Source organism: Epinephelus lanceolatus, chromosome 15, assembly GCF_041903045.1.
Source record: "Epinephelus lanceolatus isolate andai-2023 chromosome 15, ASM4190304v1, whole genome shotgun sequence".
NCBI lineage: Eukaryota > Metazoa > Chordata > Actinopteri > Perciformes > Serranidae > Epinephelus > Epinephelus lanceolatus.
The window spans coordinates 19,832,453-20,081,770 of record NC_135748.1 but is presented as its reverse complement, the minus strand read 5'-3'; the positions used below and the strand labels follow the sequence as shown (position 1 = coordinate 20,081,770).

General features: G+C 42.0%; 11 protein-coding genes and 2 long non-coding RNA genes across 16 annotated transcripts; 6 read left to right on the top strand and 7 right to left on the bottom strand.

Annotated features, from left to right (window-relative positions):
• Positions 1-2,075: 2,075 nt before the first annotated feature.
• Positions 2,076-4,534, bottom strand: olfm4.1 (olfactomedin 4, tandem duplicate 1). The gene is made up of 5 exons (XM_033642295.2): positions 4,394-4,534; positions 4,125-4,298; positions 3,817-4,029; positions 3,591-3,738; positions 2,076-3,041 (listed from the first exon to the last, which is right to left on the bottom strand). Exons 1-5 carry the CDS (start codon positions 4,445-4,447, stop codon positions 2,212-2,214), a joined length of 1,419 nt encoding a protein of 472 aa, XP_033498186.1. The 5' UTR covers positions 4,448-4,534; the 3' UTR covers positions 2,076-2,211.
• Positions 4,535-4,858: 324 nt separating this feature from the next.
• lrrc74a (leucine rich repeat containing 74A) lies at positions 4,859-9,918 on the bottom strand. Its single transcript, XM_033643630.2, has 13 exons — positions 9,735-9,918; positions 9,277-9,452; positions 9,094-9,201; positions 8,920-9,013; positions 8,677-8,726; positions 8,475-8,556; positions 7,851-7,936; positions 7,587-7,781; positions 7,407-7,502; positions 7,114-7,257; positions 6,855-6,959; positions 5,763-5,848; positions 4,859-5,494 (listed from the first exon to the last, which is right to left on the bottom strand). The coding sequence occupies exons 1-13, from the start codon at positions 9,841-9,843 to the stop codon at positions 4,903-4,905; spliced, it is 1,923 nt and encodes a 640-aa protein (XP_033499521.2). The 5' UTR covers positions 9,844-9,918; the 3' UTR covers positions 4,859-4,902.
• A 1,376-nt stretch (positions 9,919-11,294) lies between these two features.
• angel1 (angel homolog 1 (Drosophila)) lies at positions 11,295-17,890 on the top strand. The gene is made up of 10 exons (XM_033641884.2): positions 11,295-11,404; positions 13,368-14,273; positions 14,426-14,643; positions 14,747-14,816; positions 14,903-15,345; positions 15,853-15,997; positions 16,085-16,195; positions 16,304-16,337; positions 17,102-17,265; positions 17,359-17,890. Exons 1-10 carry the CDS (start codon positions 11,338-11,340, stop codon positions 17,517-17,519), a joined length of 2,319 nt encoding a protein of 772 aa, XP_033497775.1. The 5' UTR covers positions 11,295-11,337; the 3' UTR covers positions 17,520-17,890.
• A 3,082-nt stretch (positions 17,891-20,972) lies between these two features.
• On the bottom strand, positions 20,973-26,537 carry vash1 (vasohibin 1). Its single transcript, XM_033642089.2, has 7 exons — positions 26,191-26,537; positions 25,742-25,830; positions 23,956-24,012; positions 23,555-23,629; positions 23,060-23,441; positions 22,478-22,587; positions 20,973-22,290 (listed from the first exon to the last, which is right to left on the bottom strand). Exons 1-7 carry the CDS (start codon positions 26,410-26,412, stop codon positions 22,218-22,220), a joined length of 1,008 nt encoding a protein of 335 aa, XP_033497980.1. The 5' UTR covers positions 26,413-26,537; the 3' UTR covers positions 20,973-22,217.
• A 2,397-nt stretch (positions 26,538-28,934) lies between these two features.
• On the bottom strand, positions 28,935-31,248 carry fcf1 (FCF1 rRNA-processing protein). The gene is made up of 8 exons (XM_033642843.2): positions 31,141-31,248; positions 30,523-30,587; positions 30,272-30,343; positions 30,033-30,181; positions 29,843-29,915; positions 29,649-29,736; positions 29,305-29,399; positions 28,935-29,186 (listed from the first exon to the last, which is right to left on the bottom strand). Exons 1-8 carry the CDS (start codon positions 31,141-31,143, stop codon positions 29,138-29,140), a joined length of 594 nt encoding a protein of 197 aa, XP_033498734.1. The 5' UTR covers positions 31,144-31,248; the 3' UTR covers positions 28,935-29,137.
• A 949-nt stretch (positions 31,249-32,197) lies between these two features.
• Positions 32,198-60,535, bottom strand: LOC117267144 (uncharacterized). The gene is made up of 3 exons (XR_004502535.2): positions 60,455-60,535; positions 60,224-60,322; positions 32,198-32,330 (listed from the first exon to the last, which is right to left on the bottom strand). It is a non-coding gene; the product is annotated as an uncharacterized LOC117267144 (long non-coding RNA).
• Positions 32,263-45,583, top strand: arel1 (apoptosis resistant E3 ubiquitin protein ligase 1). Of its 2 annotated transcripts, XM_033642841.2 has the most exons (21): positions 32,263-32,410; positions 32,915-33,083; positions 34,542-34,762; positions 35,381-35,452; positions 35,758-35,984; positions 36,996-37,233; positions 37,349-37,518; positions 37,710-37,890; positions 38,024-38,265; positions 38,386-38,463; positions 38,554-38,695; positions 38,796-38,917; positions 39,998-40,073; positions 40,647-40,756; positions 40,853-41,032; positions 41,366-41,491; positions 42,997-43,126; positions 43,241-43,299; positions 43,387-43,476; positions 43,561-43,736; positions 45,341-45,583. In XM_033642841.2, exons 1-21 carry the CDS (start codon positions 32,263-32,265, stop codon positions 45,441-45,443), a joined length of 3,060 nt encoding a protein of 1,019 aa, XP_033498732.2. In that variant the 3' UTR covers positions 45,444-45,583. The 2 variants fall into 2 exon arrangements, with proteins under 2 accessions (XP_033498732.2, XP_033498733.2); XM_033642842.2 differs by lacking the exons at positions 32,263-32,410; positions 32,915-33,083 and adding an exon at positions 34,346-34,436.
• An 11,807-nt stretch (positions 60,536-72,342) lies between the features above and the next one.
• LOC117267185 (latent-transforming growth factor beta-binding protein 2-like) lies at positions 72,343-174,089 on the top strand. Its single transcript, XM_078175028.1, has 41 exons — positions 72,343-73,234; positions 75,943-76,016; positions 88,698-88,959; positions 109,311-109,564; positions 110,564-110,755; positions 113,614-113,814; positions 116,094-116,389; positions 118,109-118,211; positions 128,572-128,646; positions 134,458-134,580; positions 134,690-134,854; positions 136,302-136,616; positions 137,405-137,424; positions 137,674-137,710; positions 140,079-140,153; positions 141,016-141,141; positions 141,647-141,775; positions 141,981-142,100; positions 142,404-142,523; positions 145,703-145,822; positions 146,018-146,140; positions 146,254-146,379; positions 146,480-146,605; positions 146,812-146,937; positions 147,123-147,248; positions 147,774-147,899; positions 148,828-148,953; positions 149,183-149,302; positions 149,910-150,035; positions 151,799-151,921; positions 154,018-154,146; positions 161,507-161,635; positions 163,024-163,158; positions 165,050-165,256; positions 165,359-165,451; positions 165,766-165,894; positions 166,247-166,387; positions 166,606-166,779; positions 166,901-167,173; positions 168,430-168,579; positions 171,803-174,089. The coding sequence occupies exons 1-41, from the start codon at positions 72,780-72,782 to the stop codon at positions 171,985-171,987; spliced, it is 6,255 nt and encodes a 2,084-aa protein (XP_078031154.1). The 5' UTR covers positions 72,343-72,779; the 3' UTR covers positions 171,988-174,089.
• Positions 107,568-110,856, bottom strand: LOC144466960 (uncharacterized). Its single transcript, XR_013493351.1, has 3 exons — positions 110,799-110,856; positions 110,577-110,657; positions 107,568-107,634 (listed from the first exon to the last, which is right to left on the bottom strand). It is a non-coding gene; the product is annotated as an uncharacterized LOC144466960 (long non-coding RNA).
• A 1,458-nt stretch (positions 174,090-175,547) lies between the features above and the next one.
• On the top strand, positions 175,548-185,114 carry pomt2 (protein-O-mannosyltransferase 2). Its single transcript, XM_033643477.2, has 21 exons — positions 175,548-176,344; positions 177,033-177,117; positions 177,203-177,307; positions 177,453-177,561; positions 177,895-178,003; positions 178,491-178,650; positions 178,749-178,855; positions 178,962-179,044; positions 180,700-180,809; positions 180,897-180,963; positions 181,072-181,132; positions 181,261-181,339; positions 181,712-181,863; positions 181,950-182,041; positions 182,130-182,206; positions 182,291-182,362; positions 182,448-182,507; positions 182,602-182,707; positions 182,808-182,948; positions 183,936-184,047; positions 184,347-185,114. Exons 1-21 carry the CDS (start codon positions 176,043-176,045, stop codon positions 184,450-184,452), a joined length of 2,295 nt encoding a protein of 764 aa, XP_033499368.2. The 5' UTR covers positions 175,548-176,042; the 3' UTR covers positions 184,453-185,114.
• Positions 185,115-185,876: 762 nt separating this feature from the next.
• Positions 185,877-205,429, top strand: lin52 (lin-52 DREAM MuvB core complex component). Its single transcript, XM_033642322.2, has 6 exons — positions 185,877-185,914; positions 190,430-190,504; positions 190,602-190,639; positions 190,773-190,839; positions 191,008-191,091; positions 205,000-205,429. The coding sequence occupies exons 1-6, from the start codon at positions 185,896-185,898 to the stop codon at positions 205,053-205,055; spliced, it is 339 nt and encodes a 112-aa protein (XP_033498213.1). The 5' UTR covers positions 185,877-185,895; the 3' UTR covers positions 205,056-205,429.
• A 130-nt stretch (positions 205,430-205,559) lies between these two features.
• Positions 205,560-223,451, top strand: vsx2 (visual system homeobox 2). 3 transcript variants are annotated; one of them, XM_078175027.1, is made up of 6 exons: positions 205,560-208,434; positions 216,331-216,833; positions 217,213-217,297; positions 217,770-217,893; positions 221,914-222,094; positions 222,439-223,451. In XM_078175027.1, the coding sequence occupies exons 2-6, from the start codon at positions 216,410-216,412 to the stop codon at positions 222,816-222,818; spliced, it is 1,194 nt and encodes a 397-aa protein (XP_078031153.1). In that variant the 5' UTR covers positions 205,560-208,434; positions 216,331-216,409; the 3' UTR covers positions 222,819-223,451. The 3 variants fall into 3 exon arrangements, with proteins under 3 accessions (XP_078031153.1, XP_033498006.1, XP_033498009.1); XM_033642115.2 differs by lacking the exon at positions 205,560-208,434 and having other exon boundaries at positions 216,094-216,833; XM_033642118.2 differs by lacking the exon at positions 205,560-208,434 and having other exon boundaries at positions 216,096-216,833; positions 222,502-223,451.
• A 15,714-nt stretch (positions 223,452-239,165) lies between these two features.
• On the bottom strand, positions 239,166-247,502 carry LOC117266775 (synapse differentiation-inducing gene protein 1-like). The gene is made up of 4 exons (XM_033642121.2): positions 247,258-247,502; positions 244,430-244,921; positions 240,678-240,815; positions 239,166-240,033 (listed from the first exon to the last, which is right to left on the bottom strand). Exons 2-4 carry the CDS (start codon positions 244,853-244,855, stop codon positions 239,875-239,877), a joined length of 723 nt encoding a protein of 240 aa, XP_033498012.1. The 5' UTR covers positions 244,856-244,921; positions 247,258-247,502; the 3' UTR covers positions 239,166-239,874.
• Between the last annotated feature and the right edge of the window lie 1,816 nt (positions 247,503-249,318).

Here is a 249,318-nt window from a genome sequence, read left to right as displayed (position 1 = left end):
TCCCACTTGAAAAGACACCTTTTCAAGCTGGCATATTCAGTATGATTTAATGGTGACACATATTGATGATGATGATTTTATTATGATGTTTTTATACCTAATATTTATAATTATGATTTGGATTTGGATTTTTTTTTACTGTGTCTTGTAAGGTGTCTTTGTGTGCTTGGAAAGGTGCCCATAAATAGAATGCATTATTATTATCATTATTATTATTACTACTACTATTATTAGAGTTGTTGTTGTTTATGAGCTGGCTGTGTCATCAGGAGGTGGAAGGGATGGTGGATGGTGTGTCACCTAGGTGAGACACCTGCCTAGCTGCAGAAAACTGTGTTATAGTAAATCTAACGCTGTTTTTCCAGCACCTTTTTAGGCACCAAATGTGGGTGTTTTTTAGCGACCCGTTACTGTTTTCAACTAGATTTGACCAAGGCATCTCTGTATTCCCTGCTGGGATAGTAACAAAAAGCTTCTTTGTTTTTGACTAAGACAGTTTTGCTGAAATATTGCTACATTTCCAGGCAGTAATGTGCCCCCAAAACTGGGCATTTCAAGTCAAAACACAATATTTTCCTAATCAAAGTCAAGTGTTTTTAGCGCCTACACTTAATCACATGTAAGTCACAGTTTCAGTGTATCCACTACATAGTAATGTACAAATGTATGCGTGGTTTGTTGAACTGTACAGTGCCCGCATTTTCTCCGGCGTATGGGTTGTCTACACACACACGTGAAAAATTAATGGGGAAAAACATAAAAAATGAGTTCAGCCACACGATGACTGCAGATTCGTCCGTACAGGACATGAGAGGTCACTAAATATTTTATGAACCTCACATGCCTTTTTCACAGCAGGCATTTTGACATGTTAGTAGGAAAATCAAAGGCGTAATTATTGATTATAAGTGAATTACATTTAGGTGTGCGTGTCCCTGTTGTTGTGCATGCTGGCTCACTGGAATATCTTATGGGGACACTTACATGTAACAGAGCCATGATTAATGTCATTAGTATCACTTGCGCAAAGTTAATTCCGGACTACAATGGAAGTAAGTCTTCTAATCCTTTAGAAAGTTAAGTAAATCAATGCACAGCACATCACCTAAATTCACAATATCCGTTAATATATTGTTGCTGATAGTTCACTGCTCTTTTCTCTCTCTCCTATTGGATTGTCATGTCACACTGATTTTAGAAAATGTGTCCTATAAAGATACAGGTAGTGAAGTGCCAAAGAAACATAAGCATTAGGTGAGTATCATAGTAGGTTGGGTTTTATTATTTTCTTTTTCTTATCTACCTTGTAGGTAGTCTTTTACCTGTCTAAAACAAGTATTTTCACAGCAGACATTTTGACTTGTCATTGTAGGAAATGCACAGGTCTCAGTAACAACATTAACAATGGCTCTGTTATATTCAAGTGTCCCAGTAAATCATTACAATGTGACAGTGAGCCAGCATGTACAATATCAGGTCCCTCAAAGTGAAGCAGATGAATAATTCAGCCTGTAATAATGTCATTATTTTCATCAGTGCTTTTACTATTTTGACATGTAAAGATGTCTTGTGAACAAGGCCTAGTCCAAAACTGTTGCAACAGCAATCTAGCCACTTTGGACTATGGCTGCAGGCTGAAAATGGGTAGTTTGTAGGCACATCAGAAAAATGAAGAATGCAAAAATCAATATAGTAAATTGATTTATTGATCCTGCAATCCAGCATTTCAAAATCAAGTGTTGCACATGTTTCAAAATGCTTATCTAATTGTGGGAATGAATTCCTCCTTTTGTGTGGATGTTTATGGAAGTTACTTATAATGTAAGATCAAGATCAAGTCTTTAAACATTTTTTTAAATATAGATCAGAATCCAGTTCTGCATTTCAAAATGTCAGATATGTACAAATGCCAACTGAGTCATGAGTAGTAGCATGATCCTACCACCATAAACAATACTTCAATTTGAATGTGTGTGAGGCACTAGAATGAGTGTGTGAAGGGAGTGAGGTGAATTAATAATCGTTAGAAAATAATGCACTCTTCATGAACACTTGCACAAGGACACACATGACACTTTTTCGATGCTTGAGATAATTTATTGGCGATCAAGAATAAGGATGCGCTACATGAACTACAAGGGAAAAAGAGAGATACAATCATTGTTTCATTCATAAATGTGTGTGATACTTCATTAAATCACAGATGACATTTTAGGAAAGGAGAAATGGTGGTTCCACCGTGGCTGTAACTGTGTGGTTGAACCACAGATGGTAGTTAACATAGTAGCCATCATTGTACATGTAGAGCTTCTGGTCAGTGGGATTGTAGTCCAGGTTGGAAAACTTATCCTGGAACCTCTCAAAGGGAATGTTGATGTAGCTCTCTTTTTTGGTGTTGGTGTCATACTTGTAAAAGATCTCTTCAGTTTGGATATCAATTGTTCTGACTGCATACAGAACGCCACACACCATGAAGGCATTGCTCACCCCTGGCTTATAGACACTAGTCTGCCATTCCTCCTCAACCCCAAAAGATGGCTCGTTTATTTTAGCAATTACCATCCGGCCACTGGACTCCTCTGTGGCGTAGGTCACCCACAGGCCGCTCTCATCAGCAGCAAAGTCAAAGTTCTGATTGGGGGAGTTGGTGTAAGAGAACCTGGTGCTAGCCCTAGGAATCACCCTGGACTCATATTTCATGGTGGTGAAATTCAGTTTGGCCAACCCGAACGGGCTGTTGATCTGATAATACAGTGTGTTATCGCGGATTACAAAATTGTTCCCTGTGCCATACCAGCTGCTGTGTAAGTTGTGATGCTGGAAGTGGTTTCTCAAAATGAGGTTCTTATAGTTAGTGTAGAACTTAACGTCAACAATGGAGCCACTGGTGTACCCGGAGTACCAGTACATGGACTCTCTGTCAGGGACAGGCTTCGAATCTTTTCCCCAGGCTCCATATTTGTATTCAGCGTTGAGATGGGCGTTCAGCTGGCTCACAATGGGCTTGCTGACCTTGATGATGCCTGTGTGTGCACAAGAACCTGCAAAGAGAAAGGAGAAATTAGAGTCCAAGGAGGGTTTAGATTAGATGGGGATATCAGCAGGGCTGGCCCTAAGACGGATTTGGTCTGGGGGGTCCTTTCATTGTATTGTGTTCACATAGAACTAAACTAGAACTTGTGCATTGGAAATATTAGTTCAAGCACACATAATACAAACAAGCATGTAAAGACTGAAGTGAGATTTATTAGCAGCAACACTTTCTTTGAATAGACTACAGTAAATATGGTATTGGCATTACCTATTTACCCTGTGAATATGTTTTTTTACCTCAAATTTTTCAATTAGACTTAGAAATACTCACTTAACCTACCTACCTAAATTGTCCCTTGCTCCTGTCTCTGAGCTTTTTGTTTTATCACCATTTATTGGCAAAAATGATATGAAATGTTGTCAGTTTATGTTTAGAAAGTTAAATTTTCATTTCATTATCATCATTATCATCTATCATCTAGAGCCTGGGCCCTTAGCAGCTGCTTGTATCTCTTAATGAGTCAGCCAGCTCTGCATATCAGTGTGAATGAGCTTACCAATGTTGGGGTTGAAAAGCTCCTGGTGGCGTCTCTCGCACTCCTCTAGCTGCAGCTGCACCTTGATGTACTCCCGACGTGTCGCCAGAACCAGATTCTTGTCATAGACCTTCTCCAGCTTGTTCAGGGTCTCCACCATGACTGTGATCTGTGAATAAACACATGGTTTGCCAGTGGATTCACATTATGTCTTGTTAATGCTGTGACCGCCATCATCAGGACTTACCTCTACGCGCAAAGACTCGAAGACAGTGGTGGAGCCTTTGATGGAGAGCTGCAGCTCTTTGATCAGAGCCTCCACTTGTTTGATCTTCACCTTCATCTCATCCATGTCGGCATCGTTGTAGGCATCGGGTTTCTTCTCCATTATTTCTATTTCTGCCGTCAGCCTTATTATCTTTTCTGAGTATGCTGTCAGTTTGGTCTCGTAGTCCTCCAGCTGAAATAAAGTCATTACAAAGAGGATTATACACATTCTTGCCTGTCTCAAATATGTTATCATCTTTTGCACGTGCCTCAAATATGCCTGAGCACCTTGCCCATCTCCAGCTCCAGTTTGTGTGTGATCTCCCCTGCCGTCTGCTCCACAACCACCAGGTCTCTAACAGGAAAGGTAGTACTGGGCAAGAAGGCATCACAAGTGCACCTGTCCCCGCTTTCACCTCCTGTCCCATTCCTCGCATTCCCTTCGCTCCACAGGCCTACACGCTGAAACACATGAACATAGTAGATTAGCTTACCTCGAATGTGAAAGCGTCAAAGAGTAAAATAGAATCAGTTGGTCAAAGTAATGCCATACATACCCCCCAGGCCAACGTGGAGCTCAGCAGAGCTAAGAAATACAGTGAGCCGATCATTCTTGGTGCAGTCAGAGTTGTTATGATTGAGATAGCTGGATCCTCGGGGCTTATATAGCCTGTCTCAACATCTTGCAGGTTGCTGCACCTGTCCTAGTTCACAGCGCCATTAGCCAAGGCGCATGCCAAGATGTAACACTTAATGTTATCTTCAGCAAACAGAAATTAAATACACTGATGTTGGTCTGAAATGATCCAATGTTTGGGTGTGCATCAGAATTCAAAGAATCGCAGATGCGTAGGTGTACCATCTGACACAGTTCCCAAGTGTTATGAAGTGTTTGTTTCCCCAGATGGTCTGAGCGCTGAATATACTGGGCACATTTGTCATTTTTAGAGACTAGAAACAAGATGAATAAATCTTTATTTGATAGTTGTAGCTGTAACAAAGGAGCCAACAATGTCGGGGAATCAGAATTGTAATGTTTGATAGAACAATACAGTCACATGATGGTTCAATTTTTTGAGTCTTTATTCAAACGTTTCATGGTTTTCTTTTTCTTCACTTTCTTGGTTTTGGCTTTAACCACCGGCTGCTTGGCATTAAGAGCAGGCCTGGACCTGGTCAGGTGGTTAGCAGTGGGGCTAAGCTTGCTGTTGCTCATCTCTGGATCGGAGCGTACGCCCTGAGCAGAGATGGACTTGCCTGGAGAAGAGCGAGGGGAGTCATCCAGCAGGTTTGGCTGGGAATACGAGCGCATAGCTGGGGAGCTGGTGGGACGGTAAGGCGTGGTGCCGCCTAACATGGGCAGGTGGACATGCTCATTGCTCATATTGGTGACGGAATAGCGACTGCTGTTGGACATGATGATGTGGTGCCAAGAACTTAGAGGGGTGGCAGAGAAGTGCTGAGGACCACTTGAATCTTCTTTGGCACCTCCTGGAGATATGACCATGGAGCTGCGTGGTGTTACCGCCTCAACAGCACTCTGGAAGGTCTTGAGGATACGATCACTCTTCTGCTTCTCTTTCTTCTGACGGGACTCAACCTTCCTCAGCTGGCGGCGATGATCCCTCATCATCTGTTTCCTTGTATCTGCCAGTCCCCTGCACAGTCACATCAAATAATACACTTGCATCACTCTTTTACGACCTCATTCAAGGTGGAGATCTGGATGAATTCCCAGCTCACAACCAGAAAACACTGTGTTGAACTGCACCATCATTCAAACAATGATGAAACTGTACAAACTGACATTAACGTCACTACTCATAGTTTAGCAACAATAAACTTTAACATATCACAGGACTACTGTGTGAAACAATTTAGGAGGCCCACCTGTGAGTGGGATCAAACATCAGGAGACATGCTCACCTGTAGTCCACCATTCCTGTCCTGTCACGATCAAGTCTCTGAATCAGCTCCTCAATCTGGTATCGATCCAAAGGAATACTTGATTGCTGTCATGGTTTCATAGAACAGAAGGAAAAGTCAGAGTCAGAAACATGGTTGCTTTTTTCTGCATCATTTTGTCACATGGATTGCCTGTACTGTATTTCATTAAGTTGATCTGTTCTGTACACATGACATTTATTGCATCTGTCCATCCTGGGAGAGGGATCCCTTCTCAGTTGTTCCTCATGCAACCTTTGTTGGGGGGAGTTTTTCCTTATCCTCTGTAAGGATCCAAGGACAGAGGGTGTCCTATGTTGTAAAGCCCTTTGAGGCAAATTGTGATTTGTGATATTGGTCTATATAAATAAAAATGAACTGACAGACCAAATTTGGCTGGCGATAGGGTACCCGCCGACCATTTTCTACCATTTAAACTGATTGATACTGGGATTTTTTTGTACTTTGTTAATGAGGTATCAGAGCTCATAAAAAAATCATAAAAATAGAGTTTTTTTTAATGAAAAAAGTGCCAGAGAAGGAATCCTGGACCCCCGGACAGAAGTCAGGGCTAAGCTCAGAATGTCCTAAAATCCTAGAAATGTCCCTGCATACACCTGACCTGTGTTTGGCTGCTGCAACTGGCTGTAAAATATCTGATTTATTTGTCATATAGGCCTAGTGTCAATCCTGTTGCCTAATTTAGTTAATAAGTGAATTTTATAGTCAGTTCATTTAAATTGAAGAGTTTCAAAGACAGATGAGTTATGGGTCTTTTATCTGATAAATAATTTAAAGGTAATTTAATTAATGGTTATTACCTGGCCCCTGGCCTCCTGTCATTTTACAAAAGTGGCCCCTGAGCAAAGCAATTTCAGTATCCCTGCCTCACAGTATTGATTCAGTGTGAGCTGTCACTGTGTGCTGGTCACTGATCGGCATCAGATTTGTGAAGAGGACTGGAAGAGAGCTCATCACACATGATTTCAGAGGAATATTTCATGGTATCCTGTCCTGCAAATGTCACTAACTCTGCTCAGCTCAGTTTATCAATTTTTTTTTTTTTCTGGACACCTGCACAGCCTTCCTGAAGTCAGCAACAGGGACTCGCATGGTGCCATCTTTGTCGATGTTCCGAAAGAAATCCCACAGGCGTAGCTTGCGCTGATCCAAATAATCCTTCAAAAACATTGGAGAAGACATTTTGTTATTTATGAAACACATGCAAAACCAAACTGAGTTGTCATCATTTGACAGCTTTACTAAAATAATATGAGAGTAGGCTATAGTATTTATTATTTATACTTATTCTCATTATGTGACCAGAACAGACCTGGATGACTTTCATTGGATCAACACGTTTTGGTGGCTTTTTAGCAATGAAGCCACCGACTCCTCCGTACTGTACATCCAGACCGGGATGCTCCTGACATGTCACCTCCAACAAATGCACAAAGGTCTCATTTACCAGCACGTTCTGCTCAGTAAAAAAGCAAAACAGGATGGTATACACAGGATGCAGGGTGTTCATTGTGCTCGGGTAATAATGAAAGGTTTAATTTGTTTAAATGTGATCAAATAAAGTGACAAAACAGAAAGACAGACAGTGGTGAGACAGTTACTCACACATATGTTGATCTCCTCCAAGGCAGTTCTAGGTGTGTTCTTCACCACATGAACTAGGGCCAGTGCTCCCTCTACTGTTAAAGAGTTGTAGGCCAGCTACAAGGATGTAAGAACAAATCATCCCCTTACAGTGTATCTGAATAATGATGATGCATGTTAAACACTGTCTCACCCACCCACCAGTAGGACTCGGAGTGTGTCATTAAACTCGAGGCCCCTGCACAGCATGCCGACACCCTCGTTGGTGAGGCGGTTGTTGTTCAGGTTGAGGTGCACCAGTGTGTTGTTGAATTTTAGGGCCTCTCCCATCGCCAGGGCGCCCTCATTCCCAAAACCGTTCCATGATAAGTCGAGGTGTTTTAACATCATATTCACCTAAATATGGAGAGTGCAGTCAGATGTATATCAAATCAGTGATCAAACTGATTTCTTACACAGCCATACCTTGAGTCCAGCACAGAAAGCCACAGCCCCTTTCATTCTGAGATGGTTCCAGCTGAGATCGAGCACCTCAAGACCCTCGTTGTTTGCTGCAGAAATAGAAAGTAAAATCTGAGAGAAGTCTTTTGTGGTAATTTCTCTTGTTTGGCATGACATTAATAAATGGATGGATTACTGAGCGGGCCTACAGGGTAAAGACCAAGGGGCCCTTCACATGCAAAATGTCACTCCAATTAACACATATGGACCAGGAGGAAACTTAAAATGACCACAAAAAGACACAAAAAGAAGAGATGCAAAGGAACTACAAAAATGGGCAAAACAACCACCAGGAGACACAAAATGACTACAAAGACACAGAAAATTACCTCATTAAGACATAAAATTACCTTACTGAGACAATAACAAAAAGACAGAAATCAACCACAAGGAGACACAAAACCACAAAGAGATGCAAAACCACCACAAAGTCTGTATGTCTTGCTCCTGTAAATAAAAGGAGAGGTGGTGGGGCCTTTTGCATATATGTGCCCAGGGGCCGATTGTCTCATAACCCGCCCATGTAAAGTAAAGCAATGCATTCGGTCACATCAACAAAGACATTAATATTGGTGAATTTTACCGTACCCAACAGCTGTCCCAAATGTTCTCCTCCTTTTCCCCTAAACTCATTGTGGCTCAGGTCGAGTTCCTTTATTCTGGAATTGATCTACATGAAAATATGAGCATCATAATGTGCTAAGGAAATGCCTTACCTACAACCTTAAGTGTCATCTGTCACAAAAGCCTTAAAAGTCAGTGTTTGGATAACTGATAAATAATCACTTACTGTCAAGGCATCTGCAAAATATTTAGCGTCATCATCAGTAAATCCATTTCCTGTTGGGACAAAATAGGCCTATTTAGTGTTTAAATATACAAAATAAGTATACTAATGAATATAAATAATGATCTAAACTGATCAAATTTACTGGTCTTGTAGGATATTGTTCACTCTTTATCTTTCCATTAGCGTGGTCTCAGTACGTCACCCTTCAGTTCAGTTGAAAGCTGTTAATTAACCTGAAATTACCTGAAAGTTTCATAGATTTTATTGAAATGTTGTCCAGCAACACTTTAGCCACATGCTCAGCTCCTGCAGACTGCAGACAGTTGTTGGACAAATCCTGAAAGCAGAACACTCCAATGTAAAAGTCAAGTTAAAAGCACTTGTGACCTCTAGTGGTAGCTTTGCAGTCCAACATACCAGGTGCTGCAGGGTGAAGTTCGCCCTCAGCATCTCCACAAGGTATTTGGCTCCCTCAGCTTGTATGTGATTGTCTGCCAGTTCCAGAGTGTCAATATGCATGTCAGCCTAAACACAAGGAGCTTATAAGAAATTTTCTAATTTAAAAAAAGCCGTACTCTGTAACATTTGTTTTAAACTTACCACTAAAGCAATAGCAAGTGCCTTGCACCCCAAAGGTCCCAGCCCGTGGTGGCTGAGGGTCATGGTTGTAGAGTCAAGGTTTCGTATAAAGTAGGAGACTGGCACCACACCCACTACTCTGCAGGCCTGGAGGTACACCTCAGATATAGACGTCTCCTTGTTGCCCTCCTCTGTTTCTACAAATGAATAAGCCCACATTATATGAGTGCCACAGAGGAAACATCTCTGCAATGTTAACTCTGTGCACTGTATGGGCCCTTGTCTATACATACAGCAGTGAATGCATGTCACTGCAGCACTTTGTCAAAACAAGCCATTTATTTGCCTTGTCTTTGGAGTGCTTTTTACCACAAGGTTATGAATTAACAGTACAAATTTACAGTTACACAGCAAGAGAAACAAAAAGGCTTCCAAAACAATTTATCCAAAAACTCCAAGAATGAATTTTCTGTACTTACCATCTGACTCCAAGTCTGTGTCAAACTCATCCTCCATGCCGTGGGGTTGAGTCGGGGATGGAAAGTCATCATCTTTTAAGCAGAGAGACTCAAAAGACAATGTCGACATTGCTGTATGCCGCCAGAGCCTATGCTTGGTTTGAAACAGTTTCCCAGAAACAAAGGGAATAGCTTCAGTTTTTAGGTTATTTGTTCATTTATTCCTGTGTGTTCTGATGGGCTAGCAACCACTGTGAAATGAAATAGGCCTGTGCTGTTTAGCAGGTAATTCTACCCCTCGGGTAACATTTCATGTGTGGTGACATCAACAATTTATGCCTCAGTGTGGTTATAATGCTCTGTTTTGTAGTAACCATGCAAGGGACTGTTCGTTGATGGGGGAAAGGTGGTGCAAAAGGGGGAGACAGGTCAAATAATTTTTGAAACACTGGGGAGAGACTTGTGTTTTTTAATTTGGCTTAGCAGGGGCATACAAATTTAAATTGGTGTATTTTGTTTATGGTGCATTGGTCAGGACTGTTGCCCCACAGCAAGAAAGAGGGTTCCTGGTTTCAACCCCAGGGTGGGGGGGTTAGAACCCAGGGTGGGGGAGCCCTTCTGTACGGAGTTTGCATGTTCTCCCTGGGTCAGCGTGGGTTTTCTCCGGGTGCTCCAGCTTCCTCCCACAGTCCAAAGACATGCAGGTTAATTTGTGACTCTAAATTGACCGTAGGTGTGAATGTGTGTGTGTTGTCTGTCTCTTGTTAGCCCTGTGATAGTCTGGTGACCTGTCCAGGGTGTACCCTGCCTCTTGCTCAATGTCAGCTGGGATAGGCTCCAGCGCCCCATGACCCCTAACAGGAAAAGCGGTTGCAGAAAATGAATGAATGTATATTGTAATTTTTTTTTTACAGACGATTTTTAAAGAAAACATGCCTGTGTTCCTTAAATATTGTCAAAATCACACATTTTTTGTAGAGTTATCATAGCCATAAATTGTAAACACAGAAAGTATCGCTGGATTTTTAAATTCTGATGGTCCTTGGGCACATCGTGTGTGACAAACACTCAAAAAAATGAAAAAAAACAACAATAAGCTTAACAAAGTAATATTTCATGAAAATGACTTTATTCTACATCTCACTAAAAAAAAAACTTTTAAGCCAGGATTTCGTCTTCAAATTGTAACTTTCAAACACCAGAGATTAAGTTTTTAAAATCTAATAACTGATGTATGGTGGAGGGAAGGCTGTGTATTTCCCTCTGTCACTCCCAGAGGCTGAAGGAAAAATATCTGTAGCTTAGGGGAAGGTAAAAAAAAAAAACAAAAAAAAAAAACACCACCAACAACAAAACCACCCCCTCCGCTCATATGTAAAGAACTGTCCCTGAAGGCAGCAATGACACAGATGGCATTTTATAGAATGTTGTACATTTTAATATTATCTGCTTTTATAGAATGCTGTATATGTATTTTCCTGATGTTAAGACAATTTTAAAAAGAAAGGAAACAAGACAAACACATCCACGAGTAAACCACACCTCTGACATTTACTTGCGGCCCCTAACCTTTTGCACTACCAACGACTCCACACTGCGCATGCGCTGATCCCAGCACAGAAACATGATTGGCAGCCTGTTATATTATGCGCTCTACCCACTGTCACGGTTCCTTTCCTGTCGACCCTCAGGTAAATCTGTCTTCACGGTTTTAAAGTGTCTGTGTGTCTGTGTGTAAAGATTCACTGTCTCTGTGTATATCAGTCGAGTAGCTGTCGGAAGCTAACGGTTGGTAAATGTAGGTCGTTGCTGACGGAGCACTTTGTCTCGACATTTGTTGGCGCGAGCGTCAAGATGGTGTTTTTAACTAAAACTCGGTGTGGCGCTTTTTGTGGTTCCCCAGTGTGAGCTAACTAACGCTAACTTATGGCACATTTTGTACTTGCTATGCAGCTAACTTTAACTTTAGCTCGTGGAAGCGTGTGTTAGCTTGCACCTGTTTGTTTTTTTTTTTTTTTTTTTTTTTAGCTTGCACTTTCGAGACGACCCCAATGACGTCACAGCGTCGCCACGTGTGTCTGTTTTGCTGTGCAGTTTATGTTCAGGGAGACAGATTTATCAACACTAAAACAGTTTTCTGTAGTTTTGACACTAACCCATCTGGTATGCACGTTATTTAGGAGTGTCAACCACACTGCCTTTGACAGTGTCACTTCCTGATCCAACGCAATCTCCATTAAAGTTTGTTTTTCCTGTAATAGAAGCATGAACAAGAGCTTTGTTTCAGGACAACATGGTCTCTGTTCCTGCAGCAACATTTATTGGAGTAATTTTATTAGTGATATTAACTGGAAGAAAGTTCCCCAATAAGGTAAAATAAGTGTCATTTAAATTTATCCTTCTTTAAAAAGGTTTAAGAGTGATGCTTTTTGTTAGTTGCATCCTGAAAACTTGCTCCTGCTTATTTTGGTCTCCTAATTTTATATATGTGCTTTGGAAAGACTTAACTAGTTAACAAAATCTTCTCAGATTTTAATTTTCACTGTAGAAATATGATTGGGTGCTATGATTACTGTTGCAAAGATATTAATGCCCTTTTCCTTATTAATCTATTTTTACTTCTTGCCAAATCTCACATTCGCAAATGAAACCTTACAAACAAAACAAATACGTTCTTCGTATTTATGAAGGAAATGGCACAATAATTGTCAGTGATTTCTTTCTGACAAAACTAAAAGGCTATCAAAATGATAAATATATGCACTATCTTTAAAATCTCTAAATGAACCTTATGTCACAAGTCACTCGGGTCTATTTTTTTTTACTTTACTTTGTTTTGCTTTTGTGTGCTTTTTCTGTTTGGTACTGTTTTTATGCTTCAGATACATGTGTGTGATTCTGTTCACATTGTGGGTCTGCTCACATTATATGTTAAGAGTTAAAAAAAATAAAAATAAAAAAAAGACAGATTTATATGTCACATTTAACAGTGTCTGTCATTATTTGGGCAAAAATTTAAGGAATACCCCCAAAATGACCATTTGTGAATCAATTGGTGATGCTGTGTTATCATGAATTCATTAAAAAAAAAAAAAACTTTCTGGCATGCCTCCACGGAGTACAGCAAACATTAATTTATGGATTGGGGATCAACAAAAAAACAACAGCAAAACTATATCAAAACATCCATTTAACATACTCTCAAACAACACGTGCAGTATAATGCAAGTCTCATTTATCCAGTCGTAATGCTCAGTGCTTCCCAAAAACATGCATGTTCACTAAAAAAAATGTAGTATTGGAGTCTGGCTTTGGAGAATGTAGCTAAGTTTCACTTTCAGTTCAGTTTTAAATAGTAAGGTTTTAGCAAAAATGCATGTGTTTGTGAAGTTCTGAGCAAACAACTGGATAAATGAGTCTTGGATTATACTGCATGAGTTGTGTATATATTTTTGCTGTTATGTAACTTGGACCCCAATCAGTAAATTAATCATACTCGCTGTTTTATGTGGAGGCATGCAAGAGCAAGTTTTCTTCAGTAATTCAAGATGACACAACAAGTATTTTTTTTTAATGATACAAGCTTAAGAGCACAGCGTGTTTCATCTTGGTATGAATGTATAAGTGTTTTCTAACGCTGATCTTGTCTTACAGAGGCCTTGAAGAAGGGTCTCCCTCCTGCAGAAGTTAATGGCAAGGCAGTGTGGGATGGTAGTGCTGTCACAACCAGAAGCTTCATCCAGTCTCAGAATACCATGCTGGACCAGTGGCTCAGCCCAGGCAGTGGGACGAAGGGAGAAACGAAAGAAAGGATGAAAGAACCAAGCCAAGAAAAGGAAGACAATACAAGCCCTGATACAGACAAAGAACAGCTGATGGCTGTCCTGTGTGAAGAAGCAAACAGTGAGGCAGCTTCAAAGATGAGTGAGGTGCAGTCTGCAGTGAAGGAGAAAGAAGCAGAGATAATAAATGGACGGCAACAAGACAAAGTGGAAGCTCCCGAGCAAGACAACGGGGAAATAACTGCTCACCAAGATGTGTTGCATGTGAATGAAAACACAGAAGATGGAGGTATTTCTCCTGCCGAGGACATTAGTCCAGAGGCAGCTCTTGGGGCACAGTTAGAGTGCCTACAAACGGAGGACAACAATCAAGAAACCACCTGCCCAGTGCAGGAAATATTAAAGATACCAAGCCTGGAAGAGCCAGCAACTCTGGCTGAGCCAAGCATACAAGAAACTCCCCATACAGCACAAGAACAAACACAGATCCAAAGCTTTGAGGAGTCAGTGACTCCGGCTCAAGAAACTGAGTGCTGGGATGAATATGTGGCTCCAGCTGCTGATGAACTGCAAAGTGGGGAGAGCAGTTCTGAGCTGGTGTTTTCCTCCCTTCTTTCCAACACTCAATCCCACCTTAATCTCAGCGGGCAGCATGACACACAGACTGGCTGGCACTTTCCTGCAGGACCTGGCCTGGCAGAAGAGATGCAGTGCCCACTGTGGCAATTTCCATCCGTGAGCTATTACCCTGCAGTAGAACCGATGGTGCCATTTGAAGGTGAGAATGTGACACCTCCCTTTGCTGGAGCAGTTTAATTTTTGGCTCTCCCATTTGTATATTTCCACTGCGGTCAACTTTGTCTAAACTCACCAGTAGTTTAATATCCAGCTGTTACTTTGCACAGACTCGTATGTTTGTTTTCCACCCAGTAATGTGGAGGGTGTGGGAGGAGATGGATGAGAGTGCCACTGCAGCAGAGCCGTTCACAAAGGCCTCGATGGACTTCACTGTTATGTCCTACAACATCCTTGCTCAGGACCTACTAGAGGTGAACTGGGAGCTGTACACACACTGCCCCCCAGAGGTGCTGGACTGGAGCTACCGCTGCAGCCTGCTACTACAGGAAATACAGAAATGGGAACCAGATGTAAGTCAAGTGCCATCTGATTTAAAATAGACTAGAAACTAGACACATTTTAAATGCAGTCTTGAGGTGTCCACTAATGAGTCGTGCGTGTCCATGTGTGTAGATTCTGTGTCTCCAAGAAGTTCAGGAGAACCACTACCACGAACAGCTGTATCCAGTCCTGTCTCAGATGGGTAAGTCATCTGAGAAAATAAATATGGATGATGTTATGACAAAGACATGACATACTGTATGTTGTCTCCTCATGTTGGCGCTCCAGGCTACACCTGTGTGTACAAGCAGCGTACAGGGACCAAGACAGACGGCTGCGCCACGTGCTACCGTAGCAGTCGCTTCTCTGAGCTGTCAGTCACCATGCTGGAGTTCTTCAGGCCTGAGACACAGCTGCTGGACCGCCACAATGTGGGCCTTGTCTTGTTGCTCCAGCCAGTGGTCATCCAGGGTTTGGAGATCAAGGCGAAGGGCCCACCCCTCTGCGTGGCCAACACTCACCTGCTCTTCAACCCAAGGAGGGGGGATGTGAAGCTGGCTCAGCTAGCTATAATGCTTGCAGAGATGGACAGCGTGGTTAAGACCTGTAAGGCCAAAGGTGAACACTGTAACCTTATTATGTGTGGGGACTTTAACTCTGTCCCCCACATGCCTCTGTACCAGCTGATCACCACCGGCGAGCTCGAATTCCAGGGTCTACCAGCATGGATGGTGAGGCTAAAACACTGCAAAGAATAACTGAGTGTAAATGCCTGCAAAGTATCTAGCTTCTCCAGGTTTCAACGTTAATGTGTACTCAAATTGTGCAGTGCAGAGTTTGAGTTTCACCCACATCCTTTAACGCCCTGCAACTAAACTCCTGTTTCCAGGATAATTAAAATCCTCATTTGTGCTTCAGCTCATAAACTTTATCTCTATTTGCCACCATTTCCTCACAAGAGCATGTGCGGCTCTCAACAGGGGTGAGAAGCAAGCGAGATGGCTCACTCCTGAGCTACTTTCATCAGCAGCTTTGGAAAAAAACAATGTATTATTTCTTTGTTACCAAGTGAGCTGCTTGTTCTTGCTTCCCCTGGGCAGTCCTTACTGTTGAGCCCTCTCCCACATGACTGCCTGTGGACTTGTTTCCAACAGTTCTATCAGGCTCTTGAGGTTTTCTGCCATGATGCTTGCAGGAATTACCTCTGTAATTATGTATTTATTCACCCTGTCCAACAGATATCCGGTCAAGAGGACCTGTCACACAAAGTCTACAGTCACAGACTGTTTGCTCCCCTGTGGCCCAGCAATCTGGGAATCTCTGACAGCTGCCAGTACACTTCTTCTGTCAAGGAGATACCAAAGACCGAGAGTGAGAGATCAGGTCAGTGTTTGAAGTTATAGCGTGCTATTTTTTCCATGTTTCTTTTCTTCACTCACATCACTTCCTATCCTATATATTCTTGTGTAGGTAAAGGTCAGTACAGCCACGAGTTCATGCTGCAGCTGCGCTTCTGTCCAGCTGCATGTGTCCGTCCTCTGGACTTAGAGCAGATCCCAGGCGTGACTGACAACACACCAGGTAGAATACAGAAACCACAACATCACTTACAGTTGTTCCACCATTTTCATAACCTGACTTTCTTACCGTCATAGTGTGATTATCTGGGTCTCCTCTCTTTATGTACAGATGCTTCAAGGGGAACTCAGCCTTATGATAAAAGGTCAGTTTACCTGGTGTTTGACCCTGTTTCAGTTGGTTTTAAAGTGTGTTGTAGTGATCCACACACAAGTGGACAGCCGGGACACATCGCCTCACACCTGTGTCTATAATGCATTCCCAGCTTGTGTTGAGATGTCATGCTTCACTTACACTAGAAGGTCAAAGAGCGCAGCAAATGGTTACAGTGTCCACCCTCTTTCCAGTCATGTTAATGTCGGTACAGTTGGGTATATCGCTGTAAGCAGAATCCAACACGTCTCCTTCTATAGGGCAAAACAGTAGACGATCACGTGACACTGCGGCAACTCATCATTGTAGTTGTTGTAGAGCATTGATGGACCCTCAACAAAACAACAACCACGTCCTACACTGATGACAAATTTTCCTGTTATGTCCTTGTCAGGTATTCATCAGGATACATTAGTGTTTGTACCACACAAGTTATGTGTTAAAATGCACCCCCAGACCACCTATGCAAATGGTTTGAGTGATCAGATCAAAAGACTTCTTGGCGGCATATACACTTGCATTTTGTGCTGTCCACTTATGATCGGATTGTCCAAGATGCTGTTTAAAACCAAATGTAAACAGGGTCTTTGTCATATTGCCTTCATCCCTGTTTAATCATTCAGCCATTTTGCATGTCACCTTTCACATAAAGTCAATGTGTGTTGTGTATAACAACAGGAAACTGTATAAAAGGGGAGTAAAGGCTCAGTTAAGTGGAACTGAGATGTGATTTTAGTCATACGCTTTGAGTCACAGGTTCAGACCCACCATCAGCCATCGTTTAGACCTGGAGTCGGTCTACAAACACATTCTTCCAGGCTTTGGCAAACCAGAAGTGACAACCCTGCAGTTTGAAGCGGGAGCTACTGTCGACTACATCTTCTACACCCCAAGACGCAGCTTACCTTGCAATCAAAACGGTACGAGTCAACATGACACAAAGGCCAGTGTTGCAGCTCTGAATGAATTTGCTACTGTAGATAACTTATTTGTTGTTGTCTTTATTTCCTCAGCTGGTGGTGACGTTGCGAGTAGGGGTCTGAAGCTGATTGGTTCTCTGTCCCTCCTATCAGAGGATGTCATAATGTCAATGAGTGGCCTGCCCAATCACATATTCCCCTCTGACCATCTCAGTCTTCTGGCTAAATTCCAGCTGGACCTGAATGCTGCATGATGGAAAAGACTGGATGACTCACAGTGATGTCACAGGATGAGCATATTTCCGTTCAGATGGTTCAGGTCTCGCTCTGTACACGTTTTCTTCGTCAGTATGAACACCATTACTTGTGGTTCCCTGGCATCAAAGGATTATAGGTTTGTAACTGAAGATAAGTTAATGTTTTTGTTTGAAAGAGCCGGGAAATATAATATAACAAAGGCAACGATTGCTGCAGTTCTTCTTGGTGTGATAACGCACCAATCTGTTCATCTGTGCTTTTTAATTTATTTTAAACCAAATTTCCAAATGACAATTAGATCTCTCTGATTTATGAATCAGTTCTATTTTTTCAGATGGTAAAATACTGAATAAATATTTTCCATTAATTTGCGTCTCCTTCGTGATTTTTACTCTTTTATCCATTACAGAAAGCACAAAGTCTGCCGCCTCCAGGCATGTGCAGCTCTTTCCTAGATGTATAATGTAGCACCATCAGCATTAAATCCTCCAGTTGGGTGTCTGGCTCTTTGTGCATCCTGCCTGGTGTGGTGCTGAGATTGTGACCTGAATGTTGGCTTTGCCCCTCCCATCCCACTACGCTGAGGCACTCAGTTTGTCAGGGCAAAGATGTCTCTGTGTGTGCATGTGTGTGTCTGGCTGATGCATGAATGAATAATTCATTCAGATAGTTGAGTGTTCATGCATGATGGGGCTCAGTAAGAGAGCTTTGTGTTATGTGTGGGCTATAAAATGTCTGCAGAGGTGATTACCATCAGCGGGATGTCTTGCACTCACATTCTAGTCAGTGCACTTTGTGAATATATTTACCATAACGCAGTCATCCCTGAGTTAAAAAGTTAAATGTTTTGATGAATCAGATTATGTGTTTCTCCCCCAGCAGTATCAGATGCATGTAAGTAAACGAAGTAGGTCAGTAGGATTTTTTCTTAAATAGGTCATTATGCCTTCTGCTTCTGTGTTTTACAAACACTGGTGGACATGGTGTTTGACATCTGGAATCTAGATCTGGAATCTACTGGGAGGGAGGAGAGGGATTTGTTTATCTTCATCACAACTTCTGTGTCCTCATAATTCACCAAGGCAACTGCCTCAACATTAACAAACTTGTTTTAAAGAGAAAACACTTGCAGAAATCTCACCACTCTCATATGTGCAGGGCTCTCAAAGTCATGGAAAACCTGGGCAGGTCATATTCTACAGTCTTGTTTTACAGGCCTGGAAAAATCATGGAATTCGTAAAATCCATAACTTGTGAAAGTCTTGGGCCTTTGTTGTGTGTAATGAAATTCATTGTTAGAATAATCTGTGGATAACCTTTAACATAACATAATATAACTGTAGCTGTTCACTTAACATAGCTCTGATATGCGTTGATGTGTGACATTTTGTTTACCATCCTGTACGTTTATTTTCTCTCGCATCCCGTCTCTCCCTCCATGTATGCCAGATTGTTGGAATTACGTTTGAATAGAGGTAAAGTCTGATATTTTTGAATAATACAGGGCAAGGGAACAAGAGTAATAATGTGACGGTGTGATTTAATGTGTTGCCCCAACAATTCTTTTAAATTGTGCTGCATTTTTGAGATTGAGCAGTTGACATAGGCAGCCAGGGTGTTCCCAGGTGGTCTCCCATCCAAGTACTGACCCGGCCTACCCGGCCTACCTGCTTAGCTTCCAAGATCGGGCATATTCAGGGTGGTATGGCCATAAGTGATTGAAGACCATGCATACACACTATTTATAGATGGTAAAACTCCACCAGGGGTGGATGGCAAATGGTAATCTGTCATTTTCCTGCACATAACAAGTGCCATGACAAGACCAAAAGGCGAAAATCAACTGATCTGTCTGTCATCTGTGCTATGTGTTTCCACAGCGTGATGAAGCGCATCCCTCTGTGCAGCCAGCTGGGCCTCCATGTTTTGTCCAAAAAGTATTAAAGGACATAAGAACTAAACATGTTCCAAACACACAAACAAATATTGTAATGGTGGATTTCTACTTAAAATGCATTCATAAGTCATTAGCATTTTTTTTTTTTTGATTTGGATACTTTATGTGTTCCATTTTTTCTGTCCATGCCAATGGGCAAAGAATCTCAACACGTCTCTTCTCAGACCTATCAATGGCAGCGTGAGTGTGTTTACGTATTAAGGGTATGTATTCATGATCATCGTAATGCCCTTTTGTGGCATATGCTTGATGTTTTTTTCATGTTTCTTTCATGTCAAGCACATTAGGTTCCTTTGTAGTGAAATGTGCCCTATAAATAAAGCTGCCTTGCCTATTCTTTGCCCGGTGACATTTAGATCCCCTGTCCCCTCCAATGAGCAGACATCTTTGAAAAAATACTGCGTAAAAGCTAAAATAACATCTCATGTTTACTTTAAAAATTGTTTAAGTACAAATTATGTACTTCAACAATATGATTAATAGATTAAAATGTGCCTTGCGCTTCCTCCTTGCCCCACAGTCGATCATGCTTGTTGAAAAAGGTGATGTTCTATTGCAGTCCACTTGGGATGATATGGAACACTGTGATTGGCGTATGGACATCCTATCTAGTAAGTCTGCATTTGGGTGGAGTCAGACAACAGTAATCATAGATCTAGATATCCTAGAAAAGTTATGTCCAGTGGAATGGATGCAGGATCTAAACGGGTTTTTAAGTTTTGTCCATGAAAATGTGAGAATCCTGTATGTGGTTTTACAGTAGTACTTTGTAACATGACAGTATTTTACCTGCCTTTTAGAGCTACATTATTGGCCTATGCATAGAAGTGGTTCCTTGCTGACTGGGTTTTACTGAATGCAGCTGCCATTAAGACATATTAGCTGATTACTGTGCTGGACTTACATCCACCCACTTGGGGATCCATTAAACGGAACATGACCACACATGGTGCCAGCACACTACAGCTATTATTTATATGACTGCAGCAAACGCTGGCTGCACCTAAACAATATGACGAACGGATTGCTAATGGCAAACAGTCTCAGTCTTTTGTTTGCAGAGTTTTACCTCCCAGATATTCTGAGATGTAGAAGGTGAACAAACCATCCCACTTGGCTTTACTGAGTGTTTTTTAATCTACTGTTTTGCTGCACACAGAGGCTTATGCTTCCATTTTATGGATTTATTGGCATTAAGTTTCCTCTGTGTAAACCTGACAGGAAGTGTTAAGAGATCTCCCGAGTCTGCCCTCATCGTTATTTGCCTTGTTGCCAGAAGCTGCCCTTCAGCTGAGGACACCCTGTGCTCAGTTTGAACTATTGGACAGAAAACTGGCGCCATTCCCTGCCTGACACCCAGCCCGCCTGACAACTAATAGCAGCGTGCTTACTGATTAATCGCTGAATTTTTCGACCAGGCCTGCTTAAATCAGGACAAGGTAATAAAATACACAATTATGAGTTATCACAAAGTCGAATCCGAAAACAAAACTGTGTTGCCACTTTGACCTTTTATTGTGATCCTGTAAATCAACAGTCTTGGTACAAAAACAATCGTGTTACAGAGCACTGAAACAAAAATGGACAACACCCACTGTACACATTAAAATGCTGGCTGTGGCAACATGTTCAAAACAGTGTGTGGTAAATATTGGCTGACTGGTGATCACCAACACTGACGGAAGTATAAAATGACAGAATTTCTGATAAAAAATAAAATACAAAATGCAGATAAAAGTGCTGTAAACAAACCTCTTTACACCTTATCTTAAGCGGGAGTCATGACCACTTAAGGCAAGTTCAACATTGGATAAAGTTGCTACAAACAAAAGTTAGGAACGATGTACACATAAAGCAGTTATACAGTACATTTAAACCGACTTGTCGTTACTTTGCATCCACATTAAATGCGGATGCGTTGCTGTGAGCCACCTTGATAATTGTCTTGCTTTAGATTCAGCAGCCAGAATAACGTCCGTCCATATTCAGTCTCAATAGCATGCTAAACATGCTAGCATCAGGATATTAAATGTCAAAAAACTGCCTCACACATCTGACTTCACTCACTTTCAGTGTTTTGGAAGAGCAGAGATTACGCTGCTGTGTGTTGAGTTAGACAATGAGAATAATGGAGTGGATATAAAAAGTCTTCTCTTTGAGTTTTCATACAAGGCACAAGGGTAGTGGTCTGCAAACTAGTTACTACACAAGCAAGTTGCTGCCCAGCAGAGCTTAAGTGGATTTAAAATCACATTACATGTATTTGCACACTTACAGTACGACGATACAGATTGCAGACAAGCCTTAAGAGCTTTTGTTGAACATAATAAAACCACAGAAACCTATGATATGTCCAGTAGCACATCTACACTGAGTGGAAGTCTCACCCAGCGTCAGGGGAAAGTCATATTTCTTGTGTTGAGTTCGCAAAACTCCGCAGTTATTTAAAAATGTTTACAAAGTACTACACTTCTGTCCCCGTTTTATCATTTGGGAACGCTGCCAGCACCAATTACTATGCACAGTAACTGCTCCAGAAAAAGCCTCTGACAACATAGATGGAGGGAAGCTGAATGAGGCGTTTGTTTGTAAAGGAAAAGTTGCTGGTGACCTATTCAACATTGCATCCCCGTGAATAGGCCAAAGTGTACAAAGAATAGCCTTGCAGTAAATCAGCGGTCGCGTGAAACAAGTGCGTGGTACCTTGTGACTTTACAAGCGAGCTAAAAATTCTCCTTCAGACTCTGATCTGGTAACCGCTCATGTCTGCAGCAGCCTTTTGATCCAAAACCTTCTTCTCTCCGGAGGGACTGCAACAAAACACAAACATAAAAGAGCTTTATTCACATGACAGGGAAACTGTGACTAACTCATAAACTACTTCTCCTTTGCTGTAAATCACAAGACACCTGTAGTCTAAATATTTTGACTAAAACATTTCACGCTAATGACTAACGTGGCTGTATTTTTTAGGGAAGAACACATGATTAATCATACCGTCTCTCGACACGGCTGATCCTGCGTATGGGGCTGCTCGGCCCTCTGAGGGGTGAACCCATGCTGTTTCTCCTGTCTTTGGTGGGAGAGGGTGGTGCAGGCTTTCCTATCTGCAAACACACACAGGAACATCCTCCTAAGAATCACCAGACACAGGTGAGTCAGCTGTGCTTCCTCGCTGTACAAGGCGAGGTCCAGTATCAGTGGCTTAAATCTGTATTTTTAACGCGCTTGTGCAGAGCACTCGCTGTAAAAGATCAGCTATTGATGGATTGAGCCAGCCATGCATGAAGCACAGCGGGCAGAGTCAAGCCATCACATTAGTTTTATTATACACACAGCTCAGCATCAAGGCGGCCTTCATTATGTTAGCATGAGAGGTGATGAGAGAGCATCATTTGAGAGAAATCACTCTTCAAACAGCGGGTCATCTCGGTGTCACTGTGCATGAAGATGCAGCACGTCAAAAGAAATCTAATAAGCAGTTAAGCAGGGCAGCTGCTCTGCTCGGGACAAATTACATTTATCATCATTGTGTTTAATGCTGCAACAGTTCCATCAGCTTGTACCACTGTGTCGTACCTTCAGCCTCATGTCTCGAGTGTGCCTCTCCAGCTCCTTCCGCAGCTCCTCCTTGGTCAGCTTGTCCACGTCTATTATCGAATGTTTCCACTCTATCTGCTCAACGCTGTGAGGGTCGTGGGACACGTACTGGCCGATCCTGACCTTGCGCAGGGTGTGCCAGTAGCCCCTGTAGGCTCCGTCGTATTCTTGCACCAAGTCCATCAGTGTCCGGAACTCCAGGGGCTTGAACATGAGGTCCTCCCTTCGGCTGATGCCCAGCGCTCCGAAGCGCCCCCCACTGTGAACTCCCAGCACGATGTGGTGGAAGTGGTTCCCTGAGAAGTGAGACTGAAAGCTGAGCGGGAAGCGCTCCACACCTGGCATGCTGTTGGTGAGGTAACTGCAGGACGGTGGGTCAAGGGAATGGACGTTTGCAATGAAACATACACAACATTTGTAAGACATCACTGCATATATAATGTTATACAATATGATCTACTCATATAAAGATACATCCCCAAGATCACCGCCTCCAGGCATTTGATTGGCAGGGCCTCCCGAGTCATCTCTTTAGCAATGTCCATCAACCTGTGCACAACAATGAAACAAGACACTTTTAATGGTCATCTTTGATATAACACACAGCTGTGTGCACTATAAATGACATGCACACACTGCTCTTTGACAAAAACATTTTCCATGGGCCGGGGAAATAAAATTTGCACGACTAAATCTAATAAAGCGAGGTCAGGAAAATTGTGTTCCAGACCTCCTGCTGCTGCCTGACGTTAGTTTGTACTCACAAAACCCTGAGGAGACACAGCTGATCCACACACATCGAGCATGAGCAACACAAAAATCAGCTGCTGCTACAAACCTCTATGTCTTGGATGAAAGGCAAAATTTTCGCTTACGCAGTAAGAGGCCGGGTCTTCTTGATTTCGAAAAACTGTGTTCCCGTGTGATTGTACCTGTAGGACACAGTTAAGGTCACACCAGCACAGAGCAAACTGCTTTGGGAGAACACTCTGCTGCATGCAGTGAGGGAGAGGAGACGAGCATTTGTAGCACTTTGTGATATTCATAGGTTGTTGGTTAATTATGGATGAATTTTGTCTTGGAATGGAATCAAGCTTAGCAAAGAGCAGAGTATCTACGGTGGCCTACTTCTAAGGTTTGGCCCTAATTTGTAAAAGTGTGACAAAACAGTGGGTCAGTGGGATTAATGAAAGGTAGATTGTACACTGTGTTCACCCACTTAAAGGGGAACTACGCACATTTTCAAAATTCATACATTTTATTTCTATGGTTTAAGAGGGACCAAAAATATTAGTAAACATAAACAACTCTCTTCCAAACTCAAAAACTAGAGCGCTAAATCTCAAGTTTGTGATGTCATACGGTGTAAAGTCTGGAGCTGCTCCATAGACAATGAATTAGGAAAGATATTATAGATGCAGGTATAGGGGTGATACCCACCTCTTTTTCTGCCTGTTTATAGTAAACATAACCATCAGCCAAAAAGCCACTGGAATATATAGGAGAGCTTACCCACAGTCTCCTTGGTAACCCACCCATCTACCCAGTAGTACACCCACTTCCCCAACTACAACTACACCAATGGTTCTGAGTATATGGGTACATTTTGTTTCAACATTTTCACGGCACCAAAAAATATTCAACAATTTCTACAATCAGGCTTCCACCTCACCATCTGCATCGCCAGTTTCCCGGCTCCAAAATGTTCGTAAGCATGGGTCAAAGTTTCTCCCGTCAAGTCTGTTTTAATGCATCACAACTGTTGCGTTGGAGGTGGCGTGCTCGTCTTCCAGGCCTCAGTTTGTGCGTATGCAATGTTTAGAAATGAGACTCCACCTCCAGACTTTATACTCTATGACAGGAGTGGGCAAGCTGTGGGCTCAGGGGCCACACGCAGGCCTTCTCCAGTGGCTCCCTGTGGCTTTGACAAAATTATATGGAAATGAATAGCAGTTATTTTTTAACATTTTAATTATTTTGATTTATCATTGCTGTAGCCCTAAAACAATTCTTGCATTTTCCAATTGTATAAAGGAGTAGCTGATACACAAAATGTTTTAACATCTCGACAACTATGTGCGTCACACATCTACAGCCTGGCGCCTTCTCCAAATTGCCAAATGTCAGTAGCAATGGCAATGTGTCTCCTTAGTGAGAATACCTATTGATTCCAAATCCCAAAAAAGAAATCATATTTAAAAAGTTTAAGTACCAAATAATCATAAATAATCTAGCTACTTTGCGGTAAAACATATTAAAAAATGCTCATTTACACCTATTAGAAATGCTTATAGGCTAATTTAGATTAAAATGGGCTGTGCTGCCGTCACTTTGAGGTACAAATATGTATTGCAGCTCCAAAACTAGCTCTTCTGATGGTAAAGGTTGCTGACTCCTGCTCTATGACATCTCAAGTTTGAGAGTAACTTCTCTGGTTCCTGGCTCTGAGAGAGAGCAGCTCATGTTCACAGATATTGATTCAACTTTCCTGAGTCACAGAAATAACATACTGGAATACTTAATGTGGGTGATGTTCCTCTTTACGTAGGATCAAAATATATCTGTCTGACTATAAATGGCATGTTGGCAAAAGCATTTAAATACACTCATTAGTTATTGCCGTACTAACCAGTTAGTCGTACAAACTTAGTCAAAGGATACTGCAATTCCCTGATGTATTTCTGTATGGCTTCCAGGCGCTGTGGGATAGTGGTGGTAGGTTGGTATGTAGGCACACTCGGTATTGGAATCTGTGGGACAGAGCATCCAAACAACTGCATTACAAGTGTACAATCCCAATATTCATGGCGGCTGGAGAATGTGTGTGACCTCTTTGTGCTCTTCTCTATTCAGCCAACTGGCAAGAGCATCTTATTTCCTCTTTAACCACCAGTCAAAAAGTATGGTCATTTATTTTTCAAGCTGATTTCGTGGCACATCTGTAAGTCATGTGTGACTGCATAGTAACACTGTAACTCAACATTTTCCCACAACACATGGGTGCTAATTGTTCCTCCACCATGTGTAAGTGTCTCCAGCATAGTGTGACGTGCACCTGTTACTCCTGCCATGTGTAACCAGCTGCAGCTTTACATTATCAGATGCTTTACCTTGGGCAGGTCAGTGACACCCCGGATCTCCTTCCCCAAAGCTTCACCGTTGGGGTGTATTCGAGCCACATGGCGCCACATCCTCTCCCAAGTCTCCTCATCCACCGGAAGGCCTCCTCTGTTCACATAGAAAGGCACCCCTCCATCCCTCAGCTCTTCCTCCCCTTCGTCCTCCTGCTCCTCATCTCTCTGCTCCAGTGAGCCCACGGTGGCCCTCAGCATCCCTCCTCCTCTTCCTCCACCAGCAGGAAGCCGACTAGAAACGTCCAGAGTGATGCCTTGGACCTTTCACTGTTTAATCTGCTTGCAGGTTTAAATAGGTTTCCACAACAGATGGCCGACTCATGACATCAAGCAGCTTGTGCCACAAATATCTCAAGAAAATGTCAATGCAGTAGAGCCTTAAATCTAAAGGTGATCAGCTGTGGTCAAACTCACCCCTGGAGTTGGAGCATCAGTGATTTCACCAGTGAAGTATGAAAAGAAAATCCTTTTTGGGATAAAGGATGACTTTGCTGTGACAATCCAGCTCTTTGGTCAAACCTAGCAGACTATAGGCCATTCACTTATCACATACACATGTAAATAAATAAATTAAGACACTAAGCCAATGTAGCCTTTACATGTGGAGCCTATTTTAATGTCCATACAGTGAAAGTTCATCAACAAGGCAACAGCAGCCCGCCTATGTGCCGCTATCACAGCACGTTAAGAGGATTGACTCTGCAGACAACAAAGTCTTAGAAATTACTAATTCTCTGCACCGTTAGAGGTCATTCACACCACAGATATCCCGCAGAAATCACTGCTGCTGTACAATCCCATCACCTCGACTCTCCTCAAACGTCCATTTCATCTCCGTTTCACCGAATCACCTCCTTCTAGAGGAGCCGGTTCATTGTTCATGCAGCAGATGCTCCTGGGTTCAGCGACTGCGGGTTGGATTCACGTCCAACGAGCCGCTCAGACACTCCCAGACCTCCGTGTACTGCGCATGCTCCGTACACAGCGGATGATCTCAGGCGTGACAAATGCTGCATTCAGGTGCTCTCCGTAATGCGTTAATCTGAGATCCGTCTGCCACATTTAAGTGCTTTTGGTTATTAACAGTCTCAAAACGCACCATTTTTGAGTTACATTTAAATTTACTAATCTAATAATGTAGTACTTGGCTCTGTGGTGGCAGGGAAAAGAGTAATTTATTTCAGACAAAATGAAAAAATAAAACTGTAATGGAAATAGACATGTTACAATTGATCTTATTTACAGTAGATGCCAGAGAGTGTATTGTTTTTACTATCAGTTTAAAGTCCAGCAGCTTCTAATCATGTCACAGGTTACTTAATTAGTCATTAACTGGCTAAATTATACTGGTGTAATATTTAATCAGGATGTCTACAGGTATAGGACACTTAATTTTAATGCTTAAAATACCTTTTCATGACAATTTTGAAGACAAATCATATATTTTTTATGCAAACATTGCAGGTAACTATGCAGAGGTAGGCCTTATGTAAGAATATGGTTATTAGAGTGAGTTAAGTTAATCTAAATTTTGCTGACAGGTTGAGTCAGGGGTGTCAAACAAACTGCCCTGGTGCCATAACTGTCCAACCCAGCCATCTAGATGAGTTTGCACACCTAATGTTGATGCACTTGTGAAGGCTGAGAGGTTTAAACAGTGATACTGCACGTAAAATACTGCCTCAGAGGCTTTTCCACCCTGACTAGAATACAGCACTCTGAAATGACAATGAATACTTTCTGTACTCCTATTTAAAGATACTGAACATTGTGTAAAATATTGTCAACCAGCAGCTTCAGTAAAAAAGAATCTGTATCAGATTTCTGTCTTAAAACAATATGGAAGGAACCCTGCTGCTGAGGAGGCACTGACAAAACTTCAGACTCTAAGGCAGGGGATGATTTCACCTGGTTTAATGGAAAATTATGAAAAGTCATGTTATAAAAATGAGTAGTAGACTGATTGAATGTGGAAAAACTGAGACATACGGTTGAATTTGCACTTTTTCAGGATATTGTGGGCTATTTATTATTTGTTTTGTAAATGGATGAACGTTTTCAGAATGTACTTCTTTACACTAAAAAAGGAAACATTTGAAAGGGTTGTTATTTATAGATTATTATGCAGTGGTTTCGCTGGTCCAGCTCACTTGAGATCATATTGGGCTGTATGTGGCCCCTGAACTAAAATTAGTTTGACACCCCTGGGTTAAGTTCAAGTATAAAGTAAAAAGACAGTAGGGTCAGTGGTGGGTTTGTGATGTTACAGATTAGGAACATCAGAAATGTGGAAATTTACACAGAAGAGCTTAGAGTAACTCATTTTTACAAAAAGAAATTACAAGATGGATGAATGAAATGTGTGCCAAGACCTCACAAATTCAAATTTAAGATCATTTGATTACTTCTAAGGCCTTATATTTATGAAGTAGAATTAAAGACTTTTTAATGACCTGCAGACACCCTGTTAACCCCTGCTTATGTTTTCCATTGTACATCTCATCTTACCTGCATTGTTAGGAAAAAAGCAATAATCAGATTTCCACTGTACTTAAATTAAAGATCTTAAAACAAGGTCATTAAGAAGAGAGCCACAACTGTGTAAAAATATGAACCTGAAATTGCTCTAAGACATCTTTCCAATAGCAAATCTGCATCTTGCTCAAAAAAGAAAAGCCTCTACGTGTTTGGGCTCTTGGAAAAACTGGAGACTGAAGACATTAGCATTGCAACAACTCATTTATTCTTGTAACAAATTTCTTTAATAAGAACAAAACTTAAAGTAATTTGCAGTTAAATCAACACACCCACCCTCACCAAACCAAACTACAAAATCTCACAATGTTTTTTATATGCATAAAAGGAAAATAATATTAAACAGGAAACTTTGTGTATTTACAGGTCCAGCTCAGTTGTAGATATATTAAAACCTTGGAGCACCATAGTCGTCAGGCATCCGTTCAATATTGTACCTGCATGAAAAAAAAGAAAGACGAATAATCTGATATTAAGCCCAGGATAAAGTTTTACAAAAGCACACACATAAAAAGCTGCCATATATTTAAAGCAAATGTTGGAATGCTCTGTTACCTGTGGTTTGAGATGTACATGATGGGTACTCCGGGGATCTTCCTGATTCTTCTCTTAAGATCTCTGTCCACTGTGGCCACAATGTAACACTTGTGCTGTGGAAATATATTTGTGTTATTGATATCAAACCTTAAGTACCAAAACATGACATACATTTACCCACTAAAATGAATTGACAATTTAAATGTATCAATTACACCCATGCGCCCTCTGCTGTGACAAGCCAAAATTTCTACTGTGGAAAAAGGCCTGTTATCAAACATGCTGTGGTGTTCATCATGAAGTCAACACTGAAATCTTAATACATGTATGTGTAAGTGCAACTGAACATTAAGGCATACTACCTGTGTCACCCTTTGGACCAAACAGTCATCGGCATATGTTCCCTTGTGTGTGCAAGGCAGGCGATCAAACCTTGGGTCCTTGGCTATCCTGCAAAAACAAGACAAGCAAAAAAAAAAGTGATTAGACAAATAACGTAAGAATAAACAGAATGAGTTCAGGTCCTAAGTGCCACATTATATTCAGCAGCTTGTACCTGAGTGCGACTCTGTACTTCATTCCAAGCTTTTCTATCTCAGCCATCACACAGTCTGTGATACACGGGATGCCTGGATTGGACAAAATAGCAGAGGAAAAAAAAAATGCATCATTATATATCCTAATTGAATGTGAAAAAAATTACTATCTCATTGTTATTAACCACTTTGCAACAGAGGTCTACTTACATTTTGCGTACAGACAATCCATCATAGACTGAACGATGTCTAGTTTGGCCTTGATGGAGAAGTTGATGAAATTGGTGTCGACAAGAATGTGGTATGGTGGACCCAGCTGAGTGTTGTACTGGAAGAAGAGGCATGATGGGTACTTTGTCCTGCACAAAAATTTAAAAGAAATCAAGTTAAGGAGCCATCTACCACAGGTACTTCATCAACTTCTTCAAATTTTTGTGTGTCAGACTTACACTTCTCTCTCCTTAAGCGCTGAGGGATCTTTCTTCTTTTTCTCTTTTGCTTTGGCACGGTCTTTCTCTTTTCTACAAAACAAACAAGGCGTTACCTTTATGATCCACGCATAAATATTATTGTTTTCCTTTTCTTTTTCTGGAATTTGTATGAGACTTAGCTGGATTAATGAGATGGACAGAGTTTATGAACAAGATGGCTAAAGCCAGGGTGACTTTGTCTAGAAAACAGAAGACATAAGAAAACTCACAGTCTGTTGTCTTTCAGATTGATCATTCTCTTCATTGCAGCAAACTTCCTTGTTTTCTGCTTCCCCTTGATTTAACAAATTAAAACACACAAATATTGGTTATTGGAATATTACTAGTGGAAGGTTTGAGTCTAGGCTAACAACAAAACCTCTCTTTTCATTAAACAAAATAGCAACTAACGTTAAATCATAAAAACAATCTGAACGTTGTTGTTATTGTTATTTTTGAAGCAGTTCTTAAGACAGGCAGTTGAGTTAGCATGTATAGCTACAGTGATTACAAAACAACCACTGAATTCATTAGCATAACACTGAACACAAGCTACATACATTGCAACTTTTTATGGAGTCATTGCCAACTGAAGTTCAATAATGTTGTGACCAAGATCTTTAGATTGATAGATGTCAATGTATATATCTAACTTACAGCTTTCCTATCAACAGCTGAAGTTGTGAGCTTACTTCATTTTAGATGCTAGGCTAACGTTAGCTAATGTAGCTCAGTCACTTGCCTGTCAAAAAGCTTCAACGCCAAATTATTAATAACAGTTACACACAATAGCATACTTTAACGGATAGCAATAAGAGAGACAGTCGTAACAGTTAAAAATTACATACCATGGTTTAAATTTGAGACCACAGAGCTGAGTAGCTGTGTAAAATTCGCTCCCCTTCCCCTCGTGTATGGACGCGATTGCTGGTGACGTAATCAATAAGCGACACAATTTCTGCGCATTTTCCGGTTGCTAAGCTAATGCCCAACAGACGAAGGTAGATGCAGCATAGATTAACAACATTTCTACATTTGCAGCTTTGCTTTGTGTAGCTGCGCAATTGCAAACGGTGTGTTATGAACGTGTTGTGTCGTGCATCTTGATAACCGCCACCGGACGGCGACGAGCTCTCTGATAATACGCTGACATTGTTGGCTAACTTGGCTAGCCGTTAGCTTTGTGCTGTCGTTCGCTTGTCAACTAAACGCTACTATAGCAGTTTATCGACACGATGCTAACAGTTGTTAGCCTCCAGCTTTACCTAGCGCTCCAGGTGACAATAGAGCGGAGAGAATTGATGATATTGCGTTTAGCCTGTTTGTGTCCCGCTGCTGGTGTTTACTTGTTTTCGAAACTCCATTCAGACAACTGCCCAGCAAAGTTAACCAAAGCTGACTGTTTGTAAAGGTTATATTAGCTATCTGTTTATAACTGGCAGCGGGTGACATTTGGAAACGCTTTGACACCTGAGCTAGCACGTCTACACAGCTCATCATTATCTGTGCCATCACCATCATCTGGACTGTTGTTGTTGGATTGGATTTGGAGTTTCTTAACACTGTAATTGCCCTGTTTTGTTGATGTTTATTGATTGTCCTGGCTAAACAAAGGATGGTGAGAGTGTTATGAGCATTCTTTTGCCAAGATGTTCATGCATATTTCAGTGCTGTGGATTACATGTAATGTTATTCTCCCATCAGCCAACACTTCTCCAAGGTGACACTTAAATATTCATGCTTTCTTGGCAGTGCTGTTTATTGTAAAGCTCTTAGGCATCTGTTTGACCAGTGCCCCTCGTTAGAATTCATTTGTGGGAAACTAAAGCTTTTTGTTCTGTATTTTGGTACAGCTGTTATGAGCCTAAGCAGTCTCTCTCCAATTGTAGGAAACTTGTCTAGCCCCCCTGGCCTGTGGCAGTTTCTCTTTGAGCACGGAGGGGTCTGAGTGAAGGCTGAAAGATGGTCTGATGGACCGCCGCTTCTTCCTGACCTTCCTCTTCTGCTCAGTGTCGTGGATCTTCTTCTGGGAAGTGCGCTGGAAGAAAGGAAAAGAGAGTCAGATTGAGGAATGGCTCCAAGGACATAGCCTCTCTCAATACAGGCACTTGTTTGAAGGTCAGTGGCTTACAGTCATCTTCATGTGAGATTTACATGACCATTATATCTGAGAACTTAGGTTGATGGTCTAATTCAAGCTGAGGTAAGCATGTGTATCTTCAGTGACCTGCACAAAGAGGACACCTCTGCAAGACTGGTTAATATTACTTGAAACTTTATCATGTAGGATGTTTTTGCTAACCATAAGCTTATCCAGCACCTCTCAGAGCTTTTGCAGAAATACCAAGGATAAGTGTCATGTTTAACTGGACTTAGAGGGCTTTAATGCAAGGAGACTGTGTTGCTTATTGTTATGACCCTTAGTCATTTTTTTTTGTTTCGAACACTGAATATTCAGGCTTATGAGATGCACATGGCATGCACGGCCAATCAGCACAGGCTTAAATACTCATTATACTAGACTTTAATGAGTATTTAAGCCCGTGCTGAGGCATTACTGGTGCTGATTTGTTGGCCAGTGTGTGATTGGGGATTTTCATGTGCTGTTCATGTGTCATCCAGATGTACAGACACTGGAGGAACTGAGTCTGAGTGTATTGAGTCGTCTGGAAGAGGTGGTGAAGGAACAGCAGCGCTGGAGGGAAATTGCAGAGGCCCACATCCAGCTGCTCCGAGACTTTGCCTTCCAGGAGTGGCTTTGCTCCCAGAACCTGGAGCACTATTACCATACGTAAGCAATGAATGGCCTTAATGTTAACATTAGCACCAACCTGGCAAATAGTCAAAAGCAGCTTTCCTTTTTCAGAAACAATTCCTTGTTGGCATGTCAGATATGTAGATTCTTCCCAGCATAGTTTATAATGTCTTGAAGTGGTTATAGTTATGTTTTGTGCTGGTTAACACAGGCTGTGTTGATGTATGTCCACTTGAGGGCAGCCTCTCCATTCATGGCCGGCTGAGTTTGCTGACACTGAGCTGTGGAAGCTGCAGTGTTTCAGAGGGTCACTGCAGTAAAAAGTATTCTTTAGAGACTGATTGTGTGAGACCCTGCAGCAATGCAGGTGTTTGTGTATGTGTGTCGGGCGCACTCTGTTGATGCAGTCAAAACCGGCTATGATAACTAGGCTAGTTACTGCTTTATCAAAATGTTGCCTCAGGCTTTTGAAAGTCAGTTGAAGTGTTTCTTGATGCTGGCTGGCTGTGTCTCTCAAATGCATTATAGTCATGTCATAGTCATGAGGAAAACTCTTTGATCTTTATAAATGGACACAGTGTCACATTTCTGAAGGTCATGACTGTCATGCTGTTGCTGCCACCCTTTAAACCTTTATTGACGACATAATTACAGCAAAGCTTTTATTCAGTGACTAACTGTGTAGTAGCAGAAGATCATTTTTGAATTCTGTTGTTGTCTAAAAATAATAATTTGTAAACAGGGAAGTTGAAGTTGCTCACATAAGCCTTTCATTGCTTCTCAGAGAAATTGTGTAATTAGGAGTCAGAGTCGTTATATACTAGAATAAAAGACAAAAAAAGGGGATTACTTTTTTCATTATCACTGTAAGATTAGGTAGATAAACATCCACAGAACTGCTATTAGATGAAGAAAGCAACTCAAATGTCTTGTTGCCAGAGGAACTTAAGTTTTTTGTACAACGTTATGAGTTTGACACCTTGAATGGAATATGTGTTTTCAAATTAAAAAACGTTTGCCTTTTTTTAGCCATTCAAGTATGTGTTAATACTGCTAGTATACTATGTTGTAGTGGTAGTAGCTTTTCAATCGGAGTTTATGGTTCAGTTTTACGACCGTTTGTCTGCCAAGCATTCACCTCTGCTGTGTTTATCGAGACCTTCCCATGCAATAAACTTTAGGGCTGTAATATGTTGTCTTTTGGTAAGGCAACATGCAACATGCCGCACCGCCTTACCCCTCCCTGTTGATATAACTAACAAGTCTAACAGATAAGATTGACCTTGCCCTTGTACAGAGTTTCACAAAAACTATTGTTTGCTTTGTGTGCGGGACAACCTGTTGTGTGCAGTCAGCGGTCTTCGTCAATAGACACGTGTAGCAGTCATGGTAGAGTTGTATTTCTAAAGGCTGTACTTTCAAAGTAATAAGCATCCCTACCATTCATGTCAGTGATCTACTTCATATACTTTCACTTTTGTTTCTCCGCTGCAGACTGAAGACCTTGGGTTGTATGAATCTGGATGATCTGTCTCAGTTTGACAGTCAGCTGCAGCTGTCTCTAGCTGCCTGGGGTTACTACTACGAAGACTACATTAAGTTGTCCACAGGCATCAAGATCCTCCAGAACTCCAGGGGGAGTCGTGACCAGGACTACGAGATCCGGCTGGTGCACAGCCTTACAGTGAGGCGTCTGAATGAAAAGTGGACAGTTGGTGAGCTCATCCTCATTCTCTGCCTTTGACTGGTTTTGCTTTGGCTTGCTGTCCACAGCTGCAGAGTATTAAGAGGCATTTACATAGAAGACGTAAACATAAGATGGATTGTACTGTTTGTAGGAGTTGCTAAGTGTTTTCACAAGTGTTGCTACACGAGCAACATATCATTTGAGTGGAGCTCAAGTGTTGTAATGGAGAAGTTGAGTGTTGCTTCATCTCTGTGTACAGCCCAACATCTGTTTGTTTTTCTTTATCTCTCTGATAAAGACACCCCATTCCTTCCTGTTTAAAATAAATATAGAATGATGTAAAAATAAATATACAATTCACTGTAAAGCATTTCTAATACACAACCATCAGCACTTGTTACATTTGTATTCTTGCCCTTGGTATGGATTTAATAATCCATACCAAAGTTTTAAACTGGCGACTTGGATCACGCCATTTCTTGGCATTTGTTGTTGCTTCATTTCACAGAGGAACATGTAGAATAAAGTGTCATCAAGCCTGTGGTTATGTATTCATGAAACAGTTGAAACCTGCAGGCTCAGAGCAGGAAGTGTGCATTGTCTTCATTTTATTTATTCACTGGTACAATGTCGAATTGTCTTTCAGCGGGAGCTCTCATATTTGGCTGTACTGTGGCGCTGTGCTTCTTGATAAGGGACCTCATGTTTTACGTGATTGGTGAGTCCTGTGTCAGCTGTTTGGGATTGGGGTTTGGCCTTACAGGCAGGTCCTGGCTTTGCTGCTATGTGACTCATTCTTTGTCTTCCTTCAGGCACTGTGAAGTGGCACTACTGGTTTTACTAGTTGCTTTGTAGTTTTCGTATAGCCTAAGGAATTTGTTTTAAAGTCTTGGTCCTATAAAACCTTTGTCAAACTTTAAGCTCTGTTTTAGTGGTAAACCAATTTTTTTGAAAACTAAATAAATACATTTATTACAACCACATGTTCCAATAACTCCTGTGCTGCTTCCTTTCTCGCGGCAGGTGGAATTACTGTTTCCATCATAGCGTTTGTCTTCACCATCAAGTTCCTCTGTGAGCTTGCAGCGCGGGTGGTCAGCTTCCTGCAGAATGAGGATCCAGGGCGACGCGGCGACCGCAGCATCTATGACTATGTCCGGGGAAACTACCTGGACCCACGTTCCTGCAAGGTGTCTTGGGATTGGAAGGAACCGCAGGAAGTGGGGCAGACTATGAGCTTCAGAGTCCAGGTGATAATTTATTCCTTATGTGAGCTAAAGATGCACTGTACCTCTTGTTTCTTGTCTAAATGACTTTTAACAAGTGGCTTATGCATGCAGAAGTGTCAAGCATATCACTCACACCATGTTACACTGAATTTATGAAAAAAAAAAAAAAACCTTACCAGAAGTATGCGAGAAAAACAAAGAAGATTCTTAATAACTTGAAGTAAAGGGGTTTTGCCTTAAACAACAGCAAAATTATATCAAAACATCTGTCTACAACCTCTAACGCAGCTCATGAACTATAATCCAAGTATCAGTCATGAAGTCATATGCTCAGTATAAGCTCATAAGCTCTCTGACGGGGACTGGACAAAAAGTGAAACTTATCTACGCTCTCGTAACAGCCACACTGCTTTGACAAAAGCTGTAATTTTACCTCGCTGAACACTGGAGAAGCTGGTCTACCGCAATGTTGCCTTGATTGGTCGTTTGTCTGTCAAATTGTGTGACTTTGGTGTTTTAAAGGGTTAGTTAAGATTCAACAAAGCCACACAATAACACAAACACACTAACTGATCAACGCAGCAGTAGATCAGCGGCTGTGCTGCTCAGTAAGGTAGAAATATCTTTTGTTAATAGAGTCTGGCTTTAAAGAGAGCATAGAGAAGTTTCACTTCTTGTTCAGTTCCCCATGCAAAGGGCTGCTTCTTAAGTACTGAGTACATGACTAGATAAATGAGACTTGGGTATTCTGCATGAATTGTATGAGAGTAAATGGATGGTTTGATATTGTTTTGCTGCTTTTAAATGTGGACCCCATTTACTTCAATTCATCAAGAATTTTCTCAGTTTTTGGATTCTCTGTTCATCATGCAAGAAGAACAAGGCTTTCTTCATGAATTCAGTGTAACAAGAAGTGAGTAGCTGATTCACAAATGTTCATTTGCAGTGTGTAATATGCCTTTAAGAAAGGTTACATTTACTTGTGTGGTCTCTGTATTAAATTATGCACCTTTTGTGTTCCTGTCTCCTCAGCTGTTCTACAAGAATGGCCAGCCTTTCCCGGCCCACCGGCCTGTTGGGCTGAGGGTCAACATCACCCACATTGAATTGGCTCTGGACATCCCTGTTACACAGGAAGTTCTGCAAGAACCAGAGTCCAATGTAGTCAAAGTGGCCTTCACAGTGCGTAAGGCTGGACGCTATGAAGTTGCTGTCAAGCTGGGTGGCCTCAACGTGGCCTACAGCCCTTATTACAAGATATTTCAGCCAGGTATTATTTCTGTGTGTGTTTTTGATCCAACCCATAATTTTAGTATTGTGTAATTTTTAATTTGATACATTTCTGTTGCTGATTGTTTATTTTTCTGTTCTTTTCTTCACTTCAGGTACAGTCGTCCCATCCAAAACCAAGATAGCCTACCATTTCTCCACCCTGGTGCTAACAAACGGCCAGCAGCACACTTTGCAGATCGAGCCCAGGGACGAGTACGGAAACCCCACCAGTAACTCCACATCCCTCACAGACGAAGCCAACTACAGCGTCCATGTGCACTCTGTAAGGGAACAAACCCCCTTTCTATTATCCATTATGCTGTAATTTGAAGATTTGCTTCTTGATTATGTCTGCAAAAGTGGAAGCCAGCGTTTCTTTTCACCCTTCTGTTCCCAATTGCACAGTCCACTAGTTTTACATCGTAGCAGAACAGGTTCTGAGCTGGGATTCATTTTAAGTCTTCTATTCTGCAGCTGGGCACAGTGGATGATGACAGTCTGGAGGAGTATTACAGTAAGTCAGTGTCACTCAACAAGCAGCAGTGCCAGGTTCTGCTGAGACTGACTCTGAGGAAGACGGGCTGTTTCAGGGGCCGAATCTCCTACAAGGATCAACCGCTCAGCAACGGGGAATTTGACATTATTGTTCTCAGTGGTGAGCTGCCTTTACACGCTGAAGAAAAACACACCACTAAAGCAGAAATTGCCCATGAAATGCATGATACATTTTTGGCATGTTAGCCTGTGTTTTCAAAACCTGATACTCATGTTCTCATTGCATTTCACAGAGAATGAGAAGGCCTGTGTGGAGAAGAATGTGTCCACTCCAGGCATCAGTATCTACTTTGAGGCGTACCTTTACAGCAATGGGAACTACAGTTCCTCATGGCAGTTACCAGCCTCCTCTTTGCTGGCTCCCCAGAGGAGGCCCTCCATGGGAGAAGAGGAGGACGAGCACGACTCTCCTGTGGAGGGACAACCTGAGAAGGTCAAGAAACCAAAAAAGGTCTACTGTTACATATCGCCAAAGGTACGTTGCTAGCATGTAAGCGTTTCTGAATATAAGGAAGTATGAGATCTTGTATTTGAGAGGGTAGAACTCAACATGTGTTAATGTAAGATGACTGACTCAGACTTCTATGTCAAACAGCAACTATCCGTGAAGGAGTTCTACCTGAAAATAATTCCGTGGCGCCTTTTCACCTTTCGAGTATGTCCAGGAACGAAGGTAAGCAGAAGTGATGTCAGAAAACCCTAAAGAGCAAGCCACTTTGATTTAGTGTGACAATCTTACAGCAACCTTCTGCTCTCTGTTCAGTTTACCTATTACGGTCCTGACCCAGTTCACAAGTACCTAACTCTAGTGGTGGATGATGGGATACAGCCACCTGTGGAGCTCAGCTGCAAAGACAGGAACATCATGGCCGCCACCTTCATTCGCTTCCTGCACAAGAACATTGGTTTGTTTCGCTCTAACGTAATTACTGTTGCCTCTAGCTGCACTTAGTGGATGATGTTTTTATGGAGATCGTAGCAGTAATTTGACGGTATTGTTCGCAGGTGGCTCTGAAACGTTCCAAGACAAGGTGAACTTCTTTCAACGTGAACTCAGGCACATCCACTCTAAGAGACCTCGCACCAAGACCTGCCTAAAAATCACCCGACACTCCATTCTGGACTCAGTGAGTGCTGCTTTGCTGCATTATAAAGCTGTTTCATAAGCCGAGCATCAGGGCTGCACCACATATTGTTTTTTTATTGTCATAGTGATGTCAACTTGGCAAGAAACACACATCGCAAAGGGCTGCAATGTTGCATAAGGGATTTCTCTTTACTTAAATGAGGAGTCAGCAACTTTTACTACTATATATGTTTTACCATAAGGTAGCTACTCTGCAGTCGGCCATTTATGATTATTTGGTACTTTATCTGTGCCGTGGTGGCAGTGAAAACAAACACATCTATATCCATACGTTATTACATTTGCTAATTCCTCAGAGACTTTTCCTTTTTATGCCTCCATGCCGGTGATAGCCGTAGGCGGAGGCATTATGTTTTCGGATAGCTGAATTTTTTCCCAATTGGTGTGTCGCAGTCCAAAAGTGGGTCAAGTTTGTAAAAAACACACTTTATTTTTAAGTAGAGTGAATTTCTGGCGCAGAGCTTTTATTTTAAAGTGCTGTTTCCTGCTGTAGAGTGAGTGACTAATGGAGGCCTACTTGACAGAGACAGCAAACTAGCTCAACAACATGGCAAAATGCATGTATGACGCTGAATGTATTAAACTGTGTGGACCTTGTACTAACGACAAAAGAGAAATCTGGATCCTGGGGCTGGACGAATTGGGAACTACTGCTTTATATGGCTCTGGGGCCACAGGTTGCCCAACCCTTAGTTAATTGAAGGAGAGTATAAATAGAAAACTGCTCTTTAAAATCTTAATATTGTTATTTTTTATTGGTGCCTTCTGTGTTCAGTGCAATGTTCAATTTGTTCAATAGAAGGAAATCATTTTCTTTGTTTTTTTTTTTTTAATTCAACAAGCAATTTGTTGTGTTCTAGCAGTATACCGAAATCAGCAGAGAGGCAGAACTGAGTTCACTTAAATATCTGTATATTTATCGCAAGTAATATTTTTATCGCAATATTCAACAATGTTATCACATATTTTCCTCATGTCGTGGAGCCCTTCTGTGTGTAATGTAATCATAACACTAATGTGGTAACACTCTTACTTATCTTTCTCTCTTTCCGTTGCTCAGTCCGTGAAGGCTACAAGGAACTTCTCTGTGTCAGAATGGAGTAAGAACTTTGAGGTCGTGTTTCAGGATGAGGAAGGTAAACAAAACATTTGAATATATTGGCGTGAGCTTTATGGTGTCTTTAGTGTGTGTTTAGGTTTATGAGTTATAGTTAAGTATTGTTGCAGCAAACAGTTAAAGCTGTGCTATGCAGGATTGCCGGTTACTATTTGTTAACACGCTCGCCAGGAAAATTGAAAGTAAAAGCCAGTCCCATATTAACTCTCATATGGTGTTTCGCCTTGCTGTTTTTGCATTGATTCTGTGGGTTTCTCTTTGCTGCTTATGGTCTGGCACCTTGTTGCTACCTTTTTATAAAGCCCGACCTCACCTGAGTGCTGTGGGGGGACATGCTCATAAATGTCCCAAACACAGAAAATTAAAAAAAATACAGGCAGAGGGCAGAGTCTTTGCAGAAAAATACACCACCACACACCTCTAGTGGGTCATAATTGATGATTGAGAAGGATTACTACTGTGCGAGTCTGTACATTCTTTTTAGGAAAACCCTGCATAGTATATCATTAAACCAAAAATGCCAGAAATCAAAAGTTATACAATAATTTATTAAGGTGACCATACTCCTGATACCTTTGACATTTGTCTGCAGCTCTGGACTGGGGAGGGCCTCGTAGGGAGTGGTTTGAGCTGGTGTGTAAGACCCTCTTTGACACCTCCAACCAGCTGTTCACCCGCTTCAGCGACAACAACCAGGGCCTGGTAAGTCAGTCTTTTTAACCACTTACAAATGCTTGGTGTTCTGTTGAACTTCACGCAGTTAAAAAGAATAAGAGCACATTCATCTTCATATTCCAGGTGCACCCAAACGCTGACCGGCCACCCCACCTGCGTCTGAAGATGTATGAGTTTGCAGGTCGCGTCGTAGGGAAGTGCCTGTACGAGTCTGCTCTGGGTGGAGCCTACAAACAGCTGGTCCGAGCTCGCTTTACACGGTCTTTCTTGGCCCAGATCATTGGCCTCAGGATGAACTACAAGGTATGGAGCGCGGTACATTCCCACAGAAAGGACGTTTTCCTTGGACGTTGGAAGGTCATGTTTTCATTGTTTACCCTCCAGTGTCAGCTGGTCTGTCTCATCCCTTTAACATTCCTCACAAAGCCAAGAAACCTGATTTGTTTCTTGGCACGGTTTATTTCATGGAGAACAAGCCAGCGTGTTTTGCTGTTTATCCAACTTCCTAAGATTTCAAAGCCGAGAGCTAAAGCCGACCCAATCATGTTTTTATCCTTCCACAGAGAAGATGAAGTGCCATGTTTATTTAAAAAACATCATTTTCCTGTGTGTTTTCGTTTTATTTTCCACACACAGTACTTCGAGACGGACGACCAGGAGTTCTACAAAACTAAAGTCTGCTTCATCCTAAACAATGACGTGAGTGAAATGGACTTGGTGTTTGCCGAGGAGAAGTACAGCAAGTCAGGACAGCTGGAGAAGGTGAGGCAACACTTTGGAAAGGAACCTCCCCTTTTAGCCCTGATGTAATTTCACAGGAGATAGGAGCAATAAACCAAACAAAAGAAACCATATTGCTCGTTTGGCAAGCCCTTTTCTTAAAGAGGGGGAGTGGTGAGTTTACATGAAGGTGGACAAGTGGAGTTTAGCATCCGTGTCCTTTTTTAAACTTTGTTGCTCAGTTATGAAATACTTGACAATAACTGGCTGTGTAACTCCCTGTGGTGACTTCAGCCTACTTCTTTTTGATTAGACACGCATGTCTGTACTGTCAGATTAATTGCCCACTTATTATAATGATAAAAAGTGTGTGACAGCCAAACAAGTGTAAAACCTGTATAAATAGATTTTACCAGTCAAGACAGTTTCTGACCTCTTACAGAGTTTGGTCAAGTTTTGGTCTGGTGTTCGAGCTTAAACCAGTTTAATTTTATGCAAACCAGCTGAACCGACACTTGTCACTGTGACATGTTCTGGCAAATTTTAAAAAAGCGTACATCAACAGCCTGTACTGACGGTGTCAAGGCGCTAAATCCTGCTGGTAATGCATCAGTAATAAGCAACATGACAATGTGATTAATATTTACTAGACACTAGAGAGTGTTTTTTGGGGTGACAGCTCCGTGAAAGCTACAACTGTGCCAATATGGCAACATTTTGGATTTGAAAGCGACAAAAGGGGTGTCCTAACTGGCCATGAAGGACGTGATGCACCGTGCTGAGCTGAACTTTTGTTGGACGCACTGTCTCGATTTACTCATTGCTTGCTATGAAAGCGTCACAATGGACAAGAAAGGACTAATTCTTCTTGCTTCACTACAAAAACCTAAAAATGGCAGCTGGCTGGAGGGAGATTGCCAGGGAGCTGAAAGTATTTTGTAAGGTAAATGACCATCACTAATAACAACATAGGGTACTTGCTGTTGGCTATATTATTATTATTATTGTTTCCAGTAAATGTAACAATATATAACGTGTGTTTTCTGTTTAAAAAGTACAAATGTAGGAAGACTTTAAGTAGGCTACTCACCCGTCTTCTAAGTGGGTACATCTCCAGTCTGATCTCAAGCACAGCGCTTAAAGCTACGTGGTTTTTCGTTTTGTGGAACATAACAGAAGTGCATATGTAAAGGATTCAATGTGGACAATGCTCAGATGTTGCGCACTCTGACGTGATAGTCAGACATCAGGACAAGGTGTCATTATGTTCCACTCAGGAGCAGTTGTTAAGCCAAGTGCGACACCTATTGGTAAAATTTGGTCCAGTCCGGTCCGGTTTCTGGCTGAAAATGAAACCGGTGTGAAAAAATTTGATATGCCCCAACCCTACTCTTACATATAACTTACATATGTCTGCCATTTTACCTTTACTGTCCATTTCTTCTTTCACCCACACAATAATAGAATTTTAAACTGTTTAATATCTTGTACTGTTTTGCTCCTTTATGCATGTGGTCTAACATTTATATCCACATGTTCTCGTGCAGGTGGTGGAGCTGATATCAGGGGGAGCTCAGATCGCTGTTACCAATGAAAACAAGATGCATTATCTCAACCTGCTGGCCCAGTATAGACTAGCCAGCCAGGTAAGAGATGAGGTGGAACACTTCCTGAAAGGTGAGCGAACTAGCACAGCTGCAGTCTGCCAATTTTCTTTCTGTCGGTAATTCCTCTCATTTGAGATCTCCGGTAATGTGCACATAATTAGTGTAATTTCCTGATCAATTGCAGGTTTGAATGAACTGGTTCCAGAAAACCTGCTAGCCATATTCGATGAGAACGAGTTGGAGGTATGTGTTATGTTTATAATAAAAATCCTATTAATCTCCAAAACACCGCTGGGTAATTATAATATGCTCTCCTTTTAATCTCTCCAGCTGTTGATGTGTGGCACCGGTGATATAAACGTACAGGACTTCAAGGCCCACGCTGTGATTGTTGGAGGATCGTGGCACTTCAGAGAGAAAGTATGTCATGGAAATTTTCAGTTTTCAGTCAACAGCAGGTCACTGATCAAAATGTCTGAGCATGTTGATTGTCTCTTGCCACAGGTGATGAAGTGGTTCTGGGCTGTGGTTTCCAGCTTCACGCAGGAGGAGCTGGCCCGTCTGCTTCAGTTCACCACTGGCTCCTCTCAGCTTCCCCCTGGGGGATTCAACACCCTTTGCCCCTCCTTCCAGATCATCGCTGCCCCCACACACAGCACCTTGCCCACTGCACACACGTGGTGAGTATGAAAGCGCAGGCAGATCGAGACTTGAGGCTTTGCAGTGTCATTACGTCTGCTTGTTTATGGGTCGACTGGTCCACCCAGATTTTGTGTGCAGACGTCTATGATCCCCAGATGATGACTCATACTGTTTTGATGATGGCTGACTTTTTTCTAGCCTCAATAGCAGGTCTAAGTTTAAATTTTTCTGGTGGAATATCTCCACATCTACTAGGTGGATTGGCATAAAACATTTTGCATAGACATTCATGGTTCCAGGATAAGGTATCCTGTTGGCTTTGGTGAACCCCTGACTTTTCTTTAGCACCATGCCTCCGCAGTGAACGAAGAATCCAAAAACAGCTGACAGTCTTGATGAATTTAAGTAAAATGTAGCAAAACTATATCAGAACATCCATTCCAAAACTGTTACACAACACATACATAGGGCTGCCCTCCGACCAAGAATTTTCCTAGTCAACCAATAGTCGTCATTTAGGGCCAGTAGCCGACTAGTAGCCCGCATGTTTACGATGCTAATGTAATTATTAAATTATATATTTTGGGTGGGGCAACACAATGGCTTGAGTTCAAAGTCTGAGAAAGAATAGTATCAGTAACATTGTTAACACTGTGCTACATTACAGAGAAATACAAAACTGTACTGATGAACCTTAATTAATATAGGCCTATATTTTATCTACAAGTGCACGTCACACACTGAGCGAGCCGCCTGTTAATGACGCTGTCGGCAAAGCAGTAATGATTGTGCTTGTTGTTGTCACTTCCTGTGTCTGTCCTTTCAAATTAAATTCCCACATGGTCCAGTCATATGGGCTTGGATTTATTTTGTTTTTTTCTGCGACAAAGCGACCAATGAAATCTTTGTGACTAATGACCTTTCCAGTTGGACATTGGGTTAACTATTGAATCCAAGTCTCATTTATCCAGTCATGCTCAGTACTTCCCAAAACCAATAACACTCCTGCATAGGAGAAGCGCACCTTGGCAAGCGTGTGCATTTGTACTCTGCTCATGCATTTCATTGAGTAGAGTTCAAATTCAGACAACACTGTTTATGTGAAAGTGTTTTAAATGGTCACAGTTTTAGCACAATTTCACGTGTTAAGGAAGCACTGACCGCTCGACTGGATAAATGAGACTTGAATTATAGCGTTTGTAAACATATGTTTTGATATAGTTTTGCTGTTGTTAAATGCAGACCCCCTTTACTTGAATTCATTAAGCAGTGTTCGCTGTTGGATTCTTCATTCACCAAAGGCATGTGAGAAAAGTGTCTTTACAAATTCAGTGTAACACGATGTGAATAATTGATATTCAAATGGTAATTTAGGGAGTGAAGTGGCTCATTGATGTATTGTAAATAGTTCTTGGACAACAATGGATCTTTAAGGCACAGAAGAATAGGCTATATCAAGCTAGGAAATACTTACAAAAAAGTAATTGTCGGTTTTGTTAATAGGAAAAATGTGGAATATTGCCATAGTTTTAATGTTGAGTTCCGCAGATCTTTCCATTACACATAGCATGATGTATGAATTTTATATAAATGCTCTATCAGGACATAATCATTAGCTGACTCAATCCAATTTTCCGTCTAGTTTTAACCAGCTGTGCCTCCCTACGTACGACTCCTATGAGGAGCTGCACAAGATGTTGAAGCTGGCCATCAGTGAGGGCAGCGAGGGCTTCGGCATGCTCTGACTCCCCCGTCACTGGCACTGTGGTTCCACTCGTACAAGAGGAGATCAACACTGTCCGCTCCAGTGCACCAGTTTCCTGCGTTCATCTGTGTTTACCAGTGGACTTCTTGGCAGAGTATCACCCAGACTCCCTATAAATCCTCTCTCAGGATGAGAGGGCATTACAGTAATGGCTGTCCTGAAACTGGAACTCAAATATGAACTCTAGTGCTACTGTATGTATATAAAATATCTCGCTTTTGTATAAAAAAAACAGAAACCAGAAACTGCTGAAAAAGGTGAGGTTTGGGCTAGTTGTATTTCTTAATGCTAAAGTTTGCTTAGTTTTATATGTTTGAAAGACAAACGATGTTAGAGCAAAGGCCTTGAGTATTACTTTATAACCGCTTCTTTTGCATTTTGCAAACTGAGGAACACTTAAGTGCAACAGCGGCCTACATGTGACGTGGGTGACGCGTGCATCTACAGCACTTTGGCCTTAATCGATCAGGGACTGACGTGTGTTTGTAAATATATAATATCACTCTTTTATTTCAATACTTGTACATAGTAGTGTGTATAAATAGGTTTTCATCTTGTTACCTTTTTTGGTTTGACGTTAAAGGAGAAGGGATTTTCTTTATTGTTACACGTTTGGTGGGAGGAGAGTTTATATAATTTCTATAAGCTTTTTTTTTCTCTCTCAGAAAGAATAGGTTTTAAAAAGAAGCCAAGTAATTTCTATTGTGTATACATGTTTTTAACTTATTATGTGTTGGAAAAAATATTTGTGTTGACCCATACTGTTGAAATTCTGTTTGTCCAGAGCGGTAAATGTTTTTGTTATGTGTTATAACCTGCCTTATTCATGCCCTTTGCCTCGGAGTGTATCCAGAGAGGTGCGTAAGTGAGAGAAGCGTAGTTGGCACACAGTAATAGGTATATTATGACATTTCTACTTGTACATGCAGGGGTCACTGAGGATGTTGGGGAGAGCCCATATATAACTTTTTGTTATATATGCTGTCTGGTTTTTACTTTTACATTCACAGCCTTTTATGGGTTTACCTCAAAATCTCCTATGCCACCTGTTCACCCTCTGACACAGGTATATATGTGCTCAAGCACATGTATGTTAAAGTTTGTTCATAGTCACCTCCTTCCAGTCCTCCAAACTTTAGCCATATGATCCCACAATCTCAGCAAACCGAAGCATTATATCAATGCAGATTATGTCCCTGTTTGTTTTTCTGTACGTTGTTGTAAAACTATTTATTTTTAATGCTGTTAGTTTCGTTATATCCTGAGCCAACAGAGTTGTTTTCTCTTTTCTGTTCAGAATCGTGTAGCAGTTCCTTTGCTGTTCCAGTTTACATGTTCATTAGCCATTTTATACTAGTGTGTGCTGCAAGTCAGGGTGTTGTAGAGCATTTAGGAAACTCTTGTTCAGACTCGGAAGCAAAAAGAAAGCGTCAATGGACGATTCTTCTCAATAGTATTTTGATTTGAATACGTTCCCCTACAAAGCACTCTGGATGCAGTTTCACTTCTCACATCATTCTCACAGTCCGACTCGGCCACTAAGAGATTTAACTTTGTTATTGGCAAAGATGTCACGTTTTGACTGAAAGTTGCAGCAGGTTAGGATTAACTGTGCTGGCTCACCAGATTCAATTACAGCGTCCGCTCGGGATTCGATGAGCATTTGCTTGTGCTTTAGTTGGCCTTTTACAGTGTTAAGAGGTTTATAAGAGGGTTTGTGTTTGTTTGGGTTGTGCAATGTTGATCTGATGTACTGACAACACTGGAAGAAAAAAAGTGCTTATGAAAATGTTTCATTAAGGGTGTGTTCTCAGCACCAGTACCAATGGCTGATATATTTACCAGATGTAAAAGTAGTTGAAGCATAACGTGTTAGTTGTTCCATTAGATATGACCATTATTAAAATAAGAAGGAGGTCTGTCCTGTAGTTTTATGTTTTTGGTAAATGTTTTTGCTTTTCACAAGCATCTACTCTGTTTTATGTTCGGATTGTTTCTGGGTTAGATGGCCTGAGTGTGACTTTTAGCAATGTAGATATTGTGAAATATTCGCCTATGACTTTGAAGCTGGGAAACTTTTTTTCTTTTCGTTTTTTTAATGGCAAGCCTCTACTGACGAATGTTTGAGATTCTCTGCACTGCAGGTCCTTTGTTTATGGGAATAAAAAATGATGGACTAAATTCTTATCACCATATCTCACTTTGTGTGCATCATATTTGGATTGTGTTAAGCGCTGTGATTATTACACACCCTTTTTACAGTTTCAAAACTGGACTTGGACTTGGAAGATGGCTTGTGGGTCTGAATATACACACGAGTGGTTCCTAAACTGGGGTCCAAAAATTGAACGTGCTCAAGTCAAATTTATTTATTAAGCCCAATATGACAAATCACACTTTGCCTCAAGTGGTTTTACAGTCTGTTCAGCAGACAACACCCTCTTTCCTTAGATCCTTATCAGATGAGGAAAAAAATCCCCCAAATACCTCTTTAACCCTTAAAAGACAAGCATAGCATCAATGCTACACTTGACATATTCCACAAAGAAACTTCAAATAACTTCGGAACCGCCTATAATAGAAACGCGCTTTAAACTGACACAGTTTGAATGGTGCTTTTACAACAATCAGAGCTAATTCATGGTGCTTAGGGGTAGGACATAGGAAGAGGCCATTGGCCACACCACTTAATGCCCCAGATCCACATGCATTTAAAGACATGGATCGCTGTGTCGTGGCTGGAGTGATCTCATTCTAAGATGGTAAGATGGTTTTTGTTTAAAGCTTACATGATGAGACTGCCCCATCTTCCCCACTATCCTCGACGCCCATCTGACCCCATTTATTCATTCATTTTCCATAAATGCTTATCTTACTGGGGGTCGCAGGGGGCTGGATCCTATCCCAGCTGACACTGGGCGAGAGGCGGGGTACACCATGGACAGGTCTCCAAACTATTGCAGGTTTAACACATAGAGTCAACCATTCACACTCACATTCACACCTACGGCCAATTTAGAGTCACCAAGTAACCTAACCTGCCTGTCTTTGGACTGTGGGAGGAAGCCGGAGTACCCAGAGAAAACCCACACTGACACAGGGAGAACATGCAAACTCTGGTTCGAACCCCCACTCTCAATTCAAACCAGGAACTCTCTTGCTGTGAAGCGACAATGCTAACCACTGCACTACCGTGTCGCCTATGTGACCCCAGAAGCACCAAAATGTATTAACATCACGTCTACTAAAAAAAGTGCTCAGTACAATATCCAATAAAAGGCTGTAACTCACCGAGGATAAGGTGTATTTGTACCGAACTTCACATAGAGCTCCAAAACCCCCCAATACAACGTTTCACATAGACAAAACAAAATCCCCTGGTTGACTAGGGACTTTTCTTTCCCTCTAGGTGTTTTTTTTAAGTCAAATATGGACAAACAAAGGCAATGCATCAGGGTGACTTTACACTGCTCCAGAAAGAAAGGGTAGATTCCCCTGTATCATGTGATGTATAACACTTGATACTGACTGAGAGAATAAGTTCAGAACTGGCAGAAATATAAAACTATGTCCAGGTGTTTCTTGTTGATGTAGGCTTTAGAAAGTTAATGGAAAAAATAGGAGTATTACGAAAGGTGTCCAAATATGTTCTTAATATAATGAAGATTAAGTTAACAATAGTTTTGCCTTTACTCGAGGTTAAGAGCAAGATGTATGACTTGTAACATTTCATCACATGCAGTCAGCACTATTTATTCAATACATGGGACTAAATCTTTAATTAAAAGAGGGCTTGCGTTTTTTTATGTGACTATTTTATAACCACATGAAGACATATAAAGATGTCAACAAAACTTGTTTGTGTAAGTTGAACTTCATGTCTTGGCCAGCAGAGTGCATGTTTCAGACACAAGGGGGCAGTGGCTCTACATGTGACATCAACAAAGGATACATGCCTCTTCTGCTGTCATCCCTCGGGACAGCTCAGCAGCAGTAAATGATGAGGAGCTTTCCTGTCTTCAGCTGACCCTCCACACTTTCAGTCATCAACACTCTGAGTACCCCTTCCATTAGACATTTGTCATTTCCCTCATACACGTACAACACATACCTCACGCACACATGAAAATAAACACAGTTCATTCAAACCTGCTGGTTTCACGTCGGCTGAAGGCTTAATGGAATCAGTCCTTGGAGAGCTGTACTGTGTATGAAATGTGATAACACCTAAATGGAAAACAAGGACTCCCTCTCCTTTCACTATATGGGGAGATGGTGGCATAACTGACAGCTGTATCTGCCCAAGATGTGATAGGAATACACTCTTGCATTGACGGAATAGTTGCTCCCTGACTCATATAGTGTCTGATATTGGACTTTTTTTAATTGCTTCGCTTGACGGCTGTGGACATGCAGGCCCCAAAGCCCTCCACGCTACACCCACATGTTCCTGGCCTGTCTCCTCACACTGTGGTCTGAACACTATCAGGAGCAGGCTGAAAGGCATCTTGAAGTACTTGGAGGCAGGAGTCCAGTTATTTGGTCTTGGCATGCACCTGTGGATTTGCATAATGGTCTCTCTCAAATTTCCCCCAGGAATGCTTGCTAAAGAGGGACCACAAATCAGAAAGTCATCCTCTGGCGCTCACTAAGAGTAATGTACCATGTTGGAACGCTTGTCCATCCCCAGAGAACCTGTGGGAGATCACTCAACAACAATACTGTGCATTTTTGTAAATTCATCTGATGATACTAATTCCCAGGGAAAACATGTTTCTCTGACAAATTTTCCATGTACTATTCCATAAACATCTCCAGACCTGACTGCAGCTCGGTTTTGGGGTTCGGGGGTTGCCAAGTTCCTGGGGGAGCCAATTTATGGGTGGTTCTCCTCAACCAAAGAATTTACTTGATCGAAAATACAGTGCCTCATTTCCCATCTCTGAGTCAGACACCCTGCCTCTGAGGAGATGTCCATCAGTGTCTCTGATCAAAGATAATTGTCCGCAGACAGTGATCTTCACAGGGCAGACAACACAAATGTGGCACGCCTTAAGTATCTTTAGATCTTGACCGCTCTCCCTCTTTCCTGTTAAACAGCCGTGGGGTTGTCTGCTTCCCATTCCAACATGCAGGTCCTCATTACCTGATTGGACGCCACTGATTAACTGCCAACTGGATTGGCTGCAGGTATTCATCATCTGCGATGATGGGGCCGATTTAGAGGCCAATCTTAATCAGGGTTGTTGAAGGACAGGAGAGCATTGCTCCAGCAGCAGGTCTGGACTGAAGTTCTCCCCAGGAAGTTTACCCTTCATTGCGTAGTGTTTTGACTTCATGTTACATGCAAAAGGTCCTTCAGGCCTCGGTCCAAACACTGGCAAACATCAGGTATCTGTGTGTGAGCATCCTCAGGGTACAAAAGAAGAGTTCTCTTGCTCCTTTCATGGAAATGACTCTGACTGTTTTGCATTTTAGGGGAATTTCGGCTTAAGCCATGTCGCATGCAGTTGCCTCTATCAGGGTCTTCAGTGGCTTCCTTAAAAACTGGTGACAGTGTGGTTCTACAGTTGACATTGTTGAGGATTATGGGTAGAAAAAGGCTGCAAGAAATGCTCATCACAGTGATGACAATGGTCTGGCAACTAAGTGCAGCAAAGGAATGTATGGATGGGATGCTGTTGCTGATTAAAGAGAATCTTCCCCCTTCTCTTGATATTTCACAGATTCTCTGTTGCTCCTATCAATCCTCTGTGATTTAAGCGCTGAGCCTTGGCTCTCAACACCCGAGCCGGGATGCTGCGCGTCTACCCTGAGCAACAAGTACAAGCAGCCACACATGGATGAAAAGGCCTCATTAGAATACATTCCTCTATCAGGACCAGGATTGCCAACACATATTTTGTTTTGAAAATGATATAAATGTCTGTGCGTACAGCTGGGGTCAGAGACCTGCAGAAGCTTACCGCCGCGAGCGGTCTTGAAAAACTGCAAACATGGAGATTAAGTGTCCCCATGCTGATGGCTGTCTGCGTTTTATATGATGCTGGAGAGAGGCTATTGATTCATGGGGTTAGTTGTCCTGCTGGGATGCACAGCTGTTTTATATTCGTTGTGTCGAGAAACATTTCAGTGCTTATATTTCCTCTGTAAAGACAGGGCCTCTAATGTAGACTGTCCCACTGTTTGACAAACACCTCTGTGCCACTCTGCCCTTGTTGTCAGTATGGTTGTCACAAGAGCAGGTATGAATAGGCTGCAAAGTGAGATTCATCCCAATGTCTGTAAACGGGGAGTGCAAGTGCAGATTAAATGTTTTCAGCCAAGCAGCACCGCTTTGATCCATACTGTAATATCTCATCAACTATTTCATGAATTCCTACAAAATTACAGACATGGTCCCCAGAAGATGAACCCTTCTGACTTCGGTGATCCTCTGATTTTTCATAATGTGACACTGGTTTTTAGTGAAATGTCTTGACAGATGTCGGAAAGATTGCCCTGACATTTTCTACAGATATTTCGTGTCCCCAGAGGATAATTCCTGAGTACTTGTTGATCTCCTCACCTTTCCTGTGGCACTTCCAGCAGGTCAAGGTTTTCAGTTCTCCTCTGAAATATCTCAACATATTTCTAATGCCAGGTGTGAACTGATGTACTTAGGACTGTCCACTTGTGATCATCAAAGATGCGTGTCAATGCCTAGTCTAAACAGGGCCTAACAGAGTGACTGGCACAACGTTTTGTACAAACATTCAATATCCCCAGAGAATAAAGTTTATTCACTTTGGTGAATGGCGCCACCGTGACATTTTTTGGGTAAAATGTGCCAGCAACTGTTGATAGATTGCCTTGAAATTTGGTACAGACATTAATGACCCTTAACATTTGTTCTAATGCCGTCATCGGGTCAGCATTTAAATTAGTCAGATATTGAGGTTTGTGAGCAAATACCTGCAAACTAGTCCCATTGGTCTCAGATGTACTATCAGAATCATACTCTTAGAACTGTATTTAGCCCGTACGGACATGTGCCTAAACTGGGGATCTGTTTTGCATTTCCACTGCAGACAGTACTCTTAATGAAGGTGGGGCTGTCACCAAATGGTAATAGCTGTGTCACTGCTTCTCTTCGTCAGTGATGTCTGCACCTCCCTGATCACCCACAAAACAGAGTTGTGTAGCATTTTAAGAACAACAAAGAACAGGCTGGAGAGTTTAGAGCAGGGCGTAGTGCTGTCAGAGCACACAGGGACGAAATAGAATGTTCACAGTTAACAAGTGCTTGAAGATCCAATCCTCACTAAAGTGTATGTTATGCTAGACAATAAAAAAAAGTGCACTGAGTAACATGTAAGAAAACATACCATCTTAAACACTGCCGATAGCTGCCAGTAGGGCCTTGAGCAGCACCTTGAATTACATTTGTTTTTCTCAGTCTACAGCTGCTAACTGTTAACTGTTGAGATGAAAAGGCAAGAAAACAATTTTTGATTCTGTAGTTATAGTTGACTAATATATGTGAACTTGACTGTTGGAACACTGGTTACAGTCCATTGTGGTCCAACCAAGAGAGTTGATTCTCTATTGACCAATCGACGGACTGCAGTGTTTCTAGCTTCACCTTTTAGTACTGGATCAGTGTGCTAGGTACCTCAACAGAGGGGTGATGAATAAATGGCACAGTAAGGAGCGCTGCCATCCACATTTCTTGACAATAGAAACGCATAAATAGCTGTTCTAATGTGTAATGAACTGAACTGAACTGAACTGAGCTTTGTAGTCAACACAAGGCTATTTGTTTAGTGCTAATTAGCAAATGTTAGCATGCATACATGCTTAACTAAGATGGTGACCATGGTAAACATTATACTTGCACTGCTGTGCCAAAGTGCAGCCTCACAGAGCTGCTACCCTGACTGTAGACTCTCCGTCTTGTCTGCCTGTCTCCTCATAAACTTCACCATGTCAAATCATCCCTTTAACTGTACATGCATGTAAAATGCTCCATACAGTCTCTGAACCGTGAAAGAGAACAGGGTGGTTTACAGCACATCCATCCAATGTGATGAAAAGCTGCATAGCTATGGCTCAGGGTCACAAGGTGAACACCAAAGTCATTAATCCTGACTCCCGCAGTTACACCAATAGAAAAATAAGCAAGATGTGATGGGACATTTGCCACCATGAGGGTTTGAAATGTGCCAAACTCCTTGTTGGCACTGGGCAGTCATGAGCCTGGCATTGGCTTTCTTTCCGACCACAACTATTGCAAGCTATTAAAGAGCTCCAAGCCACTGGTTTGATCCTGAGCACTGTGAGTCCCCACCAGGCCAGGCTTCGTCTCCAAGCAGATCTTGCTCAACAGAGTGGTCACAATCGGCCATACATCTACATGGACTGAGGCATGTGTTTGTCCAGCCTCATGTAAAAGTTATGGAGATTCAATACGTGTAGCTATAGATTAAAAATGCTTTGTGTTTGTTTTAGAGTTTTTCCATAGGCCTGTTGTTTCTAAGTTAACTTCTTGCTGCACCTGAACCTAAGAAAGTAGCTGGACCTGGATCATCTCACACCTCCACACCACAAGGCCTAAGGCTCAGAATGAACCGCTGTGTTGGTCTGTGGTTTGGGCTCCACCACAACAATGTGGATGTTCTACAGCTTTTAGTCATCTTTTGGCCACAAGTCATCAAAGAGTTTGTCAACTCAGAGGGGGATTCATTCATTCATACTTTCTCCACTTAGAGGATGAGGTTTTAAATGAGTTTCACTGACCACAGCCATGCAACCACAACAATAGTAGCCACATCTGGCCAGCACATTTGCCATCTCCTTTTGTGTACAAATCAGTAATGGCCAGCTTACAGTGTGTTTACAGAGCAGAGCCACACATCACCTCCACCTTCACTGTGCTGTGAAGTCCAATCCGTTGAGAGAAAAACAGTTTGACAGCAGCATCAAAGACAGGATGTTAATAGGATTTTGCATTCGCACACGTTTAGTTTGGCTCAGAGATGCTGGTGTGTGAGAGTCTAAGCTGGCACCACAGGCCGCACTACATACTGTTGAATTTACTCAAGAGGAGCTGCCAGGAACCAGTGAGTTGGAGATGTGGATGAAAGAAGCGAGAGGTGTGCCACACCTGCTGGAAACTGCTGATTGAGGGGAAGCGTGTTCCTGTCTGCTGCATCCATCTCTGCCAAGTCATCCCGAACAGAGATGGTCGGCACAGTAGGGACCACCCCGGTGAGAGACGGGAACAGGGTGAGGCTGTGTTCGGACTGACAGAAAGATTGACTGCATCCTATCAGCCACTGCTTCCAGAACGTGCCCAGCTCTCAGTTTAGATAATGGCAGGCTGCCTCCTAAACCCTTTGAAAAATAGACTGCGTGTTTTCAGCCTGATTTCATCTCAGCTATGTTCTCATGAACAGCAGATTCACATGACTCCTCTGGATAGTCAAAGTTGGATTCATATAATCATGAGGAATAAGCTACACAACACAGTATTCCTCACAAATAATTTATCCTGCAAGTCCCCTCTTCTAAGTTATCAGGTTCCAGGTGCAACACAGCCTGAAGAGGACATGATGTAACTCATCCAGGCTCCCCTCTGCTTTCTGTGTTAGCACTGTGGGTCATGGCAGGAGTCCCTTCCTGTTTAAAGGGTGTCAGCAACCCAACGGGATGATGAGGATACCATCCAGGACACTCTGGGGAGGACATTAAAGGCCAGAGACAAGTGAGGACATGAGAGAGGCCATGGACATGGCAGAAAGTGTTTGCTTTGCTCCGGGTGTGAGCTATGCGAGGATCTGCCTGTATATTTTTCTTTTAATGGAGACCGGTTGAAACAAGGCTCCGTAGAGGAACCCCCCATCAAGGGTCATCACACTGCTACACCAAGAATATCACTGAGGAACATGTATTTTTTAACTGTTCTTTAAGGCATGTGAGTTTAAAGACCTTTTGCTTCTTCTCATTTTCGGAACACATGACTTCACACGTTTGTTTACATGATGAGAAACATGACTCATTCTCTTTGAGTAATTTCAAAGAAAAGTGTGCAGTGGCACCCCAGGAAACTGTTTCATAGTGGGGGCCAGATGGAGCCACTAAATAGCTTGGAGTGGTACACCAAAACCAAAAACCATAACTGAATTTAGGAATTCATTGATGCTCTTGTAGTATGTAGGCTATTTGAAAACAGAGTCAATATGGACAGTCAAGGAATCACATTTCGGATTTTACAGTTAATATTTCTAATTATCTGATATGCATAGATTCATTCAAATACAGTTAACATTTTGAGTTCTACAACAATCCTGTTTTAATGTGTTACATATCTGTACATGTTAGGTGATTCATTGTTCTTTAAATAGGCTGGTTTGTTTACATCTTCCTTAAAAAACCAAGCATACGGCTTTATTTTGAGGGACTACACTGACCTGACTAAGGAACAAAACATTTACTGGGAACAAGGCTTCTAAAGTTTAGGGAAGGCTGGTTGGTACCCATAAAACCCATTTTCATTCCGATATCTTGATGTGAGAGATCAAGGGACCCCTTTGAAAATGGCCATGCCTGTTGTTCCCTTGCCAAAATGTAGCCTAAATGTGAATCATTATTTAGCATGCCTGCCAAAAAGCTATGCCAACGTGGTTCATACCAGTAGATACCTGAGGTTGTCTAGTTTCACAAGAAAAAATCCATCCATCCATCTATTTTCATCCATTTCTCTGGGGCCAGGTCATGGGGGCAGCAGGCCAAGCAAAGCACCCCAAATGTCCCAGCAATGCTTTCCAGCTCCTCCTGGGGGACGCCAAGGCGTTCCCAGGCCAGATGAGATATGTAATCCCTCCAGCATGTTCTGGGTCTGCCCCAGGGCCTCCTACCTGTGGGACGTGCTTGGAACACACCTCCACCGCATCCTGATCAGATGCCCGAACCACCTCAACTGACCCCTTTCGATGCAAATGGAGCAGAGGCTTTACTCCGAGCTCCCTCCAGATGTCCGAGCTCCTTACCCTATGTCCAAGGCTGACCCCAGCCACCCCACAGAGCAAACTAATTTCGTCTGCTTGTATCCACGATCTCATTCTTTCGGTCACTACCCAGAGCTTATGACCATAGGTGAAGGTTGTAATGTTGATGGACCAGTAAATCGAAAGCTTCGCCTTACGTCTCAGCTCCCTCCTTACCACGAGGGTCCAGCGCAGCACCCGCATCACTGCAGAAGCCGCACCAAACCATCGATCCATCTCACACTCCATTCTACGCTCACATGTGAACGAGACCCTGAGATACTTGAAGGCCCTCGCTTGAGGCAGTAACTTTCTCCCAACCCAGATGGGGCAGTCTACCAGTTTCCAGCAGAGAATCGTGGCCTCAGATTTGAATTGAGATGCCATTACTTTTAAAACTGAGTACACCACAGCCTCTTTAAGACAGTTATATTGGCCTCCAATTGTTTACACCAGTGGAGGGGGCAGCGGGGGGGGGCAGCGATTGCACCAGGGGGATCAGGGCTCCCCTTAGAGGTGCCACTGAAAGAGTGTTGTGTTTTATAAGCATGAGAAGATACTGGAGGTCTATGTGAGCAGTTAATCAAAGATAAGAGTCATGTGGCACTAACAAAATAAAGAATGCATTTATGCTTTACAGTTTTCAGCAGACACATCAAAGTAAAGTAGAACTGAATGCAACAGATTGAGATCCAAAAGGGAAAAGGCTTGAAATGCCTGCATGAGGTCAGTCAAAGAAAATCCATGTTTATGCTCTGGGCTTATAGACAGAGAAAAGACATGCTGACATGACTCTGATTTATTTGCTTCATTTGGACAAATCTGGAGAACAGGGAGGAAGTGTAGGAACACACACAGCAATCCTTGATATCCATTGTATCCTCTGCCATTACACTGTCATCCTAATCAATCCGATTGGCTGTTAAGATGTTGCATCCCCCCTACCCCGCTCTTTGTTTCTTTCCCAGCATTACTCCTGCCAACATGTTTAACGCATCTGATGGAATCCCCCAACTTTTTGAAGCTGTCCATTCCAGACCGCCGTCATCATTTCAAAGGCTGTATTCCTTTGCATAACGGGCCAACTGCTCCACAAGGACGTACACATGATTTCGTCAGATACCCAGCATTGTCCATGGACTGTGGTTCAGATAGTTTCCATCCACTGAATTAATATGTGATCTTGTTGCAGTCATTAGAGAATGCAACAGCGAGATTTTTGTGGCAAAGTAAACATTACATCAGCAAAGAATTTGCCCAGAAAGACCTCTCCAAGGAGGTTTTGCATGGAAATAAACTTCTAAGTAAATACAGTGTGTAACACTTAAGTTTCCAGTCAAAATTCACAGACACCCTGTATTTATTACCACATAAATATAAAAACCTTCCATTTTCTGTCGTTTGCTAACTACAAAATTGACATATTAAAGGATGTTATGCAACCAAAGGAGTTCCTGGGTGTTTGCGACAAGGAGATTGAGCTATTTTCTGTTTAGATTCGTGATTAACAGCCCCCAGGTTGCCTCCAGATGTGGCTTGGCCGCAGACACACACTGACTAAAATTTTGATCAATTCACCAATAAAAGAGTGACCCTACACGACACTATCCATCATCATAAGGGATGACGCAGTGATCTAATAAGAAGATCTGACTCCTCGCTGCAAACATGGAATCATTCTTTATGTTAAATGGTGGACAGATGGCTGGGCCTGCTGCAAGCAATCACAGCCAGTGATTACCAAACTTCTCATCACACAGTATCAACTGGTGAGATGAAAACAATAAGGTGGTGTGAAACAGTAGTAGGACTGACAGGAATTCGACCATCACAGCCTCTAATATTAGCCAGGCCTTTTTGTGGATAATATCGTCGACTGCATCTGTCTTTGTTGTTTTGTTAGAGCGCCACGGAATCTGTTTATTTTCAGAGGAAGGCTTAAAATATTCTGGATCAATCTACAAACAACAAACAGAGACTGTGTTGTTTATGAGTATCAACCCTTCCATTCCATTCTCCATTTGCCCATAATGAAATCCCCTCAAGCCTTAGACAATTTCCAAACACAAAACCTGGTGCAGAACAAAATGTGCAAGATTTTAAGCCAGAATTTGCTCTGAAATCTATCTAAACATCCCACGCAGGATGGACTTATATTAAGGTCTGTCATGCAAGTCTTAATATACAAGCCCTGTGATTGATTCCTCTAGGTTATATTATCTCGGGGCCAACACAGTAAAGTAGAAACAGTTGAAGGACAATCTTATGACGTTATCGTTTTGTTAGCAGCTCTTGCTAATTATCACGTCTGTCATCGTGTATTTTTTTCCACCTAGCTGTCATACCGTTTTTATTCATTTAGTCATTTACCTCTTCCTTAGATAAACACTGGTCTGAACCGTGCCAAGACTGTCCATGAAGAATGGAGGCTGGGTACTCATTTTGCATCGGTGAGCACTTTGAGATTACAGAAACAACAATGGATCAGTTATCATACTCAGTTCACTCCATAATGACAGAGTGATAAAGTACAACCTTGATGTGCTCTTGTGTTTTCATGTTTCATTACATCATATATTACTGGTGTCATGCATCTTAACATTTGTCACAGAGGATAAACCAAAGCTCCCACTGTGGAAACACAGTTCTTATCTTTGGATTGTATAATTCAAATAAAAGACTTCGGTTTGATAGATATGATCCAGTCGCAGTTGGGTTTGAACGTATGAGAAACAGTGGTGGAATATAACAAAGTACATTTGCTCAAGTACCATACTCAAAGCCAAGGTAGGCAAGTTATTTTAGAGGCATTTTTTTGTTATATTTGTTAAAATTCTCTGTATGTCCCAAAGCGAGCAATAAATGAAATGGTCCTGGAACAAAAAGAAAAAGAAATCAGGTATCTGTGACTGTCCAACAAGTTCTCATCCCTACTCGTTAAATAATGGAGCTTTGTCGGTGGACCTTCACGTCAAATATGATGCGTCAGGCACCCTTTTGTGTCAGTTTTAGACATTCAGAGACAGTGTTTCAATTTACGCCTCTTACATGCTTTGTGTCCTCTCAAAATATTTTCATGGAAATGTACAATTTCTCCTTGCTGAATGCATGCAGTCTTTTTCAAAATGAACTTAGAATGTAGGTAAAACACTTAATTCCTAGGTTTACATCCTTAGGTTTACGCAACTAAAGCATGTGGTTAGGTTCATTTGGTTTCATTTGGCTTGAATGAAATTTATTTTATTTTATTGATAAGGGCAATGCACATTAATCAACATTGTGCCAAATGTGCCCGTGTTAGCCAGGTGGTTAATTTCCAACTTCAGTCCTTTGGCAAGATGTTTTGAAACCAATAAAAGGATCAAATTCACATTATTAAGTTAGAATACAATCCATGCAAAGCAACAGCAGAGCATCAGTACAATACAATAACGCAACAACAACAAACAGCATGTAAGCACAAACAGACATGCAAGCAACAAGAAGCACCTTCACACAGGTTATGCAGACATGCAGAGCAGCAATAGTCGGTGATCATAGATAAAATCCACTAGTCATTATATAGATAATAAATAAATGTTAAAAGATGCAGTTACAGGTTAGCAATATTGTGCACTAAAACACAAGCCATGCAACACATGCTGTTAATAAAATTGATATTTCAGACATACCCATGCAGAGTTGGCTGCCTGGCAACAGGCAAAAGACGTAAAGCAACGACTCAATAGCTTACCTGTTTGTCAGAGAGAGGCCAATCCAATTTGCTGTTGTACAAATGTAGATGCTCGTGCACGTCAAGTTGCTATTCCAGTACTGGCAACAACTGCCCACACTGCAAAGCAACCCAAAAAAAGGAGGATGGACTAATCAGAAAGAGAGCCTGACAATAAATGAAATAATGTTAATATTGGCAAAGTGTTTCAGAGATGAAGAAAAATGTTGCTTATAGTTTAGTTCTGCTTACCAGAGCCAAACAGGTTAGACCTGGTGCTAGAAGGTTTGCAGCCACCAAGCAAATGTCCGTCTCCCGAGCTGCTGCCGTGCCCTCTCCCCCCAGGGAAGCAGTCCAAAGTGGTGCTGAGCGAGTAGAAGGGACAGTTGGGTGGCTAATGTTAGCTTGCTAATTCTTGTCTCACTTATGGTCTGATAAACAGAGACAGAGCAAGGAGGCCGAATAATGTGCTGTGTACAACTCTGCAATGAAACAAGACAGAATAAATCAATGTATAGGAAACACTGGGTTACTGTAAAAAAATGTGAGCATATGCCTGTGGTTGTCCAGTGGGACGAGCTTAGGACAGAGAGCGGAGAGCTGCAGGAGGAAGTTGTTTCTTCAAATTCTCTTCCAGATTTCTGCCTATCCTAGCTTTGAGTAGAATATAAAGATAATTATATGTAATCGGAGTACTTTCATTCTATGGTACTCATACTTAAAATATTGTGCTATTTACTAAATTTGCTGACAGCTTTAGTTGCTTCTCACTTTGCAGATTAAAGGAATAGTTCAAGGTTTTAGGAGATATGCTCATTAGTTTACTTGCTGAGAGTTAGATGAGAAGATTGATGCTTCTCTCATATCTGTCTGTTAAAATGAATAGCTATGGCCAGCTAGCCAAGAATAAGTCTAGCACATAACACCCTTACCCTTTGGGCAAATGACACCTTTCCACTCTTAGATGCCCTTGGGAAAGGCATTAGCCCTAACCCAGATTATAGTTGCAGTGAGCTCATATGAATGTGCACAGCTGCGTGCATATAAAGGGCATGCTGCACATGTTCAACTTTCACTGGATAAATAAAGGTTGAAATATAATACTAAATAGCTTGACCCATCAGTATCAATTCAGTCGCATCTATTCAACACCAATTCCACAGTGCATTTCACTTCACTCCCTGACCTGATGGTAAATGATGTGCAGTGGGTGACTGTTGGGTCATGTACGTGGATGCGTTGCTCATGATGCCATGTGAAATCACGAGGATCAGCAGGATAAGTAAACTCACCTCTTCTGGCACTTGAGGCTGTTTAGCAGCATGTCTGTCTGCGGGCTTATTAAAACTTGGCTCCCTAATGAACATTCGCCCTTGAAGCCTGCTGAGTGCTTAGTGCTGCTCAGGAGACGGGGCTCTGGACACACGGGGCCTCTCTTCCTGCTCCCTACGGAGCGCCTGAGTATAAAACTCAGCTGTACCGGCAGGCTGGGGTAGAGTCATATAAACACTTTTACATTACAGTGAACTGGAATGTTAACAAAAGACAGTCGGCAGAATAAGTTCTTCTTCCTCTGTGTTTTATTTTTTGCGGAAATTGGTTTTGCCAGCTGATGGGGAGAGCTGTTTTTCTGGCTCCGCGACTGTTTTTTGTTTATACTTCAGTCGTTGTCATCTTGTCATCTTTGCCTTGGGTGATTCAAACCCCACTGCTGCGGCATGGGAGAGTGGGAGGAAAAGGCAGTTCCACATGGGCCAAATGAGTCCCCGCAACCATGCCATGACTTCACACTCCATTGTGAATATGCCAATTAATGTGTCTGTGTGTGTGTGTGTACATGTGTGTATGAACACTGGACAAAATTGAGTCTGGTGTAGGCTTGTAGACAGTATTGCACAATAACACATCCAGCCCAACAACTCCCTCAGGGTTGTGATTTACGAGCTGGGCAGTGACGGTAGACATTCAGGAACTAAGGCCTACTTAACAGACATGGAAATCCCTTTCTGAATAATCTCTCTATCTATCTACCTATCTATCTATCTATCTTACTCTTTACTTTACTTATTTACAAGACTCAAGTAACAAATCTGATGACTTTAGACTCCAACTGGCAAAATCCAAAAAGACTTGCAACTCGACTTGGACTTTAACACCAATTACTCATGACGAAAAGTCAACTGAGGTATGCAAAATGGGCAGGTCAAAAATTACAGGAGATACATCAACGTCCAACTTTGTATGGCAGTTGAAGCTGCACAAAAAAAAAAAGAAACGGTAAGTCGAGGGTAATATTAACATAGTTAGCAAGATAATGCTTAGCTAATGACTTGTTTAGGACTCGAAACTTAACTTGGGACTTTACTCAGGACTTGAGTGCAAAGATTTGGAGACTTGTGACTTGCAAAACAATGACTTCATCCCACCTCTGCTATCTATCTATCTATCTATCTATCTATCTATCTATCTATCTATCTCTCTATCTATCTATCTATCTATCTATCTGTCTGTCTGTCTGTCAGTTTCATTGCACTTCTGTGGTGTTGGCTGAGACGAGTTTGACACAAAATGTTAAAAAAAAGAGCAGTTCAAAGAGATTCCACAAAAGTGCCATGATGAATGGGGCACTTTTCCCTAAACATCTGTCGGAGGCCTTGGTATCCGTCTGCCTGGGGGGCTCTTGCAGACAGGTCAGCGCAGTCAGAGAGGCTTCCTCCCTGAGCCTCTTACGTCTATTCTTCCCCTCAGTCCTGTCCCATGGATCCCATGGTCATAACAGAGTTTCATTGATGGCCGTCGTACCGGCTGGACTGAAGTTTAGTCTTTGTTATATGCTGCTGTTGATGTTACCCTATTGACCCTTGCGCTGGAGGGATCCCCACCCAACACTGGTGACTGATAATTAGCGAAAGCCTGTGGCAGAAAACACTTTGAAGTCATCTCGGCTAATTGTTGTGTCATCCCCTTTTTCCTTGAAGATTGCTTGCGGTCAACAGAACGTAGGTTACGGCAGGCCAATGGTTTGTTCTGACTAAATGGACTATGGGGAAAAGGTTTAATGGATTGAAAAATAACAAATTTATCATGCTTAATAGGAAGCTATTCAGGTCAAATTGACCTCATGCGGGGGGTTAAATCGCATCATAACTTTCTGGCGCTCGACCTTCACTGTTAATTGGGGGCAGTGAAGAAGATTTTTCATTCACCTAACTGTTGCTGAAGAGAGCACATGATTCTCTGCTCACAGCTAACCAAGCATGAGGCCCATCCAGCAGCACCAGCAGCCATCAGATGTGAACATTACATGAAGCTGAATGCTACGTAAGGCAAGAGTGCTTGAAAACACTGCTAGCAATTAGTTTGGCCCAAACTACAATACCATTCCAAATTGATGTGTTGTCGTGTTGGAGGCTGGAAGGCGCGTGTCAGCAGTGACTCAACCAGCAAATGGGGTTTATGCATCATCTGTTCCCAGCAGCAAAGGTAAACAGACCTTAACCTGTATTACTCAACAGGCTGCAGTCTAATATCAAAACAACCGACAATTTTGGTAAGTCTTTCCTGTATCCTGCGTGCGGTTGGACTGTTGAGTGGGCGACTTAGGGGCAAAATAAAAGAAAAAAAAGTGTTTTAGCGTCAGGCAATCAGGACCTGTTTGTTCTAGAGGCCTTTATACAATTTTGTGGGTCTAGTAAACAAACAAGAAGATTCAAAACTTCCACTTTCATGAAACTTCCAGGACTGATTTATAGCAGACAGTGCTGCAAAGTCACTAAGATTTCAATGCAAATATTTGGGGCGTTTTACTTTCAACATGATCAACAATACAGCCTGAGTTCTTGATACCTACTTGGATGAAAATGTGTTGGAAAAGGGGTGACCCTCTAGAGGCAATTAAGGAGTAAAGTGAGTAGAATATAAAGCGTACAGTGTTAGTGTGAACAGTATTTTACAGTTCCTGGTTCAAAATTAAAAGCACTTTTATAAGAGCTACATGACACTCATTAAATTTAGATAAAAAGAGGAAACAGTCTTTTTATTATTTAGAGTCTTTTAACTTACAAAAAATTTGGAATTTGTTTAATATGACCGGAGAGGCTTAAGTAAATCCTCTTGCGCTTTACTGCACCGGTTGCATGTCTGTAAATTGCACACACCGGATTTTGATGGTTATCTACCGGAAAGTCATTGGCAGTTTGGTGCCAGACAGTTGGCATGAACTCAGAGGTGCCTGTCTCACCTTTGGCCCAATTTCTAAAATATCCCATCTAATAATGCCTCTGCATTATTCATATTGTCTGTTATGAAACTGTGTTGAATAGAGCCATCAGTTAGTACTTTTGGGAGATAAGTGTGGAGCCGTTTTTCTCCTGTGGTGGGTGTGGGGGGGGGGGGGGGGGGGGGGGGGGGGGGGGGTTGCAGGGTAATTGGAGTAGATATCCATTTCTATCCTCCTGGTAAAGCTGCTAATGTGGAAACTGCTTGACCTTGATTTTCCATGGTCGGTTGGTGGAGACACCGTGAACGGGGACTGAAGCTGCGAGGCGCGCGGCCATATATCACCCCTTCAGGACAAATAGCAGCTGAGCCGGCCTTGTGGCCAGGTCACAGCCAGGACCAGAAGGAGGAAAGCCCACGGGGCCCCAGGCCAACGGCTAGAGAGGCACGCTGACACAAGGGTGAGGGGGCCAGGAAAATTGAAAGGGAGGGAAGAGAAAAATGGGAAGAAGGAGGAAGAAAGCTCTGGGTGAAAACCCAGGATGATCTATCACACACATTAACCCCTCCCCTGCCTTTTTTTTGTCAATTCTTTTAAGAGCCAAATAAAACATGACGACTACATACTCATACTGTACAAGCATGTCACAGAGGGCACCATCTCCATCCCACACTTATTTAGACATTACTGCCAGTATTGATTTATGTTGTGATTGATTTCATGTGAATTTGAATGTTTTACGCTACATCTGGCTAATGACTAGAAGGGCCCCACATCTTTGGAAAATGTATGTTTTCTGGAAAGTTATGGCAAGTTCTTATTTGACCTAATTGGCTGCCAGCGTGATCCACCCTTTGAGCCCGCGCCAGTGGCATTTATCATGTAGTAGTGTGACATCACTCTGTGTATTGTTCATCGGAGACATTTTTAAATCAAGTATAAAGAGACAGAAGGACTGCACCACAAAATTCAAGGCTGAAGAGGTGGATTTAGGAAACATTTACAGAATTGAGCTGTAGATTTTCTCACTGACCAGAGATGAAAACATTAGCCGGTATTTCAACAGCCCACCAAGGCTGCCAGCGATAAAACAATTTTAATGTGATAAACTGTAATAAATCCATGGGAATCTTTCTCTTTGTGTATTTCTGTCCCAACCAACTCCCTTAGTCCAACACATTTCACTTTCAGTTAACTGTGGGGAGAGCAATGGACGGTCGTGATCTGATCTCTCAGTTATAATGTGATGCAGCTTCCTGGATCACATTTCAAATAACAGAGATGGTTTACTTTTTGCATATCTAGCCCCTAGATGGAAGCAGGAGGGCAGCATCTGCCTTTCCGTCTATCTTCATTAAATTCCTATCTCAGGAGCCAATGTCCACTCAAGTATTCAGGGAGTGGAGCTATTCAGGGCACCAGCTCCACGGGGGTTCATGTACCAGTGTTCACTACACAGTTTATTATACCAGCAGAAAACACACAAATCTGTCTTCCAAGCCCAACATCAGGAACAAGACAAGGAAGCTTCTGAGCTCTGCCAATAAAACATTTAGCCCCATAAAGTCAGGCATAAAACGATCCTTTCAACCTTGTCTTAAACCTCACAGAACCATTCTCATACTATCACAGCCTTATTCAGTAAATCAACAAAACCCAAAATATAGGAAGAGTTCTCGGGATAATCTCTGACATGAGGCTTGACTTCATCTGATGCAGTTGGCACCTGGTTCGTTATTCGACTGCCAGGAGTACATCTATATCGCAGACTGTGCTATAATATATGATGTATAATTATCCATGTACAACAGCCAAACCTGCTTGTCCTCTGGTGAAGCTTTTCAGAAGAGGCGAAAGGGTAATTTGTAAAAGGGATGTAGTTAATCTAATCTTTGTTACAGTTTCCTTGCTGATTTCTTTTAGCACTGACATCCCAGGCAGCTTAAAGCCTTTGTTAACTTAACAACTCACACCCATAAATGAATGAGCTGATCATTCAGCCGTGAAGTAATGCAGGGTGGATGTATTGCCAGTGCTATGACATGCATCAGAAACATAGCCAATGGCACTAAAGTCTGCCTGACTTTTAACATGTTTCTGGAGAGATCCACTATTTGAAAGCATTGATATATTTTCCCTTTGTCTCCAGTAACATATAACAATGTCATGTAAGGTTTGCATGTACAGTATGGCTGTTAATACAGTTCTCAGTTGTTTTTTTTCAAGTCAGCACTCGCAACACCCATAGATAAAAAAGTATGAATATCATGAAAGGCGAAGTGGAAGTGCCTGTCTTAAATAACGCCCATGTGACCTACTTCTATTACCAAGCTGACAGCACCTCATTCATACAAGCTGGGAAAGACCCTGTAGTCCTTGGCCTGAGCACATTACATTTATCCTTCTCTATCTTCAACTGTTTCCTCTTGTTGCATGAATGCCTGTTTTATGTACATGGCTCAATCTGCTCCGAAGCGTGATGGAGGTCTTCTGTAATATTCCTTCTAAGGAAAAGCTGTCATGTTCAATGAAAAAAAACTACATTAATAAAGCACATAATTTCAGCTTTTATATAGCGGTTCTCTGCCAAACGAACCTCCATTTTCCAGGTTTTCCCCCAGGTCCTTACTGCTGCCCAGTCTGAACAATGTCGGTATTATGTTAGCTGCTGGGCAATGAGGAAGGAGAGCTGAGGGCTTTGATACAAATGGCAAAAGGTAGCTAACAAACAGATTGACGTTCGTTGTTGGTGCTCTCCATTGAAAGCAATCACAGAGACCGATTCACATAGATCACTTAAAATTCTGGAGGCGAGGCTAAGAACACTCTGTTGATACTTGGTTATAATGAGAGCCCTACATTCTGGGCGTAATGATACTGTTTGGCTTTCTAATGGGTACACTTGAACTCTGACCCTCCACTCGCTCAACAGTGACGGGACAGTCACTTCTGACTAAATGGATGCAAATGTGTCTCTCTTGGGAGGCTCATGCTGACAGGTAAATGTGTAGATAGAATTCATTAGAAGCCAGCAAGTGTGTGTTCAGTAGCTTCAAAACATTTGCCCCGCAGTTACACACTGAAAACCATCTAGGAAATGGGGCAATTAAAAGCACTAAGTATCTGGAGACAAATCAAATCCACCTTGAACTTCCTTCATTAAACACGCACAAGCATGCAAGCAGTTTGCGTCAGTGTAATTACAAGACTTGGATATTGTTATTGTTACTATGACCCAGTGCTTTGTATGAAACTGTGCAGTGTAATGCAGTTATATTTCTGCTCTGCATTTGAAAGATGATAGGAGTGGCTTGGTTGTCATGCCAGAGTTTTCAAAGGACTCTTTGTGTAGAAGCGTCGGTCATAGCCAGAGACATCCTCCTGGTATTTATCCTAGAGTTCCTCCAGATGCTGCAAATTGTATCAAATTGGGCCATGTTAAGGCCCACTTTCATAACATGGATAGCTGCTCCACAGACCTTCAGTGATTCCCAACCAGAGGAAGGCTACTTGTGCTCCTAGGGGTACTTCTGCAGTTACCAGAGGAGGTATGTAGAGGCTGTTGGGTAACTCAGCTAATTAAGAAAATTACATGATGTAACACCTAAACTGTGTTGTGATTGAGTGTGTGAAAACTGACTTTCAAGTGTACAGAAAGGTATAAACAGTAAAAGTAATGAATACACAGTAAAAACAGTTAGCTAAGAGTACTAAACAGTAGAAATAGTTAACACTAGCTAACCGAAATTAAACTTGTTAAAATAGCTAAACGGTAAATGGATAAATGGCCGATATAGATAGGTTAGCTAAGCTAAGGTCATGGATAAACACTCTAAAGTAATATTAGTCAACTTATGCTAGCTAAATAAACACTTGAAATAGTCAGCTAGCTAAAAGGAATATATAAGCCCTTAAAATAGTTAGCTAACCCTAGCTTAATGTAATGGATAAACCATTAAAACAGTCAGCTAACACTACTTAAAGGTAGGCTAATAAATGCACACTGGAAGTGGTCAGCTATGTTAACTAAAAGTAATGGATAAACAGTTAAAATAGTCAGTTAACGCTAGCTTAAGGTAGGCTAATGGATACACACTTGAAATGGTCGGCTAAGTTAACAAAAAGTAATGGATAAACAGTTAAAATAGTTAGCTAACGCTAGCTTAAGGTTGTGGATATTCCCCTCAAACAGTCAGCTAACACTAACTAAATGTAGGCTAATGGAAACACATTGGAAATAGTCAGCTAAGTTAGCCAAAAGTAATGGATAAACAGATGTAAAAGTCAGCTAACGCCAGCTTAAGGTAATGAATAAACACTTAAAATGGTCAGCTTACATGAGCTAAAGGTAGGCTAATGGATACACACTTAACATGGTCAGGTAAGTTAGCTAAAAGCACTAGGCTTGACTTGGTTTAAGTAATAGATAAATACTTAAAACAGTTAGCTAACAACTGCTAAGGGTAACGTTAGGCTAATGAACCAACACTGCAAGTGATAGTTGAAATAGTCAGCTAACACAAGCTTAAGGTAACGGATAACCAATTTAAATAGTGGCTGGGTAAAAGTAATGGATAAACACTGAAAATAGCTAACACTTGCTAAAGGTAGGCAAATGGATAAATCCTTGAAATGGTCAGCTAGGTAAAAGAATGGATAAACACTTGAAATAGTCAGCTTAAGGTAATGGATGGGTCCATGTCATTGGTCCGACAGCCCATTGGTCCGACGGTCCACGGTGCTGAACGGCTCCCGGTGGGCGTATTTCTACCTTGATGGTGCGCCGCCACGACCGGCTCTGGGTCAGCTGGGAAAAGCTTGAGGCGGAGCAGGCTCACAACTTATGTGTTTGCCACTTTCTTTTTCATTTTAACCCACACCATGATCTTTTCCTTAATGTTAATGTAGTTTATTAAGCAGTAAAGGAATAAAATTACAGAGCTCTGGGTCTCAACTTCACGTCCCTGACGAACAACAAAGGTGTGTCAGTTCACGAAGTCTGACCTCCTGTCCTTTCCCTGACCCAGTATATTTGAGCGTAACAGAGTGTCATTGTGCGCGCAAGGCGTTGTCCTCTTCTCATTGGCAGTTCCACTTCCTCCTTCACCACACCACGCCTCTGCCTCGTGTTAATCTGACTCCTTCCCGCTGGCGGTGGGGGCGTGGTTCCTGTTTTGAAAGACAAGAGAACAACACAACTCCCTACACGTGCTGTACCTTACTATCTGTATATCACTTTCTATTCTTTTTACCATATATGAAACTAATTATCTAAGCATTGCGGTATGTGCTCCTCAGACTTCATGTCTCTTCCTCTCCTGTACTTCTCCACTTCTGCAAAGCAAACACATTCAGATCAGCTGAAATCATCTCAGTATTCTCATTGTTCACACATCTAAAACTTATATAGTGAAACACAACTTATAGTAAAACACATAACATCATTCTATTCCCAACAGCCTAAACCTAACCAGACCTTAACCACAGGGCATCATGATGATTTCGGAACGGACTTCGGAACAATGGGTTTAATATGGTAGGAACAATGGGATGTCAGACCAATGGGCTGACGGACCAATGGGCAGTTCCCCACTTGAACACTTGAATTAGCTAATCACAATGGATACAAGGTCTCAATTATGGATTGTGGACAGTTGAAATAGCTAATTGATTGAGCTGAAATAGCTAAACATAATTGAATAACTGATTGAAATTGGCCAGCTAGCTAAAGGTGATAGTACTAGCACTAAAGTTGTTAGCTAAAAGAAATGGCTAAATGAATAGTTGAAATACTTAGCTAATGCAGTCTAATATAGGCCTATCAGTCCTGCAATACATTATACCTTGTTAAAATGTTCAGGTTTTCTTTAAACTGCTTGAGGTGTTAATTATTTTGGAGGCTGCAGTTTGTAGTGCTCTTGATCTGTGTTTCTATTATTTAGCCTACCTACTGATATAAATGGGCTGGACAAAATAATATTAACACCTCTCGATAACGTGCAATTTAATACAAGGTAATTGTAATAGACAGCATTTTGCCTAATTTATACTTCTGTGGCTGTGCGCATATGCGTTCTGTACAGGAATCTGTCACCTATACCAGGTATAGAACTGTGGCGGATTGTGCATAGCATGTAATTTCACACGTGTGTTGGGACCAGAACTGTCCGGGAATCCCATCTCCTGGCTCTGGTGTCCAATCAAACGTCTGCGGCATCTGCCTTGCCTGGTGGGTTGACACATTTTTCAGGAGATGTGCGGCGCGTCTTTGCGGCTCTCTGCAACCCCTGCAATTCAGCTCTGCAGCTGTGACGAAGCTCTGTGCAAGGTTTCCTGCAGAAGTATAAATGAAGCATTAGTTTTAGGTGTAGGCTACCTACTGGCAACTTAGTGTGGACACTCAAAGTAATGGATTAATAGGCTAATTTAGATGTCAAGTTTCTGCCACTCCAAGTTGTATAGTGCAAATGCAAACTTGACTACATTGACAAAATTGTGTGAAAAAATATACACATTTATGTAATTTGGAACATGACAGGTGGTGTCGATGAGTTGATTAAGGGATACTTGAGTTTATCTGACAGGGCTCTAGGAGTGCATCTGTCGAGGAAAGGTGAGAACCACTGCTCTATACACTTACAACAAGAGGCTTATAACATGATACAGAAACAGATCAAGACACTGATTGAGGCTATAGTACAGAAACAGCTCAGCTGCAGCCAGCTGCTCTCTCAGACAGGTCGCTAAGCAGATAGCACTGCATGTATTTGTCTCTCCGGGGGTCAGATCTTTTCACCGCGGCCATCGACACCAGCAACATGCCTGGGGGTGGAGTGAGACTGTTGGACAGTCATAAGACAAATGCTGCCTCCTTCTCTAATTAGATTTGTCATGGGTTGCAAGATGAGCTGTAATCAGCTGTGGCGCTCAGCCCATGTCTCCACACAGACATGATGTTTCCGTGGTGATCCGACAGGAAAGAGGACACCTCTGTCTTTTCAAAACATCCATTCAGTAACCTTTTTAAAAGTTTCCCTGGTAAATATTCACTTTAGAGAGGTTTGCCTATCTCAGCTGTGGTGGAAGGGAGAATGAATGGGCAGACTACTGGTCTTTCTCTCCCCTCCACTGTGTGTTTTGGATGGCAGTCCTGTGAGTGGTGATGGTGCTCGGGGACCACTCATGAGAGAGACAGGCGTGCATCTTTGTGGGTTGAATGAGAGGAGGGAGCCAACTTTCTTTGGGTTGTTTAAGATCTTATGGGAGAAGAGAAATGTGTTGTTTCCAGACAGTCAAAGGGAAAGTGATGATGCAGCATGGATGAGAAGGGGAGATGAATGGGATCTGTTACATAACCTGTTTTCCAAGGTTTCAGGCTGAGTTTGAACTGTGAGCTTCCCATACCTTTTACTGCCAGATCAAAGCATGTGTGTGAGCCTGCAAATTACCAGGATGCACATTTTACTTGCTGTCATCTGTAAAGATTGAACTGCAGCACTGTAAATTGAACTCAAAGTGCTTCACACTGTGCTGTGGTCCTGTGAGATGAAATAATTAGTCCACACTCAATTAATTCAAATCAATATAAAAGGGAGTGCATTCTCTCAAATAATCCAGCAATCAGTGCTGTAGGTTCTTAAAGAAAAACATCTGGTTTTTGAAGTTTTATGATATTGTAGTAGCTTGCCAATTCAGATTTAAATGGAAGGTAACGATTAACGCAGCTGCATTCATGTTAATTCCAATAGTCTTGTTCAAAGGGATCACAGAGAAAGACGCACAGTAACATGATGTAACTTGGCAGGGAAAGTGCGTGTGGGCACATGGACCGAGCGGTGCCGTGAGTGAAGCAACAATACAGCCGACAAGGGGGAGTTTCTTCTTGCAAAGCGCATGCAATCCCTACAAAAATTCCCGGTGACTTCAGATCCAAGGAGGTGGTGATATTCATGGGAGCACGATTCAAACTCTCTCACTTGGAGTACAGCTTCAGCAGCCCTGGAGCCAGCGCGCTGCTCTCTTTGCGCCTCTTTTTCTTGTTTAACATAAACTGAAACAGATGGAATAATGTTTGCTTGAAATAACAGTTTTTCATCGCTGGAAGGAGAGAAGCTTAAAGTTTTCTCACTTTTGGACTGTAGTTAGGTGCTGATTTGACAACCTGAAGACGTTTTGCGCAAAGTCTTACCTGGGCATTATGAAGAGGTATCCAGGCTTCTTTCATTCATGGGAGAGGATGCCGACTTGCTGAACTCGTGCAACGCAATCGCGGACTTTTATTTCATTTGCTCGTTTTTTAGTGGCTCTCCATAAAACTAACGCGGTCTCCACTTTTACGCGGTACTTTCAAAACTTTGCATGCCCAAAATGGACCGTGCAGGATTTGCTGTTTTGATGGTTTTGACTGTTGCACTTGTGCGTATTGGTGACAGTCACAAGGACACAACAGGTGGGAGGAAAGAGGGTGCAGCAGTAGTCCAGCAGCAGTCCCGGGTGAGGAGTCAAGGTCACTCGCCAAGGGGACCAGAGGACGGTGCATCCTCCAGACCATCCGATGACACTTTCCCTGGGAACAGCCAGTTTAGGACTCTAGTCCGCCTGCCCAGGGGCGCGCCATCCCAAGGGGATGGCAGGCACATATCCAAAGCAGGACCGGCTCATGCTGCAGGCGCCTCCCGGGAAGACGTCTCTGCGCCGCGGGATGGTGCGCTGCGCACCGCCAGACTCCCGGCCAGCCAGCAGCAGCAGCACAGAACCAGAGTGAACCGCAGGCAGAGCAAGCCCAGCTCTGCCAGTACAAGGAGACTTGTTGGGTAAGAATGGCAGCCAAGGGCTCTACAGTCTACTGTAAAAATGTTTTGCTTTGCTTTATCAAGCTGTTCAAGCCATTCAGATTCACTGTTAGAGCAGAACTTTCCAAGGAATTTGTGTGACCTATTTTACTGTACATGAGTCCATGTGGTTTACAGTAAAGTGGCGGTGGCCCACTTAAGCAGAATCTCTCTTCCTGTAAGGCAAACCAAGTAATGATGTAACATAACTACCCACAGAAAATGGTAATAAAGTGTTGCCCAATTTCAGTTAAAACCTGTGTGGATATAAAGCATGAAACTGTCATTCAGTAGGTGAAAGAGCTGTGTGTGAATTACTGTAATATATGTAGCCTACTTTGTCATCAGGGTCATGGCAGGACATGGATTAATAGCTGAGGCTAAACACTGTGCTGATTACTGGGTTGATAGTGAAGCTTATAATGAACAGCAAATGTATATGAATGGGTGAGTTGTGTTTGAACTGTTCTGAGTCTAATGCAACACTGCATTATCACCATTTCCTCCCATTACTTCACATTACAGTATATTTAAATCGTAGTAGGAGAGTGACTGCAGACTACTTCAATGTGTGTGCCCCAGTTTTGTGCTCTCGCCTGTGGCCATGTATTGTAGTGGTTCAGCCGGAGCCTTGGCTGGTGAACATTTGCAAATTTGCTTAGTGATCAGAAACACCTGTTTCTCCGATGGCCCTCTCTCAACACTGCAAATCCCTATTTTTTTTGTCTCTGTTAGACTCCAAACAGGACGATGGGTTGTTTCCATATTAGAGCCCTTTTCTTCTTGTTAAATGAACCCTCGTGCATCCAGTCCTGTTTGTTCCATAGGGACAAAGCATGATACACACTGGAGGGGAGAGTGTTTACATAATAATCAGAGGGGGATTTGGATGGCTCACCTTGGGTCGCAGACACCGAAATATAAATGAAATATCTCTTTTGTGTGTCATAAAAGGGACTCATGCCTTTAGGAAATGGATTATTTATATGGCCAATTTATGGAGAGCACTTTACAAGCAATAGGAGGGTTCAGCCAGTTGGTTCGCCATCTGTAGACATACATATAAGTGCACTCACCTGCCTTCAGCCTAAATCATGATAACACCCAAGAGAAATGATGGACACTGGACAGTTTTGTCTGGTGCTTGTATCTGCATTTACTGACTGCCCACAGAATAAATGTGCGCACCATCAGTATGCCCTGAGCCATTCCACCTTAAAAACAACATTTCTCATCGTATCTGTCAGCCAGACAGTTGCACTCATGCATGGTTGAATTGAGGTGCTGTCTATTTAAAGCAGTGCATTAAGAAAATAGCTGTAGTATTTGATCCAACATGCTTTATTGCCTTGCGTGACATTGCCAAAAACACATATTACAGTGCTGAATGAATGGAGTTCTTTGACTTTAATGAAGCATAAAGGTGGTGTGACATAACTCTGCAGGAACATTACCTTGTAGGAGTCTGCATGGCAGCTTTTACACTTTGATTCATTAGCTCAAGATGAATCATCCGCCGCTTGTTAGAGAAAGTGTTTTCATGACACATTTCCTCTTGGAATTCCCACTTAACTTACTCATTTACTGTACCCAGAGGCACTGGCAGTGCTGGGTTCACTTAACTGTAGTATTTACATTCATGTTGACTCAGTATGACTCCCCTTCTGTTTTCAGTGCACCTGTCAGACGTTTGACTGGTCCACATAGCTCAGTGGTGAAATAATACTCCGCAGAGTCATGTTCAGGTTTTAAATAAAAATATAACTAGGTGTGAACATGGTGTTATCTATGTTTTAACCTGGGGCAGGATCCTAATTATGTTGTATAAAGTTCTCTTATTACATACATATATCCCTTGATGGAATTTGAATGTGATGACTGATGTCTTTGGTCACGGGCCTGGCCTGATGTGTTTGATTTATGACAAAGCTAAGCCTGCCAGAGGGCCCAAACAACTGCATGTTATCCCTGTGACGCCTCAGTAACACTCGCAGAATCTAATGAGTGCAATCCGACTGAGGTCAATGAGTCAATTCCCGTTATCTTTTCGAATCACCATGAGTCAGACATCCACTTACTGTAATATCTTGTGAAAAGATGATGGGGCACAGATCCATGCCAGCGCGTTGACTGTTGCCCTGAAGTTGCTCTTGCGGTCTGGTGCCTTTTCATCTATCTCACTGCAAAAATTGGCCCGCGCTGCAAGTGCGGATTAAAGAGTGCAAAGAATCCAGTTATAGCTGTTTAAAACTTGTCATCTCTCATTTGCTCAGTGATTTATAGAAGATGCAGGGTGCTTTTCATGTCCCGTGTGTCTCGCATAATCCCTTCAAGGCTCAGATAACTCTGTATTTGTTTTCACTCTGGACTCTCGCATAACAGAAAGAGGGACTTGTGGCTCCACATTCAGATAGAGTTTCGTGACTTGCCCTGAAATTTTTATCAAATGAAATGCAATTATAGCATAATCTCTAAAGTGTTCGTATCAATGGGCCAGCCACATCAGAATGATCTGTGAGTATAACAGCCTTTGCAATCGGATCAGTTTGTCATGCAAAGGTTTGAGGCCTTCCACACTCGCTGTTATTGCTTTATGGATTATGAAAAGGCCCTCTATATTAAGGAAAGCTTGAAACAGTACTGTCAGTGTCTTATCTCACTGTGGTTTTTGAATGTCTGCCTTTCTTCAGGCCTAATGTCTGTGGAGGTCAGCAATGTTGCTCAGGCTGGGCTTTGGCACCGGGAACCAATCGCTGCATAAAACGTAAGTAAAATCTAAATGTATGCATTCTGCCTGAATACTCTTTTATTCAGCTAGAAGGAAAACTGTATTCTTTGCAAACTGAGGTCATCTTATGTGAAGTCTTGAAGTGGCACACAAGCACACTGACATGCATTACGTATATTAGAGCTGGTAAACTTCACAGACAGAGAGGCTTTACAATCTCAAGCAGGCAGACTGAAAAATAACACAGTAAATGGCAACTAATGACTGTCCTGTCAAGTGGAATTGCCCAATGAAAGTTTTCCTAGGGTGTTATTGCCCCCATGCCTTTTCTCTTCATCTAAGATCCTCATGTAGAAATTACCAGCACTTAGCACTTGGCTCTCTTTTTGACACAAGCCCTTAATTATGGGTGGAACTGCTTCTTCTTTTATTTGACCACAGCAGTATTGGATATCCTAACTGCCAGATAATTAAAAGTGGAACAGAAGACACCGGCTGGGAATGAATAGTCGGCCACTTCTTTTAACGCAAAATTGTTACAACATTGATATGGTTGTCTCTAATTTGTACGCAGACTGTATAGAAAATCTGCTGGTATGACAGAGTCTTATCATTGACATATTCTCAATAAGGGGCCCAATTTGAAACAGAAATGGCTGCAGCTTACACTAGATGTACTCTTTGCATGTCATGTTTCAATTTCACGTTTACGACCACCATTGTTTGCTGCAGACTGAAATAACAGGTTGGAATTGGAGCTTTTGAGTGAGAGTTATCTTTAAATTTTACGAGTGAAGTAAAACCCACACAGCAGCGGGCTGGCATCTATCTGTCTATGCTTCTTTTTGACCTGTTTACTGTTGTCTCTGTTCCTCTCTGCTAATTATCCCCCTCTCACACACACATGCACACACAGTTAACACACATTTCAGCCAGTTGATTACACAACAAGCTGATTGGCCCCAGCAGCCTCCTAATTAGATCTCCTTTCCTCTTGCCCAGTGCAAAGCCTCCAAGTCCCAGCTAAAGGCACACTGACCAAGGTGTAAATTACATCTAACATGGAGCTGCAGTTACCCAAATTAAAAGGGTAAATACTTTTAATCTGCCAGAAAGTAACAGGTCCAGTCTAACGCACATGTGTTAAACAAGGCAGTGTATCTGAGCAGGCCAGGGGTCCGTCCAACCATCTGGACCCTCTTACAGCTTGGCCCTCACCCAGGTCTGACTGGAGGCTATGCTATCATCAGCTGAGTGAAGCCCCACGGCCGGCAAAGTGCCAACACAAAGGCCCCAGACTGGAGCTGGGACTGGAAGCCCCCACATAGAAGACCTCCGTGGAGGAAAACAGGCTCAGGCTATCTTTATTCCGTCGCCGCCTGAGACCCAGGCGGCTTTATTAGGAGATGGCAGCACAAGAAAACATGTTCACAGCGGGGGAAAAGAAAAGGAGCAAACCTGTCGACTGCGAGCATAAGTAGAAACATATCGCGGCTGAGCTGCGTCTAGGAAATTCTCGCTGAAGGGATTTGAAGTAATGTCTAATATTAAAAATGTCAGCTGCAGGCTTCACCCGTGAGGCTGGATTGGGTGTCTACAGTTATGGCTTCTTAACAATACCTCCTTGTTAAATTGGGTTGAGCTCAGAGCAAATATATGACAGGAATTGGATCACTAATTGTCCAGGGAGTGCGCCTACATGTCTTTAGAAATGTGTTTATAAAATGGTCTAGGTCTGAGTCTCTGTGGGTCTGGTTGGAGATTGTTGTCTGGCTCGCTGAGGCCTCCATCCTGCCCATGTCCTGGCAGGTTTGGAGCTGACTGTCTCTGTTTTCGTCTTCAGGATGGATGGTTAGCAGACTTGTTTGTGTGTTAAAGTAAATTCCATGTGCTGAAAATAGCCAGCGATGTGCCATAGAAAGCTTTGATCCATTAAGAAAAATAGAACAGTGCATTTCCTCTGCTGTGGTTTATTTCTCTTCTGGGTAACTTAACTGCTGTAAATAAAGATACAACTTGATTGTTTTTTATAACTGAGGTTTAACCCAACCAGTATTGATTTTATTAATGGTGGCTGAGAACCAAAGGTGTGTGTTGTGTTTGGCTGGTAAAGCGAGGCCAGGTGTAAGCTTGGCTGTTTACTTGCAAGTGGGATTGAAGCTCCTGTCGAGATGAATGGAGAATCTTGTTTTTGGGTCAGCACTTAAACTTATTCCCCTCTGTGCTGTGATTCACATCTGCTAATCAAAAAGTATTGTAGCTGAGATGAAGAACAGAGGGAGGCCATGTTGTAGCCTCTCCCAGTTGCGGCCCACCAGTAATCTTGTCTTAGTTATAATACAAGACTGTCAGCTGCATTACTTTAGCTGTTAACACTGTCCTGACACGAAAACTGATGAAATGTTTGTGCTGAATGCTGTGGATAATCATTTAAATGTCTAAACTGTCTTCAACTCTCATGAAAATCTTCCAATGGTTTTCATGGAATATTTTACTACTTTAAAAGGCTTCAACAAGACATCAACAACATCATTCATAAAGTACGCCAGTAGTGGTAAGCCGTGGGAATCTTGCACACCTGACAGTAATCTCCAAAAAGACAAAACAGCAAGTTGTGTCAGTAAAATTTGTATTGTATATCAGTTTGTATTGTGAAATAGTTACAGAAATCTGTTTACAAAATAGTAAGCTCCTTAGCTCTGGAATTAGGATTAAAAATTTGAATTGCTGGCATGTTTTAGGGTAAATACAGCAACCCTCAATTAAATGTCTTGTACATAAGTGTAGAATTACTGTTTTGAAGTTTTGGTTTACAACATTTCTTGGAAAAAAAACAATTAAAGTAAGACCTTTTAAGAGCAGTGTTACTGGAGAATAGATTTGAATTTTATCTGTTCTCCTTTGTATCTGCTTTCAGAGGCTTCGCTCTTATCTTTGCACCTCTGAATGTGGTTTTCACTCAAACTGAGCTGTAAATGGATTCTTGGATTGGCTACCAGGAGGTACACAGGCTGTCTGAGCTAAAGGAGCTCTTTGGCAAGTCAGAGCTGTTGTGTAGATACCTACTAGTTTTACAGCAGTCTTCAGGCATGCAGCAGCTCTGTGAGGCTGTACTTACTGTAGACACTGCGGCGCTTTGAGCTAAATGTCAATGTCTGCATGCTAATCACCTTACAGTGACAATGGTAACATGCTGATGTGTGGCAGATCGAATGTTTACCATGTTCCCCATCTTAGTTTAGAGCGTGCCAAACCATCGTTTCGACAGCTTATAATTCCGAAGCCTCAGTACTCGAAAAATGTCCCATTGGACCAAAAGGCCATTTGTCCGCCAGCCTGGTATCCTAAACAGAAGCACATGGCTAATTATTATGCCGAATGACCCACCATACTCTGCCTCCAGTTGGCATACCCTGATATTCTTACCCTACCCTAACCAAACTCACTCCTCATGCCCAATTTTAACCAACCCAACCAACAAAGATGACGAGTATTAGCCAGTCGAGGCAGAGTAGGGTGGGAGATGCCTTTACCATAGTCGGAAGGTCAAAGGGCGTCATCTGCATAATAATTAGCCACGTGCTTCAGGAGGCCCTTCGGAGCAATGCGAGTTTGTTTTCGGGATACTTGGCTGTTGGACAAATAGGCTTTCTGTCCAATTTGGTCCAGAATTATGAGCTGTTGGAGCAATGTGCAGTCTCCGTTTAGGTGGTTAGCATGCTAACATTTGCTAATCAGCATTAAAGTACAGCTGAGACTGCAGGAGTGACATTTGGTCATAAAAACACTATTGGACAAATTTAAATTCATCCTGAGGACATGAAGGTTTGTATCAAACATCACGGAAATCCATCCAATAGTTATGTCATCGAAAACCGCAGGCTGCTAGCATGGCTAAAAAAGAATGCTATGTGTTGGCGTAGCTCATTCTGGCAGGGTCACTATGCATCAGAGTTATGTTGTGTTGCTCTGGCTTCTCCAGTTGACGTGGCTGTTTTAGTAATCAGATTAATGGCACGGTCTACCACACACAGAGTGAATGCACGGGACAATGTAGAATACTTCAGACGGGGGACTTCAGACTCCCCGCAGCACAGACAGGAACTGGGTTTACATTCAACCTGAACTCATAGTGCTCCCCAAAGTGCTTTTAGATTCTGCGGTGGAATTCATTTCACCACACTATACATCACAATGTTTTGGCGAAAGCACGCGATATACACATGGCAACTCGCTGCGAGTATAGCCAACAGTGAGAGCACGACCCTCTAGAAGAAGCACACAGATGGCCTTTGATTTAAACCCCTCGCTGTCTTAGAGAGTGCAGATGAAAGGTGCATCATTCACGTGGAGGAATAAAGTTGTTTTCAGTCTCTTAAGCAGTTGGTGATTGACAGAGTGAAACGCGGTAGAGAGGAGTTTCTTTTTGATTGCTCTCCAGCTTTCTTTGGCCTGCTGTGCCGCTCAGGGCCCCATCCCAACCCTAAAATAACTCCTCATGCAGAAAGTCTCTCTCTCTTGCTTACCTCTGCCATCACAAGGTAAGCTATTCCTCTTTTTCCAAACAAAAACTTTAGCATATTTGCCTGATTCCATGTCACCAGTAAAATTTGAGTAGGATCGAGTTGTGTAAATCATTTTAAGGTATTGACATAGCTGTCACCATGACATTTTCATGGATATCAAAATTATCATGAAGCATAAAATCCACCTTTGTGTGTTATTTGTTGAATCATCAATCATAGATCTAAACCCATTCTTGTGTGTGAAGTGTGAAATGTGAAATGCATTTAGAGCCCTTTTTTTGTTACAACATGTGCAAAGCAGCTGGCAACTTATCAAGGACATACACGTGTGAACGTTTTCTAACCTCCAAAACAGTACCCAAAAAATGTAGGTTCACCATCTTCACCTAATAGATACAAGCCGTCTCAGTTTGCTTTGTGTAAACCTGACCTGACACACGACAGAAGATCCCCATATATTGGATCAGATCTTACAGTAAGATTTGTCCTCTGCATTGAAACAAAAACTCATGCTAAACTTTAGGAAGGTGACTCAAAGGCACTTGTGCGTGCATTGCATTGTGAAAGTTGCTCTTTTTAAACCAGTCACATGTTTGTGTTTTTAATGGTAGTGTAGAGATTTATTGTGCGTAACAAATGAATGAATGAACAGTGCTATTTAGGTTTTATAGCATGTACACTTCATGGGATAGTATCTGACATGCAGCTAGAGGTAATGAGCCAGAGTCAGGCACATGATGCAGTGTGTACCACGACCCACTGAGTCACCAGGACACCCATGGCACTGTTTAACGCATTAGATTTTCAGCAGAGTTACTGTAGATATGATGAGTCAATATCCTGTGGAAAGGGTGCAGTTTTTAAATGTACAACATTTTCATCTATAACAGTTTATATGATGAATTTTATGATGAACAAGAGTAATATCTCACTAATTAAATCATACATTTTCCCCCTATTCGGCAGCATTGAGGCATTCAAATTACAAAACCATTATTTCCCCAAAGGTTGCAAAAAAAAAGAGACCTAATAGCAATGAGAACCAACCCTGCTGAGCAGCGTCCTCTGTTTTACAAGAACAGGAGGAGGTTTTTAAAATGCTGGTGTTTCTGGTGACTTCACTAAGCCGGGGTCGAAATTACTGCCGCACAGACAGCCGCAGAGCCCTCCTCAGCTTTATATGTCGTGAGTGGATTTGTGGGGGTTGCACAGTTCACAGTTCAGGGATATAACACTCCCTTGGCAGCCCTGCAGAGAGTTATGGCCCATTAGACAGATCCTGTAATCAATACACACCCCATCGGCCCAAAACCCATCATTAACATAGAGGCTGGACAGCTCTCAGTTTCCCTTCCCAAACGAGGAGTGCTGCTTTCTTCACTCCAGCTGGTGTGTCTGTTTGTAGGTTGCAATTGGGTCCTGTTTTGGCCTCCTGCGCCACATGTTTTTCTAATTGCTACCATAGACGAAAGTGTGGTGGAAATGATGTACTACTCAGTGTCTGGACCTAGGCTCCTTCCTGTAGAACTTCTTTTTGTTTATTTATATGTCTTTGTTCATGAGCTGTTATGATACGGATATAATGAAGACAGAAATAGAACACAGTTGGCCACGTAAGGCTGAAAATTGTTCTTCAATAACACATGCTTGTTTCTCATTTTTTATGCTGTCTTAATGCAAAAAGGTAGATGTACTTGCAGAAGTGTGGACACGAGTCACGACTTGGACTCGTGTTGGACTCAAGACACAAATTTCATGACTTTGAATTGACTTGACAAAATCAGTAGACTTGCAACTTGATTTGGACTTAAACACAAATGGTTCGTGACTTCACTTGGATGTGAGCCTTTTGACTTAAAAATACTTGATAGTTTAAAACGTATGTTTCTTAAAAAGTGTGCCACAAATTAATTAATTAATCTCCTCTCATTTCCTGTATCAACTAACATTATTCATTCCCAGCAAGTCGACTCTTAATTTCCCAGATAGACTTTATTCGAAACCAGTCTGACAACATCTGGTCAAGTTGCAGGAGAGAACCATGAAGAACTAACATTACATTACTGAGCATCAGTTGGAAAGAATGATAACAAAGCGAATTCATTTGCTTACAAAAAACAGGCAGCGGTCAACAAAAAAATCAATTGCAGTGTGCACAATATACGGGTTGAAAATTACAGATGGGGATGCAAAAACTTCCAACAAGCTTGTTTTAACAAATAAGTACAAATTTTTAAAAGCATTCATGATTATTAATCTGATGTTAAGATCTCATTACATTTGATGAAGAGCACATTATGACTTGTTTCGCACTCAAAACTCAAAATGTAGGACTTGGGACTGAACTACAAAGACTTGAGACCCATTTGCGAAACAGTGACTTGGCCCCACCTCTGTGTACTCGTGCAGATCTCTTAGCAGTAAGTTTAAAAAGCAAGACTAAGCTTGATTGACACTTACAAAGCAACATTACCAAGCAGCACCCCTCTCCTTCAGTCACACACACGCTCACTGAGGCCACAGTGTTGTTAGGGCAGCCCATAGCCAACCATATATCATGGCACCCTCCTGCTTAAAGACCATATGGAAGTTGTTGGGATGTGATCCCTCAGGAGGATGGGGTTTGTGGCTTTTTGGTGAACACCACGTCTCACAGAGTCAGCTTTTGCGGGCGCACGCCCCCAGATCCAGATATCCTCCACAGAGCGCCCCAGCATGTGGCTCATTAGAAGCTGAATGTGGGGAGGCACGATATAGCGTGGCTAAAAGTAATGTACACAGTGTCATGGGTCAGCTGTAGGTTAACAAAATCCCCCCACAGAGCTGAGGTGGGTTAGGAGAATAAAAGCTCCAACTACTGTATTGGAACCGAAAAGCCCACACTGATTGAAAAATGTGCATCTATGACAGAGGCACCTTAATTTGGTGAAATATTACTCTTGTTAGATTTACCACAAAGAAAAAATAAAGGATCAGTCAAACAGTGTCAGGCTTGCTCCCTTCTGGTTCTGATTAGAACAATAGAGAAGTTTGATTCTCAGCTTTAGAGTTACAGCAACAGCAGTTTGGTTGTACACAGCAAAGCTAGCGTTTGGCAAGCCTGAAATGATAGAACTCGCACTGGCAACCATGTGGAAATCACATGTTGTAAAGAGATTAACACTCACTTGAAATGATTAGCATTGAGAGGCAATTGTATTAACTGCTCAATAGACCAATTCTTACTTCTTCAGTGGGTAGAGCGAGTCTGGATGAAAGGTGAATTTTTAAGCTTGTCTCTCCCTGCTGCCTCCCACAATCTTAAACACTTGACCTATTTCATGAGATCTGTCAGGTTCTGTGGTGACTCCCCAAAAGCGTCTCCAGCTGTCAACGCAGGAGGTTTACCAGACTACATATTCAATCACAAGAGTTTTACAGTTGTCTACGTTCAATTTTGTACAAAGTTGTAGATATTATTAAGATTATTTCCACTCCAATCTGTAATGATTTGTTCATAAAAGTCCAAACTGGCCTGAGCAGCACCGGTAGCTGTGTTGGCTGAAGTGCCAATAGCATTACAACAGGAGGGAAACACAATGTGTCAGGGCAACAGACTTAAGTGTATAAGGTGCAAACTGATGCATTCAGCTCACCAAAAATATGAGGACGTTTGAGGTAAGTTGTTGCCACCATCATTTCTAAAGTGATTTTGTCTTTCATTCTTATTTCCCAACTTCCTGTCTCTCAGTTACAGCGTTGAAAGGGCCTTTAGTCAAGCCTTTTGTCATGTTTTACTACATTCTAATCTCCGGAGCAGCTCCCAGACTCTAAATCTCATAATGGCGCATAATGCGCTCAGCCTGTAGAGAGTCCTTCCCAAGATTATTGCGATTATGCTTTCATTATCAATATTATTTTCAGAAATGTCAAGTTACCTCTGGTAGCGCTGTTGACCTGCGAAAAGTGAGGAGATTTCTCTACATGTTTGAGTTATGTCAGATATTGGTTTCAAATTGCCCCTTGCTGAATGAAAGGACTGTAAAGATTTGATGGGTTGTGTTACTGTGAGTCGGGGAGAGGGGAAGGTGAATCTCTGGTGGATTGTAATGGACTGGAAACGAGCTCTAAGTTGGAAATGAGAGTCCAGACGAGGGGGGAAGAGAATGGCAAATTTCCCCGGTTATACACGTGCACATGCGAACCTAAGCTCATAACAGGTAACTGTAACCCACTAGAGAAATTATAACCAATACTTACCTCAATATGGGCCCCAGGGTAACTTTAACATACTACATACCGAAATACTCTTCAATCGCCTCAAGTCAAACCAAGAACTGACAAAAGACATAACTTAGTTTTACAGTTTATATTGTTAAAGAAGTGATCATTTAACCTCTAACTGAATGCTGTTTGTAGAAGGACGGCAAACCAAATGTTGGCATTGTGCATTTTTGCGAAGTACAAATATGTAACATTTGTACGTGATTATGTAGGGGATATGTCAAAACTTTACGTTTTAACAACGCTGTGGTTAACGTGTATGGTAAGGAAAAGATCATTTTTTTGGCTTAAAGGTCCAGTGTATTGAAATTAAGGGGATACATTGGCAAAGATAAAATATGATATAATGAGTATGTTTTCTTTAATTTATAATCATGCGAAAATAAGAATTGTTGTGTCTTAGTTATCTTAAGCTTTACTTATTAAACACACCGGTTCTTCTACTTCACGTCACGTCACGTCACGTCACGTCACGTCACGTCACGTCGGGACTGTGGGTTGGTTAGCTTGAGGTATTTCTTGACCTCAACAATGAGCCTCACCTCATCTTTTCTTTGACACACATGAGACTCAGCAACAGAGTTGTCTTTGCATCCACAGTAAGGAGAGGAGTCTAGCTGCCATAGGAGCAGAGAAAAAGAGCTGCTACGGGAGGCTGGCATGTACAAGCAGAGAGCGAGTGGGGGAAAAATGCATTTCATTTTGGGGGTGGTGGTGCTGGAAATAGGACAGTGGCGTGCAGGAGTGGCGACACGTGTGTAGCCGCCGTCAGTATGGGGTTGTACATTGAAGATAATGGGGGATTATTTTTTGACATGTGCCGTTCACTGCTGCTGTGTTTTGACCTTTAGAATTTATGTCTATACAGGGAGCGGTTCCTCATCCACTCCACAATGTTGCACTGCCATGTTTCTACAGCAGCCCCAAACAGACAAACCAAACACTGCCTCTAGATAGGGCCATTTGTGTTTTCACATCTTGTTTCGGCCACCGTAGCCCCACACTTATTTTTGAACATGAAATTACTTTATTCATTGTTTTTACTTGTTTAAGTCACTAGGTCTGGTTGGTTTGAGAGGAAGAAGGTAAAAACCTCTTGATTAATGAAGTTTCAGCTGGTTGTAGACTGCAATCTACACCGCTAGATGACTCCTAAACCTTACACACTGTTAATTTAAAATACATGGTTTTGGTGCCACAATTGCTGCTGAAAACACAGGGATGTCTTGTTAAAACAACAGGTGTTGTTGTTTGATATAACATATCAATAACATTTGATATATACACTGATATAATAGGTATTCGAAGTACAAGTTTAATGTATTCACAGTTTGTGGAAATGTACAATGCCAGCATTTTCCTCTGATGACTGGGCTGAGGATAGATACTTAGATTATTGATGGTAGTCAGACATTTCTTAAGAGCCCCTTAAACTCTCCCAGTGTAGCTTAAGTTTGACAGAACTGGAAGGAGAAAAGATACACAGACCTCAATCTGACTTAAATGTGACGCTGAGGATATTTTAGCTAAGCCCAAAGAAAGAGCTGTTTCCATATTAATAATGTGTTTTATTACTGATTGGACTGGATCAGCATGTTTGTTTGGACGGTTCAAAGCTGCCAACTGCAGTCTAATAGCCTCCTCTTTTCAGATGACTGGATTTGGACACAATCTCCCAAAACTTGGCCAGTATGTCTTACTCATAATTAAGGCTGAAGTGGCAATGCCAGGAATGTTTGCCATTTCTCCTCTTTTATTTCCGATGAATTCCCATTTTATTATTACGCTCGCAAAGTAATAATTGCTGCACATATTTCTGAAATGGATGGAATGTGAGGCAATTAGTTTTAATGATGTGCAAGACAAATCTGCATGACAGCAATTACTGCGACAATGTGTTTAACAGCCCAGAGGCAGGGCCCAGGGACAACACAGACAGGCAGTGGCAGGGTATGCCCCGGCCACGCAACAGGCTTCATGTGGGGCACATGTCAGGCCCAGTGTCACTGACCTGTCCACTTCATCGTGAGCACGGGGCGACATGTTTGTCTGGTGTCAGTACTGTGCCTCACAGCTGAAAACGGGTCACACGCCACGCAATTGAACACATATGCCATCGTAAGCCAGCCGTGAACCTCCATTTATTGGGTTATTTTTCTACCCCGCACTGTTTCTCGTTTCAATTCAGATGGTTTATTTGAAGAATGCAGTTTCACACATTACCAAGCTCCCCCCTCTGCAGCATAATGTCACTGGAATCTGTGGCCTTTTTGATCCGCCGCTTCATCCCCAAACTTGAGGTTAAACAGACTCCGGACAAGGAGGTGGCACCCAGCCAGCCTGTACTTTAGTTAGATGATGGATTTAACTCCTTGCCAAACAGAGCTCAGGCGATTCCTGTTTTATCCCATGATGGAAAATTCAGATCACATACCAAGTTATACAAATCCACAACCACATCTCTCTAAATGTGTATGCTTCATCAAAAAAATGGGTTACGTTTTCTTCAGAGTAGTTAAAACGAAACGCTTGAGTGAATAGTTGGTCTAAATAAAATTTGCTTCACCATAAAGCAGAAGAGAGTGGTGATTGTCTATTATTCAATCCTCAATTTGTTAGTCTTTCTCACTGTACCACAGGCTGGACGATGCGTAATGCAGTGGTCTTGTAATTAGCATGCATCATGATCCGAGAAAACTTAAATACAGAGCATGATTTGGCTTATTATGTTGGAATGTGTCTATGGAAATGGAAGTCTGACGCTACAGTTGTTACACACCGCTGTCATGTTTCCTTCTATTACTTCAGTTTTGAGCTCATGTCATCAGGAACAGCGATTTCAGGGTCCAGTGTGCTTTCACTCAAAGGAAAGTGGCCCCAGAGTCTGAGCAGCAAGGCAATAACAGGAAGCGTGCAGCAGGTAGAGCGCTGTTCGCACCCAGTGGGGCCCTTCTCGACTGCCAGCACTCCTCGCTGCCAAGAGCTGTGGCAGCGTTCCTGCCTGCGATCTGTCAGTGTCCACAGCATCTGTGTCAATAGCATTCCACAGCCCTGTTGACAGAGCGCCGCTGTTTGCTTTAGCCACCACAGACCGGTGGCCTGATTTACTGTTTGAGGACAATGTCATAAATCCTCAAGTGCCGTCTACGACATACATTTGTGTCACAAGATCGAGAGCTTGTTTACTTTGAATTGCGTGCCGCGGGTCTTTCAGTATCTGGAGTGGGATGCGAGGATGTGGGGGTGGGCTGGGAGAGTGACACAGATTATTTTTCCATGACCATGAAATGATCTCGGCACTGTGTATCTGCAGACTATTGATAAATATTATGCACACATTCATCTTTCTAGTACAGTAAGCCCCTTTAGATTTAGTTTGTTTTTCAAATAAAAGACACAGGCCATTTCTTTGATGAAGTGTTAGCTATTTACGGTTGGCCTTCGGTAACCAGTTTTTCCCATTTTTTTATGACCTCTTACTTTTATTACCTTTTTAAGCTTCCTGTGTTACAGTGAAAGCAAAAGCCAGATTGTAGATCAGTGACGAAAGGTATTTTTGGGAAATCACTTTGTATAGAAACGCTGGGGGCCACGGAACTGAGCCCTGAACCTGGAGTATAGGCTTTACCTCAACAAGAAATTGGATAAGGATTTAATGTAAGTGATCATATACATTTAGACTAAACAGAGCAGTTAAAGACTCAAGAGAAATTGAACATGACAGCCCCTCCAGGCTCTCTGCTGAATGAGAAGGACAGAGAGGGCTGAGAAGTGAAACTAATGGCCCCTTGATTGAATCAATTTAAAGTGAGCCCCGGTGTTGAGATCAGGGAAAGCCATTTCTGCTACTGCTCCCTCGTACAAGGAGGGGCACATGCTCTAACATGACCTGCGGAGAACTTGATCTCCATCTGTGCTCTCTCTTCAGCTGACTGCCAGCCCCCCTGCCAGAACCGTGGCTCCTGCAGCCGGCCACAGACCTGCGTGTGTCGCTCAGGCTTCCAGGGGCCCCGCTGTGAGGAGGTGGCTCCAGAGCAGGTGTACATCCGAGATGGAGGTGCCCTGAGGCGCGTTCAACCCGGGACCAACCCTTTCCAGAGAGACCAACCGCGGAGAAGGCCATCAGAGAGGCAGGCCATTGACACCGCCAAGGTCCAGACCCCACGACCTGCGACCACAAGACAGCCTGTGTAAGTGATGCAGCTGTGCTTTCTTACCTCTTCTTCTTATTATAGCCAGGATGAGCCTCAGAGCTTTGCCAAATAGGGATAGGTCGAAAAATAAACATTTTACATACATTTTACGAGAAGTCTTCCAACTATGGCCCAGTCACACCAATGGTGATGACATACTAGGTAACACTTGTAGGGCTAGTTGGTGAACAACTGTAGCTGACAAGCTGACAGCAATCACATCAACAAGCCAAGAACATACCAGTGGTGGTCAGACACAACTGCCATTATATTCACTGTGGCATTTTTTCCTCATGATTGTACATTTTCTCATTTAATAAATCCATATTAACTTCAGCCTAGTCTACACCCACATATGTATTTTTGAAAACAGGGTTTTTCCTCTGTATTAAAAAAAAATCCCTTCCACAGAAACACTTTTTAATTTTCTCTGTCAAAATGAAACTGCAAAAACAAAATTATAGACACATGTACGCAGTTAGTCAGCTTTTACTCACGGAGCACTTGTCTGCCGGTCTTTTCTCACAAGGCTGCTTAGTTAGACCCCACGAAGCCAAGCAGGTATGCAGGGGGGGATGTTACTTACCTTCTGAAAAAACCTTAACTGTACATTTATGTGTGAGCATATAAGCTGTTAACAATGTCAGAACCAGCATTATTTCGGCCACATCCACCTCTGCATGAAATGTTATTTGTGACACTTCACAAAGGAGACGTCACAAGCCAAAAAAACTTTTCCCTGTCTATATCTCAACACTGAAAAATGAGTTTCTGAAAATCTTCACCCTGAAAGGAGTTTGACAAAAGGTTTGTTTTCAGTGACCGAAAAAAATACCTGAAAAATTACCCATGTACCTCTGGACCAGGCCCTAGCTTGTTACGCTAGTCAGTAAGCACAGTTGTTAGCTTGGCAACTGACTGGACAAAATGTTCACACAGTTTATTCAAAAGATGTATTTGTACCATCAGCTCCTGTTTCATCTGGCTACAAGACGTATTTTAATGCAAGATGAAGAGGGGGTTTATGACTCTCCATTCCACTGGGTCTTTTCTCAAATGTCAGTACTATCAAGATGGTTTGCTATTAGTCGAGAACACAAACTGTCAAAGTTACAAACACTGGAGTTTCTAACATGAGCAGAGTTTATAGCTCCTGATCTACTGTCACTCCCGCTGACAGAGCAACCAGAGATTTTGGTCTGCTGCCACAGCACAGTGATCTACTGCTGCACCTTCATTTCAGCATATATAATAAAACCTGTCTTTTTTTTAATGTAGTGAATGTAGTATTCTGTGGCCTTTCACTGAGAGATATTTGTTTTAACTGCTATTACTGTCACACAGGAAAGCTCACAGAAAACAAATGGATACACAGCGCTATTAGAAATTATTTAAACGCTCTTGAACAAACAGTAGTTCATTTCGCTCCCGTTAGACGCTGGTTGTGTTTATCGTTGCAATAAATCAAACCAGATGAACGGGTTCATATGTTAAATCTTTAATACACTCTAAGTTAAACAAATACTAACGCAAGTAAGCATTTGCTGCCATTTGCTGCCATGCTTGAAAAGGTATTAAGGTAAATCTGTGAAATGTAGGAAAATATAACATGATTTACCAGACAGGAGTATTAACCCATGCTATTTGCTATGAAAATAGAGCTGGGAGATTATATTTTCTTTAGGCTCTCACTTTGTTCTTTGATTTATTGGAATAACTGTGACTATAATGTATCCAACTAATAATTGCTCAGACGAAGGCCTCTTTAAGTGCATTCAGCAAACTCTCCAAAGACTGCTAATCAGACAGGCCTAATAGTTTCTTGGCTTGAACCTCTGACTGTTTAAATTCCAATCTTGTTGGAAGTAACTTTTTGGTTTGATTAATCGCTTTACCATGGCTACAACCATATTTTTGATCAAGGACATTGAAAGGGAGTAATTGTTTCCGGGAAGAATTTTGACGGATCATTATTGCTTACAGGTTCAGACTTATCTTGTCAAATTATAGTCCATTTTGGATTTAGGCCCAGTGCTTTCCTAATCCCAACACAGCCATAATTTGTTTGGGCACTGAGGTCATCATTCACTTGTTAGCCAGTTTGTCATCTGGGTAATTTCTCTCCACCAAACCACTTAAAAATACTCAATTACATGTGACATTTATGGTGCTCCTCGTGATAATTGTGAGGGTCTTGTGCCATTTTGTGCATTTTCTGGTGTTATGGAATTATGCTGGCTGAGTCATCCACGTGTTTGTGGTAGCTCAGTGAAACTCTACTAAATGTTTTGGCAGATGGTTCATAAAAGAGTTTTTGTACATCCTCCTTCCCAAAACGATTATCTCTGAGTCGTAGTAAATCTTCTAATCAATACAAGACCTTTGAGGACTGCACAGTTGCTATGCATATGTTGTCTTTGTTCTTGACTCACAGGACATTTTTGCGTCCTGAGTCACAGATCTGGGATAAATGGAAAGAGACAAGACTGCAGGTTCAGTGTTGTAAGAAGCAGACAGTGTTCCTGAGTCACAAATGCCTCTACTATGACTGTGTCCATCTTTCATGTTTCTCCTGAAGCTGACTAAGAGGTGCTGTAAAGTTCAAGATGAGCCATTTCCCTCTGGTTGACTGCAAAATTTCCAAGCACGCAGCTCAGACTAATCTAATTATTTGTTCTTGTAACCAACAGATTTTTCTGAAATTTGCAGGACAGAATAAAAGTTTCTGCCAAAATAGTAAAATGTCTTCCTTTAAACATTAGTCATAGAATTATTTGAGTACTCGACTCTCTCATTGGCACTTCCAGGAGGCTGTTTAAGCGCTTGTGTAATTCACATTTAAAGCTCGCCCCTCGTGCACTGCCGCGAATGTTCAGCATTCTCTCAGCCCAGAATGATCTTGTAGGGGTGGAACAGTGTTTCCCCCTGGAGAAGTGGTGGAAGCAAGTCTTGGTTTCATATATCAGGCTGAGGTTCCACTGTTTCCAAAGCCAGGAAAGCACGAGCAATGTGAGGTCATAGAGAGTGGAGTTCAGATAGAGAGACAACACCAGTGCCAAAGCTCAATTAAAGAGTAAGAAGAGGGGCGGGGAGGAGAGACAGATAGATCATGTTGGTCTTGCCCCCAGTAATATGAAGGAGCAAAGGCCACCCCATACACACTGCACCCAGCCAGTGTCCTTTCATTTTTCCCTACTAGAGAAGGTGTGAGGTACTATATATGTCTTTCTTGGAGCAAACTTGGCTTGTTATGTCAGCAGCACCCTGTTACTGACCCTGCCTGTCAAGTGGCGCCAAGAACAAGAAATAGTGTGGAGAAGGAATGAGACAGACAAGAAGGGAGGGAATGAAAACAATGATAATAAGAGAAAACATCAATTAGAGACAGAGAAAGTAATCTGTTAAGCTGAGCAAAGTGGATATATTCTGAAATCAGTTGACCTCCCGCTGATCAATCCTTCTACTTGGCGTTACTTTTCATTGTCCAGTCAGCTCTAGTTCACAGCTATTAAACCCCGCTGTGTGCACGTCAGCAGGCAGCAGACAGGGAAAGCTTAGTGTCTGTGGTCGATTTTAAGAGGTTTGTCAACAGTTAAGATGATGCTTAACTCAATTTTCAGCAGGCCTGCACCTCAATCTTGTGCGGCCAGACACAGGCTTTTTGCATTGAGCAATCAGAGGGGATTTTGTGGTTTGGTTACTCTGTTGGAGTGTAAGTGTTTTACTAAGCTATTCACTCAATAACCAAATAAGGAGGATTTCAACATGTTGTCTCTATGGCTACCAGCAAAAGGCCTGCTGTGTTAACATTTCAAAGAAATGGGTCTCTTCTCTTTGGCATGGCTTTGTCTGTATGGTGATAAACATTCTCATGCATCATATCATTATAGACTCATCTGGGGCCATATTCACAAAGTTTCCTAGAGCTAAGAGTCGCTCCTTGTGACGAAATTCTAAGAAAATACTTAGAACTGTGTCATTTTCTTAGAATTTCCCCTTAAGGTTAAGACTAGGTCCTTGAAAAGATCAGTTATTCACAAAGCATCTCAGATTTTAAGATAGATCCCATGGTGAAAAACAGGAGTAAAGAGGAGGACTTTTAATAAGCTTAAGAGTTCTTTACACAGAGGAGAAAAAGGTGGAAACACCTACATACAGAATGACAGTGAGTAAATGACATGCTGCAGATGAGATTGTGCAGGGAGAATGTTTGTGGATGATCGCATTAGGGATTTGCACACATTTCCCACCCAACAAAATAACACTATATTGCCAGAAATAAAATGATCACAACACTAAGATATTTGAAAAACTGGAAAAATGCAACACTGCAGCAGTGATGACTTTTGTCTGTCTTAACCCTCCATCAGCAGAGGGATCACACGAACAATGGCAACACTTTCAGTCTCATATTGTGATGCAGTTCATTTCATTTCCACTGGGTGTCCACACCTTGCAGGCTCACAAAGGGGTGTATCTGTGACAGCCAATCACATCTGTAAAAATGCATCATACCTAGCAACAGGGTCAGCCACACCTTCTCACTAAAATAAAAGTTTCTGTCCCTTCCTTGCTCAGAGTTGCTCTGAGAACTTTCCTAAATCACTCCTAAGCTAAGACTCCTTACTTTAAGTTTTTAGGCGAAGTTAGGAGCTCTCTAGTATTCTCAGAATGTTTTGAATATGGCCCCTGGTCTTATAGTAGCCATATTTTTTGCACTTACCCAACGGCATACTTGAAGAATCCAGATTGTTTTTAGGATTTAAAGGGCCTTACTGAAAATGTGGAGACAGCTCCTCTAAAATGGACAATGCCATCAAACATTAAGATGCTCTGAAGGTAGCCTGCTGGGCCTAACAGCTAGTGCCAGGTACACAATACACAAGATCAAGTTGGTTTTGGGCAGGAACGGTAATGTTCTTACACCTATTTTCCTTATTAAACAGAGAAATACAACCATAGACATTCTGAATACAAGCTTCTCTCTGTCACCAAACTTAGACTACCTTAACTGCCTTGTCAACTAAACCCTTAATTTACCAAATTAGATGTGAAAATATGCTGTTTTACCCCACGGACTGTCTTTGCTGTCGCTGGCCACTTGTTTACAGTCCTGTCACATTATCACCACCACTGGCAGTTGCCAGCTTTGCTGTCTTTTCCACTTGTAGATACTGATCTCTGGTGGCACATGATGTGCTCTACATACAATATATCTTCAATACAGCATCTCCATATGAGGTTAATAGAAAGACAAGCATCTGTATTTTTGATGGTATTGAAAATAATACTGTCAGAATTTCTAAATACCCTGTTATATCATAGTACTGTAATACCAGCCAAGCCTTGTTTTAAAGATCATCTTGCCAGATTTTCCTGAGGTATGTTGGAAGTGTTTTTTACATTCCCTGATCTGCTTGGAGGACAACATTTATGACCCAATCTGTCTCAGATGGTTTTATGCGATATTAAATGGGATTCAACTCAAAATTTATTTGCCTCCAGCTTGTGCTGTAACATTTACAGTCCATGTTCACGCCTGTTTGTCTCCATGACTCATGAATATTTGCAGTTCTGGTTGTTTGGAAGGGAATCTGTTAGTGTGTGGTTTGCTGTTTTGGACAAATTGTTGGTCTCCGCACACTATAACAACAAAACTACTGGATTTATCATTACATGTTGTTATGTGTGTGGTCTCTCAAATTTTAAAAATCTGTTAAGATTTGAAAAGATCTCTTTAATTGTGGGCCAGCCTTAAGGTAGCAACATCCTTTTGTGAAGTGGTTCCCAACCTTTGGGCTTGTGGCCCCTTTTCACAGGTTGTATTTGTCTAGTTGAGACTAGTTAAACCAAAGGATTATTTTTTTCTTGTTTTATGTGAATATATTTAAGGTGAAATCATTTAGTAATTTTACAAGAAAAAGTCAAGATAAGAGAAAAGTGTCAATCCACTGTCTTAAAAGCTTAATCTGATGGAGCAAAAACATGTTTTTTCCTCCTCCTCCTATCCTCTTAATCAGCTGGTGACCCCTTCGACTTTGTGTTGTGACCCCTTGTGGGAGTCCTGACCTCCGCACTGCTTTGGTGTCGAATGTTATTTGCAGTTTTCTAAAAACAAACCTTTGCGTTCACACAGAACGCAAAGCCATTTTAATGGTTACAAATCGGTCCACCACACACAGATGTAATTTCTGACTGTCAAAATCTGATGACAGATGCCATGTCGTAAGTCCTGTGTGGGCACAGCTGCCTTCTGAAATGTTATTTTAAAGAATAAACTGTTTCCTGAATAGTCCTGCTGAATGAATCCAGCACATAAATGACTGACAGCCTAGAATAAAAGTCTTGTTGGGATGGACAAAACATATGAGGAGCCTTCTGCTCACTGGGATTCATGGGAATACGACTCCATACCTCTTCTTGTATTCCAGTCTCCAGCCCTCCACCTCTCTTCTGACCATTTCAACCCCAAACGTCCCAGCAACCTGTTCTGTAGGATTAAAACCATAAAATTTAAAATAGGCATATCCTATATATGCAGCTGGCAAACAAATATCTGTTTCCTACTTTGACCAAATGTGTTTCACTGCAAACCAGCGTTTCCTGTGAGTGCTGTGCTCAGCAGTAGTGAAAGGCTTGTCCCTGTCAGCACGAGATCCTGTAGATCACAGCTAGTCTGTCAGCTCCCAGTATGAAGGTCAGGGCCAGTGGTGAACACTCCTGGCTATGCTGAAACTGTGATAACGCACAGAGGATGTATTCAGCACCTCCTATGAGTCCTTCATAGCAACTCCATACCCCCACCGTTCTCTGACATCAGACTCGTCTGCAGGAAACAGAGCAGGGCAGAGCAGGATGTGTGTGCAGTAAGCGGGTTGTCCCTCCAAAAGGTCATCTCTTTCTGGTCTCTGTTACATAATCAGACTGGGGACAGCTGGCAGCAGCTACCTGGATAACAGAGCTGTACAGTGGTACTGCATACAGTCAGAGGATTTTTTTGTAGTAGATCTTAAACATACAGGATATTTGATAACTAGATTATAAACTGAATTAAATGACACATCAAAGACTGTGTATTATGGAGACAAGGAACCGTGGAGTTCGTCATTAGCGTTATTATTTAAATATATATATGTTAAAGCCAGAAAACTATGACTAGATATGTTCATCAACAACCTTTTTTTTTTTTGGCTAAGTCAAGATGATGACGAGACAGCACTGACTTAATGTGTTTTTTTATCATATAATGATAAGATAAAGTCAATGTGGTTTACATTTGACTAAAATGACAAAATTATTGGTAAAGACTAGATTTACTGAAATGTTCAATATTGTCTGATGACTAAAAAGATGAAAATGTCAACAGTTTTGATTGACTAAAAGTGTTAACTATTTTAGTTTTAGACTAAACCAACACTAAAACAGTTATGGTTGTCTGTGACTAAAATAAAACTAAAGTGCCCCAAAGCAGGCAAGGTTGATGAAAAATGGCACAAACTAACAAGGACATCTGACACAGGACTAAGACTCAAACCAAATTTAAAAAAAAATTGAAGACATAATTTACACAAGTTTAAGCCAGTCCCTCAAAGAGTGCGCCAGGGTTTGAAGCCAGTTTTCGTGGTGGCCAGACAGTGGAATAACAATTTCTTGGTCTGTCACTTGATGTCATTGGACCCAAAAAGACTCTTTTCCATAGACACATTGTGAAGGAGATGTCTGTAAATCAGTGGATACATTTTTACGAGCCTTACAATCCCTTCGAAATGACTCATTTCAGTCGGGATTTGATCTATTTGGTTAAGGGCAGCCTGATACTGATTTTTTTCAACTGATACAGATAACCGACAATTGCCTGCTTCTCATGGCCGATACCATAATATAATATAATTTTTTTGATTTTAAAAATAAGTTCATAACCTGTAGTTTGAGAACATCTGAGGGTAAAAAAGGCTAAGATGTAGTAAGATAATATGAATGATTTAATATTCCATAGCCCGGCCCTAACCAAATCTGACATCACTACTGGGAGCACAACAAAAACAAAGAACAGTTCTGACTCTCCCATGTTGGCAGGTCCACGTTATATTCACTCATGCCATCTCACTGTCCTACCATAGACTAGCCCACAACTTCCAGGTAGAATAGTGATGCAGTATTGATTCACCTCACACATTAACACTCACCTCAAACAACAACATTGTCAGTGTAGAAGTTGAGGGCAGAGGCTGAGCAGGTGCAGTCAGGCAGGGGACATGCTCCAGACTGGGTCGCCAGGTGATGATACATATTAAGGGCTAACTGTAGCATCACACGGCTAGCAGTTATTAATGGGTTTAACGTCAGGGTTGAGTCTTTTGTGTGTGAGTTTGTTGGGGCTGTTTAAAGGCTCTGTGCTGGATGTGAGCCCCTGCAGCTGTGTTAGCTTGTGCTAACACTCTGGAGACGGTCTTATAGCGCAGACCTATTTAATGGCAGCATGAAGTTTGCTGATCTTGTAGGGAGTCTGGCAGTAGGGGATCAGTCCCCCAATGGGAACATGTTCCTCTGAAACTGTGGAAATCTTTCACACTAGACACATGTTTTGCTCTTGTATTGGTCTGATATATATTGTGCATCCTTAATTTGGTTTGATAACATTTCAAAAGCCTAGAAGAGTCACAATTAAATCATTTTGTCCCTCTTCATTGTTAGCGGAGGGCTAAACCGGAAGTTAGCCACTCAGCTGGTGGAAATTAGCAGCATGTCTTGCAAAAGTCTGTAGTGCACTTGCTTTATGGGCCCAACCATGCCAAATATTTGTGTAATTTTTCCTGGGGTAATCAAGATTTATTGGCTTCATGCGCCACTGAGCAACTTTCATAGGAATGAACAAGGCCCCGCCTCCAATACTGTATACAGTTCTTTATATGCATAAAGCGCAAAGGTGGTATTCCCCACTGCTCCACGTTCATTCATTTCAATGAGGCCACTGTGTTGTCAGAAATAGGGTTCTGACTAGAAAGACTACAGGTCATCCCAGCAAAAAAGTTGAACGTGGTCTACCTTTGCCAGGAAATCAAGCGAACATTATCCGGCAAGTTTTAAGTACCCCAGTTATCCCTTGCCTCATGTTAACTTACGTAAGAATGATTCCGATAAGCTCCACACAGTGAGGTAAACATAATCACAATTTTGGGAAAAGGGAGCACTGGTGTTGAATAGGTAGAAGAGTTGGTCTCAACAGCTTGTGCTGAGGTATTGGATTGGAAGAGAGAATGTTGGAGCAGAGTGTCTTTATTTGTCACCACTGGTTCTCTATTTTAAGTGTTTCAAATTTAATTTGAATGCATCAATGTCTCTGCAATATGCTTCAGGGATGATTACAAATGTGGTCACACCCAGTAACATATTGGGATGTTGAAGAAAAACAAAAACACCCAGTGACATGGACTCTTAAGAGGATGATGCATATGACTTTCTCTGCATTAACTGTTATGCTTATATCAGCTCCACCGTTTGCCTGGTGACTAATAGGGCTGGCGGTTATGTGGATTGTTGACTCAAGGCTGTGCACATAGCCACACAGCCGTTTCTCAGAGGAAACTGTGGTCACAGTGGGAGTTCTCCATGTTAATCATGGATCACTGGTTGCTTTCACTCCCACTCCAGACAAAACCACACCACCAGCACTGACGGGAGCCACCATCAAAATCCTCTAGGTGACCTCAGCACCTGTAGAGAAATATTGTTCTACTATCATCACCAATGTTCTCGGTAGTAGTGATCACTGAAGAATCGGAGGTATCAAGTGTAACAGAGCTTGAATAAAATATGATCATAAACATTGACAGGGGGGAGTGGAAATTCGCTCAACAAGTTTCTCATAACTCAGTTGAGAGGATAATAAATTAACAGAGTTGCACAAACCCCACAGTAGCTTTCCATCTCGTAATACTCTTGATGCCTTCGACTTTGATCAGATATGTGTGTTCTTAAGACTAAAATATATTTCTAAACATTCAGCCTGGGAAAGTTTTCCTACTGTACCACCTGGCAGTCTGCTTTGCTACTCAAAGAGGACGTGTCCAGAATCATCCTCTTGTCTCTCTTTTTGGCTGCTGCCAAACAGAGGAGGCCTGCAGATGGGGAGCCGCACTGAAGAAGAGAAGAGGGGTAAAGTGCAGGGTAATTCCCACAGGTTGTATGTGCTGCTCTCTGCTGAATAGGGCTCTATCTTGCTTCTAAACCAGGCATATGACAGTGTGTCTAGAGGTGTGATTTGTGTCCCAGTGTGGGCAGACTGGGAATGAACTTAAACGGGGTCAGGTTAACTGCAGCTTTTGGATTGCAGGCGTGTTTGTGTTGCGTGCTGGTGCTACTAACTTTACCTTTGCCCTGCTCCCATGCCCTGGTGTATTTTCACTTGAGATATGAATGGGTTAGGGCTTTCCGGAGCATGGCTGCACATCCTCTGCCACAGTATGGTGGCGTTAGGGGGAATGTTGTGTACCTCCATGCCTCAGCTGACTCAACTGTGGAAGCTATCCTGTCCTCAGGTGAACTCTCAACATGTTAGAATAAGGCGACAGAAGTGTTACATTTTGCATAACATATGATGATAGCAAATGAACCAACACTGATTCAGCATATGTTTCATAATATGTGTGTCTAAATGTACTGTAGAGTTTTGACTGTGAGCAAGCTTAACACACAACAATATGGACCGAGCCAGGCCAGGAAGAGTTGGTGTGTTTCTTTCTACAAACCCAGAGCCAAACGAGTCCCATGAGTGTTTGGCTTCCTGCTAGGCCAGAGGGAACAAAGGACCATAGAGAACTCAGCGTGGGACAGATATGTCTTTCTCTCTCTCCATCCCAACTCTCCAAAGCCCCATCCGAAACACGCTCTCTGAGCCGCAGTGCCAGGGAGCTCGGCATCCACAGCCAAATCCTTCTCATCAAGCAGGCCTGTGCAGATGCAGCTGTCGGAGGGACAAATACTGTACGGCAGTTATAGGAAGAGGGGCGCCTATCCCAGAATGCACTCCAAGCCTCCAGCTCCGGAGCTGGGGCAGATGGAGACAGCATCAATCAGGCTCATCTCCCAGATATGGGACATGGTGTTGAAAAGCATGAATTAGCTGTATGGCCGTGAGTGGAACCACTTAATCCAATCAGTTGTCAGGATGTAGGATTCCTGTGGGGCAACCATACACATCCCACACACATGAATTTCTTCTTTCTTATCCAGACGTCGAAACTCAACTTTCTGTTGGCCTTCTTTATGTCTGCACTTTCCCCTTGTGTTCTACGTGAACCTCTGGTAAAGCTTTTATTGCTTTTAAAACCAGTGTTACAGATCTGTTCAAAAATTCCCCCAATCACGTCTCTTATTGGAAACCCTCTTTGGCTCATTGTCAAAGCAGTCTGACATGTGACACTGACCAGCGTAGGCATATCCTCAGTCAGCACTTTGTAATGGCTCTTCCTGCTGACCTGTCTTGTGGCATTTTACTAAGTGAATGATCAGAGCAACTACAATAAACTGGAGAGTATTGAATAGCCTCTCAGCTCACCATGTCTCCAGGCATTTTGATTCTGGCCCCTGAACCGCAGCAACCACACTGCTTTGCTTCCATCCTGATTCAGGCCTTTCTGGATTTCTTAGAGCTCGAAAACCTCCACTTTATAAAACCTGAGGTGAAAACAGACAGGTTGGCACTGCTACCGCCCCCCTGGAGATGGAAAGGAAACTGTTTATTTCACAGCTTTTGGCCTGTGATTGAGTAGACGGCAGTAGTCATATGTTTTGATCACGTAGTTCCCGAAAACCTCAATGAGGTTAAATTTACAGAAAATCTATTTTCATGCAGGCGGTAAGGGAAGTTATACCTATAAAATCAAGTGGAACTTCATCTCTTCATTTGTCTGTGTAGCATTTTGGCTGATTCAAGTAATAGTCTTTGCTAAATACATTTCTCAAGAACCTACGCTGCTTTCAATTCAGCGCTGGACCCAGTTGTTGCTCTAATATAAGCCTCATCCCCCGGGGCGAGAAAAAAAAACTTTCTGAGTCAATCCAGCTAAACTGTAATTCATTTTACCCAGGCTCTGGCTGCTACTAGCGGGATTCCTGGAAGGCCGTCCAGACAGAGAGAACATGATTTAATCCAGCCTCAGTGGCTGGTGCGATAAGCCCTCAGACACACCCAGATTTTCACAAAGGGAAATATTCTGCCAGGACCCACAATTATCCAAGTCATAATGACTAGAGATGTTATCAAAGAGTGACTGGGTCTTAATTGCTCACTGATGTTTGTCCTTATGCAGCCACGTATATGAGAAGAACATGTCCTTGTTTCGGGAGAAAGGAGCTTATCATTAAAGCTCTGCACATGTTTCTGTGACTAGGTGTTTTCCTGTTATTCCTAGTTTATAGTATGGGACACATTTGACTACTGGCACTCCTGGCAACGTTAAAGTGCATTTCCATGGAGCATTCAGACAAAATGTCACCACTTTGTATTTTTTGTCTATTTTGACTATTCACTGAGCACTAGGAGATGACATTATTCATTCATTATTCATGTATCCATGAATAAAATCTGTTGTTTGTTGTCTGTTTGGGCGGACATATTCTTTTGATTTTGACCAGTCCTTTCTCCTCTTGTGATGCCTTAGGGCCTGTGTCCACGTTGCTTTTTTTTTTCTGCGCACCAGCATCTTTTTTCAATTGTTTCCAATGAGGAGAGAGCGAGAAAAAAGCGGCATGGCCAGCGTCTTTTTTCAGAGTGCTTCAGCTTTTCTGTGCGGCCACTTCAATCACCTCTAGTTGAAAATCTCAGATTGGCGCTGGTGTCATCACTGTTGCTTCTTGAGCTATTGTCTATCCCAAGCTATACGATAGGTGTCAGAATCAATCACAGCAAAGACAGAAAAGCTCATTTGTGGGAGCAGATCTGCCAGACACTGAATGTTGCCGGTGAGTGTTGTACTTTATTACTGTACGCGTTTTATGGTTGTTGTTAACTGTGTAGTCAGCCCTCTGTTAACTATCCTTACGTTAGCTACCTAGCTAATATTAATGTCAGGATAGTTGTCATAGGAACAAAAAACCCACATGTAGCACACACAGGCCCCTGCTGTAACATACATATAAGCAAATATATATTTAATGCAAGTTCTTTAAAGAAACAATTCAACATAAAGGTGGGCGATTTGGACAGAATCTTTTATCTAATCTCTTTATTTATTATGGTACATAATACATCATGGTAACAGTATATCTCATACAGTAATTGTTCTGCAAAATTCAATTAAGGAATGGTTTAAAATAAACGTACTTCATCAGGTTTGATTCTTTTCTTCTTTTTGGAACTTCTATACAAAAAAAAAAAAAAACACCCCGCATGGACAACATTTGAGTTACAAGTATGACTCAAAACAGTAAAACTAAAAGTCTTTCAAAATGGAAGCTTGTAAGTTCCTGGGAACAATCAATTCAAGTGTTACAGGTTTCTATATTTCGTTACCTTGCGAGGCAGTGGGATTTGTAAGATCACGTGAGAATCCCGAGATCACATGAGAATCCAGCCCTGATTAGCTACATAACCTGCCCCGAATACAGTAGGTCCTGTGGTAGAAAAGGTGTTCCCAAATCTCTACCAGTGCACACTTTTCTACTGTCACACAGTACCAGTACAATATTTAGGGTAGTATACTTAGAGTATCTGCTTGGTATCAGTCTTCTTATCTAACGCTGCAAGAAAGAGAATATGTATTTCCCAAACTGTCTACTCCTTTAAAACAACATAAACCCCAAGAGTTTTTCAGTGAGTTTTAACAATGTGATTCACAATTACCTTGCAAAACAAGTTGTGAGAGTAACCAGTGTTGTTTAAAACATTTACTACAGAGATTAAACATTCGCAAAAAGCTATAATTTTGGGTGACTTTAATACGACAGAGGCTGGTGTTGAGTTATTTTTGAATTTCAAACCAACACAAACTTCACCACCATGCCATTGCGTGACCTTGTTGCTATGCGGACACACAGCACACACAACAACAGCATAATGAAAATGCCCTTGGGGTTGTTGGATATTATATTTATTGGTGCATGCTAAGGTTCAAACCTCAGGATTTTATTGAAAGAAACACACAGGGACCTCAGTGGCAGATGATGAATGGATAAGGGCGTTTTGCATAAAGCCTGAGGAATGAGATGCGTGACCACAGCAGGGTTTGACCACTGGTGGTACAGATGGTTTGGTGCGCTGACTGGGTGGGTAAGAGAGGATTAATTCTCTCTCAGCCCGCAGAGACTTCTTTCACCTCCTAAAATACACCGCGGCTGTTAAGACAGACCGAATTCTGAATTAAACTTTTCCCCTCTTTGCCTGTGGGCCCTGAGAGCTAGATCAAATATGGGAAAACAACCAAAGTAAAAACAAAATAGACTTAAAATATCCAATTAGTAATTAATTTCTTATCATGAATCAGATGTAGAAGCTGACTTTTTGCCAATTCAAATTCTGGAGCAAACAAGTCATACTTGGAACAGGAATCCCGGTCAAACAATGATAATATCTTTGCTGCTAATCTGGAATGTTTTCTCTCTTCTTAGCTACATTGTAGCTAATGTCTTGGACGCCTCAGAGATTCATAACACTTTGGGGCTTTGAATAGCAAAACATGAACAAGAGTCAAGTGTGTATGTCTTTGCTAATGTTCTTGAATAACACCTCCTGGGACTGATTTCAACAGTCTGCGCTCTCCTTCCTTGTCTGCAAGCTCTGGTCTGCAAAATGTGGAGCACCATCTGTTGTTGAACTTCTTGCTGAAAAACATCTTTCTCTCTTGACAGTCTCAAATTTAATATCAAGAGAAGAAAGATACATTATCTATCCATTTCAAGGTGTTTCCCAGTTTAATAGTGCCCCCTCTGAAAAATATAGTCTTTTTGGAAAGTCGTTCAGCTGTGTGGTTTATTCTTAATCTCTTAACTGTTGCTTTGCCACTTGGTAGGCAACATTTAAAAGCTTTGGAATGGGGCCAATCTGCTTTGCTACATCCAAAAACTGTTGGTGCCCCTCACACTGTGCTCTGTAAAGCTCTTTGACTGCAAAAGTGCATGTCCCAAATACGCTCATAAATCTCCTTTTCCTTTGTTGCCAGCAGTGTTTGCAGTGGTTGAGCAGTACAACGTTTTCATTGTTTCGGCTGCTATTTGCACAATTTTTTCGATTCCTGCTGTTCCCTCCAGTTAAACTGATGATCTGCATGTCCGAGCGTAAGCTTTGAAATGAACAATGGTCTTGAATGCTTTCTCTGAATGAGATGAATGTGTGTAAACTATGATTTACACTTGGCCTTTGATGACCGTCATTTACTTTCCCATTTACCAAGTAGCCCTTAAATTGCCCCAATTATGTGTGGTTCTTATGTAATAGGGGGTTTTTGGCTGACGCTCTACGTTGGAAAGAGGTAAATGGAACCATTAAACATTTTGTTTAAATAAAAAGAATAATGACTTGATTTTCCTCGGCAGGATAGAGCGACTCTTGTGTTGATTGGTCATAAACCCGCTGATGGTTCCAGAGGTTTGCCACTCGTCACTCTGAAGGTCAAGTCCAGTCCAACACAAAGAGAACTGAGACGGGACAAAGTGACAAGGCTGGGAGCTATCGGGTTGTGTGGTGTGACCCAGACTGCGATGCTCATGCCAGACACCTCTGCCTGCTGTCAGACTGTCTTGTTTAGACAGTCTGCTCAAAGCCAAATGGCTCCATCTAACAACCAGACGAGCTCTTCATATCAGTCTATTTTCTGCATTAGCTGCTATAAGCCAACAATCTGAGCCATTAGATGTGGGTTCGGACTTTGGTATTCTCAAACAAATCAAAATGAAAAATGAGCTTTGCCAAGGTAGACTTGTGCTGGGCTTGAAGTGCTGCGAGGGCTGGTGAAAAACCATTTAATATCGCAGTCCTCTCCAACCTACTTGGCATCCTCAGCCCAGAGAAACTAGGTTCTCTGTCTGAAATACATTAGTTGTGTCTGACAAGTATGCTTTATTTCACATAGAGATTTATAGAGAGAGAAGATAATGAAAGCACCTCCGAGACTGAACTGTTAGTGAATGAATCAGCTGTGGCCCATACGTTACTGTGCAATGCTTCACATAAACACTGTTCTGGCCTAGTCATGCAGAGTGGGCTACGGAGATGGTTTAAGATGTAAACAATTCCTGAAGATCTGGGTCACTACGTTTATGTGTGTGTGAATATTTTGGGTGAACAGATTATAAGATAAATCCAGAATTTCTTTTTGGAGGCTCCTGTTTCCCAGTGGGCAACTCACAGAAACAACAGTCACCACTGGGATGATGGGAAGTAGTGTTTTCCAGGCCCCCACTACGGAGGTTTCCTGGCACTTAAAAAAAGCCACTTAACCGAATTTCTCTATGTAACCCCCCCAAACGCACTCTCATCAAAACTTCAAAGTACACCTAGCATTTTGCTTGGCAGTGTAATTCTTTGGTTTTTATGTACAGCATCAGCAGAAGCTCAGAGATCAGAGGGTTTGCAGCCTTTTTGACTGTCCTCCAGTTCTTGGTCCTGGCTTGACTCTGTGCTGTTTGAGCTCCAGAACTACCTCCTCTCCAACTCATCTGGGTCAAGGGGCGCGGCTGGAACTGCCATTCATGCTGCCTGTCATGCCTTCATGAGAACTAATATTCACATGTCGTAATGCAGCGACGACTTCAAAGATAAGTACCGACTGAGCGCCAGATAACACTTTCGCAACTCACTGGAAGCTATACAGTTATTTCATGCGCAGTGTGGACTCTTGGCCATCGTTGTGATTTGTAATTTCCTCAAATGTGATGAGGTTTGGTTTTAATTGCTTTTCATACATAAGAAGTGAGTGATGATGAGTGGAGTTGGACAGCGCCAATGGCTTTATGTCTCAGTTAGAGGCCTCTGTTGCTATCAGATATAAACTGATGCTTTGATCAAGTGTTTGGACTTATTAGAGTTTAAGGACTGATTGTTTCTCTTTGAATGTAATTATTGAGGAAATGTTCTCAACACGAAATGATACATGAAATACACCCAGTTAAACCTCACGCCATATACAATCTGACTCTCCCTAATGTAATCAGTGTCTGAATGATTTGGCCTCAGTAATTTGACATGATGTCTATCTGTCTGTCATACTATCTTTCTTTGCTGATGCTAATAGAAGATTATACAACAAAGAGATACTGAGCAAACAAAGCCATTTTGTCTTTATGTGTACGGTATATATTTAGTTTGGTAAACCCCACAAAGCATTAGCAGTAGCTCAAGTTGGCTGGCTGACTCAACAGTTACTAGAAATTGTCTCAGTTGTTAGGTAGTAACTAAGATTTGGCCTACTTGCTAGAATAGTTAAGTAGGTTTCATTACATGTGTGTGTCTGATGGTGTGACTGAAACCGAGTGCCAACCTCCAGGGCTGAAAAATGAAGCCAGCGCAGAAGTGCCAAAAGCTGCAGTTCTTTGAACAGCCACTTGAGGCTGGCTCCAGAAGTGAGTCAATCCCCATTAACCCCCAGTGTTAACATGCCCAACTTAACAGCAGAAATAAACATGTTCATAATCTGGTACAAAAACAGTTTTGGTTTCTATACCTAATTTCCCTCTTCATGACAACTGTATAGGGGTGGATTTATACAAAACATACTTGTTTACATTTTATTAAGGCTTAAAGTTATGCATAATTAAGGGCTGGCCATTTTGAGTGACAGGCTGTCTGTTGCTACTGTTCTTGGCTTCTTAGTCAGATCCACCCCTTCCTCCTGCACAGTGCCAGACTTTTTTAATCCAAATATGGTCACTTCTGGCTCCAAAAATCCAAGATGGCGACGACAGTAATGCCAAACTCGAGGCCTCAAAATGGGAGCCCACAAACCAACGAATGGGTGACGTCACAGTAGCTACGTCCATTATTTGTCTGTGTTCCAAACACAACATTTCAGAAAACACAACTTTGAGTATAACATCAGTGTTGTTTTGGCTGCTGTACAGACCCCACACATTTCCATGGAAAGGGAGATAACACTAGCGAAAAGAGTTTTATTTTGGAAGAAAATTGCCCCATAATATGAATACATTTATCTTGTATACTTGTACATTTATACATGTTATCTTTTATTTTGTCTGTAACTGTTGTATTGCAATATTTCAATCGTGGGTGAGCTTTACCATCATTATTTGAGGTAAAACTCTCATGTAATATTGCTTAAGTCCAACAATAATAACTTCATAGTAATAAGGACCACTAAACTCACAACTTTAAAATATATAAACTATGTTAGCAGAATAAATTCAATATATTTTTCCAATCATTTTTCTTTTTCTCATTTCTGTCTTTGGACCATATGCTCATTCAGCAGCTCTCCTATCAGCACCATCAGAGATTTAATTAAAGCTGTATGGCCATCATTTGATATCCAAAACATTTTCCCCATCTGTCTGTTCAAACCATGTTCCATGCAATCTTGGCAGAGGTCTTCAAAATTGCTTTCAAGTCACCCAGAACATGGCGGGGGAATGGTTCCTCCTTGGATCGCCGGGGCCTTGAAGTTCCTAATGATGACATCAAACATGCAGAGTGAGTCGTGCTTGCCCTCGCCGGCCTCTGATCTGCAGGCAGAGAGGGCAGCGGTGAGCTCATGATGGGAGGAAGTCACTTTGCCATTGAAAGTGAGAGAGACAGAAAGAGCAACATCTGGCTGAGCCGAGGAAGTGAGGCAGGATGGTTGCAGGCCAGGTGTCACAGTTAGCGATGGAAAAACCCACTCATAATCTGGAGTGGACGGTGTAGCTGGGTCAGCCACCTCCTGTAAGTCCTCACTACCTTGACACCAGAACCTCTTGTTTCCCCGTGTCACATCCTATCTCCGGGCCCCGCCTTGGAGATTCAGGATCTGGGTCAGCAGCTGTCAGCTATAGGTGCTGCCTGTTGTCTTTCGAAAAAGATGACGTGAGAGACCATTATCAAATGTTTGTCTCCCTTTTCATTTAGTGTCCCGTTCCCTTGGCAGCAGGAATGTGGTTTCTGAATAAAGAGGCATGCATTGGCTTGTGCTACATCTAGCACAGCTGGGACAGGGTGTGTATGTGTGTGTGCAAGCATGTGTGTGTACACGTATGCATTTTTGTGCAGCGCGCACATGTGTTTATTTGTCTGATTATCGTCTGTGGGTCCAAAGAGCTCATTCAGTGTGTAAATACGTGGTGTGTGGCTAAAAACCACATGTAATAAATGTTAATGCATGGTTTATATCCTCATTTGGGGTTTGATTACACCCCAATTACCTTACAGGGCCACAGGTGTGCTTTGTAGAGCTGTTCTTCTGATCTATCCGGCACAGTTCATCTTTGTCTTGCTCTGCTGACTGTCTGTCTGGGCTGATCAGTGGGATCCAGATGTTTTTCGCAGGGCTGAATCCCAGCACTCCCCGAGCTTTTCTTACACCCCCAGAGCCAAGGTAGGAACGTCTGCCTGTCTGTCTGAGTGGCACGCGCCTCCCCCAGGTCGCTCACATGAGCTCAGCTTCCAGGTCGCGCAACACAGCTCTCAGTAATTGACCCAAATCAAATGCTCACCGGTAAAAAACGTGCCCCTCGCAGCCCTGGACGAGCTTTGTTCTTGACCCTAGTTTTAATACTTCCTCCAGCCCGGTGCAGCGTGCAGGATGTTGCTCCCTGGTTGGCCACAGTCAGACAGAACAGGGAGTTCATAATCTAGTCAAGCAGACACAATGGGTGATGGAAAGGTTTAGTAGTCCTGATGGAAAGATCTAATGTGTTTAATCACACACTTTTCTCTGAGGCCAACCACACACAGACGCACACACAAACTGAAACCTGTGAGTCTTATTCCCTTTGGTTGCCTGATCCTTTATTTTTTGGTTAATCAGTGATGAAAAATCTTCTCTTGCAAAATGTCTTTAATGTCAAACAGAATCTTTTCATTAATTAGCAAAGGGTCACGGCTCTGTGGCTTACAGCAGATGTTAGTTGAGAAACCCTTTGTGCTTAAAGAATGATATGGTATTATTAATTTGATTAAAACAAAATTATTTCCAAATCATTGCGTCTCATCTATAAAATCAATTAAGCAAAGCTATGACCTAAGACAGCATGTTTGTCTCGCAGGAATATTATTTTCTGCTTCACACACTGACCACGCTTAAATGGATTTCACGGTGATGCACGTACATTGCTGATGGGTGTTTCAGTGTGAGTGTGTACGTGTGTGGGACATTAACGTTTGGCTGAGGTCATATGTTTATGGTCTTGTGATGATGTGACAGGACCCAAGTGAGACGGGGACCCCCTGACTCCTCCCCTCAGCAGACTGGGACCTCCCGCACTGTGAAACGATATCCATCATCCTCTGGGCCTATAACCTCCAACGCTCTACCCAGTGGCAATGGCTACGCAAACGGACACAGCAGTGAACACAGGAACTGGCATGGATACAGGAACGGGCATGGCTATAACACCCACAGGCCTACCAGCGACAGCCAGCTGCACGGCCAGTACAACAATGCATTATTACCCCCAGGTAAGAACTAAAAACGTATCTATTACACACTGTAAAAAGAATATCATAAAACTTGGATCTGGTCTCACTTTACATGCATACTTAACATTTCCACTCTCCTTAGCCACGTCAAAACAAACACGACCTATTATGGCTCAATTCACAGACATACATACACATGTATGGTGTCATCGTTGAATGGAACATTAGCCACAGGAAAAAAAATTGGCAGCTTCCCAGGCTTCACTTCCCTTCTTCCACTGTCCAACCACCCCACCCCCCTCTGTGGTCTGCATCACACCAGACAGACAGACGTTTGATATGAAAGCTGCATATACTATGTAAGCGTGTGTGTGTGTGTGTGTGTGTGTGTGTGTGTGTGTGTGCTCTGCTGGCCCACAATCCGCTGGAGGGGAGTGTGTGTGTGTATTCTTGTGTGTTGATGCTTTGATATCTTTGGGAATCTGCCCTGTCACCTCTCCGACATGACAGGCACTGAACCCTGGCGCCTCTACCCACAACAAAAAGAAATGTGATCTTGTCTTTCCTAATTTTTTATTCTCCCTTCACTACTTCATCTTCCTCTGATCCACCATCCAGCATACACAGCTGTCTGCTGTTCAGGCTTCTCTTGTTTTTTAGTCCTGTACCACAGCAACGGCTGTTGAACTGCTTCCCACCATTACACAATGTTAACTTGCACTCAGGCTCTCTTTTTTTTTTTTGTCTCCTTCACACATACACACATCCAAAACACCTTCTCCCCAAGATAAAGGGCTTGGAGGCAAGCCTGATACCTAATAGTATTCTTTCCCCCATTTGTTGGCGTGTGGCGCATCGCTCATTCAGCTGCAGCGTGCCACTGCCCAGCCGTCAGCACACACCCTCGCACACTTATAAACCTCCCTTTGCCCAGACGGGGAGTGTGTCACAGTGAGGCTGAAGGAGGAAGGATGCAGCTCGTCTCCAGTCTGTCTCTGCTACTGCTCCCGCTCACCCAGGTGTGTGTGTGTTTTCCAGGGGCCAACCTCACCTCCAATTTGGACCGCATCAAGATCGTCTTCACACCCATGGTGTGCCGCAGGGTGTGCAGCGACGGGCACTGCTACAACAACTGTGAGAAGGGAGACATCACAACAGTCTACAGTGAGACCTCGCAGCAGCAGCACCAGCAACAGCAACAGCAGCCAAAGAACCAGGGCTTCCGTCTCTGTGAGTGTCAACTTTTGGGCCTCCGATTATCATTAACCCTTACCTTTCTTGCCTGCTTGCCATCCTTCTTCTTCTTCTCCTCTCCTCTCCTCTCCTTCACTGCCTCTCTTGTTTACTTCTCTGATTCTCACACACTTTTCCTGTGTCTCCATCCTACTTGCTTATTTCTTTTTTATGGGGTGAGCTTGACAAAATGGGTTCCCAGTGGCATGCTGTCTGCTCTGAATACCAGCCTCAAAGAGGAGGCAGAGTGGTGGAGATTAAAGCTGAGAGCTACGTTAAAAACTCTCACTGTCAAAGAGAAAGAGAGTCAGGGAAAAGTGGGAGAGATGGGGGTAGACCAGATTAAAAGCGGGCTCTGTAATAGGGGGCTAATCTCCCCCTCGCACACACACACACACACACGTGGAGCTGGTGGTCCCACGCTCCCAACACTTAGCCCCATCTCTTTGCGGTTTACACCTCGCGGTTGGCCCCGCCGTTAACCATTTTACGTGCTCCCTGGGAGAGCAGGAATGAATGAAAGAGGAGAGGGAGAGGCAGAAAGGGAGAAAGAGTAGCAGCATGAACAGGATTTTATAGGGATTACATTAAACCTTCCATTTATCCGGGGGGCTTTGCTCCAAATTCACACAGGAGTGTCCATGGGAAGGGAAGGGGCGGTCAATGCCAAGGGTAGGGTCGTACCCCGGCATGTTTCTTAGTTTTCTCATCAGTTTTAAGGGTCCAGCTAAGGCTCAGCCTAATTACCACTTGTGGATTAGAGGGTGCACATACCACACACATACACACACAAGCCCTCTTCAGTCACATAAATACAAACTCACACATGCAACCAACTTTCACTTAAGTGCACCAGGCTCTTTGGGGAGGACCTAGCTGACTTATGAATATATAAACAGGTTGATGTTGCAGATTTATGTGCCCATTAATGGGGTTTTGGAACATGGCGTAGATACTCCAAACACTTCAGCGTCCTGGCAGAGGCCTTCCCCAAGATTACATTCCTGGCACCTCCACGCCTTCCTGAGCAGCGGGTTTGTTTTTATCCCCCATTTTTATTCTCGAGAGATCTCCCTTCATTATACAAAAGCATGTGTTAAAGAGTGCGTTAAAAAGAGATTGCGTTGCCATTTAGGCTTGCATCCTGTTATTGCTTGGGGTGTGCGTGTTCGTCGAGGAATGTCAAGTGGACAGCAAACAGTTATCTCATGCTGTTGTTATGTTCCCTACACGGTGCAGTAAAATCTGGCTGGGTAATTATAACAGGCTCCCTTGATACGCACCCTGTGTACAGCACTTACTTTAAAGCCTGATATTAGATTGAGTAGAAGTCTGTTTATTGAGTGAGAAGTGTGTGCGTGTGTTTGGTTGTTAGAGGTTGTTAAATGGACAGACAGATAGGCAGACAGGGAGCGTGGCGCGCAGTCGACAGTAGGTTGTTGTCTAAGAATAGTTCCTGCCCCATGCCGGAGTGGGACTGGCTTGAAACAGAGCAGCGCAGACCTGCATCCCACATTGAGAGGATTTAATAGCCTCCTTGAGCTGATAATTTAGCCAGCATGTCTAATCAGAGGAGGCCTTCCTGTGTGTGCGGACACCAACGCTGGACCTTTCTCTTTTTCCGCATCTTTATTTCTCGTGCAACTTATTTCCTCATTCTCTTTCCATCAGTCTCTTTTCTGTTTTCAATCTATTCACATTCTCCTCTCATAATCCCTTTCATTCCCCGTTACTCTTCTATTCTTATTCCATCCCTCCCTCTCTTCATCCTGCAGTCTCAATGTTATTAATGTTATGTGACAGGGAGCTCATTCCCTACATGCCATAGAAACTCTCCAGCGTCTGTCTGTTCCCTGTTTGCACCCTATTAGTGTGTTACTGTCTGTCTCATTGAGACAGAGAGGATGCAACTCATGGCATGTTTGCATCACTAGCGTTCTCTTTCATCCAATAGTATATGGGCCATCCATATCTCCAGCTGTCTTGTAAAGCAGTCCTCATATTCACGGTGCGGTGGTGCTGCTGAGCCTGAGAGGTGCTTCACTTTTTCATTCTTCGTGCCCCAAAATGGTGCTTTTCTTATTCGTCACGGTTGGATAGATTTTTTTCATTTGATAGTCTTTGATGTTTTGAGTTAGGGGAGGTCAGATCAGAGCGAATCTGTAGATGGGAGCAGGCCCAGGTATGTAGGGTGCTGGGCTGGCACCCATCCTGTATGCCAAAAGATAAGGCCAGTGAAAGGGCTGTTAAAGCAGTAATGTCAGACACCATCTGGACAGTGCTGGCCTTTCCTCTCTTTCTCTCCACATGGTGAATTGCAAACTATAAATCAACGTATATGGTTCAGAGCCAGTTGCCCTACTTTGAAATTTTCTCCAAGATGTGATAGTTTGGGAAATTTGCATTGTTTTCCTGCTGCCAGCCAGGCAAGTGTTCAATACAGATGTCCGTGCACTTGTTTTAAAACAGGATGAATCACCAGTCATCACCACGCACAGGAGTATGTAATTACTGATGTGAGGCAAAACATGCAAGTGAAAGAGATGCGGCACAGGACCCTCAGGATAAAGTTGAAACTGGTGTCTGGTTGGACCAAAGAGAACAGCATGACCATTGCTAACCGTTTGCAAACAAAGCCTGTCCACATGAAGCCTCGGTACATGCCCTTCCTATTAGGACTACCCCTTCTGTTTCTCATTAACGGATCCTTGTGCATGAGGATGCATAAATCTGCGCAATTAATTGTGGCGTGTTGTGTACGCAAACAAATCTTTCACTTCTAAAACCTCTTCATATTTTTCTCTTTACCTCTGACACACCCCGCCCCTGTGTTTCTCTCTTTATCCTCTCTGCAGATTTCTGTCAGATACCCTGTCTTAATGGAGGGCGATGTATCGGCAGGGACCAGTGCTGGTGTCCATCAAACTCAACAGGGAAGTTTTGCCACCTGCCAGCCCCGACTCCTGCCAGAACTGCCCCTAACAAGGATGTCAGCTCCCAGGGATCTAAATCTCCCTCCCACTCTATGTACACTCTACCACTGTCTAATCAGCAAGGTAATCCCCCAGCATTGTGGCCAATGTCCATTCATACCAGGAAGTAGAACAGCAAAATTCACTGGAACCGCTTGTAGGGATAGTTAACGTAGCTGGCACACTAGTTATTAACGTGCTAGTGCTAGTCAGTCTCAATATCTTTTGTATTTGTACTGATCTGTTTACAGCCTTCATACTGAAGATGGAAAAAGATATTCTCCAACTGACATGCTTGATTAATGTCAACCTCAGCTCCAGCTCACTTCCCGTCTCATAATAATTTTGGCAGCTTTTTCAGATTTAGTCTTGACTTTAGAACAACATGCTCATTAGTTTTATTATTATTATTATCCTTTGATTTTAGTCCAGTTTTAGTCAACAAAAGTTATTATATTTTAGTCAACTTTATATGCTTAGTTAACAATAAGACTTATCCTTCACTGTTACAGATTGCTAACTTACTGTGGCATAAATTGCAGGTCGGTGCTCTTTAAAGTGTCCCCTGAGGCTGGTTGTAATCTTCCTTCCTAATTTGTGGCCACAAGGATCTCTCCGTCTCCCACTGCCACAGGGCATTGTGTTTTCACGTCTCTCAAATTATGAATAAAGTGTGTCCAAAGATCCATTCTGTTTTTCCCAACTAAATCCTCTTTTGCGTTGAAGCCATCATGTTGTTGTCATTAACTCGCTGTTGGTTTGGATCATCATCACCTGTATTGTTGGTAATCTGCACACATCCCTCAAACAATTCAAGCAGTGACATTGCTTTTATTTTGACAGACAGACTAGACACACAATTGGAGGGAAAGTTCCGATTCCATTCCAGTTTGAATGTCTGATAGTCCACCACTAACATTTTAGTCCTATCTTGTCTCGTCAATGAACACAAAACATATATATTCTCATAGTTCTCACTATTTAAGATCTGTTTGTAGCTCGTGAACGTCTTGCCTTAGTCATGGAAAAAAAAGGTTGTTGATGAACACTTTTCATTATAGTTTTCGTTAATGAAAGTTGACTGTTCTGTGAATCATTCCTCTTCTGTAGAGTTGTTTATACTCTAGCAGAGGAGGGTTAAATAAGGAATGGTGCATCACCGCTAGCTTGTTCCATTCTGGATTCTCTGGCTCTTCGTTCCTCCAAAAGTCAGCACTGTGAAGACGAGTTGCTATTGGTTGGTCACAAAAGATTTATTCCCCTGATTGCAGCTATTCCAGGGAAATTAATTTTACTGGGAAATTCCACTTTTTTAAAGGCTGGTGTGACGGGGCCTTTATGCTTTGCCAGTTGCTCCACTTCTCCTTCTTATCACAGTTCATGCTTTTTAAGACTACTCCTTGATTTTCAGCACCCTGTAGTGCTCTGCCTATGCTGGCCAGCAGCGGAGGTCAGACTCTATTTTGAGCATAATAGATAATGGATGACTCAGTGGAAGTCCTCATATTGTTCACACAATGCTGCTTTTATCAAACAGAGGTGGTTATTAGAAACAGAGCAAGGCCACATCATGAAGTTATACTGTAAGACTGAATGTAGAATATTTACTCACTTTCCATTTCTTCTGATATTCTTTTTTTTTATTTCCTCCTTGCTCAGCATCTCGCTCGAACAGTAAGTAGAAGCAGAAGCTTTGTCTTAGATAATCTAAATTCCACTATTCCATCCTTCACTTTGAATTAAATTAAATAATGGTAATTAAATGACATGAGTACAGTATGTGTATTGTCATGTCACACAAAGAAATAATCTGTCCTGTTTGTATGGTTTATATATACACTCTGTTTCATGTCCAGAACTCTTGATAAGTTCTATTTCTTCTCCTTGGACTCTCCCTGCCGTCTGACTGCGCGACTATGATTCATGAGTGTGGGTCAGGATTCTGGGAAAAAACCCTGGCACTCCCTGAAGATAGATGCTTCCCCTCTGTCAGAGGGACAAAAGAGCTCATTCTCGGCATTGCAACATCTTCTCGGCTCTTCAACAAATCTGTTTTCGGTCTTTAAGATGATTTGATTTAAACCAGAGAATCCAAAACTCTTTGTGTTGTTGTTGTTTCGCCGTATCTTAATAGTGTCTTCATTGCCGGGAATTCCCCATGTAGATCTCATAACTCAGTGATGAAGCAAGCTAAGTGTGTGTTGAACAAGTTTGTGCAGGATGTTAGCTGATAGCTCGCAAACTGCAGTATGTATATACAGGTTTTATCCCTTGGCTGACAATGCTTCCACTTACACTATCCAAAATTTGAAACTATAAACTATCCTCTATATTGTATAAACTGCGGGTCTCTCCTTTTCCAGTGTCTCTCCACCCATCCTTGGTGAACGTCCACATTCAGCACCCTCCAGATGCCGAAATCCAGATCCACCAAGTTGCTCGGGTCCAGCCTGGGCAGAGACCGGCGACCACAGATGGGGCTCACTCTGTCCAGCAGCGCTCCCAGCCTGGAAATGAACATGAACCCATCAATGAGCAAAGCAGCAGGCAGCCACACACCAGTGGGAATGGGAATGGGAATGGGAATGGCCACACCAGATCACAAAACCGTCAGAACGGACACATTGGAAGATGCTTTCAGGAAACATTTGATGGACAGGTATTGTGTGAAATCATTAAGTCCACTAGCTGACAGAGGCATCAGTCTTAATACTTAACCCTTAAGTCTCAAGTTAGTCCCAAGTTACTCTGATGAGGATCAAACAAGCCATGTAGAGTCTCTGCTAAACATCGAGTGAGACAATTAAGTCATTGCTCAGGTCAAGCAAGTCACAAGTCAAGCTAATAAGTTAGCTACGAAAACACATTCATATACTTTTCTTGTGTTTGACATAATCCTTGAATCCAAATCTTATTATTTTTTTCACTAGTCCCCTCCATGATAGCAGCCTCATGAGTTGGCCTCTGCTTGTCTGCTGCGTCCTAGTAGGTTGCCAGGTTTCCGCACATTCCACTAGGAATCACCCAATCAAAACAAAACGCAACTTCTCAATATCTAGAAATATCCAGTCCTCTCGAATCATTTCTAAGTCTAAGTCAAGTCTTAAGTCATCACTACAAGTCGAACCTAAGTCAAGTCTTTTATCAGTGTTAGTCAAGCAAGTCTCAAGTCTTCAAATTTGCAACTCATGTGGCTCAAGTCCCCCACCTCTACTAGCTAATGTAAGCCACCTGGTGTATCCTAGCCCATCGTAGGTGTTGACACCAGTGAGTGAAGGTGTTGTTTTACCACAGATACCATTATGTTCTCCTTCCGTCACCCTCTCTGATTGCTGCTGTCTCAAACAGGAAGTGGGCCTGTGGCTATGATTTATATCATGTCCAGGATTTATGAGCCCTGACCACACTGGTCATCTCAGGTTCCACCAGTTTCCCAACATAAGTTGTCATGTGTAAGGATGCATTCAGAGCATAAAGGTTAAGCTTAGAAATCCAGCCCATGTGGTCCTGTAATGGGAAGACTTTCATAGTGTGTACAGTATCATGCATACAATATGGCACGCACTGCAGATTTACTGTCCTCTGCATGGTCGGGGTAATGTACGTATGTCACAACAGACATGCATCAAAGGGAAAAAGAAGTTAGGAAAGGGAAGTGCTTAAATGGCAGTGCGTGAGTTTGGGTAATCTGAGTCTTAATACAGCATATGTTTTCTTGGCTGTGATAAGGTGTTGTGATTGACTCTTAGCGTTTATGTTTGCAGTTGCAACAACACAAAAATCTGCAGTTGAGTTGTTTTTGCCAGCAATATTCCTTGAACAAGTTTGTTTGTGCTGATTTGCAGTTCCTATTTTCTCTACTCTGGTTTCACAGAGAGCTTGAAATTAAACCCTCTAGTCACATTGATTTTTCAGAACCCCAAAAGAACTACCCCAGAGAAGGAACGTACAAAAGTTTTTGCCGGTAGTTTTCCCTCTTCTCCTGCCAGTATGCCAGTTTGGTGTTCTCCAGATGAATGTCCTCTCTGTTGCCTCTTTAGTTTCATAATTCTCTATTGGCCAAAAATCCAATAAGTATGGCCTGATATCAATCTCTCTTCACAATTAGCCAAGTGCCTTAATAAGGCATGCCAGGAGGTTCATAGTTGTTCTTCAGACTCACTGCTTATGTGCTCCTCCTACTAACCAGTCTCAGATGTGTCTGGTTCACTCTGTCCTTGCAGATAGGTATACACGCACATTCTGACACAAACACACTTACAAATCCTGCCTTAGCCAACACACACACATATCACAAACAAGCACGCATGCACAAACATGTAACACTCCGTTCTCAGAACTCGTTTCATAGATTTGACGCAGATGTGTGTTGTTGTAGTGTGGCAAGCCCCTGCCAGGCCTAACCAAACAGGATGATTGCTGTGGAAGCGTGGGCGCCTCCTGGGGTCTCAACAAGTGCCAAAAGTGTCCGACCAAACCAGGTAAGCCCTCCTGACTCAAGCCATCAGATCTGAGCAATTTTTTGTTCCGCTCTGTTCCATTACATTCTTAAATCTAATCTATTTCTAATCTGGTCTAAATCTGTTGGTATTATTTTCTGTTGTGCTTTTGGTATGTTGAGCTCTCGCTTTTCTTATGCTGTTATTCACATCAGTTCAAAACAACACGATGCAGCTGGGTTCTGCTGTATATTAAGGTGTTTAGTCAGTGATGCCTGTTATATTCCTAAGCAGCAGTTGTTTGTGCTTGGTGGATTTTTACAGCATTTATCACAGGCCTAAACAATGCTGATGACTGATGAGGATTAGCGCACAGCAGCCTTCATTAGAATCCTCAGAGGCGGCTGTGTGACTCGGCCATGCACTCAGTTGTAAAAATGAAGCTGTTTTCGCTTGCATAAAAGTCAAAACTGGGAAGCAAATGAAAACACATTTAGCACCAAGATGAGAGCCTGGCAGGAGTGCCACCCTGCCTGCGGGCAGATTGAGCCAACGTGGCCTTGAAAGAGTGAGGAAATGAACAGCCGCAGTTCGGCTGCTTCCCAACCAGAGCTGCGGTAGGTTTCGGGAAACAGCAGGAGGGCGGTTGCACGCCGGCAGGCAGGGTGGGTGGTGACACCCTTCACTGTAGATGGAGACTTTTACTCGGCCTGACAGCTCTGCGTGTCATTTTGAGGGGTGTGATTAGGTCCTGTTGCGCTCGTGCAGGACTCGCTATTAAGAGCCTCATGGGAAGCAGCTTTGGTGGCACATGGGGACATTTCCTTGCATTCTCACATAGAGTCATATTATGGCCGTGCCCGCAGATGTCAGTTGGCTGTCAAAGGCCTCATACCCTGTTTAATGTCTGACGGGACCTTAATCAGAAGCAGACATCATCCCTCACTGTCTCCATCTATCATAGATGCCGATCCATTCCTTTCGCTCCCGCTCTCTATCTCCCTCGGCATGCCAGATTCCTAAGTCCCCGGCACGATCTCTTTTGGCTCCCAGATGTTTTCCTCTGCTGTCTCCTTTGAAGTTTCGGGGAGAAACAGAATGAATACCCCATTTGCTCATTTTTGTGGTTGTTTTGGGGGGCACCGTACTGTAAGCCAGGGGTCCCAGGTCACACGCAGACAGGGAAGACAGGATAGAGAATGAAACAGAGGAAAAATTAAGTCAAAATGAAGTCATGAAGTATGTCCCAGAAGTCTTGGAGGGAGCTTTAATAAGAGAAATGCTTTGAATTCCTCCAGAGTGTTATTGTTCTCAGTTTAGACACTTGGCTAGATGTTTCAGCTGCATTCCTCCCTTACTGGCCACGACGTATGCTTTCTTAGACAGGAATGATATATCACCTGGAGACAACAGCCCCTGAAAAACGATGCTGTCCTTTTTATTTCAGAGTGAATGGGTCAGTTGTCGGCTTGCAGCGTGGGGAAAAGCCATATAGTGTTATAAGAGTCTCCTGTGTCTCTTGTTGAGTATGTGGTAATGATGTCATGAAAGCCCAGTTTGTATTTAGGGGTGTAATGCTACCATTGGTCAGTTTATAGCTGGTTACAGAATGCACTGTTGACTGAGAGGGAGCATTGCTACTTCATTTTCTTTATTACTTTTATAGATGATGCCAACATGACCACATTATGATGGCGACATACAGTTCTGTTTTAGTAAGCCTTGCTAGATTTACTTCAGGTATCCCTATTATCCTATTGTGGGCCCATTCTGCCCCCACATCACTGTTACCATACTTGTATCAGCCTCATTGATGTAGTGACTAATCAGCACAGTGCTTTGTCCAAGAACTAGTGGTGATGAAGGCCGACTGTTGCATCGCCCCATGCCTATGTCTTGGTCAGAAAGTTGCACTTGAACACAACGCAAAGACTGCAGCCTACGGCCAACTAGCACATACGTTCTGCACCTGTGTGAGAGGAAATAACTCTCCATACCAGCAGGCGGTGGTAGTTTGTATTCATCATTCAAAAAGGGAAATTGTGAGACCGACAGGACAGATTCTAGATGCTAGCTGATGTTGAAAGAACAAATTATATTTACTGTGCACAACTGAAAAATAACACAAACAATTACAAACCATTTCTGCTAAAGAGCTCAAAGGCTAACAATATAATCTCGCACCCTCTTCACTGAAGCTGTTTGCTTGCTTTGCTCACTTCTGTTTCTCCTCTTCTGCACTGAACTGCCAATTAGAGTTATGTCACTCACTCACTGATGGGCTCCGCCATCTCCAACACCGATTCAAATGCTGAATCGGTGTATAAACAGCAGACAAGGCCCGACTAGTGGCAGTGGTGCAGGATACACTGCAAAAACTAGGGCAGCAGATGCCCCTCAACGGCCGAATGTTGGCTTGGTGTGTCAGGGCACTTATTCAAATACAGACTCATGATGTGCTGTGTCTGGTTGTTTTATGTCTGTAAATGTATACACATTTCAGCACAACTGACGGCATTATATAGCTGGGAATTATTTATTATTACACTCCAAGGACTTTATGTCACTGCTGTGGCAATAAGGGATGAGATTATGCCTGTGTGTGTAATGTGTGTCTGTTTGTATGTGATGGAGGTCTGACGTTATGTAGGGCATAAATGCCAGTGCATCCCATCTCAGTGGGAGCCGAAGCCTTCAGGAGCCAGAGTCTTTAAAAGTCACATGCTGAGGATTCCTGGGTCATAATGAGATCCAGATCAACCAGTAGAGGCTGCAGTCAGCTCCATCCCTCTGGTTCTGATGATGAGGTGGCATGAAGAAAAAACATTGCATAGTGCGCTTTTGTTAGAATTTAAAACTAATATAATCTAGGAATGTTCTTTCTGATAGAGAATCTGATGAGATCTGACAGAGATGGTCAAAATGTAAAAGACTGTATGAGAGACAAGAAGTGACTTGTTGAGTAAAGTTAAGCTGTTTGCTCCAATCAGTTTGGTTGCGCAGGTCCCATAAGAAGCTCACGGAAACTGAGGAGAAGTTTATCCTTCAGCCAGCATAGTGTGGTTTGTGCACCTCTGGCGAGGACTTACGGATAAATCTCTATCAGTAAAGCGATCTGAGGTTCAACAAGCCAACTGAAGGCCGTTTGCTGTGGCCTGAGTCTGACCCATACTGTAGTGCTGGCATGACTCTGTATAATTGTGCTGGCAACCCCACCCTCACTGTGAGTTTCACAGCTAATGGAATTCCACAAGCCGTTTGTCTCCCCATCTGTCATTGCTGGGCAGCTTCCCTCTCTCTCCCCGTCTGCGAGGCTGGGAGGCTTCCCAAGGAGCCAGATCAGGGATCCCCAGGGCCTAAAGTAACCACCACACCCACAGGAGCCTTGGCTTCCCCTAACTCTACCTCCCTGGGTCATCAAGGTCATCATGATGTCACTGTCACGTGCTGTCTTCACCCTGCCTTCTATTCCACCTCTATCCGTGGGAGTCACCACGTTCTCATACCTAAACGAGAGAATAAGTCGTTTACCAATGACTCCCACAACAACATATATGACTGCTGGGGAGTACCAGCAACAGGCGCTATTAATTGTTGTGAAATGGTCGCAGTTTTCAACACGTGGTTAACATTGTGACACAGTTGTGGTTTGGTTAGGTTTAGGCAACAAAGTTACTTGGTGAAGTTTAAGAAAAGATTATGGTTTGGGTTGAAATAAGTTAATTTGTTAAATGACTTAAAATTCATGTGTGTAGGATTTAGTGGCATCTAGTGGTGAGGTTGCAACACTGCAACAAACAGAAACTTCTCCAGTGTGCCAAGTGTATTGGGGAACTACAGTGGCTGATGTGAAAATGCAAAAAGACAAATGTCCCTATCTAGAGCCACTGTTTGATTTGTCCGTTCTGGGCTACTCTAGACACACCATGGCAACTCAGTGGTAGAGGGCCTGCTCTGTATGGAGATACAAGTGGCTAATTGTTTGGTAACAAAAAACACAACAATTTTTATTTTTTGGTTAAAACAAAGTTACGAATCTCATGTTCCATTTCTGCCGATATATCTCCCTGAATCCTACACACTGGCCTTTAAGTTTGTTTTGTAAATATGTAACATAACGTGATATTTAACCACGTAACCATGTATGTGATTCAAAATATCTCTGCAATATCTTTTGGTTTCTTTATTCTACTTCAAATGATCATAATTATTATAGCCAGTAGAGGTCGCCGCCTAACAATAATCATAAACATGGGTCGTAAAAAACTGTTCGCACAGACGACCTATAGGGCAGTTTTTAGGGGAGGAGGGTCTGGTGCGAGTTGTCTGTTCTTCACGAGGTTTAGATCAAAAACGTCGGATGAGGCAAAGAAGGAGGGGGCCCACAGAGCTCCACAGATCTTCCCACATGAACTCATCCCCCCCAAATTTCCCAACTATTCCCAAGACAATATATCTGACATCCAACGAGGGGCCAAAGCCTGCACTTATTACTTTTTTATTAACGCTGATCAAACATGAATACTTGTTAATGACCAACAAAAACCAGAGACGCAATGACTTTGCCTTAGAAGTAGGCAGCGAGAGAACAGATGCATTGGAACAGCTCCACAGCAGCTCCTCATGGTGATTAGATAGAGACGTCACATATCTTTGACGGCATTTGATTCATTGATGTTGACTTGGTGTTATCCCTATACAACTAGAATGATGGAATCTATTAGCTGGGCAGCAGTGTGGCTAATCAGTGCAGAGGAGTCCTAACCACTGTGAGCAATAAATCCCAGTTGAAGGCAGATGGATATGAAGTTTGTGTTGCATTTGTTAATTGGATACAAGCAAAGTTAAGCACATTTTTATTGGGAATGTACCGTGGCATGCTTTCTTTTGGAACTAGCCCAGGTGGTTAATATTCCACAGTGAATTGGAGATTATAGAGGAATGTGGGTCTGTTTTAAATGTGTGTTTGATGCGGCTTCCATTGCCATCAGCATCTTGGAGAAGGGCGTTAAGCAAAATTGTCGAACTACAAACACAGATGTAAAATGCATACTTTCGTGAATCGAAACAATGAAAAGTATGTTTTGAGTAAAGATTTAATGTTGCAGAAAAATGAAATAATCCCCTAATCAAAGCCTTTGTGTTGCCTCACATGTGCCATGGGATGGTAATAGCAATATGATACGGCTACATGGCTGAGATTGTTAATGATCAAGCAAATATCTCATAGTTTGGACAGTGGTTTTGTGTCTATGTCCGTATCAGCAGGAGGTTGTTGATATTACTCCCATGTGTCCTAACTGATTAGCCTTTGCCTCACAAGCAGGGACACAATATTTGCAGGGCATGTGATATGGACCGTGCCAGAATGGCAAATGTGGCGCGTGCCAAAGAGACATTCTGCTTTGAAAGCAAATGACTTCCCTTTAAGCTGTTTGCTCCAATCAAGCATTGGCTCAAAGGCCAAGAAGAGATGGCTTTGCCATCTTAGAGAATGAAAAGACCTGAAACCCACTGTGGTGATTAAAGAGCTCTGTTTGCTCCTGGTTTTCTCTCGGCGGCACCAGTTTGTCCCGTGGCGGCGTGTCAGAAAGTAAATTGCTGGAAAGGGTCCTGAGGAGGACTTGGCTTTGGTGTTCGTTTTTTTCCCATAGAGTGGCCCCCAATGGAGTGGAAAGGAAGACTGTCTCCTGTTGCGGTCCTGTGGATGGCATCAGTCCCTCCTCCATCCTCTGTCTCCCACGCGCTCTCAAGTTTTCCAGTCAGTTAGGAGGAGAAGCCCAACACTGAGGTTGCCTCCCAGGCCAGTCCCAGGGGAAGCTGGTGAAGGGCTCAGAGCCCTGTGATTGATGAACCAGACCTCTCAATCGTCTTAGAAGAACAGCCTCCGGGCAGGGTGGTCTACGGAGTGATTGTACCGAATTAGCAATTAAAGATTTCTGTACAGCTGAGGAACCCATCTGAATATAAACCCTCTCTGTTCTCAGCCTCCTGCCTCGTTCTCCTTTTACTTTCTCTCTCATTTTGCATAAGCTGTCCTTTCATTTGAATACCCTCAGCAGTGCCCTGTGAGGAGCAAATTTTACTTTCATGTTTAGAAGAGAGATTTATTCAGATTGAATTCAGGACAGCAGCGTTTATCAAGAAGCTCCAACGAATCTAAATTACACTTTCAGGTCAGGGAATTTAAGCAAATATTATTGAACAGTTGCCAGTGGAATGCACAACACAATTGAATGGAGACGGACAATAAATTAGTGAGGGGTGACAAAGTCTTTTGTTGAACAGGGCTAAATGGATACACAACAACCAGAAGCTTCTGTTTGTACCCTCAGTGGACACAGACCAGTCTGGGTCTACAGTCTTTGTAACCAAGGGTGACACTAATGATGCGCAGCTTGAGCTCACTCTTGCAAGCCAATGCCTGTGCAACTCCATGTTTTCTACACAAATGAGTATAGAAACAAGCATGAGAACGGACACATAATTAAATCCTCTACCGTAACTCTCAGCTTTTTGTACGCTAATGAAAATGACATGGCCAAGTTATCACTGATTTTTAGGCCTGGAGCTTATCATCTTTTCATCTGGTGAATGTTCAGAAGACATGGTTCTGATTAGAGACGTTCCAATACCATTTTTTCCTACCAGATACCATTCCTGATACCCGAACTTGCAAATTGGCTGATACTGAGTACCAATCCGATACTACTGCATTAAAAAAAAAGAGCTGCATATTACTGTGTGAATGTGAAATTATTGCTGTCATTGTTGTATGGCTTGGCTCAGGTCAAATCCTTTGTGAAACATGGACAAATACATACAGAGAATTAATGCCATTGAAATTGCCATCTTGCTGACATTTTGCTAACGGCTAATGTTACACTATTTACCTGAAATCACTTATTCTTCACGGCTCTGAAACAGTGATTGCCACAGCGTGAAAGAGGAATTGATTTCCCAGAAAAAATGCTATTTTTATCCTGCTGTGATACTAAATAGCGTATTAAATTACATGGCATCAGATCAGTGCATAGACTTGCATACTCACTGATACCTGATCCAGCATTTTAGTCAGTATCGGAGGCATTTCCAAAACTGCTATCCATATCGGAACGACTCTTGTTCTGATTTGCTGGTACAGTAGGATTCAGACACAACTCAGTGATTTATCAAACATTGGTGCAAAAGTACAAAATTAAAGAATTAATCAGCAAAAGACAACCAGTATCTAGGATGGCTGTTGTCAACCTCTGCATGAGTTTCAGCAGCTGCAAACTAATCTCATAAAGATGTACTGAACTGAACTCTGATGACAAGCATGTTTAGGTCCAGGGCACAAATGAGGAAATGTTGAGTACAAGCTGCCAAGTCAGATCCTATGTGCAAATAAAGTTTTATGAACACATACTGTAAATGTGTCTGTTATATGTGGAAACATGCCAACTTTACATCACTGTTTAATGTCTGAGTGGTACTTCTTACATAAGTAGGTCTTTAAGCTGCACAAGACTTTTACAACGTCTCAGTCTTTTTTCTCAAACCATTTTAAGACAGGCAGAGTTTTCAAATGAGCTGTCTCTCAGACTCATGTTGAAGTTGTTACTGACTGCCGAGGTCCTCACCTCCCTGCTAATAAGCTTTATTGAGACACCCGGACCTCCCCCACTGGGCTTCCCTTGGCATGTGCGCCCTGCTGTCACTCAGACCAGACTTTCCCTGATCCCGTCGCTGCAGGAGGGCGTGCCCACCGCCCTACCACAACAGCTCATTACTCAGAAACTTTGAAAGGGGGATTAGGAGGGTGCGGAGGAAGATGAGGAGGTGGGCAGACGGGAACAGGGGCGTCGCTTTGACACAGTTCCCCTATTTTCCCCCGTTGCCCCCTTCATGCTGATGACCCACTTCTGCTTTGTCAACCCTCAGGTACATTGACCCTGCCTGGTCCACTGGATCACAGCAGGACCAAAACATAACTCAGCTTCCAGGACCGTGTTCCCAAAGCCTCCATGTGGCACACATTCCAGTCACTCCTGGGAAAATGACACAAACCCATGACTGATTGCTGGGTTGTGTATTGGTTGTGTATTGGTGTACGAATTGAAAGATTTTTTTTTTTTCTGGCCATTGGGTTTGGACCTCGACCCATACGTTACCTAATTCCTTCCAGTTACTGACTTCAAAAATTAATGACTGAATTTCTGAAAGAAGTCATAACAATGGAGATTCACTGTGTTTTTGCTATTGCTTCTAATGTCTGGTGGCGTAGGTGGCTGATGTGATCTTTTCTGGTCCTGCCTCCCCCACAGTCAGGCGTCCAGATAGCTTTTCTACATCAGACTGGAGCTCCTTTTCAGTCACACATATCAACACTCTAGTTTTCTGGAGTTGTGGTCACAAACTCAGAGCAACTTTTCTCTCTTTCCCAGCGCACTTTGCCAGGGGAAGAGATGTGTTTTCTTTGCTGGCAAGGCTGTGACCGTAGTTTCTTGCATGCGTCACCTCTGTTCTCAACCCTTCGTCGCTGTGGCAGCAAGTTCAAAGTGGCGCTGTACTTTGGTAAAATCATATTTTTTCTGGCCATGGTGTAAACCCAAAGACTGTCATCACTGTCATTTGTTCCTGTTTTCGGTGAGTGGGAAATGTTGGATACTATAATTTCTCTCTGCGTTTACTCTCATTTTATGATGATGCAAGTTCAAATGAATGTGAAGTTGTAACCCATCTTAATATATATATATATATATATTTATTTCACAGTGGTGTGTAGGATTTAGTGGCATCTAGCGGTGAGGTTGCAGATTGAAACCAACAGAAAACCCCTCCATTTCCAAGCGTGTTGGAGAACTTATTGTGGCCTTTAGCTAATGTAAAACCATGAAAGACCCTCTCTGAAGCCAGTGTTTGGTCTCCTTATATAGACATGAAGGGCTCATTTTAAGCAAAGAAAACACAATTCTTACTTGGGTGTGGTCCTAGCAAGAGGGCTGGGAGTAGGGGCATAGGAATTAGGGAAAGGGCAATTGCCCCTCCACTCCATGCCTCTGTCCCACATTTGTTTCAAGTCACGTCATCTCTGCTGGAGTGATCCCATCACAGGATGATCTCTAGTCCATTTTTGCTTACAGACTCCTTTAAATACATACTGGTCCTTGAAAACATCAAGCCCTGTTTCATATTTTGGGAAAGTAAAATGCCTATACATGTTCATGAATTTGAAAACCCTGCTTTAGCTGAGACATAACAAACTTGGTTGTATATATGCCACTAAATATTTTTGGGAAATGTTGGCAGAAACAGCATTTTTCCGATGTGTTTATGTGCTAGAAGTGCAGAACAGAATCATGGCTGTCATGATTAGGAAGTAATTTAAAGTTATACCATTATTGCTGTAAGCTGTCTGATTTGTGACCGTAATCTGAAGAGACTGTAACAGTGAGAAACAGTTCCGTCATGCTAATAAGCACGTCGTTATTCTTAGAGCTTCCCTCACCCAAACACACATTTTTCCCTCCAGAATCAGAGGTTGGATCATCTCCTTTCAGCATGATGTGAAGAAAAATTCCTCATCTCAGTTTATGTCATGGAAAGATCTGCTACCAATAATCCCCCTGTCTCTGTTTAGAAACTTATAGAACCACATAAACACCAGCTCTTTCCCTCTGTCAAACACACAGACGCACACACTCAAACACAAACAGAGCCATGTGATAGTCACATTGACCTCGCTGTACATTTAATGGAGCATGCTGGGGCTTGACTGCGTGCCGAATGAGTAATGACATAATGTCACTATAGCCACAGTGGGTTATTTACTGCAGCACTCCTGTGAACCTCTAATGTACACACCTGAAGCACACACACGCCATGTGATTTTTATTGCTTTGGCAAAACAAGCAAAAAGAAGTTTTGAGCCAATAACTGTCCTGTGAGCCATACATTCATCATCATTCCTAGCATGCACAGCAGAAGTATTAGTCTCTTGTTTAAGTAGATTCGCACTGTGGTTGATGATAAAGGTCAGGGCTGTCATGTAGGCTTCCTCAACATATTTATGATGTAAGCACTTCCTTCATCTGTCCCTAGGGGTTGAGGAGAGTTATAGGTAATATGATTACAAATGACGTCGAGTGTTATCCTTACATTCTGCTGGATGGCAGTGCTGTCTTAAAAATGTGGTTGATGGGGATCCATTTCCATACACTCACTTTGGAGTCCCACGAGGCCCAGCTGTGGGTCCCCTCATTTTTCCTCTCGCCAAGACGTTCTCACATCTGTAAGTTATATGGCCCAGCTCCTCTTCTCCCTCTGTGATGAATGCAATGCTTTGTGACAGAGAGGCTAGGCAGTGTAAGATCATTTCTGCTCTTCTAAAGCTGTGCTTTCTCTTTCTGTTTTTCAGCATATGCAGTGATTGCAAATGGACAGGTGGAATGTCCCAAAGGTTTTAAGAGGATGAATCTCACACACTGTCAAGGTAAGATATAAAATATGTTGAAGAATATTAATGTAGTTTTCTGAATGTAAAACAGAAACATAGCTTATATTAAATATAATGACATAGATGTGATAAAAAAATTACTGCCCATATGTTTCCATGCTTACATGGACCCCTGAGGACTTCTAAGCAAGTATTCCTTGCTGTACGTCTAGCCCTTATGGGAACCAGGTCAAAACTACAATTAGCCTTGCTCCAGGGTCAGAGTTCAGCAGCCAATAAGCACCTGGGGCTGCTGTTTTAATTGGCCTTTGGGGTTCTGAGTGGAGAGTGGTACGGCAGGCTGCGATTATGGTAAATGTGGCTCTCTGAGTATTTGGAAGAGAGCTTTAGTTGCAGATCTGTTTGTCGCTCAGCTACCCTATTTATGCCAGCCGAGGAAAACCTGTAAACCTGCCAGCTCAACCAGCCATCTGTATGTAAAAACAAACTCTTCCTGAGCATACACTGGGTTTTCCTCTATTGCAGCCTCCCAGAGGTGTCTAGTTGTCAGCTGGCTGGTAGTTCATGAAGTCGAAGCCACCCACGGTGTCAACTCTGTAGACAATCTTCCACTGGAGAATTCAGACTATTTATATTTGTTGCTGGTGTTAGTATACATCACTGGCGTTAGTTGGCAAGAACAAATAAACCACAGCTGAAAAACACAGGAAAAATGCACTGTTTAATCTGTGAACAATGTAGCTGACGAGCATGCCTTCAATAACAAAATGCCGCTTAACTGACAGTCTGCTTAAGCTGTGTCAATGACTTGATTAATGGTGTCATAATCCAAAGGGCAATGCTTACTGAAGCCTATGGAGTGCAACAACATAACGGTCCAATGAACAGCTTTGACCACATCTATGTAAGGCCTCATCCACTGGTTCAGCAGGTTCAACATGTTTTCTGATCTGCACAGCACTGTACTATTGGCCCATTAATGTTTTCAGGTAATGATTGAGCTGGGAAACATATTTTAATAAAAACAAAGACCTGTGGACAAGGACACACTTATTTTCCAATAGTGTGTCAACTAGCCAACACATGTGGAAATTTATCTTTCTATTATTCATGCTTTTCTTTTGTGATTGTTTCAAGATGTTCCTCTCTTTCAGTTGCTCATTTCTTGAGTTCCAAAAAAGCAAAGCTGACAGTTACCCACAATATTTACTGGAGCGCTTTACAGTCTCTGTCCCGTTCAGCTGCCGCTCCATTCCCAAAAATTATTTCTAATTTCAGGTCTCGCAGTCACTGCCAAGGAGGCAAAAACCTGCTTTTTCTGGGATTTTGTCATTATTATCAGGATGGTGTCCAGCCTGCCAAACTGGGGCTCCTAGTCTGAGCTGTTTGCAGCGTACTTTATTGGAACAGAGCAGAGCTTGTCTCATATTTGGTAATAGGCCTGATTTACTGCTTGCAGTTCCCTGACCCTTCAGTGACGTCTACGATGTGATAAGGTGCCCCATCAGAGCCACACGCAGCTCTCTGACTTCAGTGAAGATCCCTTATCTACAGAAGCTGTTTTTCAGAATCTAGGTCAGCTGAATTGGCCGTTTGTAACTGTGCTTGTTAGATGAAAGGCGCACATAGATGCGTGTGCAGTGAGTCTGTTGTGGGTGGTAAACCAGTGCTGGGAGCAGGTCATATTACTCATACACCACTTCAAAGAAGAGATGATGGAAGTCTTACATAACTCTTTTGACATTTTGGATCAACTTAATAAAAAACTACTAACAATCTTTAAACACTGACATTTGACATTCATCATATTGAATGCTGCCTGGGTCAACGGGCCGAGACCTCGAAATATTAGGTTATGTAGCAGGAATTTGCCTGTGAAAACTTACTTTTTTCCAGTAATGGCTGCTTTGGCTGCATTTTGAGAATGTGCATCCCCTCTTTTCATAGTTTCTTAATGGATGTATTTCTGGCCCCATAACTTATGTCTGGTTTGAGACTTCCAAAGCAGTCACAAGGTACTCCCTGTATCCATAACAGCCAATACATATTGAGAGAGTAAAGCTGCCAGTTTCCCTTACAGTACCCATAAATAAGTCTGCTGGTGTTTATGTGAGTATTGATTTTTTCCAGAAGTTAAGAGTGGCCAAGGTCAAGTAAGGCCACAGCAGACTGGCTGACACTGTATGCAGTTTGGATTCATTGCAGTCATTATTATTAGACCAGGGGTCGACAACCTTTACTATCAAAAGAGACATTTTTGGCCAAGAAAAACTGTCTGGAGCTGCAAAAGTTATTTTAGCCTTATAATGAAGGTAACACAGAGTATGAAGAATAGAATATTGCTGCGGAAACACTGTGCCCACCCTCCAGTCTCCCCCGAAGTTGCCCTGGTGAATAGGCGGCTTCATTTTGAACTGCGAAACCCTTTTAGCATTGTCTACAGTGTTAGCACCTCTAGCCATGCTGACGCTGCTAACAGTGGTAACAGAGCTAACAGTGGTAACAGAGCTAACAGTGGTAACATAGTCAACAATAATAAAGGGGTTTTATGGCTCAGTACTGAGCCGCTTACTCACTGAAGGGCGAGCTGGGGGGAAACTGGTAGGCAGGCGCAATGTTTCCACAGCAGCGCTGTTGGGTCAGGATGGTGTTAATAGTGGTAATGCCCAGATGAGCTGCACTGCTAATGCAACTATCTCACACCAGACCCAAGTGGTGCACAGTGCAGTAAACTATAGAGTAGCAAAATTAACCTCTAGACCAACATGTGTAACTGGTCAGAGATATTCTTCAGGGTTGATTGATAATCGGTTAACCATTGACATCCCTAGTCAGCACACTTAAATTGTCCATTTTTCTCAGAGATGTTTCCTTTTTCTAATTTTTAAATCCATAGCTAGCATAGCTAGATCAAATCACGACTAGACACTGCTATTGAGGTTCGACAAAAGGAAGAGGCGCACATTTTAGTTGACCAAATATTGGAGGGAAAAAAAGTCTTTGGTTTATAGGCTACACATTTTTACAACTGGATAATGTAAGAATCACTTTAGGTCTGCAACAATGATAGATTAAAATTAAAATGCTAAAAAATAACTGTCATTCATTTTCATATATTTTTTTGTCAAAGCCACAAGGAGCCATTGGAGAGGGGCTGAAGAGCAGCATGTGGCTCCAGAGCTGCAGGTTGCCTACCCCTGCATTAGACAATAAAAACAACCACAATAAAAGCTGTCGATGGACACACACAAGGACTATTTGTTAGATTCAAAATAGATTAGTGCTGTTCATGACAGGTTGTCACGGAAGTCAGTTTCAATCCCAATCAACCCACCAGCAGACTGTAACAATAGCACTAATCTGGGACTCAACCGAACCATGGATTAAAGACCCCATGTGATGAAGGCTGAGCCCAACACTGACCTGAACTCTGACCAGATAGCATGCTGCTTAAACTAAACCTGAGCCCTCACAGTACCTGCGCACAGCATATTGTTGTTCCTAGCTCTGTATATCAGCACAAGACATCTGTGGTCTGCTTCATTGTCTTCACAGTATGTGCCTCATTCTTGCTCATCCAAACAGGTCGCTTCTGCTAACAGGCTTGTTTACATTGTCCAAACAGAGATGCTGGAGGCTTCGGCATTATGAGGCCAGCTTTAGCTTCTAAAAGAGATAGAAAATTTTAAAGAGAGAGAGGGAGCACAAAGGGCAACAGAGATAGAAAAGAAGAGAACATTGAGGCATTTGTTGGATTTGCTTCAGTCTGCAGAATCTATCAGCCTCAATCCCTTATAAACTCACTTTTTCCAGCAGGAAGCAAAACAACAAAACAAGAGCAGATTAATTAGAATTGGGAAAATCTGTGGTGGCAGGCTGTCGGGTTGCAGTCGTCAAAGCAATGGGAAAAGACCTAATGATGTACTCTTTGTTTAACACGGTAGAACAACAAACTTTGCCTGGTCCCAGTGTGATCGCATGACTAAGCGCCTGAAATATGTCCCCCTATGCTCCTGGCTGGCACACTAACTGGCTTGCTTGCCTCCATTTGGCTTAGTGACTCAGGAGCTGTTGGAGCAATAAGCAAACTCCACTGGCCACTGTATCACTCCAGCACATGGTTCAGGCCAGACGGAGGGAAAAACCTCTTTAACTTTCACTCATTGACATAAGTGAAGGACGCTGTGACCTTATTGGACACTGTAAAGGAAAGATGCTAAGGAAGATTATACTGTACAACATTCCTCTGTTTCCTCTGTGCTACTGTTTGGATTTCAAAGGAAAGGTCACCACAGCCCAGAGAGTTTATTACATGGAAATAGAATTAAAAGAAAGGACATTGAATTGTTTGCCATGGTCATTGGACTAGTACAAAAGAAAACGGTTGTTGTTAGTTGTTAGTTGGTAGCAACACACAGTGGGGCCCTAATGTGTGTCACACCCACAAGTTTGAGAACTGCCCTATTCTTACACCTATTTTCTTTTCTTTAACAGAAAAATACAACCATACACTAATCCAAGAGTCTCTCTTTCACCTGCCTGATCTTAACTTTATTTCCTTGTTAGCTCATCATAAAACATACTTTATTCAACTCGACAGGAACACAATAAAACTCACCAAATCATCTTAGTTAGTACACTTAGAAAAGTGTTACCTGGACCTCCCTGGTTGAGTATAACCTTTCCTGTCTGGGGAGGTTGTGTGTGGTTGACTCACCGCCAGGCCACTGCTGTTGCATCGCACAACCAGCTTGCTCGGACTGGGTTCCCATCGGCCAGCTCGGTTTTTGAAGTGGTTGTTTAAAGGTAAAGGTGTATATACATCGACAGTAAGTAGTGGTGTGTGACGAACGCTTTCTCGGTCTCTTTTGTCTGTAAAGTGTCTTGCCTCTGGCATCTTCCTCATGACATCCCCGAGCCAACCTGGTTGGTGCCACTAATGGCAGCTAATGAGTCAATGCCACCAATCCCCAACTGACTCTGCCTCCTATCACCTGCCCAAACCACACCCCCATCTACAAGACACTCACTAAAATACCAATGAGGCTTTCATAAAAGTCATCTAGTTAGTCAGTCCACTATTCAAACAATTTCCAATTCTGGTTTTGGTTGAAATAAACCCTTAATTCACCGAGTAAGATGTGAAAATTTGCTTATCTGAACGCTGTTTATCCCTGTGAGCCAATGAGCAGCTGCTCTCACTCGTTCTTCAGAGGCAGCTCCAGTACATCGTGTTTCGACGAACATGCAATTAATGGCAACAAAAGAAACAGGGAGATAACGGATACAGCAATTTAAAAAAGAAAATGGATTGCTTAGACCTTGCCTCAGTGAATTCAGCACTTCAACATGAAGGTTTTCATGGAAGTTAGCCAGCTACAACGGTTGCAGTAGCCACGGTACACATAAAAATGGCCGCCACTCTGATTATCCCGCTACCTTGATTTGAATAAGAATGTGTGTCTGCTTTGCAGTGGTCAAATTTATTATATACTGTATGTTTCCCTCATGTCATCACCCCTCCTTGCTTTCACACAATTGTGAAACCCGAAAGTTTCCCCATTTCATCACCTTCCAGCAGCTGGTGGTTTTGACAGCATGATCTATTGAAATATTTTGTCACCCTTCAAGGTGTAAATGATTTCTAAAGCCTTACATAATCTCTGCTGGTCTGCAAGCCTGAAGCATACTCCAGGTGAAATACAGTACACCCAAGCTGATATTTGCACCAAGTTTGGTTGAGGGGTTCATTCTGAGTTCAAAATTGTCATAGGAACAACATGACTTCATGATATTTCCATAATGAAAATGTACTACTCCATGGCTGACGTACTGCATATTTCACAGACATCAATGAGTGCCTGTTGCCCGGACTCTGTAAGAACGCCGAATGTCTCAACACAAGAGGAAGCTACAGGTGCACGTGTAAACCAGGCTTCATGTTAGACGCTGACAGGAGCCACTGTGTCTGTAAGTAACACCCCTTTTTTCTTTCAATCATAACACATGATTTTTGGCTGTGGCCGCTCTCTCATGTATTGTATTAAAATAAAATGGACGTATCAATTTCTCTCCCCAGCGGACAAGGCTGTGTCTGACCAGAGGGCGTTCTGCTATCGATCAGTGTCAGCAGGCACATGCTCCCTGCCGCTTGCTCAACACATCACCAAGCAGATCTGCTGCTGCAGCCGAGTGGGCAAGGCCTGGGGCCCTGAGTGTGATCGCTGTCCTTTGCCGGGATCAGGTACAGCCACCAAAAGTTACCGTGCTATCCCATGTGTCCCAGAATTCTTCTCTACACTGATTAAATCCAAGACATATCTCCTGGTCCATCTGCTCGCTCAACCTTCCATTCCCGTTTTTACTGTACTTGCTGGAAACCTATTTGCTGGGTTAATCGCTTTTGCAGATATGAAATGTCACATGTAATCTTATGTAAGCGCTAGCAATGGTAGTGGAAGCACATGCAAAGGATATTTACCACTCAGTCACCATTCTGCTCTTTGCCAGGCTTGTAAAGCACTTCAAAATAACCAAATGTGTTTGGAGTGGAAAAGGACCAAAAACAAAACAGTTTTCATATTTTGGAGGCTGCATAATAGTGGGAGTTAGTCTTGTGTTATCACTCCAACCCTCAGAGAGAAACCCCACTAATAGACCGGCAGAGCTTCACAGCAGAAATAAACAGCTTAGCCAAGTGAAACATGGGAAGTAGTTGTCATCTTTTTTTATTTTTTTTCCCATACCGATCTAATCTTCAAAGTCTTTGAGAGAAACAGGCTGGTTTTATGGAGTGTCTGTACTGGCCAGTGATTCATGGGGATTGTCATAGATCAGATATCACAGACACAGACCTCCATGGTGCTGCTCAGCCAGGACTGACACAGTACACAGACACACAGCCTCTGATTATTTCGGACGCTGGCTTTTGTATGGCCTGACAAGCTGTTCGAGCCATGTTCTGAACAAAGCAGCCAGGCCCATTACTTGTGACTTGGTAACAGGAGCCCGTTGACTATCATACCATATTTACTGCAGCTCCTCTGATGTGGCTGCTGATCATATACAGCCCCATTTCCCTCCACTTTAAATTCATCATTCAGTAGCCTATCGTATCCACATTTCCTGCATTTACACAAGCATTTACAGTGACCACATATCTGTCATTACTCATATCTCTATTCCAGACTCTTTTGGCATAGAGTTGCTGGTTTCAGGTCAGGTAGGGGACATGGTGCTTCTCACTTGTAATGGATTCACCATCGCTGAGGTTTGTTGGGCTCCGACACAAAGAGGTGCAGTCTCCCTCCTTTTATCTAGCCAGCCAATCCTCTATTAGCCTCTCACTCACACGCCTCTACACCAAAGAGTTCAAAGGTCAGTCAGTATTACATGATCCTCTACTTCCCCCACTGGCATGGCCGTGTCTGTTTGAGTGTGCAGATATCCCCCAAAATCCCCTTGCTGGTAGCCCTCTGTGACAGCTGTCACTGGCCTGCCAGCTACCTAGCTCTTAGGCAATAGCCGAAACCCGACCCCTTGCTCGCAGCACACAGTAACGCACAGCATGCTCAGCATAACAATATTACACGGATGGCTTATGTTATTGCTATATGAATATCAGACAGAAATATGAGCCACTATTACGCTCTGGCTCACTGTTCGCTGCTGCGTGTTTCCTACCCCTGCAGACCATTTCAAGGAGATCTGCCCAGCTGGTCACGGGTATACCTACTCGCGCTCTGATGTGCAGATCTCTCTCAGACAGCTGGAGGATGATGATCTGCAGAGCACAGGAGTGTCATTGGAGGAGCAGAGTCCCACTTACCCTCAGCCTCCATCCTTTGAGCCCTCACTGTCACTGCCTAGCAGGCCACATTACCCCAGCTACCCACAGACGCCACAAGTGCCCCAATACCCCGAGTACCCTGAGACACCTCAAGCACCCCGGGAAACTCTGACTCCACAGCAGCCACAGCAGCCTCTGACACCTGAACAGCCAGAAGGTGAGACTAATATGTTTGTGTTTACTCTGAATAGTAAAGAATAGTTGCTGCTGAATGCTCTGCACTTATTATGCACTTAGGCCTTGGAGTTATCCAAACATGGACCACACTTCTACCACAACCCACGGCATAAACAATGCAGGGCAGCAGAGTGATACACAATAGGATTTTATTTTCTACAGGATACACAAGGATTAGCTTCTTTTTTGTGAGAATCCAAACATCAACAGGATGTTTTCATCTCCATAAATAAATGCTAAGTTGATCCAACGTTGAACATATTGGGAGCGCTCTTGTCCCCCCCATCCATCAAAGTGAAACTACTCTGAGCATCACAGCAATGCACACAAGTAATCCACATTGGCCATACATCTAAATCCTCAGGATTTACTGTAAATGTATCTTCCTGATTTAATGCTCGTGAGATAGTTTGTTGGCGGAGCTATGACATTTTGATTTATATGAGGAGACAATTCTGTAAATATTTAGGGATTTTTGTCTTCATTATCAGAGATATCTATTTCCTTGTCTATCTTTGCATTTTTCCTTGGCCGGTAGTCCGCTCTACTTTTCTGATACAACTCTCTCTGTCCGGCTTAGAGGATAAATGTGCCGTAAGCTTTGTTTTATTATAAATAAAGACCCTCAAAGCTGCGAGTCAAGTGCCTAAAGAGAACATGGGTTATTGTGTATGTTGCATAGAGTCAGTAATGGTACTTGTTAATGCGAACAGAATGTCAACATTATGCTACTGATAAACTTTTCTTCTTCTCTCTGTCTCGTGGCAGATGTGGAAATTCTGATCCCGGTAAGTTCTCCCTCCCTGTCAACCTCTTGGCACATGCTTTTGAAATGTTTATCTTAGAACGATATGCTCTAGCTATCTCAGCTGGAGGGTTTGTTATGATTATATAACTTATTCAGACCACATTTCGGTAGATGCACACACCTAATTAGCACTGCATATGATGACAAAAGCAGACACACTGTATGAACACAAGTATGATGATGAAATGTAGCCAAAATCTTTGACATGTAATATTTGCTTGTTTTCTAGCCAGCTGTTGCGACTGACTCACCGCTGAAATATCCAGGTATTTGCCTCTTGGCTTCACTCATTCGAATCACACACTGCCTGTTCACTCTCAATAAGTGCCCTAATGCTGTTTAATTCCTCTTGTGGTCTGATTTATCTCAAAGCTCAAGGGCCTATAGTGGTTTGCAGGGATGGATAGTAACAGATTACATGTAATCAGGATTAGGTAATCAGTTACAAAATACATATAACTAAAATCAGCCCAGATTACATTTTTAAAAAAAGTGTAATTAGATCATAGTTTCATTGTCAGTAATTAGTCTATTAAATTGTTATTACTTATTTTAATATGTCAATTATCAACATTTCAACATTTATTTCTATAGCCCTTTACAAAACCCAAAGGTACCCAAAGTGCTTGACAACAGTGTCAGATAACAATGAAAGTACATGAAGTACCAAACACACACACAGAAACAATAAGACAATACAGAAAAGAAAACAATGGAAAGTGTGGCAGTGCTACAGGGCATTAAAAGCCTATCAACATAGATAAAATACATTTAAAAAAAATAAAATAAATAAAAAGAATAGCCCTAGTCGGGATTAAAAGCAATTCTAAAAAGGTAGGTCGTCAGCTTCGATTTAAAAAGGGCGAGATCAGTAGTGGTGCGAATGTCAGGGGGGAGCTTGTTCCACAATCTTGGAGCAGCAACAGTAAAGGAACGGTCACCCCATTATTTATATCTCAACCTTGGGACTTCTAAAAGAAGCTGACCAGATGAACGCAGGGCCCTGCCACTATCATGGATAGTTAAAGTCTCTGACAAGTAGAGAGGAGCAAGGCCATTAATGGCATTAAAAACAAACAATAGTTTAAAATCTCTCCTAAAACGTACTGGAAGCCAGTGGAGAGACGACAGCACAGGGGTATTGTGTTCACGTCTGGGCGTGTTTGTTAAAAATCGGGCCGCAGCATTCTGTACAAGTTGAAGACGTGACAGGGAAGACTGGCTGCAGCCGACATAAAGTGCATTACAGTAGTCCAATCGTGAGCTGATGAATGTGTGAATTGCCTTCTCAAGGTCCTGCCGATTGAGAAAAGGCTTCACTTTGGCCAATAGACAGAGCTGGAAAAAGCTTGTTCTAACAACAGAACTAATCTGTTTATCAGACTTCAAACCAGTGTCAAATGTTACACCAAGATTTTTTACATGTGGTTTAAAAAAGGGGGGCCAGAGTGCTACAGTTTGTTGCAATAACATTAGACAAAAGTGAAGTGCCAAACAATTTTTTTTTTTTAATTTCTTTATTTAATTTTTTGATAACCAATTTGTTATTGACCCATGAAAAGCAAATGCATGACGTTTAAAGACCAAAAATAGAATATTTGTGGAACTAACGTGTTTTGGCTGAGTCCATTTTTATGCCTCTACGCCAGCGACGGCCCTGGCCTGAGGCGTTATGTTCTTGGGTTGTCCCGTTCTCATGGACGGATATCTCAGAAACAATTTTAGGGAATTTTCTCAAATTTGGCACAAACGTCCACTTGGACTCAAGGATGAACTGATTAGATTTTGATGGTCAAAGGTCAGTGTGACCTCACAAAACAGGTTTGTGGCCATAACTAAAGAATTTACACACTAGTTATGACAAACGTTCACACAAATGTCAAGATTAAAGGATGACGTGACATTTTATATCCAAAAGGTCAAAGGTCAACTTCACTGTGACATCATAATGTTTTGCACTTGTCTGCCGTTAATCAAGGCCATAACTCAGGAGCAGAGGGTAAGATATTTGGTCAGAGACTGAATTGGTGACACTTATTTTGTGTGCCCATGTTGAAACTGAGGTGATTGCATTAGGGACCTATATTGATATCATGACATGAGACTAGACATCTTCTTAGATTAAGGATATTGTAATATCATAAGTGCTGTTAAATTCTAGTGTAATCCAAAAGTATTCAGATTAGACTGCTTTTTTGTAACCAAATAGATTACATTACTAATAACAAAACATTGCCATGTAATTTGTATTCAGTAACTGACTGCATTTTAAAGTAATCTGACCCAGCCCTGGTAGTCTGAAATGGGCACAGACACATGATGTGTATTCTATAAATTGCTCACTCCTTCACAGCAGTGGCGGTCTCAATCCTGCTCTGCCAGGGAAAACATTGACATTAAAGTCTGAAGGTTGACTACTTTCAATGAGTCTACTTGATTTATTTTGGTCAATGTACTGTTTTTAGCTCGGAGAAAAGAGTAGATCATTTTTATATAGCCGCCCAATGAGTGACAGCTGAGGCAGTAGTGGTTGGGAAAACAAGCAGCGTCTCGTTTAGCTTGTAGAGAACGAGGATTTACTATGTGTCACAGTGTTAGTGGTTCATTGTGTTCGCACTACCCCGATTTTCACAGAAACTGCTCCAGACTCCTCCATCATCTACCAGAGGCCAGATTTAGAGGAAACAACTCACACAGAATCAGCCACAGGTAAAACATACATCAGAAAACATGTATTCAACCCTGGGGCTCACTTGGAACATTAGATATCAGATCAGCAGTAATTGACAGGTGTGTATGGAGCTGTAGGGTGACCAGGCACAAGAGCAGCACGGAGCTTAACTCTTCATTTTTTATGCTCTCAGTCAACTGCTGGCAGACAGCAGCACATCTCACAAGACATTTTTTAAGGCTTACCCGGAGTTAAACCGTGGAGAGCCTGTATTATGATTTTATTTGACCCCTTTTCTCAGAGCCAATTTGGCTTGAAGATGCCGTGCTGCACAGAGGGTGAGAGGGCGAGGAACCAAGAAAGAGTGTGCCTCTTGGAAGGGGAAGTTATCCCAAGTGGACAGAGGCCAGATTTATGAAAAATGGAGGACGAGCAGACAGCAGAGTGAAAAAGTGTTTGGGTGATGGAGAGAGTGAGAGGAAGAGTGCTAGGGAGGAGAATTTACAGTAATCCTACAGAGAAAGGCACACTGTAGCAAGGGTTTTCCTAATTACCAGGCACAAGGGCCCATTTCACTGTCTGTTTTACCACAGTCCATTTGGATAGAAAAAGACAAGAACAACACTAATGTCAGGCTCTGCTGTGCATGACCTGCTTCTCGTCGACCCCTTTGTGAGAGCTCCATACCACCTGTTAGAACACTACAGTGCTGTAAAACCTGTCCTCTCATCCAAGACCTCACCTATAAAACAGCAAGATGGTTCCCATGGAAAACAACATGTGCGAGTGGAATGTAGTTTTTTTTTTTACTTTTTACAGTCTCTGTAATGTTACATAACCCAAGGTCAAAAATATTCATGCCTGCTTTCTGACTGTGCACAACTCTGTGGCTTTTCATAGGTATTGACAAGTGTGCCACCACCCCCGGCATCTGCGGCCATGGGAAATGCATCCCTGTGCAGACTGGCTACACCTGCCACTGTGAGCCAGGATTCAAGCTCAGTGCACTGCAGACCAACTGCATTGGTAAGCAACAATGTGAGGGAGAGAAGGGGAGATAGACGGGGGGTAACAGTGGGACGCTCAGAGAGAAGGAGGGACACAATAACACACGCGTGCTGACACTAGAAGCCCCGGTTGTTCTGCCTATCATCATCTCTGTGCGAGCAAGTCCTCAACACCAACACGGCACAGAAGCCTTGAGAAATGAAGCGAGCCAAAATGAAAGGGAGCCGTTTGTTTATGTTGACCTGTTCCGTGATGCCTGACAACAGCGTCCAGGCCCTCCAAAGAGCTGCCACGGTTCTGTGATCCCTTACCTCACGGTGAAGGCCTTGGCCGCAGCCTCTGCTCTACTCGGCTGGGCTCAGGCCCATCACTGAGGAATGCCTGCGCAGCAGAGGAGCTCCAAAGTCAGGGCTTTGGAAAGTGTACAGTCTCTGCCGGTGAAATGGAACGGCAGTGTAATGTCACATTCGATCTCTTGTACTCACCTTCTGCCTTTATTTTCTTTCTCTGTCTCCCGTTGCAGATGTGAACGAGTGTGACGAGAACCCATGTGAAGGGAAGGGCCGCTGCATAAACAGCTATGGCTCCTACACCTGTCAGTGCCACAGCGGCTACAGCCAGGTGATCACCCAGAACAGGAAGTTCTGTCAAGGTGAGACGCAGCCCAAAGCACAGCAGGGGACATGTTTCCAATGGATGAAAGCCATTAGCTGTTAACTCTCTAACTCTCTGTAAGAGCACTGCAAGTTCTTGTCTGTCAGCGCTGTTCATTTAAGAGCATCCTGGCCTAATTAATGCTGTGGAACACAATAGTCACTTTCTTTTCCGTTCTCCTTGGTTTTCATTCAAACTGGCAGATATTAATGAGTGCAGCATGCCCAACAAGTGCCAGAACGGCATATGCGTCAACACAGAAGGATCTTACACCTGTGAATGCAACAGCGGCTACGCCAAGTCCTGGAGAGGCCAGTGCGAAGGTGACATGCATGCATACACAAGCGCCTACGCACACGTACAGTTCACATAACAGCACAGTCATAGCCAGGCATATTTGTTTGCTGCCATGAGTTAATGTGTAGCCCGGTTACAAAACACATGTATTTTCCGCATATCAGAGCCAGGAGGAAAACTATGCACAGTTCGTGATGGAGGGATTGTGTGTTTGTATATATTAGCATTTGTGACCTTACACCCCTTTTTTCTTCCATGCATGTGCACATTGTTTTAATAACGACTAATTCAAATGATTATTTTTCGTGTCCCACCTTCTCCCGGAGCAGATGTAGATGAGTGCAGGGATCCCAGCTCCTGTCCCAACGGTGTCTGCGTCAACACTCCTGGCTCCTTCCAGTGCCAGGCCTGCGGCCCAGGGTTCAGGCCCGTTGATGAAAGATGTGTGGGTAAGGCAAACCCACGCCCCATCACAGCAGCACCACCACCACCGCTACCCAAACTCCTCAGGGTGTTTCCAACCGCTGCATGGAAAGAAGCTGGGTTTCCCTCTTACACTGTAAAAGCTTCCTGTATTAGGTAACATTTACGTAGACAAAAGCTGCTGCTCCCAGTTGGCATCACCGAAAATAACCAAGGCGTCATGGCAACAAGCCGTGCCGTTAACGACTTGCTGACAGCTTATGATGCAGCACAGTTCACCAGCTTGCACAAGCTGAATTACTTTCACTCAATTGTGGCTTTTCGCTCAAAGAGACACTCTGACTGCTGATGTGCACGAAATTTGTTTTAAATAAATTTCATTTTATGCTTCAAAGGGCTTTATACTGGGTTTTTTATGTCAAGTGTGGACCACTACTGGGCCCACACGACAACCCAAAACCACAGTGAGGATGGCTATAGTGTGTGGGCCGAACACACCCCTCCACCCTCGCTCTCTCTATTCGGTGTTTCCACATATGATATATCAGCTTCTCCACCCAGCAGCCTCCGCATATCCCCAATATTGTTTGAACACATACACGGTGTTATTGCTGATCTTTTGATATCACTGGCCCCCGTAAAAAGATTGTTTATAATACTTCAATTTGGGAGAGTCCAAATATTTTCTCTTGGCCACAGCCTTGAACAAACAGTGTATTATTGTTGGAGATCTCTGGCCACCGTACTGTTGGGCCCAGCGGAGGCTTTATTACCACTGCTGGGCTGGGTGATATGACCGGGAAGTCACAGGAGATGCATGAGAAGGTCAAAGGGTCAATTCCCCACTGCGAAGAGGTCCCGACACGCAAACAAATCCTCTCACTCACCCATAAGGATGTCTGTAGCGCGCTGTAAAACTCATACTGCGGATTATTAGATTTCAATGCACAAACGGCCAACAAACTACACTTGGTGTGTGTTGTGTTTAAGCTAACATGCTGGCAGCTCCCCACCTGAACGCGGCCCTGTTACATAAGAGCCTGACTGGTGTTACTTACCATATCCCCTCTCTGTGACCTTGCACCCCCTCTAATTTGTTTGGAAACCTGAGCTCCTGGAGTGAGTATTCCAGAAATGTGAAAAGCTAAAAGACAGAATAAGGATGGAAAATATGGAAATTAGCTTTAGTGGTAATTAGGAGTTCATTTTAATCGATTTTCTCAGTGAGGCTGACGACTGAAGCCCTTGTTTAAAATTACATGATTTCCCTGCCTCCAAAAGAAACACCACTCCAGCTACCTTCTGTTTGTGAGTCCGCTAATGTTATTCATTCTGTGTAAATCTGTGGTGTATAAATAGCCACTGAGAGGAACCCTGTAAATGAGGGATAACACTGGAGGTAAATATTTTTACTCCGAACATCCACCCAGGCAGCGCTAACAGGCTCACAGTATACGTCTGGCGCTGTGAGAGTCACATAAAACAGGCAACACGAGTGCCGGGTTTCCAGTATTTGCCTCAGTCAATTGATGGTAGCACAGTGGTTTGGGCCCAATTGGCCGAATCGTGGATAAGCCTAATTGCTGGTGTGATAGGGAAAACAGCTCCATTCCCCTGTCAGGGCTTATCGCGGAGGCCTGAGAGATGCCGGATGATTGCAGAAACAAAGCACTGGGCCACGCTGACAGACGTCTGGCAGTGCCCACAGCTAGGCAAACAAAACCCAGTCTGTGACTCTCTCGCAGTGTTTTCACTGTGTGAGCTCTGTTTCAGCATCTCTATCACGTCCTCTCTCCACCTCCTTTGCAGACAAATACTTTTCCTTCCTCTCCCCCCTTTCTCTTCCTCTTTTACTGTCTCTGTCTCTTACATTCACATAATCAGTCTCTCCCCTCACCTTACCTAAGCTGAAAATTACCATTGTTAACACTTGATAAATTCCACTATAAAACATTATTTCTGCGTGAGGTTTTCCGAAAATATAATTTCTAGGTCAACTGCTCTGACCCACTGAGTGGAAAAGACAACTACTGCTGCAAATAGTAAAAGCCCTATAGAATGAGGTTTGGGCACTGATTTAATTTAATGACTGCTGTTTTACAGTCATTTTGGGCACTAATTATGCTGTAATTGTTTCCCCCTTACTGAAACAACCCTCAATTTGTATACACATCTTTGTTTTTATTTTCCGTATCCTGCTGTATTCTCCTGCTGCAATGGCCCAGTTTTCCTTTGCATTTTAGATTTCATCTGATATTAAAGGGTCAGTCTACCTAAATCACAAAAGTAACATATTTACCTATCTTTAGTAGTATCTTGGATGCAGATAGTTTTGGTTTTATGTGGCAAGGTTTTGAGATCTTTCTTAAGGCTTTTCTGCCTTTCTGCTCAGAGTTATTTTGTTCACATCTTTCACAAAATTAATTACACTTAAAATGTTCAGCAGCAGTGTTTTTTGGACGACATATCCTCATAAGATTGGTCAAATTATATCTAATAAATTTGTGCCCCACGAATGATGTTATGTACTCAACATAAAGTTACATACATAATGTAAAGTTACTTGGGTTTGGTTTAGGTAAAAGAAACATGGTGACTTGGTCTCACACAGTTCCAAAAAACTGTCTCACCACAGCTGAAATTCCATTTCCTTTCATTGTACTGGGGTGATGGCAGAAATCCTAGAGGTGGATATCTCAAAAACCTTTGATCATTCCAATATGTTATTTTCATGGCCTTGGAAAAGTTCAGTCAATATTTGTGAACACGAGCTACTCTCTCTCAAAGCCAGAAACATCTCAAACTTGTGATTTTATGGACCAGCAAAATGTTTGTTTTCTTTTTTATACCCAGATGAGCTTTATTTTACTCTAGTGTTCTCAGTTCTGAAACAGAAAATGTACCCATATAGACTGTATTTAGTATTTCTGCCACTTAACCTTGCCATCAGAGAGCCTTTTCTGACAGGGAATTGAACCCGTTATATCAAAGCGCCACTAGATGCCACTGCCATAAACAGTGATTTTACTTAGTAGAACACTGAGTTGCAGGTCTACCATGGATTTGACTGGTTAGTGTGCAAGGTGAAGTGAAGCATTGGTCTCCAGTAGATGCAGAGTGAGACTTTTAATTTGTATGAACTGACACTTTAATCACACACTGTACTTGCTCTCATATATATTATGTCCTGTCCTTCTGTCCCCAGATGTAAACGAGTGCTTGAACCAAACCGTGTGTGGTCGTGGTAGGTGTGTCAACACTGAGGGCTCCTATAGGTGCAACTGTTTCCAGGGATATGAACTCTCACCAGACAACGTTTGCCAAGGTAACTGTCAGTCAGAAGGTCAGTCAGACATTATTAACGTCCCATATCAAAGTAACAGCTCTGTGAATAGTTCTCCACAGTGCTACTACAGAAGCTTCGCGGCACCATTGAAGCTTTATAAAAAAGGCTACAAAGAGTTAGTCTTTATTTTCTGGGGCCCCCCCTTTTTTTTACCCCTCTGTATCTTCTCTCCAGATGTGGATGAATGTATGCTCCCCGGAGTCTGCCTCAACGGCCGCTGTGTCAATCTGGACGGCACCCACACATGTACCTGTAACCATGGTTACCATGTCACCTCAGACAGCGAAGCCTGTGAAGGTCTGCAAAGGATTATCTGGAGCTGTTGGGTGTAACTCGTCACTGCATACTTCTCAGCTTGTGGAGCTCTCTCGACAGCAGTATAATGTCTGCAAATTGTTTCTTTTTGTTAGATGTCAACGAGTGCGCAACTGGTAATGTATGCCCTGCGGGAATTTGCATCAACACAGCAGGTTCCTACACTTGCCAGAACTGCAGGCCTGGGTTTGAACCCTCTGCTGATGGACTGAGATGTGAAGGTATGAAATCAACTGTTTAACGATTTACTGTAAACTGCTGTTGGTAGATGGTGATGATTTCTCTGCCCAGTTGAAGTGAATCTGATTTTTGTGTTTCCAGATGTGAATGAGTGCGCCCAGGGTGACTTGTGTCTCGGTGGCGTGTGCGCCAACACGGAGGGATCCTACACCTGCACCAGATGTAAGGCCGGCTACAGAGTGTCTCAAGACCGTCAGAGGTGTGAAGGTAAACTCTATCTCCGGCTGTGCTCCTCAGTCAGTCAAAACCATTAGTGCTGTTACAACTGTTGAAGACTTACTCAACACATCTGGGTTGCTTGTCACCTCACCATTAAAACTCCTGTGCAACTGAATTCCCTCAGCATATTATTTGGTCTTTATAGTCATCGGTTTCCTGACATGTCTGTGCTGGTGTGCATGTGTTTCTCCCAGATATTGACGAGTGCCAGTCCCTGTCTACCTGTGCCAACGGGATCTGTCTAAACTCGGAAGGCTCTTACACCTGTGAGAATTGTCCTACAGGGTACAAAGTATCATATGACGGGGAGCTCTGTGAAGGTTGGTTTATTTAACACTACTTTTTTAATAACTCCTGCATAATGCCATTTGTATGTTAGTCAGCCTGAAAGAACTGACACTGGTGGGGTTAGTGGTTCTTACCTTTCACCAGGATTTTCTTTTCCTTGGCTGTAGAGACACCCCCTGTCCCGCAGCGAATGTCTAACAGCCTGTGTTGTTTTCAGATATCGATGAGTGTGCACTGCCCACGACATGCCCCCAGGGAACATGTACAAACACAGATGGCTCCTTCACGTGTATTGTCTGTCAGCCTGGTTTCAGAGTCTCTGAGGATGGACAACAGTGTGATGGTGAGGCTGTTGGCTGTGTTTGTGCAGGAATGTTTTGTTTGTGCACTTGAGCACAGGTGTGTGTAGCGTCTATTCAAACATGCCAGACCTTGCCTTAATACCCGACAAAAGCTGCGGTTAAGGGTGAATGTGCCAGCTGCGTTGAACACGTTCCCCGGCTGGTTCAGGCTGTGTATTAAAAGCATCAGGTGCGACAGCTTGGAACCCAAAGCCCCATCATCTGAGCCCAAAATCCCAAAATACTCCTTCTAGACATCACATCATAGCTGGATCCTGGACCCCTCCGCCTCTGGCACCGCTCATCTGATCCTTGCTCAACACAATGAGACACCAGCCCTCAAATAGAACATGATGATGTCAGGCTAATGTTCCGCAGATAGCTCAGCTAAAAAGATAGACGTGTCGACATTTGTAATTTCTAGCTCCAGTGATTGCCGATCTAACTGATTACAACTGGCGAGCTTTATTTATTTGAAGCCAGAGATGGTAATCTGCATTATGATGTGTCTGTGTATTTGTGTCCAGATGTGGATGAGTGCTTGGTGGCTAACGTGTGCCCGCGCCAGCTGTGCTTGAACACCCCAGGATCGTACACCTGCAGGAGCTGTGAAGCCGGCCTGCAACTGTCTGAGGATGGTTACGGCTGTGAAGGTAAAACTACCTCTGTTTTTATGTACCTGCGCAGAACACTTTAAGCTGTCACTATCAAAAACATTGCACCAAAGTTACAGTAGACCACAGTAGAAAAAAAGGAATGCATTAGACCCAGAACATGATTACAGAAAATCTTTACCGTGCAGAGTAATTTGTCATGACATGATTTATGAGATCAATGCAGTGAAACGGCTGCTTTGACGAATCCGGGGAGGCTGATCTGTCATGACTTCATGGGAAGCAGAAAAGGAATGGCTGTTTAAATGGATTCAAACATGGCCTCAGTTAGTCATATATACTGTGGTGTGTTTTTGAATGGAAGCGTGGATGTAGCCCAAGAGGAAGATCCCCTACCGATATGGGTCTTTGTGCTGGGAAAAGGTTTTACAAAACAAGCCCGAGTCCAAGTCGGCCTCTGATAGGATTTTAATGGATGCCTCTGATGCCATGGAAAATATTAAGGGCTTAATTTGAAATGAAGTCAACCACTCCCCTGCCTTCCACGTACTACAGCGAGCTCGCCCCGTTGAACTGTTCACCCAAAGGCAAAACTGAGCCGTCCCAATCACTTAACAATGGCCCACACAATTTTTCTCCGTAAGAAATACAATCTGCACCGGGTCGAGGAATTTCCAGTGATCACATAACAGCGAGCCAGGGACTGTTTGTAGATACAGTAATTATGCGCCACCTGTAATAGCTTGCTGTTTTGGATTCGATGACCCTCCTGCATACTTATCTTTCCACCCTTTTTAATAAAACACTGTCAGTGCGATCTAATAAAGGCGGCTTTGCTTACTGTATGTAGGCCGAAACACACACACACAATTTTTTACAGACAGTGAACGATCAAAAAAGTAGATTCTTTAGAGGTCCCTTTGCTTAAGATGATAAACTAAAGCTAACCTTTTCTTCTGCATCTTAGACATTGACGAGTGCCAGACCCCAGGTGTGTGCCCCACGGGTGTTTGCACCAACACAGAGGGCTCCTTCTCCTGCATGGCCTGTGACCGTGGCTTCACAGTGGCACCCAACGGGCTCTCATGCCAAGGTACGGCGTAGTGGGTGGCTGACTGTGGTCACTAGATTTTTGTGCAGTCATTTTAATATGTCATCTGTTCCAGTGCAATATGACCTACTGTAGTTAGAATAAGTCATTACATGCTGATGTAGATGATGCATGACTTTTCTGACATGCTCAATGTGGATTTACAGCTGGTGTGAATGTGTCATACTGATGACGTCTCCCTCTCTCACTCTGTGTTTGTTTGTCCATGCAGATGTGAATGAGTGTGAGGACACCAGCCTGTGTGTGGCAGGCCAGTGCACCAACACCATCGGTTCCTATAGCTGCACCTGCCCAGCTGGTATGGAGCTGGTGGACAGGACGTCCTGCAGAGGTATTCACACACACACATACACACACACATACACGCTAGTGTTGTAAGAAATATTGATTTATCGATATATATTGATTCTGTATATTTGAAACGGTTTCAGTACTCAGTATAGATACACCAGTACCAGCTGTGCTTTTTTCGCTCTCTCCTATGAACATAGCCACATACAACAGTTTGTATGATATTCTACGAATTATCACCTCATAAATGACATTACGTAACTCAATGTAAAGTTACCAAGGTCAGGTTTAGGCACGTAAAGTTACTGTGGTTAGGTTTAGGGGAAAAAAACACATAGTGAGTTTACTCAAAGATCGCACGGTTCCAAAACCGGTCTCGTGGGGAAAGTCCTGTGTTTTGTTACCCATCCACCACTTCAACCTGCCTCCTTCTTTACTCCCATCAGCACATTGGTCACATGATCGCAGCCTTCCTAAATACGTGGGTTAAACATGAATTACAAGCTCATGATTATGTAGGATATGTAGAAATTTTGGTGTTTTCTGGGTCACCTGACACATAAAATATACCATTAATGCTTAACTGCTCCTCGTGGCTTACTTCATGTTGGCATCTTGACACAGCTGTGTGTGTATGCTTATGACAGATATCGATGAGTGTTTAACTGTGGTGGGGATCTGTGGAGAAGGACAGTGTGTGAACAATGAGGGCTCCTACACGTGCAACTGTCCTGATGGATACACCACCACCGATGGAAAGACCGGCTGCCAAGGTACAGTAACACACTGGCACAAGAGCAGTAACAGCAATGGGAAATTGCTTTTCAGATGATTTTATGAGCTTTGTGTAATTGGGTGAGGCAGAGTCCTAATTAGAAAAAGTTGGTAATAATATAATATGATTTTAGATTAAGTCATTTTACAGTAACCTCGCTGGCTTGCACACGTTTCTTTATTCAGTGCATGCAGGCTCACAGACAGTATCCTCAACACACTGTCCTGGGTGCTGAGGCCCAGCCTGGGACCCTTGGCATGGGTGATCAGACTAGCCTTTCTGTGTAATGGGCCGTGGCCTCATCAACTGTCTCAGCTCACTCTCCGTTCGGACATCAGTTTGATGTTATTCCAGCCGCACCCAGTGACCCACTGGTCACAGCGATGGGAAAAAAAAATGCAGCCTGATCATCAGCTAAGGAAGGCTTTTCTTTTCAACAAACTGGAGCATTTGCTGTCAAAATACATGAAATAACTCTGGCTAGGCTGTCAGAATGGGATCAGTGTTATTTCTGGTGTGTCTTGCAACTACAGTAAGAGGTGAAGTAAACGGCAGGATGTCTGGCAGTGAAATATCCTGTCGTGATGTGAAGCAGGTAGGCTTGAATCACTGGGTTCAGGCCCCTGCAAGACGCTGGCACAATCCTCTAATGGGCAAGTGTGACTTAATGTAGAGGACTAGGTTCAGTCCTTGAACAGGGACATTCTTCTGCTGAGGCTTTGGCCTCGGAGCGCCTTAAACACCGTACTCAGACTCTGAGCAAACTGCCCAGCCTGCATCAGGTACGTTGGCTGCCCGCCACAACAAATACTAGGCTCTAATTATCCTATAAATCAGCAGTTGTCGTATATTTTCTTGCAGCCTGCCATTGTGTGTACAGTGCTGACACAATGAAAGCCAGACCCCTCTGACATGAGCCTGCAGGGGGAGGAGAAGGGAGGATGAGGGTATGTGAGTTTATGGGAATGAAAGATGGGTTTAGTCAGGTGAGGCCAAAATGATGCTTGGCCTTGACCGTGTTGGTCTTTCAGCGAAAACAGAACATACGTAATAAAGGACTGACAGCAGACTGAAACACATCTAAATTTAATCCACATCAACAGGTTGTGCCACGGCCTTGCCGCTGTGCCTTTCAATAAAACCTTTGAAGTCCTTGAATTAACTCCAAAACTATCCAGTCACAGCATATTTATGTGTTTACTTATAGTCTGGGCTATTGTTTTTTTTCTCCCTATCTTTGCAAACGGGTGTTTGCCTTGTCGTCTCTGAAAGATTCATCTGATTATCAAAGGTTGAAAAAGGAGGACAGGCTTTTCCCCAGCGATGAATTTCCCCCGCCTTCCCCATATTTTACCCGCAAGTCCAAGTGCCTTACAAGTTATGCCGTAATGCTGCAATTATCCACAAATCTACAGCTAATCAAGCATGTTGTGGTCATTATTAATTTTTACGAGTTGATGGGAAATGTTCTCAGCCTGAAAAGCCGAGGTAGATGTTTTTTTCCTCCTTTGTTTCCTGTTTGCCAGTATACTGTTAAATGCTCCAAATGGCCAATGAATCTGGTGCTCAGACAAGCGCTTGATTACACATTCTTTTTGTGATACTTATGAAAAGGAGTGGTGTTCCCTGTGGATTTAACAAAGACGGAGGATATATGGGGATATTTAGGGATAATCAATATGTAACAAAACTTGACCCACCCTTTTTCCAGTTATCTTTCTTAATTCGTCTGCCTTTCTTTCCCTCATCTCTCTATGCCAGATGTGGATGAATGCAGTAAAGACAACGTGTGCGTCCGAGGCGAGTGTCTCAACACCGATGGCTCTTTCTTGTGCCTGTGTGAAGCTGGCTTCAAGTTCAACGCTGACACAGCTGACTGTGAAGGTAAGACAGGATAAGGCCCCAAAATATTTGTGAAATGGATATTTTCCTCCTTCATTTTAAATGTTCGATTTAGGATTTAGAGGGACATATTAGCAGAAATTGAACATATTACAATAAGTGTGTTTTCTTTAGTGTGTCATCACCTGAAAATGAGAATCATGGTGTTGTCATTACCTTAGAATGAGCCGTTTATATCTACATAGGGAGCAGGTCCTCGTCTACGGAAATCTCCATGTTGCATGTTTCTACAGTAGCCCAGAATGGACAAACCAAACAGTGTCTTTCGATAGGGCCATTTGTGTTTTTGGGTTTTTGGGTTGGTCACTGTAGTTAGCAGCCCCTCTGTGACGATAGCCTTTGAAAAACACAGATTTTTTTAATGTGAAACTTCTTTATTCAGTGTTTTTACCAATTTAAATCACCAGATTTGTTTGTTTTGGTGAGCAAGAGACCTTTGCGAATAATTCAAGTCCCGGTAGAAACCTTCTTAACGTCTCGATCTTAAAGTTATCAAAGAAAAAAGGTGAGCACACATTACCAGGTGCTGAGCTATTGGCCCATCCCCGACATGCCAAACAATGTAGCAGGATGCCTCGGCGGATAATTCAGCTCAAAATCTCCCGAACGTCTAGATCAGAAAAAAGGTGAGAGCATACATTAGCAAGTACTGGACTACCGGCCCATCTTCAGTGTGCAGAACAGCATGGGAAAAACACTTATTTATGTGAAACTGCTTTATTTAGTGTTTTTATTGGTTTTAATCACCTGGTTGGATTGTTCTAGAGATGAAGAGACCTTTGTGAGTAATTCAGCTCCTAGTAAAAAAACCCCTGAACAATGCGCACCAAAGGAATTCTGACCTGGAGAGGTTTCATCTGGTTGCAATCTGAAACCTTAAATACTGTTCATTTAAAAAGAAAATTATGTGCACACGAACTTTGTTTTGCGAAATCTCTGTCCACATGGACAGGAGGAGCTCACTCAAAGATACAAGTGATGCTCTGGACATGTCAAAGTTTTCCTTAGACTCCTCATCAACATTACCACTCTGGAAAGTGTCCCACCATCTGTTGGTTCGACCGGGCCTGATCCAGAACCGTTGTTTCTGGTGAACCTCAAACTGTGGCGCTGAGAACCAAACAACATTGGGCACAGCACACAGCTCTGTTCCTCTGTGAAGGGGTTCAGCAAAACTAAGTTAAGATGTAAAGTAGTCAATACACTAAGCAGTGCTAACAAAATGTAAACAAGCCAGTAGTCTGCTGTGATATTGTTTCTGGTACATGCTCGTCACACAAACTAACAATGGGCATGCGCAAATTTGAGGAGATGAAATCATTATTTCCTCAAATGCTCTGTTTTACACGTCCACACAGATACAAACAAAACTGCTGTTGCATGTGGATGAGAGGCCCAGACTAAGAGGAATATATTGGTTTTCAAAATTATCTGTATACGTGTAGACAGGTCTTGAAATTCCCTTGTATATGTCATAGTGATTGTTGACCTCTTACTGTGCCCTGAGGCTTCTACTCTCAGAGTAAACCAACATGTCAGCATTAGCTGTTTGATCGTCACGCTACATTTAGACTTAAGTGTACCCAGTATAACACAGTTGGCTATGATTGATTATCTATAGGCAGTGGGGACTGGGTTCCAGTGAAAGTGTCCAAGCCTGGCTTAGAGGCTTTCTCAGGTCTCAGGAGTGAGGGGTGCCTGGATTACATGGCTGGAGCCCTGAACTCCCTCTCCCCAGAGGGAAGTATGAATGACCCCATTGTGAGCAGGAGGTGTTTCTCCCTCTGGAACGTCTCCCTTTAGCTCCTTCACAAGTTCTTTGGTTGCTGTGATAATATTGTTCTTGGCCATTCCTGTTGCCTGCTGCGTTTACTGAGGACAGCTACACCGCAGGCCTCCTGGCCGACTCCTGCTGTACAGCCATTACACTGGAAGCAGAAGAGCAGAGGAGGGAATACAAGTGTGTGTGCGGGGGTTGCATGTGTCCGTGTTAGTGTCTGATTGCACATGTGGTTGCGTTTGTGCCTCTGTTTGTCAGTTACTAACCAACATCTGTCTCTCTTTCGCTCACTGTACAGACCAGAATGAGTGCAAGGAGTATGGAAGCTCAGTGTGTGGTACCTGGCGCTGCGAAAACACCATCGGCTCCTACCGCTGTTTCATGGGCTGCCAGCCTGGCCTCGATGGAGAGGACGCCACAGACTGCGGTGAGTGGTTAAACCGCGTGTCGTTAAAAGACTAGCACACACAATTACGTTAAGAAAAAACAGGCAGATTTTGAGACTAACTCACTTTAGACTGAAGCAGAAGATGTATGCATTGTATGAACCGACCTATTTTTGTACCATTCACCATTTGGGCTGTAGTTAAAGATAGAGAGCGTAGCCTCAAATCAACTCTGCATGCTATTCAGGAGTCTCCCTCTGTGCGTAGATAAAGATATCTGCTTGGCATGCAGACACAAAGAGGCTGATGTGAATCAAAAAGCTATCAGGTACTCGGGTCTTCCTGCACAAGAGGCCATGGGGGAGATGAGGAGACATGGCCCCTGAAATTGGGGCACTTTAGAAAGAGGAGTGCACTGTCATTGGAGGCGGTGTGTGAGGCCAGCTGATAATGGTCTCATCCTTTGGACAACGGAGCTAATGGAGTGCCTCTGGCAGAGACACCAGTGGAACCTGATCACCGTTGCTCTTCTTTTAAGAGGGGATAAAATTGTGGGGGCCTTGCCTCCTCTCCCCAGTCACCTGGGTTGACTGGCTAGGTTTGCACTTATGCTACATCTGGGCCCACAGCAGGCCAACAACAACAGACATATCTCCATGACCACCAGAATACATGAAGCTTTCTGTGTTTACTGGCAGGATTAGACACCTTGGGTTTGAAATATTAATGTGGTTTGTTGCACAACGATCTGAGTTTGTCTGTCTTTATTTTGTAGCGCAGCATTGCTTGTCTTTGTTGCTCTCATAGCACCATAAAACAACAAGTCTGGTTTATGAGGAATACGAGAGACAAAAACAAAAGGCCAAATATTTTCCTCATATTAAGACAGAATCCAAACAGTCACCGGAGAGTGACAGGCGAGGAGGGGGAAAAGCAGTCTGAGAGCATCCGAATGGAATGATGTGTTGGACTGCAGATGGAAGCTGTGGGTGTTTGCGGGTGATTGTGTGCGTATGTGAGTGCAAGTGTGTGTGCGTGCATGTGGTTAACTGTGGGTTTCTGCATCCCCGCTTGTGTGTTTGTGTTAGAGAGAGAACCAGAGACTGTAACCGTTGTGGAGATGCACTCCGAGTGCAGTGCGGCTTCAAATATTCTCATGACCCTGAGTTTTTATTGGACTATCAACAGATGGAGATCAGGGGGAGAATATGCTGATCAGTGACAGATCAGACCTACGCCCCCTCCATCACCCTGATCCCGGCTTCGAGTGGCTGCCTCCTCGCTGCACTTTACGGTGTTGCCTGTCTGGCACCAGCTGAAGAGTGCCGGGGCCTGCAGTGTGATAAGGGCAGATTAAAACCAGCTGCCGACCTTCATTGCTTTAGTGTCAGAGTGAAACCACTGCTCAAATCAATGGCTTGTTATCTTCTGTGAGTTACACGTTTTCTTATCTGACATGTCCTGCGGAGCACAATTGAATCTTTAGATGGGACCTGATTAAAAATAGCTAGTTACATATAATTAAATGACTGAATAAATGTAATTGTAATCAGTTACAGTTGTTGAAAAAAAGGAATTAAATGACAAGTCACGAATAAAAAAGCTGGTGATTACACAGGGATTACAACTTAATATATTCTTATATGTAGAATAAAATATTCATTCTGTTGCTCTGCATGTTTTTGCTGTGCAAGAATGACTTTGTTTGGCAGATATCTGAACAATGCAGGTCAGCAAAGCTGTTGGGAAAAACCCATCAAGGGTAGGAGGCTTACAGGGAGCTGTCTACGCCCAGACAGGCTCCATTTGTTTGGCAGTTTGCGGACAAATTTTAAATGCCACCTGAGACTGACATGCCTCTGACCATCCAACCACATCAAGTCAGGTGGACATGTTGGAAAAAAACGCCTTTCAGTTTTAGAATTTCAAAAATATTTCCCTTCAAAATTCAGAAAAGGTTAAAATAGTTACGTTCCTGATTATATTTTTAACAGTTTAGATAGTAATCTGTAACCTGTTACGTTTCAAAAATCACCTTCCCCACACTGCTGCCCAGTTATGACTGAGTCTGACCATATTTCTCCCGTTGCTATGTTGTGGTGCGAGCTGTTTCGTGTTTTCCCCCGACCCCACAACAAACACTCGCACAGCTCAGCCTTGACTCACAGTCCCAGACTGAAAACCAAGCCCTCTCACCCTCAAAAGCCCGGTGCTGCACACAATAGCGGCTTGTTTCACCTCACGGTTGCAAGTTGTGGGAGATGCTGCCGTCACCCCAATAAAAGTCCAGGGAGGGAGCTCAATTACTCCGGGGCATTTTTGTCTGCTTGTAAAAATCATCAAATATTTAAGAAGAGGCCAGACACTGTAATTTGCAGTTTCTGAGAGGGGCGTTGTTTTATTTTTACTCACCGGCCTTCGAAGGGGCAGCGGTTGTCTTTGGCTCTGCTCGCAGCACTCATTTAGATTTAGAGGCCATAATACAAAAGGGGAAAACAGGGTTTTTTCCACAGCAGCGCGTCAGCTTCAACTGTACCGTGAGGGCTGTCATTCTGCTATGATGCTGTACAGTGCACACGGCTCCTATGGGCATGTGAAAAAGGCAGTGTGTAGTCGCAGGTCATTGTTTTTTAAGCTTTAATTCACCATCATGCACATAATTTCCCACAAGCTATGCCCTTTATGTCTTTAATAAGGCTTTCCCATGGGCGGAAATTGTCTGTGGTCACACTCCTACCCCTTTAAACGTATAGAAATCTAAAGACTTTACCATGTGTGTGTGATCATACTGTTGTGCGTATGTACTGTATGGTGTTTTTTCTCAGAAGTACACACATGATATGACAGTTTGACCTCCACTGTAGTTAACCCAAGACATGTTGTAGATGTAACGTCAGACAGAACGCACAAACATGGTTCCCTGAAAACAAATACCTCACCTCATCCTCGCCCAGTCGCGTGTGAAATAACCTCTGCATATGGGTCCAATCAGACAAGGGGTTGTCCAGAGAATATGGGAGAAGTGTGGGCTGCGGAGGGTGAGCCAACAGTCACTGATTCCTATATTATTGCTGCCTGCCACCATGTGCTCTACATTAACACATGGCACAGAGACCCCCACCATTAACCCTCCCCACCCCTTAACCGCAGCATCACCGGATCCAAGAAGCAGGTCCTCTGGGGTCAGACCATTAAGATAGCTGCCTATTGCGTCGGGTTGCCCCATTTCCCCAGCTCCTCCCACCTCAACTGAACTCCTCACCCTCGTCCCTGCCTCAGATCTTCCCTTCAGGCAATTTACAGCTCTGCATGTGTCCTGACGTAACCGATTATTACATGGAAAGACTAAGAAAGGCAACCCCACGTCCTGCTGGTGTGAGACTAGCTCTTGGTGGAGTTATCTCATTTTGTACTATTCATTTTTTCCCACAAACCATTAGCGCTGTGATCAGTGAACGGACTCTCCGCTTGGAAGACAGATCTAAATTACTGGTCAAGTAATGCTGCCACTCAAGACAGATACACAGAAAAACAAAGGCCATTAAAATTGTTTTGGTCTCGATGCTCTCATTTCTCCCCAGGACGATTCTTTGATTGCGTCTCATCATCACAACATGTGGTTTGCAACAGATTTTGTTCCATGTTACACATGAATGAAAATCTGCCTGCAGACACTGATTATTTTATATATTAGCGGAGAGCTTTCATCACCTCCCTCCCAGACCTCCCAGCTGGCCGCCGCTGTCATTCCAACATTCCAGACTCCACTTAAGCTCTTCACACTTGAGGAAATGTTCCTTAAACTCTGATATTTAATACTTTTCACCTTACTCTGAGAATACTCCTGATTAAGCTGTGGGAACGTTCCCCTCCAAAATGTATTTTTCAATTACTTGTAATATCTTATGGTATCCAAAAAACGTCGCCACTGCTACACTGGTTTGGCATCCCACTTCTCAGCTGCAAAAATGCAAATTCAGTGGGTTGGCGGTTTTCAGTATGTGTCCATCCATTCTCCCTCTATCATCTTGCAGCTATTTGAGCCCACAAGTCTATTCTAGCAATCCCTCTCAGCGTTTCCTGTGAAAGGTTTAACAAAATGACAAAGGCAATTTTGTCTTTGTGGTTTTATTAGCTTGTGGGAGCCCCTGTCTCTGACCCCAGAGGCATGTTAGAGAAGTGGCCAAGTCAGGACAGGAACACTGACAGAGGACTTGTCCCCCAGCAAGCCTGACAAAGTAGTTGTCTGTGTTGGAGGGGAAGACAAGGCCCTGGCCAAGCACACTGTTCAAATCAAATGGCTTGTGGTTTTTCTGGCCCACTTTCTCCCTTTCTTCAGTTGATACAGCCTTTGCGAGTGCTCAGAGGCTAAATAAAACCGGTTTAGACAATATGTGAATGACTGCGCTTTGCACTCCATAAAGCAGTTTGTTTTAAACGGTGCCACTGGACTTGACTTGTTGTCCAAACTGATCTTAGGAGCAGACTTATCCAAAATGAGCTTTACAAGAATGAGACTGTTTAGTGGAACTGATCAAAATGTAATTCAAGTATTCGGGTTGTTGTGATTTTATTGTCTGCATTTTTCCCCCTGTTTTTCTAGAACTTGTGATCGCTCCAGTGGAGTTACTATTAGTCATGGAAACTCTGAATGGAATGGTCATGGAGGGTTGTTATTGTTAAGACTACAAAAAATTCAATCATGCTCATGATAAAACACAGTGGTGTGTCCTCTAATTTGATTAGTGCAGTTCATATCAACTGTCAACTGTAATGTTCCTGATTTAACGACTTTCAGAAAATATACAAGCACTGACTTAATTTCATCTCTGACTGAATAGTTTCTCCTTTGTTTTTTAATTTTTAACTGAAAAGAACAAGCTGTGTTTTCTAACATGGGTTGTGGAACTAATTTCTCACAAATTTATGGTCAGGAGATGCTATTACAGACCAAAGACTGAAACAGATGAATAGACCATTTTGTTAAGGCGAACAAGTAAACACTCACTAAAATGAACACTTTAGAATGACTGAAAAACATAACAAATGGTGGTTATGTGACCCTGAAACAGATTTAGGAGGTTAACGTTGATCAAAGGCAAACAAAACTGACCAGAGAACAAATTCACATGACTGAAGTGTGATCATTAAACTCTCTGATTGTTTTTTTTAAACGATTATAATCAGACTTGCCTTGCAGCAGTATCAGTCTTTGGCCTCTCTGTTACACTCGAGACGCCAAGAAATAAGAAATTGCTAACAAATGTTGCCTTTAAAAAGCGAGTCGTAGAGAATCAGCAGCGTTGTAACACGGTCCAGTGTTAACAGCCTCAACGTCCATGTCTTTCTCTCTCACGCTGACATATAGCATGTCGTGTCTCCACTGGTTTTATGATTTACTGCCATGCAAACAATGAACTACTGTAGGCTGCCATCTGCCAGATCTCCTACACTCTTAGAAGTAAAGTTACTAAGAAGAACTATATAGGGTTCTTCGACTTGTCCCAGTAGGAGAACCCTTTTTGGTTCCACCTGAGCTTCCACTTGAAACACTTGCAAAGAGTTTTACCTATAAACAAAGCCAAGCATATTCAGGATTCGTGGAATTTTGGTGCTATTTAGTAAACCAGCTTGCTTTTCCACCAGTTTTGCGCAGAACCATTGTAATCACGGTGCATTGTGCAACATCAATGAGGGATGTTGCACAATGCACCGCGTATTATATTAATTACCTTCAAACTTTTGTTCTAATGCTACAAATCTTTGTTTTTACCCAAAAAAACAAGCACTGGCCAACTATTAATGAGACTTCTGATGCTTGATGATTTCTCTCTTAAATATTCCATTGTTGCCTTCTCTATCTTCTCTTTCCAACCTGTCAGATATGACATGCCCACTGATGCTGTCATGGTTCTCACCTCAGGTCAAGGAAAACCTGCTATATTTTAGTTCCAGCTGAGAACCAACTTTTGAGGTTCTGAAATAATTTATTTTTGGCTTAAATGCTCTGAACGGTTCAAAATTAGGTGCAGGAAATGGAACAGAACTAGGTTTGGAAATTAGCACCAAGTGCTGGTAAAATATGCAAGTGGCTGCTAGATTTTCTTCACGAACCAGCCAAAAAGCAATGGTAATCTATTGAGTGGTTGGTAAATTTGGGAATCCACCAGCCACAGTGGCCAGGGGACAAAAAATGAATTTCCAACCCTGAATAGAACCAGTTTTGTTTTGGTGGAAACAGGGTATCGGGGCTTCTACTGGGGACCCTTTTATTTTCCAAGGGTTTCTTCAAGAACCCACCTAGGGCGGCTCTTATCATAGTAATGGACTCCATCATGCATAGATCTGTCTCTTGCTAATCATGGATTGAGTTAAACAGGTAAGTCTGAGGCCAGAGGAACAACACTCAGCAGCCTCGTATGTCATGGGGCTCTTGAAGGGCCGAGACTAATGTGGTCATGTACAACCCATGACACTCATAGGTCACAGTCAGGTTTTAGGGGGTGGAGATTTCATGAAACCACTGCTACTACAGTCCTTACTATACAATGCTGCAGTAGGGTTGGGAACCGAAACTTGCTTCCAAATTGAGACAAATACTAAATGCCCGTAAAAAGAAAGAGGGGACTCCTGATACATCTCCAAATAAAAATACAATTTGAAACATGAGTAAACATTTGAATATTTGAGAGTAAGGATGAGAACACCTGTACTTTCAACAAACCTGAAGGACTCTCTTTCAAAAAAGGGTTCTTCAGGTGCAAATGGATCTGGGTAGAACCTCAACCCCTCAGGAAGAATTCTTTTGTAACCACTGTTTGTAAGAGTGTATGTTAAAAATCCTGTAATGGTATCATTTTAGATCTACAGCTGATGTCAAACACATTAAGTAGGTTTAAGCATTTTGATTGATTAGGATGGGAAGCAACTGCTGATGCCAAACTTGAACACTCAGCCATTTTCTTTAACTGCTTGTAAACTGTCTAGTTAATGCAGAATGCTGGCTTCATGTTGTAAACTCCTCCATCTGTTACTCTTTGCCAACATCCCGGTGGCCTAAGTGTCGCTTCTCACTATTGACACAACTAAAGAACATTCACTTGCAGTCTTCCAGATCTAGATCCACTGCTTCACTGTGTTGATGCAGAAAGAATGTCTCCCTGAAATGATTTACAAACATCAAAGTTTGAAAACCCTTTACATGAATTGTTTAATCTGTCAGCTGTTTCTGGCATGTTATGATGGCAGTGATTTCTGTTGTTATTATAAGGTCACAACAATGGTAGTGATGTTTATTTTGGAAAAACGTGTTTACCGAGGCAGTTTGACAGTCTATTGCGCGGAGTGTTGTTATAAATATTAATGTTGTGTTCACCTCTCCTGTGCATTCTCGCCTTGCAGATATTGATGAGTGTGTCAATGACACCATCTGTGGGAACCACGGCTTCTGCGAGAACACAGACGGCTCCTTCCGCTGCCAGTGTGACCGAGGCTACGCCAACCCGCCGGGAGACATGAGCAAATGTGTCGGTCTGTAACTGCTCCTCAACAAGTATTAATCATACAGTACTGCTTGAAAGATTAGCGTGGTGATACGTTGTCTTCTGAACAATCCTATAAAAACACCAAAACCAACAATGAATCAATCATACTTACAAGTATTGTCTGTTTAGCCAAAACCTGATGTAACTCCTTACTTTGTGCCATAGCGCCACATTGTTGTACTCACTGGAGCACAAATGTGCATAAATCAGCATCTGAAAATAGCACCCAACGAATGCTGCACTTGACACCTGTTTGAGCAACTTTTGCTAAAAACTACAGTGCCCAGGTGTTTGAGAGTTTTCTGTTAAATTTAAATATACATTTAGATATTTGAGTACCCATTTTTAAAGATGTTGATCTTTAAGGAGACTGTTGCATTGTAAGTTTTGGACTTTTCTTGGGATTTATTGAAGATGCAAAAATAAGACCAGATTTATCTTTCGATTCTTGTGTGAGACCGCAAATACTGTTTGTTCTCTTTTATCAAACAACTTTAAGCATTTCGTATATAGAGACAGAGTGCAATTAAGTCCTGCCCACACCAGAGGGGAAAACTATTTTATGAAGGTGCCCCCCTGTCACTTCCATCTGTTATCAAACAATAGAAAAATGCCAGAAAAAAAGCAGCTGTGAAATGCAATGCATTATCAACAGGGTGAAGTCATAAGGTTTTATAAGCTGCTGAAACAAATAAAACTGAGCCTTTAAAACAAAAGTAGAAACAGGCAATAAGGCGTGAGGCATCAGTAGGAAGAATGGGAAAACTGTGGTATCCTTACACTCAGTATGCCTACTGGTGCATTAGCATTTTGCTAATTTGGCCAGGCAAACTGCTGAGGTTGAAGCTAACTAAGCAATGCTGGTTTTGATCTTCATTAGCTTAAACGATGATCTTACCTGGTGATTTGATCACATAGTTGAAATTATTCTGTTCATTCAGTGGGATAATTTCTCCAAGTTAAGCAAGGAAAGGATAGGTGACACTGAGACAGACCGACAGTACTGAGTTCGTCACTGTAACTTTCCTCTCTGGTAGACATAAGGTGCTAAAGTATGATGCATTGCGCTCTGTCTCTATAGAAGGATGAATGGATTTTGATGAACTGAAAAAAATGTGTCCTTTTCATCAGAGCACAAATTAAGAGTGTACAAAGAAATAAAGAATCAATCAAGAATCAGTAACTACAAAAAAAATCTATGTGGATATAATGCATCAGAATGATTTATGTGCTGTCTGATATGAACCACACTTCCGGTAACAAGATGATAAAGATTATTTTTTGTGACCTCACCACGACCTTGTCGAGCACATGCCTTTGCATACATGCCGGATCCTTTACTGACCTCACGCCCTTCTCTCCTGTCTTTCTCAGACGTGAACGAGTGCGAGATGAGCTTGGCGCTGTGCGGGGAGGCCCTGTGTGAGAACTTCGATGGCAGCTTCCTGTGCATCTGCCCCAGCGACAATGAGGAATTTGATCCCATCACCAGCCAGTGCCGCTCCCTGGGTAATGGAGCAGGACTAGCACTCACAGTGACCCACGGGACTTAATTCTCCATCCCATCATTGGGAGACGGAGTTTTCCCTGATTTAATGAGCCGTCTCTCATTATCCAAACAAGGGTGACGAGGTGGACATAACTTACTCCGCATCTCTTGACCTGGCTGTTTCCATTTGTTTTACAGGCTAGGGTTATGGCTGGGTGGGTTGCCTCCAAAAATTTGTATTAGCCTAATCCCTTGAAGGAATGATGAAGTAACTCCTCCAGTAGAGCCAAGTAAATACCCTAAGGGCCTAGTTACTGTAAACCCATTTCCTCACCAAGACAAACAGGGATAATGTGTAGCTGTTGGCAATTAGCGCTAAAGACACGTCGCTTTCTTCCGTGCTAAAATGATCCTGAGTGCAGAGGTTACAGATATGCAACGTTTTGGATTTTCAGAATGACAGATAAGGGCTTTTGAGTTATGGAAACACTGTCACATCTCCAGCTTGATAGGCGTATGTGTACACGAATTGGGCGTATTTACATTATTAAGCGGCGCGCCCTCAGCGGGGATGTTTTTTCTTCTGCCTGGGCACTAAACCCCAGCTATGCCTTTGTGTACCTTTTTGCCACATTCCGCTGTTTGCTTTTGACGTGTGTTAATCAATCATGTGAGAGTGAATGGTGTGTTGACTCACATGCCAGTGTTTCCATTTGGCTAAGCCTGCAGCTTAAGGGTGAGATGCCTGAGCCCATGCCTTTGGACAAATGAGCAGGCTCAGCAGTGGCAGGCGAGGGTAATGCAGTACCTGCTGGAGGCACACTCTGACGGATGGAGAGCGGAGGCCACTCGACACTGTTACTGTGTGATGATGTACTGCTGAAGTGTAGGATTTACTGTAACTTTGAGCCTGTTTACACCTGATATAATCATGCGTCTTTAGTGATCCTATCAGCTCTATGTGTGTCTGTTCACACCTGGCATTATGATGCGTCTCCACATGCGTCTTAAATGACCACTTGTGATCGGATCTCACTTCCCCGCTCCATATGCAAATAACACAATAATATCTATTTGCGAAGACCAAATGCGTTGTTTTTAACTGACGGAAGGTTTGTGGTGCTTTATGCACACCTACACTTATTTAATTCTAGGGCTGCACGCAACGTATTCATTGTACCGTAAAAGCGCCATTAGGAGACCACTGCAGGAGTGTGACCTCCGTGCTGGGAACAATGGTGAAAGTCCACTTGGCCTCACACACATAGTGACAGGGTTACCTGCTAGCATCACACAACTAACGTTACCTACCGATTATTAACACATTTAACGACATAGTCAAGCTGTTCTGGTGTCGATGTGAGTTTGTTGGAACCGTTAAACAGCTGCTGCTACTGTTGTTTTAGCTCATGCGAACAGGGAGGTACATTGAACTGAATGACTGTTCACTGGCAGTAGTGTGGCTCCAGAGACCGTCCTTTAGCTTTGTGTTACTGCAGCAACAGAAAGTTTTCTTATCCTATGGGGCATCAGATAATCAAGGACATCAGCTGAGTAGGCGGTCCTTCAATGTGGCAAAGGACACACTGCTGAAAGAATGTGGCCATATGCGTCCCAGACCACCTTCAAATGTGGTCTGAGCGATCAGATCTCAAGATCCATCGAGGACGCAATTGGTGCATTCAACCCTTTACTGTGCTTAGAGCTTGCAACTTGTGAACTTATCACCCAGTACACATGTTAATACCAGGTGTAAACAGGATCTTTATGTGCTAGGAGATTCCACTTCAATATGGAGATTTGAGTTTAAGCAGCTCTATGAGTTTGCCCTCCTCCACAGATTCTTTTATGTAGCTAACCACAACCTCTGACTGTCTGTCCTGAAGACATGTTTCCTCTGTTCATCTACAGCTGATATGGTCCCGACACCCGCTCCTCAAGTCCCTCCATCCACTCCCTCAAGTGATGAGAGGAAGGAGTGTTATTATAACCTGAACGATGCCAACTTTTGTGACAATGTCTTGTCTCGCAACACCACCAAGCAGGAGTGCTGCTGTACGGTGGGCGCCGGCTGGGGCGACAACTGCGAGATCCACGCCTGTCCTGTGCCAGGAAGAGGTACAACAACTTTTTGTCAGAATAAATTGGATCAAGATTATTCATTGCATGTTATGTTTTTCATCTTCTCTGCCACTAATGAATCCAATTTGTATTTTCCAGATGATTATAACCAACTGTGCCCTCATGGCAGTGGATTGTTACCCCTGACTGTTACCTCTTCACAAAATCTGGGAGAACAGCGCCCTTACATAGGTACTCTCTCGCATTAATACTTACTTCTTGTACTGATATTCCTGTGCTTTGTAGCCTCCCTTCATACAGAACTTTACACCGGTGCAGTGGACATAATCCCTCGCCACATTTATAAGACTGTCTCTACAGCTAGCCAAGGCTTAACAGGATACCTGCCTTCATACCTGACTAATTACTGTAACCATAGTGTGTCCTGACAGCTTCTTACTGGAGGAATAAATGACATTTAAAGCACGGCACCAATGTTTTGACTGTGTTTACTTTCCATCCCACTTACGTAACACCAAAGCGTGAATCTCTCTCACTCTCCTCAGATGCCAATGAGTGTGAGATGTTTGGATCAGACATTTGTAAGAATGGACAGTGTTCGAATCTCTTTTCTACGTATACCTGCTACTGTCGCTCCGGCTTCTACTATGACAACATCCGGCTTGAGTGCGTGGGTAAGAAAAGGCATCTATTTTTAGCATTTGAAAAACATCTACACAACAAGAACTGAACTGAGATGTCATTATATGAGTGTTTTATTTCATGAATCATTTTCAGGATGATTTGTGATCTGTCTCATGTTGACATTTTCTCCATTTTTATACTGAAAAACTGATTCAGTGGCATGCCATCAAAAACGTACTGTAAAGATCTTAAGAAGCTACAGATCTTCCTCTAGTTTGAATAATACCAATGTTTTGAAATGTAATAAATTTTTATTGATGATCAAATTACTGGTTGTTGCACCTCAATTATTTTAACCACATGTCATCATAATTTCTGTCTCTTTGTGAATGTGTTTTTCAGATTACGATGAGTGTGGATTTGGAACCGCCTGTGAGAATGGAGTGTGTGTGAACACAGCTGGGTCTTTCAACTGTTTCTGCAGTCCTCCATTAGTTCTGGACAGCACACGGCGGCGTTGCATTGGCCTCAACACCACAGAAGGTGTGACAGCATTTTCAGTCTAAACGTTAGGTCTCACAGTGGTAGAATTTTTACTGGTATTAACCAAGTTGTTCATAACAAAGAGCAGATTTGAAAAATATCCATTTAAGGCAGGATGTGTTCACTTTACTTTTCCTCTACCATAGAATGAGATATCGGTGATATAAATGGCTGCATCCTTGGTTTATGTTTTTCTCCCTCCTCGTTCTATGTCCCAGAACCTCTAGAACCTGAACACGATGTGCACATGGATATTTGCTGGCAGCGTCTGGAGGGGGACAACATGTGTTCAGATCCCCTCCAGGGACGCAGAACTACATACACCGAATGCTGCTGCCTGTACGGCATTGCCTGGAGTGGACAGTGTGCCTTCTGCCCTCGGAAAGATTCTGGTGAGCAGCAGGATATAAGAATGATGCAGAAAAAGAACAAGACAGTGATGACACTGCACAGTAATATCTGTCATTACATCAACATGTCACTGTTATTAATATGCAAAATATAACTCCTCAGATGACTATGCAGTGATGTGTAACCTGCCTCGGGGAGGAGGTACAGACAGTCTGCGAGAGCGGCCGGGATATGAGTACGGTCTTGAGGGGCCAGAGGATACTGTGGAATCTTTTGGTTCTCCGTACTGGGACAATTACGGCAGCCCTGCAGGACCCTATGACATTCCTGAAGGCGTTCCTCTCTTCAATGACTACAGCATTCAACAGCCACCTTCCCGGGTCCCCATTACACGACCACGGGAGCAGCAGCCACGACCAGTAGATTCCTATGCAGGTGAGCATTTGTGAATAATATACAGTACACTATAAGCTACAATGCAGTGGTAAATAAATTAAACTATGAGCTACAGTCACTGACAGTCACCAACATTTGTTTCCCAAAGATGGCTCATAGTCGACAAGCTGACCAAGTCAAACTCATTAATAGCAATAAGCATAATGGAAAATTCCAGCATTGAAAGTACAATCTTGCATTTAAATGTTTATTTAAGCAATACTATATAAATTTTTACATTTTATTTAAAGTGGAAATACTTGATAATTTTATAATAACAGTGTATTAAATGAGAAGTAAAAACAATGCGACAATGTGAGAGGGGTTTGAAGTGATTTATGGAAGATAAAAAAATTACTTAAATATCAATTAATACATTGCTAAAACATTTTTTAAAAAAAGTGAATAAATTAAATGGTAAATAAATGCTAAAAATAAATGAAGAAATAAATGAAGAAATGCATGAATAACGATGTAAATGCAGAGGCTGGGACCTCCTGCCTCATTAACATACAGACAGAGTGTTTATGTTTTTATATATATTTATTTATTTATTCATAAATTTGTGTATTTATTTTGACATTTATTTCAACATGTATTTAATCATGTATTTATACATTTATTTTTTACTGTATTCATTTAAGCATTTTAGTTATTCTTTTTATTTCTATTTTTATCTTTTTATGTATTTCTTTATACATTTATTTATTTATTTATGAAGTTACTTATTTATTCTTTTATGTATTTATACATTTATTTGTTTATTTCAGATTTATTTACTTATTCCAGTGTTTATTTATACATTTATTAAAAACCTAAGTCATTCTTTCATCCTCCATAGTGATGAACCTACAGAGACTTATCACCCAAATCTGCTTTACCAAGCTCTGTGGTGATTTACAGTTCATCGTTAAGCTGTCACTCTCACGGCTCTCAGTGTGTTTGTTCCGCAGCAGCAGGCAGGTGTTTTCAGTGAAATAGCTCTTAAATCCTACTTTCTACCAGCAGCAAACAGCAGACAGACAAAGTTAGCACCTAGCCGATGAACATAGTGGAGCATTAAGCAGCTAAAAAGCCAGATATTTCCGTCAGTTGTTGGTGGAGACCAAAACCAGAGATAAAAGAGAGTAAATATTAGACGTACAACCATAAGGATAACAGAAACACGACTCAAAGTGAATGATAATGTGGCTGCTGGATGTGTAAACAATATTTTTGTAACGTGTGTTTTCTTCCATATGTCTGTGTTCAATCAGAGCGCTACGATAGCTTTGAGGGTCTCCGAGCAGAAGAATGTGGAATCCTAAATGGGTGTGAAAACGGCCGCTGCGTCCGTGTGCGAGAAGGCTACACCTGCGACTGCTTCGACGGTTACGAACTTGACCTAAACAAGATGGCCTGTATAGGTGGGTTCTTTCCCCAGCATCTTTGGTATCTCTCTCAACAGACCACCCACATGTGCACTCTGTGTTCCAAGTTAAAATGTTCAGGGACTTCCTAGAATCAATAGGGAATCAATCATCTCGTTTAAACTTGCTTCAAAATGCGGTGTTGAATCTCCAAATCAAACCACAGTGAACCCTCCCTCCAGGTTTTAAGCCTTCTGGAGCCAGGTCTTGGATTAATTTCAGTGAGGTAACCCTTCATGCGGTATATCATCAAGCTCAAGGAGAAGCTTTGAATTTAACAACCTTGCATTAAGTTATGTTTTATGGGAAACTAATGAAAGCAGTGTACTTCACAAAACCATGGTGTGTTACCCTTTGCTCTGAAATTCCCTAGTCACACACACTGCCAAGAGCGAGGAGGCCTTGAATCTTAGCCACTCAGTGTATTACATGAGATATTATATCTTTTAAGTGTACTTTGTTTGTTTTGTAAGAAAGTGAGACCGTCTTGTTGTAATGAAATGCTATGATTACAATATTCAGTCTGCATACGAGCTTATCAGCTCCAAGGCCAGACGTTTTCCCAAGGAAAGTGATTGAATTCCAACCCTGTGGAAACACGTGGGAGGTGCGCAGCTCGTGCCATGCCTCCTTTTATAAATATCACCACTAGCATTTCCCCAGCAGAACATGACATAAACAGAAGGAGGGTCATTCGAGATGCTATGAAATGACAATCAGACCTCCCGTGCTGAAAACGGAGAAAGAAAAATCACTGGAAGGCCAGAGGGAAACATAATCCAAGCCATTGTTAATTTTGCCATCGTTCTGAGCAGCTCAGTGCTCAAGATGGCTGGGAACACGAGTTCAGACCCCGTCCAGCCGTCACGCAACATGACGGCATGTTTGGTTAAAGATATACAAGATGATATATTATGCAACATAGCATTGGTGTTAAATGAAAACCTTGTACTTCCAAATATGAACTTCTGTGGAACTAATTAAAACAGCCTTGTTTATTGCTCACAAGATTGCATAACATTTTCAGCAATCTCACCTCCAGGTCCATTTAGTGGCTGCTGAGCTTTTGATCACATAATCTTTACCAGCACGGAGTTTGCCCAGTTGTCATGTAATTGTTTGAGGATGCAACCAATGATTATTTTCATTGGCAATGAATGTGTTCATTACTTTCTTGATTAATCATTTGGTCAGATTACATGTCGTTCTGTCCAAAAAAAAAAGGTCCAAAACTCCAAAATATTTAATGTACTATAATGTTACATGCAGACAAGCAGCAAATCCTCATATTTGAGAAGCTGGAACCAAGATTTTGGAAATTTTCAACCAGCTTTGAATCATAACAATGTAGGTAGTTAATGTAAATGAACTGTGGGAAACTTCCCTCCATCTGACCACCACCCAGATCTCCCTGCTCATCTCTCAGCTCAAATCCGTTGGATGATATGTTTTTCATCATTTAGAGGATTTACTGGCTCTAGGGCTTTTGCTGATTGATTGTACTTCAAAATATTTGTATGTCTGCCATCATGGACACAAAGACCATAGGAGCGGATCAAGAGAGAGACCTGCCCCTCTCTCTTCTTCCTCTCTCAAACAACAACAATAAGCACTGCTGATAAAATTTAAACCAAGATTCTGTTACTATGTTTCCTATTTCTCACCTAAAATGTTTTCAGAAACATATTTTAGCTTAATGTTTTGTTACCAGCTTGCCATTTTGTTTTCTACGTCAGAACAGCTAAGATTGCACTGACTGAATCCAAATGTCCACCTTTTAGACTTGCAGACTAAGCCCTCGCAGACTTTAGTCGTACGTACTATGACGAGTTCACCGCCATCACGTAAAGTCTGCAAGGGCAGAGACCGCAAGCTGCCGATTGACAGACTATTTTACTCGTTGCCATGGAAAGGTTTTAGCAACGATTACAATCATTTTAACAGCTGTTATATTTCTGCTGCTCATCTATCCCTGCAGATAATAAGATAAATCCCAAAGATAGGGTTTGTGAGTAAACAAAATACATTTCTGTGTAACATGCAGACTTTAGACATCCACATACAGAGATGGTTGTACAAATGGACTGGGCTATGACTAAATAGTCATTAGTTACATCAGGAGATCTTCTTTAATTATTTTTCGGCCACTGTTCTAGCCTTCATATTTGGTATTACACTGTGCAACCAATAGTTGTATTTCTACATATTTATCTATCATGATGATGTTGAATATTATTTCTGGCCTACACGATTCAAGTGTTGTTTTATTAGGCTACAGTAACAAGCTTTGGAAAAAAAAAACCTACCACATGACGTCCGTATTGCAATGAACTGTGAGCAATTAAATCAGTGAAGTCTGCTGAAGTCTGTATCCCAAGTGGACTCTCTGAAAGTCTGCAGAAAGTCCACTTTAGGCCGCTTGTGGACCGGAGGAATTATGGATTTGGACGGCCTTTAGCACTCCCAGACTTACTGGGAACACGCGCACAAAGTCTGCGAGTCTGCAGGTGCGGTGAAGTCAAGACATATGGATTCAGCAATTATGTCACCCACGTGTGGGAGTGTTTATTAATCTGGTGTGGTGCAGTGCATCCTGGTAGTTGTAGGTTTTCTACCTCTTGAGCAAAAGCAAATGCCACAGTCGTTTTTCTCAGTTTTCTCTCAGCATGTAGCACCAATTTCAAAAGTATGTGTGTCTTCCTACCACATAGACAGCCCAGTTTTGTGAGAAGACCATCTCTCCAGCAGTGAAATACTTCTTTAAACGATTAATGGATTATCAGAGTAGGAGTAGAGTCATTTTCTTTCGATTAATCAACCAAGCATCGCAGCTCTGGCATTATAGATGTTCAGATTTCCTTTTTTTCTGACCACCTAAAGAACTTCTCTTTCATGTTTGTTTAACAGTTAAGCTTTAAAGTTTAGGATTTGTTTAACTCCGCTTTTGAGGTCGTGGGATATGATAGAAAGCTAACAAAGGAAAGGAAGGAAGGAAGGCGAAAGAAGGAAGAAAAACAAGAGGAAAGAAAGGAAAAACAGAGGAAGACAGAAGGAGACAGAGGCGTATAGGTGAAATCAAAAGTAGGAATTGTTTCAGCATTCCAGCATCCCTCTCCTCAAATACCCACAAGGCCGCTCAGCAGCAGATGTGGCGCAGGCAGCTGTTTCAGCTGTTAAATCTCCCCGCTGACTAACTCATCATGTCTCCTTTTGCTTCCAGACATAAATGAGTGTGAGGACATCAGCGACAAGGTGCCCTTGTGTCAGAACGGGCAGTGCACCAACACAGAGGGGTCGTACAAGTGCACCTGTTCACCAGGCTTCGTGGCCGCAGCAGAGCCCCACAAGTGCATCCCAGAGATCCCAGAGTCTGAGGAGTCTGGGCCTGCGGAGGGAGAAAACTGAGACAGACTGCTGGCTTTTCCTGCTCCCTCAAAGATCACCCTTACACCCCTCTGCCCTTTCCCCCAAGGGCCTGGCACTAAATCTCCAACAGCAACGCTGAGACGTCCAAACTTGTTTCCCTACGCACACACACAGACACAAACATACACACACACTCCCTTTCAACACAAAACACACTGATGTCCCCCTCATACACACTCAAGAGGACCAGGAATTGTGCAGTGAATGTATTACATGGGATTTAGTATTCACCAGATATCCATTTGCCTTAAAGGGATTTTGTGGACTGATCGTTTTTATTCAGTAACCCCAGGCAATTTGATATGCAGATATATTTTCCACATTATTTTCCTCTGTCACTTTCTTTTTTTTTCTTTTTCTTTTTTTTGTTGTGTTATTTATTTCATTTACATGACGGGCCTCTGCAAACTAAGAAAGCGACCTATTCTTAGAGGGTGTACTTGATTCCTCTTGTTTTATTTGTCTCGCCAATTGACCTCAGAGACAGTGTGGGGAGATAATAAATGTCTTTTGTAAGAGAAGGAATGTCATAAGAAATCAGCCACTCATAAATCAGCTCGTGCCTCACTGTCAAACCTCTCACCAATTTACTCACTCCGTCATTATAATTATAGCGTTGACCTTGGACTAAACGGACGCCAGGGTTGATAAACGTCAGAAATTCAAAGAGAGAACTTTTTCCCACAACTGCCTTTCTCTTCTGCGAGATTAACTACGAGCTGAAGTGGAAGAAACCAAGAGGAGTCGACACAGCCATTAAAACTTCAGCCTTTACGTGGACTTGGAAAGACTGTAGATGTATATGATGATCTATGTGATGTTTTGGTAAAAGTTGCGATCGGTATAACCTGCCTTCCTCCATTTTTTTCACAATATAAACAACAGAAATGAAGTAGGAAAACAGACTCAGTAGCTGATCCCATTTTTTTTCTCTTTAACAGTCTCAACTTGTTTTACACGTCTGTAAAAACCATATGCACCATTTTATTTGATTCTAGCCTAACTTCTGAAACCACAGGAAGGTAAGTTAGTTAAAATCATCCACAAATATCAGATCTTTAAATGAAAGATTAGTTTTACGTACCAGTGCCACACACAGGCAAAAGGATCCCACATGTCACAGTAGACCGTTCCCATGTGTGCATCTCTGAATGCATGTAAAGACACAGGCTTCGTTGGAGAGGTTTGGTATATTTTGTACAGATCTAGTACTATGTATTATTTTGTTACATATTCTCTTAATGCATTATAGCACAACCAATATTTTGTTTGACATAAAACATAAAATGTAAGAAAAATCTGGCATTATAGCTTTGTAGATTTATACATGTCTGTAAAAATGTTTTTTTTTTTTTTTTTTAAAGCATATCTTTTTATGTATGAGGAGAGTGGCTGACACTGTACCAGAGGAACTGTGTGTATACCCTGCCCTGTGGAGCAGACAATGAAATATATTTTTTGGAAGTGGCAGCACTGTTCTAATCACAGACATTTTGTCTCTTCGAGTTCATTACAAAGACAATGCTTCGGAAATGCAAGCGCCAACTTCGTGCGTCACAACTTAACGGCTAAATATTAGAAACATTGTGAACATTATTTCTTTTAGTCTCTGTTGGATCCTTACATCATGAATGTATCATAAACAGTATCAGCCTATGCATTCGGTTTCTAAACTCCCACTAATAGCTTTTTGCCTATTATATTCAGGTTTAAGATACAATGGCATTATTTGTCTAATGGATTGAACTTCTCTCAAGAAATCTCAGCAGTGCAGACACATAAAGGTCTAATTCTAACGTTGATGACTTACGCCCTTAACATGCATTCATAACCTATAAACTTACAGTAGCACAGATGTTTCCGCTTCACTTTACAGTGCTGTTCAAATCATCAGCTGAACCGGACCGGAAGTCTAGCATTTAGGTCAAAGTTGGAATATTTAAAGCCTTTCAATACCGCAAATAACTTGAGATAAATGTCTTGTTGTAAAGCTGTGGTCATTGGAAATATCATGCTCATTCATTTTGTTTACCTCTTGACTGTAATCACTATCAGTCATCAAAATAAAAACATGAAAATTATCTGTCTCTTTGAAATTTACTTGGCACCCATGACACAACTTGGATTGACCATTGTATGTTTATTCACATAGAAATCTGCTGCCATGGAAGTTTATTTGTATTAACACAAATTTGGTAGTTATAGTATGATAATAAAGACACTAGATGTTAGTCTTACACCCAGCAGTGTGGTTATTGAACAGCTTGGGACAGGTATGCACATGGATTGCTGTCTCATTATTATGTAAGTGTGATGTAAGTAGTCAGAGTGTGCTCTGCAGATGTATTCAGATCCTTCACTTACAGTAAAAGTGATATCCATAGGTGTAGACTTCAGGGGAGGATGCAGGGGACACATCCTGCTCAGTATTTTAGTTATTGACACCATAAACTGATGCAGAAAAGGCACAAATTATTCAAGTATTATTTTTGTATATTTGCATGTAAGCATCATTATGACATAAAGCATTACATTGCACAACATGGAAATACATAAAGGGTAACAAAAAATTTAATTCAAATGCCTTAGCAATTGCACTTAGTTTGTTTCCACTGGCATTTGGGTATCTGACAACGGACATGAACCACAGACTTTATATCTTCCCAAAGTCTGAACTTAAAATAAATTTAAAACTGGAGACCGGAAATGCTCCAGGGATGACGTTTTTCTGTAGGCCGACACGGAAGTTAGCATCGCACTGGTTCCCTTGTCAAAAACCCTATAGGATTTTTCAATTGGATTTTGGATTACTGCCTCAAATTAGCTGGCAGAAAAACATTTGTGATACTTACACATTTTGTTCAGCACATTTTTGTTTTTCAAAAATGAACAATTTTCATGATTATTGAAGCCTAAATACAACTTCCAGAAGTAAAAAGCTAACATTAGCGAGGGCGGTGTGATGACGTTCTGTAGTCTCATTTAGCCACTTGTTATCAACCGCCTTTTTGAAGAGATATAGAGGCATTAGTGTTCACAAGTGTTTATTTATTTTTTGATGTATTTTATGTCATACAACAAAATGTGAACATCTCTGAACCTTGTGTTAACCACAGACCTTATATCAGACATCTAACCAAAAGCCTATTCACAAAACCCATTAACTTAAAAATGAAGGAACTGTGAATTGTAAAATGCTAACTCATCCGAGTTTTATTCAAGAAAACTATAATAACTATAATTATTTTTTTCTTGGCTTTAGGACTCATTTTTGGGGCACTCTATTAATTTTAAAAATAAGAAATAAAAAAGAATTGGTGTTAAAATTATGTATTATACTATATCGCCATCTTGTGGCAAAATGGCGCTGTACAGCACTGCTTTCCCATCTCTTCCATAACCTTTTCCCATTGGTTAACCGGAGACGAGGAGCTATTCCAGAAGGATTCTGGGAAATTGTGTTTGGCTTCCAACACTGTGCCCACATAAATAATACAGTGGAATACACCTCCCAGAAGCCACCTCGCTTCATACGTGTTTCGTTGACTCCTGGAGCAGAAACCTCTCGTGCTCTGGCTGTGTTGCTAATGTAAATCTTTGAATAATTTAACGGTTATCTGAGGCGAAAGAGACCGTTAGCTATCTGTCAGCTAATACTGTGCGGTATGCCGCCGTTTAACGAGTGGACACTCGGTTAGCGAGCTAAAATAAGTATGTTATCGATAAAAACGTCTTAATAGCTCAGCGGCAATGTAAGTAATATTATGTGTGATAATTTAATGATAAGGAGAAGTGTGACAGTCACTGTCTATGTCGCCTGTTTTGTCATACAGTGTTGAGAACTGACGTCTGGTGCTACAGTATTAAATCTTGCTAATATCCATGCTAAGTGTAGTTAATTGTCCCTGACAGCACAGTCACACATTATCTCGTTATCACCCATTAACTAGCTATTTTAGCCACATTACCAAAATATTAGACTTACCTGGTTTGGAAGGGGGTCTGGCCAATTTATTACAGGTTTAATTTCCCTAATGGCAAAAGAGGAATGTATTGCACAATGGAACAAAACAGGGGACACTTCAACACTACGAAACAGGAGACTCTTTCCCACCTCAGAAAAGACCCTATCAGTTACATTATCGAAGGACAAACACAGTCAGACTGCTGGACACTTGTCAGAGGATGACACCCAGTCTTCAAACGGGACATCTGCTCAGCTTCCGACCAGAGAAGATGTCAGGAGGGACCCTCCAAGCAGGGTGCTGCTGATGTTGGTGGTTGGGCTGTCTTTCTCTACACGTCTCTACAAGATAACAGAGCCCCCTCATGTGTGGTGAGTTAAAGTCCTCTGCATGCATGTATGGAGATGTGCATCTTCTTGTGCATTTGTTTACATCAACTTTTTTCCTTAATTGACCCCTTTTCCATCAAGAAGTAAACTGACAAAGTGACATATATTATGGATATTTCATATTATATTCAATGCAAAACAATATCAGCACAAAACAATTGATAAACTGGGCAATAAACCCAAATAGTAAGTGTAATAACTGCAAGAAGTTTGTGTAAAATTAGTGATTTGGATGAATTTTGAGCTACTTTTTTTGTGTGTATTGCATCAAATCTTTTGTGTTGATGTTTTTAAACAAGGATTCATCCTTAATAGACCTTTTTCTTTGTTCTATTAGCTCTTTGGTTGTTAAGGCAGTCAAAAAATGAGCCACTCTGTCTGTAGTTAAAAATCCTTTATTAATACATGGATACCCTGATGAAGACTCTGGTTGAAATGCGTTAGATTATCCTTGTGTTAATAAAGGATTTGTAACTACAGTCAATTTAGTTGTCTACACAGAAATGAATGAAATGCTGGGATATAGGCCTACTATATGTTATTTTGTTTTTAAGCTTTCTTATACTGTTTGAAATTAAGAGGGCCTCGCAACCCCTCGTGACGCTTTTGCAACCCCTACCCTTGTATGGGGAATCGCTGGTTTACGTGATGTCTCATTTTGGTGTTCCAGCTGGGATGAGACACACTTTGGAAAGATGGGGAGCTACTACATCAACAGGACCTTCTTTTTTGATGTCCATCCTCCTCTTGGAAAAGTAAGATCCCAGATCATCCTTTCTGTGTGCTCTCTTCAGGGAAGCATCTCTAGCATGAATATTGTTCCCTCTTAATTTGTTGCAGATGCTGATAGGTCTCGCTGGTTACATGACTGGTTATGATGGCACCTTTCCTTTCATAAAGCCAGGAGATAAATATGAGCACCACATCTACTGGGGAATGAGAGGGGTATGCTGTTTTACACAGAAGGAAACCTGCTCTCGTCTAACTGATTAACTGTGCAATTTGAATAAATACATGTGGTTCTGTTACAACTTTAAAAGGACAAAACATCAAGGCTGCTGACGTGTCTGTTCTGCCTCTTTCCCTACAGTTTTGTGCCATGTTGGGCTCCTGTCTCCCAGTCTTTGCCTACCTCATAGTGCTGGAGTTGTCTCAGTCTCACACTGCTGCTCTCATCACTGCCACTCTGCTCATATTTGGTGAGTGATTATCTTGTTTAAAAGGGTCGCACAACTCAAAAACACATTGAAGTTGCAATGCACTAAGTACTCTACCTTGCAATATCCTTATTTTTCTTGGAAAAAAATAAAGAAACACCATACAGTTTTGGATCGAACCTGCACATACATATTTCGGGAGTAGAGAAACGGCCATGTCCAAAGCACATCAGTCTTTGTTTTCATTTCATTTTACGCCTCTTTTGCTGATCTGCTAACAGCAATTTAGATACATATGAAGAGAATCTTTTTAAATGTTGAATCCTATAGTAAAAATGAAAAATTAATTTGTGCTCAATGTCCTTCTCCTGACAGACACTGGCTGTATCACCATTTCCCAGTACATCCTGTTAGACCCTATTCTCATGTTCTTCATCATGGCAGCAGTGCTGAGCATGGTCAATTTCAACCAGCAGAGATGCAGGTAAGACACCACTACAACTTATATTTTGGTTTCTCTGATCTTGTCCTGTACAATGTAGTGGTGAAATTATTAGTTTATATATCAGTTAGTTGGTCAACAGTGTGTTAGTGGATGTCTACTTTGATCATTTCGATCATTAATCACCAATTAACCCACTAATAATTTAGGTATTAATGCCACACATTCACTGGTTGCAGCTTCTTATATGTGTTGACCTGCTTATTTTGTATTTCAAACCTATTTAAAGTGAATACTGCTGATTTTTGGCAGAAATAAATAGACGAATTTGGAGTCTGGTGTCTTGCGATGGTCGAATACTCTTATTTCGGAGATTTTGTTGCCCAAGTGATTAGTAGAAAAACAAATAAGATGAGATAATTCTTTATTATGCTGTGTTCACATAGATCAGGAAGACAGTAGACAGCAAAGCGGATAATATTTTAGTGGATGAGAGCAGGTTAGTTGCTGTTGTTGCTGTTGTTTTCAGGCCTTTTACTGCCTCCTGGTGGCTGTGGCTGGTACTGACGGGTGTAAACCTTGCCGGGGCATTGGGGGTGAAGTTTGTGGGTCTGTTTGTCATCCTGCTGGTGGGACTGAACACAGTCTGGGACCTCTGGAGACTTTTGGGAGACCTGAGCCTCTCACTGGTAAACAGCATAATGTTTTGAATGGTAACTGATAGTGTTGATGAGTTACATTAGAGGTTTGTCTGTTAGGCTCTTGTCACCTTATTTTCTGGCTCCAGGTGGACATCACAAAGCACTTCCTGGCTCGGGTTGTTGGACTCATCCTGCTTCCGGTCTTCCTCTATGTTACAATCTTTGCAATCCACTTTGTTGTGTTGAACAAAAGGTGCGTCTCTTTGTTATATTATGGATACAGTGTGATTATTACTGCTCATCTCACTCTCAGTATTGCGTAAAGACGTCTACACATCACAACTGTTTTCTCTCACCAGTGGACCGGGAGATGGTTTCTTCAGTTCAGCCTTTCAGTCTCGTCTAATCGGGAACAATCTCCACAATGCGTCCATGCCTGAGTGTGAGTCCCAAACACATTTGTGAATAAAACCACATGACGCTGCAGCTGTGTTTACTAAAACACTAATAAGACAATGGAGGAGGAGGGTAAAAGAGATGTAGGCATTCACTTAGTGTTGATGACAGCCAGATGGGCTGAAGTGTTTGCTTACATTTTACCAACATATCAGGGTTTTTCTATGAAGGCTTATTGTTCTTTTATATGATTTGTTCCATAATCCATTTCACATTTAACGGTAAAAGTACTTTACATAAAAACAAAATAAAATTGCAATTAAACAGAAACATCTCTGCAGACATACACATAAAATCACATATATACACATAAACACTGTACAAATACACTGAGTCCATTTAAGAGAATTCTTGAGTGACAAGGACGGTCTTTAGTTTTAAGACACAGTTTTGGAGCCAGTCTAAGGTCAGCAGGCAAACTGTTTCATAAGGTGCATAAATACTGAATGCCATCTCACCAGACTTTGAAAGTGCTCTCGGCACATGGAGGAGGTTTCCACCTTGTGACCAGAGAGATCTGCTGTGGAGCTATAAACTCACTGCATGTTTAAAGCAGCAAGGAGCAACAACACTAGCTAATGTGAGGTCTTCCAAAAACAACAATCAATAAATTGCAACTTATCCAGAACTCGGCCGCTGGAGTTCTAAACAAGACAAAAAGATCAAAAAGTGAAACTCCAGTCCTCTGAAACCTTCACTGATTATCTGTTCTTTGTAGAATACTGTTCAAAATCCTCCTTTTGGTCTACAAAGCACTAGCTGATCTGGCTCCACAGTAAGTAGGGGCCAAGTCAGCCTTTGTCTACTGTTTTTCGGCCAATTGAGGATATTGGATCGCATCTGAGACGGCAAAGCCCATGGGTAAATCACTCTTATTGGCAGGGAAAAGTGAGGAAAGCGAACAAATGACTAGAGAAGAAGATGTACTTTATTAATACCCAAGGAGAATTCAATTTTTTTTCACTCTGTTGTTGTTATATATTCACAGTCTCGAAATACACACATGCACAAACAGGGCCTATACATGCATTAAATGGAGAGATATCAGAGCGAGGGGGCTGCCAACGGACAAGGGCCTCGAGCAGTTGGGGGGTACAGTACCTTGCTCAAGGGCACATCAGCAGTGCCCAGGAGGCAAACTGGAACCTGTCCAGGTACTAGTTCACACTCCATATTTGGTCCAGACAGGGCTTGAACTGGCCTCCCTCCAGTTCCCAACCCAATTCCCTAAGGACTGAGCTACTGCCGCCCCGTTAAGGTGCAACTTTTTGGCAGAGAGAGAAGCGAAGTTAGACTACTTAACGGTCTAGGTCTAGTATGTTGAATTTGGTGGAATCCATTATCGGCTACTGTAGAACAACGTGGCAGACTACATGAGTGAGGACCCGCTCTGTCTGTAGATATAAACGACTCATTCTAAGGTAACAAAAAAAGAACAATTCTTATTTTCAGGTGGTTGTAAATTAATGAAAACATACTTAATAATATCGTATATAATTTCTGCCAATAGATCCTCCTACACCCTACAAACTGGACCTTTAAATTACATTTAAGTTTTATTTATTTATTTATTGTTTAACGTAATTGCTTCTTGTGTCGTATAATGATGTGAGGCAATATCTTGTTCTTCTCCCAATGCAGACCTGGCATATGGCTCCACCATCACAGTAAAGAACCTCCGTATAGCTGGAGGCTATTTGCACTCTCACTGGCACTTATACCCAGAAGGAGTGGGAGCAAAGCAGCAGCAGGTCAGGCTACAGTGTGAGACATATACATAAGGTGTTATCTGTAATAATTTATTCTAAATAAAAGTTGCCTCTGCTGTTTCCTTACAGGTGACAGCCTATCTCCATAAGGACTACAACAACGTGTGGCTTGTTCGCAGACAGGATGAGAATGGATGTGAGCAGATGGGGTTGATATTCTGTTCAAAGATACCAATAGTGTTCATTTAATTCATAAGGAAATAATGTTCAAGCTTCTTATTGTTTAAGTCTATTGCCTCTTCAGCTCAATCTGGGACACCTGATCTGGTTCGTCATGGTGATATAATTCGACTGGAGCACAAAGAGTAAGTGTCATGACTCCACAGAGCAGTGAAATGAAAAACATATTATTTAATATCCGCTGGTTTAAATCAGATCGCCGATTTAAATGATTCAGTGTTTGTGATGATGTAATATTTCCTGGTCCTTTCAGGACAACCCGTAACCTTCACGCTCACCTCCATGAGGCCCCTCTGACCAAGAAACACTTCCAGGTTACAGGCTATGGCATCGTGAGTAGATCCCAAACATGAAGCTGCGCTATAAAAAGATTACTTTTTTCACCCTACTGCTCTGTACAGTTGACCAATGACGTGTTAGATGACTTCTGGGTGAAGTTTGTTTTCTGTTGAAGTTACTTTTAACTGCGTTTTTAAGCTGCCAAACTATCAGTTGCCTTATTCAGTATTACTAAGATATTAGGTTACGTTTAGACTGCAGGGAAATCAGATTTGCCGTGAAGTCACACTTCAGAACTCCTCCTCTATACTAAATATATCCTCTATACTGTCCTAAAGATGTGATTTGCCTGCAGCCTGATCGTAGCCTATGTATTTGTATGTCCCCAATTTTAAAACACATCCCCGCCTTTGTCCTGTTCTTAGAATGGCACAGGTGACACCAACGACCTGTGGCAGGTGGAGGTGTGTGGAGGCCGGAAGGGCGACCTGGTGAAGGTGCTGCGCAGCAAAGTCCGCTTTCTGCACCGAGCTACTGGCTGTGTGCTTTACTCCTCTGGCAAGACTCTCCCAAAGTGGTAAAACTAGTCTCTGCTCTGACTTAACATATTTAGGATTCACTGTGTGTATGGAAAGTCAAAGTACATGCTTTGTTTCTGTTCAGGGGCTGGGAACAGGTGGAGGTGACCTGTAGTCCTTACTTGAAGGAGACTCCAAGCTCTCAGTGGAACATTGAGGATCACATCAACCCCAAATGTAAGATACATACATTCCTATGTTTTTGTCCACACTTCATGATGTCAAACACTAACCAACATGTTCCTCTTCTCTTGTGTTCTGGCAGTGCCCAACATTAGCCTGTCTGTGCTGAAGCCCCATTTTCTGGAGATCCTGCTGGAGTCCCACATTGTCATGATAAGAGTAAGGAACAGTGAGAAATCCATCTGTGATTAAAATATGTGTTTTATAACAAATCATTTATTGACATAAAATATGTCTCTTTAGGGTAACAGTGGTCTGAAACCCAAAGATAATGAGATGAACTCCAAACCCTGGCACTGGCCCATCAACTACCAGGTACAATGATCCACAGTATAAAGTTTATTTTTTTAAATTCAAAGTAAATGCATAACTACAATTGATTATTGTCATTGCTTTAAAGGGTTTGAGGTTTTCTGGAGTGAATGACACAGAGTATCGTGTTTACCTGCTGGGGAACCCTGTAAGTCCGTCTAAAGCGTCCTTCATGTTTCCTGTTGTCGCTCCTGTCTGACCAATGCACATTAATACCTTCATGATTACACACTCTTTTCCAGGTTATCTGGTGGATGAACCTGGCCAGTTTGGGAGTGTATCCTATCATGGTGGCCGTGGCAGCTATAGCCCTCCAAAGAGGTTTCTCACTGAGCCAGAAAAGAATAGGTATGATTAACAGTGGTACTGACTGATGATGGTTGCAACAGCAGTAAAACATTATTTACACATCAAATAAACGGTCCATACTCCACTTGTTTTTTTCCAGAGCATTCCCGTGTGCTCATGAGAGAGGGAGGACTGCTACTCCTTGGCTGGCTGCTGCACTATGCACCTTTCTATACAATGGGTCGTGTCCTCTACTACCACCACTACTTCCCTGCAATGCTCTTCAGTAGCATGCTAACAGGTACCAAGTCCTCATTGCATTTAGCTACTTCAGTTATATTCACAAGAGGTTTTCAGGGAGGAGGGAGGGAGGCAGAGATACTACATGAGGTAAAAGCACTTGCCGCAATTTGTTTTGAAAATCATACTTTTTGTTGGAGTCAAAACTAAGTCAAATATAAACACAGAGATATGATACACACATTTTAGATTCTGGCTAGTCCTACCCTGCTGTGCTGTGATTGGCTACTATTAGCCCTAGCCATGACTTGTTTGCTGCAATCCTACCTGCCTGCAACCTTGACACATCGACGTGACAAGTACTAGCCAATCTAAAAAGTGGAGGTATCCATAAAATGCCTTTCACTGGTAACACAATTCCTGTTTAGATTCCCCATAGCATTATGGGAAGTGTAGTTTCATAGAGTTAGTAGTATAGTTTGAGGCAGCTGTGGCTCACGAGGGACAGTGGGTCGTCCACTTATTAGAAGGTCAGTGGTTCAATCCCCAGCTCCTGTAGTCCACATGTCGAAGTATTCTTGGGTGAGATACTGAACCCCAAATGTGTGAGCATGTGTGGATGTTTAATGAGTAGCAGGTGGCACTTTGTATGGTAGCCTTAGCAGCCAGTGTGTGAATGTGTGTGTGTGAATGGGTGAATATGGCAAGTAGTGTAAAAGCGCTTTGAGTGGTTGAAAGACACTGTACAAGTGCAAGTCTATTTACCAAATCTTAGCACATGACTATCCCCAAATCAAAGTAAGATGACATATGATAATAGGTCCTACTACATATCACTCCTAAGGAGTAACAAAATCCACGAATATGAACTTTTACACGTTGCGCAAATGCTTTGGGAGTATCAGAGTATACGCATTGCTGGCAGGCGCAGTTGTCTGTGTTGTCGCATGGAGGCTCACGGTGTCACATTCTGAAAAACCCTGGTGCAGGCATAACAGTCATGTTGGTCACAGGGTTCTGGTTAAAGCCTTCTGTTTGTTTTTCACAGGAATTACATTTGACATCCTGCTGAAAAGCACTGAGCTGCTACTCCGCCCTCCTTATTGTGATTGGCTGCAGAGACTGGGGCAGATGGTGCTTCTGTTGAGTGTTCTTTACAGGTGAGATGATTAGCAGTGTAACTACTGTGAAGGAAATTTTATTGTGGGTCATTCTTACACTGTCAGAAACAGTACATCATCAGTTGTTTTTTTTTTTTTTAGAAGAAATAGATGAGAGGAGCCGTTTGTATTTGCCTGTTGAAGTTGAAGCTTCAGCCAGCAGGTGTTTAGCTTAGCTTAGCACAAAGACTAGAAGCAGGTGGAAACAGCTAGCCTTGTTATAGATGACCTCATAAAACATTTTAAAAGTGTGTCTTTTATTTTGTATAAATCACTGTAATCCATTTTTTGTCTGTAAGTTTCTACCTGTTCCACCCACTCTCCTACGGCATGACGGGTCCTCTGGCACACGAGCCGGGCAGCTCCATGGCTGGTCTGAAGTGGATGGACTCCTGGGAGTTCTAGTCAGCTTTGCACGAAGAAGACACTAATAGTTTTGATGTATAACTGTTCTAAATACGAGGGACTTAAACCAATCATGTGTCTCACAGACTTGTGTTTTTTTTTTTGTTTACACAGAAGGATAATTTTCCTAAGATACTGACTGAACACACGACTATAGAATCTCTACCCGTCAATGTATTTATGTGTCTCAACATTTCCAAGTATTATAGTCTGTAATGTGTAAAGACAGCTGTATGAGGCAGACCTGAATCAGTGCAATACTGAAGCCAGAGCGTTGTGAAGTATTTTAAAATAAAGGTTGACACACTAATCATCACCAAGCTGCCTTAACTCACAACACATCCCACATCCTGGACTTACATATGAACATGTGTATACTGTACGTCACAATAATAAGCTCAAGTGCCTGAAAGGAGCTTGTGAAAGTTAAAATGCTGCATCCTGGTGTCGGTCAGTTTTAAAGAAAACACTTTGTTACATAGTTACAGGCTATCAGAGAATGTATTTTCATTTGCAATGTCTTGATCTTAGTGCCCAGTATTTTTGTATTGTATTAGCCATCGGTGCTGTCCAGTACTGTAAACGACTACTACTGACTCTCTGTGTCATACGTACATTTCAGTATGATCAATAAACAGTGATATTTTTGTAGTCTGTGCTTACTGATGTTCATATCGTGGTTCTGTTGACCAAATGTTCACCTCAGACCAAACTTAAACCTTAAACCTTTTTATATTTTATGTACACTTGCATTAGGTATGTATTTTTATTTAGTTTTTTAAACAGGAGAGCCTCATTGAGATTAAATATCTCTTTATTTAAAAGTATTCTTCACACTAGTTATTTTGAATAAAACCACCAAGAAGATGGTGAGGTTGAGGAGATTAATACCTTGAAACTTAACTCTGTGACAATTTATAAACTTCCATTGGAAATCTGGAGTTTATTTCTTTAAGTCTGACTTAAGCTGGAAGAGTATAGAGGCAAAAAAAAGACACTGTCACTGTGAATAGAGCCACCAAGAAGTGTGCATTTCCTGCTGATTATATCCGAATCTCTACTGCATTATTCATAAATAGGGAATTTTTATACATCCTATAGAAAGTAATATATTATTCAATAGCTGCAAACATGAAAAACATTATAATAGTATATATAATGTATAATTTAATACATTATAATATATTACTTGACATGCAGCCCTATTAACTTATTCATGTAGTCAAAGGAGGCGGTTATGCTGTGAATTAAAATTAAAATAAATTTAAAAAAACACTACATAACATATTTTTCTACCTTTGTCTTCACCTTGATGCTGGGCTGTATCACTGATGGTACAGCAGTGCGCCCCCAGGTGGCGTGTGTGTGAAATACACCAGTACACGTCAACCCCGAGAACGGCTGCTGTGATTGGCTGTCGTCGCTCACGTGTTTATTCTGAAGATGGCGTCTCCAAATGGAGGTAAATTCTAATTCCTTACCCTGCTATGCTGTGTATAAATTGTAAATTTGACGTGTTTAAGGACATTAAATCGTTAGCGACGCCTACGCCGTCTTATACGAACACCTCGAGACGACAGCACACACATGTTAGCGCTGTATTTGTGGTGTTTGGAGATGTTTTTTCGGTTGGCTAAAGCCTTCACTAGCCCCAGTGTTGTGTCAGATCAGTGTAGAGAGGAGCACTGTAGACTGTGAGCTTGAACCCAACGGTCAGTTTGACCCACAGAGCTCAAACTGTGGGTGCTGCTAGCTGTGAACACGGCTAGCCTCAGAGGCTTACTGCTGTACGAGTTACAGGCTAAATCACCTGTATGGGCAACACAGTGTTTTGTTTCCTAACACCGTTATTAGTGGGTTTTAATCACTGAAGTGTGTCGGTGTTTCACGTTTTGTCTCGCACATAACGTTATTGTTATTATTACAGACTGTACGTTACACTCGTGCTACGTTTTTGTATGTTTCTACAGAAAAGTGCACTGAAAATGTGTCATTAGTGATGGAAAGTAACGAAGTACATTTACTAAAGTACTATACTTCAATACAGTTTCGAGGCACTACTTTACTTAGGGACTGTTCGTTATTTATAAGGGGGAGAGGGTGGTGTAAAAAAAGGGGAGGCATGTCAAATAATTTTTTAAGCACAGGGGAGGGAGCTATGCTAATTTATTTTTTCTTAGGGGAGGAGAATAGAAATTTAATGGGTTGTATTTCATATTTATTTTACCCAGGCCTCTGGGAAGTGTGCCAGGCTTTGAAGCAGGTTGTTGCAGTACCATAAACAGTGGTACTGCATTATCCGAAGTTTGTCCTGTGAAGCTATTGAGCCCAAAAAAGCTTTTTCCCATAGACTTACATTGGGGAAGAGAAGATTATTAATCAGTGGATACACTTTTTTGAATGTCACAACTTGTCCCAGTATTGAGATTGAATCCATTTGGTCGACAACATTTAGAAAGTCTGAAAGAGCTGCAAGATTCAGTCATTTTATCCTCACTCAAATTAGCATAACGCTAAACAGTAAGTCAGCTGCTCGGGCATGCTTGGCGGCTGTAAGTCTAATGCGTCTGCTCTATGGGCCCTATGATGTGGAAGATGCAGTTAATGTCATACCTCAGACATAGAGCTTTTTCACTTAATGCGCCACTGAGCAACTTTCATAGGAATGAATGGGAGCCTGTCGCCAATGCTGTATCAAGGGCTCTTAATATATCCATGATTTTACTGCAGATTCTTAAAGAAAACATGCCTTCCAAATCCACAGGCATGTTTTCTTTAAAAATCCCCAAAATTAAACCATTTATCATAGCCAAAAACTCAAAAAACAGAAATTATTGTTGGACCTTTTAAATTTTCGATAGTCATTGGACACAATATGTATGACGAACACTTACGTCAGAAAAACACATAACAAATCTGAGCTTAAAATAGTGACATTTCATCAGAATCACTTAACTCTACGTGTCATTTATCATCAAAGGGTACATTTTAAGAATTGAATAACTAATTCATGCTGGAGGGAGAGTCACACATATTCTGCTAGTCACTCAGGGAGTCTTGAGGTAAAATACTTGTAGTCCCCCCCTACGATAAGTAAAGAACAGTCCCTCCATTTCTATAAGCAGTCTAAACTCCATGTTTTGAGGCAAATATTGTATGTTTTACTCCACTGCATTTATTTGATGACTTTGGTCACTTTTTATTTTAATTTCAATTACACAATATACATTTATTAATAAATTGTGATGCATTATTATAGATTAAGATACATAGCAGTACCTATATAAATTAAAATCATCCCCACCTTTACTAATTGCAACCTTAAAAGTGATGGACTCACTGATGTATCGTTAGTTATATATGATTCTGAAATGATCCAGTCTGCATAATGATATTTTAATGTTGGTACTATACAGTTGCAATCAAAATTATTCAACCCCCATTGCATATTAGGCTTATTGGCAAAATGTACAATTTTTCAGCTGTTTGCAATAAACAAAGTAGACAAGAACAGTTGAAATAGTTTAATAAAACTAATATTACCATGGTTTTTATCTAAATTCAACACAAAATGCTACTTTTAATCACTACTGCAGTCTCAAAATTATTCAACCCCCTGTCTCAAGCACACCTGGTGCAACTAATCAAGGGCTTCATTAGTTCAGGTGTGCTTGAGACAGAACACATAAATACCTGGACTGGCTAGGGTTTTGTTGAGAGTGACATTTGATTGCATGTTAGAAATATGGCTAAGTCAAAAGAATTGTCCAAAAAGTTCAGAGAAGAAATCATTGCCTTGCACAAACAAGGAAAAGGATACAAAACAATAGCAAAAGCTCTGAATGTTCCTAGAGATACAGTTGGAAGCATAGTTCGCAAGTTCAAAGTTAAAGGAACAGTGGCTACACTACCTGGACGTGGCAGAAAGAGGAAACTATCAGCAGCTGCCACCAGATTCCTGAGGAGGCAAGTGGTCAAAACACCTGCAGCAAGACTTGGTGGCAGCAGGCACTGAGGTTTCAGTTTGTACAATAAGGCGCATACTAAACACCGAAGGGCTCCATGCCCGGACTCCAAGACGTACACCACTACTGACCCAAAAGCACAAGAAAAGTCGGCTCCAGTATGCTCAAAACCATATAAATAAGCCACAGAAGTTTTGGAATTCTGTTCTGTGGAGCGATGAAACAAAACTGGAACTTTTCGGGCCTATGGAACAGCGGTATGTCTGGAGGAAGAAGAATGACGCATATGCTGAAAAGAACACCCTGCCTACAGTGAAGCATGGCGGTGGCTCAGTGATGCTCTGGGGCTGCTTTGCTGCCTCTGGCACTGGAAACCTGCAGCGTGTGGAGGGCATGATGGATTCAGTCAAGTATCAGGAAATCTTAGGTAAAAACGTTGTGCCGTCTGTGAGGAAGCTGAAGCTTGGGCGTCATTGGACCTTCCAACAGGATAATGATCTCAAGCATACCTCAAAGTCCACCAAGGCTTGGTTTCAGAAGAAGAAATGGAAGATTCTAGAGTGGCCGTCACAGTCGCCTGACTTGAACCCCATAGAAAATCTCTGGTGGGATTTGAAGAAGGCGGTTGCAAAACGCACACCCAAGAATATTACTGAACTGGAGGCCATTGCCCATGAGGAATGGGCTAAGATTCCTCAGGAACGCTGTCTGAAGCTGGTGTCTGGCTACGCATCACGTTTGCAGCAGGTCATAACAGCAAAAGGGTGTTCTACTAAGTACTGAAGATGCTTGTCATGAAGGGGTTGAATAATTTTGAGACTTCAGTAGTCATTAAAAGTAGCATTTTGTATTGAATTTGGATCAAAACCCTTGTAATATTAGTTTCATTGAACTACTTAAACAGTTCTTGTGTAATTTGTTTATTGCAAACAGCTGAGAAATTGTATATTTTGCCAATAAGCCTAATATGCAATGGGGGTTGAATAAATTTGATTGCAACTGTAAGTGTATTTTGATTCTAATGCTCTTGTGCTTTTACTTAAGTATGATTTTTAATGTAAGACTTTTACTTGTAACAGTATATTTTTACAATGCAATATTGCTATTTTACTTAATTGAAAGAACTTAACACTTTTTCCACCACTGTATGCCCTCATGTCCTTATTAAACTGCAGTTGTCTAACCATGGTGACTGACCAGATTATATAATATATAGCCTATATGTGAAGTATATGAAGACATATTGTCGACTTAACAGTTTATAGAATATGTATGTTAACATATAACTCTATGTATTTATTTATTTTGTGATGGTCACTCTTCTACATATTTTGTATCATGTACATCAAATTTTATGTGTTCATGCATGTTTGTGTGCGACTATAGTCTGGCTACGTTTTGTAACACTGTAAACATGACTTAACTTACAGTAATACAAAACATATTGAGTACTGAATTGATTTGATTTATTTGGATCGCTTTTAGCTCACTGACTATCTTCCTAGGGTGCACATTAAAAAACATTTAAGCGTACAATAATTCAGAAACAAAAGTGAAACATGTTCAAAATGTAATGTAATTTTGTATAAAATTTGCATGAAATTTATTTTAATGTCAGATCAAACACACATACAGTGTATGTTATGTTGATATATTGTATAATGTGTACTTTTTGCGACAACCCCTGAATGTTTTTATCATAAAAGTCACTCCGGGTTTTTTGTTTTAAAAAGCAGTTTGGGTCGGAGGTCAAAGACAGGGATAGGCCTATTTATAATATTTAGAATAATGCCAGCTATATTTGCTTAACCCCAGTAGTTACATTTGTTGTATGTTTCTATCTCGACTCTTCCACTTTTGCTTAGAGGCGTACATACAACAAAAATGTACATAATGTCATACTACTAATAATAACTTTGGGAACTTAATGAAACCCTGCCACTACATTATTACACAAATGCAATGTATATATTTTCCATAGAAATTTAAAAAAAAATGTTGTGTCTTGCTAGGTGACGATTTTGAGAGCTCTTTGCTGAGTTTGGAGAAGTTGGACAGAGCGTCACCAGACCTGTGGCCCGAGCAGTGTAAGTTCACACTCTCCCTGCTCTTGTGTAATTAGTCACTATGGAATTATGTTTTATGTCGCTATAATCTTGATTACCTTGTAATCTGTTTTCACAGTGCCCGGAGTTGCAGAATTTGCTGCATCTTGTAAAAATGTGAGTTACATTCACCGTTGCTCACTTTGATTTACAGACTAGATAATTAAATAGGCTTGACGTAGTGTGATACATCGGCCTGATCTATAAATCTTGTTGTGTGCTGAGACCTTTGTTGTGTCTTACATCACAGCCCATCACTAATTCTCCCCCCAAATGGATGGCTGAGCTAGAGAGCGAGGACATTGAGATGTTGAAAGGTAATGTACAAAACGGCAGGAATGTTATTTTGTTACATTTTCAGTTGGTGTTAAACAGGAACATTGTGGACGTAAATAGTTTTGACATGTAATCCTGTCAAATGGGATAAGATTTTGCTGAAACTAGTTACACGTACCTGAGATCTTTTGTTATGGGTCTTTCTGTAGAGCTGGGAAGTCTGACCACAGCTAACCTGATGGAGAAGGTCAAAGGACTTCAGAACCTCGCTTACCAGCTCGGCTTAGAGGAGTGTGAGTACACGAACAACACAAAACATTAAAAAGTGCCTTTATATCCACCTATTACACCTATTCAAATACACAGATAACAGCTGCAGGTAAGTCACATGCTACCACTAGATGGTGCTCATAGCCTTTTTCTATTTAGCCAGTGCTACGCATCCGTCTGTACTTTCACTTTCAACACCCACTGCACATAGGCTTATATGTTTTTTATCCAAAGACAGAATGGATAATTCTGAAATTAATTTCGCCATTTAGAGTTTACTCTCAGACAGCAGAAATAAATTGACTTTGAGGCCCAAAATATTGCATATTCAGGTCAGATTGTAAAATTGGAAAAGGTAAGAAACAATGGCATGCCCACAAGAGCCCACACAACAAGTGCTCAAGCATTTGATTGACGCAAAATCTAGTTTTAATCCATTCACCGCTGCCTCCATTGTCATAATCCGTGTGGATTAGAGAGATGCTGCTAAATGCTCTTGGAGAAAAATGGGTATTTTATTCTTCCGGTGAAAAAGCACACAAGCAGTGAAGAATTGTGTTTTAGCCCCTCCTCCCTTAATGGGATGGAAGATATAAATAAATCTACATTGATTTTTTTTTTTTTTTTCCCCTAGTCATTTACATTCAGCCGACATGCCTGTACATAGGGGCAAAAAGATGTGATGTAGACAGTTGAAATGTTGCACTGGTGCCTGATTGTACTGCTTTGTAAAAGTCCATTAAGACAGGCGGTATGTATGAATCCAATTATGGCAGGAATAATTTGAAATGTGTTTGATGAAATTTCAAAGATACATAAGGTGAAAGTCTTTAATTATCTTAAGAGATCATCAGATTGTAAGCAAGGGAGTTGACTCCAGAGTGATTGAAATGCCTTCTGCTATTGTATAAAGCACACATATCCAAATGGACATACCACAGGATTCACCCAAGAGAGCCTAGATAAGAGTAGCTACGTATGAACAGGCTATAGATTGTGTAGCGTGTGTCGTATCTGCATAGACTTTAAGTCGTCATTTAGTTGTAAAAGTGTCTAATCTCCCCGACTTCCCCAAACCCACAGCAGCATGTAATCTGGCTGGTATAAAGATGTTAGCTGTCACAGGTGCAGGCCTGCAGACTTTGCAATCATGTCATGTACCTCGGGATGACAGGACACAATGATGGTTATTATTGGTGTCGGAGCAGCCCTGTAATGGGTGCCTGTTTAATGCTCTCTGGTTTAATTTTCTCCTTTTCCCGGCTGTCAGGGGAGGCCTTGTAAATCTCAGCTACTTTTTCATCATGTTTGTGCACTCTTCAGTACCCGTAAACGAGACTCCGCAGAGGCGCGGCGGAGCGAGGGCAGGGGGGACAGGATTTACTGCCCCTCCCCCTTCAACATGTGGACCATTAAAGAGGAAGCTGGTTAATGGGCAGAGCACAATCAAGCAGTGAAAACTCCCCTACTGCAGTGAGAGACGGGACCTGGACCAAACATTATTACAAGAGCATCACTCCCCTGTGCCCAGAGTACACCTAAGCTGCACTAGTGCGGGTTACTGCTTCTTCTTGGCAGTCGTGCACTGTGCACATACTGCTGTACACTCATGTTTGTACATATGTGTTAACATGGATGTGAAGGGGGGATGTAACACACCCTTAATCCCCCCTTCCGTCCTCCACCAGCACCCCCAATAGTTGCTGTGTGACGCTGGCCCGGGCTAGTCCCAGAGGGGCTTGACGCGTGCCTCTTCCCCAGGCCACAGCTGTTACTCCGCCCCATGATGAATGCCCCTGTCGTGGGCCGCTGAGCGGGCATCAAGCCCTGAGTCTCTGGGGAAAGATGAGGGCTCTGATAAGTGCTGTTATTGGAGGTAATTGAAAGCTGAGTGTTCCTCTGGGATGCACTGGAGGGCCTGTGCTGCTGCGCACCAAACTGCTGGAGTTGGTGATGGTGCTCTATCACACTTGTGGGCTCAAGGCTACTGAACGCCACTTGACACTTATCTGTCTAGAACATGCTGTTAATTTGGACAGGTCTCTACTGTACACTCTGCTTGTTCATTTAGATTTTTCTCTTTTCAAAACCAAATTAAAACCAATCACAGGAAATGTTAAAAAAAAAAAAAAAAAAGACCGACAAGCAACAGGCAAACTACGGTGCCTGAAGAGCTGAGTAGCATTTTTGAGTGAATGCCTTCAATCTGATAATATGATTGGGTGGTGCTTTCATGACATATTAATAAATTGTGGAAAAGGTATACCATTGAGATTTATCAGAGTTCGAGTGAACTGTGTCAACTCTTCAGTTCTGAGAAACCCCCTTTTTGTTGTGTCTGCGCCGCAACAGCAAGGAGCAATCGTAGTTCTTCATACACTATTTTAAAGGGGCTTTTTTAGCTCCTGTTTCAGAGTAGGTACTCCTACAATACAAGAAGAACCATAAGTGATGTGAGTCTGCATTTTTTGGTTAAACGCATGAGTCAATGCATCACCAGCAATAGCCATTTTCGACAACCAGTGCACAGTTTTGCTACTGTTTCCAGGCTGAATGACGTGTTGTCTCGAAATGTTGTGAAATGGTGTGCAGTGGGCTTTGAGGTACATTTGCTCTGGTTTGATGGGTGTGTCAGAGGTGTGCCCAATCAGCAGCAACGTGTAGGCAAAGTTATTGTGCATACAACTGTTGTGTTTCATTTCACACTTGCACCGTTGAGCCCCGTTTCCACCGAGCAGCAGGGTATGGTTTGGTACACATTTTTTCTGTTTGCACTGTGTAAAGTTGTGGATGGTACCAATGGAACTTTTCCATACCATCCCCATTATTGGTCACCCCTCTGTTGGGGTACCTAGCACACAGATCTGGTACTAAAAGGTGGAGCTGTGAACGCTGCAGTCTGTTGATTGGTCGACAGTGGACAGTCACTCTGCTCAGGGCTGAGTTGTGGCTGGTTTTGGAGCTCATGTAACCACTGTTCATATCGTGGCAAGTTTCACATATATTAGTAAACTAAAACTATAAAATGAAAGGATGTTTTTCTGCCTCTTGCAGCTGCTGTAGACTGAGAAAAAAACTCAATTCACTGGGCCGACTGCTGGCAACATTTAAGGTGGAACATTTACTTGAAATGTTACTCAGTGCATGAGTTGATGACGTGAATCCATCAGCACACCTTAAATTTCACTGTAACATCTTTCACTGTAACTCTTTAAGTGGATCTTCACATGTTAAAATGTTTCAACTGGATTATGTGAACAGAATATATTCTAATCCTCACTCTGAGAAAGAAAAAAAAGGGTTGTGGAGCATCATTCCTGTGGGCCTCGGCAACACTAAACCCCTGAGCTTGCCTGAGAAGGACTAAATGCACAATGCAGTGCTATTTTTAAATATCCCATGGAGACAGACTTTTGTTCTGAAAATGTCGCCATGCAACCCCGTTCTGTGGACGATAAATGAGGTACAGACTTCCATCTGTGTCTCCCGAGATGTGAAAATACAGTGAGTGCAAGACGGAGCAGTTAGTGACGACAACAGCCCCACCCACATTTGAGGGTACTGTTTGCAGTGGAACCACTAAACAGACCTAGGGTCTAGGTACCATGTCTAAAGGGTTACTTTTGGTTTTAGAGGTATCATACCGAAAGTGTTTGGTGGAAACAGGTCTTTATAGAACCATGCTGATGGGACACAGTAGGTGAAATTGCACTTTCTTCATTGTATTTCTTATTGACAGGTCTAATGAATGGTAGAGGGGCACAAGTGTCAATATGCAAACAGAAGTTTGAGGGCTTTTCTACATCCATTTATGGCAGACTGTGTCTGTGCAAATAACACTCATGCCCTAGCGCCCTGTGTCACTGATCGACACTTAGAAGACAGAATCCAGCTTTATAAATCTTACAAGAAGAATGTGTATGCATATTTCTGCCTTTGTGCGTACCCATGGTTTTAGTTGTAATCTGCACAGAGTTTTATGCAAGACATGACACAGGTTATATCACCATATAAAAGTTATCAAAAAAAACTTTGATATCTAGTCAAAAACAACGCCACTCGGTTTATTCTGGCTGTGGGACCACCTGTTGTCTCTCATGTAGCACGGCAGAGCACCTCTCCTCCACGGTGACACCACCCAGCGTAGACCCAGGCTGACCCCTGTTGCGTCTGCCTGTGTGAAGGTGAGGCTGAAGGTCGCCCTGCCCTGACAGCTCCTAATGGGCCCACATTCACCACCGCCTCCTCCTCCTCACCCTCAGGATCAATCTCTGGCCTATTAGAAGCATGCCGCTGCTGAATATGATTGCATTCACTGGGCCCCACTGGTGCTAATGTGCCTCCATCAATCCATCAAGGCGGGCTGACCGCGGGGCGGGCGGTTATGAAGTGCCTGAGCTGACAGCCGTTGAATGAGGAACAGGGGATGCCTCCCCACCGCCACTACCCTTCTTCCTCCTCCTCACCTCTACTACTCCACTAGGCTTGTCTTTAAAGCTCTCTCTTGTGTGATCGTGGGCTCGTAGTTGCGACGAATGGCGGAATAGTGGTGCGTATCTTTGAAGGTGACACATTCGCTGTAAGGAAAGTGAAAAGGCATCAAAGATAGTTCAGTTTTTATCATCTGTATATTCAGTAACCTTGATCCTTGAGTAGTTAGTTCTCTCAAATTGGCTCATATAGAAATACTTTTTAATTATTGGGCGTGTTGTTTCATAAAAGCGCTGCCACTATAGTGGTGGCCCATTGTTGGAAAATCTTTAGCAGCTCCACTCACATTTTGCAACAGGATGACACGAGTATCTTCTTCCTCTGTGTAGCAGGTTGCAGCTGTATCTGATGGAGCCTGTCCATATCTTAGGCAGGATCAGTGTCAGAGCTGTGTGAAAAGCAGAGGCAGGCAGAGCTTAACACACACACACACATTCACACACCGCTCCTCAGTTCTGCCTGCCTGCCGCCTCCCTGAGCAGATCGGAAATGACACCTCATTTCCATAAAGGCATTAGGAATTCATTGGATTTTCTTTCCCAGCTAATCATAGTGCGGGTGTAAAACCTTTTAGGCTTTTTAATGAATGATTTTTGACTGATTGCCTATTAATAAGGACACCTCTTGAACAGGCATAGGCTGGGGCAGGGGTTGGGAGGTGCAGATGTGTTTGTTTTGGTGTGTGTGTGTGTGTGTGTGTGTGTGTGTGTGTGTGTGTGTGTGTGTGTCAGCCAGGCGAAAATGCATTGGAGAAGGAGGAGGATGAGAGGAGGGGTGGGCCCTCTCGGTTGGGACATAAAGAGGAACCAGTGGCTCCCCTGGGAAATCACAGCTCGTGTCTGCATCTTAAATATCCCTGTGAAGTATCAATAAGTGGGTAATTGAATTTTGAACACAAACATGAGCGTCAGGTGTATGTGTTGCGAGACGGGGGTGCTGTGGGGGCGTAGGCTGAATGTGTGTGCCTCCAAGTGTTTCTTCGCTCATGTGTTTGTGTGTGTGTCATCTCCTCTGTGTCTCCCTTGTCCCCCGGGGAGGAGGGCGGTGAAAGAGGATGTTAAATCCATTAAATAAAGCTTACAGCCCGTAATAGCTGAGCAGCACTCGGAGATGGGCAGTGAGGGTCCGATAAGTCCTCTTAACTCTTAATGAAAGTGAATTGGGGCAGTCGGGGCCGGGGTCCAGGCTCCAGGACTCCAGTTAACCCAGGTGGTCATCTGTCTTTGGAGCTAACAGGGGTCCAGCGGCTCAGCGGGAGCGTGCCATCGAGAGAGGCAGCCAGGGGTGGGGGTTGCTCGGGGGGCAAAGCGATGATTACTCTCATTTTATACACAGGGGAGTCGTGGTGGGGGCTGGGAGTGGGCTGTGACAATGACACCCAGATCACTCACCGTAAACGAGGGGAAAGTAAGATGTTACACCACAGCGTTTCCTTTCGCATTTACATTCAAGCCACCTGGGATTCGGCCATTGAAAATGATTTGCCAGTGCAAAATGATTTGCCACCGAACGTACAGCGTAGCTTAAGTCCTCGCTGTTTTATTTTGGGAAAAGGGCAACATTTTAAATAGCCTCAGGGCATATTTAGCTGTTTGCAAATATAGGTTAATCTCTATTGTTATAATGTGCCTTGGAAGCATTAATCGGGCCCAAAGCAGGCCAGAGGATTACTGGGCTGATGGAGGAGCTGGGGGGACGCAGGAGCCTCCATACTGGCCTCTGTGCCATCATGGCCTCCGCCCTCATTCTGATGATAACCTGGCGAAGATCTGTTTTTTACATATTGTGTCTGTCTATGGATAAAAGATCTGATATGGGTCAAATTATTATATACACAGAGTTCCTACTGTTCCTTGAAATCCTTGAAAGTTTGTGCATTTGAGGGGAAAAAATCAGGACTATGGAAGATTTGTAAAATAGACAGAAATAGACCTGGTTCATTGAAAGTGCTTGAATTTATATATTTTGTTCAAAAACAGAAATTGAAATTATTTTGATTTGTTTTTTAACTTAATGTTAAAAAGTAAAATGGCTTCCTTAAATATTTGTGTGTAGGGCCGACGTGCTGACGGAATTTCTCCTGCAATAATAAAAGGTGGCTTGACAGCAGGATATGAAGTATTACTGCCATGTTTTATTGTTTTTGCAAACTTCTCAATTTATCATGATTTTAGTGCCTTGTAGGGCTGCCCTCTGAAAGTCAGAGATTTAAATCATCAGTACAACGAGACCATCCAGTTGACTGAGATTGCATCAAGTTGAGCAGTCTGTTCAGTGTACTTCTGGGAATGTTGTAGTCCCCAGATTTTGCTGCAGAGTGAGCGCTCCTTGCTCTCATTGGATATGGAGGCAGCTACCTGGAGAAGAAGACACCTGTAATGCTTCAAAATTTTCTGCCTTCTGATTAGAAGTGGTGAATTTACAGCTCACATCAACTTAATACGAAACAGTCTCAGGGTTTCTGATATCTAGTGTTGGCAAACAAAAAATGCCAACACTAGATTAGCATAGTTAGCTTGTTTATTATATTATGTGAATGTCACTATCACACTGAACGTCCTTCTTAACCTTGTTCAAACTCTCAAACTCTATGGAAAAAAAGGAACGAATAGTCAAATATTCATATTGAACAGCCAAAGCTGATTTGACTGGCATAATTCTGAGTCAGGTACAGCCCTAGTGCTTTGTAACTTATTGTTAGGCTATTATTACTTATATAATTGCATTTTAATTGACAAAGTTTTAAAACAAACAAATACTTCTTCATTGTTAATTAAGAAACATAGAAGGGCAGTGAGGTGCACTAAATGGTGCTGCGTTTTTTCAGCTGAGACACTTTGGTTGCTTCTGGTTGTGGTTCTGGCTGAGTACCTGCGAAAGTAAAAATGTCGGCTCAAGGTAGAGTACTTGCTCTGGATGAAGGAAAGGCTGAAGCACGAAGGGAAAGAGGACATACTCGTCGGTCTCTGTCGGTTCAGTATCAATTTCTCTTCCTTTATTTTTATGAGGCAATGTGATGGTTGGTTTTTGTGGTATTTGTACCACCCCTCTTTCACTGTGATTGGACGGCTGGGTAAAAAGTATCCAGTGACTAGTGACTGCAGTGTTTTACCCAAAGATAAATACTTTTCATCTCTCAAAGACCAGAAGAAAAATGGCAAACATTCAACACTCAGTTGCTTGTCATGTTGCTTTTATTTATTGCATAGTAGAAATGTGTGGTATTCCCTTGAAAGAGGGGAAAAAAGAAAAAGCAGATGTGGCAGTTGCCTGCCATCCCTCGCAGTCCGCCTGTCAATGACACAGTATTGCAAGACAGCAGTTGATGCGACAGCCCTAGGTGAGCTTCCATAGAGCTAGTTCTCATTAAAATAATTCTCAGTGCTGTAATAGTGATAAACCTTAATCAGTGTCTCAAACTGTCATTTTGGCTCCTTGAATTTTAGGGAACAGTCCGTATAAAGTCCTTGAATTATCCTTGAATATGATCTTTCAGAAGGTGTGTGAACCCTGAATACAGTATGGTGTGGCTGTGTGTATTGAACTACCATGGGCAGCCTGTGTTGGAATCTCAGACCAGTTAGGGCTGAATGATAATTAGATAGCAACAAATCAACGGGGCAAGGAGATGGCCTGCAGAATCCATAAGGTGTCATTTAGTATGGATGGCAGTGGTAACAAGATGCTGATTAACTTAGTGCAAAATTAGTAATTGACCTTTCTAATCAACTAAACAAATCTCTAAGTCCCACTAATCAGTATTGATCTCCTCTGTTGTATGACAAAGCCAGTGTGTGGGTGTGTTTGTGTGTGTGTGTGTGTGTAGGTCACTGAGCAAGTAAGTGAATGGATGTTTTTGAGGCTCTCTAACTTCATCAAAAATTCACTGTAACTTGTGGTAAAAAATAAGTTCATCATAAATAATTTGTGAAGTAAAATAACCGGCAGAAAGAAATAAAATAGAGCTCTGTAACAAACTGCTGCAGCTAAGTAAAACATCAACCATTTATCGTCACTTTTTTACCTAGAAATGTTCCAGGGAATTCCATATAAACATTTTTACTACCAGTTAGCGTATAATCACAGAAGACATTTTGACATGTGTAAATGCTAAAATTAAAGATGGCTGAATTCCATGTAGCTGCTTCAGTTTCAAATTCCTGCTATCAAATGCGGACTGACTGTCACACACAAGTTTCCATCCAAATGTAGCACAAATTATGAATGAATAATCCAGTTACAATAATCCAGATGATCAGCAGAAGAAGGTGGATGAACACATGTTACCATCTAGGACTGGGCAGAGGTACTCGAGTATTTCGTATAGAGTAATCACTGCCCAACCTCACAGGTGTGAACAGGACTTTAATATTTTTTTTTCTATTTAAAATAGATAAAATCTTATTCCATTGAAGAGCTGAATGCAGTGTATTGCTCCGCTCAGCACCACCTTGACCCACTATTACTCTCTCTGTTTATCATGAGATTGCTGCTGCAGGAGTGTGAGCTCCACAGCAGGGAACAGTTGGTGGAAGTCCACTCGTACACACACACAGACAGGAATAACTCATAGCATCACACGGCTAATGTTACCTAAAGATTGTCAAAGGACAGAGTCAAGCTGTGTCGGTGTCAGTTCAGGTGTTGAATGTTAGCAGCTGCTGCTGTGTTAGCTCGTGCTAACTAGGTAGAAGTTGAAATGACCGCAAGGAAGGCAGCCCTGGAGTCCAGAGACAGTTCTTCAGTGCTGCATTTATCCTATGTAACGCCAGTGACAGGAAGTTAGCTGATTTTTCTCATGTTAACTTTTAATTTGTGGTTAAGTAGGCTAATTGAAGCCTGATTGTTCAATAAATGAATTTCACATTGCACGTCTGCACAGCTAATTTACATTCCTGTTCTTATGTTAGATTTTTTTTTGCGAGTACTCGAGTACACTATAATGATTTAATGCGAGTGCTTCAATGTGAAAGTTACTACCACTACTACTACTACTACACTACTATGCATTGAGACAGCTGGTGACAATAATTTTCAAATCGGGTGCCATCCAACCATTGCAGATGAAGAATTTCAGTCAAACCTCAAACAAAGAAGTCAATGTAGAACACATGATGAAAATATGACATTTATGTTTGTTTCGTATATTAATTCAAGAAAGGTTGCAGTCTCCTCATCGCTCCACACAGATCTGATGTTTTTTGTCTGCCACAATTTTTCATCTCGTCAGTGGTTTGGGAAGTTACAACGGAGTTTTAAGTCACATGCTTCATGCACGTTATGATAAATTCACTAAATCTGTGTCCACTGAATTGGTTGGATTTGGCTTTTATTTTTACACAGGGTGGCTGGTGGCTGATAATTTCCAGCCCTGTTTATACACAAACTTTTCACATCAGCCCAATGTAGAAAGTTTTTTGTGATATTTTGATTATGATTTTACATCATTTCCACCCAGGTATTTTATGATGCAAATTGAAAATGCACATGTAAACAGGTGGATAGAAACACTTGAATATGTCGGAGCCATCGTCAGTGTTCGTAGTAACGCCTGTGCCATCATATACTATGATCCTGTTGTAGCTCTTTCAGCGGTCCTGCTATATTTGCTTTTACTTAGAGTTCATCTTATGTTGCATTCTTCCCCACCTTACATACTCTGTAATAACTTGCTGAACACTTCCACATATTTCCTTTATATAAAAAAAGAGAGCTGCACATCATAAAGCCAGCACTGATTTATGTTTAATGGGGTCTTTAATGTGATTATATCAGTGATATTTCTATCTTGAGTAGGGGGAGGCTGAACTGAACCATAATTAATAAGACGCTCAGTGGGGCGAGGGGTCTCAGGAGGAGTGGCACAGCCATCCTTGATCTGTTTTACAGTCGAGGCTCATCAAGAGATGGAGAAAGTGATAACAAGAGAGAGAGAGAGAAGCATGACACCTTAAAAATCAAAAAATACCCTTTACCGTTCCTGGTGTAACTGCTCCTAATAAGAAAGTGACATCAGCGCACTTGGCGGCTTACGGGTCATCCCAATATAATTGCTTTCCCTCGCCTAATTTTGATGGCTTCATTTCAATCTAAAGCACCCTATGCATGTCCAGGGGTCCCCGATGACTTTGTTTAGGGTGATTTGAAGAGACAGCAAAGTGCAAAATGAATCCATCCCATTCCAATTAGCATCATCCTTAACCTAATGAGGGACACCTCAAGGTGACGTGGCCCCCACGCCCAGATGCACCATTATCATTCCGCACTGGGCAACTCATCTAAATTACTAACTGGCCCAGCTTTTTCATTAGCCGCTGTGAGCGGGGGAGGCGGGGGCCCTTCACACCAGCGCGCAGGCAGACAGCAGCCAGCTGAGATCCTGATCATATTCTTCTTGCAGACGTCATGAAGGTGGATGACTTTCTGCTAAATGCCCATTTGAAATCAGTCCTCTCTCTGCTGCTCTGTACTCTTATATTTGTGTGATGTACAAGGTTAGTTAGAAACTGAATAGAGTCGCTGATGTGATCTTTGCAGCTCATAAAAACTGTAGTGCAGCCAGATCCTCTTCTTATCTTTTACAGAGTAATTACTGTACCTGGATGATGCATCTCCAGGGTTTATAATGATGCTGCAGCAAAGTCCCCGCAGTCTCCATAGTGACACGAGGGTTTGTCTGTGACAGAAAAGCCTCAGCAATGATTGCTCTCCCTGTGAAGACCAGTTTTACAAAGGGCCTTCAGCAGGGACAATTCTGTTGTAGGCCTGTCAATGGCACAGAGTGTGAAGCCTAGCTCACTGGATCCCACCCAGACATCCTGCTGTGTAGGACCTTTAACAATTTAAACAATGCGTTTTACTTGCATCACAGATGTCGCTCTACAGGGTGTGGAAAATGAGCAGAGCTCGGAAATATTTGCACTCCATACCGTAATGTAACTGTAATTTTGGTATAATTATTGGTACATTTATTTACAGGGGATAGTGATGTGGTCTTTGAGGAAAAAAATCTTTATTTTTTTTTAATTTATATATATATTTTTTTTTTTTTTCAGTTGTATCGTAATGCAAAATACAAGATGATATCTAGTCTCAGCTCATGTAGTGAAGGGGAGGGAGGGGGGTTGGGGGATCTGAACTCTCTCCCCCAAATCCCCCTCCCGTACCCACCACCACAACAATTTTAAATTGCACTACAATGGACAGATGTACAATAACTGCATATGCACTTTATCTTGTCCTCTTTATAGCACTGTATTTATCATATATTAGCCTTATCCTATTTCAGTGCGTGGGTATGTGTGTGTTGAGTCAACAGAACAGTTTTTCTTTTATGAGAGACAGCAAATTTAGTTGTATGTAAACATGCAATGACAATAAAGGTATTTATTCATTCATTCATTCATTCATGTAAGTACAGTGTCAGCTATATCCTCAACTACATCCTCAGCTCCTTTTTTTTTAAGACACATGACCCTAGTCCCTACTGACATGGGTATTTGTCAGGTATCAACAGGAGTTGATGTAACTATAATCTTTAAGCAATGCACAGAAAAAGAAGTTGGCCAGTCATGAGCCTGAAAACAAGCTTGTAGCACAAGGCTGCCTGGAGCAGTGACCTCTATAGCTCATTCTGATGCCTCTGCTCCTCCATGTAGTGGAAGAGTCACTGAACGTTTATTTAAAACATCCTGTTCGCAAGGTTACAGCCAACACAGTTTTGGTCATGTCAGCCGTTGCATGTCGCCTCATTTGTGATGCCTCATAAAAGCACACTCTGACATCTCAAGCCAAAAACTCAGTTTTCCCTGTCAACAGGTCAATGCTGAAAACGAGTTTCTGAACACCTTCACCCTGGATGGAGTTTTAGTAAAGGTCCATTTTAAGTGGCCTAAAACGCAGTTTGTGTGTGGATGAAAGGCCAAATGCATAGAAAAAGCTGCATTTTCAAATATACCCATAAATGTGTGGACAAGGCCTAAAACAAAGCAAAATATCTACTAATGACAGCTCTTACAGAGTACTGTATCTATGAGTGTTTTTTCTCTCTCAGACTCTTTTATTTGAACTTTTAATGCCTCCGCGCTGGCGATAACCATGGCCAGAGGCATTTTGTTTTTGGGTTGTTCGTCCATCCATCCGTCCCACTCTAGTTAACGTGATATCTCAAGAACACCTTGAGGGAATTTCCTTACATTTGGCACAAACATCCACTTGAACTCAGCAATGGACTGATTAGATATTAATGGTCAAATGTCACAAATTATGACAAAATTTCATATAAATGTCTAATAGGATAAAATGATAACAAGATGACATTTTCTATCCAGAGGGTCAAAGTTCAACTTTACTTTGACATCATAAAGTTCTTTGAAAACACTTTCCTGGCCGTTACTCAAAGCCATAACTTCAGAACATAAGGAGAGACATTTGGTCAAATACTGAATTGGTGACACTAATCTTCAGTGTCCACCTTGAAACTGTGCTGAGTGTATACATCTGTGCTGCCTGGTTAACGATGTGTGTGAAGCATCCATGTTTTAGAATATGTAGCTTCTTCACAGCAACATATGAGTCTGGACAGACATGGATGTAAACGGTAACTGCAACTTGATTGGTTTGCTATACTGGTTATACAACCGCAAGGCAGTTATTCTAGTTTTTTTGGTGTGGGTTTTTTGTTTTTGTTTTTCAAGTTTGAATGAATAGAATTATCCAGAACATACAAAAAATGCAACTTAAGAAAAGTTTAAAAAATAACACAAATAAATTTGTATAGCCAAACATGTTTTGCAGTTATTCCATTAAACATCTAATAACCCCTCAGATTTATCTTCCCACCTCTTTGGCTTGTAGACCACCAGCCCAGAGGGGTCATAACAGTATTTACTGCTTAAATGAATGTTGCTCTTCTGCCTTTAAAGTGGAACTCTTATACTTATTTTGCTTGCCATTTGCCCCTTTTCTTATACAAGGCCATACTCCATAATCACAAGTTGAGGTTAATAGAGACATTTTGCTTCTATTCTCACTCATCTTGCAGCCGCACGAACACACACTTTCATGCATGCATAGGCCTGAGCACTTGTACTTCACTACATTGAAACAGCAATCAAGCAAATCACAAGACTGCTTGGTGGCTCTGCTTCCATTTTACGTGTTTTCCATGTCCTGAATGAACAGATGTTTGTATAAATTACCTCCCTGTGTGACACTGCAGATATTAAATACATGCTTTGCATTACTAAACAACAGTTCTGAGGCGCTTAGAGCTGCAGGCAAATGTTGTGGAAGACTGACTGATTTTACCAACTTATGAGGGATCGTTGGAAGGGTGTGAAGCAAGCCGGAGTCTCGGTCTCTCACAAGCATAAGAATGAAGAAAATTAACCTGTAAAGAGGTGTAAATTAAAAATGTGATGTGTCTTCTTGTTTTCCAGCCAGAGAAATGACCAGGGGGAAGTTTCTGAACATCTTGGAGAGGCCCAAGAAGTGACGTGATTTTTTTATTTGTTTGTTTTTTGCAAGCAACAAGCAATGTGGGACTGCGAGCTGAATCAGATCTATGAGTTTACCAGTGTGCTCTGAACATGTTCAGACCTTTACAACAAAATTCAAAGACTTTGCACTCAAACCATAAATAGGAGCAGAAAGCTCTCACGTGAGGTCTTGTGTGCACTTGTCATTGTCAATAGATGCCTTCACATTTACAGAAACTTTAAAATGATTTATTACTTCTCACTGAATTTCCCTGTCGCTTGTAGAGCTGCCCTGATTAAATGTACCCTATTTATTCTTATTTCTATTTTCAACATGATTTACATTTTTTTGCAATTTGTGAAGTTGTATAATAAAGTTTTAAAATGAAAAGATGATTGCCTTTTATTTAAAGTCCCCTTGAATGATTAAGTTTGCAGCCAGAGCAGCTAACTTTTCCTTTTTCTTTTTTTTTTTTTTTTTTATAGAGACTTAACTTTTAATTAGGGCACTAACTTCATGCCTCTGCCACTCCACAAAGTGCAGCACCTCTCCGACTGTGGACATGTCAGGAGCTCCGACGTGAGAGTGCTTTCCCGGCTACCAGGGCATGTTTTCCGTTTAATGAGCATTGGAAGCAGGGTCCCCTACACAAAACATTGCGTAAAAATAATATTGCTCATTGTCATCGCCTTTAATGAGAGCTGACATAATTACTAGGACCATTTCTTTTCTAATTAGCACACTTCAGCGTTGTCGGAGCTAGCGGCCGGGCAAAAAGAGAATCAGACAGGCATGCCGAATGGGAAACAAAAAGAAGTCCATCGGCCATAATTAGGTAAGACAATGCCTCGGACTGTTCTCGGCTGGAGATGTCGCTGGGGCTCTGGCCACTCACTCCCAACAAGTTACACTTCTCCCCGGGCTGCTAATAAGCCCCTAATCGTCTTTCCGATTCACACGGACGGAGGCCGCCATTGCCTCAGTGGCTTCACCCCCTGCCTCTCACGCGGACCCTGGCTCACCCCTTCTAAAAAATATGGATTATTTAAACAGTTCAGCGGGTTTCAGGGAGAGTGATGGCCTCAGTGTGGGCTGCTGGAGTGTTATGGGACAGGGAGAGAGGAGTTTGTGGAGCTTTGAACACTATGGCCTGCTACTGTAGCAGGCACAATTTTAGCTGTGTCCAAATATATAAAAGTCAGGGTTTTCAAACATATGGCTCGTGAGCCACCACCGGCCCCCCAAAGGATCCTATCCAGCCTACTGGATGACTTTGCACATGCACCTAATATTGATGCAAGGTTTCAGGAGCAAGTTAAACAGTTGCCCTTTTTACACAGAGATCGCACTATAGGGCCGCTACAAAGTCCCTTCTTCATACCGCCTTTGCATTTTTACACTGGACCAAATTATGGCAGCATCATGCCCCTCCATTGTGTGATTTTAGATGGCATGCCGGCATCGTAGAATCACGAGAAGTGCGACCTAACAACAGCGTCAGCCTCTTATGTGACATTTAATGTAGGTATCAGCAGCACTTTATAAACAATAACCATGTCAATAACAATTATTTCCCATCTCTGTTATATGGCAGCCGATCTCGTGCCCTGCTCAGAGGGTAAGGAGCTCCCAGACCTCATTGCCTTCCCTACTTAAGGACATTTTCAGCCAGTTTTCTTCTTCTTTGAGTTAGCTGCTAACTGCTAACATCTACTTTTTAAATAGCTGCAAATGTTGTACATTATACACACAAAGAAAGGGGAAAAAATAAGTTTGACACACCTGATGTAGGTCATGTAAAAGCACCATAGGTGATCCAAATACCTACACCCCAAACTGAATCAAAAACCTTTAACAGCCAAACTGCTCTATAAAATTTATCATGGGTTTTCAGAAAAACTCAAAGTAATGTTTAAAAGATTTGCTGTACACAACTAAGCATACATACACTTTCATATTAATCACACATAGAGCCCACTAAAATCCCCACACCATGGTAAATACCGCATTCTAATAAAGCCCCCTTTATAAAATGTTTATAAATAATGATTAACCAGTGGCTTTATTATTGTTTAATAACATATATACTGATGCAACAATAACCAATTGATAAATAAACTTCTGGGTTGCCAAGTCTTATAAAATTCCTCCTCCAGCATTACTCTTACTTTGCCACCTACCCTCTGAACAAAAGTTGTAGAGCATGTGGAACAATTATTAACTTTATTAATGACTTACTAACGTTAATTACTATGGATGTGATGACTTATTAGATTGTGACATCCCCACCACCCTCCCTCAGCAGTACTTGTTAATGCATTGCAACCATTCATGACTGCATTATTACCAGGTTGAAAGGATAAACATCATCAACCCTGCCAAACCAGAGTTGAGGAAATATTCAGATCCTTGTGTAAGTAAAAGTAGCAATACCACACTGTAAAAATACTCCGTTACTAGCATGGGCAGATTTTGAGACAGCGGGCCCCTGGGTACAGATATGTGAAAGGCCCCACCACCTCAAGACACAGGAGTAAGACACGCTTTGTGATGGTTTCACCTCTCTTTTGTTGCTGTTTTGCATCTTTCTTTAGTTGTTATGCATCTTTTTGTGGTTTTGTCTCTTTGCTGTAATTTTGTGACTTTTTTGTAGTTCTTTTGTGTCTGTTTGCAGTTCCTTTACATCTGTGGTTTTCTTTGTCTCTTTGCAGCTATGTTGAGTTTCGTCCTGGTTGGTAATTTCTGTGTCATTTTGCAGGTGAAGGCCACGGGGCCCCTGACACTTTGGCCCTGGGCGGTGGGCCCTTTCAGGAACCCATTAATGATTACAAGTAAAAGTCCATTTCAAAATGTTACTTAAGTGGATCATTACCAAAATAAGTGTAAAGTACTTGTAGTAAAGATTCTTATTTCCTTTATTTCTAAAATCTCTTTTACATACTTACCTCACTTCCTTTACCTCCTTTCTTTTCCTTGCTCAGCACTGATTGGTTCCTTTCACTCTTTGGTCACTCATTAACCTGATTGAGTTCACCTGGTCACCCTATTTTAACCCTGAACACCTTTTCAGTCACTCTTCATCATCACATGAGGCAGCAGTGGTGGTAAGCAGTTTCTTTCTCTTTAGTTTATCCTGTACATTATTAGTTTAACTTAGAGCACTGTTTATCCTTATTAAGTTGCACATTTGTTTCATTTGACTCAAGTTCTGATTTTGTATTTTTTTTCCCATATATGTGTGCCCCTCCCCCTTTATGTTTAACTGCAATTTGAGTTTTGGAAATAAACCTTTGTGTGCAAAAGAGAGTTCAATGGCTGATGCATTCTGACTGATGCCCATGATAGTAGGCCTCGCCTTCTGAACCTCCTCCTTCTTAACAGTACTCATTCTGCAGGTAAATGGCTCTTATAGTTTTATTATATAGGTTGTCATGTTTGATTGTTACTAATGCATGTGTAGCCTATGTAGCATTTTACTGTTGTAACTAGTCGGGGTAGAGCTGATTTAAACTGTTTCATGTACAGCTGATAGTTAAATCAATCATATAGCAATGTATCATGTGTTTTGTATGCAAAGTATTAATTTGTAAAATAACTATAGCTGTGAAATGCAGTGCAACAAAAATTACCACTGAAATGCGGTGGAGTGTTAAGTAAGTATACTCAGCATGACTTAGAAGTACTCAAGTGAAGTACAAGTACCTCAGAATTGAACTTAAGGGGCGTCGGTAGAATAGTGGATAGTGCCAGCGCCCTATGTACAGAGGCACTGCCTTGCTGCAGCGGCCGTGGGTTTGAATCCGACTCGCGGCCCTTTGCTGCATGTCAGTCCCCACTCTCTCTATCTGTCTCCCCATTTCACTCTCTGTCCTGTCATTAAAGGCAAAAGCCCACAAAAATAATCTTTAAAAAAAAAGAATTATAAAAAAAAAAAAAAAAAAAAAAAAGCATTGAATTTAAGTAGTCTACAATTATGGAAGTATTACTGCGCACTGGCCCACGGGCCAAAAGTGCAAGGGGGTACCCCTGGCCCTCACCAACAAAATGTCACTCAAATTAACTCATACTGACCAGGAAGAGACTCAAATTAACAACAAAGAGATGCGAAATAACTGTGAAGAGACACAAAATGACTACAAAAATGGAAAACACAACCTCAGACACAAAATGACCAAAAAAGACACAATATTACTCCAAAGGGAGACAAAATGACCGAAAAAGACACGTTATTACCCATATGAGACACAAAATTGCCAAAAAAGAAACTATATTACCCCAAAAAGAGACAAAATGACTGAAAAAAATTATATTACCCCAAAGAGACACAAAATGACCAAAAAAGACACCTCATTACATCAAAGAGACACAAAATGACCAAAAAGGACACTTTATTATGTCAAAGAGACACAAAATAACTAAGACATTATATTACTTCAAGGAGACACAAAATGACCAAAAAAGACACCGCATTATGTCAAAGAGACACAAAATGACCAAAAGAGACACTATATTACTTCAAAGAGACAGAAAATGACCACAAAAAGATACTTTATTATCCCAAAGAGACACAAAATGACCAAAAAAAGACACTATATTACTTCAAAGAGACACAAAATGACCAAAAGAGACACCTCATTACGTCAAATAGACACAAAATGACCAAAAAGGACACTTTATTATGTCAAAGAGACACAAAATGACCACAAAAAGACACTTTATTATCCTAGAGACACAAAATGACCAAAAAAGACACTATATTACTTCAAAGAGACACAAAATTACCAAAAAGGACACTTGATTATGTCAAAGAGACACAAAATGACCAAAAAAGACACTATATTACTTCAAAGAGACACAAAATGACCAAAAAGGACACTTTATTATGTCAAAGAGACACAAAATGACCAAAAAGGACACTATATTACTTCAAAGAGACAGAAAATGACCTCATTATGTCAGAGACAAAATGACCAAAAAAAGACACTTCATTACCCCAAAGAGACACAAAATGACCAAAAAAGGACACTTTATTACCCCAAAGAGACACAAAATAACTAAGAAAGACACTATATTACTTCAAAGAGACACAAAATTACCAAAAAGGACACTTTATTATGTCAAGGAGACACAAAATGACCAAAAAAGACACTATATTACTTCAAAGAGACAGAAAATGACCTCATTATGTCAGAGACAAAATGACCAAAAAAAGACACTTCATTACCCCAAAGAGACACAAAATGACCAAAAAAGGACACTTTATTATGTCAGAGAGACACAAAATTACCAAAAAGGACACTTTATTATGTCAAAGAGACACAAAATGACCAAAAAAGACACTATATTACTTCGAAGAGACACAAAATGACCAAAAAAGGACACTTTATTACCCCAAAGAGACACAAAATGACCAAAAAGGACACTTTATTATGTCAAAGAGACACAAAATGACCAAAAAGGACACTTTATTATGTCAAAGAGACACAAAATGACCAAAAAAAGACACTTCATTACCCCAAAGAGACACAAAATGACCAAAAAAGGACACTTTATTACCCCAAAGAGACACAAAATGACCAAAAAGGACACTTTATTATGTCAAAGAGACACAAAATGACCAAAAAGGACACTTTATTATGTCAAAGAGACACAAAATGACCAAAAAAAGACACTTCATTACCCCAAAGAGACACAAAATGACCAAAAAAGGACACTTTATTACCCCAAAGAGACACAAAATAACTAAGAAAGACACTATATTACTTCAAAGAGACACAAAATTACCAAAAAGGACACTTTATTATGTCAGAGACACAAAATGACCAAAAAGACACTATATTACTTCAAAGAGACAGAAAATGACCTCATTATGTCAGAGACAAAATGACCAAAAAAAGACACTTTATTACCCCAAAGAGACACAAAATGACCAAAAAAGGACACTTTATTACCCCAAAGAGACACAAAATTACCAAAAAGGACACTTTATTATGTCAAAGAGACACAAAATGACCAAAAAAGGACACTTTATTACCCCAAAGAGACACAAAATTACCAAAAAGGACACTTTATTATGTCAAAGAGACACAAAATGACCAAAAAAGACACTATATTACTTCGAAGAGACACAAAATGACCAAAAAAGGACACTTTATTACCCCAAAGAGACACAAAATGACCAAAAAGGACACTTTATTATGTCAAAGAGACACAAAATGACCAAAAAGGACACTTTATTATGTCAGAGACACAAAATGACCAAAAAAGACACTATATTACTTCAAAGAGACAGAAAATGACCTCATTATGTCAGAGACAAAATGACCAAAAAAAAACACTTCATTACCCCAAAGAGACACAAAATGACCAAAAAAGGACACTTTATTACCCCAAAGAGACACAAAATAACTAAGAAAGACACTATATTACTTCAAAGAGACACAAAATGACCAAAAAGGACACTTTATTATGTCAGAGACACAAAATTACCAAAAAGACACTATATTACTTCAAAGAGACAGAAAATGACCTCATTATGTCAGAGACAAAATGACCAAAAAAAGACACTTTATTACCCCAAAGAGACACAAAATGACCAAAAAAGGACACTTTATTACCCCAAAGAGACACAAAATTACCAAAAAGGACACTTTATTATGTCAAAGAGACACAAAATGACCAAAAAAGGACACTTTATTACCCCAAAGAGACACAAAATAACTAAGAAAGACACTATATTACTTCAAAGAGACACAAAATGACCAAAAAGGACACTTTATTATGTCAAAGAGACACAAAATTACCAAAAAGGACACTTTATTATGTCAAAGAGACACAAAATGACCAAAAAAGACACTATATTACTTCAGAGACAGAAAATGACCTCATTATGTCAGAGACAAAATGACCAAAAAAAGACACTTCATTACCCCAAAGAGACACAAAATGACCAAAAAAGGACACTTTATTACCCCAAAGAGACACAAAATGACCAAAAAAGGACACTTTATTACCCCAAAGAGACACAAAATAACTAAGAAAGACACTATATTACTTCAAAGAGACACAAAATGACCAAAAAGGACACTTTATTATGTCAAAGAGACACAAAATGACCAAAAGAGACACCTCATTATGTCAAAGAGACACAAAATGACCAAAAGAGACACCTCATTATGTCAGAGAGACACAAAATGACAAAAGATGCATTGCAACTACAAAGAAATGCAAATTGGTGATACAAAAAGAGGCTAAACATCCATAAGGTGTGTGTGTCTTGTTCTTATGTGGCACATCTGTCTGATAGTCCGCCCCTGCCTGCAGTGCTTGAGTAAATGAATTAGGCCTACATCCCATCACTGCAACTTCTAAACCCTTTTAAAAGAAAATGAAATACTGTTCTCTAGGTGTTTGTGACTGTAAGTACTGAAGGTGACCTGTTGTCACTGGGACTGGTTGTGTGTGGACACTTGTTGACTTGATCCACATTCAGTCTGCTGAGCGCTGACGTGGTAAGCGACCTGACATCCTCAATATGGTGCACGCACTGGTGGCTGCCTGTCACCCGCAGCCTCCCTGCAGCCAGACAGCCTTTACAAGAAACGGGTCAGTCCCCACAGAGCTGGTCATCCATATGGAGGGAGGGGGAAAAAAAATCAGAGTTCCTCCATCCATCCATCCATCCATCCATCCATCCATCCATCCTTCCATCCATCCTTCTGCAGTGCGTTGCTTTGACCTCACATAGCCTCTGTGCCAATCCGATGTGCCCTGAGTCCTTAAATTAGCTGTCAATTAGTGCAAATTAATCAACTCCTCGCCTAATTAAGCAATGCCGATGGGCAGCTACCAAACATGCCATTGTGGAGGAGCCATGAGAAAGCTGCGGGGCTTGCAAACTCTTTCTGAGCTGGGGGGCAGAGAGGGAGGGAGGGAGGAGGCAGGAGGGAGAGAGGTGGGGGCATCACATCACATCACGCCCTGCAAGTGCTTTGGGAAAGCAGAGGCTCTGACTGTGCTTTAGTTTTTCCCCTGACTCGGCTCTACATGTGTGCTGTCATCAAGTTGTCCTGCACCCTGTTTCAACACCCAAGAATCCAGCTGGATTCAGCACCACAGACAGAATCACACCGGCGTCTTGCGTAAGAGGTTTTATTTCTGCAAGGGGAAACATTTGCCTGCAATCTGTTAGTCTTGGAAAGCAGATGAAGAGTTTCACACCACTTTGATCAGCCTAGTAAAAAAGAGATGTTGAATGCACAAGTGTTATATGAATAGAAGTTCATATGTTGAGGAATGATTCCCATGTGTGAGAATCTATCTGTTGTGGATCAGTTAATGCATTCAGCCGTGCTTCTGTGACCTTCCTGCAGAGGAAAAAAAAGTTGTCTGCTTATTCATTATCACGAATGCATTTCAAGCTTTAGCAGTCACATCAGCAGGATATGATATTCATTATAGTGGGCGGCTTTTGCTCGCTGCTTATCAGTGTTTGACCTGCTGCGGAGCTACACCTGTTTGAAGGTTACACGCTGGATACGTTCATCAATCTGTTAACATCACTCCTAAAGGTTTGAGGACACTTTGTTCCTATAATGTTGCATTATGAGCCTAAAAATGTCAGGGAACAGGAGGAGTGTAGGGAGCAGAGAAAGGATGTGGGGTTGAGGTGGTGGTGGGGTGGGGGGGGGGGGGGGCAGATAAACAAAAAATTTCCAACAGCTGTTTGCTTTTTAATCTGCAGCCGTCAGATCCTGCAGGTCTTTGATGGGCAACCCAATCTACACGAATGGCTGAACTAAATCTTCCCTTAATCTAGAGCCTTATTAGGCAGCCTCTCTCCTGCATGTAAATCAGCGTGCAGCCATTTTCATAGGAGATGGATTATTAAAAGCCATACAGAGAGGAGAAGCGTTGCACCATCAACAAACAAACAAACAAAAAAACACAGCCTGCAGCAGAGGTGGTGATGGAGTGAGAGCGGACAGTAACTTACCTGTAATTGACAGGTCATTCTGACTCACACCCTTAACTCCGTGTTAATAAATGACCGGATCCCAGCAGGCTGATGTGTCATTAGCATATCCTAATAACATTGATTTCTTCATTAATAGAATTTCCACTAAATAGGCCCTAATTAGTTTCAAGTGGCCTGCCACTAATTGCAGCAGCAATATTTTTCTCCTTCTTAATCAGCAGCTCGTTTCACACTGTGTGATATAAAATATGACTGCTGGGCGGATCTGCTCAGACTGTGTGTGCCTACAGTCACAATGCATGTAGGTTTGGGTTACATCAGATATGTTGTGTAATGTGTAGATGGATGCAACAACCATGTGTGTCCCAGTTCCTCTGCAGTTTCTCCTTTTTGCTGTTTAATTACCACCTTTATTATTATTTTGCGTGAGAAAATACTCTATAATTGTTGCATTATTATGTTGAGGATATCCATGCAAGCCATGCATGCACAGTAAATCTATCAAAAGCCACACTGTCAAAAGTGTAGACCCCCATTGAAACACACAAGCAGCAGAGGACTTTAATTTTGACCAAAATTAAAGGCATTTAGACCATAAATTGATGCAGAAAATGTACAAATTGGTGAAAAATTCACTATACTGAAGTAAAATGAAGTGTTTAATGCTCAAAATGTTCTAAATCTCTAAAATCTAAATCCTCTGTTTCATATGTGTCCCCCACAAGATTGAAATGACACCTACACCCCTGCATACTGAACACAAAATATGCACAGAATGGGCCAATCCTTCATTTTTGTTTTAAATTATATGTGACAGAATTCATGCCAGTGTAATGGACACAAAAATATATCATACGCAAACAGGAAAACAACATATATAAGATTTAATCTTGGCACAAACATGTAAAATTAGCTTTATGATAATGACACTCATTAACTCATTGACACTGAAACACCTAAAAGAAAGGATAGATTTCTGCACCTTTTTAATTTGGAGTTATAAAAATAATTACATGACGCACAATCAGCTTTTTTCCTGCAATTATTTCACAAACAATCATGCAAAGACTGAAATTAGCTTCAAGATGCTAATATAAAAATGTCACTACTTGTGTTCAAAATGATGGCTAATTATTGCAGGTATAGGAAAATCATGTGTAGGCCGATAAAATTGACTTTCATTGAATTATAACAGAATTTTATGGCAGAAAATTAAGATAAAATACACTTCATTGACTGCAAAGGGAAATTTGGCACAACTGCCTTAGCAAAAAATGTTACTTTGGATACAATAGGTTAAAGTATATTTTAATTTTCTGAACATAATTTCACTTAAATCAAACTTTTAGGCCCACATCACCAGCCATAATTTAGTGTGATGTTCAGATGAGTTTTAACAATAATAATAGAAATAAGATAATTAACAACAGGCCAGGTAATTATTTATTAGTCCTCCTTGTGTCCCATATTCTGTATCATTCCCCCTCTCCTCCGGGGAAATGTCCCAGTGATTTAATCTGCTCTGTAGTCTGTGCTGCTGCTGCTGCTGCTGCTGTGGGATTAGCGCAGTGCAGGGCCGTGCAGCACGGTGGGTCCATATCGTCCAGCTGTCGGGTGTTTTTTTTTTTTTTTGTTTTGTTTTTTGGGAGGGCCTTTGATTTGCGTGTGATGAGTTTCCCATAGCATCTGGAGATCAATTATCCATTCGTGTGAGCCAGTGGTTGAGCAGAGAGATCATAGCTGGCTCTGTGTGTGTGTGTGTGTGTGTGTGTGTGTGTATGTGTGTGTGTGTGTGTGTGTGTGTGTTTAAAGGCAGTACATGCTGATTTATTCCTGCAGATTGAGGTAATTTTGCAGCATTTCAAAGGTAAGTAAGAGGTGTGAAATAGACGATTTAATTGGGCCTGGCTGCCTGACGAAAAGTGATGTGGGCAGTGATAGATATGCAGTGGATTTTTAATGTTTAGAGTGTAATAATATTATAGTTTTAGCGTTTATAATTGAATGTCTTTGTATAATGTGCAGGGTTCCTTTATAGTTTTTATTCCCAGCATTCCGCCCTGTTTGCATCCTGCAGCCTTCAAAACACTCATTTTATTCCCTCCTTTCTTTCTGTAGCCTAAATCCCTTCCTCGTTTATCCATATAGTCCTGAGGAAAATGCAGATATGTATCCGAGAGGGCGTATAATGCATCCATGATCCACAGGAATCCTGAATCCTTGCAGCTGATTGGCTGCTGGGTCCTGCCTCTTGTTGGGATGGACCTGTTGGATAAAAGGACCATTTTCTAAAGGACTCTTGTGTGTTATACAGAGGATCATGCACTGGGGACCATCCTGCGAGACGGTTTCATAAGAAAATAGGCCTTTCAAGAAGCATCCGAAGAACAAGCATGACGGGGAAACAAGGCGCCGTGCTGTCGGAAAGTTTAAATCTATCGGAGAAAACCTCTCTGGGCGCGAATGGAGGGAGTAACAGCCACCAGCCGAAGAGCAGCGCGACCCATCCGCCGCCCAGGTGCACCGGCTTTGGCATCCAGGAGATACTGGGGCTGAACAAGGAGCCGTCCGCGGCCCCGAGGAGCCCGCTGAGCTCGCTGCCGGCCGGGGCGCACCTGATCGCCGCCAGGTCCTTGCTGAGCCCCGCCGGCATGGGGGTGGGTGTCGGGATGGGATTAATCGGCGCTGGTGGAATTCCGACGTTTTACAGGCAGCCTGCGTTTTTGGAGACGGTGCTGTCGGACGCACAAGATGTTCACCTGCAGCCTCACAGCAGGTCCGTAGGGCCGCTGGACACCAGCCAGTCCGCCAGCTCAGGTGATCACATACATTCAGAAATACTCATCTCACTGATACACTGATCATTGCTGCATATTTACAACCTCACCTACTGTGCATGTGCTGCCTATTTTCCCCATTGTATTAGGCTGGTATTATCATTTTATTAGTACTGGCCTGTCAGAAGAATTATTTGTATTGATGCTATGATTTCATATTAGTGATAGTATTATTAATATCCTCGTTATTATGTGTTTTGTGGCTTTAAATGATTTAATTAAAATGTGAGGGCCTTATAAAAATAGCAGCATTGTGTCAGTGCCAACTGTTATTTATTACATTTATTGTAAAAATTCCCAAACGTTCTTATAGATGTTATTAACTTTAATGCTGTCTTCTATTTTTTTTTTTAATCCAGACTCAGATGATTTGTCTTCAAATGAACGAAAACTCTCAAAGTCTTCAGTAAGTCAGAGCAAGAAACGCAAGAAAAGACGCCACCGGTTAGTGCTGATCACAGTGCTCACAGTGACTAATATTAATAGTTTTTAGATATTATAAATTTGCAGAAATGTACCTGTTTATCACTCCAGTAAAATACAGTATTGAGTAATGATTAACAAAATCAAAATGCAGTGCTAATTGTCTTTTTTGAGTTTTTATTGTAGCTTTATTGAAACAGATAATGAGCTAAATTATAAATATGAATTTCCTACAGATTTCTTGCATTTTTTGGTCGTAATTGACATCTGGAAATGTGAAGCTTGTCCTGTTTTGTGTGCTACATTATTTTACATCTATGCACATGCACAATAAAAGACTTCCGTTTATTGAAATTCGCTATTTCCACGTGTTCAGTGTTGTTTTTCCTGTCATTAAAATCATATTTTCTCAGTCTTTAGTCTGATATCTGCAGGACACAATATGTTATGTCCAATATGTCCACATATTTAAATTGCTAACCCGTCTCCACAGGACCATATTCACCTCCTATCAGCTGGAGGAGCTGGAAAAGGCCTTTAATGAAGCGCACTACCCGGATGTTTACGCACGAGAGATGCTGGCCATGAAGACAGAGCTACCTGAAGACAGGATACAGGTGCGACATTATACAATCGAAAGTTTGCAGTTTTTGATGTTTGAACATCCTGTTTATTTTTATTTTATGTTACTGCACAGATAGTTTTTATGTTTAATGTATTTGAGTTGGGGTTTTTTGGTCATAATATAGGAGTTATATGCAGCATTTATGGTCACTTAAATGAGTAAAGATAGGCTATTTTTTTAATGTACTATGTTACAAGGTGCTTTTTGCCAAATTTTTCTGCGGTAATGCTACATTTTAAAAACAAAAAAAGACACATTTATTATTTTAATTTTATTATTTTAAAGGTGCAAATAGCAACATATTCAAATAATTATTTTATATTTTTAAAAAGACTGGTTTGAGCTATATTTTCTACATATTTCTACAAAGAGTCCCCTGCTAATTAAAGCCAAATAAAGGCACTAATATAATAAAGTTGAAGCTAATTTAATTGTATTTCAAAAATGAGATATATTTCTTTAAACTGACACTGCACATTGCATCATAAACTATTCTTATAATATGCAACAGTGTCTTTAAAACAGAATTAATTATCCTCTAATTGATTTCTGTGAATATTATAAGGCAAATATTATTGTCTGCCTTATGAATATTCACCTGTAATCTCCCACTCTCCCATCAGTGCTAATAGGCTGCTGTAATGTGTGAGCCCAGGCCGCCAGCTGCCTCTCACGGTGCTCCCATGTTTAAGGGGAGCTGGGCTGATTGAGCCCCCCGTAAATCGATGAGCGATGCCCCCCTCCTGTCTGCACAAAGCCCGCTCTCCTGCAGCATTCCTCGCCAGGACAGATAATCTCTCATCAGGCGCAGTTGGATGTGAAACAATTTGTTCTCGCAGAAGGAGCCACTAACGACCTAATCAAGCTATCAAGGCGGAAGAAGATTGCAGTGTGACCTGGACCATCCATCTGCCGGGGCGCCTTTTAATCTCATTCTCATTACGGGCTGCAACAGTACAGCCGCGGATAAATAATAAAACGGGAAATAAATAAATAAGCTCCCATCCTAAATAAAATTAACACCCGATTTTCTCATTGAGGGTAATTAGTTAAATCAGACGAGCTCGGGAGGCTGGCTGCTGCTGCTGGAGAGGCGCAGGGAGTTCAAATGAAATAACTACATTGAATTTATTAGCACGGGTCAATAGCGCTGCTCCCCCGAGTCCCGGTAGTTTAATTTCCCGTGATATTTGCCCGCCTGCCCGCCATCGATTGGGCCTGAAATTAACTTATTTTTCAATCAGCCTCGGCGTGCCCCTGGGTCACTCCTCCTCGCAGCTTCCACACTGGCTCCTTTTGAGGGGCAGAGAAGCAATTTCTCATAAAAAAAAGTATCTTGTATGAAATAAGGGTTATCATCAGAATTACCAGAGAGAAAAAACGGTTTGATCGTTTTCAATTTAATATCTGTCCCCTCTTTCAGCCCCCCTCCTCTTCCTCACACAGAGCCATCAGAGGTGCCTAAGCAGGGTGTTTAACAGTCCTGTGTTTGGCTATACCATCACTTTGGCCCCTCTCTCTCTCTCTGAGCTGACAGATAGCCTGCAGAGCCTCCAGCATTTTGTTGGCCGTGGCCAAGTGAGGTGTCATGACGTGTCAAAGCATCTATAATGCGGCCACAGGTAGCTGGAGATCAGCCCTGACAGCAGGCACAGATCCTTCACACCTGTAGCCAGCAGGTTATGGGAAATCAATGGACTCAATCCAAACGGTGCAGTCGTTATCTCAAGTTACTTTGAATCGCACCACTGATTCACACACAGGTTATCTTTAAGATAAATGCTGAAACTAAATTTTCATGCACAAATAATAAATTAGTTCAGTTAAGTGCCACATTTGGAATGATTATTAAATAATTTCCTAAAGCTTTACAGGACTGTTAGAAGCTTCTAAACTGCGTCTGGGTTGCCAGGTTGTGAAAAATCCCCTTCTAATAATGCAGACATAAATGTTTGCAATGCCAAGGTGGTCAACAGGGGGTTGGGGGGGGGGGGGGGGGGGGGGGTCCTCTGACAGAAAACCTCGAGCATCAAACTGTTAATTTCCTGCATTCTGGTGAATATTTCTTCATCAATTTATATATCTGTCTTCCATTTCTTAGAAATTAATTTAAAGTGCTGTTTTCATGTTTTCTTATGGGAGGACAAATGCACATGTTCTAAATATTAAGGGGATGTGTCTCCTGCATCGAAATCTACACCTATGCACTGGAGATTGGTCATTTTTAAATAGCTACTGAAATGCTGGAGCTTACAGTTTCCATGCAGAAATAATAAATAGTAAATAGTACCACATTAGGAATAGATTTAGTAATGGTTAATAATTTACTAAAGCTTTGCAGGTCAGTTAGAAGCCATTAATACCAGCTTTTGGGTTGCCAGGTTGTAAAGAAAAATTACCTTTTGATGGTGTTTGTCCCTCCTAATAATGCAGGCATAAATGTTTGTAATGCATTAATAAATACTAAGGTGGTCAGCATGGGGGTTAGGGCGTCCTCTGACAGAAAATTTTTAGCATCCCAGTCTTAATTTCCTGCATTCTGGTGAATTTTTATGCATCAGTTTATAGTATAACTGTCTTTAATTTCTTCAAAAATAAAGTCTTCTGCTACTTTCATGTCTTTTGGGGTGGGATGGATGCACATGTTCCAGAAATTGAGGGGACATCTCCCATGCATCCCCTTGAAATCTGAAATCCTATGCACTAGAGATGGGTCACTTTTAAAATAATTACTGAAATGCCGAAACTTAGTTTTCATGCACAAACAATAAATAGTTAAGTCACACATTAGGAGTGATTAATAAATAATTTACTAAAGCTTTAGAGGTTATAACTTGTTAAATCAGCTTCTGGGATGTCAGGTTGTGAAAAATCCCATTTGATGGTATTTATCCCTTCTAATAATGCAGACATGAGTGTTTATAATGCATTAATAAATATTGAGGTGGTCAAGGGCATAGGTTTTGTTTTAACATGGGGGGCACACACATATGAAATGGGGGGGGGGGTGTCCTCTGACAGGAAATGCTGAACATCAAACGTTTAATTTCCTGCATTCTGATTTATTTTCATGTACCAATTTATGGTATAAATGTCTTTAATTTCTTCAAAATTAAAGACCTGTTATTTTTAATGTTTTTTTTTTAAATGAAGGACAAATGCACATGTTTCTAAATATTGAGGGGACATGTCCCCTGCATCCCCCTGAAATCTACACTAATGCACTAGAGATGGTCATCTTTCAAATAATTACTGAAATGCTGAAATTGAGTTTTCATGCACAAACAATAAATAGTTGCATACCACATTAGGAATAGCTTTAATAATGGTTAATAATTTACTAAAGCTTTACAGGTCAGTTAAAAGCCATTAATAACAGTTTTTGGGTTGCCAGCTTGTGAAAAATCCCCTTTATCATTTCCAGTAATGCAGACATAAATGTTTGTACTGCATTAATAAATACCGAGAGGTTTACACTTTCCAATATGCCATCATGTCTGCAGTTATAAATGGTATCAAGCCATCAATAAAGAAAATGGCTGCAGAGGAGAAGGACCAAAATCCAGATAGAAAGGATAACTGCAGCCACGAGGATTTTTCACAACATAACAATCCAAAATGTAGTCTTATCAATAGCTTATAATTGATGTGTAAAGCATCAGCAAAATATTTATTAATCAATAAGCCAAAACCTCTTACAGGTGCCTAATTAGACATTATTAGAAAGTGAAAGCAATGGTTGTATCTTGCACATAAGGACATACAAATTACATGCTGCTGTTTGCAACCCTTGAAAAACCCAACAACACTAATCTCATGTATCAGCTTTAGATCCAAAAAAGCTTACAAAACTGCACCACATTTAGTCTCAAGAGCATTAATGTTTTGTAACCAGTGTTCCAGTGATTCGGTGCATATTTTCCCCACTGACATAAACTGGACTTAATAGTCATATTTGGAGGTGAGGGTGCTGGTGACTGATACAACTGGGTGTTTTGTCCTCCTGTCACAGGTATGGTTCCAGAACCGCAGAGCCAAGTGGAGGAAGAGGGAGAAATGCTGGGGCCGCAGCACCGTCATGGCCGAGTACGGGCTGTATGGAGCCATGGTGAGGCACTCCATCCCTCTGCCAGAGTCCATCCTCAAGTCTGCCAAGGATGGCATCATGGAGTCCTGCGCCCCCTGGCTGCTCGGTGAGGCTGATGTCCTGATGCCCCCCCCACACACACACACATTCACAGCATCATTGTCTCATCGTGTCAACAGCTCATCAATGTTTAAATAGATGTTGAGAGTATATTTACCTCATGATTCAATGGTAACAGCACAGGATGTCCCGTATCTAATCATAACCACATTGCAGTGACGAGCTTATTCAGTCTGCAGGCACTAATTATAGATGCTCTATTTAGAAATGTCCTAAATATAGAGAACATGGCAGAGGCTTTTCATTACATAAAACATCCTCATCCTCTACACCATCACCCATGCAAACATTATATTCTAAACCACAACTATTTTTGCTTGCTATTTTCAGTCCAAGATGGCTTACCAATCACCAGACGCTATTCTAAATCTGAATACCCGCAACTCTTTGCAGGGATGCACAAAAAGTCCACGGAGGCAGCAGTCCCCCCGCCAACAGGACAGTGCGATGCACCCCAGCAGCCGAGCTCTCAGAGGGCGGACGAGGCTGAGGCGGAGGACAAGAGGTCAGAGGGCAAGTCCACCATTTCTAAAGAGGAACTGAGAGAGAACAGCATTGCTGCACTCAGGGCCAAGGCACAGGAGCACAGTGCCAAAGTGCTGGGGACGGTTTCTCATGACAGACTGCTGGAGGGCAAACAGGAGAGACAGGCGGCCGAGGAGAAAGCCGGCGATCCCCTGAGTCCATCAGAGGAGGAGAAAAGTCCATAGAGACTCCGACGCTCCTGTGGACTTTTACTCTCATGAGTGAGTGCAGTGGGCTGGCTGCACTTCCCCAACATCACTCACTGTCCTGCAGGTTTTCATCCCACATTGACTTCTCTAAAAACTGGCCTGCATCTGGACTTCTGTAAGAAGAGAACTCATCTGGCCATCAGTGCTGCACAGAAGATGCAACATGCACTTTCTCTGATTTACTTCCAAACCTGCAGTTGTTGTTGCTTATGCATAGTAGAGAAGAGTCGACTGAGTGGGATTTAAGTGTTAATATTGGTGTATATAGATCCCACAGTTATATATAGAGCCAGATGAGTCAGATTTTATCCAGTATAACAGTTGTACCATATTAATTAGGACTACCAATGACAATTTCATTCTTGGCATTCATGTTAATGTTGCTTGTACAGTTACTAAATGGTGACATTTGAGGTAAGAACCATCCCACCGACAGAAAGTAATTGTTGTCCTACATCGCACTGTATATACTTGATATATTAATCTCTCTCACTAAGGCACAATTCGACATATGTTTTCTTGTAGTCTTAAAAGATGTTTGTGTTTTCATTTCAGAATATGTATAAGTCAAAAAACAAAGCATAAAATAGAAACCACCTTTTATTAAAATGTGGCTTTTTGGTGTCTATTTATTCCTCTTTCCTTTCAAACAAATAGTCGGTGGCACCAAGTTGCCCTCGTTGTTGGAGTAGCTACTTGTTGTCACTTGATGCTCTGCTGGCCGGGCTCATTAGGACACAGTCCATGGCTGCATGCTTGGGTTAGCCCCTATAATCCGTCGCAGTTGAGAGCCTTCAATTTCAGATTAAACTCGGGGACCAGTGCTTTTGGGACAGGAGAGAGAGTGAAAGCAGCACCCCCCCCCCCCCCCCCCCTTGTAGTACGATGACCTCAGCCTGATTTCAAATCACTTTAATAGATGCTATTACCGGCCGACTCTCAAGCTGTTTCATCCTCTTATCTAAATACTAACAGCTTCATTTGTTGCCAATCTTCATTTTCCCTGTAAAACTTTGTATCGGGCCACTTGAACTGAGCTTTACAACACGTCTCTGTGTCTGCATTAGCTGTAATCCATATCACATTTTACACTTCATCCTCAGTTTGATAATGGGGCTTCCTAATGAGTTGAACAATTGAGTTCTACTCCAATTAAACAGAGTGCAATTTCAAAGGGCAAGGGATGACTATTATCAGTATGCCGCTGCATGTCTCAACACTGAATGGCCCTCAGATTGGAACCATAATGTCACCGGATGGGGAAAAGGTTGCTAATTACATTGTTGACAGAGATAAGTATACACACAATAATTAATGATGGCAAATAAATGGACTGGAGTGTGTCAGAGTAATAGGAATGATGACAGAACAAACCTGGGAATAGTATTGATGGGTGTATTTTGAGGTGTAGATTTAGGAAGATGCTTGACCATGTTGATAGTGTTAGAAGTAAAGAGAGGTATGCTTGAGATTTGAAGGGTGCATTTGCAATTTTGATTTAGTTCATAGTTTTACCCCCAAAGTCATGCATCCTTGTCCAATACAAAAGACACTTTTGTGGTTTTATATTTAAAGTCTGAACATAAAATCAGCTACAGAACAGTTTCAAACGGGTTGGTATCCCTCAGCTGGCAAAGATTCAGTTTCTTGATAAGGGACACTTCAGAGAGTGCTTGCTCACACACTGCCCTGAACCTGACATCACTGATTAAAGGTCCGGTGTGTAGGATTTAGGGGTATGTTAGCAGATATAGTAGTTTTATAATATTCATGACTATGTTTTCATTAGTTTTTAATCAACTGAAACTAAGAATCATTGTGTTTTCGTTACCTCAGAGCCATTTATATCTACATACAGAGTGGGTCCTCTTCCACGGAGTCCACCATGTTGTTTCTACAGTAGCCCAGAATGGACAAACGAACAGTTGACTCTAGATAGGGCCATTCACATTTTCATGTCCACCGCTGTAGTTCTCCTCCACGCTGGGACAGGGAGAGGTTTAACCTCTGCAACTTCATTGATAGATGCCAATAAATCCTACACACTGAACCCTTAAAGGTTAATCTTACTGCTTTTTTGTTTTAACAGTCTGCAGCTAAACAATGCTATTTACATTTTCTAAGTAACCGACGGACAGAGATAAAAGCGATTCTCAGTTGTTAGTCGACGTAGCATGGATGCCGGTATGTCCGCCACTTTGGTCCAGACTGGAATATCTCAACAACTTTACTGTCATGGAAGTTTGTGCAGACATTCATGGTCCCAGAAGGATGAATAATTATAACCTTTGAGACTTCTTAGCTTTTTGGTGCGTTCCAATTGTACTGGGAAGCCAGAATTACTGAATTCCGAGTCACAAAATTTAAGCTGGAGTGCCCCGTGAAGTCGGTTTTCCAACTCAGAAAGTCGGAGGAACCTCACCAGTTCTGACCTCAAAATCCAATATGGCTGCTCTGCATATCAACAGTTGTGAAATCTGTGGTAATATACGGTTTATTAGCACTTCTGTCATACGTCTCATCAAAACAGTTGCACACACAGCTCTGTCCAACTTATATCTGTGGACATGTTGCAACATGATATTTGCAAAATACAATGTAATGCGCTGTTATCAACAAGTATTGCGAACAATGGCTAACCTTGCTTGAATTGGTATGCTAACTCTAACCTTAATGACATCTTGCTTTTCTGACGCAATCAACTGGGTGTGATCATTCCCAGCTCCAACTTATGACCTCCACATTAGAAGGAAACTATAAAACTAATAAGTCAATGGATGCAGTGTATTATGGTGCAATAATGAGGTCAAAATTTATATTTGTCCGATACATTAGTTTGTGACCAAATACATAAAAAACTATTGACAATTCCTATTAGCCACAGCTGTACTGTGAGTTTAGTGCTGATTAGCAACTGTTAGCATGCTATCATGCTAAACTAACATGATAAACAATGATAAATTTTATGCTAAAGATTAGCGCGTTAAAGTTGTCACTGTAAGCATGTTAGCAAGCTGACGTTAGCATTTAGCTTAAAACATGGCCACATAGAGCAGCTAGCATGATGGCAGACTCAACCTGATATTTTTGTCCCTAACTACACTGCCAAAACCTTATTAAAACTTAAAATTGATAACTTTTAAAGTGTTTTCTGGCAGCAGAATCTTCAAAAGTATCTTTAAACTCACACGAGCTAGAACATTTTGGTGTAGCGTTACATTTCCGGAGAATAAAGACATATTTTAAGCAACAAACATCACAAGAAATATGATTTTGCACATCTTCTTTTAAGGTGGAATTCTCATGGAGCCCAATAACCAATTGAGGCAGAGAGAGTGAAATGATTTGCAATAGACGGAGCCCTCACCTCCACAGACCCTCAACCCAATTCAGTTATTGAGGCCAAGACATATCCAGAGTGAGGATTATTCCTGTAAAGTGCAAAGCTATTTAATCCTCTGAGAGTGGAATAGAAGGCTACGATAGATCAGATTTGCTGAAGATCAAGCTGTTTACGTTGGATATGAGGAGGTAATTCACAGTATCCCTTATGATGGACAGTCTGCTCGTTGAAGACCATCATAAGATCATCTCAATCCATGCAAAGTGAGATCAGAGGGAGGTTTATGGGAAGATTTCCACTAATGCAACATTAACATTCAATTTCTTTTTGATGGACTTGTGAGCAATATGATTTCATTGGTGAGATTAAGTGTGTGCCGTTCATTTTGGGAAGACTCTGGGCTCCAGTTGTGTGCTGAGTAGAGATCAAACACAAGATGTAGTTAGACTGAAGTGTACCTACTGAAATGTGGTGTTGTTCTGCCCTCTGCTGCACAGACCTATCAGTACAACTGAAGTCTAACTGTGTTAAGAATCACAGAGACTGCTATCAGAGAAAATCTTTTTTTGAAGAAATATAAAAGAATCACTTCAGCTAATGTTCAGTTGTCATAGAACTGCACTTTACTTCTTACTTTTGTTTACTAAAAAGATTTAAATCATTTACACAACTGAGCTGCCTGGTAGTTGTAAAACATAAATTGAAATGTACTTTTTAAAAAAACTGATTAAAAATTAGAATGAAGATGTTTTGCATTTGGTAAATTTTCTCAAAAACGGCATTTTATTTTTTTTATTTTGTCTTGACACTGGAGAGAGCAAGTAAAGATGTTCTTGGTTGTAAGCTCTGAAAAAAGTCAGGAAATAGACCTTGTGCTGAGAATGTTTTTCAAAGTTATTTTGTTTGTGTGGATGCTCTACAGCAGTGATACTCAACTTTCTGCCTGCGGGCCAAATCTGAACTGCAATAGGGTGCCAGGTGGACTGCTGGTCATTTTCGAATTCAAAATATGAACACATTGATTCACACCAGGGAATTTTTTTGTACATTGGCTGAAAATAAGGTGCCAGAGTTCATAAAAACATCAAGATAGAGCTTATTTATCAAAAAACATGGCAGGGCAGGATCCCCTGGACCCACTGATAGAGGTCTGGACTAAGCCCCAAATGTCCTCAAATCCTAGAGACGCCCTTGCGTACACCTGACTTGTGTGAAGCTGATGCGACTGGATTTGCTTCTTGGCAGCAGAATGAATGTCTACAGGTTGAAAACAGGCAATTCATTTATTGATAAATATTATTAATGTTTGTTAAATAATTAGCCCATGGCCTACTGACAATTTACAAATGTGGCCCCTGGGCAAAGCAAGTTGAGTATCCCTGCTTTACAGTATGTGTGTGCTTAAGAGCAGTGGTTCCCAACTGATCCAGCCACAGGGTCCAGAGGCCAGTGACCAGAAAAGTCACTCATATGATTCTTACTCACACTGGGCTCTAGTGAATAGAATAAATAGTGAAAATAAACTATACCCCATTTTTCCAGGGACCCATAGAACTCCCTTGTGGAGCTTTTGGGCCGGGGCCCTGGTTGAGAACCATTGACACAGCCTGTGGTGTGTGAAAAAATGCATATATGTATGTGTGCATGTACAAACAGTCCATATATTTAGATACATAAATATTCACATACACATTATATACATTTATGCATAGCCTACATGCGTACATGCATTTGCAAGTGCTTGATTCATTATGTTAATTCTGTCAGCACATTGTTTGTCTTCATGTCTTTTTATGCAGATAATCTAGAGATTTATTTATTTATTTATTTATTTGCTTTCTTGTCCTTAGTTGATAGGGCAGTTAAGAGAGACAGGAAAGAGGGGAGACATGCAGCAAAGAGCTGCAGATCAGAATTGAACCTTGACAGCTGCGGTAAGGACTTCTCCTTTCATAAATGGGGTGCAGGCTCTAGGTAAGCTTTGGGCAACCCCAAAATAATTTTCCAAAAATGAGCATATATTGAAACTGGCATTCGGTGCTTCATCTTACTGCCTGAGTGTAGTGCAAAATTTTATCCACATGGGGGCAGTCTTGAGCTTTATTCAAAATCAGACTTCTGTAAATTACATGTGAATTTAATTACAAGTTCACAATCACATTTTTTTTATAGTACAGTCAAAATATGAAAAACCCGACATCATGTGCATCTTGACGTTGATTCATATCTGTCAAGCTGGGATAAAAGGGGGTTGTATCACAATCTTTTGAGCAGACATGATCTGATACCGTGATCAATATTCCCATCTCTTGTCACTCCTCTGATGCTCTCAGTGATGAGGCTGTCTGCTGTAGGTTAATGGAGACGGGACTGATACTGCGGCTAAATGATCTGTCCTGGCTGGGGGCTGATTTCATCTCCAAGGTTCATTTTTTTTCCCTCCAGAGCCATCCAAAGGGTTTGATCAGACACAGCCAGCTCTCTTTTACCCTTCACTGAGTCATCATCTCAGTACTTCAAACTGGCTCAAATCAGTATTCAGAGTTTGTTTGGGACATTAGTGCTTTATTTGTGTAACGATAATGCTAATTTAGCCTCACAATCCTTTTGATTATAGCAGCTGATTGAAGTCTGCTGTTGGTGTCTGTGGCTTATTGAGTACTACTCAGTGCTTTCATTATGATAGATTAAAGTCTGAGTACAGCAGGAGGAGAGACAGGGGAATTGCATAACATAAAGTAAACAGCATTTGATTTCACCTGCTGAACTGTTGGCATTTTCTTTTATCATTACAGCTGTAGAATCAAATCACTTGTCTTCATTTTGGACGAACAAAGCTGACCGAGCCAATCCCTTAAAAAACATATGCATTTTCTTTCATTCCCTCCCAAAATGAATGAATCTGAAAGCTCTTTATGCATCCGGATTACAGGGTTAAAGGGATTACAGTAGGCTGGTGGGAGTTCTGTGTCCCTGGATAACCTTTACTATCTCCGCTCAGCTTTATAGACCAAGTCTCTTCTGTGCCGCTGCCGCCTGGTCTAGTGATGGATATCGGTTATCTCTTGAAGTTGGTCTTGACTGCTTGTCCCGGAAAGATTTATGATGTGTGGCACAACACCAGCGGCTGTCCACCGCAGCTGCCCTCCAGCCTTCACTGCTCGCTAGTTTCAGCAGGACCATCTGTGGACAGTGTTGGATGCCAACACCAGTGGACGTAAAGTGTGCTACTCCCTGTTTATTTTAATATTATCTCAACAGCCTTCATTTTTTCCCCCCTACTCCTTATCTCATGCCTCAGAGACTGACATCACCCTTCCCCTTGAAGTGTCAGGTACTCAGATTGCAATTAAAAACCATCACATCTCCCTGAGTCTTATCTCAGAGCTGCATTAGATGCCTCTGCTGGCACAAGATGGCGGTTTTGAGGAACGCTGAGAGCAAAACAAAGAGGTCCAGTCTACACTTATCAAGAGAAGAGAGAAACATGAACAGCTAGACGGGTGCTCCCTTGTTGCTCAAGAGTGATAAGCGAAGCCAGAATATGAGGCTGTGAGGTCCTTATCAGTCCAGAGTCCTGACAAATGCCGGCGCCACAGTGAGAGGCATGTTGCTGTGCGACAAAGGTGTGAGGGCAGATAAGCATGTATGTGTGAAATGCTTCAAAGATGAGCTTAACTCTGATATTAAAGTGGGGGTAGAAAGAGAGAGAGATGGTTTTACAGAAATGGATGCTGACATCAGAGTTACTGTGGGGATGTCTTCATTTCCTCATGCACACTGAAAAGTGCTACGGAGAAACCTGTTGGGAATACATATCTGTCAGGCTAAAGCTAAGCATTAAAAGAGCGATTGAAACAATGTGAAAAGTAATCTATTACAAGTAAAAGTACTGAATTCAAAACCCTACTTAAAGTAGCCTACATAAAGGAACAGTGTGTAGGACTTAGTGGCATCTAGCAGTGAGGGTTGCAGATTGAGAACAGCTGAAACTTCCTCCATGTGCCAAGTGTGAACTCCCACTCAGGATTCCTTCAGTGTTCTTTGTTCAGGAATTTTTTTTTTTTATCAGGAGCCGAATTATCTGCAGAGATCTCTGTGTCTCCAAATTACACAACCCACTGATTTAAACCGCTGAGAACACTGAACACAGAAGCTTCATTTTACATTTTAAGTCAGTGTTTTTCTGACGCTGCTCATGCAGGGCTGCTAACTTTGGTGGCTGACATGAAAATGCAAATGACCCATTCTTGTCCATTCTGGGCTACTGTAGAAACATGGTGGACTTCATAGATGAGGAACTGCTTCCAGTATAGATATAAATGGCTCATCCTGAGGCAGGGGTAGACAACCTGTGGCTCTGGAGCCACATGCAGCTCTTTCCCCCCTCTCAAATGGTTCCTTGTCTCTTTGGCAAAAAATTACATAGAAATTAATAAGAGCTATTTTTTTAACATTTTCATTTTCATTTTTCACTGTTGTAGGCCTTGAGAGATTCTTACATTTTCCACTGTAAAAATGTGTTGTCCATTCACTGAATAAAAAAGAAGTTTTTACATTTTATCAACTAAATGTGCGTCACACAGCCTATCGCCTTTTCCTTTGAATTTTGCTGAACCTCAAAAGCGTTGGCTTGTCTTAAATATCCCTCGCTAAGATCACTATGGATTCCAGATTGAAAAAAAATATCATGGAGGACAATAGAGAATAGTTATAAGGACATATTTGTTTGCTTACTGCCAACCCTGCAAAGTTAAAATACCAAACAATCATAAATAGCCCACTGCAGAGTAGCCACCATATTAATAAAGGCTCATTTAGACCTACTAGTAATGTTAATGGGCAAATTTAGACTTACTGTTACCTTCATTATAAGGCTCAAATATGTTTTGTGGTTCCAGGCAGATTATTTTAGACATTTTTTGGCCTAAAATATTGCTGACCCCTGTTCTAAGATAACAAAAACAGTAATTCTTATTTTCAGGTTTATACACTGAAGAAAACACAAGTGTTGTATTATATTCCATTCCAATCAATATATCCCCCTAACACAGGACACTCAAAATATCAAAAGTAATTAGCATTCATTCAGTATAAAAATGCCCCCCTTACGGATACATGATTACAAATTACATTATTAGATGGTTATATATATAATATATATAAATGCATTGACCCATCAGTAGCATTTTATTGTTATAGCCTGCTGAGGCGGAGCTACCTAATCTGAGAGGACATCAGATTATTAGGAGAGGAAAGACTAAAAGAACAAAGTTCTACACATCTGTATTCTTGTTTTGTTTTTGTATTTTGGACCACAAATACTATTTAAATGAAACCATCTGAAATAGTTTTTGTTAGTGACACTGCTAACAACTCATAGATTGAAGAGGTGAGGGGCTCAAAAGGTGGGAAATGTCAAATCACTGCAGATTATCACTGTGTAAGTGAAGTAGAGGTATAAAGCTGCATAAAATGGAAGTAGTCATGATAAAGTACAAGTATATGAAATTAAACTAATAATAATTAGACTGAATAATTTTAGATTATTGTCAGGGGAATGCAAATTAACAATAGCTGGCATTAATAAGTTGCTAAAATGTATTTCAAATATAAAGGGGCCCTTGCAGTAGAGGGATGGGGACCTAAAAACCCCAAACTCTTTCATGTTCAGCCCAGTCGCCAGAGGAAAATGTTGCTATTATATGTTATGTCTGCAAACCACGGATATGTTACATTTTATAGGTATCAAATCAACGTTGTTAATATCATCTGGAGGTTGAGGGGATGGTGGATAGCATGACACCTGACACACTGTACAAGACCTCCAAACAACAAAACCGGTTACTTCTTAGAGAGACATTAGTGGCACAAAATATCAGTGCTGTTTTTGCAAGATAGCCTAATGACGATAGGCAAGACAGCTGTCAAGCTGCGGATGACTGTTTGAGACCAACAAATAACAAAACCGGTTGTTTTTTAGCCAAACATTGGTGACATTTCCAGTGGCAAGTGACACTTAGGCAAGATGGCCGCCAAGCTGCAGGCCACCACACAACAAAAGCAGTGTTTTTTAGCGGGACATCGGCAGCATTTCCAGCCATGATTGCGCCACCAAGTATTCAAGCCAAAGTATGATCTTTTCCAACCATAACCAAGTGTAGCAGACTACCTGAAAAACAGCAGGCTGCACATTTTTCTCTGTGTTGAGGAGGATTTGGTGAGTGGGTGTGACAGCAGAGGAGTGGGTGTGACGGTAAAGGTGGGGTGTGGTTAAAACAGAGCAGCAGACAATGATTGCTGACTGCATACACCTGTGACATGTGTGAGGGAGACAAAGCCAGTGTGGAGGAGAGTGGCATGAGCAGAGGAGTTTTTGAGCCACACAAAAGCATTTTCGGCACACAAGTCAATCTCCCTTTGATTGATCATTACAAGCTCCTAGAGGTGAGTTCTCCCTTCTTAGAGGAACTTGGAGAATGACAGTGTGACTGTGAAGGATTGTTGATTGTTGGATTGTAATTGCTGTTGTAGTGGAGCGGAGGATTCAGGAGCTGGAAACTGCTGAGTTGTACTCCAGTGAGGAAAATCATCAAGAGCAGGTTTGATTCTTTTTTTTTTTTGTTGATTATTTTTCTTTTTTGCTCATCTGATGTCTGACCCTGGATCACTCAATGCTGAATAATGTGGTAACTCTTTGGATGCTAGTCAAAGGCTCTCCTCAAATCTGTCTTCACTCATTCAATTCACACTCATAATCTCTGGTATGCCATCCCCATTCCCTGGTGTTGTGTCGTTTGCGAATGAATCGTTCAAAAGAATGAATCTGTTGAGTGAACATACTGAACTGAATCACTTCCAGAGCTGATTTGTTCATTTCTCAGTTCAGTTGAGCTCAGCAGCAAGCATGCAGGCCGGGAGTGGAACTGCCGATTCGGTCTGTGTGAACGATGAATCACTCGCGAGTCGCGGGGCAGCCAGGGTGCAGGGATGGACTGCCTTCCGCGTGACGAATCGCTCGGTGAACGACGTAACCCTGATCCCTGAGTGATTCGAATCATTTCTTCTCAGCGATACACTTTCATAAGGACTTTTTCTCCAGGCTAACAGCTATTGTAGCCAGGAGTCAAGCAACATGAACACAATCACACACACCTCCCCATTGTTTTAATAGATTTAGTTTCCAGATAAACAAACTTAAAACATTAGGCTGGCCAGTAATGAGACTCACCAGTGCAGGGCAGACGCAGCAGCAGCTAAGCCATGTATCAGTTCAGTGAATCGGACTACACAGTACACAGTCAGGGCTCCTCCCACCAAGCACTGAACGATTCGGTTGACAAATCTTTTTAACGAATCTTTTTAATGAACTGATTCAAGTGATTCAGTAACATCTAAAGAACTGCATTGCCCATCACTACCATTCCCCTCTCCACTCATGGCACAAACTAGATCACAATTAATCGTTGCAATAGTAAGTTTTGTTCCTTTAGGCCTTAAGTTATGCGGCACAAGTGGTGTTTGTGCCTAAATAATAACCACGTTAACCACAGCAGTGTTACAGAAAAGTTTCAACGTATCTGCTACATAATGGAGAAGAAATGCCACATAGTCGTGGTTTGCAGAAACATACAAACTAGCCTTTATGCTGGCGACTGGATTGTAATGTTGCTCTGCCGTAAAGAATTCCTTACTTTATGCAAGCATTTTTCCATTTAACAGTAGGCATGCATACATTGATTGTTCGGTCACAGATGTAAATCATCTTGGAGGTTGTACATTCATCATACCTTCAAAGGCATACATACAGTACAGGCCAAAAGTTTGGACACACCTTCTCATTCAATGCGTTTTCTTTATTTTCATGACTATTTACATTGTAGATTCTCACTGAAGGCATCAAAACTATGAATGAACACATGTGGAGTTATGTACTTAACAAAAAAAGGTGAAATAACTGAAAACATGTTTTATATTCTAGTTCCTTCAAAATAGCCACCCTTTGCTCTGATTACTGCTTTGCACACTCTTGGCATTCTCTCCATGAGCTTCAAGAGGTAGTCACCTGAAATGGTTTCCACTTCACAGGTGTGCCTTATCAGGGTTAATTAGTGGAATTTCTTGCTTTATCAATGGGGTTGGGACCATCAGTTGTGTTGTGCAGAAGTCAGGTTAATACACAGCCGACAGCCCTATTGGACAACTGTTAAAATTCATATTATGGCAAGAACCAATCAGCTAACTAAAGAAAAACGAGTGGCCATCATTACTTTAAGAAATGAAGGTCAGTCAGTCTGGAAAATTGCAAAAACTTTAAATGTGTCCCCAAGTGGAGTCGCAAAAACCATCAAGCGCTACAACGAAACTGGCACACATGAGGACCGACCCAGGAAAGGAAGACCAAGAGTCACCTCTGCTTCTGAGGATAAGTTCATCCGAGTCACCAGCCTCAGAAATCGCAAGTTAACAGCAGCTCAGATCAGAGACCAGATGAATGCCACACAGAGTTCTAGCAGCAGACCCATCTCTAGAACAACTGTTAAGAGGAGACTGCGTGAATCAGGCCTTCATGGTCAAATAGCTGCTAGGAAACCACTGCTAAGGAGAGGCAACAAGCAGAAGAGATTTGTTTGGGCCAAGAAACACAAGGAATGGACATTAGACCAGTGGAAATCTGTGCTTTGGTCTGATGAGTCCAAATTTGAGATCTTTGGTTCCAACCGCCGTGTCTTTGTGAGACGCAGAAAAGGTGAACGGATGGATTCCACATGCCTGGTTCCCACTGTGAAGCATGGAGGAGGAGGTGTGATGGTGTGGGGGTGTTTTGCTGGTGACACTGTTGGGGATTTATTCAAAATTGAAGGCACACTGAACCAGCATGGCTACCACAGCATCCTGCAGCGACATGCCATCCCATCCAGTTTGCGTTTAGTTGGACGATCATTTATTTTTCAACAGGACAATGACCCCAAACACACCTCCAGGCTGTGTAAGGGCTATTTGACCAAGAAGGAGAGTGATGGAGTGCTGCGGCAGATGACCTGGCCTCCACAGTCACCGGACCTGAACCCAATCGAGATGGTTTGGGGTGAGCTGGACTGCAGAGTGAAGGCAAAGGGGCCAACAAGTGCTAAACACCTCTGGGAACTCCTTCAAGACTGTTGGAAAACCATTTCAGGTGACTACCTCTTGAAGCTCATGGAGAGAATGCCAAGAGTGTGCAAAGCAGTAATCAGAGCAAAGGGTGGCTATTTTGAAGAAACTAGAATATAAAACATGTTTTCAGTTATTTCACCTTTTTTTGTTAAGTACATAACTCCACATGTGTTCATTCATAGTTTTGATGCCTTCAGTAAGAATCTACAATGTAAATAAGTCATGAAAATAAAGAAAACGCATTGAATGAGAAGGTGTGTCCAAACTTTTGGCCTGTACTGTATTTTTCTTCAGTGTCAGTTCAAGGAAGAAAAGTTATAAGCCCTTCTGTTACCACTGTGAATTCCATCTATTTTCTGTTCATGCCTCGCGGGTGATAGGAGGGTCACAAGTTCATTAAATCAATATGTGTGTGTAAAATAAAATCAACACTCTGACTGCAGTGAAAAGCTTGTGGATTTGGCTCCAGATATGTTACAATACTAGCGTCTGAAACTCCCGGTGTGCTGAAATGCTGACTTAGCACAATTACACCCTAATTGCTATTCATATCTGCATGTAAACCGTTGAAATCTCAGAGGGCGCCACGTGAGTTCAGTCCCATCCCATGCCAGAGACGTCATTGGTGTTGACCCAGAAAGTGTCCCTTGAATAATCAAATATACATTAAATGTATCTGCCTGCATGGAAAATGATCTCTGGATGAACTTCAAACAGCATGCAAGTGTCTGTAATCTACCAAATGAGCTATGTGGTTCTGATTTAAGATCAGTCAAACAATACAGAGCCATGAGGTTTTCCTTTTTTACAACAAAACCACTATTTCCCCAACAGCTTGAAAATTCGGGGCACAGTTTCCATACTCCTCATTCACATCCTCCCACTGTGGTTTCGGGTGGTGAGTTGAAAGTGTGTCTGCTGATTCTTATTTTAGAGTATCACACTTGATTTTTCTATCCTTTTCACAGAGGGAATCTTTGATAGTTTACCAGGATTTTTTTTCCGACAATATGTCAGTAAAATGAACAGATACAATATCTACATTTTTTTTTACAGTAATTGCTGCAGCCACTTCAAATAAATCCTCTTACGCAGAGGCACGGCACAAACCGGAGATATTGTTTGCGCGTCTATTGTCCACAAGCAGAGTGGTGACAGGTATTTCATCAAAGCAACGATAAGAATCCGAAAATGGCTTTCAGTCGCATGAACAGTCAAGAGCATCATGCTCCTTATTAATGTAGCACTCAGCTCTAATGTCTTTTTGTCTTCCCACTCCCTCTCGGTTTCTTACCAGTTTGTTTCCGCCCATTCATCATTGTTTTCCTCTAGAAATTTGTTTCTCACTTTAGTTCTTTGTGCAAGACCCATTCATTTTCTTACTTTCTTGTCATTTAGATGTGACGAGTCGGGGTACAACTTTGTGAGACTCGACAAAAAAGACTTTTGGTTAAATTTAGATGCAAGGATTATATTTAGACACGCCAGCACGGTCTAATAATCCTAACAAAGACCTGTGTTGCCCACACTAAAAGTCTTTCACGTAATGAAATATTTGCAGAAGTTTAGCTCAACCTGCAGCTGCCTCTTGGAAAGTTTTTATTCATGTGGGGGTGGATGACTAATAAAATCAGTTTGCTTCTGGTGGTCTGAGCAAGCTATGGGTGCTGTGAGGGAGCGAGCAGGCGTGGGTGAAGCTCCCTATCTATTGAGGGAGAGAAAACACATGCAACACTGCACTTGCACACAGAGTGAGCCCACTTCAGCACCCCATACAGCTCCCATTGATGGTAGCAGCACTTTCGCCCCCGTCTCCCCCATCGAGGCACATTTCATGCATTAGAAAGTCGCTTGAAGAGAAGCTGCAAAAGAGGAAGCAGACAAATATAAGAGGTCAGGCTGTGCAAGCTTTCCTGTAAAACCTGCTTACCTTGCCATCTGCTCCATTTTTCCTGGTGCAGTGAATGATAAGGTATAGGTGGAGTGAATATTTTCTCCTGTGCTGTTTGAGCCCAGTATGTAGGCAACGCTGTCTGCACTGAGCGGTTTAGGATACCAGGGCTCTGGAGGCCAATGTTCTGATTGGATGGCCGGTGGGGCAAGAGAACGGGGGGTGCATGATGGTCCTTCCAAGTCCCAGAGGGGAATAAAGTGCTGCTCGCAATTTGTTCTGACATCCAGACTTTAGAGAGCAGCCATTGTTCCTGACACTCACAAGCACTCTGGCAGGTAAAGTCACCTCAAGGCTAGACACTGAGTGATGCCAAAAGACGGTGAACGGCGATGCCAGTTACAGCAGAGGCTTGTGCCAGCAAAAGCAAACAGTCAATATAACACTCTGCGGTCGATGACGCTCTGACAGGCTTCTCTAACCACACAATCCATGTCTTGTTTACTGGTTCCCAACCTTTGTTGTCTGATGCACTCTGACAGCCCTTTAAGTTGTACTCAATTACCCTTCATCGACCCATCATGTTTCAAACTTACTATTAACAACACAAAGTGGATGTTGGTACCACATTGTTTCATACAGTTAAATTACTGTAGGCCTATATTGACATGCTCAAGTTTGAGATCTTTGCAGAAACTTTCTTGTGGCAGACAGTTCAACCTGATCCATTAGTTTACCATTTCAACTGTTTACACATCACTTTTCAGCTGTCAACTTTTATTCATTTCTTTTAGCTTATTACTTCAACTGTTTATCCATTACTTTTTGTTAACATTAAGTAGCATTAGCATTCAGAGTACTTTTCAGCTAAGTGTTCAATTATTTCATTCCTTACTTTTAGCTAACTATTTCAATTGTCTATCCATTACTTAGCTAACTATTTTATCCCTTACTTTTTGCATCTTCAACTCTTTAGCCATTATTTTTAGCTAATTCTAACGGTGTACTACTAGCTACTTCTAAGAAAACTAGCCTATTTCATTCCTTACTTTTAGCTAACCATTTCAACAGTTTATCCACTAGCTACTTTTCAGCTAACAGTTTCAATTATAGGCTACTACTCGGCAACTGGCCTATTTCCTTTCTCACTTTTAGCTAACTATTTCAACTGTTTAGCAATTATCTTAGCTAACTTTAACTGTTTTAATTATTTTTAGCAAGCTGTTTATCCATTACCTTTCAGCTAACAATTTCAACTATTTATTAACTCGCCTATTTCATGCCTTACTTTAGTTTACTAATTCAACTGTTCATCCACTAGGCTACTTGTAGCTATTTGATTCCTTACTTTTAGCTAACAATTTCAACTATTACATTTAGGCAAGTCATCTGTTTTTTTTATTTCTTTTAGCTAACAATTTTAACTGTTTATCCATTACTTTTAGCCAACTATTTTTTCCCTTACTTACTTTTTATTTTAAGTGTCAATCGATTTAAGTGTTTACTACTTTTAGCAAATATGCCTATTTCATTACTTACTTTTAGCCAGCTCTTTCAAATGTTTACCTAGTTTTTTTTCTCCTTACTTTTAGCAAACTATTTTACCAGTAGGCTACATTAGTTCAGAAGTTTGTCTTCTCCCTTGCTAATGAGTTGCAGCAAATGTTTTACAATATGCAGTTGATGGGCAGCTCATTAGTGAGCATCAAGTCAGCATCACATCACACATCAAGTCAGCATCACATCACTTTATAATAATGTTTTGCTGTTTATTTTCCTAATTAACACAAATATATGGATGCTTTTGAAAAATCAAATTAAATTCCTGGCAACTGCAGAAGTATGCCCTGGGGGTAAAAGCACCCCTAGTTGGGAGTCACTGTTCTTAACACACTCCTCTCAAAGAGACAATGAATAAGAGGATGTTTCATTATTCATGCCAAATGTATTTATTGACTAAATTTACAGTACACAATAAACACAAATAACCCTCTTGACCACTGCTCAGAAACTTTGTGTACACTGTGAGGATCACCTTTGTTCTCCTTCTATTATGGGTCCACTTCTCTCTGTTTACCGACTGGATCAATTTGCGGTATATTCCTTGAATAAACAATCACATAAGAGCCCACTGGCTGACTATTTTTTCCAAGAAATTCATTTACAAAGTGGTCTATACATAATCTGCAATAGTACTGGCAGAGAATAGCCTACACCTACTATAAAGGTAAAATAAAATAGCTTTAAATGACTAATGTGGTAAAATGTAGGTAGTTCCCTTCTGATATGAGCTCAGTTTTTTTTCTAACATAATAGTACAGCAGTCTTTGTGGAAGAGAATTCACTCTCAGCGCTGTCTTTTTATCTCACTGTGGTGGTGGAGTACCTTGGTGGGAGTGTTGCATCCCAAAAAATAAAGATCAATATGCAGTCCAAGTAATACTCCATCCACACATCTTGTTCTTTCCTTGTTCTCACTCAATTTCTGGTTTAGTCTTTTCTCTTCATACAGCTTCTTCTTTTCACAGACAGCCAAGCAGCAGCATGAGCACACGCCTCCAGGAGAGGTCTCGTCTTTTCCCTTCTTTCAGTCTCGCCTCCTTTTTCTCTCCATCTTCCCCCCAAGCAAACAGGTCCCAGTGCTATACATGTCCGGGCTTGGACAGGTAGGCTATGAGGGCCACAACCACCCCCACATACATCCCTGTTCCAATGGTGATGGAGAGAGCGGCCAGGAATAGGGCTCTTCTGGAGCTCATCCCCGCTCTGGAGAAGTCTCCCTTAGAGATGGCCTTGCCTGTCTGACAAAACAAAGCAGAGAGTGAAATGAGCCGGTGTGTTACTCATCAGCACCGAGTGTATGAGTAGGTGTTAAGCCACAGTTAAAAGAGAGAAAACAAGAAATGCTCTCGGGGAGCCATTAGTTTCCATGGCAATTAGGTCATTATCCCTCTGACAGTGACAAATGTGTTGTTTGGGTGTTTTGGTTTCCTATCAAAAAATGAGCCTGGCCTTTAGTTATTATTCTGATACATTATTTGCTGCTCCGGTATGATTGTCTCTGTAATTATTGTGGAAGATGTTGAAAAACCATTAAGACTGCAGGACGTGAGCCTAATCTTTTCCGACCAGAAAGAAACCGACATTAGACTCCAGTCTCAGCTATGAATGCAATAACTTAAATAATGCAGTGTGCTGCTCACACAGCACATACTGCAGACCACAACCTCAATGTTAATGGTTTCCCAAAGTGAATACAGAGGACTGACAAGTGAGCCGAACCTGCTGAATTTACGTAGTCAATCATCTGAAACAACTGCAAGGAGGGTTGCAAGCTGGAAAATGGGCTGCGGTAGTACTTGTCTGAGTGCTTGTGCTCGCTGACCTTAAATAGAATGCAGTCTAATCAGAGTTAATGACAGGCTTGGGGTCTCTGGGCCTTTACCTTGTGAGAGTAGTAAAAGGCAACGATGCCCAAGGGCCAGAAGCAGCAGAGCATGGAGAAGATGGCTAGGCCCAGATAATCCCGAGGGGGCAGCACGATGAAGTTGTCCTCGCTCTCACTGTCACTGGAGCTGTCACTCTGGAAGACAGCGGGTTGATGAGAAATGATTAAATGTCAGAAAAAGGAGAGGATGATACTTTTTTTTTTTTTTTAACATGACTACTTGACCACTTGTACGACTAAGCACAATTTGTGAGGCTTAGGCTCCCAGGCAACTGGGAGTTGAGGTAAGGTTGACATGTGTGGACAGTCAGGTGTACTTTGGACATCTTCAAAGCAGTGCAGCTTGACAACTCGTACCCCCACCCTTCATGCCAGTGTATCTGCACATGTTCCTCCACCACCCAGGACAGGATGTGTTCAGCCAGCCAGAAAGGATTTGGTGCCTCTGTCAACACCCATGAGCAGCCTGACAGATAACACGGGATTAACGGATTGTTCCATCATTGCGAGGTGACAGGGGAAACGGCAAGAAGACAGTGTCGTTTATGTGCTAAATTGCTTCTACAGCGCGAGAGACCCCCACTGTCTCTCCTCAACGCACACAGTGTTCAACAGGCTCCCAATACTGTGCTTCGATACTCAAACTCGGGGCTACTGGAGCTGAGCGGGGTAATGAATGATAGATTCGAATGCCACTCAGACTACACTGGCACATCGCGCCTGCAGCGAGGTTGGCAATGTGACTGCATGGCTGACCTTTAAGAGGACGCTGCCGTACTTCCCTCAGCTGTCCCAGAGACAGAGTAGATGTTTGTCGAAATAAATAGCCTCCATAAGGAGCAGGTTTCATTTGCCTGCAGGTATCAATCAAAGCGGGGGAGAGGAAGGAGCAAAATAAAAATCAATATGTAAGGCAGGAACTGAAACAACCATTTTAGAGGTAATTAAAGAACAGTCAGGGAGGCGGGCGAGGAAGACAGGAACCATACTTGTGCACTATATTTCTAAGCATATTGTGCACAGCTTTTAATCCAAACCACGGGATCTAATGTGCATTTTTAAGGAGCATTCCTGTGTAGAAACCTTATTTAGATGTGAGATGGAGGTGGAGGATAGCAGTGCTACACTATCCAAACAGTTTCCACATGGCTACCTTTGCCAAGGGAAGATTATGAAGCTCCCTGTTATCTGCTTTATGAACAGTGTCCACCTGGACAGCCGTGTGTGATCCATCAAAACAGCAGCTGGTCATAACCACATAATCTGACATCACATGAATAAATCGGTAGGTACAAACAGCAGTAATCTCCTTTTTATCTTTGTAGCAAGACCTGATAACAGTTCTGAGTGACTGGTGCATTCAGTTGTAGTGACAGCCTGCCTGACACCGACTCCGGCCGACTCCCAGTCTGGTCTGTTGCCAGTATAACTGATGGGGCTCCGCAGAGGCATAGTGCCTTTAACAACCCTGTCACAGTACTCTCGGAGGCCTCGTTAGAGTCTGGAGGGGACAGTTGACTCAACAGCAGGACACACACAGACCCCTACAACCTGTATGTGGTGGCAGTCACAGTGGCATCACCCACACGCTTTTGTTACTTTGTTACCTGCAATTTATTTTTTACTCCATCACACAGATGTCAAACATCTGCTGACAAAAACTAGCTGCTGAATTACAATTGCAAAGTTACACTGCTGTGTTTTTTCTGTTGCTGGGTCTAAAAAAGGAACAGGGAACCAAGGAAATGGTGATGATATGGGTTGCAGTAAGGCATGGGCAGATTATGAGACAATGGGCCCCTCAGATTTGCAAAGGGCCACACCACCTCTCCTTTTATAGGAGCAAACACACACAGACGTCGTGGTGGTTTTGCATCTCTCTGTAGTCGTTATGGATCTTTTTGTGGGTTTGTGTCTCTTTGTTTTCATTTTCTGTCGGTCATTTTGAGTCCCCTCATGGTCATTTCATGTCTCCTCGTGGTTGTTTTGTGTCTCTTTTGGGGTCAGTTCGTGTCTCCTCGTGGTCGTTTTGTGTCTGTTAGTGGTCATTTTGTGTCTCCTTGTGGTTGTTTTCTGTCTGTTTGTGGTCATTTTGTGTCTCCTTGTGGTTGTTTTGTGTCTCTTCGGGGTCAGTTCGTGTCTCCTCGTGGTTGTTTTGTGTCTGTTTGTAGTCATTATGTGTCTCCTTGTGGTTGTTTCTTGGCCCCTTGTGGTTTTGTGTCGTGGTCATTTTGTGTCTTCTTGTGGTGGTTTCGTGTCTCCTCATGGTTGTTTTGTGTCTCTTTTGGGGTCAGTTCGTGTCTCCTCGTGGTCGTTTTGTGTCTGTTAGTGGTCATTTTGTGTCTCCTTGTGGTTGTTTTCTGTCTGTTTGAGGTAATGTGTCATTTTGTTGTTTTTTGTCTCTTTGTGGTCATTTTGAGTCTCTTGGTTGGCACATGTAAATTTGAGCTACATCTTGCAGGTGAAGGCCAGGGGGCCCTCTGACACTTTGGGTCCCTAGGCCTGTGCCCACTAGGCGCGTTCAGTAATCCATCCATGCAGTAAGAGTATACAAAACACATCTGTTGACAAAATATGGTTGTATTATGATGAGAAACCGCCACAGACTCTATTCTGGAATTTTAGCATATGTATGAAGCCTGCGCTGCTCTTTCCCTTTATTTTTAGACTCCATAGCTGTGACAGTCCTCTAATTGTTGGATTTGACTTCTATGTGTCTTCTAGTGCTGTTTGTGTGTGTTTTTATGTTAAAAAAAAACATGAATCTTAGCACGAGGCGCACGCACACATACATGCACACAGGAAGGGAAAGTAAAGAAACGCAGGTGCTGTGCAAAAAGTCTCATATTCCAGCTGGAAACCCAACTTTCATCTGAGCACTGTTCATCAGATTCATTTGCTCTTTGGAATTGACATGGAATAACTTTAGCTCCGGGCTCACCTGCTCCGACGGCCATGCATCAGCGGAGTCCCGCTTAATACCCTTGCAGCACGGCATTACTTATGGCATTAATGGCAGTCGCTGCCATGTCTCTATCTATCTGCCAGGCCTCCGAGTGACAAGAGCTGGTGCGATCATCAGCCCAGTTAGGGTGCTATACTTCTTCCTCTGCCAGCTCAGAGCCCTGGGTACTTCAAAAGTGTCCCTGGATGAAATTAGATTTTCACCACTTCTGAAAAGACTTTGCTCTTTTGCTGTCACGCTTTTCTTTGGAGATTGTAGTTATAGTCCTAAAAGAACAATAGCCTGGATAGATAAACGCAGATGTGTCATTTTCTTAGAATGTAATTATAAAAAAAAAAGGCGTACAATTACCCTGCACTAGATTTGAAAGACTCCAGTAAATTGACCATTTAGAGAAGAGAAATGAGCGTGAATCACACTGGCAGTCTATTAGAATGGTAAATGAAATAATAAGCATCACTGTACACGCCATGACTCACTTTCTGCTGAAAGATTGCCCTGAGAGTTACGAGTAAGTCTCGTATCGCCTTTAAATGCATATAGCCACTCTGTATTCTAATAACTCTGTCAAACACTGCCAAATGGCTCTTACTTGCGTCACATTACTGTAAGCAGTGGAGTTACAGTAAGTATTCCCATATAGCTTGTAGCAGGAGTAGGTATACTGTTGTAGAGACTAAGTATACCACGTACCTACATCTCCAAACAATACACCATTAAAGCACCGCAAACTCCCACACACGCAGAAAACACATTCAGAATTCATTTCTGTGTGACCTCTGACCTCATACTCAGGACCCTGCTCATCCTCCACCTCGTATGACACCGTCTGGATCTTCGGATCCTTCTCTCCTTGCGTGTTGTCCAGAGGGGTTTCTGCGGAAACTCCATCCACCACAGCGTCCTTACTCTCTGTGAAAGTGGTCTCAAAGCTCTCGCTCTTGGAGTCCTTGCTGTGAAGGCTCACGTCGTCCTTGTACAGGATAAAGTTGGGCCCGTAGAAGGCCTCGACAGCCAGATGCAGGGATGTGGCGTCCAGGAACTGTTGAGTCTTATGCCCGCCATTAGTCCCAGTGTAGTAGTAGCCAATGAGGCTGTCCTGGTAAGGCTGGCTCGAGTAGTCACACTGATAACCCTGGTAATCGTTGTGCACCATGTGTCTGCTGGTTTTGTCTAGCAGCGGGTTCTGGAGCTCGCTGAGGCTCTCCATTATGGCAGTTTCAAACGTCAAGTGGATCAGAGGATGGAGTCCAAAAAAAATTTGGCAGTCTGGTAGCTGGAATAAGTACAGATACAATGAAATGGGATTAATAAAGTTTAAAAGCAATACATGGCAAGCATTTCAATGAACTCATTGGGTAGATTGCAACCAGCTTCAACGTCCCTCAGTCTGAATTCCTTTAATGCAATGGTTCCCAACTAGTCCAGATTTCTCCTTAGTCATTACTTAAAGGTCCTCACAGATTCATACATTAAGCGTTTGAGAATGGACATGCGCCCCACCAGTTAGGAATCACTGCTTTAGTACTCTTTGTTCAGAGGAATCAGCAGAGGTCCTCTCCAAAGCAAGCAGACCTGGTGCTCACCTTTTTACCAAGAGCCGAATCATGTTTTTCTGATACTCGTGTCACAGAGGAGCTGCTAATTATAGTAGCCGACATGAAAATATGACAATGGGAATGGCTTTATCTAGAGCCAGTGTTTGGTTTGTCTGTTCTGGGCTACTGTAGAAACATGACAGTGCAACATGGCAAACTTCGTAGACAAGGATCTGCTCCTTATGTAGATATAAATAGCTCATTCTAAGGTAACGAGAACACAACGATTCTTATTTTCAGGTGATTATACACTAAGGAAAACATACTTATTATATTATACTCCATTTCTGCTGATATAACCCCATAAATCCTACACAGTGGATCTTTAATCTATCCAATAGCTATCCAGTCAGACCTAACATTGGGTTTTGAGTAATGTAATAATCTAGGACATGAATTTCAGTGCAGGAAATATTTCATCTTGCTTGGCAATCAGCATTCCTCTCATAAGCTCCCACTAGTCGGGGCCATAAAATCACCATCTGCTGTATGTTAAACTGTTGCATCTCACACCCTCAGATTCATACAAACATGTCCGGAAAAATATCTTCCGCATGTCACGACTACCTATAGTCAAAGCCAGGGAAAGTGCTGCTTTGTTTTGCACTGTATACAGATTACTCAGACTGTCTGTAAACTGGCCTCTCTGAGTCCTCCTGAACGTTCTCAAATGAGTGGAAGATCAGCTGAAAAAAATTAGTGATTTATGTAAAAAAACAACACGGAAACACTGTCAAGAGAGGCCGTCACTAAGGCAACACGTCCGGCAATAAGACTGTGTGTTCTGAGCATATCCAGATTTAAATAAGCAAATCCAGCACCAATAGTGAGTCCCTTTTGGCCAACAAAGACCTTATCCATCAAATTAATCTCTCATCCTACGTGTTACGATGAAATAAGATATAGGCGGCAGAGGCAACTGCATCATATTTTGGAATTAGTAGGAAATAGCAAATCAAGTCAGAGTCATTTCACGTTTTTTTGTCGAAAGCGCTTTTAGTGAGAAATGAGCCACAGGGTGGGAATACACAAGAAAATGTAGAGATTTTCCACACATTACAGAAAAAGAGGTATGACAGGGTTTGATTTATGAGGCTCGGGAGGCGATTGAGTTGCACAGAACTGGACACACACAACTTGGCCTGAGCAAAATAACACCAGCACCCAAAAATGAAATGCCATCTAGCGCAACGACATTAGAACCTATAGCCTCAAGACTTGTGCCAACGCCTCTTACACAGTCTCAACAAAAACTGTGGAGTAGGAACCCTCGCAAAGCTGAGATTTATTGCAGGGTCTTGAATTTGTTTGCATATATTTTCTGCACATCCCAACCCGCAGAGAGGACATGTAGATCTGCAGGAGCAGACCTTTGGCCCCTGTGACCCCCAGAGAACAAAAACTCAACCAATCACAGTAGGTTACAGAGCTGTTCGCCGTGCAGGAGCATGAATAATGTGGGCCAGTGGCTGGATCTGAGCCCACACATCCAAGAATCGTGGCTCTGTATCTTCAACACTGTGTCCTGCGGTCTCCATTCTCACATGCTTCTGAAGCTGAGCCTCTCTCCAGATAACAGGGAATTCCATTACACACTACATTAGACAACAAAAACCACATCCCACATCCACAAATAATTCATCTCCCACCATGAAAGATGTGCACTTAGCACATGTGAGTGTGTGCTTAGACTGCACAATTATTAATGACCATGAGCACATACCCTCCTGCCTTCTCTGTCTCTATCTGGTTTGTCATTTTACAACAATTTATTCATATGTATGTCACTCTCTTTCTCTCACACAAAACCCCCCCACAGATTTTCATTATTTCAATGACATCACACCTTTTTATTTTACCTCTCAAAATTGCAATACTTTACAATTTTTAAGTAGCTGCACATGAGAGAAATCCTCATGTTTCTTTACTCTTTGCTCCTTTTATATTATGGTCAGATCTCATATCTGCCATATTTTTTGCATACCAGTGGCTAAACATCCGAAAACCATCTTACCTGTAGTGGAAAATCCTCCCGCAGCTTTGCTCAGCATCGTTCCTCGGCGCAACTGAGTCGATGGAGACGGACGGACCCACTTTTCTACTTCACATCATCAGTTTTGGGAGAAACTGCCATCGTAGCGCAACATTATGACATCCGTTTAACAGGAACTTATTCCGTGTGTGTGAGGATGGACTTTGCTCGCTCAGCTCTGCCTGCCATGGCACCGCCGCTGCGTCTGACAGGTAGATTTTACGCACAGTGTCACACTGAGCTCGGGCTCCAAAACAACTCCGGCAGAGGCTGAGCTGACTCCAGCCAACTGATTGGCTGTGCGAGGCGCGCTGTAAACTCTAATACCCACCGAAGATTTGACATTTCCAAACTCTACTTGCCTTGCCTGGGCGTCTTCCTCCAGCTCACTGTCTCGTGTGCTGCCTTCACGCCCCCCCAGCGGTGCTATTTTGCCTCGTTGCATAGGCAGTGAGTCTTACAATTGAAAAAAAAAATAAATAAATATTTGAGCTCACACGAACCAGCATCTCCTTCGTAGACTCATGGTGTCCTGAAGTAATTGCATTGCTTGTATTACTTGCTTAACTGAATTGTGAGCTGGAAGTGATATTCTTCCCCACTGAGAACGCCCACTATGTAGAAAACAAACAACACAGCAGGGGCGGACTGGCAACAAATAGCAGCCCGGGAATACACTGTCAGGCGGCCCCAATGTGATTCACCAAACTCCAACTGACAGAGTATTAATTTAATTAAAAAAAAAATAAAACACAATCCAAAAAAATCCCTTCCCCTGTTGTGTGTACAGAAAGCAAACATTTAAAGTTGAATCTGACTTACTTCCCTGCTTTACAGATGTATTCTTTTCAGATGACTGCACTATATTCACACTAAGTAATTAGTGTCTGTCTGTTATTACTGGGCTGGCTATCAAATAAAATATGCCTCATTAGGGTTAACAAGGTGCCTGTGAGCACCTGGTCGCCCACAGGGAGCAAATAAGTCGTCTGCAGGACATGTTTTAAAAATAACTCCCCTCAAACCAGCTGTTGCTGCATGGTCAGTTGAGCCCACACTACAACTATAGTGTGCCAATATACTGACCATAGTCTGTATAAAATAATGGACGTAGCTACAGTGAGGTCACCCACTGGTTTGTGGATTCCTGTTTTGAAGCCTTGAATCTGGCATTTCAGGTGTTGCTAACTTGGTTTTTGGAGGCAGAAGTGACAACACACACTCATTCTGAAGTCGTTGAAATCCTGTGCTTGGGCAATGATTTGCGATGTCAGACACAGACAAAAAAGCTGTCCTTTTAATGTCAGCATGGTACACAGCTGGTCACCATTATAGTTTAATGGCTCTTGGTGGCGTCAGGGGGACACACAGCGGGACACTAAAGTTAAGGTGACGAAAGTCCAAGTGGGGTGGGGGGGGGTGTTGGATGGATTCAGCAAACACTGACCTTCACCCGAGAGAGTGGTGTTCGTATCCTGTAAGATTATACAGCCAAACCCTGGCTGTATAATCCTGGTTCTATGTAAACATTAAATTTCCTGTGAAAACGGAAGTGTATGTTAAAAGAAGAGACCTTGATGCGGTGTCCCAGAAACTCGACAACACCCAACTCCGGTAGAGCAGTGTTTGCACCCCGTAAGATTCTAAAGCTAAACCCTGTTCTTTTTTCCTAAACCAAACCACATGCTTTTGTTGCCTAAACCTAGCCATGTGCGTTTGTTGTTGACGGCAAAAATACATAAATTTGTGGAGTTTTACCGACATAGTGCGTTTATTTTGAAAGAGAATGTATGTAAACTGCAAATTTCCTGTGAAAACAGAAGTGTATTTTGAAAGAAGACAATGCATGTGAAAGGCAGAACCTGTCACTGCATCCCAGAACATCAAAAACCAATGCACCCTGGGTACCTTGCATGTCGTATCTGGACACGGAAAGTCCATGACTAAATGTCGATATGTGACGAGGTTGGATTGAGAATGTGTTGGAAATGACCATATGTGGACGAGAGGTTGGAGCTGTGGAAGAGGGAGGGGTGGATCTGA

Excerpts from the sequence above, each read along its gene's own strand:
- lrrc74a (XM_033643630.2), bottom strand. The coding sequence starts at position 9,843 with ATGTCGACATTGTCTTTTGAGTCTCTCTGCTTAAAAGATGATGACTTT. Across the intron at positions 7,782-7,850 it reads CTTTCTGTGCTGGACTCAAG|GTGAATATGATGTTAAAACA; the intron begins GTATGGCTGTGT and ends CTCCATATTTAG. Across the intron at positions 5,849-6,854 it reads ACTTCAGGAAGGCTGTGCAG|CAATCAAGTATTCCTTTGGA; the intron begins GTGTCCAGAAAA and ends AAACCATGACAG.
- lin52 (XM_033642322.2), top strand. Across the intron at positions 190,640-190,772 it reads TTGCTGCATCTTGTAAAAAT|CCCATCACTAATTCTCCCCC; the intron begins GTGAGTTACATT and ends CTTACATCACAG. Across the intron at positions 191,092-204,999 it reads CCAGCTCGGCTTAGAGGAGT|CCAGAGAAATGACCAGGGGG; the intron begins GTGAGTACACGA and ends CTTGTTTTCCAG.
- LOC117266775 (XM_033642121.2), bottom strand. The coding sequence starts at position 244,855 with ATGGAGAGCCTCAGCGAGCTCCAGAACCCGCTGCTAGACAAAACCAGC. Across the intron at positions 240,816-244,429 it reads AGCAGGGTCCTGAGTATGAG|AGTGACAGCTCCAGTGACAG; the intron begins GTCAGAGGTCAC and ends GCTGTCTTCCAG. Across the intron at positions 240,034-240,677 it reads CCTTTTACTACTCTCACAAG|ACAGGCAAGGCCATCTCTAA; the intron begins GTAAAGGCCCAG and ends TTGTTTTGTCAG.
- vsx2 (XM_078175027.1), top strand. The coding sequence starts at position 216,410 with ATGACGGGGAAACAAGGCGCCGTGCTGTCGGAAAGTTTAAATCTATCG. Across the intron at positions 216,834-217,212 it reads CAGCCAGTCCGCCAGCTCAG|ACTCAGATGATTTGTCTTCA; the intron begins GTGATCACATAC and ends TTTTTAATCCAG. Across the intron at positions 217,894-221,913 it reads TACCTGAAGACAGGATACAG|GTATGGTTCCAGAACCGCAG; the intron begins GTGCGACATTAT and ends CTCCTGTCACAG.
- pomt2 (XM_033643477.2), top strand. The coding sequence starts at position 176,043 with ATGGCAAAAGAGGAATGTATTGCACAATGGAACAAAACAGGGGACACT. Across the intron at positions 182,363-182,447 it reads ACTGGCCCATCAACTACCAG|GGTTTGAGGTTTTCTGGAGT; the intron begins GTACAATGATCC and ends ATTGCTTTAAAG. Across the intron at positions 184,048-184,346 it reads CTGTTGAGTGTTCTTTACAG|TTTCTACCTGTTCCACCCAC; the intron begins GTGAGATGATTA and ends TTTGTCTGTAAG.
- arel1 (XM_033642841.2), top strand. The coding sequence starts at position 32,263 with ATGGACCGCCGCTTCTTCCTGACCTTCCTCTTCTGCTCAGTGTCGTGG. Across the intron at positions 40,757-40,852 it reads GCGACAACAACCAGGGCCTG|GTGCACCCAAACGCTGACCG; the intron begins GTAAGTCAGTCT and ends TTCATATTCCAG. Across the intron at positions 43,737-45,340 it reads TTGCCCACTGCACACACGTG|TTTTAACCAGCTGTGCCTCC; the intron begins GTGAGTATGAAA and ends TTTTCCGTCTAG.
- vash1 (XM_033642089.2), bottom strand. The coding sequence starts at position 26,412 with ATGCTGAGGGCCACCGTGGGCTCACTGGAGCAGAGAGATGAGGAGCAG. Across the intron at positions 25,831-26,190 it reads GTGTCACTGACCTGCCCAAG|ATTCCAATACCGAGTGTGCC; the intron begins GTAAAGCATCTG and ends TCTGTCCCACAG. Across the intron at positions 22,588-23,059 it reads CTCGAGACATGAGGCTGAAG|ATAGGAAAGCCTGCACCACC; the intron begins GTACGACACAGT and ends GTGTGTTTGCAG.
- angel1 (XM_033641884.2), top strand. The coding sequence starts at position 11,338 with ATGATTGGCAGCCTGTTATATTATGCGCTCTACCCACTGTCACGGTTC. Across the intron at positions 11,405-13,367 it reads CCTTTCCTGTCGACCCTCAG|AGGCCTTGAAGAAGGGTCTC; the intron begins GTAAATCTGTCT and ends CTTGTCTTACAG. Across the intron at positions 14,644-14,746 it reads TACAGAAATGGGAACCAGAT|ATTCTGTGTCTCCAAGAAGT; the intron begins GTAAGTCAAGTG and ends CCATGTGTGTAG.
- fcf1 (XM_033642843.2), bottom strand. Across the intron at positions 29,916-30,032 it reads GGATTGTCTGTACGCAAAAT|GCATCCCGTGTATCACAGAC; the intron begins GTAAGTAGACCT and ends TGTCCAATCCAG. Across the intron at positions 29,187-29,304 it reads ATGTACATCTCAAACCACAG|GTACAATATTGAACGGATGC; the intron begins GTAACAGAGCAT and ends TTTTTCATGCAG.
- LOC117267185 (XM_078175028.1), top strand. The coding sequence starts at position 72,780 with ATGCCCAAAATGGACCGTGCAGGATTTGCTGTTTTGATGGTTTTGACT. Across the intron at positions 110,756-113,613 it reads GAACCAGGGCTTCCGTCTCT|ATTTCTGTCAGATACCCTGT; the intron begins GTGAGTGTCAAC and ends TCCTCTCTGCAG. Across the intron at positions 146,141-146,253 it reads AGACAGCGAAGCCTGTGAAG|ATGTCAACGAGTGCGCAACT; the intron begins GTCTGCAAAGGA and ends TCTTTTTGTTAG.
- olfm4.1 (XM_033642295.2), bottom strand. The coding sequence starts at position 4,447 with ATGATCGGCTCACTGTATTTCTTAGCTCTGCTGAGCTCCACGTTGGCC. Across the intron at positions 4,299-4,393 it reads GCTCCACGTTGGCCTGGGGG|CGTGTAGGCCTGTGGAGCGA; the intron begins GTATGTATGGCA and ends CATGTGTTTCAG. Across the intron at positions 3,042-3,590 it reads GCTTTTCAACCCCAACATTG|GTTCTTGTGCACACACAGGC; the intron begins GTAAGCTCATTC and ends TTCTCTTTGCAG.